The sequence below is a fragment of the Homo sapiens genome, chromosome 1 (genome assembly GCF_000001405.40).
Source record: "Homo sapiens chromosome 1, GRCh38.p14 Primary Assembly".
Taxonomy (NCBI): domain Eukaryota; kingdom Metazoa; phylum Chordata; class Mammalia; order Primates; family Hominidae; genus Homo; species Homo sapiens.
This window is the reverse complement of record NC_000001.11, coordinates 190,624,247-190,912,604: the sequence shown is the minus strand read 5'-3', so window position 1 is coordinate 190,912,604 and position 288,358 is coordinate 190,624,247. Positions and strand designations below refer to the sequence as shown.

Sequence of the window (288,358 nt, the reverse complement as noted above, 5' to 3'; positions counted from 1 at the left end):
TGCCCTGGAGATCTGTGGAACTTTGAACTTGAGAGAAATGATTTAGCGTATCTGATAAAAAAATTTCTAAGGGGAAAAGCACTCAAGATGAAGCAGGGCATAGATGTTCAGAAAATTTGCAGCCTGATGATGCAGTAGAAAAGAAAAACCCATTTTCTAGAGAGAAGTTCAAGCCAGCTACAGAAATATGCATGTATAATGAGGATGTGAATGTTAATTTCCAAAACAATGGGGTAAATGTCTCCAGAGCATGACAGAGAACTTTGTGGCTGCCCCTCCCATCACAAGCCTCGAGGCCTAGGAAGAAAAATTACTTTCCTGGGCCAGGGTCAGAGTACCTCTGCTTTGTGCAGCCTAAGAAGTTGGTGCCTTGTTTCCCAGCCATGGCTAAAAGGCACCAAGGTACTGCTCAGTCCATGGCTTCAGACAGTGCAAGCCCCAAGCCTTAGCAGCTTTCATGTGATGTTGAGCCTACAGGTACATGGCAGTCAAGAACTGAGGTTTAGGAACCACTGCCTAGATTTCAGGTGTTGTATGGAAATGTCTGGATGTCCAGGCAGGAGTTTGCTGCAGGGGCAGAGCACTCATATAGAACCTATGCTAGGGCAGTGCAGATGGGAAATGTGGGACACTGCTTAGTGGAGCTATGAGAACAGGGCCACCATCTTCCAGACCCCAGAATGATAGATCCACTGACAGCTTGCACCATGCACCTGGAAAAGTCATAGACACTGACATAGACACTGGACCTCAGCCCATGAAAGCAGCTACCATCGAGGCTATACCCTGTGAAGTCATGGAGTGGAGCTACCCAAAGCCATGGGAACCCATCTCTTGCATCAGCGTGACTAGAATGTGAGTCATGGAGCCCAAGGAAATTATTGCAGAGCTTTAGGATTTAATTACTGCCTCACTGGATTTTTGACTTGCATGGTGCCTGTAGCCCCTTTGTTTTGGCCAATTTCTCCCATTTGGAATGGGTATATCCACCCAATGCCTGTACCTCCATTGTATCTAGGAAGTAAATAACTTGCTTTTGATTTTACAGGCTTATAAGCAGACGGGACTTTCCTTGTCTCAGATAAGACTTTGGACTTGGACTTTTGGATTGATGCTGGAATGAGCTAATAATTTAGGAGACTGTTGGAAAGGCATGATTGTGTTTTGAAATGTGAGCACATGAGATCTGGGGAGAGACCAGGGGCAGAATGAGATGATTTGGCTGTGTCTCCACCCAAATCTCATCTTGAATTAGTCCCCATAATCCCCATGTTGTGGGAGGGACCTAGTAGGAGGTAATTAAATCATGGGGGGAGTTACCCCCATGCTATTCTAGTGATGGTGAATGGGTTCTCACAAGATCTATTGCTTTTATAAGGGGCTTTTTCCCCCTTTGCTCAGAACTTCTCCTTCCTGTCACCCTGTGAAGAAGGTTCCTTTCTTACCCTTTATCTTCCACCATGATTGCAAGTTTCTGGAGGCCTTCCCAGCCATGCAGAACTGTGAGTCAGTGAAACCTCTTTTCTTTATGAATTATCCAGTCTCAGGTATTTCTTCATAACAGTGTGAGAACAAACTATACACAGTTGGAAGGTTGGCTAGGGTCTGACAGATCTAAATCAACTGGGGAAACTAAACTCTTATAATGTTTTTTATATATCTGCAGGAGTCTACCACAGAGTGTTCTGATAACAAAGACAGAAGAACAAGAGAGAAAATTAAAATGTGAAAGTGCTTATAAAGCCTCTACTTGAATTATTTTACTCTTGTCCCCCATCAAATAAGTCACTTGTCCAAGCCCAGAGTTGATATGGGAAGGCATTACCAAATAGCATAAATAAAGTCATGGTAATCTAGTTAGGAAATCCACCTTTTAAATTAAAAATATAGGTCATAAAGTACCTGAAAGTAGGGTCACTACTAGGATGCTATCGTGTCAATGCAAGTTAATAAAGAGTAAATAATTCACATGAGCCACATGCTTAAAATAATTATAATATAGTGGTACTAATATTGATAGACATAAGAATCTAATTTAATTTCACATTTATTTATAAATATTTATTAAGTGATAAACATAGATGTACAAATTGACATATTTATTATAATAAGATAACATTTTTTGAAACAGAGCTAGCAAAATTTTTTTTTTCAGAAATAAAATTATGGTGCTATGATAGAGTCTTAGGATTTGGTGAGTGATGGAAAATTAATCCCAATGGGTGGTCTTAGAAAGAAAGTAGGAATTGAGAATTTCCTTGAGAAATAGTATATACTCCTTGAAAGTCATCTATTTAGTGCACATTAATGTTATATTGCTTAGAAAAAAAATCATATTTTTGTTCAGAGCAAAAACAAAAATAATAAAACAAAAAGTATTCCTGTCTGTACAGAAGGCAATGTGTGACATAGCCTTACCAAAGAGGTGGAAGTGGACCTCTACAGCTCTGGGGCTTCAAGTTAGCTATTGATTTTCAGTTCAAAAGGAACCAACAATTTCATTTACAACAGCACCAAACCCAGTTAGGATTAAATTTAACAAAAAACATGCCTAGATGAGTTCACGTAACTCCATAAATACAAAGGCTTGTTGGCCCTAACCTTTTTATTGGCTTTCAGTAAGATTACATATGCAACCATCCCTATTCCAGGGAGAATGATCTCCAGATCACCTAATATCAAAAGGAGCAGATATCAAGCACACAACAGGTGCTTTTAATGCCTGGCTCAACCATACTCCCATGGGAAAAAGCAGTGATACAAATTAAGCAATAAACTGAAGTTTGATTAAGCTATACTAAACTATCAAGGTTGGCAAATCTTCCGTCAGCCACTGTGGCCACATAATTTACCCAAACTAATAAAAACCAGAGTTAAGTGCTCTTCACTGAAAAATAGAAAAGTGTGCTAAGATAAATTGAATAATATCTAATTAAAAAGAGAGGCCTGCCAAGTCCATGTATTGGAAGAAAAAAATTAAGATATCCGTGCTCCCAACATTGACCTATAAACTCAATACCAATGTAATAAATCCCTATAATCCATTTATTTATACAGATTAATGTTTGTTATAACATGTATATGGTGCAGTAAATAACCTAGAATACCTAAATAATACTGAAAAAAGAAGAAATTCACAGTTTATAATTTTTGCAGAAAAATTTAATAAGCTAAACAGTACATTATTGGTGAAATACAGAAAAATAAATCAATGGATTATAACAGAATTTCCAGAAAATGTACACATATCCATGGTCAAATTATTTTTGGCAAATTTGCAAAGGAATGTCTTTTCAATTGAATAGCTGAAATAACTGAATACATATATAAAAATAATTAAATATATATAAAAACTGAATAAGTATGTGTGCGTATATATATATATATAAATGTACTGCCACATCTACCTTACATCAGTCCGATAAATTAATTCAAGATATATACAAATATATTGAAACTATAAGATTTCTAAAGGAAAATGTATGATAATATCTTCACAATTTGAAAAAGTCAAAAATTTTATGAAGACAAAACTATTAATATAATATATCACACATACATCTATACTATATAATTAACCTTTAGACTCTTCAGTAAAATAACATGGACAATAATATGAAGAATGGCAAAAAGACACTTCACAATGAAGATGTACAAATGGTCAATATGCACATGAAAATTTGTGCAGCCTCATTAGTCATCATAGAAATATGAATAAAAGCCACAATGGCACACTGTTACATTCACAAAAGAATGACTAAAATTACAAAAGCCAAAATAGTAAATGTTAGTGAGAATGTGGAAAACTGAAATTCATGTATTTCTGATTTGACTTAGGGAAGATTGATACTTTCATTAAAAGGACAGTAAATAGAAGGACCACAGAGTTGCCATTATGGGAAAATTTAGAGAACTATAAATTTATTTCCTAAAAGTGAGCACTTTCAAAACATAAGTTATAAAATTATCCAATAAATTTCCTAATAGTCAAAATAAAATTCTAAGTAGTAACAATGGCCCATAATGTCTTATGCATGTGAATCCCCTTTTAGTACCCTTATCTGCTATCACTCTCCTCTTCACTTGCTGTATTTGAGCCACACTGATCACTATTTTCTCACACACACTCATCTTTGTCCTGACTCAGGGCCTTTGAATGTGCTGTATTCTCTGCCTGTTTAATACTTTTTCCTCAGCTCTCCAAATGGCTCAGCCTCTGATTGGATTCATCTGTCTCTGTAATTCTCACTTTTAGAACAAGTACTTCTCTGACTTTTTTTACACTATTTTGTAGTTATTCTATATACATATGATCAGTGCTGCTATCTATTATAAAATTTGTTTTGTGTCGTCTGCTTCAACTCATTAGAATATGAGCTCTCTAAGAGATTTTGAGTCTTTGGTTCACTGTTGTATTCCTAATGACTAGAGTGATGCTTGGCACATAGTAGTCACTCAATAGGTGATTTTTGAACAAAGGGATGGGTGAAAATTTAGATGGCACATCTGAGAAAATTTGTCTTTTAAGACGTATGGTTAGGGTTCTGTAACTATAAATACCTTCTATTTTTAAAAATTATTTTACATCTTTGATTAAAAAAAGATTTGTCTTTCTATGTAATTAACAATATGGCAAAAGCAAATTATTATGAGGTGGCATATGGACCAATTGTTATATTTTAAAAATCATGAATATGCAGCTATCTTACAAGGTCCTTAGTTATTCTTAACAAGTGTTCACAAAACAGAGTTAAACTTTTCATGTCATAAATTTGGAATTTTATGGCGACCCAAACACTATTGAACATTAAGAGAATATTGAATACTCATATGAATGGCTGTAGCACTTAGAGCTATATCTACATGTATTCAGAATAGTCAAAACATCAATTACTACTGACTAAATTTAGGCTAATATTCCAGAGACAGACTACTTCTTAGAAAAAGTAGTTTACTCATAAGAAATTATGTTCTGTTTACACATGGAAATAACATTTCCACCTGTAGAACATTTTATAACATTAAGAACATAGCATTTGTAAAAATTATATACACACACACACACACAAACACGTAAATTTTTAGTTCTTAGTAGTAAAAGTTAGGTGATTTGTGCTGATAAAACAGTAAAGAACTTATTAAAAGGATACTGAGTAGCTGCAGAAATGTTGGGAGAAATGAAGCACCAGGCTCATAACTAAGCTTCAGTTACAATGTCCCAAATTCTGCTGCAGATTCAGCCTGACAAGAAACCTGGGAGGTGATGGATATGTCTATTGCCTTGATGGTGGTAGTAGTTTCGTGGATGTATACCTACTCCCAAACTCATAGAGATGTACACATTAAATATGTATAGCTCTTTACATGTCAACCATACTTCAACAAGATAGATTAAAGACAAACCACTAATGCTGCTATAGAAAAAAACCTCTCCTTCAGCCCCACTACTGGACCTCCGGGACTTCTGAAAACTTCTACCATTGCTAAAAGCTAGAGGCTTCCACTTCAACCTCTGTCAATTAAATGGCTTCTGATGGAAGCTTCCTTCTTTTTCAAGTTTACTTCAAATGCAAATCTTTGCACAGGTAAATACAAATGGTGGACTCAGGACTCCATTAGGTGACTTGCCTACCAAAAAGATTGGTGAACCATGTTTTCTAAATTTTGTTTTTGAGAGCAAAGGCGTATGGTTCTAGAAAATACTCCAAATAAAGCAAAAGTCATAGGAAGGTAGAAAACCACTATGATGGTATCCTTTTTTCTTTATTACAGCATCTGTACAAAGTCTTTAAAATATGTGTATGTTAGAATAAAGTACACATGCTATTCTGATAAAAGTTTATTAATAATAACCTCCTCAAATTTTTGGTAGTCATTATGGCATAGTCACTGTGCTGGAAACAAACTGTGAGATGGGAAATTGCATGCTCTCAGGAGATATATCCCAAGGAAATGAAGAAACCAGATCAGGCAGAAAGACACTCTAATCCATAGTGAGGTAACAGTTGAAGACTCCGATGATCTTACAGGGAACTCTGAAGATTGAGTTTGGAACCTTCAGAATGTTCCAAATTGAGCCCAGAAGACTGGGCCTTTGTATTCATTCATTATTAATAATTAGTAGCCAGCTGCTTTCTAAAAGATGACATACTTTTGTGCAAGGGAATTTCCAGCAGCAGAGAGCAGTATCCTGGAGAGACACAGCTGTGGGGCTTCAGCCAGGGGTAATCTGGACCAAGCCCCAGAATGTACTACACTCATTCTTAATAATAAATTTTCTTCATAAAAATAGATGATGCAAAAAATTTAAATCCCATATGTACAAAGGCTCAACTTATATTTAAAGAATCTCACCCCTCTACCTTTCCTTTACTGAAAAAATGTAATGGTAAGATTTTTGAGACCATGAAAATATATTTAGAATCCAAACAAATTGCCATGTTTCTATTTCTAAATTACAGTGGAGAATTAATATGCAGAAAATACATGGCTACATAGCAGAATCTCTGTGCAGCTAGTTAGGACAACACTAAAAGTGCAGCTAAGTGTCAATGAGAAGACCATCCAGTATATGTGAGCTCCAGTAGCACTTTTTCAGTAGCTCCCTGGCGCACAATAAGTATGCTTTCCAAATGAATGTTGTAGTGGATTTCCAGGTGCTGAAGCATTTTACTAACCTATCTCAAGGCAACACAGCATTCAACATGCTTGGCATTAGTGGTGCAACCAGGGATTATAGCCAGACCCTGTCCCACTATAGCTGTTCTGCAAGGAGCCCAGGAGAAAGCTGGTAATGCCTTATCTGTTGGTTGTTCTTTACTGTAGTATTGATGATGTAGTATACTTATTATAAAAATAAATCTTTGTGTTTACTAACATTTTATATCATAACCTCAGGCCATTACTTAATTTCAAATTATAAAATGCCATATGACTTTCATCTTTACTTTTAAAGACAGAAATATAGGTAATCGCCTTTTCACAGATATTTTGTATTTAATAGGTGTTGTACACAATAAATCAATTACAAGAGTAAAGAAAATCTCCTCTTAAAAACTGTGGTGATTTCATACCACACATAGATATATAATTTATTGAAAGTCTTATTTTCAATTTTTCAAATGATTATATCATTAAACTTAAGTGTTTCTAATCATTGCTTTGGAGTATTTATTTAATGTTTCCATATTGATATCTGTGAAATAATGGACAAAATGTTTAGAGAAAGACTTGCTAGGAAGAGGAGGTTGAGGCTTACCAAGATGAAACACAAATATAAAGAGTTTTCAGCCCTGCAACGTACTCTAATAAAGCACTCTGGAAGTGATTACCTATGGGAAACACACTCAGTCACCTCCTCACCTCATCTAGCTTTACCACTGTTCAAAATTTTACTGGAATAAGTATGTTTGAAGCTAGTATTTATCAGAGTGAAAGTAGATTTATTTCTAGCCATTCAGGGTCCTTTCTCAATACCTTTGAAGATAAAAATTTAGATGACAAAGGGCCTACTACGAGATGAGATATCAGAAAACATATAGGCTTCTGAAAGCAAAATGGGACAAGCCAAATATTTAAAGTAATGCTGAATGCTTTACAAGCATAAATAAGTCCATGAGGTATATACATATTTTCTTTCTGTTTAAAATCACCAGAGTGATACTGTCAGGTAAGATTGTAAAAAATAAACCTGGAACATGTAGAGTTTAGAAAAACATCTCATAAGGTTAAAAGCTTGTATTGAGATGGCAGGCATTCTATTCAATAACACTTATTACAGTTAAAGTGATTATTTTATTTTATATTTTATTTTTTACTAAAATAACCATTTTAAACCATTCAACTTTTGAAAAATAATATGATGTGATCCCTCATAATCTGTGCTTGCTTGCTCCTAACAGAATGCAACTAAAATAAAGCTATTAATCAAAGGGAAATAGTTTCAAGATTGACTTTATTTCTATTCCTGATACAACAATGCACCACTTAATGATAGGAATGCTTTGAGAAATGTGTCATTAGGCAACTTTGTCATTATGTGAATATTATGCAGTGTACTTGCACAAACCTAGGTGGATAGCCTACTACATCCCTGGGCTATGAGGTACGGTATGTTGCTCCTTATATTGTAGCCAGTGTAGGCTACAAACTTGTGCCTAATTTTACTGTACTGAACACTATAAGCAACTGTAACACAATGGTAAGTATTTATATACATAAACATTATCTAAGCATAGAAAAGGAACAGTAAGAATGTGGTATAGGTGACTTAAAAATGTTATGCCAACATAGTGCACTTATAAGGAATGGAATTTGCAGGACCGAAAGTTGCTCTGGGTGAGTCAGTGAGTGAGTGGTGAGTAAATGTGAAGGCTTAGGAGATCACTGTACACTACTGTAGACTATAAACATTGCACATTCAGGCCTTACAACATTTATTTTAAACTTTTATTTAATAATAAATTAACCTCACCTCACTGTGCTTTTCACTTAATAAACTTTTTTTTAACTTTTAGAGTCTTTTACAATACTGCTTAGCTTAAAACACAAACATTACACTGCTGTTTAAGAATATTTTATTTCATTATATTCTTATTCTATAAGATCCTTTCTATTTAATTTTTACATTTTGAAAATATTTTTGTTAAAACCAAAGACACAAACACACATAGCCCATGCCTACACACGATCAGGATCTTCACTATCACTGTCTTCCACATTGACATCTTGTTCCACTGGATGGTCTTCAGGGACAGTAAAATACATGGAGGTGTCCTCTTCTATGATGACAATGACTTCTGAAATACCTCAGGACCTAGTTGAATCTGTTTTACAATACACTTTTTTAAGTATAAGGAAAATATTGCAAAATAATAGTAAAAGGTACAGTAAATACATAAACTAATAATATAGTCATTTATCATTATCAGGTATTATGTAGTGCACACAATTCCATGATACAACTCACAGTGAGCAAGTAGGGTGGTTTACACCAGTGTCACCAGCATCAGAATAACAGTTTGGAAGCCATTTATTTATTTCTCTTGCCTAATTGCTCTAGCTAGAATTTCCAATACTATATTGAATTAAAGAGGTGAAAATGGGCAACCTTGTCTTGTTCAAGATCTTAGAGGAAAAACTTTAAACTTATCCTTGTTTGGTATGATGTTAGCTGTGGGTTTGTCATTTGGTGTTGTGTTCATTGTATTGTGTTTATACACAAATTTTTGATCATTTTAATCTTGAATTGATATTGATTTTACTGAATGCTTTTAAAGCATCTATTGAAAAATTGTATGTTTTTCCCTTGATTTTGCATTTATTGTTTTATAAATATTGAACCATTATTTCATCCCTGGAATAAATCCCACTTGATCAGGGTAAATAATATTTTAATTTGCCATTGAATTAGGTTCACTAGTATTTTGTTGAGGACTTTTGCACTTATATACGTTCATCAGGAATATTGACCTGTGGTTTTCTTTTTCTGTTGTCCCTTGTCTGGTTTTGGTATAAGAATAATTTGGCCTTCTAAATTAGAAAAGGAATATTCATTCCTTTTCAAATTTTTGGAATAGTTTGAAGAAGAATTGATATTAGTTTGTCAAATGTGTAGTCAAATTCAGCAGAGAAGCTATAAGGTCCTGGGCTTTTCTTTGATAAGAAACTTTTCAATACTACTTCAATCTCACTGCTTATTATTAGTCTGCTTAGGTTTTCTATTTTTTTATGAATCAATCTTGATAGGTTGTATGTGCCCAGAAATTTGTCTGTTTCTTCTAGCACTTTTAATTCATTCACACATAGTTATTCATAATAGTCTCTTCAGATCCTTTGTATTTTTGTGACTATCAGTTTTAATGTCTCATTTTTCCTCCCTGAGTTTATTTATTTCAGTCTTCTCTCATTTTTTCTTAGGCTAGTTATGGCTTGACAATTTTATCTTTTCACAAACCAACTCTGTTTTGCTGATCTTTTATATTGTTCAATTAGTCTACATTTTGTTTGTTTCTGCTCTGGTCTTTATTATTTCTTTCCTTCTACTGATTTTAGGCTTAGTTTGTTCTTATTTTTCTTGTTCCTTGAGGTATAATATTAGGTTGTTTATTTAAGATTTTTGTAATTTTTGCTGTAGGAATTTATGACTTTAAGCTATTGCTATATCTCACAGCTTTGGGTATGTTGTGTTTCCATTTTCATTTGTCTCAGGAAATTTTTTAATTTTCTTTTTAATTTTCCATTCACCTAAGGTTGTTTCTGACCTTGTCATTTAATTTTCAAGTTTTTGTACAGTTTCCAATGTTCCTTCTATTATTTATTTCTAGTTTTATTTCATTGTGGTGAGAAAATATAATATAACTTACATTTTTAAAAAATTGTTAAGACTTGCTTTGTGGTCTAACATGTGGTCTATCCTGGAAAATATTTCACGTGTATTCTGCTGCTGTTGGATCAAATTTTTAATAAATGTCTATTAGAGCCATTTAGTTTGGAGCACAATTTAACTCCCAAGTTTATTTATTGATTTTCAGTCTGGAAGACCTGTCTATTGTTGAAAGTGGGGTGTTGAATTCTCCTATTATTATTGTATTGCAGTTGCTCTCCTTTAAGTCTATTAATGTCTATTAATATTTTCTTTATACATTTAAGTGCTCTGTTATTGGCTGCATACATATTTATAATTGTTATATCCCCCTGCTATAGTGACCACTTTATTATTATATGATAGCTTTCTTTGTCCTTTTTAAAATCATTTTTGATTTAAAGTTTATTTTACCTGATGTTAAGAATAGCTACTCCTGCTCTTTTTTGGCTTACTTTTATGTGGAGTATTTATACTATGCTTTCACTTTTAGTGTATACATGTCTTTTTAGGTGAAGTCAGTTTCTCCTAGGCAGAATTTAATTGGAATGTGATTTTTGTATTCCATTTATCCACTCTGTCTTTTAATTGGAGAATTTAATCCATTTACATGCAAGATAATTTTTGATAGGTAAGAACTTACTAATGCCATTTTCTTATCTGTTTTGTGGTTGTTTTGTAAGTCCTTTCTTCCTGCCTTACTGTTTTTCTTTGTGGTTATGTGATTTTCTCCAGTAGTATGTTTTGATTCTTTGCTTTTTCACTTGTATGTATTATAGCTGCCTGCCACTGAAATTTTTGGGGGCGCGAGGACACTGTAGTTGTTCAATCAAGATTCAGGGTAGGACTTCGATCTGTCCCACCAGAGAAGCAAATTCTCACCTGGTGCCCGGTTAAGTCTAGAAGCTCCATCTATTGCACCAGACTGTAATCAGGGGCCACAGCATTCTGACTACCCTTGTGTTTTTCTGTGACAGGACTGTTAATGGTTTTCAAGGCAAAGTTTCATGCACACATCCCTTTTCTCCTCCCAAGCAGAGAGTGTGTCTGTGCTGATTGGGGTTCAGGGAGGTGTGGTGCAGGCAACATGAAATTTTCTGTTCTCATCAATGCATCTTTTCTTGTTATTAGGCTGTAACCAGGTACTGTGGTCACTCTCCTTGTTCCCTTAGCTCTTGTGAAGGTATTTTGTTGTGTGAATGGCTGTTCAAATTCACATTTCTTTTGGGGGATGATGACTGGATGATCCTAGTCTGCCATCTTGCTCTGCCTCCAAATGGAATCACTTCATTTTATGTTTTATACATCTGTTACAGGAGATTGCATTGTGGTAACCATGAGGCTTATGATAAAATGTCTATTCTAACAGGCTATTTTAAGCTGTTAACAACTTAACTTTTTAAGCAGTGAACAACTTAACTTTGATCACATAAAAATAACCTACACTTTTACCTTCCCTCTCATTTTTTTTCTGATTTCCATGTCAAAATTACATTTTTGCAATTTATATTCTTTAACAAATTATTGTAGCTACAGCAGTTCTAAATACTTTTGTGTTTTAGCCCTCATAGTAGAGAAAAAATTGCTTTACACACCACAATTATAGTACTAGAGTATTTTTGAAAATGACTATGTATTACGTATGTTGTTGAGCTTTACACTTTCATAGGTTTTATTTCATTAATTAGTGCCCTATTATTTGAGCTTAATGAACCCTTATAGCAATAATTGTAAGGCAGGCCTAGTGGTGATGAACTTCCTTAGCTTTTGTTTGTCCATGAAACTTCTTATTTCTCCTTCAGAAAGGAGAAATAAGCTTTTCCAAGTAAAGTATTCGATAGTTTTGTTTGTTTGTTTTTCAGCACTTTGAATATAACATCCTTCTCTCCTGGCCTGTAGGGTTTCTGCTGAGACATTTTCTGCTGGTCATTGGATTATCTTGTATATGATGTTTCTTATCTTGTGAAGCTTTCAGAATTTTTTTTGTCTTTAATTCTTGATAGGTTGATTATGATATGTCTTGAACAAACTCTTCTTTAAGTTGAATTTGATTGGAGACCCAGGATGTTGGCATCTTTCACCAGATTTGGAACATTTTCAGCCATTATTTCATTAAATATGCTAATTGCCCTTGTTCTTCTCCTTATGAAACTCCTGTTATAAGAAAGTCTGTTCTTTTAATGGTGTACCATAATTCCCACAGGCTTTCTTTTCTCTCTTTAAGTCTTTTTCATTTTTGCTCTTCTGACTGAATAATTCCAAATGTTTTGTCCTTGAGTCCACTGATGCCTTTTTCTACTTAATTGTGTCTGTTATTGAAGCCTTCTATTACATTTTCAGTTCAGTCATTGTACTTTTCATCTGTAGGATGTCATTTGGGGTTTTTTATTATTTCTATTTCTTTGTCAAAATTCTCATTTATTACTGTACTGTTTTCCAAGTTTCATTTAATATTTTATCTTTATTTTGTTGTAGCTTGCTAAACTTTAAGAAGATTGTTTTATGAATTCTTTATCAGTCCTTTCACAGATCTCTACTTCTTTGAGGTCTATCATTAAGGATTCATTGTTTTCATACAGTATTGTCATAATTTTCTGCTTCTTCATTGCTTGTGTTCTTGTGTTGGTGTCTGTGCATTTGGGGATACAACCACTGCTTCTGGACTTTACATGTGTTTTTTGGCAGGGGTAGAACTTCACTATTTAGTCTAGCCTGGCTTTCTGGTTAGGACAGCTGATACCAACCACAGGCAGGCAGTTTTCTGTCAGGTTCTTTAGTTGGGTTGGGCCACTGCCTTTGCTCTCATGTCCAGGGGAGTTGATGGCTGGGCACTGTGATCATCTCTAGTCAGACAGTGTTGCAGGCTATATCCCCTTCCTGGTAGTAAAGCTATTTTAATTCTTCAGTTAGGCTAGGCTGGGTGCTAGGCTCTGAGGTTAGGTGGAATTGCTGCTTGAGATGGGTGGGTCCAGAGGCTATATTCCATAGAAATGCATTATTGAGGATTGCCTCTCTTCTTAGGCAAAGCTTTGGGGTGGACTTTAAGGCTGGGCAGGGTGGCTTCTTTGTTAGGGATTCAAGCCAATGTAGCTTCCCACGAATTTCTGGGTGTGACCAGAGTGGCTTTGTGGATAGGCTGTGCTATTGGTGCATCTCTGATTGGACACTACTGCCACCAGGAACACTGAGCTACCACCAAGATCCATGTGCTGGTCCCTGTGAGCCCCACCCCTTTCTTTGTTTCTACCTGACTCCAGGCAGTCTAGTTTTACAGTTTCTACCAGTGTTCCCTGTGAAGTGAAGCAGTATTGGGCCTCTTAAGAAGTGCCCCAAAGTGCTGGGAAAGCTGAATGTACCATATTGGGTTCTTTTTTCTAATGATGGAAACTGTGATCTTAGGGGAATTCTCTCCGTGTGGTGCATTGTTGACGCAGAAGTGGAGCAATGAAGTGGAGCAATGGGCTCAAACTGAGATAATTTCTCTTACTCTTTTAATGCACTGTTTTGGGTTCTGTGGTCCACGTGCGTGACTCAGTTTCATTCCCAAGTTTTAGAATTTTCACAAAGGTACTTTTATCTGTTAAGAGTTACTACTTGGACTTTCTGTGGTGAACACTGCAGCCTGCGACCTCCTATTCTGCCATTTTGATGATGTCCAAAGCTGAGATCTTATTAGACTTTCTTCTAAAAATACCCTGAATTGTTCTATAATAAAAGTTATAAAATCTAAGAATAATAATTTTAAATCTTCTTGTGTGCCCTTTGATTCTCTACCCCATCCTGCTGAATACAAGATTCTGTGAAGATAGAAATGTCTATAAATTTGTCCTCTCCAATATAATAGCCACTAGCCATATTTCACTATTAAGCAATTGAAATGGAGATAGTGTGATTAAGTAACTCAAGTTTTAATTAAATTTAATGTTAATTAATTTATGTTTATATTTAATAGCCAATTGTGGCTGGTCATTACCTAAGTTGCCTGGTAAGGGCACAGTGTGAGTTACATCATCCATGTAGCCTAACCTGAGTCACTTCACATATGGAAACTAGGTATTGATTATAAAATATATTTAGAAAGAGAAAGATAGTGAATGTAACCTGTTTTACTTTGTTTTCATAATGAGTACCATAAACTGCGTAGTTTAAACAACAGAAATATATTTGCTTATAGTTCTGGAGTCTATAAGTTCAAATTAAACCATGGCAGGTTTGGTTTTATTCTGAGGTCTCTCTTATTGCCTTTCAGACGGCCCTATGTCTTCACATTGTCCTTCCTCTGTGGTAATTGTGTCCTAGTCAACTTGCCTTATAAAGACATCAGTAACCTTAGAATAGAGCCCACCCTAATGATGTCATTTTACATTAATTACCACTTTAAAGGTCCTATCTCCAAATACAGTCACATACTGAGGTACTTGTGTTAAGGCTTCAACATAAAAATAGTGAGGGGGCACAATTCAGCTCATTAAACAACCTGCATCACATAGCTATTGCCGGATAGCAAGGCACCACAAAAAAACAAGCACTTATCAGGCAAGTATCTACAGTTTGCTTTATTGAGGATGGGTTTAGCTTGACATTTCTGACTGCGAATATGTAGGCACTTCTGTGTTTGGCTGCAGAAGTTGGAATGAGTTTGGTTCCAGATTTCTGTCACCCTCGTCTTGGGGCAATGGGTCTAGAAGAAAAATACTCTTCTGGCTGTGGAATATACATGAGAAGGGTAGTGGGAAAACAGGAGGACTCCTCAAGCTTAAGATGAACTGGCACATTGTCACTTCCATCCAATTGTCATTGGCCAAAGCAAGTCACATGACATAGCCCCAAAACTAGGGGAAGTGTACTTCGTCTATGATGGAGAGACAGGTTAAAGAATTGGAAGCACTATTGCAACTTAACCAAAAGCCTTTATATTTTGTGAATCTTGTGTGGTCAAAGACAAAAAAGCTGAATTCCATCATTAAATAAAAAGACAAGATGATATGCATAAAGAAAGGCAAAATACAAAGATCACGGTGGAAATAAATATGGAGGGAAATTAAGCAGGCACTAGGACAATTGCTGTGAAGGGATTCACACAGCAGAGATGCAAGTCAGACATTTACATATTCAAGAGGGATTCGTATAATTAATGATACTGGATTTGGGGAGGATGGGAAAGCACTTGATTAGGAGCTATCTGTGGGTTCTGGTTCAGTTTTATCACTGATACAAACAAGAAATAATTCAATGCTGCTTTATTGACCGATTGTTTTAGATGATTTCATTTTAGATCATTTTACAAAATTAAAAACACAGAGGGCATTTTTACTTTACACTGGAGAAAAGTGGCCATGATTAAGATCTTTTGGAATCATGCATATCCCTAATTTTCATGAATTAGGTGGCATAGAATATTTACATAATACTATATTTATGATGCTTCTTTATGCCTGTGTTTGTTTTTCACTAATTATGTAAGATCTCCGAAAACCAGCTAAATCCCAATGTGCTGCAGGCTGCATTCCAAAATTTTATTTTTATGTGTAAGGTGCACAATGGGAAAGCCTGATCCTGAGGAAAGTATTTAATTCAGTTGTTACTGAATCAGAGAACACTATTCCTCCAAGTCTCTCTGTCTTTACTATTGCTGAAATCTCATTATCATTGTCTCAAAATCCAGTGTTATTTATACTTTATTTGTATGCAGAAATATATTAGTATTTATTAGAGCCAAAAACAACTTCGAGAACAAAGTGGACTAAGTTTTTAAGATCAATTTTTTTCTTTTCCAAGACAATTTTTTGCATGTTTTAAGAAAAGTTATGGGCAATATCTAAAGTATCCTAATTTTACTTAGATTACCAGTAATTTTAGTACTACTAATTTTACTACTAATTTTAGTAGACTACCAGTCAGTTGATAGGGACACTTTAAATTGGAAGGATGCTTTGAAATATATTGTAAAGCGGCAGTGGCAGCAAGAGCTACACATAAAAAGGCACTTATGAACAATTAAACATTATAAGCTAACAGGAGCCATGAAGCAAAAAGACTACAGAGAATGGAAGTAATAGGTGATTGCAAAAGAACAAAAAGATGAGATAGAGCTAGAGACAGAGAGAGAGAGAGAGACAGACAGAGACAGAGAGAGAGAGAGAGAGAGAGAAAGGTTGAGATAGGGAATTTAAGACATCATGATGATAGTAGATTAACAATATCTAAGATAATAACAATATCTAAGATAATAACAATAACTAAGAAGACAACAAAATAGAGACTGAAGCTAAGTTCCTATAATTTTTCCAATACTTGAACTGTTGCAGTTGTTGAAAGAGGTGACTGAATGACTATTCCAGGGTATGTGAGAAATTTAAGATACCTTTCTTTTAATAAAACTCATTGTTTTAAGTAGTCTGAGTGGATATAACTCAAAGAGTTCACAGAATCATGACAAAGGATCTGCCTTACTTAGAGGGCATAAGGTCTGTATCTCCGCTTTGGGAAGTGTCAGGAAAGCATGGAAATGAATTAAATAATTGAAATCTATAAGGGTTTAAAAAACCATTATATCAGCACCATCTGTGATATAGGGATTATTACTTGCACTTTAAAAGTGAGTTTCTCTCATATTCATTGTTATGACTAGCATAAAAAATAAATAACAAGTGTTGGTGAGGATGTGGAATAATGTGAAAGCTTGTATACAGTTAGTGGGAATGTGAAATGATAAACCCGCTATGGAAAATAGTATAGCATTTCCTGAAAAAATCAAAGTAGGATCATTATATGTCCCAACAATTTAACTTCTGGATATGTACCCAAAAGAATTAAAAGCAGGGACTTAAGGAGATATTTGAATGCCATTATATGTGATAACATTATTCACAAGAGCCAATTCACAAGCAACTCAAATGTGCACCAAGAGATGAATGCATAAACAAAACAGGCTGTACATACAAAATAGAATATCATTCAATTTTTAAAAAAATTATGACACATGTTACAAATTGGATGAACTTTAAGGACATGTCTTAAGTGAAATAAGGCAATCACAAAAGGACAAATACAGTATGATTCTATTTACATGAGATAACTGGAGTCAAAGTAATAGAGACAGAAAAGTAGAATGCTGGTTTCCAGAGGCAAGGGGAAGGAGGAAATGAAGAGCTATTGTTAATGAGTATGGAGTTTCAGTTTTTCAAGAAGTTCTGGAGATGGATGGTGATGATAGTTGCACAACTATGTAAACGAACTTAATGTCACTGAGCTGTACACTTAAAATGGTTAAGATGTATTTTATATGTATTTTACTGCAATATTTTTAAAAAGTGAGCTTCAGCCAGGCGCGGTGGTGCATGCCTGTAATCCCAGCACTTTGGGAGGCCAAGGCGGGTGAATCACCAGAAGTCAGGAGTTCGAGACCAGCCTGACCAACACAGGGAAACCCTGTCTCTACTAAAAATACAAAAATTAGCTGGGTGTGGTGGCGGGTGCCTGTAATGCCACCTACTTGGAAGGCTAAGGTGAGAGAATTGCTTGAACCCGTGAGTCAGAGGTTGCAGTGAGCCTAGATCAGGCCATTGCACTCCAACCTGGGCAACAAGAGTGAAACTCTGTCTCAAAACAAATTAAAATAAAGTGAGTTTCAGAGTGGTTAAATAAAGTTCTTGAGCTTATAGAACTTTGAAATGCTACAGTGTGGCTACACATCCACTTTCTCTACTTGTAATTACTAGGTTCTTACCAAATCTTAATAAGTATGCAGGCCCCGCAGTGAAGAATAACTGTGCTGTGAAACTGAATGATACTTTATTAGATGGAATGATACTGTATTATCCATGATTATAAGTTATTTTGAAATGATAAAATGTTAAATGGCTTTAAGAACAGTCAAAGCAAATTTAGGTACAGCAACATTTACCAACACAGAGACTCATCTCATTATCTATTTTTGGGCAATTTTCTTTTTAGTGTAAATAATGTGCAGATGTTAAGGATCATCACCTACCTATAGTCTGCAAATCCAGATGAAAGGATAGAGTTGTCACTTTGATCTTAACAGAAGGCAGAAATGTCATGCTGTTCAGTGTCCAACCCCTCACTGGTTAAAATGTCACTTTGTCTAGGGAGGCAATCTATTTACTGCCTCTCTAATCCACATATTATATGAAACCTAAAATTTTCCTTGAGCTGATATAATTAAATGCTTACTTAGAAATACATCATATACATTTATGATGCTAATAATCATTTTCTTTTTAATGTGTACCTGAAGCATTTAAAAGAACAGTCATTTCTTTAAAAATCCTACAAGCATTTTCAGGTTTTTCACTATTTTTAAAATGTTGGCATTTTCATATATATTTTTTTTTCCCCAAGAAGGAGATGAAAAAGCATATGTTTGGGTGCCTTACTTAGTAGACAGATAAATCTAATTAGCATTGAATTAGACTACAATATCAGGGTTAGCCATATGTGTGTTTCAATTTAATTGGAGAAAAATACAGAGTTCATTCATCAAATTTGCTATGCAATGTATGCAAAAGTTTGCAAATGGCAAAGCCTTGCAAATACCAATACCAGAAATCATGGGTCTACCCTCACACCCAGAAATTGCTTTTATTCAACATATTTTTCCCTAGTTCCAGTGTCCATAACTTATCGTGAATTGTATTTAGTGACACAGGGCTACTAACATTTTGAACATGATTAACTTAATAAACAAGACATTTTGAATGTAATTTTAATGTATGATTTATAGAGAAAGATACAGATACACCAGCAAATTAATCTGTATTTCTTCATTAGTTTAACAAGACTTTTACAAATGGACTTAATATGCGGTGTTGGGGTCTTAAGGAGAATAAGAAAGATGTTCTTTGTTGTTTCTATATGTTACTCCTCCTTCCCTCTCCACTACCCTCTGACTTTGCTCAGTGTATGACCCCAGGCATGAATCATGATTTTTTTAAACTAACCATGACACTCTTATCCCTTCTGTCATATTGGTAACATTCCCAACCTCTTCTGCAGCCATAGATGTCCAATTGAGCATGCTCTAACCAATGCAGTGTAAAAGCTTCAATGCTTGTGTGCCTCAGGGGATGAAAAATGCTTCCTAAAAAAAATGTGAGAGGCAATCAGAGAATGGAAAAGCTCTTACTCATGTGCCTCTTTTCCTGCTTGAGACGTTTGATTGTGAGAAGTTGAAGTTATTCTATAACTTTCATGAGACTGTATTTCCTGGACATTGGAATCCAAAGCAAGGGACTACAGAGTAATTCGACAGAGCATACTTGAGAATCAAATAAAAAACGTGGCATGGGCCGGGCGCGGTGGCTCACGCCTGTAATCCCAGCACTTTGGGAGGCCGAGGCGGGTGGATCATGAGGTCAGGAGATCGAGACCATCCTGGCTAACAAGGTGAAACCCCGTCTCTACTAAAAATACAAAAAATTAGCTGGGCACGGTGGCGGGCGCCTGTAGTCCCAGCTACTCAGGAGGCTGAGGCAGGAGAATGGCGTGAACCCAGGAAGCGGAGCTTGCAGTGAGCCAAGATTGCGCCACTGCAGTCCGCAGTCCGGCCTGGGCGACAGAGCGAGACTCCGTCTCAAAAAAAAAAAAAAACGTGGCATGTAACACCAGCCAAGATTTGAATTTGAACAGGTTATTTTACCTGATTTTGTCATCTGTAATTAAATAAACCTAAAAGAGTGAATACTTTGAGAACAAATCAAATAGATGTGCCACTATATGTTAAAAAATACAAAGATTACTAGTTAACAGTTCATCATATGGAATTTAACGCAAATATCTTGTGGCTACTTTAATTTGAAATATGTATAATTTGAACTGGATATATTTGTATGAAAAATATACAATGTACTTTCAGAAGACGCACTACACTTGTTCAAACATTATAAACACTATATGTGTGTGTGTATATATATATATTTGTTTCTAAATGTATGAGAAAGTTTAAAGAACATCGTAACAAAATAAACAAAAAAGCTTAAATGAGTCAAAATGCATTAATGACCAGAGTTACAATTTCACTGCAAACTATCTTTAGCTTTTCAGTTTATTAATGATAGAATATTAAGCATTATTTTCAGTTTAACTTTATTTAGATATGATAACCCTAAGCATGAAAAGATCTGCCTTCCTCTAACCTAAAGAAACCTCACAGTTTTTTGTTTGTTTGTTCATTTTGTAATATTATCCTGAGAAAGAAAAATAAAAACTCAGGACCCCAATTCACTACTCCAAAAAGAAAAAAAAATAGCTGAAAACTGAATCTTACAAGAAACTGCAACTTTCCTTTTGTTCCTAAGCAGATACCTACAGATAAAATGTTCCGTATCTCCACAGGTAGCTACTCTCTGTTCATCTTATCTTATGTAAAGTGCTGATTTACTGAGTGAGCATAAGCTGACTATCTCCTTACCTGCTCCTTTGATCTTGAAACTCCTGGATTACCATACCCTCACTCTTTTCCCTCCTGTCCATTTTTCCCTTTTAAATATTGAAGCCCTCAAGTTCATCTTTAGAGAAAGGCACAGACCACAGACTGTTTCTGTGATTCTTTTTTTTTTTTTTTTCCTTCTGGACATGCCCTTAACCTTGGCAAAATAAATTTCTAAATTGATTGAGACTTGTCTCAGATACTTTTTGGCTTACAATCCTAATGTAACATGTCCTGATCCATGGTTCTTTCTACAGTGTAGTCATTTGTTATTTGAACAATATGATTCTAAAGAGCAATCTATTTTTTTTCCCTAGAATCTCTTGATTATTTCCACAACAATATTTGCCTTTATTGAGTTAAGCTTGATATTTTTTGAGGGTCATGTCTCATTTAACTTTGTCCTATGTTTGTACTGTATCTTTTAATAGTATTGAAAAATTAAATTGCCTTTATATAATGGATAATTTTCTTTACTATGTGAAGTGTGTTGAATAAGATGATTCAGATTTTAAAAATAAAACAACAAGAAAACAGCTACTAAATTATTGTTCTAATAGAAAATTTGCAAAACAATAAGGGTATTCAGTTATGAAATTAATTAAATCAAAAGCAATTTGCTGAACACTTATTTTATTTTGTCCTAAGTGTATGGCCAGAATTTGAATTTATACCTATTACCCCAGATTCTTTTACTAAATCACAGAAGAAGGTAAATAAGAAGGTCATGAATGAAGAATTACTAGAATTGCTTCCAAATCCCTATCTAGACTCTTTTCCCAGCAAGTAGAGTTAGGCTGCCAAAGAGCCTAAAGGGTTTCTTTTGGTCTTTCTATCTTAGTGCCAGTTTGAAAGAATACATCTTTTCCCTGAGGAACTCTTTTCCATATACCAGGACATTTTTACCCTTTTTCCATATAACAGAGAAATGTATTGACTACATTTAATTGTTCTGCATTGTTTTACTATAAAAGCCTCACCTCCTAGTATTTGGAAAAATGATGATTCTAAGAATTCCAGTATATAATCATTCACTGTGTTATCTCCCATCCAGCAGGTAACACTGGGAATCCTGAGAACAGTGAAAGTACAGATGTGCCACGGTTTGTAAGGTGTAAGCTGGGGTATTTATCTGGGAAATTAATAAAATAAATTATTTTTTCAAGAATTAAAGATAATCTAGAAGATACTGTAGTAAAATGGTTAAAACAATTATTTTTTTAAAACTACATACAAGATTTCACAATGTAAAATAAGCAAGTGCAGATCTTATCCTACCAGTAACTTCTTATTTTCTTAGTTCTTTATTTTGAACCATTTATCTATGCTGGAATGTTGTGTGTGTGTGTGTATGTGTGTGCAATTTAGAAGAATTCAGAAGAATTAATAGATACAATATTCCAGATTCCTTATAGCTTTCATGAAATCTTCCCTTTGTCTTTCTAATCAAAGTCAATTTAGCTTCAAAGAAAATTTTAGGGTCATATTCTTTTGGCTGAAAATGTCAACTGTCCATTAAGTCTTTCACTGAAGTTTGGTGGTCAGTCTATATGCACATTTGTTTAGTGAAGAAATTGTTTTTTTCCCTCTAATTTCTATGAATTTTCTTCCTAAATGCCTGTGAAATAATTTATTTTACTTTGGCTTTGGCACTCTGATTAATACTTATTTCAAACTCTAGCCTTCACTGATGATTTTGCATCCTAGAAGACATTATGTCACTTTAATTACAGATTCAGTTTATTTTCCATGGGAGGAATCACAAATATTTATTTTTAATTTAGAGAATCTCAAAATGACAAATCATTTTCTATTAGATTTTGGATGTAATTTCTATTCAATTTTATTCTCTTCTCTAATTTTTTGATATGGCATATCCAAATGTTATAACTTATTTATTTACATATATTATTATATTGGCTATATTATAGAATTGGTTAAATCACAGATGTTTACAAGCACCTGAAACTTTTATGCCTTAAATCTTCACTGTAAGAAAACAAATTTAAGATTTATTTCAAACAATTTAAGAATATTTTAAGTATCAAATAGTTTTTAGTGTTTTGTATTAATTTTTATTCTTTTTTTCATTTATTAATTATTACCCATGACTGTCCAATGATCAATGAATTGTTAGCTCTTAGTGACCGTGGCACTTTCGTGTTATGATGTAATTTTTAAAAATAATTTCAATTATGAATTTTAATGCACTCAAGATTTTAGTCAAAGGATGGAACCAAATTCTACTTTAAATTTTACAGATGGCTTGGATAATTTACCTTTAAATAATAGATCGTGATATTTTTCCAATCCTAGAAAATTCACTTACCCCCAGTAAGAGTTATGATTTTTATTACAACTTTACTTGAAAGGTAAAATAAGAATTCCACACAAAAAAAGACAAAATAAACAGTCATATCTCGATATAAGTGCACAAAATCCAAAGCATGTAGCAGTCACAATAACTGAGACACCTTAAGCCTATGTATTGATTTTTTTTCTACAAATTCAGTGTATCCCGGCTAATGATAAAGCTCAGTTTCCGTGAAGCTATATGAAGAGATTTCTCTGATAATACTCTGCCAACTTCCTGGAGAGAAACAAGCTGGAGGTGACAAGTGCCAATACACTATGGCATAAGTAGAGCTTACCTCAGATATTGGCATTTCAGCTTTCAACAGTAAGAGAAGCAGTCAGTCATTTCAACATCAGTCAGGTGGTTATAGAGTGACTTAATGGAAAGTAACAAATTCATTAAATATCTCGATAGCTCTTCTAGAAGCTTTTTCTGAAACAAGTGCGATAAAAGGCCTTTTAACAATAAAATCACAAATAAATTGGACATGTTAAAATGAAGAAAACATGTTGGGGGCATGATTGATGAGATTGCTCAGAATATTATCCTTGGGAAACTAAGTGTAGATTGGACAAGTCACCAGAGCCTGAAGTTGCCAACTAAGGTAGCTAAATCCTCTGCCTTTAGAAAGGATTGCATATAAGACAAACTTTATAATGCTGCAAAATTCAAAGTTGATTTTGAATTTTCTTTTGCTCAATAGCAGGGATATCTATCTATCTGTCTATCTATCTATCTATCTATCTATCTATCTATCTATCTATCTATCTATCATCTATCTATCTATATCTATCTATCTATCTATCTATCTATTTATCTATCTATAATATAAAATAACAAGGCCTTAGGTACATTGCTGAGTAAAGTAACAAAATTATTCTGTATTCTATAATGTATTTGCTGCAAAGTATAACCTTCAAATGTTTTGTTTTCATTTTTCGTTAATGCTTTGCTTTATTTTGTAATTTTAAAGAATGGATAAACTATGTAATAGGTTGAAAGAGGAGAAGAATATTGAATTGTGTTATTGTTCCACAGAGTCAAATTTTTTTTTGCAAATATATTTTCCAGATTGTAGAATTGTAAAAGTTAGAATAATAGAAAGTAAAGAGATATACCATTGAATTTTTCAACTGTTTCATGATCCAAAGTATATTTGTGTGCAGGATGAAAGCAATGGAAAGATGGAACATTACATTTTGATTACATTACATTTTCATTAAATAAGATTCAGTGACTTAAATGTGTGTGAATGTGTGCATGTGGAGTATTTGACCTTCCCTCTCCTATAGGCTACTAAGACTCTTCCAGAATGATGGTGTTCCTTTGTTATAAGTGATAAATTCTACTTTTTCAACAGTGTGTTTGGGTGGTATTTCTGAATCAGCAATTAACAGAAGGCATAAAGAGTGCCATGAAAATGAAACTTTTATTTATTATGTCTTCAACAAATACTCATTAAGGGTACTTGTATTTTCAATTTTAAAAAATGGTTAATAAATTTAAACATTTATATTTAGTAGGAATCTTCAATACTGTTTCTTGGCAAATATCCACTATGAGTTGCCAAGTGGGAGCAAGAATATGAAATGATCCACCTTTTTCAAAGATCTCTAGCAAATAGTGTCTTTTATAGGAAAGATATGCCAAGGATTTTAGATTAATGAATTCTTACAATAAGTCTAAGAAGAAAGGTAGTATCACTATCCCATTATTTTGATGCAGTAATTTATTTTAGAGAGGATAACTTGTCCAAGTTCACTCATCCATTAGTAGGTAACAGATTTGGGACTTGCACCCTGGTCCTCCAACCCCACATATGATGTACATCTCATTAAACAACAATGGTATACAAACTTAGAAATTAAAGTACCTACTACATTGAGATAGCTATGAAAGTGGAGACTGACTAAATTTAGCTTGAAGTAGCTATAACTGTCATAGCCAGATTGCTATTGATTCTAAACATCTGAATGTTTATGGAAGTATTTTAGTGCTTTTAACTCTTTAAGACAAATTTACCCCTGGCCTTCAGAATTGACATGGCAAGTATACGTGTATTCAATTCAGTCGAGAGTAGGATCTTACACAACTGGCATCATACAGTCTTTAACTCATTTTTATATTGTTTTCTATTTCTTTCCACTTAATTTATGCTACATTAGTCATGTTGTTCTCTTTGGATGTATGCTGTTAACTAAAGGTTTGAATATAAATCCTCACAGTTTGGTAACCAAGAAATGAAAAGACAAAGATATTCACTTTAGCCACCCACTGCCCTCATGCATAGGGAAAGTGAAATATCAACTCAATTGTCAAAAGAGGAGGAAGGGTACATAATGCAGTCATAGATCACTTATAAAATCTGCCTGGATAGATACTATGAGGCCTACTTTTCTCAATGTTGGAATAACTTCTTTATAGGAACCTGGCTCTACTCTATGACAGGATCTCTCTTGTCCACTATTTCCACATCTAAAATAAACTATGCAGAACATTTCTTCCTTGTGGTAGAGTTTAATTGCCAATCCCCTATTGGTTTGGGTTTTTAGGCTTAGGTTTGTCTGAGGATTCAATCATCAGTCTTGGAAGCTAAGGTGTTTGGGGCAATACAATTTCATCAAAAACCCAAGAAGTTTCTGATGTATTTGCTTACATTCAGTTACATGTGAAGAAACTATGATGCAATCAAACATCTACCTAGAGTAGTTCTTCAGCCTGGATGACTCTTTTATTTACTGACATCTATACTCATTTAAGGGCAGCTTCCTCAAGGCTTTCTGAAATAATAGGCTGCCTGAACAGATAATATGCATAATCTGATCTTTGCAGCTGGGTTAGCGAGCATTTTATGTCCGAGTACATTGATATGTAGGCTCCATAATCTCATTGACGGTTGTTCAGAGAACAGAAGGAGTCGGCATTTACAACCCCGCAAGGCTCCAAGTTCGTTTATTCTAAGTAAATTTAGGTTGCAGCGTACTCTGAGAAAGCCTTTTCAGTAGAGTATTATGACTTCCATTTCTGCTCTGGCCTACTAATCTCACCTGTATTACTTTGCTAAAGCAACCAAGAGCTAAAAAGAAAAGCCAATATTTGGATTTGTATGCAGGCTTTGTAGTTATGTTATCTGCCACCCTTGTTACCTCAGTGAAAGTGATTGCCACGGCAACAAAATGTGTGCCAAAATCTTTTAGTTCACTTCAGTAACTCCATTCTGATTATTAGTTAAGGTATGGTGTTGTAACAAAGTTATTCACTGGGTTCAAACAAGATAGAGATTAATCTTTTCTGGAAAACTTTCACAATATCAATGGCTAGTTTGAGGAACGAAGACTTTTCTGTTCCATGAAGTCATCCATGGATCCTGGCATTATTTTTTACTTGTGACTCCATCATCTCATAGAGATTTTTCTTGAACATAGTTGACGGTGGATCTCCAGCATGACATCTTAATTTCAGTTCTAGGGAAAGGTAAAATAAAAACAACAACAACAACAACAACAAATACAAAGAACTTCTCTTTCAAGGAATTGACTCATAAATTGCTTGTGCTACTTCTATTCACATCCCCTTGCAAGATTCTTTGTTTTTTGTTTTTTTTTTCTTTTATTATTATACTTTAGTTTTAGGATACATGTGCACATTGTGCAGGTTAGTCACTTTGGTTTTATGACTATAAATTAATACAATAATGAATAGGGGCTCCAGATGAATAATCATGATTTTGCTAAGACTCTGACTTTGGTGATTCCATTGCAAAAAGTACAAAGGGTAGAATTGATACAGAGGTGAAGTGGGAGCACAGTTGGCAATTTCTATCATAAGCAGGTAAGAATTATGATCTGCTCATGTTTCCTCTCCTAAACAACTATCTATAAATTCTACTCTTTTTCACGACAGGTATTTATTTTTACTTAATTTGTAGAAGTTCTTTAGATAAAGATTGTTATAGATAGCTAAATAGAGAGATGAATAATAAATATAGGTATCTTAATTTCTATTTGTTATACAGCTTCAAATATTGTCCCTCCATTTCAAAGGAATGTGATAATTATATGTAGTCATTTGGAAAATAAATGTTTTTATTTTAATGTAACTGACTATTTCAAATTATCCTTACAGTTACTTTTAAAATGTTTCATTTAAGAAATCACTTATTTCTCTGAGTTATAAGATATATACAACCATTAAAGTTTCAGGATTTTGCTTTTCAAAGTTGTCTTTAATCTATCTGGGCAGTATTTTGTATTCAATTCCATTTTTAATAGTTTTATTGAGGAATAATTAATATACAAAAACATTGCACATGCTAATATGTAAAATTTGGTGAGCCTAGCCTTATTCACCCACCCACAATACCATTACCATGATCAAGGTAATAAGCCTATTCACCATGTCCAAAAGTTGTTTCCTTGTGTCTCTTTATGTGTGTGTGTGTGTATTCATCATAATAACACTTCACAAGAGATATATTCTCTTTACAAATCTTTAAATGCATGATACCATACTGTGAACTATATAGGCAAGATGTTTTTCAGTAAATCTCTTGAACTTATTCATCTTACATAACTGAAACTTTATACCCACTGAGTGACAACTATTTATTGGCCCCCTCCTCCAAACCCTGGCAACCACCTTTTTGCTTTTACGAGCTAGATTATTTTAGATATCTTACATAAGAGAGATCATGCAGTATTTGTCCTTCTGTGACTGGCTTATTTCCTTTAACATGGAGTCTTCTGGGTTCATCCATGTTGTCACAAATGGTACGAGTCCATTCTTTTTAAAGAATAAGTACTATTCCATTGCATGTATATAACATATCTGCTTTATCCATTCATCTTTTGATGAATATTTGGATTATTTCTATATGTTGGGATAGCCAAGATTTTCATATGCCAAGATAGAGAAAACATCCAAATACCCAACTGCTACAATGAACATAAGGGTGCAGATATTTCTATGAGGTATTGATTTCAATTATTTCAGATAAATAATTGCTATATCATACTTCAGATTTATTTTAATTTTTGGGGGAACTTCCCTAATATTTTCCACAGTGCCTGCACCATCTTACATTTTTATCAGTAGAGTACAAGATTTCAACTTCCTCCACATCCTAGTCAACACTTGTTATATTTTGTTAATACACGAGTATAAAAGTATATACATAAATACATATATATAGTACTAAAAGAGTTAGAAATCCTTTTTAAAGATTTTCCTATGAATACATGATTTCCCCAGCAGTATTCTTTCAACTTATGTGTCATACCCTCTTTCTAAATTAAGATTACTTCTTTAATGAGTTTCTTATAGATCTGCTTATTTATCTTACTTGTCTGTTTTAATTCTAATAGATTTATAATAATTCTTAATAACTAGTAAGCTAAATCCTACCAGTTGGCCTTCTATTTCAGCCACTGACTGTTCATGATATTTGTTTGTTCATAGATATTTTGAAATAGGCTATAAATCTTCATAAAACTTGGGGATTTTTAAGAGAATATATTAAAAGTATAAAATATTTGGAGATACATTTATATATTAATTCATAGAGGCTCCTATTTACTAGCAATGGTATATCTGCACATTTATTTTGGAATATTTTTAATATCATGCAGTAAACTTTTGTTAATTTATTTACGTTTTAAATGTATTTGTAAAATTTATTCATTTATTTATGTATTTATTTTGAGATAGAGTTTCACTCTTGTTGCCCAAGCTGGAGTGCAATGGCGTGATCTCAGCTCACTGCAACCTCCGCCTCCCAGGTTCAAGCGATTCTCGTACCTCAGCCTCCCAAGTAGATGGTATTACAGGCATGTGCCACCATGCCTGGCTAATTTTTTGTATTTTTAGTAGAAACGGGGTTTCACCATGTTAGTCAGGTTGGTCTCGCACTCCTGACCTCAGGTGATCTGCCCACCTTGGCCACCCAAAATGCTGGGATTACAGGCATGAGCCACCACGCCCGGCCATAGAATTTATTTTTATATGTATTATATACTTATTACTGTATTTTTAATTTTTACCAGACAACAATTATACATATTCAATATTTATATTAATAATAGTATGCTTTACTTTTAGAAATTACATATCTCTAGCTATTTTAGTGATATATTAATGTATTTAATTTTAAAATCAGTAAAAAATCAAATTTATGTTATTAGGAGAATCTGTCACAGTACTTGTTCTCTTATACTATGGAATGTCTTCTATATTATTGATGAGTCTCATTCTAAAGCAAAATGCACCTAGAGCCTACAATATAAATTTCCCACTAATTTGGAACAACATGTACCCACTTTTATATTCTCAATTCCTTTAGATTTCTGTTGACTCTTAAAATTGAAAGTGAATAAAATGCATACTTTTACTTTCTTTCCCTGAAACATTATGGTCATTCTAGTTTTCAAAATTCTATTTTGGATTTTCTCACTTACTTTTTTAATGTGGTGAAATAACTTGATTTGTTTTCAAATGTTGAATCAGAATTGCTTCCATATTTATTAAAAAAATAAAATTTTGGAGAGAAGAACAAATCAAACATAACTTGAACAGAATGAAATAAAAATGTTAATAATCAAAACAGAAATAAGTGAAACTAAAAAAGAAGTAGAAAGAGCAAGGAAACAAAAAGCTGGTCCCTTCAAAGTTCAATTAAATTAATAAGTCTCTAGTCAATCTAACAAAGAAAAAAAAAAGGGGACACAAATTACCTACATTAGGAATGAAAGAGGGACTTTAACTACTGATCCCAAACTATTACAAGGGTAAAAAGGGGATTCTGGCCGGGCGTGGTGGCGTCTCATGCCGGTAATCAAGGCACTTTGGGAGGCCGAGGCAGGCGGAACACAAGGTCAGGAATTTGAGACCAGCCTGACCAACATGGTGAAACCCCATCTCTACTAAAAATACAAAAATTAGCCAGGCATGATGGCGCATGCCTGTAATCCCAGCTACTTGGGAGGCTGAGGCGGGAGAATTGCTTGAACCCAGGAGGTGGAGGTTGCAGTGAGCCAAGATCGTGCCACTGCACTCTAGCCTGAGTGACAGAGCAAGACTCCATCTCAACAAAAAAAAAAGGGGGGGGGGATTCTATAAGAAATATGATTGTCATAATTTGATAGCTTAGATTAAGTAAACTAATTCCTTGGAATAAGCTACCTAACCAGTTATCTCAATAATATATAGATAACTTGACTAGTCCCTTAAAGTTGAATTTGTGGTTTAAAACTTTTTTCTTTTTTAAGAAAGGAAACACACATCTAGAAGATTCAGTTGTGTATTCTAACAAAAGTTTAAGAAAAAAATATTTTAATTCTACCCAATGTCTTCCAGAAAACAGAACGAAGAGAACACTTTCCAGCTCATTTTCTGGAGCCAGTATTACTCTAATAAAGCAAAGGCATTACAAAAATACCAAAACCTCTAGACTCGTAACTCATGATCAAAGATACAAAAATCATCCACAAAATATGACCACCTGAAACTAGTAGTATAATAATGATAATAAATCATGATAAATGGAGCTTATCCAGGAACTGTCTGGTGAGTTCAACATTCAAAACTGCACTTATTTCTCTTTTACAAATAATGATACTGATATGGTACTTAAAATACTCATGCATATTATACTTATTTATAAAATTTATCTTCCCTATAATCTGTGACATTCTCTTTAATAGAGTCAATGCTTAATAAATATTTTTGGACCAATAAGATATGTCCTTTAAAAATTATAGTATATAGTTCATTAATGTGTCTTAAATAATAGTAATATTTATGCAGTGGCCAATTTGTTGTTTTACAACAAAGTTTCATAAATTATTTCAGATACATTAAGTAAATCAGAGTCCCTAGATTTTTCTAAACCTAAAGCCTGTAACTTCTGCTGAAACCTCAATGCACTGAAATACATTAACAACAAGTAGATGCATCTAGAAATATTAGGTAGTTGTGCTCTGTATGAAAAACATATTAATGGCTATTCAACATTGTGAGATTCTTTTTTGCAGTGTGAATATCTTAGCTGCATAGAGTCAATGCTAATGATAATACTTGAAACATCGTACACATCTTACTTTTCATTGTTTAAAGCTGTCTTTCAATAATGGGTGTTTCCAGATTACTTGTTTTACATCTTAGTCTATGCCGTGACTAATTTCAGCATATTCAATCTACAGCACAGCTTTTCTCCAGCTTATACAGTTGGAGGAAATTAAAATGGAATTTTATGGGTTCATTTTGTGTTTAAAACAGATTTGAATACTCAGCAGGAAGCATATTATTTTATTTCTCATATCTCACATTCTCCAGGATTTTATATTACATCCAAATTGTGATACCACGATATAATCTAGTTGTCATTTCTTTTTTTTTTTTTTTTTGTAGGAAAGTTCATGAACTGGGTATTAGTAAAGAATTTTCTTTCTAGCACACACTCAAGAAGTCTCCAAGTGTTCAAACAGTCTGCTTGGCAATAATATTTTATTGTCATTTTTAATGCCAAGCTCATATACATTTTTTACTATGTTGCTAAATTACATATTCCAGTTCAGTCACATTTAAACATTATATATTCCAGATTGTGATCCACACTGTGTTGCAAACAGCATTATGCCTAGTGCAGTTGTCATAATGGAAGTATTATAAAGTGCTGCACAAATATAAAATGTAAACTTAAATTGCAAATTTCACAGAAATTGAAGATGAGCAGGGATAAAATTAACATCAAAAGTCTTGCTAGAAGATCGTTACAGATATGTTAGATATACTAACACATATTTATAGAAATTCTATATTCATTTATCAGCTTATTGCATGCTTCATTCGTTAATTTTTTAAATGTCAATCAGATACTTTTTAAAATGCTGAGCATGCAATAGTGAATAAAGCAGTGAAATTCCTTCCTACATGCTGCTTACATGCTAATGGAAAGAGACAAACCTTAAATAAATAAACATAAAAGTATATGATATATCAAATACTTATACATTTTAAGAAGAATAGTAAAACTGAGCATGAATGAGGAGTATTCCTGAGAGACAATGGAGGACCGTGCTTATTTTGTATATGATGGTCATGGAAGTTGTCTCTTGTGAGGAAAGTTTTTAGCAGAGACCTGAAGAATTAAGGATATTAGCTAAGCTCATATGTAGAAAGAGTGTTCCAGGTAGAAGTCACAGTGGGTACTTCTGAGATGTGAGTGGGTATAGCGGCCTCGAGGACCAGTGTGGAAGCCAGTGTGGCTGGGGCAGACTGAGAGATGGGCAGGAAGTAAAAGATGCCAGTGGAAAAGGTAGCATTGAATCTATATCAAGAGAATTTTGTCAACCATTTCAAGGACATTTTTAACAGATTTATAGTTTAGAAAAGTTTTAGATTAATAGAACAATTGAGATGATATTAGAGAGTTCCTGTATACCTAATACACAGTTTCCACTTGTATTATCTTCTTACATAGTAGAATATATTTATTACAATTATTAAACAGGTGTTTATATATTGTTCTTAATTAAAGTCCCTCATTTATTCAGATTTTCTTAGTTTTTACCTAATGTCCTTTTTCTGTTTCAGGAGTCTATTCAAAATGCCACATTACATTTGGATGCCATGTCTCCTTAGGTTCCTGTGGGCTGTGTCAATTTCTGTGACATTTTTGATGATGTTGACACTTTGGAAGACTATTGGTAAAGTACTTTGTCGTATGCACCTTTATCCTCTAATGGAATTTAAATTTATCTAATGTTTATCTCATGATTAGACTGAGGTTATCTGTTTTAGGGACACAGGTCACAGAGATGAGGTGTCATTTTTATCACATCACATAAAGGAAACACTATCAAGTGATTAATGACTGTTGATGTGGACCTCGATTCCCTGGCAGAGCGGGAGTTTGCCAGGTTTCTCCACTCTAAACTTACTCTTCTCCACTCTCTTACTATACTAGACTCTGGAAGGAAGACATTACATGTATCACACACTTAAGAAATGGGGACTAATACTCCCTCTCCTTGGTAATGGAGAATCTACAAAAATCATTTGGAAATATTCTTCATGGGAGATTTGTCTCATCTCTTCTTCTTATATATTTATTTGTTCTTATAATTATTTATTTATATCATGATGTTCTCATCAACATATATTTTGTATTTTGTATTACATTAATACAACTTTCATTTTCTTGCTCAAATTGTTTCAGGATTGGCCATTGAGAGGTCTTTCAGTTGGCTCTTGTGTTCTGTCGATATATCTCCATAGGCATTTTTTGTTTGTTTGTTTTTGCTTTTGGACACCTCCTCATTTTCCAGCATGACAAGATGAGCTGTGTTCATCTTGTGTATTTCTAGGCCCATCTCTAGAATGAGCCATTTATCCAAAGAGCTTTGGTTTCTTTTATTGGAATATATTAGAAAACAAGATCTGGATGCAAACTGTGCAAGTTCTACTGGGGTGTCATTTCTTTTAGGACCTCTTAGCACCTTTCAAATATATGTCTATATATTTGTCTTTATATATTTACATATAAATAAACATTTCCATATTTGACAATCTATATCTATATTACACTAATAGCCTGAGATCTTCACCTCTATGTTTTATTGATTGATGTGTCTTACTGATTTTTCCAAACCTCATCTATCACTATATAAATTATTCTGGCCTCTTGCCCTTACTTTTACATAAATACTCACTTCAACAAATAGAAACTTCACTCTCATGATTTACCATCTATTTACTTTATTGTTCAATTCCAGTGTACGTGTATAGAAGTATCAAGATTGTCCACCAGTATCCCAATGGGAAAAACTTCATTAGCCGGTATAGTGCTTTTGTGATGTTTCTTTCGCCTTTAGACTTACATACATCTCTCATTTCCAAAATTACTTAGTTCATCAGCTACCCACCCCCCTCGCCCACCTTCTCACTGAGGTTGTTTCATGTATTTATAAATAGCATTACATTCTATTGTCAAAGTCTGCATTGCTTCCTAGGATTCTCCAATCTCCTAAATGATATTTTTGTTTGCATACATTAAGGCTCACGCTGTGCTATAAGTTTATGGATTTAAACAACTGGATAATGTCATGTTTTCCACCATGACAGTATCATATAGAATAATTTCCCTCCCCTACATATTCCCTGTTATTCACCTGTTCATCCCTGTCCTTGTCCCCCAACATCTCAACCTACCACTGCTATTTTCACTCTCTCTAGTTCTGCCTTTTTCAAAGTATCATCTAATGGGAATGATACAGTATTTACCCTTTTCTGACTGCCATCTTTCATTCATCAATATGCATTTTAGGTTTACCCGGTTTTTGTTGCTTGATAGTACATGTTTTATTGCTAAATAATATTCTATTGTATAGATTTATCACAGGATTTAAAAATTTATTCACCTATTGAAGACTGTTTCAGTTGCGTCTAGTTTTGCAATTATGAATAAAGCTGTTAAAAACTTTTCTTGCAGGTTTTTATGAGGACATAAGTATTAAAATCAATTGCATAAATGCTTAGAAACAAGATTGTTATGGCTATATTTGGCTTTCTAACACACTAAAAAAAAGTCTTTCATTCTGGCTGTACAATTTTGCATTTTCTTTATGAGGGAATGAAAACTTCTGTTGCTTCCAACCCTCTCCAGCATTCGATTTTCCAGATTTTATGGCTTTTAGTCATTCAAATACATGTACAGTGGTAATTTCTTGTTGTTTTAATTTGAAATTATTTAATGACAAATAATGCTGAATATCTTCTTACATGCTTGTTTGTCATTTACATAAATTTGGTGTGGATTCTTTTCAGATCTTGCCCATTTTTAATTGAATCACGTTATTATTGAGATTTAAATATTTCTGTGAATTTGGATACAATCACTTATCAGATAGATGTTAAGCAAATATTTTCTTTAGTCTGTGGCTTCTCTTTTGATTCGCTTCACTATGTCTTTACAGAACCAAAGAACTTACTTTTAATACAGTTCAGTTCATCAATTTTTAATAGATTGTTCTTTTGATGTTGTATTAATATCTAAAAACACACCACAAACACAGAGTCACATAAATTTTCTTCTATGTTTTCCTCTGCTAGTTTTATAGTGCTGTTTTATATTTGGGTATATGAACTATTTTGAGTTACTTTTTGTGAAAGGTGTAAGGTTTGTGCCTACATTCATTTTTTTTAATATGAACATCCAATCTTTTTAGTACCATTTGTTGTAAAGACTATACTTTATCCTAAAGACTATACTTTATCCTAAAGACTATACTTTATCCATTGAACTGCCTTTGCTCTTTTTTCAATGATTAGTTAACTATATTTTTGTAGATCTATTTCTGGGTTCTCTATTCTTTTCCACTCATTTATATAACCTTTTGATAAATATATCAATAACATGGTGTACAGATTATAATAGCTTAATTATAACCAAACCATGCATTTGGTTATATCAGTCCTCTTACTTTTCTCTTCTTCAGTATTGTGCAGAAAATTTTAGGGTGTTCTTTTGTTTCCATATAAACCTTCCAGTTAATTTGTTGATACAAAAAAGCTTGTTGGAACTGCTGCTATGATTGTTTTGAATATATGAATCAAGTTGGAAAGAACTGACATTTTAACACTATTGAGTTCTCCAGTCTATGAACATGAAATCTCTCTCCATTAATTGAGTTTTTTTCCTGATGTCTCTCACCAGAGTTTTGTAGTTTCCCGTGTGGATTTTTTTTACTCATTTTATTATATTCATACTAAATATTTCATTTTGGTGTTATCATAAATCACATTTTGTTTTTAATATCAAACCTAAATTATTTATTGCTGGTATATAAGACAGCAACTGACTTTTGTATAGTAATCTTGTATCCTATGACCTTGCTGCTGATCAGCTCTTGGATTTTTTTTTCCCAGTTATTTGCAATTTTCTACTTAGTAAAATCATATCGTCTGCAAATAAAGGTAGTTTTACTCCTTCCTTTACAATCTCGTACTTTCTGTTTTATTTTGCCTTAAAATAACTAGGACTTTCAATCAGGGGATATTAAGAGTGATGAGAGAGGGTATCCTTACCGTTAGTCTGAGATATGGTGGATTACATTGGCCATTTTTCATATGTTGAAGCAGCATTGGATACTTGGAATAAATTCCACTTTGTCATGGTGTATCATTCATTTTCATACATTGTTAAATTTGATTTGCTAATATTTTGTTAAGGATTTTTGAATCTATGTTGTTTATGAAAGATATTGTCTGTCATTTTCTTTTTTAAAATCATGTTCCCAGCACTTTGGGAGGCCGAGGTAGGCAGATCATTTGAGATCAGGTGTTCAAGACCAGCCTGGCCAACATAGAGTAACCCTGTCCCTACTAAAAAATGCAAAAATCAGCTGGGCATGGTGGTGTGCACCTATAATACCAGCTACTTGGGAGGCTGAGGCAGGAGAATCATGGAAGTTGCAGTGAGGCGGATGTTGCAATGAGCCGAGATCTTGCCACTGCACTCCAGCCTGGGCCACAGAAAGAGACTCCGTCTCAAAAAAACAAATAAACAAAAAACCCAAAAACCCCTGTGTTTACCTGATTTTAGTATTAGAGTAGTGCTGGCCTAATAAAATAAGTTAGAAATTGTTCCTCATATATTCTGGACGATATTGTGAAGTATTGGTATAATTTCTTCCATAAATGTTTGGCATAATTTAATAGCAAAAGTATTTAGACTGAGCACTTTCTTTTTGGCAAGGTATTAATTATTGAATCTATTTAATATGTGTTGACTTAATCAGTTTATCGATTTTGCATGGTGTGAGTTTTAGTAGTTTGTGTCTTTCAAGTAATTGGTCCACTTAATCCAAGATATTAAATTTGTGGGCATAAAAGGACTGAATTATCAGCCCCCATGCCCAGCCAAATATGTGTGTTGTAGTCCTAATCCATAGTATCTAGAATGAAATGTATTTGTAGTTAAGGTCTTTAAATAGTTGATTAAGATAGTGTGAATTTTAATCTATATGACTGGTGTCCTTCTAAGAAGAATAAATGTGAACAAACGAAGAAATACCAGGAATGAGCTTGCATAGAGGAAAAACCATGTGAAGACACAGCAAAATGGGAACAATTCACAAGCCAAGGAGAAAGTTTTCAGAAGAAACCAAACCTGCCAACATCTCAGTCTTGTACTTCTAGCTTCCGAGAATGAAAAAAAATAAATTTCTATTGTTTAAGACACCGAATGGTATTTTGTTATGAAAGTTCTAGCACACTAATACAGAAAGTTTGTAATATTTACTTATTATCCTTTTACTATTCATGGGATCAGTAGCAACAACATGCTAGTCCACATTCAGTCTCCAGCAATTCATGAAACTTACTACTTAACTGTTCCTACATTTGGGACTCCAGTGGAGCTGGCCTTGAAATTTCAGAATGTTAATTTACATACACAAGTGAGATGAAGTGCCTTTATAATATTATTATCAGAAGATTGCGATGATCCAAGTTTCATTTGAAAAGAGCATAAATAAATTTAAATTTATGTTTATTTGTTTTTTATCAAATTAGTAGAGGTATAAATTTTTTACATGATAGGATGTGTTAGAGATATATATGTATAATCAATAACAGCATTATACAATTCCATAGGGCAATGACTTTTTTTCAGAATAGATTTTTCCCTGTTTGAAATCAAAAAAGCAAAATAGTCATATAGTTCATCATATGACATAAATATCACCTACATACTGGGTTTTGTCCACAAGAGAATATTTTATCAGATAAATTAATTAATATCTTCAGAAGTATCATACAGTGACCTTGCTGAAGACCTACCTTTGAAATTTTCATTGACTGTTTTTGTTCATTTCCCCATTCATTTTTAAGTGAAATTCTGGAAATCTGTTTCTCAAATGAGATAGTACAACTAATTAAAAATGCAAATAAAAACTAATTCATATTTTTATGTGCATTTTGCTGGATTAATCAGAACTGAATATGAGACTTTATTATCCTTATAATAAAATATATAATAACATGATTATAACAACAACTGGGTCATAGAGTAAAAGTATTAATGAAATAATTCATAATGAATAATTATAGTGAATAATAAATATATATTACTTCACAGGCATCAATATTAGAACATTAGAGGAATAAAAGCTTAAGTTCTGTAATATTTGAGGAATTATATTTATATATGTATTTATTCCATAAAAACACAATTAATGTGTAAACCTCAAAATTCCATGAGAAAGATCAAAAGCAAAAAATAAATGTTGCTATGAAACTGCACACATAAAAATTACAGATGGAAAATATATAATGAAAATTGAGGTAGATAGGAACACAACCATGAATATTCTACAAGTACAGAAGCATCTCTTTTCTTGCATTTCACACTTTTAGAAAAGTTTCTTTCCTCAAAATAATCTGTCTCCTAAAATGCCAAGATAGCAGGAAAATATAAATTGCAGCATATATAGATGATATATCAAGAATCAACGACCAACTAGCACTACTACTTTTGACCTTCATAAAGTGAAAAATCTCCCTGAAGTTCAGTTTGCTCATTTGTAAAACAGATTAATTTCTGCTTTCCTTCTGTTAAAACATGTTTTAGAGATCAAATAAGATCGTTGTGATAATTACTTCATAAATATTTTAAAAGCATATCATTTTTAAGGAATACTCATTTAAAATGCATTTTAAAATTAGGTTTTCTTATTGTTTGCTAACATTTAAAGCACAAGAAAAGAAGGAAAAGATACTTTACATCTCTTAATAGCACTGGCAAGATAGCTTATATTGTGTAATAAACTTTTAACTTTGAGATTTTTTTTTTTTTTTTTTTTTTGAGATAGAGTCTCACTCTGTCACTCTGTCACCTAGGACTTAGGCTGGAGTGCTGGAGTACAGTGGTGCAATCTCAGCTCCCTGTAACCTCCATTTCCCTAGTTCAAATGATTCTGCTTTCTCAGCCACCTAAGTAACTGGTATTACAGGCATACACTACCACACCCACCTAATTTTTATAATTTTAGTGGAGACAGGGTTTCACCATGTTGGCCAGGCTGGTCTCAATCTCCTGAATTCAGGTGATCCACCCAACTCTGCCTTTCAAAGTGCAGGGATTACAGGTGTGAGCCACAGCACCCAGCCTGTTTTTATTTTCAAATTTCACATATAACCCACATTTTCTACAAACAAATTTGTAATAAACATCTTTGAAAATACTAAAGAAAAACCCCGGTTTTTGTCATCTGAGTCATTGTAGTCCTAACCTCTTTCATTTTCCTGTGCGCGTACTCAGTTATCACAGCCTCAGTTCGAGAATTTTGACCAGAGTTAATCACGTATCTGTAGGCTTATTGCAATGGGACAATTCAATTCTACAAAATCAGGTATTTGTATTTTGTTATTATAATTACTTTTCATTGAAATTTAAACAGAAGCAAAGATATTTTCTCTTTGCTACTATTTTCCAGGATACACAGATCCACTCTTTAAAGGTTATCTGAAAATCACTGGGTAAGATATTTAGATCAGGCCAGAGCAGCATTATTAATAACTGCCAGAATGAACAAAACTTAAATGTTAGATGGTTGAACTTTGGGCCATATAACTTTTTTTGGTCAGCTTATCTCTAGGACAAAAGAATAAAATCTCCCTGCCAAAAGTTTATTGATAGAATAAAGGAAAAGCAACTGTCGTTGATCCTTCATTTATCTGCTCAGAGGCTCTCGCTTGAGTCCAACACATTCTCCTGAGCCACATTATTATCTTATTTTCATGCCTGAATGGCAGACTTCAGTTGAGAGCCATAGGGACAATTCATGCCTAGGCTAGTCAGAGGCATGGGCAAACACATAGGAGGATCTTATTCCTAAAGAAGCCAAGAAAAGCTATGGCCTTTCCCAAGCCAAAAGTATCGGTCTAGTGAGAAGCTCTGAGCAAGCCTCAGTAACAATCACTGAAGTGAATGGAAAAACAAAAGTGGAAAATTAAGTAAATGTAAATACACTTTATAAAATAGTCCTCATAAGAAAAGTCAGTGGCAAAATACAAAGATAACTTGAGCTCTATTTCCGAGTTCCACAAAGCTTTAATTAAAAGCAGGGTACTGAAAAGTTGGTTGGGTAATAACACCCTTCCAGCTTCCAAAAGTGATAGACCCCAGACCAACACTGGATCATTATAATATGGTTACATATAACTTACAAAGATGTTTACAGTTCTCCAGATGTCTTCTTATTTGGTTTTCTTTGTGCAAAATAATCAACATGTAGCAGCACTGGAAAATTCAACAGGTCTTAAAAACCTGGCTTCCTTGAATACAAAACAGGCTTCATTTTGACTATGAAGCATTTCAATATAAGCTTTTCCAGTGATTGAATATTCTTCTTGGCCCTCTAGAATAGACTTTTCAAACAAACCTGGGACATAGTCTAGAAGTAAGTAAAGACATATAACTTAAGTTGGTTGCCTGGGGTAACAAAAACAAATTGATGTAGATTGAGAGTCATTTTCAAAAAATTATTTTTGCAAATACGTTTTTTATGTTCTGTGGAGGAAAGCCTTTAGGAACTGAGCCCCACATGGGGGTTCCTGTTGGTACCCAGGTCTGTATCAGACTCTGCGATATGGAATTTCAAGAGCCTCCTGACTCTTTCCATAAGTTTTGGAATAGATTTCCCAATTATGGCAGGTTCAAGAGATGTCATATCTGACACTACACTTGTCCATTTCCTTAGGGACTTCAATTTAGAAGCACAAAAAAAGGAAAAGTACAGATAGAGAAATAACCATTAGTGGTAATAAGGAGTACAACTTCATATTTTGATCTTTAACTGCTGACAGCTTTTAAGCCTCACTCCTCTCTTTCTCTTCTCCCTGTGTGTGCCCATCTTAGGCACCATTGGGAGATTTAAGCCCCACAAGCCGTTACCTATCCCTCAACCCCATATCTATCCACATTAAAAAATCCAAGCCAGTCTCCTTTCTCTGATCCCTCAAGCAACTTATGGAGCAGCCTGGGAGACCTGACATTTTCTTTCTGGAAATTCTCATTAAGTAATACACCTTTGATATCACCTTGTGTGTGTCATATTCAATCTCAACATCTTAACCAAATTTTGCATGGGGGTCCATCCTGCCCTTCTGGTGTGATCACAGCAGTAGTTTTAGTAATGAAGTAGCCCTTCATCAAAGATATATCTTTTCAAATCTAATCAGGCAATAATGAATTCCTAAAGGAGGTTTCTAATTTGTGGGAAACAAAACATACTCAACATTTGGGAGCTTAATGTAAAGAAATCAGAGTTCAGATCTATTGTTTGAGAGTATCCTCAACACTGCAATCCAAGTTCTTGAGGGGACTAATCTGTTTCTGAGTGATGGCAAAGATTTTATTATTGGATCTCACTGAAACCACCAAAATTGTTGACTGCCTGTTCTCTCATATATTACCAGTGCAACCTACCAATCAACAAAAGGAAACTAATTAAATCTATTACAATATGGAAGAACACTATCTTGACCGGCATGGATATATAGATAATCTATATGTGAAGTTAAAAAATATACTGATATATAATATAGATAAAACATGACACAGATATAGATGTCAGTGTAGGTATAGACATAGATATAGATAGAAAGATATGTATAGAGATGCCAAAAACACATGTTGAAAATAAATTAACTGAAAGTTTTTGTTTTAAATTTATTTGAGTAGTAAGATCTTGTTCTATAATGCCTTCTTTATAATTGTATATTTCCTAATTAACTAGCTTTACTTTTCTTCTTTTACCTTTTTTTCTGGATATCAAGTTAGCAAAAATCAAATTAGTCATTTTCTTCAGTTCAAAGCACATTTTTGTTATTGATTTCTAAAAACCACTCTTAGTTGATGTACATGAATGATTCTAAATATCAATATCCTTAGAAATACCTAGTCAGCTTTTGAATTGTTGATAGCCCAACAAAGATAAAATAAAACCTCAGTATTTGTTTCCATTTTCTCCTGATTACTAATAATTTTGAGTATCTCATTATATAATTATTTTGAGTTTCTTCTCTAAGTTTTCTGTTCTTATTTTTTGCCCATTTCTTTTATATTCAGTATTTGATAATGGACATAGATTATTAGGTTATTAAGTTCATTATTAAATAAAACAATTAAATAAAGTGTGTTACATTAAATTGAAGAGTTTTATGATTTAATGCTATTTTCACATATTTTGGAAAGTTAAAAAATGTCTTATAAGATGGAAGTGCTTCTCTGTTTTCCTCTCAAAATAAATTCTAACCTTTAAATGGCAAAGTTTCAACTGCCAAAATATACACTGAGATGCTGGTGCCCTATAAACTTAAAATGAAATAATTGCCATTGGCTCAAGTGTAACAGCAGGAAGTGTGGGTCACCCTTCTAGCACCTTTGACTTTCTACAGTAAAGTCAGGGGCAAAAAGTCCATGTGAATCTTAAATGTGAAAATGACCATATTATTGATGTTTCACTTAAAACAAAACCAGAAAGGAACCTTAAAAGTGCATTTGTAAAACAAGTTTTTTAAAACTTTTAACAAAGTGTTCCTTAGTATTTTATCTCACAGCAAAAAATGTGTTAGCATTTTTATCACAAATTTATTTAAAATAACAAAACCATAGGCTACTACTAATAGAAATCATACACGCCACATACTAAATGAAATTAACCTTACCTTTTGTAGATCATGTACCTACATTTAAATCTGATTAAAAATGTATTAATTGTTTAATTAATATAAAGATTTTTATATTCTCTGTGACTTTATAAGCAAACAATATATCAGTAGAGGCCTGCAAATACTTTCAATCATTCATACCTTATTTATACAACAGTAGATTGTGATTTAATTGACTTGTTATCTAGAATTAACTAGGTCAGTGGTTTTAAACACAAATATTCACTCTTTTTTTACCAGTAATAATTATTTTACTACCATTAGATAGTCCAAGCTTTGGAACATAAAAATGAGTATTTATGCTTGCAATAATTCTTACAATTATAAATTATGTCTGATCTATATATGAATCTTGAATTTTAATGGTTATAAATTTAGTAATTTTTTGTTAAGTTGAAAAATTTTGGTAAATGTAAATGCACAGAGGCCTGGGGTATGTTTTTTACCTAATTATATGGTTATCTTACATTTAAATGCAAAAGATTTTTCACAAAACTATAAACTGTCAGAAGTAGCTTTTATGATTTTATATTTCTGGCACCTAGCATAAACCCTAAGAATAGTAGGTTTTAAATAAAGAGTTGCTTTAATTAAAAACAGTAAAAGCATACGGAAAATGTTCAGCTTCGTCTATAATGTAATTGCATATTAAAATAAAAACAATAATATTTGTGTTTTTTTAACCAATCAATTTTCAGTAAAGGTAAAACCAGCTCGGAATGAACGATTGCACTTCAAATTATACCACCGAGCTACAGTAACTACAATTTAACAAATTGTAGTTAAAACTATTGGTGGGGAATATAAATCAATTTAGTACCAGAGGGAATGCCAGCCACATGGGAGGATGCAATAATACTCTGGTTAAAAATTCCGTGAAGAGACCAGGTGCGGTGGTTCATGCCTCTAATCCTAGAAATTTGGGAGGCCAAGGCAGGTGGATCACCTGAAGTCAGGAGTTCAAGACCAGCCTGGGCAACATGGTGAAACCCCATCTCTACTAAAACTACAATATTATCTGGGCATGATGGCGGCTGCCTGTAATCACAGCTACTCCGGAGGCTGAGGAGGGAGAATTGTTTGAACCTGGGAGGAGGAGGTTGCAGTGAGCCGAGATCACGCCACTGCACTCCAACCTGGGCAACAGAGCGAGACTCTGTCTCAAAAAAAAAAAAAAAAATTCAGTGGAGTGAATGGATAAATAAAATATGATATGGTAAGAAAATATACCAGACTTTTTATCCCCTCATACATACCAACACTGCATACACAATGCAAAATTGAAGGAAGGAAATCCTGGAGTGTGCAAACATCGATGAACCTAGATGACATTATGCTAAGTGAAATAAGCCAGACACAGACACAAATAGTGCATGATCTAACTTATATGTGAAATCTAAACATGCAGAGAGTAGAATAGGGGTTACCACAATATAGGGGGCTGGAGGAAATGGAGAGATTTGATCAAAGGGCACAAAGTCTTAGTTATACGAGATGAATAAATTCTCGAGATCTAATGTACAGCATGGTGAGTATATTTAACAACACTGCCTGGCATACTTTCATCACACAGTAAAGTTTGTTCTCACCACACAGTAAAAAAAAAAAAAAGTAATCATGTGAGGTGATGGATATGTTAATTAGCTTGATTGTGGTACTTATAGCACAGTGTATACATATAATATATACATCAAAATATTATATTGTACAACTTAAATATATATAATTTTAACTTTTCAATTATACCTCTATAAAGCTAAGGGAAAATATTCAATAAACTGAAGTTTAGAGCAGAAATAAAAGATCATGCAGTGTGGAAAATAACTGAGGATTTTATTTTCTTTTGGTCTATTCTCATTTAAGATCAAAGTGTTAAACATGGCAGTACATAATTTTGGAAAACCCAATGAGCAAAATACATCTAGGGATGAAGTTTCTAAGAATAACGGGAGAGGAAAACAGTCTGAATTCCTGCATGTTCCTGTTTATCCTTTGTTTTAATCAAGAGAAGCTAACCTGTGTGAATCCTTTAAGTAAATTTAGAGTGTTCCCTTAAATATTCTTAAGAGACTATGGCACAATACATTCTCATGTCACAGTCTTAAGATTGCCACTTCCTGAAATCTCTGACTGGCAAAGATTTAAAGGCATGGGATGGGGTCTGATTAATTTGCATGGAAATTCAGTCTTAGCTAGAAAGAATATATAGGTACTATACAAAATCCTGTGTCCTGGGATTGAATGTTGGCTTAGAACTGGATGGTCTCCATTTAGACACAATGTTAAAGGTGGACAACAAATCTCTTAATATAAAATTACCAAACAAAGAAAGAAATGTATAAGCTTGTGATTCTAAGCTAAGGTAAGAAGTCAATGATCTGAGGAGAATCACATTTGGACACAGAAAATAACTGATACAGAAAACTTACTCCAACCTTGTCACAGGGCAGAAATCTTGTACTTAGAAGTGTAATGGTTAACATGAAAGAGTATCGAAACATGGATCATTTTGGTGTGACTTTGGTGTAGAGGACTGAAATGGTTCTTACTCAACTATAGTTCTCTGTGCAGGGGACATGCAATTGTGAGGTATTGCTATGGGATAAATTGGCAATGACTGTGGAGCTATAGATGAAAATATCATGCAGTGTTGACTAGGCAAGTCAGAAATACATTATAGAAAATTTGATATTAGTTACATTGTAAATAACAAAAACTGATTTTGCATAGCAAAATAAAAAAAATAATTTATTTGAGTAATAAAAAAATTGCAAAAAAAATGAATTACCAAGATTCTAGAATTTAAGTAGTCATGGAATTTTAAGAAGCCTCAGAAGCCATGTTACTGAAGTTTATTCTATAATGTTAGAGGATATAATTTTCTCATGTTATTATATTTTGTCTAACAGATTATAACTTAGTAATACTATAATTATGCATATCAAAATGGGATAAGGATTTATATTCATGAATTGATTTTCTGGATACATATAAATACAGATCTAATTTGGCTTTCAGATTTGAACATTTAATTTTATAAAATATTTATTGTGATATAATTAATGTATCATAAAATACACTCTTTTAGAGCATACAATTCAGTGGTTTTTAAGATAGTCACAGAGGTGTACAACTCTGGCAACTCTAAAATTTTAGAATATTTTATCTTCCAGAATAGAAATCCTGTACCCATTACAGGCAGTTTCTGTTCTCTTCAAATTTCAAACCCCTGGCAACCAGTAGTCAACTGTTGGTCTGTATGAATATGCTTATTTTAAAAATTTCATAGAAATGTGATCATACAATATGTGGTCTTGTGTCTTTTTTCAATTAGTATACTTTCAAGGTTTATCTGTGTTGTTTCTTGTATACCACTTCATTCTTTTCATTGATTAATGATAATATATAGATATATAATATTTTGTTAATTCATTAATCATTTCATGAAAGTTTTCATTGTTTCCACCTTTTGGCTATTACAAAAAATACTACTAAAATCATTAGCATACAAGCTGCACACAAGGACATTATGAGTTTCTCTTGGGTATACGCCTAAGAGTGGGATAGCTGAATCACAGAAAAGTCAATCCATTGCAGTGAGTATGTTAACCAACTCTAACTATCATGTAGTTCTGATGACCATAACATTATACATATACTTGGAAAATCATTTTGGTAGATTCTTACAAAGTTGAATATATAACCACATATGAACCAACAATTTCACTCTTAGGTATTTAAGATAAATAAAAATATATGTTCACAGATTTTTACACAAATGTTCACAGCAGCATGATTTATAATGGCCCCAAGTAGAAATGCAGTGAATTGAATATTCATGTCCCCTAAAGTTCATACATGGAAATCCTAACCCCTAAGTGGTATTGGGAGGTGGGGCCTTTGGAAAGTGATGAGATCATGAGGATGGAGCCTTTATAAAAGGTCATGAGAGTGATGCTTTTATAAAAGATCCCAGAGAGATCCCTTTCCCCTTCTGCCATGTAACATTATAACAAAAACACTGCTGTCTAGGAAATGGGTTCTCACCAGACAATAAATCTATCTTGATCTTGTACTTCCCAGCCTCCAGAACTGTGAGAAATAAATTTCTGTTGTTTATAAGCCACCCAGTTTATGATGTTTTTGTTATAGCATCTCAAACAAAGAAAGACAAGAAGCAAACTAAATGTAAATTAATAGTGAATGGAGAGGACACCCCAGAAGCTGGGAAATGACGGCTGACTAGAGACATCAGAGGTCAGTTCTTCTAAGAAAGACCCAACTTCCAAGTGAACAATCATGGTCCAAGTAGACTACTGAGGGAAGAATTCCAGAACCTATCAGAGAATCTGCGGGAAGAAGCTGGGGCACAAAATACAAGGAAGCAAGAGTTTTGCAGAGATTGAATCCCAGGGAGCTTGAAGCCTTGTGAAAGGGGGGTGGGAGTGATTTTTGCTCCCCTTGCCCCTGTGGCAGACTACCGACTGCAGAACTGTTGGAGAGGCCCTCTTCCCTTGTAAGCTAAAGCACTTTTGTGGGAGGTGATGTGGGAAATTCTGGAGGACAAAGCACCATGTGTCCAGTTTACACAGGTTCACTCACAAAATACCCAGGCCCGAGCCAAGGCCACAAGTGCCATACTGGGTGTGCAAGCATTGTGGAACTTTATCCTGCCCAGGGAGTCTCAGCCCTTGTGTCTGCATCACTAGATCCCTGCAAACATTCCCCAGAACCTGCTCAGACTGCAGCAACCACAAATCACTGGGACTCTGAGGAGCCACAGGATTCCCAGATATCTGATTCTCAGGATGGGCTCCTTTTAGGTGAAGGGAGAGTGCAGTGCACTGAAGTGTCCCATGGGACAAAGGAAAGCAGATCACATACTCTTCTCTGCCCAAGAGCTCCCTGCTAGTGAGCAGAAGTTTACTGTGCCTTTCCTCGAGAAGATGCAGGTGTGGTGCTAGGTTCTGTAGGGAAGGAATGTGGTTATGTCCCAGCAGACAGGTGGCACTGGTGCCTGGGAGCATATCTGGAGAGAGGAGTACATATCTACAACAGTGGAGGCAGCTACCCCTGTTCCTGCTGGAGCTTGGAACTGGTGTGCCTAGAGACAACCTTTCCAGGACTATTGGGAGCAGCTGCACCTCCACTGACAGTGGGCCCACTGGCCTGGGCTTGCATGAAGGGTGGGGCCAATAACTCTCCCTGCATGGAGAAGCAGCATTCCTGAGTAGAATACAGGCAAACCACAGAGCTGTCTGTTTTGAGCTGAGGAAAGGGGTCCTGCCTCAAGGCCAGTTTGGTGGTAGCCACAGGGCAGGTGTTTTCCATGGCCCTCAATGCATTGCAGCCTAAAGATAAAAGACAGTTTCTATCTAAACTGAATAAGTCATGAGGCCTGGGACAGGGGTGCGATAATAAAGCAAATAATGTTCCCGCCTGCCCAGAACATGCAGCTGGTACAGCCCCATGCACTGAGAAGGGTTATTTTTACAAGTTCATAGGCTTGTTTGGGACCTAGGCATGTCTCTTTCCAAAGAGCTGGTCCAGAAATGCTGTGACCTATCTCCCTAATTGGACCTCCTCCCAAGGGAGTCCCACGGCATGAAACACCTAGCAACAACAACAACAACAACAATAACAACAACAACAACAACAATAACAACAACAAAATTGTTGGCACAGTGCTAGTGATCACAAGTAGCTTGCCCAATGCCCGGAAATGGACTTGACGAGGAGTCTTCTGTCTCCCCCTTGCACCATGGAACACAGCTGCAAACACCAGGAGACACAAAAGAGCCAAGCAGCTAAGGGCCTAGCTATCGCCTATTGTTTTCAAATGCCATCTACTGGATCACAGTTCAAATGACAACACTCAAAAACACTTGACTAATTCCACCTTCTGCAAAACCAAGGTCAAGAATTCAACAATGAATAAAGACCCTGTACAGAGGCTTAGCTATCTGAAAACTTTCAGAAGTGAAGCCAACTGATTATATTCAATTTACACCACAGTTAAAGCAATACAAACCCTCCCAGATGGAAAAGAATAAGCACAAGAACTCTGGAAATTCAAAAAACCAAAGTGTCTCCTTACCTCCAAACAAGCCCACTAGCTCCCCAGCAATGGTTTTTAGCCAGTCTGAAATGAAGGACATAAAATTCAGATTCTGGATGGCAAGGAAGTTCTTTAAGATTCAGGAGAAAGTTGGAACTCAATTTAAGGAAGCAAGGCAATTCAGTAAAATGATTCAAGAGTTGAAACATGAATAGCCATTTTTAAAAAAGATACAAACTGAAATATCTGAGCTAAAAAATTCACTCTGGAATGTCATGATTCAATCCCAAGTATTAATAGCAGAATAGACCAAGCTGAGAAAAGAATCTTTAAGACCAGGTCTTTGAATCAACTTAGATAAAAATAAAGAAAAAAAACAACTTAAGAAAAAGGAACATAACCTCTAAGAAATATGGGATTATGTAAAGTGACCAAATCTATGACTTATTGACATTCCTGAGAGAGTAGGAGAAAGAGTAACTTTGAAAATATATTTGAGGATATAACCCATGAAATTTTCTCTAGTCTCTCTAGTGAGATTGGCATGCAAATCAAAGAAATACAGAGAACCCCAGCCAAATTATATACAGCACAACCATCCTCAAAGCACAGTCATCACATGCACCAAGATCAATGAAGAAGAAAAATTCTTAAAGGCAGCTAAATAGAAGGTACCGTATGAGGCTACCAGCAGAACTCTGAGCGGAAATTTTAAAAGTTAGAGGAGATTGGGGACATACTTTTAGCATCCTTAAAGAAAAGAAATTGCAAAAAAGCATTTCATATCCTGCCAAAATAAGCTTCATAAGTGAAGGAGAAATATTAATAAAATCTTTCTCAAACAAGCAAATGCTGAGGGTATACGTTTCCACTAGACAAGCCTCACAAAAGGACCTTAAGGGAGTGCTAAACACAGAATCAAAAGAATGACACCTTCTACTACAAAAGCACACTAAAACACATAGCCCACAGGCACTATAAAGCAACCACATGATCAATCCTACATAACATCCAGCTAACAACACGATGACAGGATCAAATTCACACATGCCAATATTAACTTTGAATGTAAATGGGCTAAACCCCTCACTTAAAAGACAGAGAGTGGCAGGATAGAAAAAAAGACCCAATCATATGTTGTGTTCAAGACACCCCTCTCACATGCAATTACACCCACAGGCTCACACGAAAATGGTGGAGTAAGATCTATTATTGCAAATAGAAAACAAAAAAGAGCGGGAGTTGCTATTCTTATAACTAATAAAGCAGACTTTAAGACAATAAAATTAAGAAGGACAATGAAGGGCACCGCATAATAATAAAGGGTATAATCCAACAAGTCTTAACTATCCTAAATATATATGCCCCTAACACTAGAGCACCCAGATTCATAAAACAAGTTTCTCTTGGCATACAGAAAGACTTAGACAACTATACAGTAACAGTGTGATACGTCAACACCCCACAGAGAGTGTTAGACAGATCATGGAGGCAGAAAACTAATAAAGAATCCCTCAACTTAAACTTGACACTTGACCAGTTGGACCTAATAGACATCTAGGGAACACTCCACCCAACAACCACAGAATATACATTCTACTTATCTACACATGAAACATATTCTAATATGTATCACATTCTCAGTGTGTTAGTCTGTTCTCACAATACTATAGAGTAAAACCTGAGACTGGGTAATTTGTAGGGCAAATAGGTTTAATTGGCTCACAGTTCTCCAGGCTATACAGGGAGAATAATGCTGGCATCTTCTCAGCTTCTGGGGATCCCTCAGAGAATTTACAATCTTGGCAGAAAGTGAAGGAGAAGCAGGAATATCACATGGCCAGAGCAGGAGCTTGAGAGTGAATGGGAGGTGCTATATACTTTTAAATGACTAGACATCATGAGAACTCACTAACTTTCTGATATGGCTTGACTGTGTCCCCACCCAAATATCATCTGGAATTCCCAGGTGTTGTGGGAGTGACCCGGTGGGAGGTAATTGAATCACGGGGGCAGGTCTTTCCCGTACTGTTCTCATGATGGTGAATAAGTCTCACGAGATCTGATGGTTTTAAAAATGGAAATCTCCCCTCTCTTCTCTTTTCTGCCACCATGTGAGGCATGTCTTTCACCTTCTGACATGACTGTGATTCTCCCCAGCCATGTGGACTGAGTGGCTTAAACCTCTTTCTTTTGTAAATTCCCCAGTCTTGGGTATGTCTTTATCAGCATGTGAAAATGGACTCACAGAGTAAATTGGTACCACAAGTGGGGTGCTCCTGAAAAGATACCTGAAAATGTGGAAGCAACTTTGGAACTGGGTAAGAGGCAGAGGTTGGAACAATTTGGGGGGCTCATAAGACAGGGAAATGTAAGAAAGTTTGGAACTCCCTAAAGACTTATTGAATGGCTTTGATCAAAATGCTGGTAATTATATAGACAATGAAATTCAGGCTGAGGTGTTCTCAGATGGAGATGAAAAACTTGTTGGAAACTGGAGCAAATGTGACTCGTTATGTTTTAGCATAGAGACTGGTGGCATTTTGCCTTTGATCTACGAATTTGTGGAAGTTTGAACTTGAGAGAGATGTTTTAGGTTATCTGGCAGATGAAATTTCCAAGAAGCAAAGCATTCAATATGTGACTTGGTGCTGTTAAAGGCATTTAGATTTAAAAAAGAAATAGAGCATAAAAGTTTGGAAAATGTGCATCTTGACAATGTGATAGAAAATAAAATCCCATTTTCTGAGGAGAAATTCAAGCTGGCTGAAGAAATTTGCATAAGTAACAAGAAGCTGAATGTTAATCATCGAGATAATGGGGAAAATGTTTCCAGGGCATGTCAGAAACCTTTGCAGCAGCCCCTCTCATCACAGGCCTGGAGGTTTAGGAGGAAAAAAATATAGTTTCCTGGGCCAGGTCCAGGGTCCTTCTGCTGTGTGCAGTCTAGGGACTTGGTGCCTTAAGTCCCAGCTGCTCCAGATGTTACTAAAAGGGGCCAAGGTCCAGCTTGGGCTGTTGCTTCAGAGGGTGGAAGCCACAAGCCTTGGCAGCTTCCCTGTGATGTTGAGCTTGTAGGTGCACAGAAGTCAAGAACTGAGGTTTTGGAACCTTGGCCTAGATTTCAGAGGATGTATGGAAATGCCTGGATTCACAGGCAGAAGTTTGCTGCAGGGGTGGGACCCTCATGGAGTACCTCTGCTAGTGCAGTGCAGAAAGAAAATGTTGGTTTGGAGCCCCAACACAAAGTCCCTACTGGGGCACCACCTACTGGAGCTGTAAGAAGAAGACCAAAGTTCCCCAGACACCAGAATGGTAGATACACTGTCCGCTTGCACTGTGAACCTGGAAAAGCTGCAGACACTCAACACCAGCCTGTGAAAGCAACTAGGAGAGGGTGCTGTACCCTGCAAAGCCACAGGGGTGGAGCTGCCCAAGGCCATGGAACCACCTCTTGCATCAGCATGACCTGGATGTGAGACATAGAGTCAAAGGAAATCATTTTGGAGCTTTAATATTTGACTGCCCTGCTGGGTTTCAGACTTGCATGGGGCCGGTAGCCCCTTTGTTTTGGCCAATATCTCCCATTTGGAATGGCTGTATTTGCCCAATGCCTTTATCCTCATTGTATCTAGGAAGTAACTAACTTGCTTTTGATTTTACAGGCTGTTAGGCAGAAGGGACTTGCCTTGTCTCAGATGACACATTGGACTGTAGATTTTGAGTTAATGTTGAAATGAGTTAAGGCTTTGGGGGACTGTTGGGAAGGTATGATTGGTTTTGAAATGTGACGACATGAGATTTGGGAGGGGCCAGAGTTAGAATGATATGGTTTGGCTGTGTCCTCACTCAAATCTCCTCTTGAATTCCCACATATTGTGGGAGGGACCCAGTGGTAGGTAATTGAATCATGGGGGCAGGTCTTTCCCATGCTGTTCTCCTAATAGTGAATAAGTCTCATGAGATCTGATGATTCTGTAAGGGGATGCTTCTCTGCACAAGCTTTCTCTTTGCCTACTGCCACCCACGTAAGATGTGACTTGCTCCTCCTTGCCTTCTACCATGATTGTGAGGCCTCCCCAGCCATGTGGAATTGTAAGACCATTAAACCTCTTTCTTTTATAAATTGCCCAGCCTTGGGTATGTCTTTATCAACAGCATGAAAATGGATTAATACACTATCATGAAGACAGTACAAGGAGGGATTGTGGTAAACCATTCATGAGAAATCTGCTTCCATGAATCAATCACCTCCCACCAGGTCCCACCTCCAACACTGGGGATTACATTTCAATATGAGATCTAGGGAGGGACACACATTCTAACTATATCATTCTGCCCCTTGACCCTCCCAAATATCATGTCCTTCCCACACTTCAAAATACAATCATGCCTTGCCAAATAATCCCCAACATCTTAATGCATTCCAGCCCTAACTGACAAGTTCAAAGTCTCATCTGAGGCAATGCAAGTCCCTTCCACCTATGAGCCTATAAAATAAAAAAGAAGTTAGTTACTTCCAAAATACCACGGGAGTTCAAGCACTGTGTAAATATTCCCCTTCCAAAAAGGAGAAGTTGGCCAAAGGAAAGGGGCTACAGGTCCCACACAAGTCCAAAACCCAGCAGGGCTGTCAATAAATCTTCTTTATAACTCTATAGTAATATCTTTTGATTCCATGTCCCAAATCCCAGGCACATTGACATGAGAGGTAGGCTCCCAGGGCCTTGGACGGCTCCACTCCTGTGGCTTTTCAGGGTTCAGCCCTAGAGGCTGCCTTCACAGATTGTGGAATGCCTGCAGCTCTTTCATGCAAAGAGTGCAAGCTGTCAGCAGATCTGCCATTCTGGGCTCTGGAGTGAGGTGGCCCTTGTCTCATAGCTCAACCAGACAATGCCCCAGTGGGAACTCAGTGCGGGTAGGGGTTCTGGCCCCACATTTTCCTTTGGATTGCCTTAGTAGAGGTTCTATATGAGGGATCTGCCCCTAGAGCACACTTCTTCCTAGACATACAAGCTTTTACATACATCTTCTGTAATCTAGGCAGCGATTCCCAAGCCTAATTCGCTCTTGCACTCTGTGTACCCAGAGGCTTAACACCATGTGGAAGCTTCTAAGGATTATGGTTTGCACCCTTTGGAGCTGTGGCCCCAGCTGTACTTGGGTCCTTTTGATCTATGGCTGGAGGTGGAGTGGCCAGGATACAGAAAGCCATGTACAAGGCCGTGGAGGGGTGAGGGGTCCTGGGACTGGCCATGAAACCATTCTATCCTCCTATGCCTCAGGGTCTGTGATGAGAAAGGATGCACCTTAGATCTCTGAAATGCCTTTGAGGCCTTTTCCCTGTTGTCTTGACTATTAGCACTTTGCTCCTTTTTCTTATGCAAATTTTCACAGCCTGCTTGAATCCCTCCCCTGAAAATGTGCTTTTCTTTTCTACTACATGACCAGGCTGCAAATTTTCCAAACTTTTATTCCTTGCGTCTCTTTTAAATGTAAATTCCACACTGCTCAGAGAAATAAGCAATGACACAAACAAATGGAAAAATATTCCACACTCATATATAGGGAGAATCAATGTTATTAAAATGGCCACACTGCCCAAAGCAATTCATAGATTCGATGATATTGCTATCAAACTACCAATGGTATTCTTTACAGAATTGCAGAAAACTATTTTAAAATTTATATAAAAACAAAAAGAGCCTTAATGATCAAAGCAATACTAAGCAAAAATAACAAAGCTAGAGGCATCACACTACCCAACTTCAAATTATACTACAGGGCTACAGTAACCAACACAGCATGGTAATCGTACAAAAACAGATACATAGACCAATGGGACAGAAGAGAGAGCCCAGAAATCAGGTCACACATCTGCAAGTATCTGATCTTTGACAAAGCTGAAAAAAAAAAAAGCAATCAGAAAAGATTTCCCTGTTCAGTAAATGCTGCTGGGATAACTGACTAGCCATACACAGAAGATTGAAACTGGACTCCTTGCTTACACCATATACAAAAATCAAATCAAAATGGATTAAAAACTTAAATGTAAAACCCAAAACTATAAGAATCCTGGAAGACAACCTAGACAATGTCATTCAGTACATAGTAATGAGCAAAGATTTCATTATAAAGACATAAAAAGGAATAGCAACAAAAGTAAAAATGGACAAATGGGATCAAATTAAGCTAAAGAGCTTCTGTACAGCAAAAGAAACTATCCACAGAATAAATAGACATCCTACAGTATGGGAGAAAATATTTGCCAACCATGGATCTGACAAAGGTCTAATATCCAGCATCTGTAAGGAAATTAAACAAATTTCCAAAAACAAAAAATTAAAAAGTGGGCAAAGGACATGACATGAACAGACACTTCTCAAAAGAAGATATACATGTGGCAAAGAAATGTATAAAAAACTCTCAATATCACTGATCAATAGAAAAATACAAATCAAAATGACAATGTACAATCTCATACCAGTCAGAATGACTATTATTAAAAAGTTAAAAAATAACAGGTGCTGGCAAGTTTGTAGAAAAAAAGGAATGTTTATACACTATTAGTGGGAGTGTAAATTAGTTCAACCATTGTGGAAAACTGTGGTGATTCCTCAAAGACCTATAAATAGAACTACCATTTGACCCAGCAATCCCATTACTTGGTATATACCCAGAGGAATATAAATAATTATATCATAAAGACACATGCACACATATGTTCATTGCGGCACTATTCACAATAGCAAAGATATGAAATCAACCTAAATGCCCATTAATGGTAGACTGGATAAAGAAAATGTGGTACTTATACACCATGGAATACCACATTGCTATGAAAAATAAGATCATGGCCTCTGCAGGAACATGTATGGAGCTGGAAGCCATTATTCTTTGCAAACTAACAGAGAAACATAAAACAAAATATTGCATGTTCTTACTTATAAGTGGGAGCTAAAAGATGAGAACACATGAACACATAGAAGGGAACAACAGACACTGGGGCCTACCAAAGGGCAGAGGTTTGTGGGAGGGAGAGGATCGGGGAAAATAACAAATGAGTATTAGGCTTAATACTGAATGATGAAATAATCTGTACAACAAAACCCCCATGACATGAGTTTACTCATATAGTAAATGTGCACATGTACTCCTGAACTTAAAATAGAAGTTAAAATAACCAACTAACTAATCAACTAAATAAATAAATATGAGTACCAGCTTTAAGTCATTTCTTTGACGCTGCTTTGAGCATAGGTTGTCAGAAGCATCCAGGCCACATTTTGAATGTCTTGCTGCTTAGAAATTTATTCTTCCAGATACCTAAATCATCACTGAAAGTTCAAAGTTCCACATATTCCTAGGACAGGTGCACAATGCAGTAAAATTCCTTGCTAAGATGTAACAAAAATTACCTTTGCTCCAGTTTCCAATAAGTTCTTTATTTATATCTGAGACCTCATCATCCTGGCCCTCACTGTCCATATCACTATCAACATTTTGGTCACAACCATTTAATCAGTCTCTAGGAAGTTCTAAACTTTCCCTTATTTTCCTGTCTTTTTCTGAGCCTTTCAACGACTTCCAACTTCTGCCTGTTACCTAGTTCCAAAGCTGCTTCCACGTTTTCAGGTATCTTTATAGAAATTTCCCACTCCTTAATTCAAATTTTCTATGTTAGTGCATTCTCATATTTCTATGAAGACATAGCTGATATTAGGTAATTTATAAAAACAAAGAGGTTTAATTGGCTCGCAGTTCTGCAGGCTGTACAGGAAGAATAAAGCTGGTGTCCACTCAGCTTTGAGGAGCCCTCAGGAAACTTACAATCATGGCAGAAGGTGACGGGTGGGCAGGAACATCACATGGCTAGAACATGAGCAAAAGAGTGAGGTGCTACACACTTTTAAATGACCAGACCTTAGGAGAATTCATTCACTATCATGGGGACTGTGTAAAAAGGGATTGTAGTAAACTATTCATGAGAAATCTGCTCCTGCCCCCCATGATTCAGTCACCTTCTACAATGCCCCACTTCCAGTTTGGGAATTACATTTTAATATGAGATTTGGGCAGGGACACACATCCAAGATATATCACTTGGTCATAAAGCAAGTCTCAATAAATTCCAAAAAAATAAAATCATAGCAAGCACACTCTCAGACCACAGTAAAAGAAAAATAGAAATCAATATCAAGAAGAAGATCTCTCAAAACTACACAAACACATGAAAATTAAACAACGTGGCCTGAAAAACTCCTGGATGAACATAAAAATTAAGGCAGAAAGTTAAAAAAAATTAAATTAGTAAATATAAGGAACAAACTTGCCAAAATCTCTGGAATGCAGCCAAAGCAGTATTAAGAGAAAAGACGATAGCCCTAAAATGCCTTCATCAAGAAGTTAGAAAGATCACAAGTTAGTAATCTAACTGCATCTAAAGGAACTAGAAAAAAATAACAAACCAATTCCAATGCTAGCAGAAGAAAACAAATAACTAAAATTAGATAAGAACCTAATAAAATTGAGATGCAAAAACCTATACAAAAGACCAATGAAACTAAGAGTTGATTCTTTGGTATAATAAATAAGACTAATAGACCCCTAGCTCGATGAACAAAAATAAAGAAAGAGAGGATCCAAATAAGCACAGTCAGAAAGAACAAAGGCAATATTTCAACTGATCCCATAGAAATACAGAAGATCCCTAGAGACTACTACTGTGAACAACTCTATGCATATAAATTAGAATACCTAGAGGAAATGCCTAAATTCCCTAGAAGCACACAATCTCCCAAGATTCCAAAGATTAAATCAGGAAGAGGTGGAAACCATGAATAGACCAATATCAACGTGTGACATTGAATTAATAGCAAAGAACCTAGCAACTAATAAAAAAGCCCTGGACCAGATGTATTCAGAGCCAAATTTTACAAGATATACAGAGAAGAACGGATACCAATCCTTTGAAACTCTTTTAGAAAATAAAGGAAGAGGGGCTCCTCTCTAAGTCATTCTATGAAGCTGGCATCAGTCTGATACCAAAATCAGACTGATTTTGTGTTTATTGGCAGAAACACAATAAAAACTGTGAATCTAAGACCAATAACATTAATAAATATAGATGCAAAAATCCTCATCAAGACATTACCAAACCAAATTCAGCAACACATCAAAATTTAATTTACCACAATGGAGTAGGCTTTCTTTCTTTGATATAAGGTTGGTTGAACATATGCAAATGAATAAATGTGATTCACCACATAAACAGAATTAAATCAAAACCATATGATCATCTCAATATATGCAGAAAAAGCTTTCAATAAAATTCAATATTCTTTCATTGTTAAAACATACTTCAAAGTAAGCACCATCAATGACAAGCCCACAGTCAACAGCATACTAAATGAGCAAAAGCTCAAACCATTCCCACTGAGAGCTGGAACAAGACAAGGATGCCCACTCTTACCACTCTTATTCAACATAGTACTTGAAGTCCTAGCAGAAGCAACCAGGCTATAGAAAGAAATAAAAGACATCTAAATAGGAAAAGAAAAAGTCACACTATCTCTGTTTGCTGATGATATGATTCTCCATATGGAAAATCCTAAACATGCTCCCAAAAGACTTCTATAACTTGTAAATGACTTTGGTAGAATTTCAGTATACAAAATCAATGCACAAAAATCAGTAGCATTTCTATACACCAACAATATCTAGGCTGAAAGTGAAATCAAGAACACAGTTACCCATAGAATAGCCATACAGAAAATGAAACACCTAGGAATAAAGCTAAACAAAGAGATAAAAGATCTCTGCAAGGAGGATTATATAGCACTGCTGAAAGAAATCAGAGAAAATACAAATAAATGAAAAAATATTCCATGCTCAAGGATTTTAAGAATCAATATTGTGAAAATGACCATACTACCCAAAACAATTTACAGATTCAATGCTATCCCTATCAAACTACCAATGACATTCTTCACAGAATTGGGATAAACTATTCTAAAACTCATGTAGAGCCCAAAATAAGCCTACATAGCTTAAGCAATCCTAAGCAAAAAGAAGAAAGCCAGAGGCATCACATTACCTGACTTCAAACTATACTACAAGACCACAGTAACTAAAACAGTTGGTATGCGTGTAAGACAGAAACAAAGACCAAGAGAACAGAAGAATATCCAGAATAAAGCCATGCACCTACAACCATCTGATCTTCGACAAGTCCAACAAAAACAAGCAATGGGAAAAGGACCCCCTATTGAATAAATGGTGCTGTGGAAACTGGCTAGCCATATGCAAAAGATTGAAGCTGGACCCCTACCTCTCCTCCTCCACAAATTAACTCAGAGTGGATCAGAATTTAAATGTAGTACCTTATACCATAAAAATCCTGGAAGACAATCCAGGAAATACTTTTCTCAACATTGGCTTTAGCAAAAAGAATTTTATTAAGTCCCCAAAGGCAATTACAACAAAAATAAAAATTGACAAGTGGGAACTAATTCAACAAACGAGCTTCTGAACAGCATAAGAAACTATCAACAGAGTAGATAGACAACCTAAAGAATGGGAGAAGATATTTGCAAATAATACATCAAACAAAGCCCTAATTTCTAGAATCTGTAGGTAAGTTAAACAAATCAACAAGCAAAAAAAGAAATAACCCCCCCAAAAGAAAATGCGCAAAGAACATGAAAAGACACTTCTCAAAAGAAATCATACAAGTGACCAACACGCACATTGAAAAAAATGTTCAGCATCACTAATCATCAGAGAAATGAAAATCAAAACCACAATGAGATGCCATTTCACACTAGTCAGAATAGCAATTATTAAAAAGTTAAAAAATAACAGATGCTGAGAAAAGGAAAAGGAAAAGGTAAAGAAAACACTGATACCCTGTTAGGGGGAATGCAGATTAGTTCAGCCACTTTGGAAAGCAGTCTGGAGATTTCTCAAGAAACTTAAAACAGCACTACAATTTGACCCAGCAATATTATTACTGGGTATACACTCAAAGGGAAATAAATCATTCTCATTTGTGCATTACTGCACCATTCCCAGTAGCATACATGGAATCAACCCAGGTGCCCATGAATAGCAGATTGGATAAAGGAAATGTGGTACATATACACCACGAAATACTATGCTGCCATAAAAAGAGTGAAATCATGTTCTTTGCAGCAATATGGATGGAGCTGAAGAACATAATCTTAAGAAGATTAATACAGAAACAGAAAAGCAAATACTACGTATTCTCACTTATATGTGACAGCTAAACATTAAGCACACATGGACATACATATAGAAACAATAGACATTGTATACTACTAGAATAAGGAGAGGAGGTAGTAGGTTAAAAAACCACCTACCAGGTACTATTCTCACTTCTTGTGTGATTCATACACCAAACCTCAGAATCACACAATAGTCTTGTGCGAGGAAACCTGTGCATGCACCCCTGTATCTAAAATAAAAGTTAATTAAAAAAAGAAAAAAAATGTGGCATATATATCCCATGGAATAATAGTCATTAAAATACCATGAAAGCCTGTCTTTTGTAGCAACATTGATTGAACTGAAGGTCGTTATCTTAACTGAAATAGCTCAGAAACAGAAAGTCAAATACGGCATGTTTTCACTTAAAGATGTGAGCTAAACCGTGGGCACAAATGAATATAAGGTGGGGAATAATAGACACCGGAGACTCCAAAAGGTGGTAGGGTGGGAGAATAATAAGCAATAAAAAATTACCTATTAGGTACAATGTACACCATTCACATGAAGGATTTATTAATAGCCCAGACTTCACCACTACACAATATATCCATGTAATAAAACTGCACTTGTACCCCCTAAATATATAAAAAAAAAATTGAAAGCATGCATCAATTCCATCCAAAAAATATATGGTGAATGGATAAGCAAATTGTGGTATATGCATAAATTAGAATATTACTAATAAAAATGTCCAAAAAAGAATAAATGTAAAAACACAGATGAATCTCAAAAGTAGTATGCTGAATCAAAGAAAGTAGAAACAAAGAATCCACACATTCTGATTCCATGTATATTTGAAATTCTACATAATGCATAATAATCTAAGGTCACAAAAAATTAATGAATCAATATTGTATGAGGTTGGGGTGCGGGAAAATTTGCAACTAAACAATCATCTATCATCATTTTGGGAAGGTAGAAACATTCTAAATTTGATTGTCTTTGTGGTTAGAAGGGAGTATATATTGGCAAAATTATTTAAAACACCCATTATACATGTGTGCAGAATATTTTATTAAATTGTACTTCAACAAAGTTGATTAAAATCAGCCAACTAATATCAAAATAACATAAAAAAAACTAATAGTTTGAATACATACAGGGAAGGCATTTGTAAAATTTAAGATAATTTTAACAAATTAGTGGATAGTGTTTGTTGATAAAAACTAGAAGAAACATATTATTTGGTAATATTTAATATAATTTTAACGTAAAAACTACCAGTGAACTATAAATATAAAGACATATCATAAATAAATGACAATTATGCAGAAAAAAGACAAAATACTACACTTATTAAATATTGAAAATATTTTTCCTGAGATTAAATAAAACAGGCAAGAAGGTTTTACTTTGATTGCAATACCTCTACTTCTATTCAAGGCCAAAATAGTTTATGTAAGTAAAAAGATGGAGCATGAAGAAGGTATAAAGTGTCCTTCTCAGTGATAGAATTATGTTTGTAAGAAATGTCAATGAAATCTATGAAAACTCCATGAGAATTAATAAATAAATTAAGCAAGGTATATGAATGTAAGATCAATACACAATAATTAGTGTGCTTCTATATACCAGCAATGAACGATTACAAAATCTACTGTGAAAGTCCCATAGTTATAAAAATTATAATTTTCAAAATTTAGGAATAAATATAAATATATGCAAGTTCACTAGATAGGGTCACAAGATATCATTAAAAGAAAATTTTTAAAGGCAAATGAAAAGAGCTATAACATGTTTGAAGTTTAGGGCGACTGATCATTTTTATATTAGGAAATATCCTTAAATTGATATATTAGATGCAATGCAATTTTAATCATCATCCAAGTAGGGTTTCATTTATGGTGTGTGTGTGTGTGTGTGTATTGCAAACTGACAAAGAAAATTAAAAATAAAGTTGAAGATGAGAACAAGGTTAGAGGACTTATATTTGCCAATCTCTAAAACTTATAATATTGCTACAGTAATTAAAATTATATAGTATTGGTAGAAATATATCTAAATGGACCCATGGAAAAGAATGTTGTACAGGAATATATATATATATTTACCTGATTTGTGCCAAAAAGAGCCATTGGAATCCAGAAAAAAAGGAATCATATTTTCAATAAAAGCAGTTTGACAATTTGACTATCTGTATGCAAAGAAGGAAAAATTAATCTCATTTCCTAGGATCTTATGCTGTATATGAAAATCAATTCCAGATGAATTGTAGACTTCATGTGAGACATAAAATAACAAGTTTTCTAGAAGACAGTATAGAAAAATATGATCGTGAACTTTACATAGGCAAACTTTTCTTAAACAGGAGGAAGCAAACGTTAACGCTGAACTAAACATTGATGAATTTTACTTCATTAAAATTAATGACCTCTGCTCCTCAGAAAGCATTATTAAAAGAAAGAAAATGAAAGCCAGAAAATGGTAGATGATCGTCTCATTGCATAAGGCAAAAAAGACTAGTATCCAGAATATACAATGAAGAGTAAAAACCTGTCTAGAACTAAAGGAGTGAAAATCAACTTGAACTGAAAACAGAAAAAGCAACTTTACCATTAATCACAACAGAAGGGCAGACCCAGATAAAGCCAGCACAAAATTAACTGCAAGTGCTGTTTGTCCCAAAGTCCTGCAGCAGCTGTGAAATACTGCAATAATCCTTTCTTTAATGCCTAATGCTTTTTTTTTTTTCTCAATGACATCCTAGAGCCACTTTGCCAGTCCCGTCTAATACTGGTAATACCTAATCACTAAGCTGTCCTTGCCTCATGACAGTACCCAATCCGTAGTTAATCTCTGCTTCTAAACCCACCTCAGGTACAGAGACGAATCAGAATTGACTCTTACTTTCCTTAGATCCTCCTAAGAATTATTTGGTGAGAAGCCAAACCTTACAAAAGAGGTTTCCCTAATCCCTCTTATGGAGTGGGATTTTGTAGTTCCTCTGGAATTCCTGTCTTGCTTTATCGGATCAGTAAATCTAACTTTGTCAGACTGTGTTCTTTTCTCTGGTGGACTTTGATTTATTAGGCTTTTGCAAATAATAATCACAGAAAAAAATCAATGATAAAAAGTGCAGACAACAAGAGATATATTCATTACTCATTAGGAAAGGGGAAATAAAATCCACAATAAGATACAGCTATGTACTCCCTAGGATAGCTAACGTTTAAAAGCTGAAAATACCAAAAGTTGGAGGGCGTGTGGAATAACTGTATCTTTCACACTGTTTTGTGGAGTGTGAATTGTTGCAACCTCTTTGGAATGTTGATTATTATTATCTTCCCAGGTTGAATATAGGTATGCCCTATGATCAAGTGATTCCAGTCCCAGCTATACCTCTAATAAAATTCTCTCTCTCTATATATATATATATATGCAAAAACTACATTCATGTAAAACAATACTTATGACAGCAATAGTTATAATAGCCTCACACCAGAACAACCAAAATGTCCATCAACAGTAAAATGCATAACTACATTATAGGATATACATAAAACTGGACAATAAAGATCAATGAACTTCTGTTACTTGCAGCAACATTAATGGATATCTCACATATTTTAATGAGTAAAAGAAGACCAAAGTAAAGGTCTACTTTATTCCTAACAACACAGGAATAAATGTTTTAATTCCAGAACAGGATACCATGGAGAATGTATAGTTCCATTTATATGAAAGTTGATAGCATATAAATCATATTTATGTTGATATATGTTTGGTTCAATAGTGATTATGAAGACAAGCATGACTTGTGAGGTGCTGATTATCTATAACAATCTAGGAAGTTGTAATAATGATGTCTGTACTTAGTGACAATTCTCTGAATTTGACATTAATAATTTGACAATTATCTGAAGTTTGAGCATGTAAAAATACTTGTGTTACATATTAAATAATAAAATGAGAAAGATTTAAAAATTGTTAGATGGTAGCTACATGATGAATAAATAATACAATGTTTTGGAGTTTCATAAATGATGGCAACTTTATTGTTTTCTTTTTATTCAAATGACTCATCTATTCAATATATTATAGCAGGTATTTAACTTTAATAAGTATAATGCATTAAGAAATAAAACTCAGCATGAAGTTTTCATAACTTTCATCCATGAGGCAAATTGAAGTTATTTTTTAAAGGCTCTTACAATAAATTATATAATAGTGTTAAAGGAAAGCATACACTTAGCGAAATTTGTTATAATTCACTGCATCAGGAAATTACAAGGCAGAATTTTAAAACATGTCACTCTACTCTTTATCATTATAGCCATTAAATATTTGTGAATCTGAAATTCAACTTTATTTATTTATTTTCTTTCCAACTTTTATTTTAGATTCAGGAGGTACAAGTGCAGGTTTGTTACATAGGTAAATTGTGTGTCAGGGGCTTTTGATGTACAAATAATTTTATCCCGCGGGTAATCAGTGTAATACCCAAGGGGTAGTTTTCCAATCCTACCTCTCTTTGCACCCTCCACCTTCAAATAGGCCCCAGTGTCTATTGTTGGGTTCTTGGCATCCATATGTACTCAGCGTTTAGCTCCCACTTTAAGTGAGAACATGTGGTATTTGGTTTTCTGTTCCTCAAAGGCCATCATCTATTTTTTTCTAATACTTGTGTAGTATTCTGTGGTGTATATGTACATTTTCTTTATCGAGGCCACCACTGATGAACATCTAGGTTGATTCCATGTAAAATGCTGAATAGTGCTGTGATGAACACACACGTGCATGTGTCTTTATGGTAGAACGATGTATATTCCTTTGGTTATATACCCAGTATTGGGATTGCTAAATGAAATGGTATTTCTTTTGTAAGTTCTTTGAGAAATCTCCAGACTGCTTTCAACAGTGGCTAAATGAATTAACATTCCCTCCAACAGTGTATGTTTCCCTTTTGTCCACAAGCTGTCCAGCATCTCTTATTTTTTTACTTTTTAGTAATAGCCATTCTGACCGGTGTGAGACGGTGTCTCATTGTGGTTTTGACTTGCATTTTCCTACTGACTAGTGATACTGAGCATTTTTTAGTATGCTGTTGGCCACGCTGTGTTTTCTTTTGAGAAGTGTCTGTTAATTTCATTTCCCCTTTTTCTTTTCCTTCCTTCCTTCCCTCCTTCCTTCCTTTTTCTTTTTCTTTTTTTTTTTTTTTTTGACGGGGTTTCACTCTTGTTGCCCAAGCTGGAGTGCAATGACGTGATCTCGGCTCACTGCAACCTCTGCCTCCTTGGTTCAAGCGATTCTCCTGCCTCAGCCTCCCGAGTAGCTGGGATTATAGGTGTGTGCCACCATGCCTGGCTAACTTTTTGTATTTTTAGTAGAAATGGAGTTTCACCATGTTAGCCAGGCTGGTCTCAAACTCCTGACCTCAGGTAATCTGCCTGCCTCGACCTCCCAAAGTGCTGGGATTACAGGCGTGAGCCACCATGCTCAGCCCATTTGCCCATTTGCCCATTTTCTAATGGTGTTGTTTGTTTTTGCTTTTTAATTTGTTTTGAGTTCCTAATAGATTCTTAATATTCAACCTTTTTTGAATACATAGTTTGCAAGTATCTTCTCCCATTCTGTAGGTTGTCTGTTTACTCTGTTGATAGTCTTTTGTTGTTGTTGTTGTTGTTTGTTTTCGCTGTGCAGAAGCTCTTTAGTTTAATTAGTTCCCACTACTCAATTTTTGTTTCTGTTGCAATTGCTTTGTAGTCTTCCTCATGAAGTCTTTGCCTGGGCTGATATCCAGAATGGTATTTCCTAGGTTATCATCCAGAGTTTTTATAGTTTTAGGCTTTACATTTAAGTGTTTAATCCATCTTGAGTTGATTTTTGTAAATGGTGAAAGGTAGGGGTCCAGCTTCAATCTTCTGCATATGCCTAGTCAGTTATTCCAGCAGCATTTACTCAACAGGGAATCATTTCCCAAATTCCTTGGCTTTGTTAGCTTTGTTGAAGATCAGATGTTTGTAGGTGTGAGGCTTTATTTCTGCATTCTCTAACCTGTTCCATTGGTCTATGAGTCTGTTTTTGTACCAGTACCACGTTGTTTTAGTTACTGTGGTCCTGTAGTATAGTTTTAAGCCGGGTAATGTGATGCCTCTAGCTTTGCTCTTTTTGCTCAGGATTACTTTGGCTATTTGTGTTCTTTTTAAATTCCAAATGAATTTTAAAATGTTTTTTCTGATTATGTTAAAAATATTATTGGTAGTTTGATAGGAATAGCATTGAATCTCTAACTACCTTTGGGCAGTAGGGCCATTTTATTAATATAAAGTTCAACTTTAAAACAATAAAATTTTTGTATATATTTAGTTTTATCTAAGTGAGAGTAACAAAACTTAGAGAGAGAATATATATAATAAGTCAAAATAATGCAATATTTTACTAAACTTCTTGGGGTAATAGGAAAAGGAATTTATTGTCATATTCTACAATTTATATTAAAAGATAATCTCAATGTTATTTTTTCAAAAAAGCTTTTACAATGCTGGCTGACATTTTTTGGGGAAACACATTCTATATTATTCTTATTTAAAAAAAAAACTTTCATTTGCTTTATTCAAGTAAACCATGAATACTACAATATATATTCTTATTTTGCCATTTTAACAGATGAGAGACATTAGGTATGTAAGATAACATGAAAAGCATTTTACCAGATTCTACTTAGAAATTATGGAGCCTGAATTTTTACCTGAGGAGCACAACTTCAAAACCTGTGCTTTTAGTTGCTCTCCTATTCTGTTTTTTTCTGAAATTTTTAATTTTTCAAATGTTCTATAATTTTATCATATAAAAATAACTTATTTTTGGCCGGGCGCGGTGGCTCACGCCTGTAATCCCAGCACTTTGGGAGGCTGAGGTGGGCGGATCACGAGGTCAGGAGATCGAGACCATCCTGGCTAACACGTTGAAACTCCGTCTCTACAAAAAATACAAAAAATTAGCCGGGCGTGGTGGCGGGCGCCTATAGTCCCAGCTACTCTGGAGGCTGAGGCACGAGAATGGCGTGAACCCAGGAGGCGGAGCTTGCAGTGAGCCGAGATCGCACCACTGCACTCTCCGTCTCGAAAAATAAAAAAAAATAACTTATTTTTAAAAATTAGCTATGTAAGAGATGTCATCTACTACCATATCCTTTCTTAAATAATATACAGAAGACTAAAGCTCCTATGCCATTTAACTTATGTGATAAAATTGAACAATAATAAGCATTATTTTAGAAAGGTAATGTTCTTTTTTTTCTGTTTATAATAGCATTAAAAAACATATTTTCAGCACCATTGTTTAATATATAGTAGATATTTCTTGAACTAGTATTTTCTAAAGTTTAGAATTTTCTGTTACATTTAAATGTTTAAAAATAACTTTATATTTAAAAATTTTGAATAATTTAAAAAATCAAATTACATTTTAATTATATTTAGTGTTCTGATTTTGATACTTTTTATATTTTATATATTTTTAAAAATAGTATGAAAACACATTTTATGAAGGAGAAATTTAATAGTTATCAATTAAGTAAAAATTCTTTTTCTATTATATTAAAATTTGTCACTCTTGACATATATATATATAGCCCCAAATATATTTTGCGTGTAGATTTTTAAAAAGGTAGATTTTAGAAAATTAGATATTTATACTTACGTTATCATTTACTTTTGTATGTTCTTGGGCAGTTCACTTATGTTTTTTGAGCCTCCATTTCTTTATTGTCTAATGAAGATAATCTCTGTGTGTGTATGTGTATACACATATATATACAAAACATACTGCATATATTTTTACAATTACAATAATATAAATATATATGCTAATAATTAAAATACTTAAGGTGTATCATTTAAGCTTATTGTGTGTATAACTTTATTTAATCATTGCAAGCAGCTAAAGTAATCAATCTACCCAAATCATAAGTGACCTGCCTAATGAAAAGTAAATGTTAACATGCTTAAAGCCATCATCTTAGAAAAGAAATTGTCATTCTACATATTCAATGGAAGTTGAATTAAGGTCCATTCTTAAAATACCTATTTCTAGACAACTACAAGAATGGGAAAACTGCAAGTGTTGTACTCTCACTTCTCTAATATTTGCTTGTACTAAGGGGATGAGCTGGTGCATCTGGGAATTCCAAAGTAGCCAGTCCTGCCACTAGTCATACCATAAAGGTAACACTGCAATTATAAGGCTTGTGTCCAACAACTATATTTGGAGTGGGCCAGTTTAATCAGCAACCAGTAAGATAAGCTGGTACCCAGGGGTAAGAGCTGGTATTTCCCTAATCATGCAGTTTATATTCCTAACAATTCAAAAGTCAATATTCTAATTCCAGAATAGGATGCCATGAAGAATAAGATTCCTTGGTTTTTATTCTCAGTTTTAGAAAGCTTGGTCAAGAGTAACCAAGGGGTACGACTCTTCTGAGGGGAGATATTAATCTACTTCCTGATCAAATTTTTATGCCCAAGGAACAGAAACATAGGGTACCCTCTCTTCTCCCAACTGAAAAATCTGCCCTATCTTACTGATATCTTAAATAAAAATAGAAAATAATACAGGAGGGCACAAATCAACCAGAAGAGAAAAATTTAAAGAACTTCAAAATTTTATTCCTCATCTTATGTGTTCAGTGTAATGGAAGTGTCATTGGTATAGGTGGTCTGTAGGAGTTTGCTCATTAAAAACTCCTTGAAATGACAGAGTCATCTGGTGACTCAGATAGGATATTTATAATTTATGCAGTCTCATATTGGAACACTCTTAACAGCTCACTAATCAACATACGGCTATCCTACACAAGACGTAATGATAATCCAGTGTCCTATGTCAGCAATTCTGCTGTGTTTCTATGATAATGACAGTAAACAGCCTTACAATCCCTATGGGTTGAAAAGGTACAGTTTACTGAAGGTGTACTGTATGTTGCTGTATTAGTCCATTGTCATAGTGCTATAAAGAGCTGCCCAAAGCTGGGTAATTTATAAAGGAATTAGGTTTAATTGACTCACAATTCAGGATGGCTAAGGAGGTCTCAGGAAACTTACAATCATGGTGGAAAGTGAAGGGGAAGCAAGGCACCTTCTTCACATGGCAGCAGGAAGAAACAGTGCTGAGTGAAAGGAGAAGAGCCCCTTATAAAACCATAAAATCTCATGAGAACTCACTCACTATCATGAGAATAGCATGGGGTAAACCACCCCCATGATTCAATTACCTCTACCTTGTCTCTTTCTTGACAAGCGGGGATTACAATTCAAGACGAGATTTGGATAGGGACACAAAACCTAATCATAACAGATGTTTATTAGTTACACTTGGGAATGAGGTGTGTGAACTGAGAAGTGTCAATTTGTCTAAAACTGATTCCTTGCAATGTAATCTTCCAGAAAAGTCCCTGGACTTCTGTAATGTTCAAAGGAAAATTTCTATGGCCCAGTACTGAAGAGAATAAATTTTGATTTTGATCATCTTTAGGATCTCTATCACAAATCCTCTAAAGTGCAGGAGAATGGCTTGTGCTTCTCCCACCAAAACACTATTTTGGGGAATGTTCCCACTAGCTTGTTATGTGATATGTGCAAGACATAGCCACCAGCTCGCTAATCGTGGCAGGGGACGGTCTAGGAAAAACCCAAACAATAAATATTGAGAAGACAGGATAATTCAAGAGTAATGATTTTGCTTATATCATATTTGTATCTTAACCACAGAATCCTTAATCATTCAGCTTAAGATCTCTGTATTGGATATCAGGCCCTGCTATATGCCTTTGGGCTTCCTTAGAGTGAATGAGTAGTTACAGTCTCAAATGCCTGTGGCTGGTTTTGTCAACATAAGTTATCTGGACAAAACAGCAGGCTTGATGTGAGTATTACATAATCAATTTCTGCTTGTTTTAATTATTCAAAGTTACTTGGAGGGTGATTGTGGCAGAGACTGTGAGTAGCAAGTAGCCTGCAAAATCCACATTTTTCTTTTTTCCTTATTAATAAAGTTCTTATTTTTGGGGGGGGTAGCAACTCATCCCACAGGTAGAGATGGCCAAGTGACATAGGTTTGGCCAGTGAGATATAAAAAGAGAATCACTGGGTAAGATTTTGGGAAGGCAGACTCAGATGGCAACCCATTTTGCCCTTTGCTCTTCTCCTTTCTGGCTGCCTGGAGATGCTCAAAGGAGCTCTGGCAGGCATCTGAGAGCAAAAGATGAGGTCATACTCTAATGTGGAGTGAAAATCTAGGACACTGGGTACATGATGAGAACATATCACCTTATACTTTTGATTTTTTAAATATGAATAGAAAAAAATTTTTGATTCATGATGTTCTTGACTTTCTGGCATAATCAACTGAATTTGATTCTAATATATAGCATAATGAAGGCAAGATTTCAATCTAGGTAATGTGGCTTCTTCATCTATATTCTTAAAGAAGTTATACATCTACAGAGGTTACCCTAACATTAAAATAAATGCATACATATTGAAATTGATAAATACATACATATTGAAATTTATAAATAAATACATGATGAAATTTAAAAATGTTATGTAAATGTGCATTCTTGTTTTTCACATACAAGCTATAAAAATAGAAAATAATACACTAATAGCCACAACTGTAACATTTCCATTTTACCTTTAAATTACACTGTATATTATACTCTTGTATATTATACAAGAGTAATGTACATTATATTAAAATGTTAACAAAGTTCCCTGAAAAATAAATCAGAGCCTTAGTTTTAACAATCTTGCAGATAGATTGGTAGATTTCCTCATGACTTTGTTTCATTTAGTCACTGTACATTTTACCTGTCATGATAGGTAAAGTGATGAAATTTAAAAAAAAACTTTAATAAATATAACATTAGATGCTGTGGTTATATATTTTCATAATATTCTGATTTTATTTTCTCCTTACATATTACAAATATTTATTGACTAAAAAAGCATATTTAATAGATATTAATGGCATAGTTCATATTCTCAAGTATACATTGTGGTAGAGTGCTTAACATTTGAAAAACTTTTGGTAAGTGAATTCTGACAGTCTTTACTATAATAAATATGGTACTATTGGATAAATATATATGAGAATAAATGAATAAAAGTATGAATAGCTTAAGTGATTCATATTTCAACTAAAAATAACACTGAATTAAATGAAGACATTTGAGGTTTCTGACTCCTTCACGATGTTTTAACATAAAAAATTTCTTCTAAAAAACTTCAGTGGCTCACGCCTGTAATCCCAGCACTTTGGGAGGCCGAGGCGGGCGGATCACGAGGTCAGGAGATCGAGACCATCCCGGCTAAAACGGTGAAACCCCGTCTCTACTAAAAATACAAAAAATTAGCCGGGCGTAGTGGCAGGCGCCTGTAGTCCCAGCTACTTGGGAGGCTGAGGCAGGAGAATGGCGTGAACCCGGGAGGCGGAGCTTGCAGTGAGCCGAGATCCCGCCACTGCACTCCAGCCTGGGCGACAGAGCGAGACTCCGTCTCAAAAAAAAAAAAAAAAAACTTCAATATGATGTTTCAGTTGATGTATTACAAAGACATTGTAACACCTAATATCAAATCTAATTTCATATATGAGTTTAAAGTACAATTTATACATTAGAATACCTTATGTAATTGAATTTGAGCAATATCTCAACTCATTTTACTCACACTACACGAGTGATTTAAAAGAAACATTCCTAACATAGGTATTTGGTTTGGAATTAACAATAATTATTACCATCACCACCTACCCCAATTTCCCAGAGCATGTTTTTTGCATCAGATAACTTTACACTTTCTCATTAATAAGCAGATTAGGCACTTGTTATTTCAGACATGAATCCTCAATGTCATGAAACATATTATTTATCATTGTGTTATAATATTTTTGCATTTAATAAACCATTGGTAAGGAGTTGACACCTCATTTGGTTAGAATTTTATAGTGAACACCAATAACTTACTTGATGCCATGTTTTTCTGTGCCTTTATTTCCAAGACAGTGTAAAGAACAGTAAGAAATGCTAACATTGTTATTGATGAAAAAAATAGTGATAAAAACATTAAAATCACATCAATTTTTACTTTTCTCAATAATACCTAATGGGATAGGTTGCTTAATACATGGTTAGGATTGTGTCATTTTTAAAAATTATGTAACACACAATAGTTTATTATCTATATTATCAATAGATTTTTTTAAAAAATAATTAGCCTGAGATTAAATCTGGTCTTCTAATATATATGTATCTGTACTTGGTGGTTAAAAGCACATACTTTATTCAAATCCTTTACTACATACCTTAAGGAAGACCTTAAGGAAGACATCATTTAAGGGGAATAAAATTCCCCTTTACCATTTTTAAATTAACAATAAAATTATATTTTTTTGAGACAGGATCTTGCTCTGTTGCCCAGGCTGCAGTGCACCATGATGGAATCATGGAGGTGCACTGCAGCCTTCATCTCCCAGGTTCCAGTTATCCTCCCTTCTCAGCCTCCTAAGTAGCTGGGACCACAGGTGCACACCGCCATGCTTGGCTACCTTTTTGTACTTTTTTGTATTTTTTTGTTGAGATAGGGTTTTGCCATGTTGCCCAGGCTAGTCTGGAACTCTTGAGCTCAAGCTATCCTTCTGCCTCAACCTCCCAAAGTGCTGGGATTACAAGACTGAGCCACGCATCCAGCCAGAATTGCTTTTTTAAATTAAACTCTTTTTACTGTGTAATATTCTGGATGCACTTACAGTTTTAAGAAGCAATGCAGAGAGAACCCATATACCCTTTAATATTTGGCCTAATTATAGTACAATACCACAATGAGAATATCGACATCGAAAATATAGGACATTTCCATCATCACAAGTATTCCTGTCATTACTCTTTTATAGCCACACTTACTTTCCTCCTACCTCACTCCCTTATTATCCTCTGGCAACCACGAACCTGTTCTCTAGTTCTATAATTTTGTAATTTCAAGAAGGTTATATAAATGGAATTGTCTGATATGTAACCTTTTGGGGTTGACCTTTTTCACTCAGTGTAATTCTCTGGAGATTCATCCAGATTGCTGCAGGAAATAGTTCCTTTATACTGCTGAGTAGTATACTATGGCAAGGATGCATCAGCACAGTCTGCTTAATCATTCACTCATGAAGGAACAACTCAGTGTTTCCAATGTGGGGCTATTACAAATAAAATTACCTTCTTGTGTAGATTTTTGTTTGAACTTAATTCTTCATTACTCTTAAATAAATATCCGGGAGTGTAATGGCTAATTTTGTAAAGCAAAAAGCAATTTTTTAAATGCAACTAGATAGTATTTTACATTATTTTTCTCTGAGAAAAAATAAGTTAATTTTTCTTTTTCGGTGACTGGCATTGTCCTTACTTTTCCCCATATTGAATATGCTGCAAGGGCTTTTCACTTATCTTCTAACAGTTACATAAAGCATGTGTTTGTTTATGCCAGAAATATCATTTATTGTTAGGTCTGAATTTAAGTGAATTATTTTTCCATTTGATTAAATAACACTGTATTTGACACCAAAAACTTGGTTCAGTGCCAGATCATTTCTCAATATACCTATCAGCTAATAGATTTTGACTCTATCCAAAAACTGTCAGTTAAGTGTCATTTTAGGCATAATTTTAAGATTTTATTTTATAATCTACTTGTATCTCAGACAAAAATGTATACCTAATATGTATTTGTAAGTTGAATTTTTGCCATTATCTTTTCTTCAAAGGATCAAACAATTATAGATGGTCTTCTTGTTCTCATACACACAATTTAGTTGAACGTATAGGTGCATCTATCAAAATAAATAAACTTTCTTCAGGTGCAATATTATGAACTGAGAAAGACCTAGAGAGGTTATTAACATCTTGTGTTAAAATGAAGAGAGGAAGATGAAGAGGTAAAACAGGAATAAGAGAAAAAGCTTCTTTTAAATTAAATATGAAATTATGACATCTTACTTTGCTACAGTCTCTTTTGTATACATACCACACTGGTATTCCCTAGTGAGGTCACAGTGTTAGTTTGGTGCAAAAGTAATTGCAGTTTTTGCCATTACTTTTAATGGAAAAAATCGCAGTTACTTTTTCACTAACTAATATAATATGGACTAGGCAATGCAACAAATTTCAAGCATGTAGGTGTTTTGTATAAAAAGGAAGCATGTCCAATGCACTATGACAATGTGGAAAAGGCACTTATTACAGGCTGGACTGTGTAAGAACGGGGGTGTTGCCAAAGGAGACTTCTTAGAACTGGAAGCAGTTGAACTGAGTGTTGAAGGATAAGAATGAGACAGCACAGAAGAGACTAAAAGCTCTCCAGAAAGAGAAAGCAACAGGTACAAACAAACAGGCAAGGAAAAAAACGTGTGTGTTTAAAACTTTAGTAGTTTGGTAACATCAGAGTAAAAATGTGTGTGAGATATGTGAGAAAAATGATGGAGTGATAGAACAGGGCTTTTCATATCATGCTGACAGGCTTGTGCCATGTCTTCCAGGGATTTTTAAAAGAATGATAAGTGTAGATTTATTTTATACATAAATCACTTAGGTCAGAAAAATGGAGGATAAATAGGAGGTAAGCAAAAATAAAGATCAAGAGTTCCATGATGTGTTGATTGTAACAATCAAATTAGAAACTTATGTAAATAATATAAGCCAAAGATCTGAACTAAAACAGACTGAAATTGGTATTAAGTGAAAAACGACGGTTTAGAGACATATTTAAAAGGTGGATTCAGCCAGAGTGATGCTGAGGGAAAGGAAGACATTCTAGATTGCTTATGACTTGAGTTTATGATCTGATTGAATGGATAGATCGTGATGAAGTTTTAAATTTAGGAGAACGAGCCGGTCGCGGTGGCTCACGCCTGTAATCACAGCACTTTGGGTGTCCGAGGGGGGCGGATCACCTGAGGTCAGGAGATCGAGACCAGCCTGGCTAACATGGTGAAACCACGTCTGTACTAAAAATACAAAAAAATTAGCCAGGCGCGGTGGCGGGCGCCTGTAGTCCCAGCTACTCTGGTGGCTAAGGCAGGAGAATCGCTTGAACCCGGGAGGCGGAGCTTGCAGGGAGCCTAGAAAGCGCCACTGCACTCCAGCCTGGACGACAGAGCGAGACTCCGTCTCAAAAAAAAAAAAAAAAAAAAGTAAAAAATAATAACTAAATAAATAATAAAAATTTAGGAGAACAGCAGGACTGAATTAAAAGAAAATGTAGACCCTGTCACTCAAGGTTGGAGTTGTTTTCCTGGTGTTTCTGAACCCCCAGCAAAATAATGCCGTAGAGGACGTTACTGTTGTAGAACTGTTCAGAAGTTGCTTGCATTGTCATGGTGTCGCTGCTTTCAGGAGGCCGTTTCTAACTAAATATTTGCAATAAAGAACCTAGGAGCTCACTACATCAAGAATTTCTGTATATATGAATAACTATGCCAGACCCGCATATATTTTAAATTATGCCTTCAATTTTTCCTAAAAATATTTTTAGAGTATACCTGTTACATCTGCATAGCTATTGACTACCTGGACTCTCTTAAATACGGTCACTAATACAGGTAGTACTTATGTCACAGACGTGTAGTCTGATAACATCTCTTAATTATTGGTGTTAATAAACCACAGATAGAGATTAATGCTTTATTGTGATAAACATGTCTGTTTGAAACTAGGTGAAGTGCCCATTAAAGTAAAGCATAATTCTATTATCACTAGAAACAAGAAAAGTAAAAAGAACCAGTTAAAATATTAAAGTTTATTCAATATATAATATCTGAAAAGATAACCTATGAAAATCTCTGGATGAATAGGTGTAGCACATTCATAATTAGGAAGCAAATACTATAAAAATGTCTATCCTTACAGAAGTAATTTTATTCCTCAAAAAATCACCAAGTAAATTTCCAAACATAAAAAATGAATCTAAATTTTATTTAAAAAATATTATTGTAAGACTGCAGTAATTCTGTGTAAAATATGCAGGTTTTAGAACATTCAAGTAGTTTTGTCTTTTCAGATATTACTGCAAGGCATCATTTGTATGAACGTTTCTTCATATGTGAGATTGTGTCATTAAGTCACACAATATGCGACAAAGATTGTCAGATAAATCAGATAAGAATTTTATGTAGTTATATATACATATATATTAACATGTATCTATATGTTTATATGTGTGTGTGTATACACACACACACATATAAACATATAGAATATTACACAGGCACTTCTGCATGAAATATTTCTTCCCAGTGTTGAATCTGGGCGGACTCTGCTATCTGCTTTAACCAATGAAGTGCGGCAAAAAGTGATGCTGTGCCAGTTTAGGGCAGAAAATTTAAGATTATCTGACAATTTATTAGGAAGTTAGTAGCCATGTTAAGTCAACAACTCTGAGACTACTATACTTAGACAGATAAAGGAAGTCTTAGGTAGCTGAGACAGCCACACGTAGAAACCGCAGGGAGGAGAACTGAAGATCTCTTCTGGACCAGAGAGAACTCTTGCCCCAGCTGAGAGTGCTGTGAGAGCTCCCAATCGATACCCAGCACCAGATTACCAGCACTGTGATTGTGTCATCTTGGAAATGGATCCTGACTAGCTGCAGACATTCAAACCACTCACTCTAATTGATGCACCAAATGTGTGGGAATAATCTTGAACTTTCATGATGTGATGTGGAAAGTATTTATGTTTACAATGCCCTATCCAAATCCCTAACCAAAGAATAATGAGCAAATATGACAGTTGTTTGAGTTCACTATACTGTGAATATTTTCTTAAGCAGATATATTAATTTTCTGGGGCTGACATAAACAAACAAACAAACAAACAAAAATAATCATTTTGAGGCCTTAAACACAGAAGTTTATTTTCTTGAAGTTACAGATGCTGGAAGTTCCAGATCAAGGTGTGGGCATATTTGGTTTCCCCTGAGGCCTTTTTATTGGACTTGCAGACATCTGCCTTCTCACTGCATTCTTGCATTGCTAGTTGCTCTTCCTCTTCTTATAAGGGCTTCAGCCATATTGGATTAGGACCCCACCCTTTTGACATTATTTAATCTTAATTATCTCTCTAAAGGTTCTATATCCCCAGTGCAGCGACATTGGGAGTGAGCATTTCAACATGCAAATTTGGAGATGGGGGAACATAGTTCAGTCTATAACAACAGATACAGATAATTAAAAAAATTAATACCTAGAGGCTGGGCATTTTGGGTCAAACCTGTAATCTCAGAGCTTTGGATAGCTAAGGCAGGAGACTGATTGAGGTCAGTAGTTAGAGACCAGCATGAGCAGTCTCTAAAATGAATAATAATTTAAAAAATGGCCAGGTGTGATGGCACACACCTGTGGTCCTAGCTAGAGGATTGCTTAAGCCAAATGTTTGAGGTTACAGTAAGCTATGAATGTCCCACTGCACTCCAGCCTGGGCAAACAAAGACCCTTTCTCTCAAAAAAAAAAAAAAAAAAAAAAAAAAAAAAAAAAGGTAGGGAGGAAATTGCTATTGAGGCAGAAGAAAATGTTTTCACTGGTGAGACTATCACTTGTAGTAGTATGGAAGATAAAATATACATTTAACAAACTTGTGAACTTATAGAGTTGGCTAAAATAATTTCAATGTAGACATTAAAAGTGCCAATTAGTTTTTTAGTTTTATTCATGTGTTTCTCAGTACATTTTGTTGTAACAGAATATCACAGAGTGGGCCAGGCACGGTGGCTCACGCCTGTAATCCCAGCACTTTGGGAGGCCAAGGTGGGTGGATCACGAGGTCAAGAGTTTGAGACCAGCCTAGCCAACATGGTGAAACCCCATCTCTACTAAAAATACAAAAATTAGCCAGGAGTGGTGGTGTGCACCTATAATCCCAGCTACTCAGAAGGCTGAGGCAGGAGAGTTGCTTGAACCCAGGAGGTGTAGTGAGCCGAGATTGCGCCACTATACTCCAGCCTGGGTGACAGAGCAAGACCCTGTCAAAAAAAAAAAAAAAAAAAAAAAAAAGAATATCACAGTATCACACATGGGTAATTTGTAAACAATAGAAGTTTATTTGGCTCACAGTTCTGGAAGCTGGAAAGTTCAAAATCGACGGGCCTAGCCCAGTGAGGTTCTTCTTGCTGTGTCATTCCATGGTAGAGGGTGGAAGGGCACATGAGCATAAGCATGCAAGAAAGACAGGAAGAGGGTAACCCCTCCTTGTGATAAGGAAACCATTCCCACCATAATAGCATTAATCCATTCAGGAGGCTAGATCCTTCATGACATAATCACCTTTTAAAGGTCTTACCTCTCAACACTGTTGTGTTAGGGATTAGGTTTGCAACACATGAACTTTGGAGGACACATTGAAACCATAGCAGTGTGTATTTTTTTTAAATTACCTAAATGGGATAAGGTATATATTAAAGTGAATGAATTAATGAAAGAACTGATCACTTTCAAGCAGAATTTAAATAAAATATTTTCAAACCACTTTTTATTATTGGAAAATAAAACTGTTTCTCAGTTCTAATTTATTGAGCCAGCTTGAGGTTCTCAAAATGAGAAATGTCTTAGCACAAAGTAAAATCAGGGAACTGCCAGTAAAAGTCATCTTCACAATGAGATTCCTATGTAACCTTTAATCAAAACCTTAGAAAGATCTAAGGAGGGGCATCAGCATCAAGACCCTCTAAACTGTATAATAAAACCTTTCAAAATCTTAAGCCGCCTGACTTTGAGCCTAAAGTAGAGGAGAATCTATCTCAGGGAGGTGTGAGTGTGTGTGCATGCGCGTGTGCGTATTTTGTCTACTGGAGAAGATTATAACTTAGTACGTAGGAAACACACATATTGGTAAAGAAAAACACATTTGCTTGGACAAAAAGGGTTTGAGAAATTTCCAAATGAAAAGAGGTTTTAGGCCTGCAACTCTATCTGAACAGAAAGCAGTTTGAGAAAACTACTCAGCTGCAAGCCTAGGGCAAATTTTTTAAGGGAGGGTCAGGTGGAAAATATGATTCAGAAGGAAGAGTCAATAACCATAGAATCATACAGAATCCAAGTATATCCAAATATATCCAGTGATCATATAGAACTATTCATAGGAATAAAATAGGGCCCTATTAATAACTGTGTTCAGCCCTAATAATTGGGCCCTAATAGTACATGTTGGTTCAGCTGGATTTAAGAATTATTACGGACTAACAGCTGCTATGTGCCTTTCATCAACCAACCTTCATCATGAATAAAAATGTTAAAGTTATGTAGTTCTTATCTCAAATATGTTGGATATGTGGAAAGAAAGTAACTTGTCTGCTAAATTTATAGATTATCACTTTAAAAATTACCATACTTGAGTGGTCTTACCCAAACCTGGACCTGACTTACAAGATGAGATCTGGGACTTCAAACCTGAGCTTCATGCTGTAATAACATGAGATTTTGAATTCCTTTGGTGGGTAGTTGAATGTGTTTTGCATAGGTTAAGTCAAACATTAGTGGGGGGCCAAAGATCAACCTATTGTAAATGTTTATATTGGTGGTCCCAGTGAATAATGCTTCCTGGTATTTACATTAGTGTAGAACTTCCACTGCCCCCCCTCCTGTCCAAGTTGAGCTGGTGATCTGCTTTAATTAAATTATGTGTCATTTCTGGACCTAAACCAGAAGAAACTTTGGCAGCTTCTGCTTTTTGCACTTTTAGAAGCAAGCAACCACATAAGAAGTACAAATATCCTGAACCCATCATGCTGTGAAAAAAACTAATATCACCATGCACCAGAGAACTGAGAAGCCCAGTTGACAATAAGCATACTTTTTTCAGTTGTAAGTCTCTGTTGAGCTTCCAGCAAACAGCCAGAACCATCTTGATAGTCATGTGCATGAGACATCTTGGAACCGAATCATCCTATCCCAGCTGATACATTCTAACTATTCCTCAAACACAGAAGCAATCTTAGCTGAGTACATATGTCAAACAAGAAGTAATCTTGAGCATTTCATCCCCATCAGGCATCAACTGGAGCAAAGATAAACTGCACCTGCAATGTCCTATTGATGTTCCTAATCCATTGAATAGGAAACAAATGAAACGGTTATGCTAACCCACTGTGTTTTGGGATACTGTGCTGTACAGGAATAGGTAATCAAAATATTCTGATGAAGTGCTGATAACAGTAACTCATACAATTCTTATGATTATAAAGGTCAAACTAAGTAAGAGAACTGATGAATAAAATTTCTCATGTCAAGAAATTTGTAAGGCTGCTGTAATAAAGAGGGACCTCTTTTTCAATTTTTTTTTGTAATTCTTCAGTTATAGTTCCATCTGAAATGATTTGGCATGTAGCCATATAGTATTTTCTACTTTTAAAAGATAAGCCTCTATTTAAATAAAAAAGTATAAACCCACTGGTTTTTACTTCAGTCTTTCTAAGATGTACACTATTGGCCTTCTGAATAAACTAAGCTGGGTTACTCTTTTAGGCCTAGCCTTAGAAATAACTTTTCTTCTGTAGATTCTTTATCACTTTATGAATAATTCTGTTGAGAACAACCTACTGCTGTTTGCAGCTCTTAATATTTTTTCTTTGTCTTTCTCGTTTGCGTAAGCTTGGATTAATAATTCAGATTGTCTTTTGGTTATATATGTCCTATGCTAAGGAACTTAACTATTCATTTTTCTACATTTTGATAATATAATTCCCTGGCCTCTGAAATCAACTTCTGAAAAATATTAACAACTAATACAAACATATCTCAGAATCTACCAGATTGAAGACTGGAAATTTACATTTATAAAGCGCTGTGGTAGATTCCAGTATACACCTAGGATAGAGAGCTACTGTCCTAGATATCATAAAGTTTATCCTCATGTCAAGCCATACTTAAGACATATGTATATTTATATTAATAGTAATTCATAATGGTCCTTCACAATGCTAGTTGATTAATACTAATAAGCATCAGTACATAACTAATAATACTAGCCTTTATAATGATATCCAATATTGATAAAAATGTGACACATAAGAGTAATTTTGGAGAAATAATTAGATATTGTCTTGCATTTAAGATTTCATTCTAGTGGGAGGTAGAGAGAAGATACATTTTCTGAAATATAACAATAGAAGACAGTTTAATTCATATGGACAATAAAAAGGATATAACAAATTTTCTAGGGTTTTCAACAAGATAAAAAATTAGGTGAGAATGAGACAAGAGATGTCTGATGTTTAATGGTGCATAGAAAATAGAAAAGAGAAGTCCAATAAGCTATTAAATTTGAATTGAAAAGATAAAATATTGTTACAAATATTTTATACTGTGTGACATATGACATTTTTATTGTCATAGAATCAAAGCACAGGTCAACTTTTAAAAATTTTTTGATATAAGCAAAGAAACACCTGCTTTTGCCATTTTGTTATTTGGACTTGAAATCAAATTAAAGTGTATCCATATAAATATGCAGACATTGATACAGACAGAAATGCACATAGGAAATAGATATTGTAAGAGATTCATTGCATGAATAGTCTATTTTTCATTCCACCTCGTATCTATACCCCTTGACACTATCTACCCACACTCATTCTGGGCTTCATTATTGAATTATTTTGGCCAGTCGGAAGCTTGAGAAAGCACTTTTGCTTTTACATTTTTTTTCTTTTTGGGTTCCTCACAACACTATGAGTACCTACTGAGAGCAGACTAATGGAGCAATGTGAGCAACAAGTGGAGTCATCCCAGCTAGGTCATCCTAGAGCAACCAGCCTACACCAAAGAGTCAACTTCTGCAAATAACTGAATGAGTCTAGCAAAGATTAGCTGAGTCCAACCCATGCCACTGTACCCTCAGAGTCCACCAGGGCTCATGTGTAAAAATAACTTTTGTTGTTGTAAAGCACTAGGTTTTAGGTGGTTTGTACTATGACATTATTGTGAAAATTGATAAAGTACTCCAGAAGTGAGAGCAAAAGTTCAGCAAAAAATGAGCTGGCAGAAGAGTGTGCTAAGGAAAAGAAATAATGTTTTGTAAAGACTCATGTGGAGGAAAGTTTAGTTTGCTGGAGAAAACCAGCCCAAGGTATGTGGACCGTGTTATATGATTTGAGATTGGGAGAGATTCATTACTTTCCTGCATAGGTACCATTAATTTACAGATTTAGAAGCCATTTTTGATTCCTGGAATATCATAACCTGTTAATTGTTTGAACCCCAAGTTGTTAGTAGTCACATGATTTAAATTTTCTACCGAAATTTCAAATGTGTTAGGAATCTCCCCAAAACGTTATATTACTGCCTCAGAAAACTATTCTCTGTAATTGGGTTGCCAAATGTAGGAAGAATAATTATTTATAAAGTCTCTTGGAAGCAACAACACTCCTAAATGAATATTTGAAATTCTCATTTGACTTTGCAAACTTCATACAGTCACAATAAGCTCAGGAGTCCTCATAAGATATTGAATAAAACAAAATGTCCAACAAGATTTGAAACTATATATTCTTTAAGATGAATACACTGAAGTTTCAAAAATAAACACAAATTTATTCGTTCACTAACATAACTTTTAAAAAAATAATATTTTTTATGCCTTTGTTAAATTATTATTCATTCATTCTTACATGCTTAGGTATTATGGTAGGCACTGGAAATATGGTGATGAACATAATAAAACACTGACAAGAATTTACCATGAACAGCATAATTACATGCATATTGTCTCATTAGTCATGACAAGCAAAATGTATCTGTAAGTGGTTGTAAAGTCCTTAAAAATGCAAATGTAAAACTTAGATTTTTAGGAAAAAAGACAATGTAACTATTACCAGATTAAAATATGCATTATCTACTATTACTGTACCCTGGCCACAATAATTATGGAATTGTTGAACTTAAAAAATTATTTTTAAGCAACACATTTAGTATTTAAATTGATAGTGTAGAAATGTAATTGTAATTTCCATTAATATGTTAGAATATAAGACTTTATGTCTGTGCATTCTTTCAACATCAATGCAAATAAAACACACATACCCACAAATGTCAGGACCTCAGCTAAACATCCACTCAGAAAAGAATATATCTACTTTTATTTACATAGAGAATAATCTGTATTGTTATAGGCATAAGTTTTATCCTGTCAAGCATGATTTTGAATGGTGTTCTTCATTGTGAAAAATGACAGGAAACACAAAGTTCAATACGTGTGTCTTATGTGAGAAAAAAGCAGAGAAAGAATTAGAGAAAAAATTTTGCACTACAGCCAAAAACATACTAATAACCCCAAATCAGTGAAAAATTCTGGCAACAATGCTAACAGTATTAATCAATATTATGTGCAAAATATATTAATTCACCTAATGCTATGTGTTGGTGTTTTATCTCATTGTATATTTGAATAAGCATTAATTTTTTAAAAAGTGTGCAAAATTGTATTATAATAAGGTTCAAATAAGATTTTTTTTATGCTGCTCTAGTCTATTTGGAACAATACAGTGTAGAAGAGGCCAGAATAAGGATTTATTACTTATTATCCATTGCTACGTTTTTAAGTTAGCCATTAGTATTTGTTCTTCTCAATATTTTTACAAAAACTAAATGAAATGATAATGAGAAGAAATGTTTTTGTTTTGATGCAATACTACTTACAACTGTAAGATTCAGGATATGTTTTTAGTATTTTTTCATTTCTTTCCTGAGGATAGCTGTTTATAAAAATAGGCATTAAAAATTTAGAACAATTTTATTTACAGATTCAATGCAATCCCTATGAAATTACTAATACTATTCTTCACAGAAATAGAAAAAAGAAAGAGTTCTAAAATTGCATGGAACACAAAAGACTCTTAAATGCCAAAGCAATTCTGGGCAAAATGAATAAAACTGGAATCATCACACTATATGACTCCAAAATATACTACAAAGCTATAGTAACCAAATTGGCATGGCACTGGCATAAAAATAGACATATGTGCTCAACATCACTCCTTGTCAAGGAAATCCAAATCTAAATCCCAAGACAGCATCTTACCCCATTTGAATGTCAATAATCAAAAAGACAAAAAAAGTGATAAGAATGAGAAAAAGAGAAAAAGGAACTTTTATATACTGTGCTTGAAATGTAAACTAATACAGTCATTATAGAACACAGTATGAAGTTTCCTTCAAAATTTTAAAGTAGAACTACCATATTATCCAACAATCCCATTACCCAGTACTGGGTACATATTCAAAAGGAATTAAATTATTATGTCGAAGAAATATCTGCACCCCCATGTTTATTGCAGCAGTATGCATGATAGGCAAGATATGGACTCAATCTATATATCTATCAAGAGATGAATAAAGGAAATGTAATATATATGCACAATGGAATATTACTCAGCCACAAAAAGAACGAAATTCTGTCATTTGAGGCAATGTCAATGAACCTGGAGGACACTATGTTAGGAAAAATAAGTCAGCCATGGAAAAATAGATACCAAATTTTCTCATTCATGTGGAAGTTTAAAAAGTTAATCTCATAGAAGCGGCTACTAGAGGCTGGGAAGAGTAGTAGGAGGAGGAGGGATAGGAACAGATTGGTTAACATACACGAACTACAGCTAGATAAGAGGAATAAGTTCTAGTGTTTTATAGCACTGTAGGATGAGTATACTTAACAATAATTCATTATGCATTTTCAAGTAGCTAGAAGAGAGGATTTTGAATGTTCCCAATACAAAGAAATGATAAATGCTTTAGGTGATATGCTAATTCCCTGACATGATCATTTCACACTGAATATATTAATATGTACCAAAATATCACACTGAATACACAGTTATCATACACACTGCATCCAGTCTCTGCAATATTATCTTACATTACATCTTACTTTAGTATGGTTGATTTGAAACAATTAGTGAAACATCAATGAATTTTTCTCAGCTAAAATTCATACATTATTCAGATTTTTTCAGTTTTATTCCATAGTTTAAAGCTGATGTTCATTTCCTGTTTCAGGGTCCTATCCTAGATACCACATTAAATTTAGTCATCATAACTCCTCAGGCTCTGTTTGGCTGTGACAGGTTCTCCAGGTTTTCTTTCACTTTGATAGCTTTGACAATTTTGAGTACAAGACCGGTATTTTGTAGACATATCAGTGACTTTTCACTGTTGGTATTTTGATTGCCTTGTGGAGGCTGGGTTTGTCAGGTTTCTCCACTGTAGAGTTATTCTTTCTGTTCACATTTACAAATTGTACTTTCTGGAAGAAAGACACTGATTGCAGCCCACACGAAGGAGCATGCAATTATGCACCAGCTCCTTAAGGGTGAAATTTCCTCTTGTTTGGAATTCCTCTACACAGAAGACTTGTGTCTTCCGCATTTATATATTTACTCAATCATTTATTTATATAAGTATGAATTCATGATTATTTATTTTACTCTTTGGGATACAAATCTAATACTATTTTAAAATTATATCTTAATTTGTATAATTTTAGGGGCACAAGTGCAATTTTGTTACATATGTAGTTTGAATAGTGGTGAAGCCAGGGTTTTTAGGCTATCCATTGCCCAAATAATGTACTTCTTACCCATTAGTAATTTCTCTTCATCCACACCACTCTCACTCCCTCACCCTTCTGAATCTCCATAGTCTATTGTTCCACACTCTATATCCAAGCGTACACATTATTTAGCTTTCTCTTATAAGTGAGAACATGCAGTATTAATCTTTCTGACTTTTGTCACATAAGATAACCTCCAGTTCTATCCATGTTGCTGCAAAACACATGATTTCATCCTTTTTTATGGCCAAATACTATTCCCTTGTGCATATGTATCACGTTTCTTCAGCCAACCGTTTGTTGATGGCAATTTAGGGTGATTTTATATCTCCACTATTGTGAATAGTGCTGTGATAAACATATGCGTGCAAATACCGTTTTTATATAGCAGTTTCTTTTCCTTTGAGTAGATACCCAGTAGTGTGATGGCTAGATCAAATGCTAATTCTATTTTTAGTCCTTTGAGAAATCTTCATGCTGTTTACCGTAAAGATTATACTAATTTACATTCTCACCAACAGTGTATGAGAGTTCTCTTTTCTCCACAATTTTAATTTGTTGTTGTCATTGCTCAGATTGTTCTATTGTTAACCATTGGGTGAGTTTTCAATTGGTTCCTGTGTCTTTGTGACATAACCTTATTAATATGGGTATTTTATTTATCATTTTCTTACATTCTGGTACTACAAGGTGCTCTAGTTTCATCTTATATATTTCCAGTGCTGTCTTATAATCAGCCATTTCTCTAAGGAGCCCTATTTCCTTTTATTAGAAAATGGTATTAGAAACCAAGAACTGGGTGCTATTGTGTTCATTGTTTTTGGAGTATTCTTATATCTTCTCAGTCGAAAGAAAAAGGAACTGTTTGTGGGTATATGAACTCGTGCATATGCATATATCAACAAATAGTTTTATATGTAAGCATCTCTATTCATATTAAGCTAAACATAAGTTTATTCTGTGGTCTCCAAGTAATCCATTACTATGTGAATTATTTTAGCTGTTTCACTTGACATTCATTTACTTCATTGTTCCATTCCAGTATGCAGTTTTGGCAGCCTCAGAATTGTTAGGCTGAAATCTCCTGGGAAGCAACTTGATTACCTAGAGTATCATACTTCTGTTCAGGTTTCCTTTTATCCTAAAGTTTTACAGACTCCACTTATTTCCAGTTACTTAGAGATCAGTAGTTTCATAAATTTGTAATACACATATATTTTCTTGTCACAGTCTACATTCCTTTCTGGGATATTCAACTTCCTGACTTTAAAATTTGCATAATTAAAGCTCAATCTTTAACCTGTAATGTACTATGGGTTTTAACAAACGCATAATATATTGTATCCACCATTATAGTACCATAAAGAATAGTTTTGCTTTCTTAAAAGTTTCCCTGTGCTTCTCAACCTTCTCTTTTCTGCTTCATTCCTGGTTACCACTGATATTTTTACCATTGCCACAGCCTGCCTATTCTAGAATGTTACATCATTGGAATGGTACAATTAACATCCCTTTTAAACTGGAGTCTTTCATTTAGCAATGTGCATTTAAGGTTCATCCATGTCTTTTTGTGGCTTGAGACTCATTATTTTTTTTTACTGCAGAATAACATTTTATTTTATGGCTGTGCCACAGTTTGTTTGTCCATTAACATATTGAAGGCTATCTTTGTTACTTCCAGTTTTTGGATACCATTAATAAAGCATCTATACACATTTGCATGCAGGTTTTACATAGACATAAATTTTTAAAAATCAGTTGGATACATACCTAGGAACATGAATATTGAATTGTGTGGTAAGAACATGTTTTGCTTTAGAAGACAGTGCTAAACTGTTGTCCAAGGTTATGGTACCATTTTGCATCTCCACCAGCAATGAATGAGAATCCCTGTAGTTCTACATTCTTGCCAAAGATTGGTATTGTCAGTGTGTTATTTTATTATTTAAACCATTCTAACAGGCATATACTGAACTTTCACTAGAGTTTTAACGTGCAATTCCCTAATGACAAGTGACATTGAGTATGACTTTGTATGTTTATTTTCTATTTGTTTATGTAAGCTGAAGTGTCTATTTAGATCTTTTGCCCATTTTTAAATTGGGTTGCTTGTTTTCTAATTGTTGAGTTTTACAATATTTTTTGTATATTTTTTATTCAAGTCCTTTATGGGATATTCGTTTTGAAAAAAGCTTATGAGTCTGTACTTTAAATTTTTTAAACAGTATCCTTTGCTACTAAGATGCTGTTATGAGCAGTAGTTTTTAACTTAGTAATATCTAGTTTATCACTTTGTTTTTTCTGCCATGGGTTATTCATCTAGAAATATACTTAAAAGCTCATACAAATCTAAGATCACCAACATTTTCTTCTACAATTTTTTTTTAAATTTTATGTTTTACATTTAATCTGACAATCTATTATGAGTTAATTTTAGTGAAAAGTATAAGGTCTTTTTCTAGTTTTTTGCTTCTCTGTTTTGTTTTGCATAAGGACACCCAATTATTCCAATGCCATTTGGTGAAATGATCAGTCTTCTTTTATTGAAATGCCTTTCCTTTTTGTCAGGTGACTGTATTTCTGTGGGGCTGTATCTCAACATTTTTTCCTGTCTTAATGCTTTAGGTATCTATCTTTTCACGAGAACCATGCTGTCTTGTTTGCCTTAGCTTTGTGGTATGCCTTGAGATTGGGTAGAGTGTGTCTTCTAACTTTGTTCTTCTTAAGCGAAGTAGTATTGATTATTCTAGGTTTTTTGACTTGTCTTATAACCTTTAGAATCAGTATGTCTACACCAAGAAAAGTACAATTTGATGGGATTTAGAGAGAGATTTTGTTGAACATATGTATAATTGGTAAGAGTTGATATCTTAACAACATTGGGTATTCTGATCCATAAATAAATTATTATCTCTCTGTTTATTTAGATTTTTGTGTATTGCTTTTATTAGAGCTTTATAGTTTTCTACATGTATATGCTGTACATATTTTGAAAGACTTATACCCATTTCCTTTTTTGCGTGTGCTATTGTATTTTTAAATATCAAATTATAATTATTCATTACTGGCATATACAAAAGCAATTGACTTTTATATTTAAATCCTGTACCCTGTGATCTTGCTATACTCAGTTAATCATTCCAGAATTTCTTATTGTCATTTCTTTGGGGCTTTCCTCATTGACGTTCATGTTGTCCGCAAACAATGCAAGTAATTTTTTCTTGCTTTCTAATATGTAACCTTTATTTTTTTCTTATATTGTACTATGTAGGACTTCCAGAATATTATTGAGCTTCCTTCCTTCCTTCCTTCCTTCCTTCCTTCCTTCCTTCCTTCCTTCCTTCTCTCTTTCTTTTCTTTCTTTTTCTTCAGAGTCTCACACTGTTGTCTAGGCTAAAGTGGTGTGATCTCGGCTCACTGCCACCTCCACCTCCCAGGTTCAAATTATTGTTGTGCCTCAGCATCCTGAGTAGCTGGGATTACAGGTGTGTGCCACCACACCCAGCTAATTTTTGTATTTTTAGCAGCCACGGGATTTCACCATGTTGGCCAGGCTGGTCTCAAACTCCTGACCTCAGGTGATCCACCCACCTTGTCCTCCCAATCCCATGCTGGGGTTAGAGGCATGAGTCACCATGTCTGGGCTCATGATCTTTATGAAGCTGAGAAATCTTCTCTCTACTCAGTTTACTGAGAGTTTTGTTTCTTTGCTTGTTTGTTTTGCGTGATTGGGTGTTGGATTTGACATTTTTTTCCTCTGTCAATTGGTATTGTCATATGATTATTCTTCTTTGTTATGTTCATCAGTGGTGGATTACACTGATTTTTAAATATGGAACTAATACTACATATCAGAAAGAAATCACACTCAGTTTTTTTTGTATAACTCTTTTTATATACTGTTGAATTCAACTTGCTAATACATTATTAAGCATCCTTGCATCAGTATTAATGAGAAATACAGGCCAATTGTTTCTTTTAATAATATCTTTACCTGATTTGGATATTATAATAATATTGACTTTAAGAATCAGTTAGTAAGCATTTCCTCTATTTTCTTTTTCTGGAAGAGATTGTGAAGAATTGTTATCACTTCTTCATTTAGTGTAGGTAAAATTCAACAGTCAAATAATCTGAATCAGGTGCTTCCTTTCTTAAAATGTTTTTAATTATGGAATAATTTTCTATAATATTAATAAATCAATTCAGATTACCTATTTTTTCTTGTGTGAATTTTTGTGATTTTTTTCTTCCAAGAAAGGTGTACCTTTTATTAAAATAATCAGATTTGAGTGGACTAAGTTGTGTGTGGTAATTCTCTTAATATGACGATTCCTTTAATACATCAATAGTGATAACCTACCTTTCATTTATGAAATTGATGTGTGTTTTCTGTTTTATTTTTGTTTTTAATTTGGTTACTTTTGCTAGCAGTTGCTTTTCTTAATCTTAATAAACATATAATAGCTTCAAAAATTTATTTGTTATATTTCTGTTTTGTTATTTAATAAAAAATTAAATACAATTTTTGTTTACCTCTAATATTATTTATATTTATTTTCTGCTGCTTAATTGAAGGTTACTTTTCTCCATTTTCTCTAAATTCCTAAAGCAAAGTTTGTATTATTGATTGGAGATATTTTTTCTTTTCTAATGGAGTTTATGCATTCGACGCTATAAATTTCTAACTAAGTGCTTTTGTTGCAACTCTCAAATTTAGGTAAGTTAAATTTTTATTTTTTGGTAAATTCAAACTGTTTGAAAATATTTTTTGTGACTTACCTTTTGACTCATTTGCTATTCAGAACTTTGTTTTTTAATTTCAAAATATGTGTAACTATGCATTTCAGTAATATTTCTTTTTTGCATTTTTAAAATTAATTTTTATTTTTAATGTATATGGGTACATGGTAGGTATATATATTTATGAGATACATAAGATATTTTATACAGAAATGCAATGCACACTAATCACATCAGGGTAAATGGGGTATCTATCAACAAAGCCTTTATTCTTTCTAGGTCCTAAAAACAATCAAATAATACTCTTTTAGGTTATTTTAAAATATACGATAAATTATTATTGGCTGTAGTCACCCTCTTGTGCTATCAAATACTAGATATTATTTGTTCTATCTAACTAGATTTTTGTACCAATTAACCATCCTTATATCCCCTTCCACCCTCCAGCTAACCTTCCCAGCCTCTGGAAAGTATCATTCTACTCTATATCCATAAGTTCAATTGTTTCACTTTTCTTTTTTTAGGTTCCACAAATAAGTGAGGACACGTGAGGTTTGTCTTTCTGTGCCTGGCTTATTGTACTTAACATAACGTCCTCCAGTTCCATCCATGTTCCAAATGACAGGATCTCATTCATTTTTAGAGCTGAATAGTATCTGCTGTGTATACGTACCATATTTTCTTTATCCATTTCTCTGCTGATGGACACTTAGCTTGCTTCCAAATATTGGATATTGTGAATAGTGCTACAATAAACATGGGAATGTAGATCTATTTTTGATATACTTATTTTCTTTATTTTGGGTACATACCCAGAAGTGGAATTGCTGGATCATATGATGGTTCTATTTTCATTTTTTGAGGAAACTTCAAACTGTTCTCCACAGTGGTTGTACATTGTTTTTACATTGTACATTACATTACATTTACATGATTGCACATGTAATTTACATTCTCACCAACAGTGTATGAGAGTTCCCTTTCTCAAAAACCTCACCAGTATTCATTATTGCCTGTCCTTTGGAAAAAAAAAATGTCATTTTAACTCGGGTAAGATGATTGTAGTTTTGATTCTCATTTCTGTGATGAACAATGATATCAAGCATTTTTTCATATACCTGTTGCCATTCATATGTCTTCTTTTGAGAAATGTCTATTCAGATATTTTGCCAATTTTTAAATAAGATTATTAGATTTTTTCCTATAGAATTGTTTGAGAACATTATATATCCTGGTTATTAATCTCTTGTCAAATGAATAGATTGAAAATATTTTTTTCCTATTCTGTGGGTTTTTGATTGTTTTCCTCACCCTGCAGAAGATTTTTAACTTCATGTGATCCTATTTGCCCATTTTTGTTGTGGTTGCCTGTGCTTAGACCAATGTCCTGGAGAGTTTCTCCAATGTTTTCTTTTAGAAGTTCTATAGTTTGAGGTCTTCGATTTAAATCTTCAATCTATTTTGGTTTGACAGTTGTATATAATGAGGGGTGTAGTTTTATTCTTCTGCATATAGATATCCAGTTTCGTAGCACAATTTATTAAAGAAACTATCATTTCCCCAATATATGTTCTTGGCATCCTTGTGAAAAAATGAGTTCACTGTAGATGTGTGAATTTATTTCCGTGTCCTCTTTTCTGTTCCATTGCTCTGTGTGTCTGTTTTTATGCCAGTATCATGCTGGTTACTACAGCTCTGTAGTATAATTTGAAATTAGAAAATGTGAATCCTCCAGTTTTGTTCTTTTTGCTCAGGATGGCTTTGGATATTCTCGGTCTTTTGTGGTTCCATACACATTTTAAGATTGCTTTTTCTATTTCTGTGAAGACTGTCATTGGAATTTTGATAGGAATTGCATTTAATCTATACATTGTTTTAGGTAGTATGAATATTGTAACAATATTAATTATTCCAATGCATGAACATGGAATAAGTTGCAATTTTCTGTGTTTGTTCTTAAATTATTTGCATCAATGTTTTATAGTTTTCACTGTAGAGATATTTCACTTCCTTGATTAAGTTTATTTTCAGATATTTTATTTTGTTTATAACTATTGTAAATGTGATGACTTTCTTGATTTCTTTTTCAGAATTTTGCTGTTGGCATATTGAAATACTACTGATTTTTGTATAGTGATATTATATCTTGCAACTTTACTTAATTTGTTTATCAGTTCTAATAGTCTTTTGGTGGAGTTTTTAGATTTTTCCAAATACAAAATTATACCATTTGCAAAAAAGATAATTTGACTTCTTCCATTCCAATTTGGATGATCTTTATATCTTTCTCTTGTCTCATGGCTCTTGCTAGGACTTCCAGTACTATGATGAATAGCAATAGTGAAAGTGGGCATTCTTGTCATGTTCCATGTCTAAGAGGAAAGGTTGTGAGATTTTAGCCATTTAGCATGATACTAGCTGTGGGTCTATCATATATACCTTTTATTATGTTTAAGTATGTTCATTTTATATGTACTTTTTTGAGAGTTTTTATCATGAAGGGATATTGCACTTTATCAAATGCTTTCAGCATCAGTTGAAATGATTACATGGCTTTTATCTTTCATTCTGTTGACATGATGTATCACATTAATTGACTTGTATATGTTGAATCATATTTGCATCTCAGGGATAAATCCCACTTGGTCATGATGAATATATTTTTAATGTGTTATTGAAGCTAGTATTTTGTTAAGGATTGTTGCATCAATGCTCATTAGGATTATTGGCCTACAGTTTTCTCTCCTTTTTTTTTTTTCTGTATCTTTGGTTTTGGTATCAGAATAATACTGTCCTGGAGAATGAGGTTGGAAGTACTACTTCTTCTTCTATTTTCCAGCATTGTTTGAGTAGGACTGGCATTAGTTCGTCTTTAAATGTTTAGTAAAACTCAGTAGTGAAGCCATTGGATCCCAGGCTTTTCTTTGATGGAAGAATTTTTTATTATGGTTTCAATCTCATTACTTGTTATTGGTCTGTTCAGGTTTTGGATTTCTTTATGGTTCAATCTTTGTAGGTTGTACATGTTTAAAAATTTATCTATGTCTTCTAGGTTTTCAAATTTATTGGCATATAGTTGCTCATAGTAACCACTAATGATCCTTTAAATTTCTGCAGTATTGGTTGTAATATCTCCTTTTTCATCTCTGATTTTATTTATTTTGGTCTTCGCTCTTTCTTAGTGTGGCTAAAGATTTGTCAGTTGTGTTTCGTTTCAAAAAGCCAACTTTTTATTTCATTCATATTTTGTATTGTTTTCTTTGTTCAGTTTCATTTACATTTGCTCTGATCTTTGTTATTTCTTTTCTTCTGCTAAATTAAGGTATGGTTTTCTCTTGCTTTTCTAGTTCTTAAGATGTATTATTAGGTGGTTTATTTGAAGTTTTTCTTCTTTTTGATATACATGCTTATAGCTATAAACTTTCCTCTTAGTACTACTTCTGGTGTATTCCATAGATTTTGCTATGTTCTGTTTCCATTATCATCTGTTTGAAAAATGTTAAGTTTTCTTCTTAATTTTTACATTCACTCACTAGTCATTCAGGAGTATGTGTTTGTATAGTTTCCCAAAATTTATCTTGTTATTGATTTTTAGTTTTATTCCATTATAGTAAGAGTAGATGCTTGATATTTCAATTTTTTGAATGTTTTAGACTTGTCACCCGTGATTTCGGAAATCACAATTTCTAACCACATTGGTAGAGATGTATTGTATCAAGAATAATTTCATCAGCATGTAATAACAAAAATGAATAATATTTCTTCAACTGTGACTTATCTATTGCTTATATACAAAGAGGTCATCAATTAGGCTGTCCCAGTTTGACTAGGAGGTTCAACTGGGTTTTTAACAGCCCAGAGTTTTTCAAACTTCTCTTTTACAATTTTTATTGATTTTACACCATTTCCCATTAAAACTAAAAAAGAAAACCAATGCATATAAGTAGAGTTAAAATATTTAGAGCTATAAATGTATTTAGCAGAAGAAACAGTTAATATAATGGAATTTGTTTAACATTAGCTAATGGAAATTATGGGTAGGGAGACCAGATTGAGTGAAATATTTTCTTAAATGTAAACACTTTCAAACAATTTTGCTTTCATTTGTGCACATTATATAATTGTAATACAATAATTACTAAGATTAAATAAAAGATATATAGCTTCAGTGAGAGAAGCAGGACCTTGGATCTCATTTTGCTTGTCTAAATAAAGACCCAGATGTGACAAGCCCTGTCTATTCCTAGCTCGAAGTACATCCAAGCTCATTGTCTAGAGTACTGAAATTCTTTGATCTTTTTAAATTATTATTTTAAAAGTAAATACTTTTAAAAAGAAAAGAAATATGGTGTGGGTATTTAAGTCATCCATAATTTAGCTATCTAGCAGGAACAACAACACATATATTACTGTATTTCATTACACTCTCTCTAACTAGTAAATACCTATATACTATGTAGGTAGGTAGACAGAATATTCTAAATAAACTTTTATTTATAATATTTAAATACTTTAAGGTTTATCACATATAATTAAATATTTTAAATAATAGAGCATGCAGCCAAAAAATAGATCCACATAAATATAGTCAATTGATTTTTGACAAAGGGATAAAGGCAATACAATGAAAAATAGATGGTCTTTTCAACAAATGGTGCTGTTAACAACTAACCATCCATTTCTGTGCCTAGATTCATTTGTTGCAAAACACAGGAATCTAGGCACAGACCTTATGCCCTTCATAAAAAACTAACTCAAAATGGATCACAGGCCTAATGTAAAATGTAAAACTGTAAAATACCTAAAAGTTAATTCAATATTTATTATTTAAGGATAATTTTAGGATTACTAAATATTTGTAAAATATTATCCCAAAAGTTTTATAGTGTATTAAAAAGACAATGTTTACTGTTTTTAAATACTCCCACTTCAAACTTGTGTTTTATTTTACAGCTTCACAATTATTAGAAAATCTGGAATTAATACATTTGTATAAAAGTGTTGAGATTTTTTTTCTCCTTAGGATAGATTTTTAGAAATATTATTAGTTATTTGAAGGATAGTAACACCAACCTCCAGTATATTTTATGGTCTTGTTTTGCCACATGGATACTGATGTACCTACAGCTGGATATATTAGAGACCTCAAAAGATAAGTAATTTGCATTGATAATTGGATGTCATCAAATAGTTTGTACATCAGAATGATGAGATATGAATGATTCTTACATTTTTAGCCTAAATTGTGACCGATGTTTGGTTGTTTAAATTGGCTAAGGGAAGTCAGCACAGGCCTGAATGAGCAGCTGGGAAGGCTTAATTGGAGCTAATTGCTGATTGGAGACTGGCAATTACTAACTACCCTCACCTGTATAAATTGGCCTATTAAAAAAATTAGAAAAGTTAAGTAGAAGAATCCAATGTAATAGCCTCTTACAGCGAATCTTTGAGCAGACAAAGCAAGTGATTTGAACCTAAGGGAAGAAAGAATAGAAAAGACAATAGTAAACTTGAACATCTTCACTTGATAGTATATTAGCTGAGTCTATGGTTATTGTTGCCTGTAGTGTAGGCTTTTGTTATAGCGCACGAACAAGTTCCAGTTGTGTGCTTACTAAAAAAAAAAATTCCTCTAAGAAAGAACATTTCAGAAAAGATGAAAGCTTTTAAGATGTTTTTAATAAAATAAAATTATAAAAGAAAAATTAACACAAGCCTGATCTGAGATAGACATATTTTGGTAATGTCACTTAAAACTTAGTTTTGGAGAGAAATTGATTCCTACTGTTTTTTTTTTTTTTTTTTTTTTTTTACTTTTATTTTAAGTTTGGGGTACATGTGCTTGTTTGTTATATAGGTAAATTTGTGTCATGGGAGTTTGGTGAACAGATTTTTTGTCACCCTCATATTAAGCCTATTATCCATTATTTTTTTCCTGATCCTTTCCCTCCTCCCACCCTCCACACTCTGATGGACAGCAGTGTCTATTGTTCCTCTCTATGTGGCCATGTGTTCTCACAGTTTAGCTCCTACTTTTAAAGAAGAATATGTGGTATCTTGTTTTCTGTTCCTCTGTTAGTTTGCTAAGAATGATGGCCCCCAGTTCCATCCATATTCCTGCAAAGGACATAATCTCATTCTTTTTTATGGCTGCATAGTATTCCATGATATATATGTACCACATTTTCTTTATCCAGTCTACCATTGATGGGCATTTAGGTTGATCCAATGTATTTGCTATTGTGAATAGTGCTGCAATAAACATACACAATTTTTATTTCTTTGGATATATACCCAGTAATGGTATTGCTGAGTCAAATGGTAGTTGTATTTTCAGGTTTTTGAAGAATTGCCACACTGTTTTTCAGAATAGTTGAATTAAACTCCCACCAACAGTGTATAAGTGTTCCATTTTCTTTGCAACTTTGCCAGCACCTGTTAGTTTTTGGCTTTTTAATAATAGCTATTCTGCCTGGTGTAAAGGGTATCTCACGTGGATTTGTTTTGCATTTCTCTAATGATCAATGATATTGAACTTTTTTCATACGCTTGTTGGCTGCATGTATGTCTTCTTTTTAAAAGTGTCTGTTCACGTCCTTTGCCCACTTTTTAACAGGGTTGTTTGTTTTTTCTTGTAAATGTGTTTAAGTTTCTTATAGATTCTGGATATTAGACCTTTGTCAGATGAACAGTTGCAAAAATTTCCTCCCATTCTGTGTGCTGTCAGTTTACACTATTGATAGTTTCTTCTGCTGTGCAAAAGCTCTTTAGTTTAAACAGATCCCATTTGCCAATTTTCTTTTTGTTGAACTTGCTTTTGGCATCTTCATCATGAAAGCTTTGCCTATTCATACATCCAGAATGGTATTGCTTAGGTTGTCCTCCAGGTTTTTAAGCTGTAGGTTTTACATTAAAGTCTTTAATTCATATTGAGTTGATTTTTGTATATGTTACACAGAAGTGGGACAGTTTCAGTCTTCTGCATATGCTAGCCAGTTATTCCAGCAGCATTTATTGAATAAGGAGTCTTTCCCCATTGTTTGCTTTTGTCAGCTTTGTCAAAGATCAGATGGTTATAAGTGTGCAGCCTTATTTCTAGCCATTCTATTCTGTTACATTGGTCTATGTGTTTGTTTTTGTACCAATACCATGCTGTTTTGGTTACTCTGGCCATGTAGTATAGTTTGAAGTTGGGTAGCATGATGCTTTCAGCATTTTTTTTCTTAGTATTGCTTTGATTATTCAGACTCTTTTATTTTCCATATGAGTTTTTTTTAAATTTTTTAATTTTTTATTTTTATTATACTTTAAGTTTTAGGGTACATGTGCACAACGTGCAAGGTAGTTACATATGTATAGATGTGCCATGCTGGTGCGCTGCACCCACTAACTCGTCATTTACCATTAGGTATATCTCCCAGTGCTATCCCTCCCACCCACAACAGTCCCCAGAGGGGGATGTTCCCCTTCCTGTGTCCATGTGTTCTCATTGTTCAATTCCCACCTATGAGTGAGAATATGCGGTGTTTGGTTTTTTGTTCTTGCAATAGTTTACTGAAAATGATGATTTCCAATTTCATCCATGTCCCTACAAAGGACATGAACTCATCATTTTTTATGGCTGCATAGTATGCCATGGTGTATATGTGCCACATTTTCTTAATCCAGTCTATCATTGTTGGACATTTGGGTTGGTTCCAAGTCTTTGCTATTGTGAATAATGCCGCAGTAAACATACGTGTGCATGTGTCTCTATAGCAGCATGATTTATAGTCCTTTGGGTATATACCCAGTAATGGGATGGCTGGGTCAAATGGTATTTCTAGTTCTAGATCCCTGAGGAATCGCCACACTGACTTCCACAATGGTTGAACTAGTTTACAGTCCCACCAACAGTGTAAAAGTGTTCCTATTTCTCCACATCCTCTTCAGCCCCTGTTGTTTCCTGACTTTTCATTAAAAAGTCATTAAAAAGTCATATGAGTTTTAAAATAGTTTTTCCTTTTTAGTTCTGTGAAAAATGTCCTTTGTAGTTCGATAGGAATAGAATTGAATCTATAAATTGTTTTGGTCAGTATGGCAATTTTAACAATATTGAATCTTTCTATTCACGAGCATGGAATGTCTTTCTATTCAGGAGCATGGAATGTTTTTCCATTTGTTTGTATCATCCCTGAGCGGTGTTTTGTAGTTCTCGCTTTAGAGATCTTTCACCTCCATGGTTAGCTGTATTCCTAGGTGTTTTATTCTTATTGTGGCCATTGTGAATGGGATTTTGCTCCTGATTTGGCTCTTGGCTTGACTGCTGTTGTTGTACAGGAATGTTAGTGATTTTCGTACATAAATTTTGTGTCTGGAGATTTTGCTAAAGTTGCTTATCAGTTGAAGGAGTTTTTGGGCTGAGACTATGGGGTTTTCTAGATATAGGATTATGTTGTCTGCAAACAGTGATAGTTTGGCTTTCTCTTCCTATTTGAATGCCTTTTATATCTTTCTCTTGCCTGATTGCACTGGTTAGGGCTTCCAGTACTAGGAAGTGGAGAGAGGCATCTTTGTGCCAGTTTTCAAAGGGAACACTTCCAGCTTTTTCCCATTTATTATGATGTTGGTTGTGGGTTTGTCATAGATAGCTCTTACTATTTTGAGGTATGTTCCTTCAATAACTAATTTATTGAGAGTTTCTAATATGAAGAGGTGTTGACTTTTATTGAAAGGATTTTCTGCATCTATTGAGAAGATGATGTGGTTTTTGTTTTTAGTTCTACTTATGCGTTGGATCATGTTTATTCATTTGCATATGTTGAAACAACTTGGCATCCCAGGGATAAAGCCTACTTGATTATGATGAATAGTGTGTTTGATGTGTTGTTAGATTCAGTTCACTAGTATTTTGTTGAGGATTTTTGCATCAACGTTCATCAAGGATATTAGCTTCAAGTTGTTTTTTGTTGTTGTTTTATTGTGTCTCTCTGCCAGATTTTGATTTCAGAATGATGCTGGCTCATGGAATGAGATAGAAAGGAGTTCCTCCTCTTCAATTTTCTGGAATAGTTTCAGTAGGAAAAATAATAGCTCTTTCTTGTACATGTGGTAGAATTCAGCTGTAAATTCATCTGGTTGTAAGCATTTCTGATTGGTAGGCTATTTACTACTGATTGAATTTTAGAGTTCATTATTGGTCTGTTCAGGGATTCAATTATTTTCTGGCTCAGTCTTGGGAGGACGTATTTGTCCAGGAATTTATCGATTTCTTCTAGATTTTCTAGCTTGTGTGCATAGAGGTGTTCATAATATTTTCTGATACTTATTTTTATGTTTCTGGGTTCAGTGCTAATATCTTTTTGGTTGTTTGTAATTGTGTTCATATGGATTTTCTCTATAGACCTAGAGGTCTATCTATTATATTATTTTTTTAAATAAATCAGCTCCTGTAATTGTTAATTTTTTGAATGGTTTCTTGTGTCTCTATCTCCTTCAGTTCAGCTCTTATTTGGCTATTTCTCATCATCTGCTAGCTTTGGGATTGGTTTCCTCTTGGTTCCCTAGTTCTTTTAGTTGTGATGCCTTGTTGCCAAATTGGGATCTTTCTAACTTTTTGATGTGGATATTTAGTACCATTAATTTTCCTTTTAACACTGCCTTAGCTGTGTTCCAGAGATTCTGGTATGTTGTATCTTTTTTCTCATTTGTTTCAAAGAATTTCTTGATTTCTGCCTTCATTTTATTATTTACCCAAAAGTTATTCAGGAGCTGGTTATTTACTTTCCATGTAATTATATAATTTTGAATAAACTATTTAGTTTTAATTTCTAATTTTACTGCTGTGGTTTGAGAGAGTGGTTCTTAAGATTTCAGTTCTTTTGCATTTGCTAAAGAGTGTTTTGCATCTAATTATGTGGTCAATTTTAGAATATGTGCCACGTAGTGATGAGAAGAATGTTTGTTGTTTTTGTTTAGAAAGTTCTATAGATGTCTGTTAGGTCCATTTGATCCAGTGCTGAGTAAAGGTGCTGAATATCTTTGTTATTTTTCTGCCTCAATGATCTGTCTCATATTGTCACTGGGGCGTTGAAATCTCTCACTATTATTGTGTGAGAGTGTAAGTCTCTTTAAAAGTCTCTAAGACCTTTATTAATTTGGGTGCTACTGTGTTGGGTGCATGTATATCTTGGATAATTCAGTCTTCTCAATGAATTGAACTGTTTGTCATTACGTAATGCCCTTCTTTGTCTTTTTTGATCTTTGTTGGTTTAAAGTCTATTTCATCTGAAATTTAGAATTGCAGCCCTTTTTTTTTTTCTGTTTTCCATTTGCTTAACAGATTTTTTTCCATGTCTTTATTTTGAGCCTATTGTTGTCACTGCATGTTTGATGGGTCTCTTGAAGACAGTATACCAATGGGTCTTATTTCTGTATCCATCTTGCCACTTTGTGACTTTTAGCTGGGGCATTTAGCCTATTTACATTCATGGTTAGTTTGACATGTGTAGATTTGATCCTGACATCATGATGTTAGCTGGTTATTATGCAGCCTTGTTTGTGTAGTTCCTTTATAGTGTCTGTGTATTTCAGTGTTTTTTTTAGTGGCTGGTAACAGTCTTTTCTTTTCATACTTAGAGCTTCTTTTAGAAGCTCTTGTATTCCCTTAGCATTTGCTTGTCTGAAAAGGAACGCATTCTCTTTTACTTATGAAACTTAGTTTAGCCAGAAATGAGTTCTTGGTTGGAATTGGTTTTCTTTTAGAATGTTGAATATTGACCCCAAATCTCTTCTGGCTTGTAAGGTTTCTGCTGAGAGGTCTGCTATTGGTCTAATGGGCTTCCCTGTGAAGGTGGCCTGACCCTTCTCTCTAGCTGCCTTTAACTTTTTTTTTTTTTTTGTTTCAACCTTGGAGAATCTGATGATTATGTGTCTTAGGGTGATCTGCTTGTGAATCATCTTACTGGGGTTCTCTGCATTTCCTGAATTTGAATGTTGGCCCCTGTAGCTAGGTTGGAGTTCTCATGGATAATATCCTGAAATATGTTCTCCAAGTTGCTAAAACTCTCCCAATCTCTTTCAGGGACACCAGAGGGCCATAAATTTGGTCTCTTTACATAATCACATATTTCTTGGAGGTTTTGTTTGTTCCTTTTTATTCTTTTTTCTCCATTCTCATCTGTCTTATTTGAGAAAGCCAGTCTTCAAGCTTCGAAATTCTTTCCTCTGGTTGCTCTGTTCTGCTTTTAATACTTGTGATTGTATTATGAAATTCTTGTAGTGTATTGTCATGTATTTTTCAGCTCTATCAGGTTGGCTACATGCTTTTCTATACGGTCTATTTTGTCTGTCAGCTCCTGTGTCATTTTATTTTTCAATGCACTCCTGCATCTCAATGATCTTCAGCCTGTCTATATTGTGAATTATATTTCTTTCATTTCTGCCATCTCAGCCAAGTTCAGAACCATTTCTGGAGAGGTAGCACAGGCATTTGGAGGAAAGAAGGCACACTGGCTTTTTGAATTGTCAGTTGTTGTGTGGGTTCTTTTTCATCTTGGTGAGCTGATGTTTCTTCATTATTTGAAGTTGCTAACCTTTGGATTTTTATTTTATCCTATTTCATGACCTTGACTGTTTGATTGTGGTAAAAGGTAGGTTGACCTGAAGAGCTTTGTATCTTGAAGATTTTACGGGGCCAATGCTCAGCCCCCAACTCCTGGACTCCATTCTCTAACTCTGAGAAACTTGTATCAGGCCACGACTTTTTCCTCTGACTCCTCTAAGTTAAAAATCCAAGGCACTTGGGTGCAGAGGAGTTTTGGGACCAGTAGTAACTACACTCTGAAGGTTGCTGTCAGCCCATCAGAGTAATGCATTTCATAGTGCGATGGCAGGAGGATCCACCCTCTTTTGCACATGCCTGATGCAGTGGCAGTGGCAGTGGCAACACAATAGGGTGTACATGTTGGCTGCAGCAGGGTGCTAGTAGGTGTCAGCATGCCTGCCTCTGTGCTGGTTTTCACCACAGTGGTGGAGGTAGCACAGGTTGGGGGATAAGGAGAAGAGGGCCTGCATGGTTGCACTAGTGATGGTGATATTAGGACAGAGGTGGGGTGCTGATGGGTTCAAGACTCTGTACACTCTCAGTGTGCCATAGGCAGGCTAGGTGGGTCATGATGAGGAAGGGTCCGCTGTTCTCTATGCCTAGTTTCATTCCCTGTATTTTTGGCACAAAGACTGGGTGCTGGCAGAAGTGGGGCTTGCTGGCTCTGTATCTGTCAAGACTTTGATTGCAATGGTGGTCTGGCAGCGGGAAGAGGAGCGGAGTGCATTCCCACCACAGCAGTGGCAGGGCAGGTTGCTAGCACACATGTGCACTGATGGGGCAAGAAAGGCAAAACCTGCCATACACACATGTACTGGAAAAGTGATGTTGGGGGTGGCTGTGGGACTGGAGGAAGCTGCAGTGTTATCAAGGAGCCAGTGGTCTAGTGGATGGTCGGAGCAACCCCGCTGGAGCTCTCTGCTGGTCAGGCATGGTCCTCCAGAGCAGTAGCTATGATGCAGGCCCCCAGGGTAACCAAGGCTGTCCTGCAAGTAGGTGGGGCCAGGAGACATCAGCAGCCCACGGGGTTCTCAGGTCAGACCAGCCAGTCTGATGGGCAAGACCACTTTGCAGAGTTCAGGTCCACCAGTTCCCCTAGGGCTAAAATATCCTTCAGGAGCAAATTGAGCCCAGGGGTATGAGTATCCCTGCCCATGCTCCACTATAGAAGCTCTCTCACCAAATCATGTAGGCTCATCATCAGCTAGTGTACTGCCCATACCACTTTAAGCAGCTCTCCCTGTCAACTTCAGTGTCTGTGGTGGTCAAGGGGTTTCCTCCTTCTGCGATTCTAGAAGCCCATGATGAGAGCAGGTTGCTCTTGCCAGTTCAACTCACCTATTCCCCCGTAGTCAGGAGTAAGGAATGAGTTCTGGTGCCAGGCAGCCCCATGAAGGGTTCCCAGCTTCCTCCTCCTTCAGCCCAGGTTCTATGTCTTCCCCTCAGTACCATCCTTCTGAAGTTGTGTTACGAGTGCCCTAGTCATCTCAGTCCCTTACCAGCAAGTGAGATTTGGGCACAACTGGGGCCTGGATTGCCGATTCCTACTAAAATTTTTAAGCAAATTTTCTTGTTTTCTAAGAAACCTAGTTATATGCCACCAAGCTGTCAGGAATCTTATGATCTTTAACCATATATATTTTGTCTTATAGCTAATGTAATAAAGATATTTAAATACTTTCTCTGTCCATATAATGACCTCAGAATATTGGGTTTTTTGAACTAGCTTATTCAGAAGGTTCTTCTCTTGTACTAGTGTGCAATAGGACTTTGGCTTATGTTTATCATTTAATTTTCTTAAAAAAATGTAATACTCAAGGAAACGAAAGTGTAAGGCATCTAATTCTATACAGAAGGGCACATTGGTGATTTAAAAAGTAGTGAGTAAAATAATACCCAAGAGGAAAGAAAGTGTTAAAAAATTAACTGATTATTGAAAATGTAAATACCTTCTTGAAAAGAGACACATTTCCATGCTCTAGAAATAAAGAAAAGAAAAAACTAATCAGTAGCACATTTGGGGAAACATTATAGATACCCTGAAGAAAAATAAGGGTGGTTGGACAAATTAAATTTGTTGTGGAGAACGTGATTTTGGAAAATATTACAATAACGTTTTGTCTAAGAAGAAGTCGATTTTAATTTGATTGATTGAAATGTCTCTAGTTGCAGATGTGTGTGTATCCAATAAAAAAATATTCAATTTTGTGTGGAGGGTAAGAGAGGATGATGCAATAATACTGTCAACTGCTTATTATGAAAGATAAAATTTTACAGAAAAACAAACTTATCATGATATATATTTGGCACAATACAGGAGAAAAAAATTTGAAAGAAAAAAAAGCAATTAGTATTTCCTCACCCATGCTATACTGTTAAGTCATTGGTCATAATGTCATCTTTAAAAATCAAAACAGATAGTTAAATATTTCTCCCAAATGGCTAGATTTCTAGTGAAATTACTGCTTTATGATTAAGAGAACCTTGAGTTCTATTTGAAACAGAAGAATGCTCTATGTATTCAAAGATTAACAGAATTGTGTGAGCATGTGAATGAGCATTTAGATAAGAGTAGATGTTTAAACACAAAAACTAAAATATTTGTAAGTACATATTTAAGGTCATTTGGAAAAAATGCCAGAAATGGGTACTGTATTTTTTACAACGATCTCAATTGACCACAGAAGAAAACATATGGTAATGATGGAGGTTGTTAGTTATTAATGCTAAATATAACCCATCATTTACCATGTATTTAATAGTCCCATAAAATTGGCTCAAAACTTCATCCTGAGCATGTGAGGAAATCCAGTGCCTCTCTCTTTATCATTCAATTTCTTGGCAAGTGGGAAACATTACTTGGCTATTTCTCACTTCATTTTCTTGGTTTCTCTAAATCCAATCCAGTTATACCATGATAACTGAAACTTTACTCTTAATCACAGTATTCTGATACAAATGTTCAATAGAATGTATGATCTCAATTTTTCTTAAAAAGAACTCAAAAGAGTTACAACTCAACAAAGCAGAGGAACAGAACCCCTGACCGTACCTGTAGGAGTTTTACTGATACTCATTTTTATCACTTGGCTGTGCCCTTCCAACCTTTTGCTCTTCCCTTTTCTTTAAATTGGAATTAACTTTTGATCTGTATTTTCTTAGCATTCACTGAAATTCTTTAAGATGACCATTATGGATCCTTTGTCAGTAATCTTATAGATCTCCATTTCATCTAGGTACTTTGTTGGAGCTTCATTAGTTTATTTTGTTGTTGTCATATTACCCTAATTTTGAAAAATAATCCTTGTTTATTTATGTTGAGGAGGTAGCCACTTCTTCCATTTTTTGCAAGTGTCTTTTGGAGGCGATAAACCTTTACTATTTAGTCTAGCCTGGGATCATGGATGGGCTGGCTGGTAGCAAGTCCGGACAGAAGACCCTACTACTGAGTCCTCTAGTTAGACTGGGTTGCTTGTGCGCTCTGAGGTCAAATGGTGCTATTGACTGTGCTTCACACTCTAGTGAGACCAGTAGCTGGACTCTGCCATCATGTGGTGCTGCTGGCTAGGCTCTGTAATTGTCTTTAATTCAGCAGAGCTGTAAGTTATTTCCTCTAGCTAGATAATATTTTTATTTAAAATCTGTATTTGAGCAGAGCTATGTGCTGGGCATCAGGGTGGGTGAAGTCTCTGGGGTTGCTTCTCAGCCACACGGGGGTGAGTAAAAATCAATGGCTATGCTCCTTGCTATGCATGGTGTTGGGCTTGCTTCCTAGCCTGAGGTAGACCTAAGCAGAGCAGCAAAGTTTGTCAGAGTCACCACTCAGCAGCTAGGGTTGGGTGGGACAAAATTCTCCCTCCACGGGTAATTGTTGACCTGCAGTTGCCAGCCAGTCTGGGGAAGATTTAAAGGGAGACTTAGTTGGTTTACTTATTTTTGTCTGGGTTTGGGCAGGGTAAATGCTCACTCTGCAGGTAATCACTGACCTGCAGTTGCTGCTCAACCTGGGGAATAGCTGGAAGATGGTTACAGATTGATGCCTGAAAAACCTGTGGACTATGCTTCCTGTAGTATGATGTTGGCTAGTTTCTCTGGTGTGGAACCTCTGGTGGTTCAAGTGCAGAGAAATTGCCATGATCTGCACACTGGTCACTGTGAACTGCACCTTCATTTTTGGTTCTAACCGATCCACAGTTAATCTAACCCTGTCAGTATCCCAATGTTTCCTGTGGGATGAGACAGGAGTGAAGTGTTCTGTGAAGGGTCCCAGAATGGTGGGGAAGCTGATGTCCATTTCCAACATACTTTTCCCACTGTACAAACCATGGATCCAGGCTAATTTTCTGTGTGTGGTTCAATGCCAATTTGTGAGAGGGGCTGTGCAATCAAAGAAATCCATTTCTCTTGCCATTGGATCTAAGAGGGAGTGAAGCCTGGGGACTCCTATCCTGCCCTCTTGCTTATGTCATGCCCCATTTCTTTTAACTTTAAATGAATGGCAAATTATTTATTTAAAAAATGTTTGACATCACTGAATTAAGATAATACAGTATGTGGAGCATTCTCTTTGTCTTTCTTTCTGAAGCCAACCCAAATAACAAGGTGATTGACAAAATATTTTATATGTAATTAAGGAACATCTATACTCTTTGAATACAACATGTAAAGCTTGGCTTATAGTTTGGGTAAAATCGGATTGGGATAAGGTATATACTTACAAGTTCATTAGGCTTTGGAAAGAGCCAAAAGCATTCAGACTTTGGAAAGAGAAAGGGCAAAAGTTATCAAAGCAGATGGTTAACTCTTAGGTGTAAAACCAATAAGCCCTTATTTTGGAAGAAGATCAATATTTGACACATTAGTGGGAGAGAGAATGTGCTTGAATCTTGATTATGTAGTGACAAAACCATCTTTGAAAATAAAAAAAAGATAAATATACAGTGCCAGGCAAAATATGTCACAAAAACTCAATAATTGTTTTCTGCCAGAAAACAGAAAAAGGAAAGACTAAATTAAGAACACAAATTTTATACGATATGGAGTTTACTGAGCCTAAAAAATACCTTGCAAGATTGCCTGTGAGTTATATCTGCAGATATGGCATTTGATGAGAAAGTATCCTATGGATTACAGCTCAACCCTAATGCATGCCCAATATAAACAGATAATGAATTCACAATATTTCACAAATAACTTGCACATAAATAACTTATAATGTGGTTAAGAATCACAACAGACACTGGGCAAATCCAAAAATGCATGAAGAATAAAAATAAAGGGAAAATAATTAGACTAAGAAAAGGCAAAAGAAGAACATAAAAATAATGAATACATCACAGTGCAATACAGCGTTTTCCATAAAATTTAAAAAATACTCAAATGAAATCTGGCTTTTCTGATATACTGCTAATGTCAAAAGATCAAAGGACTCAGAAACAAAATGCTGTCAGGAACAGATAAACAGCAAACTGGCAAGGATTGGTGGGAAAATAGAAACACAAAAAGAAAATGAGGTTTGCATCATAAGTAGTAAAAAAAAACATAGGCTGCTCAAAATGTGGCAGGGTCATTGAGGACAGTCTCATAAAAATTGATCACAGTTACATTAAAGATAAAAAATAAAGAACGATTTTACTTTTTATGAACTACTCAAAAGAGAGATCCAACCTATTTAGTGTTGCTCTTAGAAATGAAAATGGCCTCACACCTGTAATCTCAGCACTTTGAGAGGCCGAATAAACATCTAAACATGCACGTGATGAATTTACCTGAGCCTAGCAGTTCCCTAAGTTGTCCGTATAAAATGTACAGATATATAGTTATAGTAAAGGCTATATCTATTTATAGTAATTTTAAGAGGAATAATATGTATACGTTTTCTAAATTGGTTGGCATGTGTAATTTTTGAATGAGCTATTGCAGCTAGAAAGAGAAAATCTATAATGGAGTCATTTGAGTGTATGATAGCCACCTTCCTATATTAAAACTTCAAAATAATGAGTGATTTATGAAGATTCTAGAGGAACACCATCTGTAGATTTGAGATGTCACTTATGCTTTTTTGTCCATTAGATTTGTTGCCCTCTTTTGCACCTAAATACATCATTTTCCTTCTTTATCTCAACCTTCCATAAAAAATCATGATTTTTATCACCATTTGAAGCATTACACTATGGGAAATATCCTACAAAAGTTATTTTAAGAAAACTACCACATTTTCTTAATCCAGTCTATCATTGTTGGACATTTGGGTTGGTTCCAAGTCTTTGCTATTGTGAATAATGCAGCAATAAACATACGTGTGCATGTGTCTTTATAGCAGCATGATTTATAGTCCTTTGGGTATATACCCAGTAATGGGATGGCTGGGTCAAATGGTATTTCTAGTTCTAGATCCCTGAGGAATCTCCACACTGACTTCCACAAAGGTTAAGAAAATGTGGCACATTTACACCATGGAATACTATGCAGCCATAAAAAATGATGAGTTCATGTCCTTTGTAGGGACATGGATGAAATTGGAAATCATCATTCTCAGTAAACTATGGCAAGAACAAAAAACCAAACACCGCATATTCTCACTCATAGGTGGGAATTGAACAATGAGATCACATGGACACAGGAAGGGGAATATCACACTCTGGGGACTGTGGTGGGGTGGGGGGAGGGGGGAGGGATAGCATTGGGAGATATACCTAATGCTAGATGACGAGTTGGTGGGTGCAGCGCACCAGCATGGCACATGTATACATATGTAACTAACCTGCACAATGTGCACATGTACCCTAAAACTTAAAGTATAATAAATAAATAAATAAATTAATTAATTAAAAAAAAGAAAACTACCAAATTTACTTAAAATTTTTATTGGAAAAAATAATGTTGCAATAGATATAAATGAAGTTTTGCTCAGCATAGAAAGGCTTAAGTAGAAATATTGTTTGATCAATTGAAGTTCACATGTATTTACACAAATTATAGCTAGGAAATTATTTTTCTCTTTTATTACTTTAAAACTTGCTTTATCCATATGAAAGCAATTAGTTTGATCAAGATATATAAGTAAAATCTGGCTCTGTTCATATTTTGTTTTTCTAAGGTAGCATATTTTTAAAATGCAAAATGTGTTGCTCATGGGCTAGACATACATAACTTTATCCTATCACGGATATTACTGTATTTGTTATCTTTTTTTGGTTTTGGTTTTATTTAATTATCCTTAGTAAGTGAATTCTGTAATTTCTATCATTATCTTAAATTAATTTTTGAAATTGTAAATATATGTGTGTAGGGGTATAATGCATGCGTTTTTACTTTCCCAATAAAGAGAAAAATAATAACAACTGAATTTGCTTTTCATTGTAATATTAGCTTCCACCATCATTTGTAATATACCTCTGCAGGATTTGGAGAGAGCACTTTAAAATTTTATAAACTGAAGGTTTCTATTTAGTCTATTTAGTAGGTTCTCTGGAAGTAAAAATAAAAAAAAAATTCTTACATTTGAGCTTGTGAGATTCCCAGCAAAATTTCATTAGCTGTTTGTAATTCTGGAATAAGAGACATGTAATTATTAATAACTTTCATGCAGACTTGTAACATTTGTGAATACAGTCAGAAATGAATAAAAATTATTTAGTTAAATAACCTGAAATACTTTTTAATAAAAACAACTCTTCACAAAAATTATAACTCAAAGTCAATATGTTATCTTGTCCCTATTTTCTTAAAAAAGTTATTCTTGAAAATTCTACTATTTTATATTTTATTTATTTTTATTGATATCTAATATTTGCACATATTTATGGGATACATGTGATATTTTGTTACATGCGTAGACTGTGTAATGATCAAGTCAAGACATTTAGAGTATCCTTTCTCTAATGATTTAGACTATCTAAGAAATGATTTAGAGTATCATTTCTATACGGTGGGAACATTGCAAGTCCTCTTTTCTGGGTATTTTGAAAGATTTAGTACATTACTGTTAACTGTAGTCGTCCTACTCTGCTGGTAAGCCTTAGCACTTACTCCTTCTATTTAACTGTATGTGTTACCTATTAACCAATCTGAAAGGCATCTCCTATTATTTGGCTACTCCTATTATTTGGGGAATAGGCTTCATCCAGAGCAGATGCAGCAGAATGCCTAGGAGTAGAATACACGGTCAGTATGTGGAGAGCTGGATGCTTTCCTCCTTTTTGTGAAGAGCCACTTTGCCTTTACATCATTCATTACCAGTGGAGTTTGAATCATTTGGTTAAGTTTCCCAAAGTTAACATGTGTTTATGCTTGACTGCTTGAGATTTAGAAGTAACAACCCCTAACTGAAATTGCAAACATCTATCCTTAGCCTTGTCACTAAGGTTAATGATGACATGAGAATATGAAGTATCCAGTTTTAAGAAGATGGAAATTCAGGATATGTTTATTTTGTACTGACTTGTTCAGAAGTATATTTTACAGAAGGCTTTGTCTCACTTTTTATTGTTTTAGGGAAAAACTATATGAATTGCTTTAGTTTGAACACACAATAATGTTTATCTATTAGGGTTTATTTTGAAAAGTTGAGTCAGGTTAAATAACAGCCAATAACTTTTAGAATGAGATAATAGAGATAGTTGTTTCTGATCAGAGAAAATTTCTTCATTATTCACATTTTAAGATTCTTTATTAATAACTGTCTTTGACTTAAATTTAACTAGAAATGTGATGTAATCTGCCAAAACTATATTAGCATCAACAGCATGAATTTTCATAAGCCAAATAGGAGGCTAGGGGACAGTGAATCAAGCTTCTTATAGAAAGCAATTTTGAATCTTTAATTAATATGTATAGTAAGCAATTATACACATTATACAAACATATGTGAGAGCATCATAGTAACAGTTTTGCATGTGCAAGAATTCCAAAGGTTTTGTTTTCATATACTTTAGCCAAACAAGTTAATTGAAGGTGAATTATAACAAATAAGGAAGAAAATTGCAAACAAAAAATATAGAAGAGAAACTCTAATCCATGAGTTCAAGGAAAATAAGTAACAGGAAAAGATATGCATTGCAGCAGGCATATAGAAAACATTCATTCTGAAATGAATAAAAAGCAACAATTAGAGTGCTTTGACAAACAGGGAGGTTCTATGCACTAGATGATAAGCATATGGTAAAAGTGGATTAACCTTAGGTCGAGGAGAAAACTATTAGAACTCATGAAGGGAAAAATAATAAACTATGAAATAAAATATACCCCAAATATAAAGCAAAATATAATGTGGCATTAGATTGACCAATTTTTTTTTTGAGACAGGTTATCACTCTGTTGTTCAAGGTGAAGTACAGTAGAGCAATCATGACTCATTATAGCTTCAACTTCCTGGGCTCAGTTGATTTTTCCACCTCAATCTCCTGAGTAGCTGGAACTACAAGCATGCACCACCATGCCGAGCTAGGCTAATTTTTGTAATTTTTGTAGAAACGGGGTTTAGTCATGTTGCCCAGACTGGTCTTGAATTCCTGGGCTCAAGTAATCTACCTGCCTCAGCCTCCCAAAGTGCTGGGATTACAGGTGTGAGCCACCAGGCCCAGGTAGATTGGACAATTAATTATATACCAGTCAAGTTATTTCTGCCAGTATTGATATTAACATCACTGTCTTTTAAGATACATGGAGGTTTTACATGGTATACATAGAGAAGGAATTATAATATAAACACACAATCTGGATATTTGTGAAGTCAGAATACTGTTGTCTGTTGCTTATAATATTTTTAGTTACACTGTTGTTGGAAAATACTGATGGTTGATTTTTAATTCTACAACTGGGCTTTAGAATTTTCTTTGGTATGGCTTCCATATTTCTTGAAAATTTCACTGCCTGCCATAATTATATTAGCTCATTCTTCTAAAGAAATATTAGCTTTCTTTCTAGCCACTTTTGTTACTATCTTAGAGCTTTTGTGCCAGCTACTTGTTTAGTGTTTAATATTTTTCCTAGATTTGGCATGGCTTTCTTCTTCCTTCCAATCAAGCTTTAAGTTAAAGCATTCTTATACAGACTTTCTCTAACAACTAGATCTAAAGCAGAGATCCTTTTTTTCCATTATGGGGAGTGTAAGTTTTGTGCGGATATAAGCTTTGTATGGATATTTTTCATATCTGCTGGGTAAATATCTGGGAGTTGAATCACTGACTGTTTATAAGTGTATCTTTAACTTAATAGGAAACTGCTGAACTATTTATTTCCCAGTTGATTGTAGCATTTTATATTCCCACCAACAATGAATGAGAGGTCCAGTTGATCCACACTTTTAACAACCCTGGGTATTAGCAAACTTTGTAATTTTAGCCATCTTAACAACTATGTGATGGTGTATTCTTATGGTTTAGTTTGTATTTCTCAAATGATTAACAATGTTGGGTATATTTCCACATGCTTATGCATCACACACACATACACACACACACACACACACACACACACACCATATTTGGTGAAATGCTGCTCACATTTTTGCACATTTCTTTTTAATCAGGTTGATTATCTTACAAATGAGTTCAAAAATTAGTTATATATATAGGATACACAACCTTTTCCTGACACATGTTTTGCAAATATTTTCTTCCAGTCTGTTTCTGGTCTTTCCGTGTTTGTATAATTGACCTAAAAAAGAAATTTGTTCATTTTAGCATTTGTAGATGTCAAGTATCAATATTACTCTTTCATTGTTTCTACTTTTGTGTCGTATCTGAAGCATTTGCAAATATTTTCTCATATTTTCTTCATGAAGTTTTAGAGTTTTAGTTTTTTATTTAGATCTTTGATCCATTTTTAGTTATTTTTTGTGAATGTTAAGAGGAAAAAAATTATGGTTTACTTTTTTTCCTACTGTTTTTCTACTACCATTTATGCATATTAGGCGGTCTTTTTGCAAAAATAAAGCAACTTCCTTTTCTGTTTAAACTAGTTTGAATGGATTCTGCTGCCTTCAACTAGGAAGTCAGCCTAATAGATATGTTTTATTGTAAAGTGTAAAGAGATGAAGCAGAGGAGGAAGACAAAGCATCCAAGTCAGAAGCCTTTAATAAGATGGTTTAACTTCATCCTGAAGAAAGGGAGCCAATGAAGAATTTTAGGACAAGAAGATACATGGTTATATTTATACTTTAATATGTACTCTAACTTCAGTGAGCAGGAACAATACATATGGCTTGCCGCTATCTCATTTATAGTACTAACCATTTATTTGTCACATAAACACAACAAAGAAATACAAAAGCATTCAAAGAGCAGTTGAAGAACTGATGGTTATAAATGTATCCTCTTATTCTGAGCATTAATCATTGTCTTGTTACTATGCTAAATACTCAGTAACTTAGTTCATGTGCTCAAGTCCTATGTCTTCTAGGTGGTAGAGCTGAAGAGGATAAATGAAGATTGCTTTACTAGAGAAAGTAACAGTTAACCACTTATGTGTTCATTATTGGTAAAATTTTACTTTAATAAAGGATAAACTGCTAAATATAGGCCTTATACTATATATGCATGTGAGTAAGTAAACACTCACAGCAAACGTTTGGTATTTGTATAAGCATACTATTTGGAATCAGAGCCAGAGAGTAAACAATAATATTGTTAAATGCAGACAACATCATTCCAAATTTCCATAGTGGATAATTACAAACCTATCTCTGATGTTAGTCAATGTTTTGACAAAAATAATAAGAGTAACAGAGAGGGAAAGAAAGAGAGAAATAACGAAAGAACAAAAATAAACAGTAGGAGGATGAAGAGTTTTCCTTAACTCTAATTGGAAAACCAAGTTAAAAAAAATGTAACTTAAGACATATTCCCAATTTACTTTCTGAGAATCATTGGCATACTTGCAAAAGAGGACTAATTATTTAATTTTAGGCAGATAGATAAGTAGATGGAATATGGTACTGTTCAAATATAAAATCACTAATTGTTGTAGAACATTCTGAAGATGTTTTACACAGTATAAGTTGATTATCATGAATTAGGATGTGTGCTCATCAAGCAAGGATAAGAGCTAAAATATTATTTGATCTATCAAAAGTTTTAGGGAAAGCTTTGAAGACTTATTACATTAATTATCATTTTATCATATGCTAATCACACTAAGTTTGATTCTATATTTTCTTTTACAATGTATGTTTTTTAATTATATCAAGTGAATTCAACAGATTTAACAGAAAGGTCAACTCGGTAGATTTTGAGTTTTCAATAGCTCACTGTTATTTAAAAAAGAAAGAATATAGTTTTAAAAATTCATACTTGTAAGGGTTTGAAATGGCATATTAATTAAAGAATATATCTGAAGAGAAAATAAGTGTAAATTATACCAAATTAATTTTTTTTGTTATTTTGTTCAGAATGATATGTAACCCTAAAACATCACTTTATTACTTGATTATCTTACTTCTTGTTCATTTTCTTTTTTTTCATTACTTTTCCTCAGAATAGTTTTTATAGGGGTTTCATTTTTACTCCTTGGTTGATTTCACATATTTCTTATATATATCTTCATTCATTAATCCATCTAGTTTTTAACGGTTACTGAGTGTCACCTTGATCAGCCAACTCTATTCATAACAAGATTTGTTGACAAGTGCTGGATTTTCTGCAAGAGCTTCTTTAATTTTGGTTGCTTCTCCTGATAGAAGAGAACAAAGTTCAGTAGCAGCTTTCACCCTTTCCAATGTCCAAAATCCATTTTATTTGTTTAATTTTGTCTCAATTTCAGGCAGACTGTAATAAACATCTCCCAAATTTTCCTGTGCAAACCTTCCAACTGTTCCAATACCATTTTCAGTTGTTACCTATTCACATTGGTCTGCAAATTTATATACTGAGAGCTGAGCCAGGCCATGTACATAGTCCAGAAATCACTTACCTCAGCCTCCAGGGCCACAGTGGGCAGGACAGGGCCAAAGTGGGCAGGACAGTCCCACAGGGTTCCAGCTACTACCAGTGTCTGGTTCTCCTGGGTGCCAAGGGTAGTTGTTCAGCGCCTGGGCAGCCCCAGGTCAGGAGGGCCCCAGGCTGGAGTGAACCAGATCATGGTTCTTGTCCATTTTCTAATTAAAATATGATCTGTCAGTTTTGAGCAGGAATGGAATTTAATGGGACTTTGAGATTTAGAAAAATATTAGAAGAACTGAGAAATCAAAGTTCAGAAAGTTCACCATTACTATCTCAACCAAGAGTTTAGAAGCATGTTGTTACCAACAATGCCGTGAGAAACTGCTACATTTCTTCATTAAAAAACAAAACAAAACAAAACAAAAAAAACAACTTTTATTTTACGTTCAGGGGTAAATGTGTAGGTTTGTCATATAAATAAATTGTGTGTCACAGGGGTTTGGTGTACAGATAGTTTTGTCACCCAAGTAATAAACATAGTACTCGATAGGTAGTATTTTGATTCTCCCCCTCCTCCCAACCCCGACCTTCAAGTAGGCCTTGGTGTCTGTTTTTCCCTTCATTGTGTCCATATGCATTCAAAGTTTAGCTGCCATTTACAAATAAAAACATTTGGTATTTGATTTTCTGATCCTGTTTTAGTTTGCTTAGAATAATGGCCTCCAGCTTCATCCATGTTGCTGCAAAAGATAAGATCTCATTATTTTTTATGGCTGCATAGTCTTCTATGATATATATGTACCACATTTTCTTTATTCAGTCTATCGTTGACAGCCATTTAGGCTGTTTCCATATCTTTGCTATTGTGAACAGTGTTGCAATGAACATACATATCCATGTATCTTTATGGTATACTGATTTATATTTCTTTGGGTTTATACCCAATAATCAGATTGCTGGGTTGAGTATTTCTGCATTTGGGTTCTTTGAGAAATCACTAAACTGCTTTCCACAAAGGCTGAACTAATTTACATTTCCACCAGCTGTGTAGAAGCGGTCTCTTTTCTCCACAACCTTGCCAGCATTTATTTTTTGACCTTTTAATAATAGCCATTCTGACTGGTGTAAGATGGTATCTCATTGTGGTTTTGCTTTGCATGTCTCTAATTATCAGTGATGTTGAGCATTTTTTTTTGTTTACTTGTTAGGCGTGTCTATGTCTTCTTTTGAAAAATCTCTGTCCATGTCCTTTGCCCACTTTTTAATGGGGTTGTTTGTTTTTTGCTTGTTAAGTTCCTTATAGAGTCTAGATATTACAACTTTGTCATCTGCATAGCTTGCAAATGTTCTTTCCCATTCCGTAGGTTCTATGAAGAAGCTTTCTAAATGTTCAGGGAGAAATTAGGCAATGACAACATGGGTGTATCTCCACAGCTCGCCAGGAAGCTTGTGTCTGATCACAACTACCTCTGAAAAATAATGGCTTATCCATTTTTTTCTACCTTCCGAATCCTGCATTAGTGCCTTTCACTGGCAAACTCTGACCTGAACCATGTTGGGAAGGATATGGATATGTAGTTCATGCCCTCGTCTTGCTGATGAAGAAGAGATCTTAAAAAGGTGTGGGTAAAAGAATGTGGTATTGGTTGAAAATGGAAGATTTAAATATTAACTTTTATTTCTGCTTCTAATTAATGGATAATTGAACTAAGTTAACCTGCCTAGAAAAATAATTAAGTAATACTATAAGTAAATATTAAAAACATTATTAACAGAATATTTCAATGGTTAATAATGGTAGTAAAATAGATTATTAAACTATTTTAAACATTTTAATACACAAATGAAATTATCTTAAATTAAAATTTGTCATCTGATAATATTCAAATTATACTAAAAAGCCATTTGTCCTACTTTCTTACACTTATCTCCATTTATATCCTAAACTTAAGTGCTGCCAGTACCAGAATTGCCCTGTTCATATGTTTGCTCATGTTAGTCCTCTGTGTAGATTAGCCTTACAGCTTAATCTCCGAATTTCAAAGTTCTACATTTTATTGTTCTTGACTGCCCTGAGGATGGTGAGAATCTTGTTCACTTGCTGATTCTGTGACACTTGAGAGGCCTTCTGGGAATTTCGAAGAGCAAATTCAAATTGTAGACTTTTCAATTGAGTCTATATAAATAAGTCTTTATCCTTGGTGCACAACCCCCAGTTAGTATTTATTGAATATTTATTACATCTTAGCCATTCTTAGTTGAACTAATAATTCTTGCCACCTGAATATATCAGCTTGAAGACAACAAGTCAGGGGTTAAATCTAAAATGGTTTTGGTGCATGGCCCTAGACTAGAAGACTACATGATTGCAATAAGGAATGGAGATCTGTTCACTGTTTTATAATTTTCCATTTCATAGACTTGAAGTCCCATTTGCTCATAGGTAGATTTTATTTATTGGTTTCTTCTGAATTGGATGTGGTGGGAAATATTTTTCCCAGGGAATTTCCGCTTGGCAGTCCAAAAGATCTTAAGATCTTGAAAGGGAGTGAGGTGAGTTGGTAGAAAAATGCAGCAGGCCCATTTTTATTCCATCCTCTAATTTAGCCTTGTCAAGAAAACAAGAAAAAGAAACAACTGATATTTTATTTTCTAACTGACTCCAGCGTGAATTTCTCAGTTGGTTAAATACTTGGAGTTGAAAATAATGCTATTAATTAGCACTCACAAACCTAGCATAACATTCTGTCTTCAGTTACATTTATAATTATGGGAATTATATGTTTTTTCCTATAGTTACAATGCTTTATGCTGTCTTATTTGCATTTATCTCCAATAACAACTAACATACTGTCCTGTAATTTGTGCATGTAGTATATACAATAAAATATATAATACTATACATACACATCATATATAGTATAATAATGTGTTATATATGTTACATATATAATGCATTACTATATAGTATATGTAATATACTATATGATATGTAATAAATTATATATGTAACATATAATATTATAATACATTACATATGTAACATATATAATAATGTATTATATGTTTCATGTTAAACATAAAAAACATATTTACATATTTATATTCTATATTCTTTCAGCATATGAGAATGTCCTTAATACATTATATATATGAGTATACATATATTAGCATATATATGAGAATATTCTTTCAGCAGGTATGTATGAGAATTTTCTAACTACAGCTTACATAATTGGACAGAAAACCACATTGTGTTTTGCTTATGCAAAGACTAAAATCTTCCAAGAGACCTATGTATTTGGTTGAAAAATTTGATAACTCACTTGAGAAGCATTGTTACTTATCAGTAAGCATGGTTGCTGAGCTGCTTTTAAAGGATTTTAAGTTCAACTAACAGAATTTCAGTTTTGCTGAATAGAATATGCATGGTATATTTGCTTAGGACAATACAGAAAGGTGAAGAAATTTGTCTTAAAAGGGAAGGGGAAAAGAGAGGTGACATGACTATAAGCCAGTGATGAAATAATTTTATTTTATTTTCCTGAATGTTATAGGACATAAAGCTCCAAGATGTATAATGTAAATCTTATGAATTATTAATTAAGCTTGAAATTATTTTTTGTTTCTTTAGTGATAATTGGGGCAAGTGCTAAGGGTAGTCTCAAGGTGGCTGAACTTAGGCTGAACAGGATGCCCACTTAGATCCATTTACTCTCGGTCAAGTCTGTGTGACAGGTTTATTGAGCACTCAGAACTTGTTGGGGTGCCTATGTGAATGACATTTATTTTTCTTCAATAGCTTCCAACAAATATCTGCTTAATTTCTTTTTAAACCCATTAATACTATTTGAAGTTTATCTCATTAAAACAGACAATTTGCAATGAAAATTGACATAAGGGTCTAAAATATAGAGTATGCAATTTCTAGATCAATCATCCTAATTTAAAACCTCCATTACCTATGCAATCAAACCTTACCTCTCTCTCTGCTCCCAGTACCTGGAGGCTTAGAGGCTTCCATGCCTATTTTCACTCCTCCTCTTCCTTCACTCTTCTTCCTGTATCTACTCTAGAGTTAAGAGTGGGGAATGAAAAAATTGGAGAATGTATTAATTTCCTAAAGTTGCTTTAACAAAGCAACTTGGTTAAGCAGTGTACCACAAGCAGTGTAGCTTAAAACAACTGAAATTTGATACGGGAGCATGGCAGGGAAGTGCTGGGTAGAGAAGAGCGGGGTACCTGGCGGGAGCTCCACCCTCGGGCTTGTGCCCAAGAAACTAAGTGAGGAGAAGCACTCCTCTTTTCATGCCCAAATGTTGCACTTTCAAAGATCACTCTGGCCCACCACGCCCCCCATCCTGTGCCCATAAAAACTCTGAAACCCTAGTGGGCAGACACAAACAACTGGACGTCGAGAGGAGCAGAAGAGCAAAAGAGCTCACTGATAGACACCAGCAGACGCTGGCAGGCCATCAGATGGCGGGACGACATGGAATTCTGTTGCGGGCAGTCAGGGGAGAGCTGGCCACTGGGAGGCCCGACTCCAGGGGAAGACCATCTTTCCACTCCATTCCCATGCTGGCCTCCTCATCCGTCTCACTGAGAGCTACTTCCATCACTCAATAAAACCTTGTACCCATCCTCCAAGCTCACATATGATCTGTTTTTTTCCGGCACACTAGGGCAAGAACCCAAGATACAGAAAGGCCTTTGTCCTTGCAGTAAGGCAGAGGGTATAATTGAGCTGATTAACACAAGCTGCCTGCAGATGGCAAAACTGAGAGCGCACACTGTAACACAGGCCTACTGGGGCTTCAGGAGCTGTAAACAGTCAACCCCAAACACTACCATGGGGCCTGAGACCCAAAACACTCCCTAGAACTGCCAGTCTGCATGCTCCCCCCAGGGGTTTGAGCAGTGGGCCACCTAAGAGGGGAGCCACACCTCTGTCACATGCCCTGCAAGGGGGTGAGGGAACTCCTCCCGTCTCAAATTCACTCTTGCAAACTGTTGTGGAAGTTTGATGTCTGAGGCAAAGGTGTTGGTGGAATTGGTTCCTTCTGAGGGCTGTGAAAGAGGATCTGTTCCTTGCCTCGCTTCTAGTTTTGGGTGACAACCAGCATTCATTGTTATTTTCTTAACTTTTAGAGGCACCAATTCACTCTCTGGTTACACCATCATGTGGTATTCTCCCGGGGGTCTCAGTGTCTCCTTATAAGTACATTAGTTATGTTGGATTAAAGACTCATCCTCCTCCCGTATGGTCTCACCTTAACTAATTACACCTACAGTGACCTCATTTACAAATAAAGTCACACACATCCAGAAGTACCGGGTGTTAGAACTGCAACATATATTTTCCTGAATACACAATTTAACCCATACCAAAGAAATATACAAACAATGATTTTCTCAATTGATGATGCTTTAGTGCTCTCTTGGCTTTCTGGTAAAAAATATATATGATTCTGTGGGGCAGAATACAGTCTCCCTTCTGTGGCCTGATTCTTCGACACGAAAAATTCAGGAACTGACCAATTTCCTACTCAGCACCTGTCTCTGTGGTCTATGCAAGCCTTTTCCTGTTGGAGTTTCCCATTGAGAGACTGACCTCTCAAATTCTGGTAGGGAACCATAAAGTTAATTATATTTAGCTAATTTTCCACTTAAACTATAGGAAACACACCTATCGCCTGACCAAAGCAGGAAACTATCAGCTGATTTGTTGTTTTGTCTTCTTTCTGCCTTGTCATATTTTTTAGAATTTTTTTTCCACTTGCTCAAATTCCTAGAGAAGACTGATCAGCAAATCCATTGAATAATAATAATACATTGAAAGTGAATGGCCTGGCTTTCCATCAGTCACATTATCTTCAAAAATATTTGTTTTGGAGCCCACCTCTTTGACTGGGCAGTGAGGAATGCTTTATAATATTTTAAGAGTCTTTTGATGGCATATTACAAACATCAACACTCAATAGATGAAAGACAGGATTTTTATTGTTACTTACAGCTCTGAATGAGAGAAGGCTTCCAGGCAGGGCCACACAAGGATTGCAACCTAGGGACAGAGTAACAACAAGTTGGAGCTGTTGGGGACGCTCATGCATGGACATCACGTTAGGGTTAGCTAGGTTTTCTGGGCTCCCTATGAACTGGCTAATTTGATAATTTAATAATTTAAGTTGCCTGGAACCTGGCCTTGGAGCAAATAGGGCAAGGGCATAGTAGCCTGGAGTTGAGAGCCCAGTAAGGGGAGAGGCTGTTGTAGAATGGGAACAAACTGGCCTCAATACTGGGTCAAAACAGCACAATTAAAAAACAAAAACAAAACCTTATATTACAGGGAAAAACCCCACTGTTAACCAGTAAGGAACGATAAAGGCATAATCTCTTACTAAGGTCACTGTACCACTATTTATTCTATGTCTTCTGTAATTCCTAAGTCTTCTGCTTGTCTGGGATATTTGAGCATATCATATCCCCTCTGAGGTGTATATCTGGTGGCTCTTGGCTGTCTCCAGCAGTATTTTGGTGATACTCCACTCCCATTTTATTCAGCTTTGGTGCTTTAGGAAAGAGCTTTCCATCTTTTTGTGACAATAATTAAAATGTTCCATTTGATTTTTTTTGTAATGACATTTAGTATGCTCTATTTCTTCAGTAAAATAAAGTTATATCAATTAAACCAATATTCTCTGTCAGAACAGGAAATACATACTAATGTCCTGCACACAAAGATACATTTACTTCTCTTTAATTTATCTCCTTCAACCACAAGTATTCAAACTCTATTACTCTTCCAGTAGATTGAAAAGCATTTCTGGCACACCCATTACTAAATAAATGGTATGTTTCATTATCTTTTCATGATCACAATTTAAAGCTCCTCTCAGGAGATTTTTTAAATGATTCTATAATTAGAGGAGGGGTATCTCTAAGAATCGGTGAGCATTCTCCAGGAGAAAAAATAAAATACTTAGAAAGGGGTTCCTATTCAATCCTTTGCTCTTATTATTTACCACTACTAGTTATCTTAAGAGTTTATTTTGCTTGAGAATACACAGGAAATGAATAAACGGTAATTTTTCTTCCTTAACATTAGGACAACAGAGAATAAAAACTAGTATATTCCTTAAATACTAGTTATTTGATTACTCAAAAAATAAATAAATAAAAAGGTATAAGAGAAAGAAAACAGAAATCCCTAGACAGGCAAATTTGTGAAACTCAACAAAATTAATTCCTCTCTTGCAGCTTCGCAATGTGAATTAACGTATCAAAGGATATGAGGAATTTTGCAGCAAATTAGCTAGACAATATTGATTAATTCACATTTCATTTAAAAAAATTGATCCCGGAGGAAGTTGTTTTCAGCATATAACACTTCAGTGATCCTAGGATATAGTTTTTTAATGTTTAATATCTTTAGAATTGGGAAGCATAGAAATTTGTTAAAATCTTGTTCTCATCTTTGTTCAGGTTGCAATGCAGATATTTTCATCATTGCTTCTATATGTTTAAATTTTTTCATGGCTTTTCATGTTGCTGTCACTTCAGTTTGGTTGTGAATTATTGTCACCATATTTGTTAACTTTAATTGCCACTTAAAATGTTTCAGTTGCTTTCTAAATATCCATGGAAACCATCTAGTTAGATCAAGAGGTCCCTCGTAAGGACCTGTGGAATAACTATCATTAGCTTGAAAGAAGATTTGGAAAACAATAACACAATACTATTTTAAGAAATGTTCAATCACTGGAATTAAACCTATATAAAATTTAAGAAGTTTTAATATATGGCTACGGTTGTTATTAAAATTGAATTCTCTCTCTCTTTCCTTAAACACAGGTGGAATCAACACAGAAATGTTACAGTAAATTGATATGTGTGAAATATAAAAACTTCTTAGATTAAATATAATTAATGCAGAGGTCACTTTTATAGTCCATAAAATATCTAAGCTAGTTTTGATTAAACTCATATAGTTAAGCAAGAAAAATAGACACAACTTTATTTTCCACATTGCAAATTACATAACAAAATTTGTTACCACTTTTTCCTCCAAACAACTTTTGATCATGCCTGTCACTTATGCTCAAGGTCCAAGGCAGTGAGTTAGAATTAGAAAGATGGAAGAAGAGTGGAAATCATTCAATTGGATGGTCAGAGGGGACCATTGAAAAGTGGGAATTTGAGCAAGCTTCAAGGAAATTAAAGGAGTTAGCCACTGAAAATAGCATTGAATGCAACAGAAGAGCTAGCACAAAGTTCTTAAGGTGTAAAACTATTTGACATATTTGAGAGAATGCAAAGAGTTCATCGTTGCTGGGGTACAGCATGTGAAATAGAGATTAGTGGGAAATGATATCAGAGAGGTCATAGGAAACAGATCCTCTAGTGTGAACAACTGTGACAATTTGCCTGCTACTGCACTTGTTTAAGCAATGAAATCCCTTTCTCTCAGGAAACCCCTCAATCTCAGGAAAACTAAGATATCTGGTCACCCTGTAAGAATTTGTGTAAGCCAACTAACAATTTAATAAGAGAAGTCAATAATATCTTCTGCTTGTTTGGCCTGAGGACTTGCAAGATGGAGTTAATATTACCTAAAATGGACCATGAATGAGATGGGTTTGTAGGAAAAAAATTATATTTGGAACATGTTAAAACTGAGATATCTGTAAGCAGTTGGATATGAGTTTAAAATTCCTAGGAATAAAGTTGTCAGTCTTTAGATCAAATGATATCAAAATTATAAAATTAGATATGATAACTAGTGTAGATGTAAAAGAGGGACAAATATTGAGTCCTAGAAGACAGGCTGGAGATAATTGGTGAACTTAAAAGAGTGGTTCTAATAGAGTTGGAGATGAAGATTGATTATATTGAATTTAAGAAAGAATGGGAATGGGGAGAACAACTGGAAACAATCAAAATAAACTATTTCAAGGGTCTTTGCTACAAATGAAAGAGAGATATGGGGACATAGCATGAATAAGAAATGAAATAATATATTTTTTAAAAAAGAAGAAAGATAACAAAAAGGAAAAGAATTATTTATACACTGAGGGAGGAAAAATTAATGATGCAGATTAGAAGAAGAAGAAACTATTGTATTTGTATCCTTAATTTGGAAAGCAGGAATGTGCAGAAATACATTTTATGTAAAAGGATGTTAGTTGATCCTTTGTAAGGTGACTGGAAAAAGTAAGTAAAAAAAGATACAAGTGTAGATTTTAGAAGTTGTGGGTAAATGTGGTGATGAAAATCTATAGAAATTTTTATTATGATCACTTCAAGGCTTTTAGTAAGCAAGGTCATCATCTGAGAATAAGGTTGGGAAAGAAAGTATGGAAGGTTTAAAAGAGATAAAGAAAAAGATGAGTTGGTTTTCTAAGAGAAAGAAATATGCTTGAGAGAAACAAATTATTGCCCTTAGGCAGTGCTACAGGTCTATTGAGGTTATATTCATCATTTGAAGTGAGACGAGTCATTATGATTTGGAGTTTTTGTCCAGTTACTTTCACCTACATTAGTGCAAGAAAAGAGTAAATAAATGCTTAGTTTGGTCAGTGTTATGATTTGGGCAAGAAAGCAGAGCTACGTGAAAAAATGCAAGAATGTTTGATGGTATATGAGTGTGGTTAAAATGAATGACCGTGAAATTGAAAATGCATAAGCAAGAAAGAGAAAGCATAGAAGTTAGTGAAAACATTGATGAATACACATATTATGGGTCCTGATAGTTTTGAAGGATTCTGTAATGCCAAAAGAAGTCACCTGGAAAGAAGTTGGAAGTAATTAGAAAAATGAGTGCAAAAAATGAGGATATTATAATACACATATAGAGGGTATAACCCTGAGAATAGATGAATCGTTGAGACAGAGGAGATAACAAGATCACGGGTGGAGATAAATTCATGAAAATTAGAGTTTGTGGTGTGTGAGGATTTCTATAGTTCTATAGAAATTGTCAATAATTAAGACTAAATAAGAATAATAAGAGTAATATGAAGACAGAAGCAAAAATAAAGGCCCCTTGCTGTTAGTACATGATACAGAAACAATGAGGTGTAAAGTGTGATACAACATGATGACAGACTTCAACACGGGAAGTTTGAAAGGAAAGTAAAAAAAAATATGAAGTTGCAATGAGGTACTAAGAAGTCACCCACCCTCTTACAGCCACCCTGACCTGGAGGCTGTAGGAAAGAGAAAAATAACTCTTCTTAAGAAGGGGCAGGATTATCAGTATCCTATGACAAAAGCCAAGAGATAATGTGAAGAAGGCTTTTAGAGCCAAAGTTGAGGATACGAAGTGTTTCCATATTGGTGGAATGTTGAAGGCCTTCCAGATTCATGGAAAGGCAAGAGAAGGGATGGAAAGGAGATGAACTATATGGGGTGTAGAGGATGGAGAAGATGATGGATAACCAAGACGACTATAGCTTCTTATGACAACAATAATAAACAGAGCAAAGGGCATAATCAAATTGACTCTGGTGAACCCAAAGACATTGATTGGTATTAGCAGGCTGGGTCTATTTTCAGGGTAAGGAAATGTAGGGCAGCTTTATCTCAGAGATGTATCCACATCTTTCTTTTCTTCTGCAAATTAAAGACGTGTGCAATTGCATAATAGTTCATTATTAATTTAATAAACATGTTTTAAGGTAAACTGCTATTATCTAAGTCTGAAAATGGCTCTACAATGATCACTTAGCCTTCTTTGTTACTTTTCCTTTTCCACTGTTTTTTCTTGCTTGCTTTTTGTGTTTTTAAAAATATTTCAAATTTTACTGTAGATTTGAAGAGTACATTGCAGATTTCTAACATCGGTATTTTGCATGATGACGCAGTTTGGAGTATGCATGATCCCATCACTCAGGTAGTGAGAACAGCACCCAATAGGTAGCTTTTCAGCCCTTGCTCTCCTCCCTCTCTACCCACTCCAATAGTCCCTGGTGTCTATTGTTCCCATCTGTATGTTCATATGTAGCCAGTGTTTAGCTTCTACTTACAAGTGACAATATGCAGTATTTGGTTTTCTGACCCTGCATTAATTTGCTTAGAATAATGGCCTCCAGTTGCGTCCATGTTGCTGCAAAAACATGATTTCATTCTTTGTTGTGGCTGCATAGTATTCCATGATGTATATATACCACATTTTTTTAAATCCAATCCACCCTTGATGACACCAAAGTTCATCCTATGTCTTTGCTATTGTGAATAGTTCCGTGATGAATATATGAGCACATGTGTCTTTTTATTAGAACAATTTACTTTCTTTTGGGTTTAAACCCAGTAATAAGATCACTGGGTTTACATCCAATTGGTCAAATGGTAGCTCTGTTTTAAACTCTTGAGGAAATCCACAAACTTCTGAGAAAAGTGGCTGAACAAATTTATAATCACACCAAAAGTGTGTAAGTGTTTCCTTTTATTAGCAGCCTTATCAGCATCTGTTGTTTCTTGACTTTTTTCTAAGAACCAGTCTGACTGGTGTGAGGTGGTATCTCACTGTAGTTTTGATTTGCATTGCATTTCTCTGACAATTAGTGATGTGGAGCAATTTTTTTTCATATGTTAGTTGTTGACTTATATGTATTTTGATGAGCAGTGTCTGTTCACTTCTCATTTGTCCACTTCTTAATGGGGTTATTTGGCTTTTGTTTGTTGAATTGTTTAAGTTCCTTATAGATTCTGAATATAGACCTTTGTCAGATACATACTTTGTGGATATTTTCTCCCATTCTATAGGTTGTCTGTTTACTCTGTTGATAGTATCTTTTGCTGTGCAGAAGCTCTTTAGCTTAATTAGGTCCCATTTTTCAATGTTTGCTTTTGTTGCAATTGCTTTTGAGGACTTAGTAAAAAATTTTTTGTAAAAGCTGATGTCTAGAATGATATTTCCCAGGATTTTTTCTAGGATTATTATAGTTTAAGGTCTTACATTTAAGTCTTTAATCCATCTTGAGTTAATTTTTGTATGTGGTGAAATGTAAGAGTCCAGATTCATTCTTCTTCATATGGTTAGCCAGCTATTCCAGCAGCATTTATTAACAGGGAATTCTTTCCCCGTTGCTTATTTTTTGTTGACTTTGTCAAAGATCAGGTGGCTATAGGTATGCAACCTTATTTTGGGGTTCTCTATTCTGTTTCATTGGTCTATATGTCTATATGTGTACTAGTACCAAGCAGTTTTAATTACTGTAGCTTCATAGTATAGTTTGAAGTTGGGCCATGGGATTCCTCCAGCTTTGTTCTTTTTGCTTATGGCTGCATTGTCTACTTAGGCTAATTTTTGGTTCCATATAAATTTTATAATAGCTTTTTTTTAATTCTGTAAAAATGACATGGGTAGTTTGATAGAAACAGCATTGAATCTGTACATTACTTTGGGCATTATGGTCATTTTAATGATATTGATTCTTCCACTCCATGATGATGGAATATTTTTCCATTTGTCTGTGTTGTCTATGATTTCTTTCAGCAGTGTTTTGTAGTTCTCAATAAATTGTTTTTCTAAGTATTATGTTAGATCAGTATTTTGACATCCTTCTAGCATTTCAATGTAGGCATTTAGCACTATAAACATTACTGTCAGCACCACTTTCCTGGCATACAATAGATTTTGGTATGTTGTGTCTCTGTTTTCATTTATATCAAATATTTTTTTTGATTTCTGCCTTAATATCATTATGTACCTATCACTTGGCAGCAAATTGTTTTATTTCCATGTAATTGTGGACTTTTAAGAAATCTTCTTTGTTTTAATTTTTTTCCACTGTGGTCTGAAAGTATGATTGGTATTGTTTCAATTTTTTGAATTTATTGAGACCTGCTTTATGGACAAGCACGTAGTCAATCTTAGAGTATATTTTCTTTGAGATGAGAAGAGCGTATATTCTATGGTTGATGGGTAGAGCATTCTGTAGATGTCTATTAGGTTCAATTAGTCAAATGCTGAATTTAAAGTCCAGAATATCTTTGCAGTTTTCTGCCTCAATGTTTCATCTAACACTGTTAATGCAGTGTTGAGGACCCCCCTCTATTATTGTGTCACTAAGTATTTTCTTAGGTCTACAAGTACTTGTTTTATGAATCTGTGTGCTTTACTGTTGGGTAAATATATATTTCAGATAGTAAAGTCTTCTTGTTGAATTGAACCTTTTATCATTATGTAATGCTCTTTGTTGTACTTTTTTACTGTTGTTTGTTTAAAGTCTGGTTTATCTGATAAAAGAATAGCAACTCCTGCTAATTTTTGTTTTCCATTTGAATGATAGATCTTTCTCTATCTTTTACTTTTAGCCTATGAGTGTTGCGTAGCCATGAGATGTGTCTCTGGAAGAAAGCAGGTTGATGAGGTATTTTTTTAACCCCACTTGCCACTCTGTGTCTTTTAAGTGGGGGCGTTTATACTATGTACATTGAAAGTTAATATTGATATGTGAGGTTTTGATGCTATTGTGAAGTTGTTGGCTGGTTGCTTTGCAGTTTCTATTATGTGGTTGCTTTACAGGGTCTGTGGGCTATGTAATAAAGTGTGTTTTTGTGGTAGCAAGGATCATTCTTTCATTTCCATATGTAGAACTCCCTTAAAGTTTTCTTGTAAGGTTGATCTAGTGGTAAGAAATTCCCTAGCTCTTAGTTGCCTAGAAAATATTTGATTTTTCCTTCTCTTATGCAACTTAGTTTCCTGGGATAAACTTAGTTTGGTGGGACAATTGATTTTTTTTCTCTTTAAGAATGCCAAAAATAGGCCTCCAATCTCTCCTTGCTAGTAAGGTTTCTACTGAAATGTCCGCTGTTAGTATGATTGGGTTCCCTTTGTACATAATCTGCCCATTTTCTCTGAGTCTTTAAGATTTTTTTTTCTTTAGTGCTGACTTTGGAGAGTCTGGTGACTATATTCCCTGGTGAGATATGTTTTGTATAGTATCTTGCATGTGTTCTCTGAATTTTTTGTATCAATATGTCTACCTCCACCAAGATTAGAAGATTAGAAGAGTTTTCTTGAATCATTCCCTCAAATATGTTTTCCAGGTTATTTGCTTTTTCTCCTTCTCTCTCAGTAATGCCAGTAATTTGTAGATTTGGTCACTTTACATCATCTCATATTTCTCAACGACTGTTCATATTCTTAAATTCCTTTTTGCTATTTTTGTGTGAGTGGGTTAGTTTGAAAGACTGGCTTTTAAGTTGGGAAATTACTTCTTTTTCTTGGTCTGGTCTATTGATATAGATTTCAATTGTATTTTGAACTTCCTTAAGTGAGGTTTTCAATTTCAGAAGCTCTGATTAATTTATTTTTAAGATGTTTATCTCTTCCTTCATTTCCTTGGGTGATTTGGAAGTTTTCTTTGTGTGGTTTTTCAGCATTGTCATGGATCTTGTAGAGCTTCTTTGAAATCCCTGCTTTGAATTCTTTCTCTGTCACTTCTGACTTTCCAGTTTGGTAGGAACTGTTGGTGGAGAGAGTTAGTGTGATCCTTTGGTGATGTCACTACATTCATATTTTTCACAGTGCTAGAAGTCTTGCATTGGCTCCTCATCTGAAGACACTGGCACTTCCAATTTTTGCAATTATTTTCATGTGGATAGCAAATTGTGTCCTTGCCTTTTTCTCTATGATATTACTGTATTTCATTTCAGTTCCTCCCCTTCCTTCAGGGAGTGACTGTAGAGAATGCTGAGTAGGGTCTTTTGGCTTTGCTTCTATGGCCCTATGCACTTCTGTCACCAGTTTTTTACTGGGTTGCGTAGTTTGACTTACAAGCCAGTAGATTGTGCTTATAAGTAAGAGCCAACTATGGATAATGGGGCTGGGTATATACCTGATCCTTGTTTACCAGGAGAAGCTCTCTGTTGCCTCAGACAATGGGTTAAGCCATGAAGTGCAAAGTGACCTGAGCTGTGTGCTCAGACACTGAGTGGGGAGAAGATGGATGAGGAAGGACCATGCAAGCCCACCTACAGGTCCTACAATGGCAGGCACAAACACCAGTACTGAGGGAGAATCCAGCGAGTGGCCACCAAGCACCCAGAGGTGTGACTAAGTGTGGAGCTGAGAATCCTCCTCAGCCTCAAGTTCTCTGCATAGGGAGGAGGGGCAGCCTAAACTTTTATTCCAGGATAATGGGTGTTCAAGATACCTGGAGATATGGCAAGGAGTCAGGTGTTGATAGCCCTGCTGCACCACAATCTCTGCACATGAAGGGTGTGGAGGCTTAGCCTGTTGATCCAGGGGAATGGGTATTCCAACTTCCTGGGGATGTGCCTGAGTGTGGAATGGTGAGGGCCCTGCTGCATCACAGTCTTTGCACAGGAAGGGCGGAGTTGTTCAGACTGCTGATTCAGGCTAGCAGCTGCTTGGAATGCATGTAGATCTGCAGGGGCATGAAGCAGAGGGGGCCCTACTGCACCATGATCTCTGCACAGGAGAAAGCAGGTGCTCTGAATGCCTGGAGATCTGCCTGGGCATGGAGTGGGAAAGGCCCCGCTTCACCATAGTCTCTGCATGTCAATGGTGGGGTGGCTCAGGCTGCTAATCCAGGCAAGCAGACATTTTCCTACTGTTTTGAATGAAGAATCTCATTCAAATTCTTGGGCAATGGAGCACAACTCTCCCCTCCCACACACCTCTATGCATACGGCAACATATCTGGGATTGGCAGCACAAAATGAACTATCCCAGGTCACATAAGAAACCTGGATGTCATTATAGCACTTGTCGTTTTTCACTATTTGTCTAAAACGTGCTGTTATACCATTCACCTCATGTGTGAGGCTGAGGTGTCTGAGCTGTCCCTACAGCCACAGAATTATTTGTTGAGAAGCCCCAAGACACCTCCAAATCCTGAGGCTTCTTAGAAAAGAATATTTTAATCTCTTAGCACATTTTTTAACATTTCTTTGTTTAAAAAATGATATACTAAGTAATTCAACATTACAGAAGATATATATTCAGCAGAAGAACCAATCTCAAGTTTTGATGGTGTATGAGTGATAAAATATATACCAAAATAAAATTGAATTTCAAATTGTTTTTTTCATATAGTCTTTTCATCCTTGTCACATTACACAAATATCCTGATACTTGAAGTAGTTATTAAAATTTCTGGTTATCAAATACACTAAAATGTCCACTGTGTTTTTTTTATATTATATATTCTTATTAAAGGTGCCAAGCCCTCTTTACTATAAGAGTATCATAAAAATAAAATAAGATAAAAGATTTTTGAACGTTAAGCACAGTGATTTTTTCTCAATATTTTTTACTATCTGGAACATTTCTTTCATAGGAAAGAAACCCCCCCAAACAGTTCTTGCTTTGAAATGCGTGTTTAGATATTACAACTTACAGAATTAATGCAATATAATTTACTCATTCTAAAATACCTTAGTTACATACATACCTAAACTCATACAAGTTGTTTCATATACAATTCAATAAAAAGGAGCAGTTTAGGAATTTGGTCTTTGATGGACAGAATGAATAAGATAAGATTTATCTTAAATATATGAAAATAGAAAACCAGTGTTACTGATATAATAAAAGAAAAATACAGGAAAAAAATTATTAGTGAGCAAAGCAGTACTCAGGAGAAAGTGAGAAGAATTGTACCACCATAAAGCATGTTCTTTTGCTTTAGTAGGCACACTAAACATAATATATGGCAGGTCTAATTAAACACTGGAAGGCATGATTATCAATAATTAATCTACTAAAAATTAGAAATCTTTTAATTCCAAAGCAAAACCAAAATACCTACTATTATAATTTTAGATTGAGATGGAATATATTAGAAAACAATAACTGCTATGGAAATAAATTAAGCAAGGAAAGAAGATTGACAAGGGTGTTACAGAGAAGAAAAAGAAAGCCTTCACTGAGAAGGTCCTATTTGGTGAAGACTGAAATATAGTGCTTCAGATGGAGGGGAAAAAAGAACATGGGTAAAGAACTGAGGGGTATGTTAGGAAAATTGAAAAAAAGCAACAGAACCAAGAAGCTTAGAGCAGGAAAAATTAGTCAAAGATGATGCCAGAGAGGTAAAGGAAGGCCAGATAAAATAGGTTCTGTTGGAAGGGCTTTATTTGGCTGTCATTATGGGGAAACCAGTTGTCATTGGAACACTTTGAAAGGAGGAAGAACAAGATGTATCTTTCACATAAATAAGTGACAGTAACCTGTTAGAGGCATAGCACAGGTGAAAAATGGGGTAAGACTTAAGGTTTCCATCAGAGTTCCTGGCATGGGTCAGGGTTAGGAGGGGTCAGATTCAAGGAATTTTGAAGAAACAGCTAACAGAGTTTGCTGATGATTTCATGTGGGGTAAAATAATAAGAGAAGTACAAAATGTCAAAGTTTCTGGCATGAACCACTGGTAGAATACTATTTTTTATTAACTAAGAAAGAAACAATTGTAGAAGAAACAGGTTTGGTGAAGCAGGAAAAAAGTGAATCCCAGAATTGTGATTTTTTAATATATTATATTTTATGAATAATATTTAAGTGATCTTAATAATAATGAATACAATTAAGTCCCAAGTTATTTCTAAACAGCTAAATGTTTTCAGAAATTTAATTTTAGGGCTGTCTTAAATTATTTAATTTAGCTTATATCAAAGGTTATAGTTTTCTAATATATAGATTTTTTCTTTCACCTAATTATATAGATATAATTTGCTGAATATTTAGAAAGTGAAATACCCAAATTATTTTAATTTACTATTACTGCATACCAACTTACCATAATCATGGAGGCTTAAAACAATACCCATTAATAATCTAACAATTTTCATGGGTCAAGATTTTAGGTATGTGTTAACTGCTCAGCATCTCACAAGACTGTAATGAAGTCTTGACCATACTGTGGTGTTAGACATGCTGTGGTTCTAAGAGGCTCGACTTGGGAAAGATCCACTTCCAACCTCATTCAAATTATTAACAAAATTCATTTCCTTGTGATAGTATGTCTGAAATGACTGAAGTCCCTGTGTTTTGTCTAGCAGTCAGCTGGAAACCACTTTCACTTCCCAGAGGCTGCTCACATTTTCACGCCATGTCTAATCACTCCTCCCATAGGAAATTTCTAAAATCAATGTTGCTCTCTTTAGGCTACAATGCATATAACTGATGCTTCATCTTTTAAAGCTGTCTTTGATTAAGCCAGATCCAAGCCAACCTTCATTTTTCATTAACTCAAAGTCAACTAGTTAGTTACCTAATCACAAAAATAATATCTCATATATTCACAGGTTTTTTCCCCACTCCAGGGGAGGTGAGCACTCAGGACATTTACATGGGACCTGTAACCTTGGGGACCATCTAAAAGTCTTGCTTACCACATCTACCCACAAATGTATCATCTTACTCATGAGAATTTAGAATAATGCTACTTAGAACAACAATATAACACACAAGTATATAGGTCATGGTATATTTATTTATTTGATTCAATCTTTCTGTAATATTTCCAGTGGTATTAACCAATACTCCATAAATACATTTAGTTGTGAAATTGAGTAAAATAGGTACTTCTTAGAAATCAGAGAAAAAGTTGACCTTTGTATAATTTCCACTGACAAAAAAACGTAAGCAACATTTAGGATATAATGTAACATTGGTTCCTTCTTTTGTCTGAAAGAATCTAAGAAGGGGATAAAATGCCTTTATTGAAATGCAATATGAACTTATATTTTTCCTGTAACCTAAGATTAATGAGCATATGATATTTTGATAAATGTGCCATTAAAATAGAAAAGGTACACAGAAAGAGTGAAAGATAAACATTAATATGAAGGAGCAGATTTTTTTTCATATCATAATTCAGGCTTTCATCAGAGACTCCTAATTACAGTCTGTAGACTGGTATTCTTGCAGTTCAAACCATTAACCTTCATCTGAAGCACTGGTTTCTGCATAAGGTACATTGTCTTTGCAATGCTGTTTCTCTGTGAAAGTCTGTGCTTGCTTGCAGAAGGAAAAGACTACTGAATGGATTTAGGGCTTATTTTCTGTTCCAAAGCAAAAACTGAAAAGACTAAAAAAAAAAAAGAAAAACACTCCCAGAAAACCTCCATTCCCACTCCCCAACAGTTCAGAATGAGGCTAAGCTATTTAGCCATTTTCAAGGAAAAACAAAAATATCTTAATTACAGAATCAGTAATAATGTATTGCTAAAAAATAGTATGCATAAAAGTGAAGAGAAATACAAAGAGAATTAGAGGAATAGTTTAAACAGTTCCTAAAAGAATGATGTAAAATTATACAATTAAATTCAAGGCTATTTTTTCCCGAAAGAAAAGAGAAAATGGCATGCCTAAATAAGAGATGCTTTGTTTAAAATGTAGTTTTGGTTTTCTTAATTACTACTTAAGATTCGGATTTTCCTTTTAGTGTTACAAGGGCAAATAATCACTAGGTTCTCTCATTTCTATAACACAAGCTTAATGAGATGGTAGAATATTGCATGTCTTAGTTTATGTGTCCCAGACGAGTCTAAATAAAAGCGTTAACAGAAAAATTATTTTATTCATGTAGTCTCTCAATTAACCCTTTAAATACTGTAAGAGAGCTATGATAGTAATGAAACCAAAACATATTTATATTATTTTCTTGCTAATATAAAGATGTATATATCTTTTCATTAAACAAATGCATACAATAAAATAATTTTAATAATGCTAATTAAGGTCATAATTTAAATGGAAGTATGATTCTAGATGATTTCTGAGGTTTCTCCTACCTCCAAAATTCTATTTAACTATTGGTAGTTTCCAAAGTATGTATTATCTAAAGGCTTGGTAAATAATGTTTTGTATAAATATTAAAATAATTTTAGTATGTTTAAATGACAAAATATCTTCTACATAATAGTTATGATAGAATCTTTTAGTATATTTTTTCCCAAAATGAAGGAGTTTCATTTTAATTGGTTCTTTTTTATCATATTCTAAGTGAAATGCTTTCAGACACCTTTATCCCAAATATTATTTATTACATTATTAAACATTATTTAGTAAACAGTCCTCAGATAATAACAAGTCATCAGATAATAAAGTACATTTGGAAACTACAAATTAGAATTTTAAAGCTAAAAGGAACATCAGAAATCATTTGGAATCATACTTTCATTTAAATTATGAGGTGAACTTACATCTAAATCAACAAAGTGATTTGTTATAGAAATTAGCAAATCAATAAAATAATCTAATTTAAAACCCCTACTTTGCTAGGGAACAAGTAGAGACTTCGAAAAAACACAGATTCCTGGAAATGAAGTGCAACACTTTTTTATGGCAAATAGTTAAATTTCATGAAGCACTGGCTCTATGATTACTTTCCATAAAGGTTGACAAGCATTATTTTTAAAATACATTTTTAATCTAAACATGTCAGTGGTGGGTTTCTTTTTTTGGTCAAAAATTTAAACTTTGTAGGTTATTTCCTAGTGAGATTTAGAAAGGCAGGCCCTAATTTCAAAGGAGACACAACTGTTATCTCACATTGAAATAAATAATCATAACACCTTTGCTATAAAATTGTTTATATGTTACCTATAATTCTCCCCTCCCTATCCCAAACCCTGAGGTCAAATTTTATGAGATTACATTAAAAACAGATTTTAATATCTGCCATTTACTTAGAGTAATGCATACTTTCAAATAAACTTGGAGAATTAGCAATATTTGGTTTCAACTTTTAGCAGAGCAAATCATCATTATTATTTTTGACACTATATCATTTAATATTTTGCCCTAAACTTCAAGTTGTAAACTATTTCTTTAAATATTTGACAAGTTTATTTAAATCTCATTTCTAAGCTTAAAATTTGTACCTGGTATCTAATAATTGGTGACCATTTGCTGGTTTTTAGCACAACATGAGGCAAAGGTAGATTACAGAACAGGATCTCAATTTTAAACTGCTTTACATTGTGGCCAGGATATATGCAGAAAAAATAATTATATACAATAAAGAAATGGAATTTTATATTTTTAAATTTAGTCAACAGTAGAGTCTACCTCAAAGTTTGCTGTGAGTACTTAGATAACTAATACACAAAAGCAATTTAGCTCAATGCCATGCATATAGCAAACAATTATGTAATCTAGTATAATTATTAAGTCTGATAATGTGGAATGTGATAATGAATAGAATGTTTAGTTTTCCAAGTCCTTTACTATGTGAATGCATTTATTAGTCCTCCAGACTTGAAAAATAACAGATTATATGTTAAAAGCCAAATGTATTTATCAACCTGTTTAACTAAATTTAGTTTAGCTTTTTTAAAGTAAACAACTAAAAGTGTCAATAAATTCTGTCACCTTTAAAACAATATGTCAATAAAAACAGAATGGCATTGCTTTAAGATAATTGCAGCAGACATTTAATTTCTTCAAAGTGCTGAAATTTTCTCACTTTAATGAATCGTGGACATTTCACAGACATCATATTTACTATATTAGGCGACCTTTGCATCAACAAGCAAGAGAAGATTCCTCTAACACAATTCACTTCAGCGTATGTAGTAGCAAAGCTATTAACACTAGTGCCTATATTTAATTATCCAATAAATGTGTGGAAATAAGTGAGGATTGAGTGTAAATGTGAAAATAAAAATAAAGCAATGCTTATTGCAACACAATGAAAAATGATGGAATGAATGAAAATAATAAAGTGTTTTAAGATAATACAACAAAATGGTAATTTTCATAAGCTGGGGAAAAAATAAGTTTTTAAGACACAGTGAACGAACTTTCTAGAACATGGTAGTACTGTGCCATAACATAATTCTATATCATCCTTCCCTGAAACCTAGAACAAGTGTAAACACTTAGATAGGTGTTGTTCTAAGTGCTTTTCATGTATCTACTTGGTTCATGCTATAACCACCTATGAGGTAGGCACAGTTAATAGAGCCCATATTTTAAACATGAGGAGTTAAATAACTTACTTAAGGCCACAGAACTTAGAGTTACCAAAATCTATATTAAAACTTGAGCAGTCTGCCCCAAAATTTGAGCTCATAATCACTGTACTCTAATTCCTCTCTAGTATCTTTGTTTTCTATCTGAATCCTAATATTTTTGCAAGACCTAACACATTAAGTCTTCTCAACTACAGCCTGTGAATGCAAGACTCAAATCAATACTAAGATACATGATTTTGTCTTTTTGGTTATATTCATTCTTTAATGTTCCCGCACACACTCATCTATCATTGTCTATTTTCCTCCTCTTCCTCTACCTCTTCCTCTTCATCATCACCATTGTCATATATCTATAGTTATTTCTTCAAGTGGTCTGGGAGACAAGTGAGGGCAAATAGACTGTCTAAAACTTTATGCTGTATCTTTGTTACCTAATATTTATTTTTGTCATATAATATGCTATATATTTTAGATGAATTATTTATTAGCAGCCATTTTAAATAGACTACTATTCAGTCAAGTTGACACCTAAAATTAAGTTTACAATTTCACCCCTTGTCAAATTTGCAACCATACACATTTCCTTAAATCATACTTAATTGCAAAATGAAGAAAAAAACAAGGTAATAGTTCTGCCTGACATGATGCAACTATCCTGCATACACCTGAAAATGCACTAATCTCTGCCAGAATTCAACTATTAAGATTCCAACTCTCAGGATTCTATCTTTCAGAATTGGGATTTTCAAGATTTTAGGCATTAGTGATGTGGAATTTAGACTGTAGGATTTAGACTGAAGAGATTTTGGTATTTTATGATTTTGATATTTGGGATTATGGCATTCAGAATTGTATTTTCAGAATTATGATTGGCACTGGAATATAGCATGCAATTGAGCTATCTCTGAAAACTCGATATAAACATTTCCATGGTGTGATTTCTGTTGGTCTATGCAAAATTTTTAAGTAAGATAATTGGAATTATTATGTTCCACTAAAATGGTGACTGAATTAATACCTAGAAACCTGGTAAAGCATTATTTTGCTTGTGTCTGTGAGGGTGCTGATTGCAGCATGGACCCAGAGAGAACAAATACACAAGGCAAATTGGTCTTTCTGAGAGCTGGGGCAGATTTTTCTTCTGCTGCCTTGGACATCTTAAATTTGAGTTCACCAAGTGCATTATCACAATGTTGACCCTGAATGTAAGCATTGTGAGTATAACTAAAAATTTTGAAATCTCCTCAGTAAATGAAAAGATATCATTTTTTGGACAACTGCATATACGATGGTGACCTATCGCAGTTTTTCATTGATTTTGTCAAATACTTATGTTGTCCATAGCAGTATTTCAGGTGACCACAGTTATAAAGCTGAGTGCACTCAAATACCAACCATTGTGATATGTGTTTATACATTTAAATTTTTGACTTGTGTTTTTATAAATACAGTTCATCTGCTTATAACTGATATAGCAGTATTATTGTAATTAATAAGCCCAATTATTCTTGTAAAATATGGATGCTATTATTGCCTATTTTATTGTGTAAATTGGACTATAATGTGTTCTGACATGTTTTTCATTTCTGAAATTAATCCTTTTTAAATAAATGGATAAGTATCCTTAATTTTCTTTTATTTTTTTCCAGAATTATACTTTTGAGATTTTGATATTTTGCGATTGTGATTTTTGAGGATTTTAGACAACAAATTTTGATCTTTCAGGATTTCAACTTTAGGGATTATAACATTTGGAATTGTGTCTTTTCAGATTATGGCCCAAACCCACTGTACTCATTCAGTAAGTGATATTATGTAAGTCAAAATAAATTTGATTTTGCTCCATGTAGCTGTCAGCTTTCAATTAGGAATAATTCGACAGAAACATTAATTATAAAATTTAGGTATAAAATGCTGCAAATAAGTTTATCTAATATCAGAGTCAGGTTAATATTCACCAATGACCTTTTGTGGAAGCTTCTTATACCGCAATAATGAAGAATTAGTAATGAATAGAAAGTGATGCAACTGAATCTACTGTGAAAGTTTATTTTCAATATGTATCAAGAGTACTTTTACAAAAGTGAATAACTATTATTATATTTTGTTTAATCCATTCATTGTACTTTTTAATGTTATTTCGCTCTTAAGTACAATCTTTTAAATTTCTTTTTGTGTATATTCTACATGATTAACAACCATAAAATGTGATAGTAAAATTTATCTCTATTTAATTTCTAAGAAAATAAGTGTTAAATTAAATTGTTGTTGGAATGTTTATTTTATTCCTGAATTATAAAAAATACATTTAAAAATGTTTTTATCTCTTACCACTTGCATATTCAAAAAACAAAATAATATATGTAAAGAAATTACACATACCTCAAGAGAATACAGTTATTCCTATTTCTATCTATTTTATAAATTTACCATTAGGGTGGATGCTGACCAAATGGTGGACTCTTTCCAGTTACATGTATGTCCTCCACATTTTACAAAATTTCTTGTTAGTGCTCCATTCTGCCATTCCAGAAGCAAGAGCTGACTTCCCTTTTGGTTAGAAATTTAGCTCATCATTTGCATTTAATCGTCTATTAATTCCCTTAAAATGCTAGATGAAATTTACTTTGAGTTTATTGCCTTCTATTAATATTTTCAATTTAATAGTTTTCCAGAAGCCTAAGTGAAATAGACGCATAAGAAGGAAATTTTACTCTCAAGTCTTTAAAACTTCCACTATGCAGATGCGAAAGACAGATTCCTGCTGCCTCAGAGTCATAAGTGATGATCAGCCCTGTCTATGAATAATATTGAAATTGTAAACAAAATTAAAACACCACTAACAACAAGACTCACTTAAAATAACCAGGTTTAAAATAATCAACTTGAATTGACAGGAATCTGTAACAAAGCTTACAGTTCACTGGATTAATGGGAATCCAAGTGATTGATAAGAAAAATACTATGACTAAGAGGAGTTTATTCTGATGGTTTTACTTTCTGTTGTGATTTGAATAACGTTTTATTTTTCAAATTGTAGTTTTCTCTTTCTTCCATGTGTCTTTGTTTCAAAAAGGCATAGAAAAAAATAAAAACAAAACAATATAGAAATACTCCTGGAACAATATATTTTAAGTGTTCGATATGCCTTCATAAAGGAATAATAAAGAATAAATTCTTTTTCCCAGGTGAAGCTTTTGCCTGGGGTTTCTTCTCCAAGAGCCAAACGTTATTTTTAAAATTTCAACTGCTTTAGGTAGGGAAGTGAATCACTACAGGAGTGCTTGGGTTAGAGCTGATAAGCAGAATGTTACCAGTTATATGCTTGACTTTAAGTCTTAGCCTCCATAAGCATTAGAAGAGAGAATATAGAGACAGAGGTCATTTGAGAACTCAAGTTTCAAAAGAACAAAAGATACAGCTATTCTCAACAACAAATGGTTCCCTTTCTTAATCCACACTTGGAAATGCAATTATTATTATTATTTTTTTTTGAGACGGAGTCTCACTCTGTTGCCCAGGCTAGAGTGCAGTGGCACTATCTCAGCTCACTGCAAACTCCGCCTCCTGGGTTCACACCATTCTCCTGCCTCAGCCTCCCGAGTAGCTGGGACTACAGGCGCCTGCCACCACACCTGGCTAATTTTTTTTTTGTATTTTTGGTAGAGACGAGGTCTCACAGTGTTAGCCAGGATGGTCTTGATCTCCTGGCCTCGTGATCCGCCGGCTTCGGCCTCCCAAAGTGCTGGGATTACAGGTGTGAGGCACCGCGCCCGGCTTCGGAAATGCAATTTTTAGGATTCTATATTATGAACAATATAAACAAAACTTAGGAAAGACAAAAGAGTTATTGCAGTTAATTCCTAAAATCTTCAATCCACTTTTTAAAAGCAAAAGATTAAAGTAATTTTTGCAGGGGATAAATGGTGAAAATATGCAAACTACCAGGCATGGATACTTAACTCTTTAAGGAGGTTTACATAAAAAACCTTCATATTTTAATATGCTGTTTATAAACATTGAACCCTTGCCTTTGTGTATGTGTCTTACAACACACAGATCATGAAAAAAATGTTGTTTTGGTTTACTTCTGAGAAAAAGAAAGGCTTAACTGGAAAAAAAAATAATGAGTACAATTTACAAACAAGAAATTTAATGTCTTAGATATTTTTAAAATTCTGATGTCACTTAGCACAATTTCTGTTTATATAACACAATTTACAAGGATAGACATTATATTTTAATTGGTAGCATTTTTGTGTGTAGTATAGAGTTGCATCCAAAAGATTTTTTTCTCAAATTAAATTTAATTTACAAAATAAATCAAAATATGTCACATTTCTCTTCAAATTCTGCAAGAAACTTACCTTATAGTAATATTAGGTATATCTGTGAATGTTATCTAATTTTGTTTAAATAAGTATATTAAAAAATTAGACAACACTGTTTTTAAAACAAATTTATGTTCCACCAATAAATATTTAAATGTGTCTTTTACTACCAATAGGCAAGAAATGCAAATTTTCATCCTAAAAAATTATGAAAACTTAGAAACCAAATACAACACTGCATACACTTGAGAAATTAAAAACAAAACAAAGAAAACCTGTGTTTATGTTTGTGACAGAAATTATACTTCCAAAAAAAAAAAAAACTAACAAAAAATTGTTAACAAACCACCACAACATAACAAACCACCATATTGATCTTTTTTTTTTTTTTTTTTTTTTTTTTTTTTGAGACGGAGTCTCCCTGTGTCACCCAGGCTGGAGTGCAGTGGTGCGATCTCTGCTCACTGCAAGCTCTGCCTCCCGGGTTCACGCCATTCTCCTGCCTCAGCCTCCGTAGTAGCTAGGACGACAGGCACCCGCCAGCACGCCCGGCTAATTTTATATATATATATATATATATATATATATATATATATATATATATATTTTTTTTTTTTTTTTTAGTAGAGACGGGGTTTCACCGTGTTAGCCAGGATGGTCTCGATTTCCTGACCTCATGATCCTCCTGCCTTGGCCTCCCAAAGTGCGGGGCATATTGTTCTTTTTAAGAATACCTTTCATTGAGTGTATATTCCTATCTAGCTACTGCTTTTTTACTTTACACCACTGGCAAAGCTTCTTGAAAATAATTTTACTATCTCTAAGTGCTCTCAAAATATTCTCCTTTGTTATCTTTTGAACTTATTCTCTTGATTTCCCAAACTCCAGTGAAATCAGTCTCATCAAAGTCATTAATGAAATCTATATTGCTAAATCCGACGGCCAACTCTTAGCCCTTATCTTACTAACCTCTTAGTGGCATCAAGTACAGTGTATCTTTCTGGATGTGCTCTTTATTTAGAAATGGCAGACCCTAATAGAAGCCACATTAGCTTTTCTAGACACTTGTAACATTCTGACTACAGCTTTCTTTCCATATTGAAGAAGTGTTATTAAATTTTTTTTTGGTAGTTTCTTCTATTATTCCTTATCAGTGGCCGCTGACAGTTTAATATTCCTTTCCCTTCTCTTTATATTCTCATTCTCTGGATAATCTCATAGAGACCAATGGCTTACAGTGTGTTCTATATGTTGTATTTTCCATATATATGTCATATGCCCTGATATTTTCTCTGAAATCAAAACCAATTTATCTGTCTTCCTACTCTACCTCTCCAATTAAATGTATTTATAATATATGTATACATTATACATATATATCATATATAAATCTAGTTCTAAAGATCCATCCGAAAGAAAAAAAGGAATATAAAACAGTTGGTTTTCTTTCATTAGAAGACAAAAGTGCCCACAAATTCTAAGACAGCTAGTGAAATTCCATTAGTTCTCAATGGAGAAAAACAACTAGAACTGAAGAGAAGAAAAAAGAACAGATTAGGACAATTAAAAAATGAATACAGGTCAACTTTTAGAATACATGGTAAATGACTTAATATCCTATTAATTTTTATAATTATTTATCTTTTTCTTAAAGTTGATTAACAAAACACAATTTCAAGCAGGTAATTTTTAGTGCCTTGACATTAAAAATATTTTTCCAAATTATTCAAATTAATATCTATTGATATTACTCTTCACATTTACATTTCATTCATGTACTTATCATGGAATTGTGTTAAAATAAAACTGGCATAGAGATACAGGGAATTAATTATGTCTCAAACTTATAAATGTACATCTCAAATTGTAAAAATAGGACTATACAGGATTTCTAAAATGAAGACTACTAGACACAGGCATTTATTTTGCTGTAGTTGTTCATCAGTATACTTTACATAGGGACTAAATTCTTGCCTAACAAGACATTGAAGTAAGGAATGGCTAAGTATCTTCTGCAATACTGCAGTTCCCCATATTGGGACAGTTGTCAAATTCTACATATGTGTTATTTCTTATCTTTAAGTTATTGTAGAAAACAACACGCAAAAAAAAAGAAAGAGAAAAGATGGCAAAACACAAATATGTAACCTGTCCTTTTTAGCATCATGCAAATGAAAATGATCATATATATGATAGCTTAAATATCCAATTATAATATTGCTTCATTCTTCTGAAATAAAAGCTAGGACATAAAAGTTGTTCCTAAAATAATTAAAATATGTATCTCATATCTTATTAGAAAATCTAATTAAGGTTAATCAAATATACTTGTAAGGGACTTAAATAGTTTGTGTATAACTCATGTCTTTTGCAGACTTTTTGTTTATTCGAACAGAAGAAAAGTGATTGTGTAGAATCTTTCCTAATTTAAGCCATAAAAATCTCTCCCAGATCAAGATTAAATTGTTCAAGTACAGTGAGATTCATCTATAGGCAATGCCAATAGTGTAATGTCACAAAAGTCCCAATTCTTCTACCTGTATAGTGCACTTGGGAATCCTGTGAATATTAGAACATCTTGATTTCTTCCATCAAAATTTTTCATTCTTACCCTTCTTGAATTTCAACCCCACTAAAATCAGTCTTGCTATGTCTTTCTTCCAAATATTAGTAGACAAATTTTGAAAACACTATCTTTGTTTTTCTTTGAAATCAAATAGATCCCATGCTTTTTCTTAATATTTCTGATATATAGTGTGTGTGCATTAGTACTGGCAGAAATCAGTGCACAGTGTTTCACATTTTATATAAACATGAGTCAGAGTTGCTAAGACTAAATCTAATTCTCTGCACATACTTTCAAAATAAAAATATATGCCTCACAACATTGGTGGAATTTGTTGAGGTTAATAAATAAGAATACATTATAAGTTATTCTAATCTACCTTGTCATTCTTAGCTTTTTCTAAAACTCCAAAACAACAAAATCAAAAATGATAAACACTTAGCCGGGCGCAGTGGCTCAAGCACTTTGGGAGGCTGAGGCAGGTGGCTCACTTGAGACCGGGAGTTCAGGATCAGCCTGGCCAACATAGCAAAACCCTCTCTCTACTAAACCACAAAAATTAGCCAAGTGGGTGGTGCATGCCTGTAATCCCAGCTACTGGATTGCTGAGGCATGAGAATGGCTCAAACCTGAGAGGTGGAGGTTGCATTAAGCCGGGACCGCACAGCTGCACTCTAGCCTGGGTGACAAAGTGTGACTGTTAAAAAATAAAAATAAAAAATAAAAAATAAAGATTAAAACACAACGGAGTCTCTTTGTAGAAAACAGTTGGTGGGAAGTTTTTAAGTTAACTTGTAATCATTTTGTTTTCTGAACTTCACTGTGTAATCTAACAAGAGCTTTCTTATACTAGTCTGGTTTATCTTGCAAAAACAGCATGTTGTTCTCTTAAGGCACTAAAATGTGGTATATAATGATGTATTAGTCAGTAACCCCAGAAGCGTAAACTGAGCTGAAGTGCATTTTAGAGCCTCAGAACTTCCTCCAGGCAGAGTAAGGTGAACTTCTTTGTGTGAGTTCAATTTATTCTGCACTACGAAGTTGGGCTTCATTTTAGAGTATAAATGTGAAATCATCACAAAACAACAATGGGTAAAAGGCCATTTTTCTGTACATAATTATTATAAATTAAAAATGACATAAAATATAAATAACAATGTATTTAAATGAGTAAAAATAATTCTGATTTTTTCTTAAATATACATGAAATAATGACTAAAATTTCCCACCCCAAATTAAATGAATAGGAACAAAAACTTTAGGGATTTGATGAAAAATCACTAATATTTCACCCAGAAGAGATATATAAGGGACTAATTTCTTCAGTAGCAAAGTACTTACAAATAAGAGTTTCTATAAAGCTCAAGGGTGCAATAATGCACTACAATATTAAAATTAATTATTTCATTCAAGAAATTCAAGCAAAGCTCTATTAAATTTAATTATGTAAAGTATTACTCTGTGTTGTCTCCACTTTCTCTTCCTAAATACAAATCTCTGCTTTTTTTTCCTCTACTGCACATATTCAGTTCTCTATTCATCATTCTTACTTAATGTGTTGTAAGTAAACTCATTATTGAGCCTTATGAAGCACATCTAGGCTCAATAGAAAGACATTTTAAAAACTCTGGGATCCAGGATTTGGATCTGGACTTAATAGGTGGATGAGATCTTTTGTTGCATGTTTTGGTGAAAAAGGCAAGTAAGTTTAGACATGTATATGGTACCATTGAATTATAAAAATGGACATATTTTCAACATGTTTACATAAGAAGAAAATATGTTTGAACTTGGGGATCTACTGCCACTCATCTAAAAATAGCAGTCCGGGGCAACTCACTTTCTTATTCTTATTCCAGTGGCCTGTGCAAGGAACTACTCAGTGATTCCAGGTATTAGAGGTGACAAAAACCAAAGCCAGGCAGTGCATCACATTTTCCTAAGCCAAGTGGATTTCTTTAGGGACAGACACATAGCCCAAGCAGAGGAAAATAATTCCTGGGACTTTACTTGGGAATACTACTTCAGAGAGTCATCGATCTCCCCACTGAACTTGATGCTGACCACATGAAAAATCTGGGTCTGCTACCACCCCTTTAAATACAACATGAGGCCTTAAAATTAAACAAACTTGAAGGGAGATATACTGATGAAGACAGATAAGGTGAGGGTGACATCATTTTAAACCCTGAATTAAGTGATGCTGAAGCCTGCACTATATACTCATGAACTTTGAAGTTTTATTGTCAATATCTGTTTTCCTCCCGTGTACACTTCCTGCCATCTTTTAAGCAAGTTTTTGTTGATCTTTTTGTCCTTTGGAGCTTTAAAAAGTCTTAATTGATTTAAAAAAAAAGTTAAATCACCTGTCCAGCCATTCTTTCAATCTTTAAGAGACTGCACTTCTTCTTTATATACATTGCTAGTTGAGTTAGAGATAGTGATTTTCTGATGCAATTGAGTTCAGTAACAGTCTTTCTCTAGGACCTTTTAAATTATAGCTGAGGAAGTCAAGTCTCATTGGTAAGGAGAGTCATCAATTTAAAATTATGATAGCAAGAAACAGCTGTTTCCCAATTTGCTTTAAAAGCATGTTTCCAGTAAGATTAGGATTCTTGTTTTAGAAAATGGAATCATGAATGCTAAATAGCAGGATAGTGACTGATAGGGTTTGGATATTTGTTTCCTCCAAATCTCTTGTTGAAACGTGATCTTCAGTGTTGAGATCAGGCCTACTGGGAGGTGTTTGGCTGAAGTGGGTGGATCCCTCATGAATGGCTTGATGCCTACGCCATGGGAATGAGTGAATTCTAACTTTATTAGTTTATGTGAGAGATAATAGGTTAAAAACAGCATGGCATCTCTCTTGCTCCCTCTCTCACCATGTGATGTGCCCACTCCCCCTTCACCTCTTGCCATGAAAGTGTAGATCAAGGCCCTCACTGGAAGCAACACAAGCTTCTTGTACAGCTTGCAAAACCGTAAGCCAAATAAACTGATTTATTTATAAGTTACACAGCCTCAGGTATTCCTTTATAGCCACACAAAATGTACTAAAACAGTGGCACATGGAAATAATTGTATGATATTTGAAAATGGAAAAAAATAAGATTATATTTAAGTGTTCAAAGAGCAGGTAAGTGAAAAGGGCCTCAAAACCTAGGGAGATGCCAGAAAATAAAAAGGTGAAACTCTCAAAATTAATTAGATTTTGGAATGAGTCAATTCACATCAGTACTTGAAATGCAATTTTAGATACTGGGCACTGAAGTATTTAGTGATGAGCAAAGTAAATGTGTAATTTCATATGAGATGTGGATATAATTTTGTTATGTTGAGGCATAGACACACACTTGATGATACCTTGAGATGAAAACAATGAGAGACATAACAATGACTAAAGATGTCTCATTGATTTCTCTAAGTATCTTGTTCATCCAAACACAGGCAATGAAAATAAATTGGTGATTTTAGTAAAAGAAGTTAAACTTCACTTTTCAGTTCCAGTTTGCTGTCTCTTTTCAGTAGCAAAATAGGAATAGAATTACCTGTTGACTGTCTTGTCTGAAAGAAGTTATGGCAAGATAAAAGAAGACATCACATTTGCAGGAAGAAAATGTAATGCATCTTGTATTGCATTATGATGTTTACTCAGGCATTTACCTCACATTTCAAAGCTGTAAGACATAATAGGCATTGCTGTCAGTCATTCAAAAAATTGAGAAGGTCCTTTTAGTGTAATGATTGCACAAGAAAGAGTACTCGCTAGATGTTTATGGGAAACCTATAAGGTTACCTTTGAAATATTCTGGACTCTTTACTTAGATGTTCTTCTTCATGTACCATTTTCCAAAAGGGTAAAGATGCTATTAGATGATTTTGTATTCAGAAATATGTGATTGAGGTATTTGTAATCATTAATAAAAGTTCCATGATATGTGGTTAATTCTGTAGTAATGATCTACAGGAAATAACATCAATTACCTTGCTGAACTGCCCTCATTATTACAGGATATAATGAACTGAAAAACTACATTAGTGTTGCTGTGTTTCTCTGCAATTAAAAAATTCTGCATTGAAAAATTTATTTTATAAAGGAAAAATATCCTTTTATCTCATAATGTATCTGCTAGAAGCTCAGAGCAGAATTTGGGAGGGAAACTGTTTTTGTCGCTTTTTAAGTGACTGAACTTGGGCAATTTATTTAACCTCTCTAAGCCTTATTTTCTCTATTTATAAATATTCCTAATAAAATCCATTTAATAAGCTCATTGAGAAGATTAAAGAAATGACAAAACAATGCTCTTGTTCTGATACCTAACACAGTAATTGCTCAATCTCTTGTGTACAGAATGAAAGTCAATACTTCATAGAACCTGCATGTAAAGAGATGTTTGGTTAATATTTCTAAATAGAAGCCTACATTTATTTGAAGCTATCGCTTCTCATTATCAATAGGGCGTGGCCTTATCTTGCGTTCATCTTGACTTTTAAAATTTAATTAAAATTATATATTGTTTTAATATAGTTTTAAATCATTAAAAATACAAAGTTTAAAAATTTTAAGTCATACAAAGTTTGGCCGGGCGCGGTGGCTCATGCCTGTAATCCCAGCACTATGGGAGGCTGAGACGGGCGGATCACGAGGTCAGGAGATTGAGACCATCCTGGCTAACACGGTGAAACTCTGTCTCTACTAAAAATACAAAAAAAATTAGCCGGGCGTGGTGGCGGGCGCATGTAGTCCCAGCTACTCGGGAGGCTGAGGCAGAAGAATGGCGTGAAACCGGGAGGTGGAGCTCGCAGTGAGCCGAGATCACACCACTGCACTCCAGCCTGGACGACTGAGCGAGACTCCATCTCAAAAAGTAATAATAATAATACAAAGGATTGTTTTTTTTTTTCTTTCAATGTAGTCAATATATGCATTGGTAGTTCAAGAAAATGCAGACAATAATTTCTTCAATATCAATCAAAAGTACTCTCATTAAAAAATATATTTTTGGCTGGGTGCGGTGGCTCACGCCTCTAATCCCAGAACTTTGGGAGGCCGAGGCAGGTGGATCACTTGAGGTCAGGAGTTCGAGACCAGCCTGGCACACATGGTAAAACCCCGTCTCTACTAAAAATACAAAATTAGCTGGGCATGGTGGTAATTCCAGTTACACGGGAGGCTGAGGCAGGAGAATCACTGGAACCTGGGAGGTAGAGGATGCAGTGAGCCAGGACCGTGCCATTGCACTTTAGCAACAAGAGCAAAACTCCATCTCAAGAAAAAAAAAGAAAAAAATATATATATACACACATATATATTTTAATATTACTTCAAGTTCATTCTCTTTTTTGGTATCAATAGTCTAATGTTTTTTTCTTTTGTTTCTATCCCAAGGCTGACATTGTTGAGGTAAAGGGAATGTCAGTGCATAAAACATAAATTTAATAGCAGCTTTATTCTAGAGATGCTGTTGACAGAATTTAAGAGTTACACTAGTTTAAGAGATATGCCTTCTATGAAATTGCTTTAGGTTTTAGACTGACTTCCCCTGTAATAGAGTAAAAGATTCATATCGAGTTCTTTTTGAAGATACTTTAGATTAAACATTATTTTTTCTCTCTTTTTTCTTTTTTCTTCTTCCTTTCCTCTCTTTTCATGTGTATTTTGGCATAGAATTAACATATTGTTTGTATAACCAACAAGTTTAAGTATATGCTATTTTGTTTATACATTTTAGTTATATTTCTCCTAATTTTGGATTTATTTAACAGAAGTATCTAATTGTCCCATCTTTCCTTGCTTATAATATTTTCACATTTAATATCATCTTAACTTCTCTGCCTTGGCTTTTTTTTTGCTGAAAATATGGAGAATTTTGATAATATAATTGTAATTGACCTGTGATGTGTTTACACATATAAAACAGCATTACCTGAATTATACTGTTATCATGCTTAAAAAGGTCTTTGAAAAGATTTAACTGAAATAGACTGTTAAAAAGAACTAACTCTTAATATTTGCTGGAAGAACGGTGAGACTCTGCCAAACTTCTGTGAAGTCAAATTTATCACTCACAAAAGGTAAATTTATAGCACTTAAAGTCGGTAAGGCATTTTTAAACTTAAATACATCACTATAGTACCTCGACATTGAATATCATAGTTGACTACTTAAAAATACCCTGCACAATATAAAGCAGGATGTGTCACCTCAGCACTTTGTATTGATTGAACAAAATTTCACTAACTGGAAGTTGAAACATTTCATCAGGCACATACTGTCCCTACCATGCAAGTTCAATAGACTCACCTGGTCCTATAATGATAATAGAGTGGCATTTCACCACCTCCATTGTGATGAGAATAATAAAAAGAGTGTGCTACTCAGCTTTTAAAACCTCTTTCTTAGAATCAGATGAATTTTATTAAGGAGGAAAATTGATCATGAACAAACATAACCTTTAAGGTAAATAAGAATCATAGATATAGTTGAGCAAAACATATTAAAGGTAATATTTTCAAAATGAGGAAAGAGTAATACTCCATAGTTTTAGAATTTTAAGCAAGTATCAAATGCTACAATCACATAGAATGATTTAACCCCCAGATGAGGTCATTACGTAGCTTGTAAAACAAGCTAAGCAAATTTTTTTAAAAAAACTAAAACTTTGTATTTTAAACTTTCTTTTTTTTCCTAGTGACACAGTCTCATTCTGCTGTCTAAGCTGGAGTGCAGTGATGTGATCACAGCTCACTGCAACCTCAAATTCCTGAACTGAAATGATCCTCCTGCCTCAGCCTCCTGATTAGCTGTGATTACAGGCATGCTCCACCATGCTCAGCTTAAATTGTAACTTTTAATGAGCATTAGTTTCATATTTCTAATGTGATGACTCTGTTATTATGTATAACACTGACTCATGGTAAAGACTGTGAAAATAAATAAAACATAATAAATAATATTGTTCTTCATTTAATTTCCTGTGTACTAGCATGAAAGAAGAGAAAAACTATCCCACAAATATCTATGAATTTATTTTTAAATTTGAATGACCTCAGGCCTTCTAATTGGAATAATTCTTGAGCTGCTTAGTTTATTTTATTCTGTGAATATTTGGATGACTTGATTAAATATAATACTATATTTTATTTGGACCTTATTTAGGCAATGCTTGTGCCTCCTTTTTTCTATCAGTTGCTACTGTTCTAATAAAGTCTCCATCCTCCCTCACCTTCACTACCATTATATCCTTTTAACTAAACTCCCTTTCTAATCTTTCCACCTCAGTCCACTCTCTGATGAGTAGCTTGAGTATTGTTTTAAATTATTTTATGTGAATTGGATCACTCCTTCCTTAAAACCTTTTAAAAACTTCCATTATGCTTACAAAGTTGGGGTTTCTACTTTTAACATAAATAATCCTTAACATTTCCGTAACCTCACTGAAGCTTTTCTTGCTGTGTTTTACATTTGCTGCACTTGCTCTGTTCTTTTGAGGTTCTCAAACACACCACGTTCTTGTCTGCCTCAGAAGCTTTAATACATGCACTTTCTTGAAGCCTGGTATAGGTAGCTTCTCAGCCTTCTGCTTCCAGATGTTAGATTAATCATCTACCAAGGGATGCCTTCTGAAGATGTTAAATTTAAAGTGTTTTTTTTGTACTATTCTTCATATTATTCATGATTTTTCCTTCAATTTATACAACTAGCAATTAATTTTAATTTTTAGTACATTTATAATTTTTACTTCTGTTCCCCTTCTAACCATAAACTCACTGATGACAAGAAGCATTACTATTCTACCTACCTTTTTTCCCCAATCAGCTAGCATCATGGATTATGTGTAGTAAATGCTCAACAATTACTTATTGAATCAATAAATGGTTACTAAATAAATACAATGACATAAGACTACAAGTAAGACAAAGGTAATAAATTTTCACACACAAGCACACACTCTCTAACTCTGCTGGTGTTATATAATTTTAATTGTTCCTATTCAAAGATGATACATTTTATAATCGCTGCAATTTTTATTGAAAGCCTTCTTCCTTGTTGATAGGCCTTTCCATATTATTGAAATAAGAAGTTCTTTTTAACTCTTTTTCTTTGTATATTTCTGTTATCTATCCTTTAAGTTACTAGCCGAACCCCAACTCTCACACCTCTTTCTAACTTATTTGAATTAATGTTATTTTCACATTTCCTCATGTGTAATGAAGTCCTCCTGTTAGTTTTCCTAACTTTGAATTTTATAGTTTGCCACATACAAAAATTATCATTCCTGACTTTTGATGTAACACTGTCTTAGGTCTATATTAATACCCAAGTTCAAATCCATGTCCTGCCACTTACTCACTAAAAGAACTTAGGCAAGTCTCCTGTCTTTCCAGAGTCCTCATGTAAAAGCAAGATATTCTATAGTACTGGAGTAAAGAATAAAATGAGATATCTTACTAAACTACTTTTTAAAGTGTCTGAGAAATAGCACCTTCCCAATAAGTTGATCAGCTGGGTCTTTCTCTCTCTGTCTACTCTCTGGCCTTCTCCTTCCCCATGTGGCCTGTCTAGATTGTCTTTCCACATGATCCCTCCTGAAAGATAGCTAGACCTATATGGCATCTCAGACTCACTAAAGCACAAAAGTGGAAACTGCCAGACTTATCTTAAGACTCAGGCTCAGATCTTGATCTTGTATGGTATCACTTCCACCACATTCTACTGGTTAAAGTGACTAATAGGGCAAGACCAGATTCAAAATAGGAACAGAGCCTTACAAAACATGAACTGAAAGTCATGGACCATTTTACACTAGCTATTACAAGTCATAATGTTCAACTCAAAGCATAGGCTTTGATCTTGCTAACTTTGTAGTAACCCTAGCTTTGCTGTGTGTCCTGCAGCAAGTTACTCTACCCTCTTTGCCTCTTGATTTCTTTATTTTTAAAGAGGTAATGATAACAGAATACAATTGTAAAGTTTGTTATGAGAATCACAGTTGTAAACCACTTAGGTGTTTGTCTGGCACATAATTCAATACTCAGTAAGTGTTAGTTACGCAAATTGCTGTTGTTACTTGCCAGTGAGAGGTTTATATCTGGCTAAGTTACTTAGCCCCTCTTAGCATCAGTTTTCTTTATATATATTTTAATGATGGTTATAATTTCCACCTAATAGTGTTGTTGTGAAACTTCAGTGAGATGTTTTCTGGTTGCCTGGCATGGAATATTTAGATAGTCAATGAATCTTATACTTCCCTCCCCAGGACTATAAGTCCTGATAAGTTTGCAAAACATAAAATAATAATAATAATAATAATAGTATTAATAATTTCAAAGTGGAACAAGCACTATATTCTCAATAAATATCACTTAACATTAACAAGTTAAAATATTTTTGAAATGAAATAAATGTTTAATTGGTATAAAAGGTAATAGAATACTTAAATTATTATTTATCAATCAATCAATTTTCCATTTTAAAAATTCAAAAATGTCTCATGAAAATTATGACTATTGGTATAAATTGCCCATAAATTATTGGGAAATTATGAATTTACACTGTTAATAATTGTGCCTTAAATACTGTCACTAAAACTATAATATAAAATATAATTTTTTTGTACTGGTCCTAAATTCATAGCTTTTACATTTGGATTAAAAACAATAAAAGTATGCATAAGCCTACACTAAGTAAATTCTTAAGTGAACACTACATAAATTCTTAATGGAACTTAAAATATTCATTCAGTATATACTAAATATTCAGTATAGAACCAAGGAAAGTAAACAAAGTTACGTTGAATACTTCTGCCTTAAAAGTTGTCATTAAAAAATGATTAGATAGATCAGTAGGGGGACTAGAGTTAACATTAATCTATTGTACATTTCAAAATAGTTAGAAGAGAATTTAAGTTTTCCTAGCTTTAAGAAAAGGTAAATATTGAAGTTGATGGATATCCCAATAACTCTGATTCCATCTTTACATATTATAAGAATGTGTCACCTAATCACATGTACCCCCAAAATATGTACATTTATTATCAATACAAACTTATAAAAATGAATAAATAAAAACAACTTTAAAATAAGCAATTGATAGACTTTTCAAAGGAATTTTTTCAAGATGAGGTATTCAATAAACATCACGTGTTCCTTAAATCTATAAGGTACAGATTGACAGAGGTTTTTGTATCTCAGAAAAAGACATACACAAATTATAGTCTGACACTACATTGAAAATAATATTGGCTGTGAAATCTGATGTATATTTGCAATGGAAATAACATTTTGATATTGGCAATGTTGTGAAACAAAAACATATCATATCTGTTCTCTAGCAAAGCCTCTCTACTCATCGAGAACAGGTATTGTATGTTCTCTCAATATTTTTGTCAATTTGTCCTAAATCCTAATCTAGATTACAGAGAGACTTTGTGGCACAGAAATTAAATCTGGCAATGTCTGAGTATAATTTTAAAAAAATCTCATACATAAATGAGGCAAAGACTTTCCTAGTGTATTTTTTTCTTTGATATTTCCCCCAGTTTGCTTAAACTGGCTCCTTATAGATATATTCCATGCAATGAGCACTTTATTTCTCTACAATGAGCATTTATCTTATGTCTTTATTCTTTCCCAGAGCTGAAATTAGTAGTGTGTACCATTCTCTAGTGTCGAAATTTCACTTCACATAAAACAGTTAAAAGTAGACATCCTAAAATGGAGAAGTAACACAGCAAAGAGTTATGAACATGGAAAAGAGTATTTCCTAATAACATTTGGTAAGTTTTTTCCCAATTGAAAACAACCAAAGCCTTTTTTTCTTCACAATTTGCTTGGAAAATATAGCTTGTTAATTAATTTGGCAATTACTTTTCAATCCTCTACTATAACACTCTAGAAGAGACACATAATATAAGCCACATATATGAATCACATATGTAATTGTATATGTTTTAGTAGCCACTTTAAAGATACATGTTTTAAAACAGGTAAAATTAATCTGAATTATATATTTTTGTTTAACATGAAATATTACCATTTTAACATGCACTCAATACAAAAATTATTACTGCGCTATTTTACTTTTTTTTGTATAAAGGCTTTGAAATTGTGCATTTACACTTCCATCTTAATCTTGATTAGGCATATTTCACTTCAAGTGGTCAATATGCTTTCTTGGACAAAAGTAGCCATGGTTGGACCAGAGTTAACAAGAAAGAAATTGGCAGAGAAAGAAATGAACATGACAGGCAGAGGCTAGATCGTGCAGAGTTCCATGGATCACATAAGGTGTTTGGATTTTATTCTGAGCATGACAAGAAAAAGTTAGCAGGTAAAGAAGAGAAGACTGATATGATGACTTGATTAGTCTGACTGCCATGTGCCTGTTTGACTGGAGTAGAAGATTGTAAATGTGATGGCAAAGAAATCAGTGAATTAATGCTATCTATAACACAAAGAGTCATCACTGTGGCTTCAAAATGATATGGCATCTCAAGAATCAAGCTACAGTTTGTAAATTAGGATTCCTAGCTTGGTTGTTCACAAATAAAAACATAGTTTCATGTATCATTACAAGTGTTACTGTATTAGTTAGGGTTCTCTAAAGGGACAGAACTAATAGGATATATGTGTAATATGAAAGAGAGTTTATTAAGGAGAATTGACTCAAACGATCACAAGGTAAAGTCCCTCCATAGGCCATCTGCAAGTTGAGGAGCAAGGAAGCCAGTGGTGATTCAAACCTCAAAAGTAGAGAAGCCTACAGTGCAGCCTTCTGTCTGTGGCCAAGGCCCAAGAGATCCTGGTAAACCACTGGCGTAAATTTCAAAAATCCAAAAACTGAAGAACTAGGAGTCTGATGTTTGAGGGCAGGAAGCATCCAGCATCGGGGAAAGATGAAGGCTGGAAGACCCAGCAAGTCTTCTCTTCCATCTTCTCCTGTCTGCTTTATTCTAGCCACCCTGGCAGCTGATTAGATGGTGCCCACCCTGACTGAGAATGGGTCTGTCTCTCCCAGTCCACTGACTCAAATGTTAATCTCCTTAACAACACCCTTACAAACATGCCCAGGAACAATACTTTCCATTCTTTGATCCAATCAAGTTGACATTCAATATTAACCATCAATATTACATATTCTTCTATTTCAAAAACTTAATAACACTTCTTATAAAAATTAAATTTTCTTTCAATCTCATTGTATAGTAGCTTTGGAAAATCCATATACAAGGCCAAATTATAACATTTTATAGACAACTTCTATGAAATATATAGATAGATGTTACTAAAATAAAATTGTAGCCATATTTATCTTATGAAAAGCACTTATTAAAATTTTTAATATTTTTCCAAACCTGTATACATGGTGTACAAGTGGTGTTAAATTATATTAATGCAATTTATAACATCAACATGTATGTTCAATTTGTTTCTGATTCTCTATTAACCCTGTAAACTGGGCAAAAATCTAAATCATTTTTCTTATTTTCCTGCACAAACATTATTCAAATGCTTGCTTCTTTCTGTAAATAATTTTAAATAAATTGGCCCACAAAACAAGAATTTGAATCCTAGTTTTAACACATAGTACTTATCCCTGTTATAATAAACATCTAACGTAATCATGGAGTATATGAGATAAAGAATTTTTTTTAGAAAAGGCTTGGAACATACTGTTTTAATGATAATTATATAACCATCAAGTTAATAATGCATAACTGACTAGCAAGTGATATGGATAATTTTAAAAAATAATATACTAGTGAATATAATGTAAAATAAAAAATGATTGTTGAGTGATATGGAGAGAAACATCTTAGAGTCAACAATTTACCTTAAAAATTCTGGTATATAAAAACTGAAAATGAACTTCTGTGATGATTAAATTTTGTGTCATCCAGATTGGTTTAAGAACAGGATGTTTACATATTTGATCAAACATGATTTCTGGGTGTGTCTGTGAGGGTGTTTCTGATAAGATTAGCATTTGAATCAGTGGACCGAGTATAGGAGTATAGTAGATTGTCGTTCTCAATGTGGGTGGAAATCATCTAATCTGAATAGATCAAAAAGGCAAAAGAGGTATAATGTGTTGTCTCTGCCTGTTTGAGCTTAGTCATTGGTCTTCTTCCACCCTTGGATTGGGACTTACACCACCATCAGCACTCATAGTAATTAGGACTTTATACTCAGACTGGAACTGCACCATCAGCTTTCCTGAGTCTTCAGCCCACAGACAACAGATTATTGTACTTCTCAGTCTCTATAAATGCATTAGCAAATTCATTATAATGAATCTTTGTAGATAAATAGACATACATACACATATGTGCTTGTGTATCTATACACATATATACACATATATGTACATAAACAAATACATACACACAGAGGGAGGGAATGAAATTTATAAGATATATAGATCCTGTTGGCTTTGTTTCTCTTGAGAACCCTAACTAGTACAGTTGTCTAAAAATTTTCTTCAGAAAAAGAATCTCTTGTAGAATAATAGGATTATAAAATTATAATCATATATGTGTCAATAATTCAAACATATGTATGTAAATAATATTTGAACATGTAGGCCTATATTTTCCCCAAATATACACATATACACAAATCTATGTTTCCACAAATTCTTCTCCAGAAGAGTTATCAAATATTCCAGTAGAAACTCTTCTTGATTCAATAAACTAACAAGCAATAGACTTTTCTGGGCATAGTTCCAAGTAAGTATGATAATGCTGATTTGAAAGATGAAGCCCTCTTGTGGAAAGACAGCTATATACTCATATATTTCCCAATGCCTCATGGAAAGGAAAAAATATCCTAAACATATCTCTTACTGTACTCATTAAATAGTGTGAAACGATTAGGGTAAATCATCATTCACACTGCACCTCACTTTGTTTGGCTTTGTTTATAGAATCTATTTAGAAGCTCTTGGAGAAAACATTTGCCAAATTTTTAATCACTTATCAAATTCCTAGCAAGTAGAGTGCTTTCAAATGCTAACAATCTATAAACATAGTTATAAAAAACAAACAAAATGATATAGAATCAAACTGACAACTGGATAAGCACTTCAGCTGCATTTGTTGGAATTATTCCCACTCTCAAATGCTTTCAACTTGAAAAAAAAAAAAAGCACTCTTCCCTTTTATTTGAGCTACTGAGCTAGAAAGGCCAGTCGTCTTAATATCTTACAATATCTTAAAGACTGAAGAATAATAACTGATAGAATTTGGCAGAAAATAATGCTTCTAATTTAACATATTTAGGAACCAATTGCCAGAGTAACAATTTAGAATGAGCATATAAAAATCGGAATTGCGACAACTGTAATTGGAAAAATTGTGTGTGCAAAAACTCACTAAAAAGTGATTACTTATATTAATCTACATTTACAGATCTATTTCTATAATTTTAATTATATGAGTATCATATAAGTGCACTGAAATAAAAACAAAACAAGCAAAGAACAATCATTTACACTTATGCATGAGCTTAAAAATAACAAGGAAATTGTGTATCATGAGATTATATATTATTTTCTATTTTGATTTTTGATAATATATTTTGATCCATTTTTGATGATTATGTGGTTATCACATGTTTTGCTCATTTCCTGATGATTATGAAGAATTTCACCCTATTGATTTTCACTATATTCTACTATATTCAGGATCATTTAATCATCATAATTTTGAATAAACATAGAAATGAAAATGTTGTCATGGTGTTTTGTAGAGAAGAAATAAACAATCATTAAAGGAGAATTTCATGGCAATTCTCTTTGGAAAATGAGAGAGTTCTAGATATGAATGATGTCCCTAAAAATGTATAGTCTCTTATGAAAATGGAAACATGTTTCAGAGAGCAATTATACCAATTTTGATCTATATTGTTTATTAATTATGTAATAAAGACTAAACATACAATCAAATACAGTAAAAGTACATATAAAAATAAACATTTAAATTATATTTCATGTAGTTTCATAAATCTCCCAGAACATAAGGAACACTGTAGATATCTTTACATACATTTAATGCAATTCCCAGAAACTATGATATATTTATATATGTGAAAGAGCAAATATGAAATGCACCATATATATTTTGATGGAACGTCAACTATGATCAACCTAGCTACAGTCTAGGGAGGCATTAGTAAATTTAGAATTCAGAACACCAAAATCGGATGGTATTTTTAACTTTGTGTTTTAACCCCTGTTCCAGTTGTGCCCTCAAACAGCTGAAAAATATTACAGGTTTAGGCTAGAATCCAAAGGAGCAAATTCTTAATCATAGATTTGGTGCTCAAAAGAAGCAGAAAAATTTTTCTTTTTCATTGAGATCACATTTAGAACAAGCCTGAGACCCCTTTGAATAAGTATCCAAACATGCCTGTCTCTTTTGTCTCTAACACCTATATTTCCCTTCTCCCTATTTTAGATTCCTGCATTCCCCCTGTTCCACACTTTTTGGTGTTTACATTGGTAGAGCTCAGTTTCAGTCCCTGAGTAAGTCTGAATAAAGTTAACAATTAAAAAAATAAATGTTTAACTACTATAACCATTATTTCTAAGATAATTACACATATTTTCTGATAAAAATCTACAATCATATGTAGCATGCCATCTAATGATGGATATTTCTAAAGATAAATGCAATAGTCATACTATCTGCAACAAATAAGAGTGGCTAAATATGTAGAGGAAGAAACTGATATATTCCTAGAGGCCTAGGAAATAGTCCTTAAAATAACTTTTCTGATGAACATTCAATCTATATATTCTGTTTGCATATATAATTACAAAATTTTCAAGATAAAGCTTTTATTTTTATATATTTTTAAACTCATCAAATATTTTATAGATAGCTATTACGATTTAGAATGAAGTGCTAGAAAAAATATTGACACAACATGGCACAGTATTTCTTGATACTGTCCAAATATAGACATACATTTCCACTGGTCTTAAATTTCCTACCAGTTGGTTCCACCTTAGGAATTTCAAACTGATTAAAGGGAGGAGCACAGTATTTCTTGAAATGTGGTGAGAATAAGAATTGGCACTGGGCAGGAGAAAAGTGTTGATATCACCATAGGAAGTATTTCACCTGCAATCACGAAATGTGAGCCTGTGGTATGTTAGGTATGGCTGAGATATTTGAGTTTTCGAGGATGAACAGATGGGAAATTTTTTTTTAAAAAATGTGGCAGAAGGGTACTGCACACATTCCTAATTTGGGGAAAATACTAAGATTATGGTTGTAAAAAGATGTATATATGTTTTTCTTTATATGAATCTATATATGAATCTCGATTCAGATTTTAAAATAAAACACTTCAATTTTTCCAAAGAATCTGCTGACTATATAAAATGTTGTCTCAGATCTAGACATTACTATTCACAGAGAATGATCCTCCTTACTAAATCCACAGATTGCTCTTCTGTCTAGTGAATATTCACCCTGCTAGCATGCAATATGAACCTTTCTAACTTTGCTTGACTATTGCTCCGCTGAACTACCAAGTCTTAGAATGTCAGTAAAGAGGAGCAATTTGTCCATATCTAGATCACTGAAGACATACTCAAAGGAAAACCAGGTATCGATATGGCAATTTTTTCTTACATTTGCTTCTAAACTCCATGACAGATAAAACTGATTTATCTGTCATGGAGTTTAGAAGCAAATGTAAGAAAAAATTGCCATATTGAAAACCTAGCCAGAATTGTTAGGTGACATTAGAAATTAGATTGAACTGCTGTAAAAACAAGGATTATTAGTCTCTATAGGCTCTGGGGATTCTCAGTGTTCTTATTTTCCAACTGGATGGCACAATTAGCTTCTGGATGAATAATACATAATTATATGTTGCAACCAACCCTGACACTTACTGTCCTATCCCTAGAATTGACACACCATTAGTAACTTTGGGAATTACTAGAAAACAACTTATCTATGGATTTATGTAAGCAGTTTGGCAGCAGCCTTGCATGACAATCCAGCGAAAATAAAATGGGTATATCAAATGTAATGCCCATGCCAAATAGAATGTCCTTTAACTAATGACATTCATAATTTTTTCCAAAGGTGAGTTAATAATTTAGAAGGGCTTAGAGAACTTCCTTTAAATTTTACTAGTGAGGGTTATGTTCAGCTAATTTTATATAAACATGAACTACTGTTTACGTTAGTGGTGGCAAAATTTACAAAGTTAACCTATATTGAATGAATATTAATGAACCCTAAATCAAGGTTTTAGAATGATAAGATCTAGAATACTAGATGGGAATTTTCTTATGAAAGAAATCACTTATTAGGAATAAGAAATGTGTACAACTGACCCGGAGCGGTGGCTCATGCCTGTAATCTCAGCACTTTGGGAGGCCAAGGTGTGCGGATCATGAGGTCAAGAGTTTGAGACCATCCTGGCCAACATGGTGAAACCCCGTCTTTACTAAAAATACAAAAATTAGCTGGGTGCGGTGGTGCGCGCCTGTAGTCCCAGCTACTCGGGAGGCTGAGGCAGGAGAATCGCTTGAACCCAGAAGGAGGAGGTTGCAGTGAGCCGAGATTTCACCACTGCGCTCCAGCCTGGAGACAGAGAGAGACTCCGTCTCAAAAAAAAAAAAAAGAAATGTGTACAACTAAGTTATATCAAATTATCCTATAAACTCATAGAATAAGGCAGTTGCATGTTATTGTTTTGTCAGTTTTTCTAAAACTAATAAAACAAATATCTCAAATTTTCTTATTAATATGAATTATGAGTTTCACTTTTGGAACTCCTTTCCTTCTCCAGTTTTTTCACTAGGCTATCCAATGCACTTGCTATTATATTTATTATATGGCTTAAATTTTTTAAAAATTTGGATATTTGTATTAATTTGTATATAACATCAGTACACTGGGCATATTTTTGGTAGAGAAATAAGTATTGTAGAATGTTACAAACTGTTTACACATTGTACAGTAAATTATTTCTTGAAAAGATCATCAAGATCTAATTTTAATAAATAAGGTGTAGACACTTAGACGATATCAGAATGATTAATGATGGAACATAATCTTTGTATTTTTACTAAAATAAAATGTTAAGCATTAATGGAAAATTTTAAAAAAGAATATAGGGTAAGCAAATGTTAACAACAAAAATTATTAAACATAATATAAATAGATATATGTTATACATGTATGCCACATAAGCTTGTATAATTCAGCTCAGGCTGCCATAGCAAAATAGCCATTGTCATGGTGGCGTAAACAACAGGAATTTATTTCTCACAATTATGATACTGGAAATTCTATACTCAAGATCAGCCAAGGGTTGTCTTCCTGGCTTACAGATGGCTGCTTTTCTGTGTGTTTGCTTCGATAGCAGAGAAAGAGAGAGAGAGAGAGAGAGAGCAACTCCCTAGCGTCTCTTCTTATAAAGGCATTAATCCCGTCATGCAGGCAGAATAACCTCATCTAAATCTAATTACCTTCCCAGGGCTAAATACCATTGTATTGGGGTTGGGACTTCAACATATGAATTTTGGGGAAACACAATTCAGTCCATAGCAATACTAAAATACATTCCAGGATGTTATTTGAAATATAGTATAAGCCTAAATTATTATAATTATTTTCTGGATGAGTTTTTTTAAAACAATTTCTAAAGTTCTCTTTTTAAATAACCTTTACTAAATTTAGAGCTGAGTTTCAGTTATTGTTAGAAAAACTTGACAGTCCTTTATAATTACATAGTTAATAGGATAATCAATGGTGTCATCTTTTATACGTATTTGCGTATTTGCCTTGTTTATAATTGAATTATAATATTACTCACATTTATTTTTTAGAAACCATAACAAAGGTTTTTAATTCTTCTCAATTTTTATTCCTTTTATCATGTATGAAAGAGGATGCAGAATTCTTAGGGCCATAAGATACATTTCTTCGGCTGATGTGGATTTCAACTGAAGGCATTCTATAATCAGCTGTAATGGTCTAAGCAGAACAAATGGAATTTCTGTTGCTGTGGCATACTGAAGTTACCAACAATTAAGAAAAATAACCAAAATACAATTTAACAATCAGCAGCTGAATGGTTGAGGAAAAAAAAAAATAAAAAGAAGAAGAAAAGGTGAAAAGCACTTCTAATAGCACATTGATAGAACTATTTGAGCCATACACAAATCCCAGGAATCACCTGAAGTTGTAATAACTCTCAAAATTGTAGGTTTTAAAACCATGGGTTAGAAACTACAGAATAAAATGGAGCTCAGATAAAATACTGACACGCAGCCTTTGAAGATAACTTCACAATAATCTAATTTTATTTAGTATATAGTTTTACCTTGCTGTATTAGGGAACAGGGAATAAGAGACAGGTTCTCAAATTTTATTAGAGAAAAATTAATAGGTACTCAAATTTATAAATCAAGAAATGTGTACTTATGAATATGAAGATAAACATAAAAATAAGTACCTAAGATGTTAATAGTAGTTATTTCTGTGTTTGCCAATGTAGGATGGGAACTGGGAGACCCAGAAAGGCTTTTAAAAATATAACAGTGAGTTACTAATTTATACTTCAATGTCAAGAGTGAATTACATTAACAATATTAATAATTTTAATATAGGAATTATTTTATGTAGCATTCCTTCCCACAAAATGGCAATACCTGTTAAGTTAAAGTATTTCAAATTGTGCCTTAAAATAGTATTTCAAGCTTCTGCCATTTTGAAGACATCTACACTGTTTGAAATGTTGAATTATTTGATTTTTAAAAACTTTAAAAATTGAATCTGTATATATACATGTAAAATATTTCACAAATAATCTGGGTGGGTTCTTATAATATAAATAACATTAAAATTAAGATTTTTAAGTTATTTTAATATGTTTATATATTTCTTCTAATTATCTTTGTTAAATATAATTATTATAAATGGGTGTACAGGAGCAGTCATAAATAGAAAGGAATTTTTTCACAATTCAACCATGCATGTATTAATCAATTGATTTGTAATTTTGGCTACAGTAGCTAGATATTTTAAAACAAAAACAAACCTTTTGTGTTCCCTGCTCCTAAGAAGTGTGTCATCTTGATCAGAAGACAGAGAAATAAACCAAAAATTACAGTGTAGTGTAAGAAATACTAAGATTGTATAATATATTGGGATCTCAGAGAGGACTGAAGAGGGACATCTAAATCAGTCATGACAGCTTCTGTGTGACAAACTAAATAGTATTACTATGCATATGTTAAATAATTATATCTTCTAATTGCATTTTTTTACAATCTCAATTTTTTTTGCTTTATACACAAGCAATACACTTTCAATAATATTTTGACCTTCAATAATTAAAACTATACATCTAATAAATAATAAAAAATGTTTCAAAAAGTGATTTCAATGATATTTTCAAAAGAGACCATTACTGACATTATGCTCTTAATATTTTTAAAAATATAGTTACTGTTAGCAACTCAAATGTTTGGACTGCAAGGAAACCTATGACTGAAGAATGCTATTAATTAAATTCAGTAACTCAAACCATGTCTTCACAAAGTACTGGCAGGGTCTTCATAAAGAAATAGTTACATTCCTCATAAAACAGAGTTAAGATACTTATAAAGGAAGAGCTGAAGAAAGGATGGTGAAGCATAGAATATAATAGTCCACATTCCAAGTTATGGAGGCTTACACACATCATTCAGAATGCTGTTTAAATCAAATGTAAGTGCTTTAGTAGGGTAGCATTAGAATCTGAACTATGCTCAGATATTCTGTTAAGATATTATAACAGTATTCCAAGCAGAGATTTCAAAATCAGCAAGATTTGGCTCACAAATATGTTTTCTTTGGCCAGCACACTGTTTGAATGTGATTTGTTGTTACTGCAATCCCATGCTACAGTTAGTAATTCTTTGTATTAAACTTCCCCTGTTCAAATTACTGTGTGGTCTCTCTCTAGTGACTAGACTTAGATACATTTTCCATTTATCATGGGACTTGCTCTTGTTTACTTTATATCAGACAAATATTTTCCTACAGTATATTATATCTTTTTTAAAAATGGAAATGCAAAATTTAGATAGACTTGATTTTTTCACTAAAAGTGAGAGGACATCTTTTCCTGTAGACATACAGTTATTCCCATGTGTTTAATGAAAGAAAAAAGTAACTATGAGGGAAAAATGTATCTGCCTGAGACCCCAATATAACCCACACCTGTAGAGAAATATGCTTTTGGCAACACTGGACTGCTGGAGGCAGGGCACTGCTCAGGAATGCTTGCACTCTGATTCTGCTCCCACCTGCCTCAATGCTGATATTATGGTCTTACTGTCACTGATTTAAGGTCAATATGTACAGGATTCATATTTCTGTAAGCACTGTTTTAATGAAAAAAATGAAAACAAATTGTTGGTTTAACTTTCTCCTTAATATGTGTGTAAGCCTCAGGGATTTTTCTCGGTATAAAATGAAGTTTCTTGTATCTGACAAGACCCATGTTCATAATTTATCCCTGAAAGTATTCCCACTGGGTGGCTTGTGGGGCTCAGGAAGTCTCAGGTGAGCAGCACAGTATTCCTTCTTTGCTTGCATTTCTTACCGGATATTATTTTTTGTATTTTTATTAAATAGGAAACTTGATCCAGCAATGTGCACATACATTTTTGCATGTGAGTTTCTTGCCATCACTAGTTAGTTAATATGCAATGCTGCAGTACCATAATAGGGACCACAACAAATTTATGGAAACAAGGAATGGTGGAAAGCATAATAAACTGAAAAAAGGGATACCTTTTAGTGTTTTCTAAAATGTGAATTAATGGACTCATAGCATTGTGAAATACAGGGATATATAAGGTATAAAAATTGTTTAGAGCCAAATTATTTTACTGGTGGTATATTTAAAATATAAATCTATTGAATAAAATATAAATTAAATGTTCTGAGCCAAAGCAAACATTTTCAAAAGTAATCTAGCTGGAAATAATTGGGGTTAGTTGGGTGAAGATACAGCTGAGAACTTAAAGGATGGATGATAATTCTAAAAACCCTAAAACATATGGGTCATCTTCTACTGTAAATGACAAAACAACAAATATGCATAAACATTACCCAATTATCTATAGGCTCAATGAAAATACTCATTAGACAGAAGACATTTCAACAGTGTCCATAAGAAGTGTGTGTGTGTGTATGTGTATGTGTGCATACACACAGGGAAGAGTTTGAGAAGTTTATAACAGTTTAATTAAAATTAGAAAGGATTGCTATAAAATAAGGCTATCATTGCGCTGTTTTATATTAATTTTCTGCCTGTGAACATTTTTTGATAATACAGTGTGGCAACATTTTTCCAAAGATATGGAAATAAAGTCTGTTTATTTTAAATTAAAGCTTTTAAAATAAAAGATGTCTCAGTTGTCAATAATATATACACCTGTTATTGTCAAAAACAGAATTGTATACTTCCCAGTACAGTCAAGACAGGTTTTTTTAAAATTCATTTTTAAGTTCAGAGGTACATGTGCAGGTTTGTTACATAGGTAAACTTGTGTCATGGGGGTTCGTCATACAGATTATTTCATCACCCACGTATCCAGCCTAGTACCTATTATTTTTCCTGATCCTCTCCCTCCTCCCACCCTCCAAACTTCAATAAGCACTAGTGTGCGTTGTTCCTCTTTGTATGTCCATGTGCTTTCATTATTTAACTCCCACTTATAAGCGAGAATATGTGGTATTTGGTTTTCTTTTGTCAAGACAGTTTTAAAACTATTTTTTCCAATAACAAGCATACTATGTAATCAAGGGTGTGATTGTGCCTACTTAATTATTTAAGCACTTTCATATTTTTACACATTCTTTATACTTAACACTTTTTTATCTGGATAATATTCACTGGTTTGTGTTGTAAAAAATTATTTAAACTTAACTCTGTTTAAGATACAAAAGTTATCATCAAGCATTCATTTTTAAACATAAAACAAGAATTAGCATTAATTTATAGATGGTTATGTGTACAACTAAATTTCTAGCAGACTTTTACTTCTAGCCAAGGGTATGAAGTAATAGTTTTTATCACATCCCTGAGAACAACTAAAAAATATGAGAAAATATAAAAATCTATTTGAAGGTCTGTTAGCAACAAAGATATCAGAAAGTCAGGAATTCCTAAGAGGAAAGCCTGGTCATTCCGCTGATAACATTAAATACCTAATTCTATGATGAAGGAAAATGATCAAAAAACAAGCCCTTAGGGAGATTAAAACTGAGTCTTAATATAACTCAAGTGATGATTCAATTGAAGAAGTTTGCCTCTCTTACTGAGACCAGAAGCTGAAAATCCAGAACCTTGAATTAACTCTGTAATTTTCCATATAGAGCATTCAGACTTAATTTAAACCTTGCACATCAGGAGATAAAACCAAACACCAATGAATGAGTAGAAATAACCCCAAATAACACACAGTAGACATAACCCCAAAACAATTCATATATGATTAACATGATGAAGAAAATGGAGAACAAAAAGAGAAAATTGCAGCAAAAACTGGATTCCATAAAAGAGAACTGGGTTTTTGATTCTCACTTCCACTTCCAGTTAAGGGGATACAAAAGTTCTTTGTTCTCACAGTAATAACAACAATAAACAAACAACACACACAAAAAAACACCCATGGAAAATAAAAATACTTTAAAAATATATAACGGTTATGGGCTGAATTGAGTATCCCCGAAATTCATATGCTGAAGTCCTAACCCCCACTACCTCAAAGTGTGTGTCTATGTGGAGACAGGGTCTTTAAAGAAGTAATTAAGTTGAAATGAGGTCACTGGGTTGGTCCTAATTCAATACTGCTGGTGTGCTTAAAGGAAGAGGCGATTAGGGCACAGATACAAACAGAGAAAGACCATGTGAAGACACAGGGAGAAGATGGCCATCTACAAGCCAGAGAGAGAGACTTAAAAGAAAAAAAAAATACATCTCCACCAACACCTTTATCGTGGACATCCAGTCTCCAGAATGGTGAAAAAATAAATTTTTATTGATCAAGCCAGACAGTCTGTGGTACTGTGTTATTGCAGCCCTAGCAAAGTAATACAATAACCTAGGGCATCATACAAAAAAAAGATTTAAAAGAACTGAATTCCACAGAGAACTGAGTCGTTCATAGATGAGTAGGTGTGGCGGGAGTTGTTGCACCTTCCAAAGCTGAGGGCAGATGCCCGATCTGTGTATAAGTAAGTCTGACATAGACAAAGAGACTCTGAAATTGAAAAGAAATCAGTCAGGTCTTGAAAACACGGTGAGTTGTCTAGGCATATTCTAATCTTGAAGAACCAGAAACAAAAGAAAAGATCACTAGATCAAGCAATTGTCTTCCGACATCCCCAATATTGTCAAGAAAGTAGCAGTGGAGGAGGGAGATGGTGGGCAGAGGAGTTACAGTCTTGCTCATGTTCAGGTGATTATGTTCAGTGGGATTGCAGGAGGAAATGAATATAAATGAGTTGGAAGGGGGTTTCTAGAGTAGCGGTGGTATCTCATAAGTTTTATCTGTGATAGATATTTGGGTGTGTATTTCCTTGGGACATTCATTAATCTACATACTAATAATCTGTGCACTTTCCTGTAGGTAGGCCACACATCTAACAAAATACTACTTTTAGCAACTAATATATTACTCTTTCAAAAGAGGTTTACAAAAATATAAATGTGTGTTTGTGTGTATATATATGTTCTTAATTTTGAAAGTGTATTTCTAAATGTGTCCATTTATTCATCTTATCTATTTATTATATCAATCTATCTTGAAAAACACTGATTATTAACACTCTAAAATATTAAAATGTTCTTTCCATATTGTGGAATTATACAATAACCCTCCTTAATACATTTTTAGTAATTTCAGTTGCTTACCTATATTTATTTGAGAATATAACAATTAAAAAATACTTTTCATGATTTTCTATACCTACAAAGTCAGAAGTCTTTAATATGGTCCTCACTTATGGGATATTTTATTCTTTTTATTGACCTCTTTGCATCACTTACCTTTAATTGCTTGGTAACTTCTCTGCTCGGTTTCACAATTACAAAGTTATGTGTGTATTACTCCTCACCTCCTATTCATAGATACTCCTTCACCTATGCTTTTCACTTGCCTAATTATTTTCAACTCATAATGTGTACCTCCTTTCCACTTTTCCCTAATTTTCTACCCCTTCCATATCCCGGAATATGTTAATTATTATATTATCTATACCATAACATCATTTACAAGTATCTTTTTCACTATGAATCTTTTTAGGCAGAAATAATCTCTCTCTCTATATATATATGAAATGTTCATGTGTATGAATATATCCTCTCTATATGCTTAATATAAAGAAAAATACCTTGCAGTATCAGCAAATTCTTAAATTCTTTCGGGAAGAAAGAATATGTTTGAGGGAGGGAAGGAAAGAAGGAAGGAAGGATGGAATGGAGGAAGGGAGGAAGGGAGGAAGGGAGAAAGGGAGGAAGGAAGAAAGATAGGAATGAAAAAAAGAATAAGGCACATATAAGACCTTTACTTTTTAGATGAGTATGTCAATTCCTTTCTTTGATTTCCCTTTAACAAATTATGAGGTATAAAAAGAAACCATTCTAATTATTTATAAAGTGATTTCAACTTAGTCCACAAGAGTATTGCTTGATAAGTTTTGTGTCTAGTTGAGTGTATATAGTTATAAGAATATGTCAGATCTTTTTGCATTTTGAGTCAAAAACCACAAAGAAAGTTTGAAAGCTACTGCTCTAGATAACTCCTTTAAAGGATCAAACAACAAACCAACATTTTGGGAATGTAAGTTACAATCATGTTTAATACTTTCAGTCATGTCTATTATATCTGCATTTACTAATCTTTGCTCATTTTGATTGCTGTTGAATTAGGTCAACACATAAAAATAGATTCATTGTTCATTGTTAAACAATATTATTTCACATATTTATTAAACAGGCTAATAACAAAAATAATCAAACATATATGTATAATAGCTCATGTATAAAAAATAAAGAAAAATAAAAACTTATATTTACACTCTAAAATATATAACTTTTAATAGACCTATAAGTCATATATACATTCAAACATGGTGACTCGTTTGGTCATATTACAAATTGTATTGTTATATTTTCTTTTTCTTTTTTTGTTATATTTTGTTTTTACATTTTTATTCCCTTGAAATTTTAATGAAAATGGATTTATCATGAAGTAAAGTCAGGTTTAGAACAGAAAATACATTGAATCTGTTTGATTATTTAATATAATTTACAGTATCATACCCTTAACACAATATTCTAAACCTTTCTTATGAAGCCCAGGAGTGAGAATATCTTTTATAGATTTATTTACAAAAATAAACTGAGTGGAAAAAAATCATAAAAAGTTTGAATTGTGGAATATTTAGAGCAAAACACTGAATATTATTACAAAACCAATGCATTAATTTAAAGTAAACCAATTAAATTTTTATTTAGTTGGGAACTTTAGAGGATATTTCCAAATTAGTAAGTACAGTTCATAGTTGAATTCTTAATTTGTGCACCTTTTATGAGTTCATCTGAAGATATCAAAAATATTTTTTATTTTTTCATGGAGAATATTAATATTTTCTTAGAGAAACTAGGTTTAAAAAAATGGTGAGTGAACAACAAAAGCTATAAAGAAAATTGTCACCTAGAACCCTTACTCATTTCTAGCAGGATCAAAAGTTGCTAGGAGCCAAGTGAAAGATAAATATTAACTAGGGTTATCAATACGTATGAAGGAACAACAATTAAGACTATAAAGTAACCAAGCAGGCCTGAAACTTTTTGACAACTATATCATAATTATTTCTTCATTAGCAGTGCAATCAGTTCTTCCATGGTAGTTAACAAACAAATATTTCTGGTAAAAAAAATATATCTTTTTTATATATATTATTTGCAAACTAAGTTATCCTTTCCACTGTCATACAAAGGGATTCTGAATTAAGAAGAAAGGCCTTAATGGCAAGATATCTTACTGATAGAAGATATTGATACAAATTTATATTTACATACCTGTATGATAAGTGATGTTTATGTAGGTGCATAGATGAACAATATAAAATAAATACGTATATATAATTTAAATAATCTACAATAAATATGATAGATTAATAATAAAAATATCAAGCCAGGAACGGTGGCTCATGCCTGTAATCCCAGCACTTTGGGAGGCCAAGGTGGATGGATCACCTGAGGTCAGGAGCTCAAGACCAGCCTGGCCAACATGATGAAACCCTGTCTCTACTAAAAATACAAAAATTAGCCAGGTGTGGTGGAGAATGCCTGTAGTCCCAGCTACTTGGGAGGCTGAAGCAGGAGAATCACTTGAACCTGGGAGGCAGATGTTGCAGTGAGCTGAGATTGCGCCACTGTACTGCAGCCTGGGCAACAAGAGCGAAACTTCATCTCTAACAATCATAATAATAAAAATAGTAATAAAATTTTCTAGGACTCTTAGCTAAGTCTTACCAGGAAGCATGCTATTGCTTTATACTATTTAATTCTGTCCTCATCACAACTCTCTGAGACTGGTACTAGTATGTCTATCTTACACGTGAGACAAGGATGTATAGAGAGCATAATTATGTTTTTTAAGATTATGTAGCCGGTGAGATGCACAGATGGGATTATAAACCTGTTGATCCATATCTTATCTGTGGCATATAAATTTACATTAGTATTTCAGTATGGCAGAGGACATTTGGGATATTAACCATAAAGCAAGCATTAATTACATACCTGTGTGCCTAATAGTAACAGTAGTTCCTAATATTTATTTATTTTAAATAATCTGAATTGAACAATGAAAGGAAATAAACACAGTTTACTATGTATATAGTTGCTCTAACCAAGTACAAGCATGAGACTATGCATTTCTATAGAAAAGATTTCAGTAAACATCTTCAAAATTCATGCAATCATGTTCCATATCAAATAGAGAAAATTAATCTATTTGAAAATGGTTAGAGATAGCAAGAACAATAATGCTGTGGTTATTTTGCTCTTATCTATCTCAAGAAAACTATAGCCTTCAAAGAAGAATGCATTAAATCTTTCTTATATTGACCTAATAAAACATCTCTCTAAAACATTATTTGTTTCATTTTTTAAATTTCCATTGTAAACTAATCTTTGCTTTTAAAAACTGTATGCCACGAAAATTAAGCATTTTTTTATTTTTGTGATCCATGTGTTTTAGATCATGCTGTATAAAATAATGCATGCAATAAAATCATTACTTTTGTTTCTAATCTCGCTACAGATTAAGAAAACAAGAATATCTATTTTAAATGGAAAATTCTGTTTTTAAACAAAATTTATAGCCTTCATTTTTTTCCCACTTCAATCTAAACTCTACTTTCCATGTCCAATACTTTTTCAAAAATCAACACAAATGAGGTGACTGTGAACATTTGTTTAAAAAAGACCTCTGTAGCAGCCAAGATATCTCATACACTTAGGTCATTACGTTTAAAAACTGCCTCTTAACTAATCACATTTAAGATGTCACAGAAATATCAGCAAACACTCTTGAAACATTCCCTTAATTGTTTTCTTGCAGTGGTGTGCAAAATGCTGGAAATAATTGAAAAGAAATTGTATCTGTCTGAGCAAAAGAAACAATCTGCATGCACTTTACAGCAATTGAAGGACTATTTATTTCCATCAGAAACAAATAAACGTCTGTGAATATCTTAGATAAAGAATTTAGTCAGTTCATATGGAATAAATGATATTTCATTGCCACCAAAAAAGGGAAGAATTTATGTATAAAACTTCCACTTACATTTTTATCAAAGTATACTAGGTTGCATTTAAGCAACATATATAATCATTTTTTATTTCTTTAATAATCATAAATGCAATCTAACATGTTACTTTTTAATTTTTTAATTGGTAACTTTTAAAAATGTTAAAACTTGTGCTAATATATGCAGTGACATAATATAATTATATATTGCTATTAGAACTAGTATGTCTTTATTCCTTTTTATAAAGCAGTTTGACAATATGGATAAGGAGCATTTTTTCAAAATTGTACCTGCCATATTTTTTTTTTTTTACTAAAGTAGAATGTACAACAAACTACACAAACTATGACTATCCAGCTAGATGAACATTCATAAACAAAAGATACCTATATAACCATCACTGAATGGTAAAAAATAAATAAATGAATAAAACTGTCCAGTTGCTATTTCACCCTTAGAAACCCCTACCCTTACTACTTTTAGCAGCATGAACACCACCAGATTATTTTACAAAGGTGATGAAATATTTATATTCCTACCAATAATGTATAAGTCCCACCCTCCATATTCTTACCAACACATATAATCAGATTTTCTTATTTGAAAATTTGGCCATCCCATTAGTTGTAGGTAATTGAAATTTTAATTTGCATTATTTAATTGAGAACTAATAATGCTGAACATCCATTGATATGTTTTTGAACTATTATGAGTTCTTTATAAAGTCTAGAGAGATAAATCATATATAACCAAATTTATAAATTCATTCAATAAATTTTTCATCTAAAATTATATAAAATATTAAAATTATATTATTCATGTGTTTGTAATTATATAAAATCAATAACTATATTATATATTTTTTAAATTTCTTTGCTGCTTTGCATGGTATGTTTTTTATAATCAGTTAAACTATACAAATGTAGATCTCTTTCTGTGGCTTATTATGGTTCTTTAGTATTTTTTAGTGATTTACTTTATGAAGGGGATATTTTAATGCAGTAAAATACTCCCACTTCATGTAGTTTTTTTGATTACTTTTTGCAAATACATGACATGTTACCACAACCACAACCAAAATACAAAATTTTTCCATCATCCCTAGAAGGTTCTTTTCTACTTTTCCATTGGAAAGCTTCTTGAAAGCTTCAAGAACTTGAAATGTTCTTTTCAACCCATCTATTTCCCTGAACCCGCTAATCTGCTTTCCATCAAGATTCCATTTTAAAGCAATACCACTGCAAATGTACTGTGAAGGAGAGAGACCAGTAACATAAGAAGAAAGCCAGCCAAATGAGGCAAGAGATTCAAGAAGGAAGAGGGCTGATAATTTACCTAAGATGAGAACTGAGTCAGAACTGACCTTTGGCTATATCTATGTGGAATTCATTGCTTAATTTGATGAGTAGTTTCTGCGGCATTGTCGAGGAGAAGGCCTGAAAGAAATAATTTTAAGTGAAAATGAGAGGAAGAAGAATGAGGCATAGTGAGTATAATGATGTAACTTTTTGTAGGATATTTTGACTAAGGGAAGCAAAAAAGTTAAAAAAAAATAAATAAAAAGGAGGCAACAACTTATTCCAGAATTCATGTCCTACTCCTCTTCTCACTTTTCACCCATCACACTGGTCTTCTGCTGTTTCTGTCATGCCAATCATTCTCTCCAATATTGGTTTTTGCCTGTGTCTTCTCTGTGCTTGGAGTGTTTTCTTCTATATATCCTTTTTCTTAACTTTCTTCAACTTTGCTTATATATCACCATCTCACTTTGGCTTTCTGTGTCCATTGTTTTAAAAATTCATCTATTTCTCTCCCCCAGCCCTAATTCTTCTAATCCCACTCAATTTGCTTCATTTTTTTTATTTTCTGAGCATTTACTCTCTTCTAATATACTACAAAATTAATTCATGTATGATGTTTATTCTTTATTGTCTGTCTTCTCCACTAGAAGGTCGCAGGAATCTTGGTTTTGTTCACTGATGTATTACAAGCAACTAGAAGAGCGTCTGATACAGGAGGTACTCAAAATACATTTGCAGATTGAATAAAAGGAATCAAGGTGAAAAATAATGGTTTTGAAGAGACAAAGAAAATATAGTATTTAATTACAGAATGATAAAAATGTCATTTGTTTGGGGATTCATAGAAGAGTGGATAGGTAAATCTGTGGGGAAGCTATATTATAATTTCTCTTCTTGAAGACTTGCAGAATGAAGGGTATCGCAAAAGAGTAATGCAGAGGTGAGAGGTTCAATTCATGAAGTAATGTTTTTCTATTTGGAATATATTTTTTCAGTCGATAAGCAAATTTTAATTTGAGGAAAAATGAAGAAAGAAAAACAAAACAATGAATTTTAAGAGGAAGACGAGGTAAAGATTAACAAGATTTGGGCAGTGATTCACGTAGAGGCATTTATTCTGCAATAGCACAAAATACATTCATGGGATTAAAAAGTATGGTTCAGATAATAGAAAAATAATAAGTGTCAGCAAAAATGCTAGAGCAGAATACTATATTCCAAAAATAAAAACTTCTGTTAGAACAAAGAACAAAGGAAGATTCAGAGTGAAGAGCAACACATCAACAAAGGAACAGATAACTGCACATTAACATCATGTTCAGAAACAGACATTTAAGCTGCATATGCAAATGGCATATTTTCACATGCCAGTGGATATTTAGATTTGCAATTATCCGTTTTCATGTATAAGTATCTCTTTGAGTATGCAAATAAGTGATTTGAATGCATAATGTGGGCACTCATTGTGAATATTGGACCCGTTAGAAGATTGCTAGTGGTAGCAGAAGCATCTTATTTTCCGAGAACTGCAAACATCAAAAATTCAGTTTCGTTTTCATGAGAGAAAATGTTCATAAGAGAAAAAAAATCTGAAAATTTTTAAAGTCAAGGATATTTCCTCTTGTGGTAAAATTTATTTTGAGGGGAAAAAATGATCTGTTTTGGATAGACCATCATAAATTGTGACAATTATAAACTAAAATGGGTCAAATAAGTCAAAGAAAAATATGAAATTGGTAGAAAGCAAGTGATAGTTTTCACAAATTTGTAAAAAATTATGTATATTATTTCTGCTCCATCTGATGTTTGACATTTTTTGCTTAGTTTTATTACCTGGGAAATTAACAATAAAATATTTAAAAGGAGGTCAATATTTATCTGTAAAAATTATGTTTAGGTTATTTTTAAGCATTGTTATCTAATAAATACTTGTAATACCTAATATGTACAAAAAGTTTTGATACACAGTGAGTTTAAAACTAAGCTGTTTCTGCCACCAAATTGTTTCCCATCTGAATTATGTTGTATAACATTATGTAACTGACGACCACTAAAATGGAAGCATAATGAGGTTGTTCAAATAAGGAAGACGTTTCATGTTATTAAGGAGATTAGTAAGAATTACTATTTAAAATGAATCTCAGAGATGCAGGTGTTCTTTAGATAATATTTCTTTTAATAGGTTTTAAAATAAATTTCATAAGTAGATGTTTGCACACCATGAAAGGAAACATTTTATGAGAAAATCTATAGGTGATTAACAAGGTGGTATCAAGCCAATAGAAATCAAATATGTAAGAAAATTAGCATATCATTAAATAAGTATACAAAATGCCCAAATTGAAAATGCAAAGGGGCAAATTAACTAATTTTATCATCATGCTTTAAATTTTCGGCCTGCAGCACTTTTCCAATGATGTAAAATTATCAGAAGTATGTCCAAATCTACTTAGAGATAAAGTCCATTTTTAAACTCTCATGATTATAGTTTCTTTGCTTTATATGATTTTTAAGCTATAAAATTCCCAAATAAATATTTTGCTCAATTTCATTACAGCAAAGATCATTAATTCATATGGAGTAAATTACCAAATATTCATTTTTAGCTTATTTATTTCCCTTTAGAAATTTTTATAATAATATAGAATACATTTTATGGAATATTCTTTAAACTTAAAATACATTTTGAATATTTTGAAATAGATATTGTATAAATTAATTTAATTTAATTCAACTAACATTAAAAGGCACCTGTTTGCTTAGTTCTGAGCCAAACAACTTAGGAAAAAAAATGTAAGATTAAGTCATGAAATCTTGACCCTTAAAATATAATATTAAAGAAGTATATTTATTTTGGATAAAAATATGAGGTTAAGATAAATAGAGTTTAAAAAATTTCTGTAGAGGTACTGATTATTTATTTGTTTTACTTTTATAAAAATAATCTGTCTATTTACATTTAAAACAAATATATTTGTGCTAGTTTAATAGTGTTTATCTCAAAGAAAAAAATAGTTTATGTATTTGAGATCAATTTATGTCATATTATGAATGATTCACTAATCATTGAAAATGAGACAGAAAACAAATCCATTAACAAAAAAGTGATATTAATAGACTGCATCTTAAAGTTTACCTAGGATTTTCAAAAATTAATTATTCAAATAATTACAGAGACATATTTATTATATAATAATTATATACCCAAACTAAATTCTTGTAAATAAATAATCATATGAAGCAGCTGAATTATAAAATGATTAGGGAGAAAATATGATATAAAGAAATTCTTTCTGGCTACTGACCTATAAAGCACTGTCATGATAATACAAAATTTCAAATAGAATTTTTCTATATCTTAAATACTTAAAAATGAATATATTATGAAAAAAGATCAGTATCACTAATCATCAGGGAAATGCAAATCAAAACCTCACTGAGATATAATCTCATCATAGATAGAATGGCTGTTATCTAAAAGACAATAAATAAATGCTGCTAAGAATGAAGAGGAAGAGGAACTTATGTACTGTTGGTGTGTAAATAAGTACTGCTATTATGGAAAACAGTGTGGAGATTAGTAAAAAAATTAAATTAGTTTCTTCCTAGTCTCGGTGGTCTCTACATTTTGGCATGATTTTGCAGCGGCTGGTACCAGTTGTTCCTTTCCATGTTTAGCACTTCCTTCAGGAGCTCTTTTAGGGCAGGCCTGGTGGTGACAAAATCTCTCAGCATTTGCTTGTCTGTAAAGTATTTTATTTCTCCTTCACTTATGAAGCTTAGTTTGGCTGGATATGAAATTCTGGGTTGAAAATTCTTTTCTTTAAGAATGTTGAATATTGGCCCCCACTCTCTTCTGGCTTGTAGGGTTTCTGCTGAGAGATCCGCTGTTAGTCTGATGGGCTTCCCTTTGAGGGTGACCCGACCTTTCTCTCTGGCTGCCCTTAACATTTTTTCCTTCATTTCAACTTTGGTGAATCTGACAATTATGTGTCTTGGAGTTGCTCTTCTCGAGGAGTATCTCTGTGGCGTTCTCTGTATTTCCTGAATCTGAACGTTGGCCTGCCTTGCTAGATTGGGGAAGTTCTCCTGGATAATATCCTGCAGAGTGTTTTCCAACTTGGTTCCATTCTCCGCATCACTTTCAGGTACACCAATCAGACGTAGATTTGGTCTTTTCACAGAAACTGCCACAACTAATGAGCAAAATCACCAGCTAACATCATAATGACAGGATCAAATTCACACATAACAATATTAACTTTAAATGTAAATGGACTAAATTCTCCAATTAAAAGACACAGACTGGCAAGTTGGATAAAGAGTCAAGACCCATCAGTGTGCTGTATTCAGGAAACCCATCTCACGTGCAGAGACACACATAGGCTCAAAATAAAAGGATGGAGGAAGATCTACCAAGCAAATGGAAAACAAAAAAAGGCAGGGGTTGAAATCCTAGTCTCTGATAAAACAGACTTTAAACCAACAAAGATCAAAAGAGACAAAGAAGGCCATTACATAATGGTAAAGGGATCAATTCAACCAGAGGAGCTAACTATCCTAAATATATATGCACCCAATACAGGAGCACCCAGATTCATAAAGCAAGTCCTGAGTGACCTACAAAGAGACTTAGACTCCCACACATTAATAATGGGAGAATTTAACACCCCACTGTCAACATTAGACAGATCAACGAGACAGAAAGTCAACAAGGATACCCAGGAATTGAACTCAGCTCTGCACCAAGCGGACCTAATAGACATCTACAGAACTCTCCACCCCAAATCAACAGAATATACATTTTTTTCAGCACCACACCACACCTATTCCAAAATTGACCACATAGTTGGAAGTAAAGCTCTCCTCAGCAAAAGTAAAAGAACAGAAATTATAACAAACTATCTCTCAGACCACAGTGCAATCAAACTAGAACTCAGGATTAAGAATCTCACTCAAAGCCGCTCAACTACATGGAAACTGAACAACCTGCTCCTGAATGACTACTGGGTACATAACGAAATGAAGGCAGAAATAAAGATGTTCTTTGAAACCAACGAGAACAAAGACACAACATACCAGAATCTCTGGGACGCATTCAAAGCAGTGTGTAGACGGAAATTTATAGCACTAAATGCCCACAAGAGAAAGCAGGAAAGATCCAAAATTGACACCCTAGAACTAGAAAAGCCAGAGCAAACACATTCAAAAGCTAGCAGAAGGCAAGAAATAACTAAAATCAGAGCAGAACTGAAGGAAATAGAGACACAAAAAACCCTTCAAAAAATCAATGAATCCAGGAGCTGGTTTTTTGAAAGGATCAACAAAATTGATAGACCACTAGCAAGACTAATAAAGAAAAAAAGAGAGAAGAATCAAATAGACACAATAAAAAATGATAAAGGGGATATCACCACTGATCCCACAGACATACAAACTACCATCAGAGAATACTACAAACACCTCTACGCAAATAAACTAGAAAATCTAGAAGAAATGGATAAATTCCTCGACACATACACTCTCCCAAGACTAAACCAGGAATCTGAGTTTAGTTGAATCTCTGAATAGACCAATAACAGGAGCTGAAATTGTGGCAATAATCAATAGTTTACCAACCAAAAAGAGTCCAGGACCAGATGGATTCACAGCCGAATTCTACCAGAGGTACAAGGAGGAACTGGTACCATTCCTTCTGAAACTATTCCAATCAATAGAAAAAGAGGGAATCCTCCCTAACTCATTTTATGAGGCCAGCATCATTCTGATACCAAAGCTGGGCAGAGACACAACCAAAAAAGAGAATTTTAGACGAATATCCTTGATGAACATTGATGCAAAAATCCTCAATAAAATACTGGCAAACCGAATCCAGCAGCACATCAAAAAGCTTATCCACCATGATCAAGTGGGCTTCATCCCTGGGATGCAAGGCTGGTTCAATATACGCAAATCAATAAATGTAATCCAGCATATAAACAGAGCCAAAGACAAAAACCACATGATTATCTCAATAGATGCAGAAAAAGCCTTTGACAAAATTCAACAACCTTCATGCTAAAAACTCTCAATAAATTAGGTATTGATGGGACGTATTTCAAAATAATAAGAGCTATCTATGACAAACCCACAGCCAATATCATACTGAATGGGCAAAAACTGGAAGCATTCCCTTTGAAAACTGGCACAAGACAGGGATGCCCTCTCTCACCGCTCCTATTCAACATAGTGTTGGAAGTTCTGGCCAGGGCAATCAGGCAGGAGAAGGAAAGAAATGGTATTCAATTAGGAAAAGAGGAAGTCAAATTGTCCCTGTTTGCAGACGACATGATTGTTTATCTAGAAAACCCCATCGTCTCAGCCCAAAATCTCCTTAAGCTGATAAGCAATTTCAGCAAAGTCTCAGGATACAAAATCAATGTACGAAAATCACAAGCATTCTTATACACCAACAACAGACAAACAGAGAGCCAAATCATGAGTGAACTCCCATTCACAATTGCTTCAAAGAGAATAAAATACCTAGGAATCCAACTTACAAGGGATGTGAAGGACCTCTTCAAGGAGAACTACAAACCACTGCTCAAGGAAATTAAAGAAGATACAAACAAATGGAAGAACATTCCATGCTCATGGGTAGGAAGAATCAATATCGTGAAAATGGCCATACTGCCCAAGGTAATTTACAGATTCAATGCCATCCCCATCAAGCTACCAATGACTTTCTTCACAGAATTGGAAAAAACTACTTTAAAGTTCATATGGAACCAAAAAAGAGCCCGCATCGCCAAGTCAATCCTAAGCCAAAAGAACAAAGCTGGAGGCATCACACTACCTGACTTCAAACTATACTACAAGGCTACAGTAACCAAAACAGCATGGTACTGGTACCAAAACAGAGATATAGATCAATGGAACAGAACAGAGCCCTCAGAAATAACGCTGCATACCTACAACTATCTGATCCTTGACAAACCTGAGGAAAACAAGCAATGGGGAAAGGATTCCCTATTTAATAAATGGTGCTGGGAAAACTGCCTAGCCATATGTAGAAAGCTGAAACTGGATCCCTTCCTTACACCTTATACAAAAATCAATTCAAGATGGATTAAAGATTTAAACGTTAGACCTAAAACCATAAAAACCCTAGAAGAAAACCTAGGCATTACCATTCAGGACATAGGCGTGGGCAAGGACTTCATGTCCAAAACACCAAAAGCAATGGCAACAAAAGCCAAAATTGACAAATGGGATCTAATTAAACTAAAGAGCTTCTGCACAGCAAAAGAAACTACCATCAGAGTGAACACGCAGCCTACAACATGGGAGAAAATTTTCGCAACCTACTCATCTGACAAAGGGCTAATATCCAGAATCTACAATGAACTCAAACAAATTTACAAGAAAAAAACAAACAACCCCATCAAAAAGTGGGCGAAGGACGTGAACAGACACTTCTCAAAAGAAGACATTTATGCAGCCAAAAAATACATGAAAAAATGCTCATCATCACTGGCCATCAGAGAAATGCAAATCAAAACCACTATGAGATATCATCTCACACCAGTTAGAATGGCAATCATTAAAAAGTCAGGAAACAACAGGGGCTGGAGAGGATGTGGAGAAATAGGAACACTTTTACACTGTTGGTGGGACTGTAAACTAGTTCAACCATTGTGGAAGTCAGTGTGGCGATTCCTCAGGGATCTAGAACTAGAAATACCATTTGACCCAGCCATCCCATTACTGGGTATATACCCAAAGGACTATAAATCATGCTGCTATAAAGACACATGCACACGTATGTTTATTGCAGCATTATTCACAATAGCAAAGACTTGGAACCAACCCAAATGTCCAACAATGATAGACTGGATTAAGAAAATGTGGCACATATACACCATGGCATACTATGCAGCCATAAAAAATGATGAGTTCATGTCCTTTGTAGGGACATGGATGAAATTGGAAACCATCATTCTCAGTAAACTATCGCAAGAACAAAAAACCAAACACCGCATATTCTCACTCATAGGTGGGAATTGAACAATGAGATCACATGGACACAGGAAGGGGAATATCACACTCTGGGGACTGTGGTGGGGTGGGGGGAGGGGGGAGGGATAGCATTGGGAGATATACCTAATGCTAGATGACGAGTTAGTGGGTGCAGCACACCAGCATGGCACATGTATACATATGTAACTAACCTGCACAATGTGCACATGTACCCTAAAACTTAAAGTATAATAAAAAACAAACAAACAAACAAAAAAATTAAATTAGAACTACCATATGATCCCACAATTCTACTATTGGGTATTTATCCAAAGGAAAGAAAATAAGTATATCAAAGAGATAGCCGCACCCTCCTGTTTATTGCAGCACCATTCAGTATAGTGAATATATGGGATCAACCTAAATGTCCATCAACAGATTAATGAATAAAGAAATGTATACAATAGAGTTCTATTCTGCCATGAAAAAGTATAAAATCATGCCATTCACAGTGACAGGTATAAAACTGGAGAACATCATGTTAAGTCAAATAAGGCAGCCACTTAAAGACAAATATTGCATGTTCTTACTAATATGTAGGAGCTAAAAATTAAGGTCAAAGAATTATACAGAAGAATTATGGTTATTAGAGCCTGAGAAGGGTAAATGGGAGAGGAAGAAAGGAAGTGATTTGTTACCAGATAATAAATTATATTTTATTTAATATAATTTTTATATTAAAATGTAGAAATACCATCTTTATATATAGTATTCTATATTTTTATAGTATATAGTAGTCTATATTCTATATAGTATCTTTTTTTATATGTAGTATTTATTTTTATAGGAATACTATATAGAATATAGAATACTATATGTAGAAAAAATAAAGAATAGTACATATATAGTATTTCTATATTTATAAATATAATACATAAATTTAAATATTATATTTAACATTTTATAAATATAATATTTACAACATTTATATTTATATAAATATTTACAATATTTATATTTATAATATAAATACAATATTTAATTTTATAAATATTATTTATCTATAGATTTCCATATTTTATATATCATATTTCTATATGTATAGAAATTTATATATAAATTTCTACAATATATATAGAAATACTATATATAAAGTATAGGAATACTATAGGTAAATATTTAAATAGATATATTTTATATTAATATTTAAATATGTAGATGTAAATATGATTTATAGATATAAATAATATATCTATATATTTATATACAGAGACAAAATACAGATTTATATAGTTATGTAAATATATTATTTCTATAATTTAATATAGAAATAATATTTATTCACCTATAAAATATATACATACTATACATGCCAAAAAAATTTGTGTAAAGTTTGAGCCTGAACATATTATGAATGAGTTAGAGGAAAAAACTACATAATATTAAAAGGATATTTCCCAGAATATACAGCCAAATTGACAAACATTCTGAAGAGCTGCTTTGGGTAAAATTGGAAGGATGGCAAATCTTGTAAATGAAAGTGAGTTATCTTAAGAGTAGAAGCAAAAGTTTCACATCTGGAAAAGCTTTCAATGTATTTAGTTTATTCTTTCAAACATTCTGCCTTTAACATGAAAACAAATATGTACAGGTGATTAGAATTTAAACATTTGTTTTACTCCTCTGATGGATAGCTTTTCAAATGTTATTTATAACATGATTTGTCTCTTCTTTTTCTCATAAAAGCTCATACAACAAAATAAGTTTTAATAATGTCATTGATCATATTTTAACTTTTACCATTACAAACTGAGAATACTTGTGTAAATAAAGTAATATTTTCATGTTGGCTTGATACCATTAAGTTAAAGCTGTTAGTTTCATTTTTATTAAATCACAATATTTTGTAAAAAGAGTCATATTCCAGCAAATGTGGAATTTACATTCTGTCTTAGAATTTCAATATTTTTTAAAATTAAAATTCATTTGTAATAAATGATTGGAAAACAACTTAGCAAAGTAGTGGGTTCTTGTACATAACAACATCGTTGCTAGTCTAATCTTAAGCAATAAGTGACATATATAATGCTAGCAAGCATAAAATGACATATTAAGGTCATAGAAGTCTAGTCCTTGTATAAGGTTTAAATGTTACATTTGGTAAAAATCTTGCTAATATATTAACATACCTGTAGTTTGTGGAAAGAATACATCATCAATTCACAATAAAAACTAAATTTATCTGAAAACTCACAGTATTAGGAATCAAACTTTATATTTTATATTATCTTATTCTGTGGTAAGGCAATAACAAGGATATGGACTGAAATCAAAATCAAATAATAATGTATGGTTAAATTATTTTCACCTGCATGAAATGTTGAGATGAGGTGTTTATCTGATTGAAATTGATGAGAATTGTTTATAAAATAAATCTGAATAATATTTTAATATTAAAATAGTTGACAAATAGCTAAATTGATAATATTTGTGTTGAAGCTTGTTTAAATTTCAATTAAATTTAAAACAACAAGATACCACTATTCACATATTAGATTGGCCAAAATCAAGAACACTGATAAAGTAGCCTCTTTGGAAACAGGGTGGCAGTTTCACACTAAACTAAATATACTCTTACCATACAATCTATGGCCATATTTGTCAGTATCACCCATATAAGTTAAAAACTTAAGCCCACACAAATACCTGCCCATGGATGTTTACAGAAGCTGTATTTATAATTGCCAAAACTTGGAAGCAAATAAGATGTCCTTAAGTAGGTGAATGGTTGAATGAAATGTGATGCATCCAAACACTGGTATAGTCAGTGTTAAAAAGACATGAACAACTTCCAATTCCCAGTTCCAAATGTAAGGAGCTTGGCAGTTGCCTTTCTGTACTACCAATGAGATAAAAGCTGAAAAATCCACAACTTTTCTTAAATTCATAAGAGAAATAAGTTCACGGGGCAAACTGCTATTCCCAAAACTGAAGAGACAGGCGAATATAGAGAAGCACATGTGGGAGCAGAAACCTCTGTGGGAACCAGTGGTGGCATAGAAAAACCTGAACTATAATTTATGAACTTCTAGAGGCTCAGAGTAAACAAGTCTGAGAATTAAAAACTCCAGGAGGACCTCATCACTGGTTGACTATCACTCTTTTCTGAGTTTTACCTCCCAGAAATTAACTAGGTTCTCAAAGTAAATTTTGGAGAAAAATGTTCTTGCGCTTCCAACACAGACAGGGGAAAAAGAGCTTATTTTGAAATATGCCAAAGCACTCTGTTCTTATCAAGGTCTGTCTAGGAGAAAGTAGTTTACCAAAGCCTAACCTGCTGGAGTCTTATTAAAGCCTACCAGGCCTGGAGGAAGTGAAATACCAAATTATAGACAGATTTAGCCACTCTGTACCAACTGAGGGGGAAGAAAAACATTAGAAACATATAACGATCACAATCCAGAGGCAAAGTCTTACTAAAAGCCTGAGACTTAATCATAGGATGCCTCTTCTCACCCCACACCTTACCACCACATTACTAAAGACCAATGTACAATAGCTCAGTACCCAGTATATCATGTTTGGCCATCAAGAAAAAAATTATGAGGTATATTGAAAGGCAAAAAATAAATAAATAAAAATAAATACCATTTGCAGAGACAGAGAAACCATCAGAAGAAGACAAGCAAGGTTGTTTGAATTACCACGCCTAGAATTTAGAATAACTACTATGATTAAAACGAAAAAGGCTTTAATAGATAAAATAGATAGCTCCTAATAACAGATAGTAATAACATATGGGTAATGTGAGCAGAGAGATGGAAATCTTAGAACAACAACAGCAACAACGACAAAGCGTTAGGGATCAAAAACACTGTAACAAAAATTAAGAATCCCTTTTATGGGCTTATTAATAGACTGGATACAGGTAAGTAAAGAATCCCTGTGCTTAAGAGCCATCAATAGAAACCTCCCAAGCTGTAAAAGAAAGAAAACAAAGAATAAAAAACATAAACTAGAATATCCGAAAACTATAGGACAACTTCAAATATGTATGATGCATCTAATGGAAATACCAGAAACAAAATTAAAAAGAAGTTCCTCAAATTAATATCAGACACAAAACCACAGCTTTAGGAGGCCCACAGAACTCCAAACAGGATATATGCCCCCAAAACTACATCTAGGCATATTATTTTTGAACTATAGAAAGTCAAAGATGTAGAAAAACATCCTGAAAGAAGCCAGGGAGGATGGAGGGAAATGCCTTACTTAATGGAGGAGCAAAGGTAATAATTACACCTGATTTCTCAGAAACATGCAAGAAGAGAGTAAATTGAAATATTTAAAGTCTTGAGAAAATAAAAACCCTGTAATTCTGTGCATTGTGAAATTATCCTTCAGAGTAAAGACATATTTTCTCAAACAAGTAAAAAATGAGGGGATTTGTTGCCAGTAGACCTGCCTTGCAAGAAATGTTAAAATAAGTTATTTAAAAAGAAGGAAAATAACTTAGGCCAGAAATTCATGTCTATATGAACAGAGAAAGTGTTAAAGAAGAAATAAGTAACAATAAAATAGAAACTTTTATTCTTATAGCCAACAGATCTAACATATAATAGTTTATTCAAAATAATAGCAGCAATGTATTTAACTACATATGTACATATAATACATATGTTTATATGTGTTTATATATATTTGTAAAATGAATGGTAGCAATTATGCAAGAGGCAAGAAAGAGAAGTTAGGATTATTTTGTTGTTTTAAGGTACTCATACTACCCTTGAAGCAGTAAATGGTATAGTGTTATTTGGAAGTGAGTTTGAATGATTTATAAATGTATATTGTAAACTCTAGGGCAATCACTAATCAACTAAAGAAAAAAGCATAAAGTCTAATTGATATACTAAGAAAAAAAGGAGAGCAAATAATATCATATAATATGCTCCATTAAAAGCACCAAAGGCAGAAAAAGTGAAAAATAAAAATTTAAATGAAAACAAGGACAACAAATAAAAAATAGGAACAACTATGTAAGATATGCATTCAGCTATATCAGTAATCATTTTGAATATCAGTAGTTTCAGTGCACCAAAGACAGAGGCTGTCAACTGAAACAACAATGGAAAAGACCCAACTATATGTCATTTATAAGAAACCCACTTTAAATAATAAGGATACATATAGATTCAAGGTAAATGTATGGAGACAGATAAATCATACTAACACTAATTTTTTAAGTAAGAATAGCTATATTAATTGGAGAAGATTTCAAAACTCAATTACCAATGTAATTGTATTGGGAAGTGGAGCTTTTGGGAGATGATTACATCATGTGGTCACAGCCCTTAAAAATGGGGTTAGTGCCTTACAAATGTGGTCCCAAAAAACTGACTTGCAACCTTCCACCTTCTGAGGACACAGTGAGAAGGCATTGTCTATAAACCAAAATTGTGCCCTCATTAGATACTGAATCTTCTGGTACTTTGATTTAAGACTTCTAAGCCTCCAGTATTTTAATAAATAAAGTCCTAATTAATAGAAACTATTCAATTTATGATACTTTGGACTAAAGCAGGTCAGTTCTCTAACAAGACGTAGAACTTCTTATCATGTATGCACCTAATACTATAAGATTGCATAAAAATATGTTGAGCAAAAACTGAAAGAACTGCAAGGACAAATAGAAGAATCTATTGTAATAATTGGATACTTCATCACCCCTTTACCAAAAACGGACAAAGTGAGCAGGGAGAAAATTTGTGAGGACATAGCTGAACTCAATAGCACCATCCCACCATTGGCATCTACAGGCTACTTCATCCAACAGCAGAGTACGCATTGTTTTCAAGCTCACATAAAACATTCACCAAGATAGACTACATTTTGGGCCCTAAAACACATCTTAAAACATTTTAAAAAGAATAGAAACCATATAATGTCTGTTCTCAGACCATGAGAGAATTAGGCTAGAAATTAATAACCTAAAGATAACTAGACAATCCCAAAATATGTGGACACTAAACACATGTTTAAGCAACACATAAGTCAAAGATGAACTCTCAAGAGAAATTTAAAATATTTTGAACTAAATAAAAATGAAAACATGTTTTCCCCAAACTTTTGGAATGCAGCCAAATATATGCTTAGAGGGAAATTTGCAGCATCAAATGTATATATTAGACAGGAAAAAAATGTAAAAATCAATAATCAAATTCTTCACCTTAGGAAACTAAAACTAACACCATCACAACAAAAAATCAATCCAGGCTGGGCTCGGTGGCTCACACTTGTGGTCCCAGCACTTTGGGAGGGTGAGGCGGGTGGATCTCGAGGTCAGGAGTTCACGACCAGCCTGGCCAAGATGGTGAAATCCCGTCTCTACTATAAAAAATTAGCCGGGCTTGGTGGCAGACACCTGTAATCCCAGCTACTTGGTAGTCTGAGGCAGAGAATTGCTTGAACCTGGGCAACAGAGGGTGCAGTGAGCCAAAATCGCACCACTGCACTCCAGCTTGGGCCAGAGTGAGACTTTGTCTCAAAAAAAAAAAAAAAAAAAAAAAAAAAAAGAAATTCAAAGTTAGCAGAAGAAATTTAAAACTATTAAGAGGAAATCAATAAAATTGAAAACAGAAAATTAATAACATTAATGAAAACAAACTCTGGTTCTTGGAAAAGATTGATAAAATTAAAAAACCTCCAGCCTGGCTAAGAAAAAAAGAGATAACACAAACTGATAATATCAGAAATGAAAGAAGGGATATCACTACAGATACCATAAAAATTTTAAAAACAATTAAAAATACTGTGAACAGTTCTATGCCAACAAATGTGATAATCTAGATGAAATGAACCAGTTTCATCTGGTTTGATACGATCTGCTAGAATTCACACAAGAAGAAATCAACAAATCTAAATAGGCCTATATTTATGAAAGAAATCGAGTTGGTAATTGATAACCTTCCAAAATAGAAAGTAACTGGCTTCACTGGCTTATACTACCAAACTTTTAAGGAAAAAATTCTGTTCATACAATTGCTTTCAGAAAATAAAAGCAGAGAAAATACTTCCTAATTTATTCTGTGTACTACCATTAGACAGATACCAGAAAAGCTAAGATATTACGCAAAAAGAAAACAAGACACCAAGATCTGTCATGAACATAGATGCAAAAATCCTCAGTGAAATATTAGCAAATTAAATCCAACAATATATTTTTAAAAATCATATACCAATACCAGATCTGATTTATTCCAAATACACATGGCTGTTTCAACATTTAAAAATAATCAATGTAATCCATCACATCAACAGGCCAAAGAAGAAAAATCACAAAATCATATCAATAGATACAGAAAATGCTTTTGACAAAATCCAACATCCATTAATGATAAAAAAAATCAGTACAGTAGGGATATATGAGAACTTTCTCAACTTAATAAAAAAAATTAAAAAAAAAACCTTCAGTTGCGATCATACTTAGCTATAAGAAATTAGAACTTGTCTTATTAGTTGTCTCACTTGATAGTGAGACTAGACAAGGCAAGATGTCCCCTCTCCCCATTCCTAATCAACATTGTCCTGGAAGCCCTTGCTAGTGCAGTAGAGAAGAAAAAGAAAATAAAAGGCATACTGATTGGGAAGGAAGAAATAAAACTGTCTTGGTTCACAGATGATATGATTGTCTTTGTAGAAAATCTGAATGAATCAACCAAAAGGCTCCTGGAATTAATATACCATTTATAGCCAGGTTGAAGGATATGAGGTTAGTATAAAAAGTCAGTTGTTTTCTTATATACCAGCAATGAGCAAGTAGAATTTGAAATTAAAAGCATAGTTATTATACCATAATATTTAGATACAAATCTAACGTAATACATGCAAGATTTATAGAAGGAACACAACACATCTCTGATGAAAGAAATCCAGAAAGAATTAAGTGGAGAGATATTCCAATTTAATTAATATGAAGACCCAATATGGCCAAGATGTCAGTTCTTCCCAATATTATCTTTAGGCTCAATGCAATCCCAATGAAAATCCATGACAATTATTTTGTGCATATCAACAAACTGATTCTTAATTTTATAGGAAGAGACAAAAGACCTTGAATAGCCAACACTCTATTGTTGAAGAACAAAGTTGAAGGATGAACACTACCTAACTTTAAGACTTACTATAAAGCTACAATAATTAAGACAGTGTGGTATTGGTAAAAGAGGAAACTAATAAATCAGTGTACTAGAATAAACATCCCAGGAATACATGCATACACATAGGGTCAATCGATCTTTGAGAAAGCAACAAAGGAAATACAATGGAGAAAAGACAGTATATTCAACAAATAGTGCTAGAACAACTGGAGATCCATATCTAAAATAAGCAATAAATCTAGATTCTATTCTTAAATCCTTCAAGAAAATCAGTCATAACGGATCACAAACCAAAATGTAAAATGCAAAGCTATAAAGCTCCTAAAAATAACAGAAGAAAATCAAGTTGACCCAGGTTTAGTGATATCTTTTTAGATATGACAGCAAAGAACAACCTATGAAAGAAACAATTGATAAGCTGGACTTCAGTAACACTAGAAGTCTTTATTTTGTGAAAGATAATGGTAACAGAATGAAAAGATAAGCCACACACTGGAAGAATATATTCACTAAGGGCATAGCTGAGAAAGGACTGTTATCCAAAATATACCAAAAATACTCAAAACAATAAGAAATCAAATAAGCCAATTAAAAATGGGCCAAAGACCTTAACAAACACCTCATCAAAGAAGATATACAGAAGGCACGTAATCATATAAAAAGATGCTCCACATTATATATAATCAGAGAAATGCCTATTTGAATGGCCACAATCCAGAGCGCTAAGACCTAATACTAGTGAGGAAGTGGAGCAACAGGAACTCTCATTCATTGCTATTGGGAATGTAGAATAGTAGAATCAGTTTGGAAGACAACTTGGAAGTGATTTATAAAACTAAACATACTCTTTACATTATGATCCAGCCATCATATTCCTTGGCATTTACCAAAGAAGTTGAAAATTTATGTCGACACAAAATTCTGCATTTGGATGTTTATAGATTTATTTATAGTTTCCAAAACTTGGAAGCAATTAAGATGCTCTCCAGTGGGCAAATAAACTGTAGTATAACCAAAAAATAAAATATTATTCAGCACCAAAGGAAGCACTCTATTAAACCATGAAAAGGCATGGAGGAAATGAAAATATGTATTATAAAGTGAAAGAAGCAAGCCTGAAAAGTTTGCGTACTCTATAATTTCAACTATGTAACCTTCTGGAAAAGGCAAAACGATACAGTAAAGAGATTAGTGGTTGCTAGGAGTTAAGGGGAAGGGAGAGAGAAGTAGGCAGATTTCAGGAGATGTTTAGGGCAGTGTAACTATTCTATGTGATACTATATCTATGTGGATTCATGTCATAATACATCTGTCAAAAGCCTTAGAAAGTACAATACTCTGAGTGAACTTTAATGTAAACTATGAAATTTGAGTGACAATGTGTTATTGTAAGTGCACAGATTGTAACAAATGTGCCACTCTGGTGTAGGGTGTAGACAGTATGGAAGGTTGGTGAAGGGGTAGAGAGTATATGGAAACTCTGTACTTTTCATCCAGTTTTGCTGTGAAACTAAAAGGACTCTAAAAAATAAATTCTTGCTAAACGAATTAACACAGTAATGGAAAACGAAATAGTGCATATTCTCACTTATAAGTGGGGGCTAAAAACTGGGCACACATGGACCTGACATGGAAACAATAGAAACTGCAGACTACTAGAGGGGGTAAGGAGGGAGCAGGACATGGGTTGGAAAACTACGTATTGGATACTGTGCTTACCCCCTGTGTGCAATATACCCATGTAACAAACCTACACATGTACTCCCCTGTATCTAAAATAAAAGTTGAAATTTAAAAGAAAAAAAAGTGCTCCAGTTTTTCTAATGGAAACAAAAAAAAAAATGAAAGGATAGGTAGTAAGATAGATAAACAGGAGCTAAGGAAGCAGAGATGGGCTAGTTTATAACTTTGAGGAGCCTGGTTTAGCAGAAATGGAGATGAAGATAAGGTATTATTTAAACGTTTTCAAAGAGGTGATATATATATACACACGTATACACACACACATATATGTTTTAAACACACACACATATATGTTTTAAATAAAAATAACATATACACGTGATAAGAAAAATACTGAAGAACTCATAAAGCATGGCCACAGCCTCCTGCACTCCTTCGCATCCCTACTAGGACTCAGGCACTTCTGTTTCCTGAACACTGCTCTTACCATGTTCACCAAGAACCCTTCCTCCCACTAGACATTTTCCTCCATGATATTTGGTTTTGTTGGTCACCTTTTTTTTCTTGAAACTCAAGCTAACTTGGATCCCATGTAACCATTTCCCCTAGAGTAGCTCTTATGCCTCTGACTCCTCTATTCTCCAATTGCTCTCAGGCTCCTTTGCTCCCCAACATTAAAAATATTGCAGCTCCCCAGGCTTTGTCCTCACCTTCTTCCCACTCAATCTGATTTTCCTGTGTGGTCTTATTTGTTCCCTTGGCTGTAAGTAGCACCTAGATGCCAACAACTTCAAAACGTACAGCTCTAGTGCAAATCACTCTCCTGAGCTCTAGAACCATCTATTTCTATCTGTTCACTAGACACAAGGAAACCCCACAGGAGCTCCAAATTCAACAGACCCAAAACTAAATTCACAAACCTGACTCCTTAATGACAAAAGCAGACCATGTCATTGCAGAACATTTTATCATAGAATAATTTCTCTCTCGTAATTGATGAAAAAATAAAATTAAACAAAATATTACCAGCTATATTCAATGAAAAGTAAAAGGAATATAATATGAATAAATTGTGTTTATTTTAGAAAAGTGATATTGGTATAACTTTTACAAATCAATTTACCTATGTATCACATTAATTCATAATAGAAAATAATATTTGATTATCCCAATAGAGGCAAAATGATGGATAAAATTGGACAGCTATTCATCAAAATATATTCTAGTTTGCTAGGAATGAAATGGAATTATTCTTAATCTAGTAAAACATATATATTAAAATACTTACATGCCTAATAATAAAGTCATATAAGTCTTCCTCCTGAAATGAAGACATATGAGAAAACTGATTATTCTCACTGTTATTCAATGTTTTACTGGAGGTCATAGCAAAATCAGCCAAGAATAGTTAGAAAAGCTAAAAATCTGATAAGCCGTTTAAATTGGTAAAGAAATATGGCAATCTCACTGGATAAAAATTTTATATACAAAAATTAATTATTCATCAATGTACACATAAAAACCATTTTAAAAATGAATATTCAGAAACACCAAATATGCAAGAATAAATCCAATGAAATATGTGACTGGCCTGTACTCTGAAAGTAAAATAAATATCAAAAGAAATTACAGAAGACCAAAACAATGAAGTAGAATGTCACCTTAATGTATTGGAAAACTCAATATTATAAAAATGTTACTTATGCGATATTACTTACTTATATTTAATATTTATATTATGTGTAATGCAATTCAGAATTTTAGCACTTTTTTGGTGGGAGCTATACAAATTGATTCAAGAATTTGCTAAAATTGAAAAATACCAAGAATAGCCAAAAGCTTTGAAGAAAAACAATTATGGAAGATTGTACCTCTGTGTAATCCGCACTCATTATACAGGTATAGAAAGAGATAATTCAATGTAACATAGAAGCAAAAGAGAAATAGATTCGCAGTAGAACAGAATATAGACAGCAGAGAAAGATCCATGCTTGTGTGGACAACTCATTTATAAGAAAGCTTATTTCTTACTTACATCTACATGAAAAACCCCTCTTTATCTCTTATAATATTTCTTGTCTTAAAATAAATTTTGTCTGATATTAACAAAACCACAACAGCTCTCATCCTTAATATTACTACGCTTGACCTTTCCCCATCTTTTTGTTTTAAAACTGTGCCTTTACATTAGCAGTGTCTCTTCAATGTATTTTAAAATATCTTTTATATTTTTCCTCATTTACTTTTATTTCCAGACTTCCTTTGGTTTAACTGGTATTTTGTTTAATATCTATTTCATTTCCTCTTTTGGCTTTTTGCTACATCTATTTGTATTACTGAAATATAGTTCCTGAAGTTATCACAATCTATTTGGAAATAATTAGTATGTTGCAATGTAAAATATGGCGTTAAATTAGGATAACTTTATTCTCCTTCCCTTTGTGCTATTGTTTTGTATTTAATTCTATGTGTATTATAAAACACAAAATGTAATAAAGAGCAGAACATTATCACTCAGAGGAAGACGCTTCACAGTATTTATCTTTGGAAATCCTAGTCATCATGAAGGAATAGACATCAAAATTAAGGTTTCATCAAAGCATTGCATTGTTTTTTGTTGTTTTGTTGTTGTTTTTATACTACTTGCTATGCTTATAGCTGGAAATTATACTAAAGGAGCAACATCTAAAATGCAGGTTGTTTTGGTATACCTAATGGATAGATTTAGGAGTTTTATGTTAAGTTGGAAAACCTTTATGATTTATCTATACTGGCAGACTAGTTAGTTTGGACAAATCCTTCCACGGAAAATATCTATTAAAACTGGGCAAAGAGTTCAAACACATCTGCTTGTCAGCATTATGGAGTTAAAAAGGAACAAAGCACTTTTGGGTCAAGATATAGAAAACTGAGGAAACCAAAGGACTGAAAAAAATAATTAAATAAAAAATAAAAACTGGGGTCTGCTAAAACCTAGGTTTTGGACTGGGACCTAAGGGGCTCCACCCAAATATCCGTATAAATCTGATATGTCAGACCACACAGGAACTGAAGACTAGCAGCAAGTCTCAATTTGTGCTTGGATTAACATGATTTGGGATTGTCATTGCCACTAGTCAACTCTTGAAGGGAAAGGTATAGACAGAATACATATATTTTTTAGAAAAAAACAGAAACTGAGAGCATCTATCACCAACAGTCATACTCCGAATGAAACACTAAAGCTGTTTATTTAGAAGGAAAATGAGTTAACTTGTCCTGACTATGTAACCTTAAGGATGCTATATTCAAATAAGCTTAAGACATATTTATGATTGGTTGTTTAAAGTTTGTCTTCCTCAATATAGTGTAAACACTATAAAAAAGATAGTTTGCTATTTGATTATCATAATATACTCAAATGTGGCCTCATGCTTGACATAATAAATTTCTCAATGATTTTCTCCAGGATAGCTGAATATTAATTAATTTTTTGCTGTGTAAGCATTTATGATTCAAATATTTCATGGCAATTTAACCCTATAAAAGTGAGTTCACCGATTTCTCATTTGATATTTAATTTTTTTACATACAAAATCTGTACATAATTAATACATATAACTTAGTGATTTTGGTGATAAATATGCAATTAAGCAACCATCACTACAATCTTTGCCATAAACCTATCCATCATCTCTTAAAGTTTCCTTTACCCTGTTAGTTATTATTATTTTGCAATAACACTTAACAAAATCTACCCTTTTAGTAAATTTTTAAGTATACAATGCAGTATTTTTATTATACACTAGTTCTCTAAGACTTATTCATCCCACTTTGTTTTACAACCTCATGCCTATTTCAATGCCTAGTTCAACATATTTTAGAATTATTTGCACTGTCACACTGTATATTTATTTATTTGTTTATTTAGAGACAGGGTCTCTCTCTGTCACCCAGGCTGGAGTACAGTGGCACTATCTTTGCTCACTGTAGCCTTGAACTCCCTGGGCTCAAGCGATCCTCCCACCTCAGCCTCCTGAGTACCTGAGTACTGGGGACTACAGGTACATGCCACCATGCCTGGCTAATTTTTTGTAGAGACGAGTTTTCCCCATGTTGCCCACTGTCTTGAACTCCTGAGCTCACACATTCCACCTGCCTTGGCCCCCCAAAGGGCTGGGATTATGGGCTTGAGCCACCGCGCCAAACCACACTGGTCTTAGGCTCACTTCTGCTCTTTTCTCTTTCTCCTTTAGCTAAATAGAAAGAATAAAAAAATAGCAAGACCACGTAAAGCTAAAACACGTAAGCATTCTTAGGAAGTGGGAGAAGCAGACGAAGAGGGGATTTAATGTTTTAATTTTCATATCATCCATTATATTGTATATATGAGTAATTTATTTTGTATTTTCTGTAATTAAGGTCAGTCTTTAAAAGACTGAAGTAAAGAGCAGTTTTTGTGATGTAATTTGATTGCATGACCAAATGACAGTAAAAATATCCCTTCAACTGTAGTTCATGTGCCTGAAACTCTCTTTTTAGAGAGGCTTGTATATTTCTTGTATATTATACATTTTTTGAACAAAAATTTTCAATAAAATATCTAATCTGTTAAATACCTTATTTCTTATCATGCCACTAACAAAGTTTAGAGAAAATACGAACCACCAAGATCTAAAGAATTCTACCAAGTGACTATAGTTTGTTCTTGATGATTGTATTAGTCCATTTTTATGCTGCTGATAAAGACAAACCCAAGATCAGGCAATTTACAAAAGAAATAGGTTTAATGGACATACAATTCCACATGGCTGGGGAGGCTTCACAATCATGGTAGAAGGCAAGGAGGACCAAGTCACATCTTACATGGATGGCAGCAGGCAAAAAGAGAGTTGATGCAGGGAAACTCCTTCTTATACAACCATCAGATCTCCTGAGACTTATTCACTGTCACAAGAACAGCTCGGGAAAGACCTGTCCCCATGATTCGATTACCCTCCACCAGGTCCTTTCCACAAATGTAGGAATTCTAGATGATATTTGGGTGGGGACACAGCCAAACTACGTCAATGACTAAGGCAGTATCACACAAATAGTATAATTTCGTAACCTTAAATAACAAAATGATCCTTTCCATTTATTTTTTAAGAATATTTTTGTTAGGATTGGGAAAGTACATTTCTATATTGTTTGCTTTATTGATTTGCCATGCTATATAAAATTCTGCATAAGTGCAATGTTAATGATTGTATAATATAGCAGGATATAAAACTATCATACATATTTAAGTATCTGCTTCTCTGCATTTTGGCTATTTTCATTTTTATTCAAATTACTATGCTATGATAAACATTTATGCATATAAATCTGTGTATGAAATCTGTTTCTGTTTTTAAGAAAAATTCTTTTAAGTGGAATAATTTAGTACAAGGGTATAACTATTCTAAATAGCTCTCCAGAATAGCCAAGTTTTTATAATCTTTAGCACTCTAGATTATTGAATATCTCATGTTTTATTTGGTTAGTTTTGTGATTGGGAAAGTTGCATGCTTGTAAACAGACATAGAGTGTATATGAGTACTTACTATATGTCAGGTAATATATTAGGTATTTTACACTTTTCATCTTATTTAATCTTTAATAACACTCATAAATTCAAATATAAATGTATCTGACTGTAAATCTGTGCTCCTTCCACAAGATTACACTTCCTCAATATCTGTATACACACAAATACTGCTGTTTTAGCATTAATGTTATAAATGTTGGCATCATAAATATGCATATGCAATTGCATTTGTAAGTACACCAAAATGGAAAAACATGTATGTGTATATATGTATATGTGTATACATGAAATTTTATGCTTAAATTTATTTTTCTTATTGTTTTATGTTTACCTGTATTAGTTTTTATGTGAACTTAGGCAGTCATATTATGCTTTTAAGTATTCAATATAATGTAAACACATCAATATTTTAGTAACTATTTAATGAGCATTCACTGACAGCCTTTGTAGTTTCAATCTAATTTGAAAATATAGCAAATGTAGTCATGTTTCCTCAGAGGTTTTGCAGTAGAAATAATATTTTACTAAACTTTTGATCATTCTGAGACTAATCATATACTGTGGTGAAACCATATGGCTTAGTGAAGACCCTCAGGTATTTTCAAACAGACAATTCTAGTCCAATGTTTAACTTGACAAACAAGCAACCTATACGTAAATAATCTGAATAAAAGAACATCTCAAAATGCAAAATTTTTGCACACATTTAGACATAAAATGTAGCATTAAACTTTGCTGAATTTTTAAATTTCATATGCACTAAAACTGAATTATTTAAAAAGTCTGCAAAGAACCTGAAACATGATTTCTGAATTTATTCTTAAAGAAATGAAAAATGTATGTTTATTCCATGTAATTACAGACTTTGATTTATGTCTCATAGTTCAAAGCATATTTATGACAGCTATATCTACCTCATTTGCTGTGCCATGTATAACATGAAGCATTTCATCAGTTGATGCTTTGCCAAAAACTATTCTAAAAGTTTATGAGTTTTTCTTCCACTTTCCAGTTCCACCAAGACTGTATTCTGTTAAGATTTTTCTTAGTTCTTGTAGCAGTCATTTCATATTGCCAATTCTTGCTTCATATCACCTTCTTCAGGCAAGGCTTTTAATTTTAAAATTAGCAATTCATCTCTTACAGTCATTTTCATGGTTCATACTGTTCACAACACCCAAAGGCCTGCTTACTATTTCAAATCACAATTTCAAGAATAAGGATAATTAATAACACTTAAATTCTGAACAGAACCCTAACAAAATGATTTCTTATGTAGAAAAAAGGTAATATGCAGGACATCAAAAATATGCATATGCAATTGTATTTGTAAGTATACAAAAATGGACCCCTTGGTCCACGGCACTTTGGACTCTATCCAGAAAGCATTAACTATAGAAGCAGTGAAAATATCTCATTGCAAGATAATTTTACTGTTAATATGGTTTGCTTTCATGGAATTGAGAATATTATATTTCTGGAGTTAGATGTATTTTTTAAATCAAACTATTCCAGATTACAATGCCAATAAATAAATCTAAGGAGGCAAACTTAAAAACTAGCACATCAACAACAACAACAAAAAAGAAACCAGATATTGCACTTATGGTCCAGGTAAAATGATATAGAATCATTGCTTTCTGCCCTACCTCATTAATTAAAACTATAAACCCAAGAAATAATGCAACCAGAGGAGAATTCTGAAAGGTGGAAGTAGGAAAACCAATTGGTTTCGTTTTCTCCAGAACTGGACGAATAGCAAAGTATCAGAGGCCTTTCATTTCCCACTCAACAGAAGATGATCCAGGCCTGATGTTTCCTGAACCCTAACCCAGCAACAGATGGTGATTGAGTTAAACACAACCCTTGCTAAATGAAATGGGTATTCCACTGACAATGCAAGGCAAAGAGAATTGATCAGGAATCATAGACAATCAGATGATAGGAGAAACCCATTTCTTACCTGGGGGCCTAAGGCACTACATCTCTACCAAGAGGCAGCGTGAAACTAGTGGTACTGGACAGGGAGATTCTGCCACAAGAGGCAGAAAATATATTTATCCCCAGGAGCCCAAGACTCCCCTCCTTCACCTAGTGTCACCAAATAGCCAGGTAGCACTTTCAAGAGGGACACTCCCAGGAGTTCTAAACGACTGAGAACCTCTTCGCTCATTTTGTACCACCAGGTTGCTTCTCCTGGAGAAAATCCTTGTGACCTCTCAGGAATCAGGATCAACGAGCATTGGTCATTCCAGCTGCACCAATAAACCTAGCAGATAAAACTAACAATGCAAAGCTGCAGAGAACTAAATTTTATTTGAAGTCACAGCCCAAAAAGTAGAACAGGAACCTGTAAGCTAAACCAAACAGGGCGACTGCCAGCAAAACAAAAGATGCAAAGTCTCCTACTTTAATAGAGAAGAGCTAAACAACACAATCGAATAAGATACAATCAATGTATATAAACCACCTCACTAAACAATAGCAAACACCCTTTTTCTTTTCAAGCATGTCTGGCATTCACCAAGATGGATTATCCTAGACTATAAAACCAGTGAACAAATTGAAAATAATTGAAATTATACAGAATTTATTATGTGAACACAATGGAATCAAACTAGAAACCAATAACAGAAAGATTCTAAAAAATCATAAATGTTTGAAAATTAAACAACACATTTTTAAATAATCTAGCTGCCAAAGAGAAAGTCTCAAAGGAAATATAAAATAACACAGAGAACTGAATTAAAATGAAAATACCAATCTATCCATCTGACAAAGGTATAAATCCAGAATCTACCAGGAACTCAAACAAATTTACAAGAAAAAAACAAACAACCCCATCAAAAAGTAGGCAAAGGATATGAGCAGACACTTCTCAAAAGAAGACATTTATACAGCCAACAAACATATGAATAAAAAAGCTCATCATCACTGGTCATTAGACAAATGCAAATCAAAACCACAATGAGATACAATCTCATGCCAGTTAGAACGGTGATCATTAAAAAGTCTGGAAACAACAGATGCTGGTGAGGATGTGGAGAAATAGGAACACTTCTACACTGTTGGTGGGAGTGTAAATTAGTTCAACCATTGTGGAAGAAATTGTGGCGATTCCTCAAGGATCTAGAACCAGAAATACTATTTGACCCAGAAATCCCATTAATGGGTATATACACAAAGATTATAAATCATTCTACTATAAAGACACATGCTCATGTATGTTTATTGCAGCTCTATTTATAATAGCAAAGACTTGGAACCAACCCAAATGCCCATCAATGATAGAGTGGATAAAGAAAATGTGGTACATATACTATGCAGCCATAAAAAAGAATGAGTTTATGTCCTTTGCAGGGACAGGGATGGAGCTGGAAACCATCATCTTCACAAACTAACACAGGAACACAAAACCAAACACCACACATTCTCAAGCATATGTGGAAGTTGAACAATGAGAACACATAGACACAAGGAGGGGAACATTACACATTGGGGTCTGTCAGGGGGGTGGGGGGAAAAGGGAGGGAGAGTATTAGAACAAATACCTAATGCATACGGGGCTTAAAACCTATATGATGGATCGATAGGTGTAGCAAACCACCATGGCACAGGTATACCTGTGTAACAAACCTGCATGTCCAGCACATGTATCCCAGAACTTAAAGTAAAATTTTAAAAAAAGAAGAAAATACATAATATCATAATTGGTGGCACACAGCTAAATCAGTACTAAGAATGATATTACAGTGCTAAATGTACATGTAACAAAAGAAAAAAAAACTCAATAATCTAAGTTTCTAACTCAAGAAACAGGAAGTGTATAATAATCTCAAAGAAGGCAGATAAAAATAAAACCAATGAGCAAATAATCCATAAATTGAAAATATGAAAAAAATCAAGGAAAGAAAAGGCTGACTCTTCAATAAAATAAAATATAATTGACAAACATAACAATACTGATAAGAATGATTTAAAAACAAAAATCTTTAGGGCAAAACATAAAAAGAAAGAAGACACAAATCATCAAAATTTTAAATGAAAGAGGTTATTTTATTACAAATCCTACAGTTATAAAATGGAAGATCAATTCCTTAAAATCTATAAGCAACCAAAACACAACCAAAATAAAACAATGCGAGTAGTCCTGTAACTTTTAAAGAAATCAAATTCAAAATCCAAATACTCCTGAAAAATAAATATTGAGGTCCAGATTGTTTCAGTGGATAATTCTACCAAACATTTGAAGAACTTAGATGAATTTTGTACAGTCTCCTCAAGAAAATAGAATAGAAAGAAACTCCTCTCAACTAATTTTATACAACCAAAAACAATGTCAGTACCAAAATCAAACAGCAGTAATAGCTACAAGTCAATATATTTTATTAATCTAGATATAAAACATTCTCAACAAAATATTAGCAAATTAAATACATCAAGATATAAAATGACTATACATCAATATATAAATGACTTAAGTAAGATTTATTGCAGATTTGCAAAACTGACTCAACATTTGAAAAATACTCAAAAAAGTCTAAAGAAGAAAAATTACAAGATTATATTGATTGAGGCAGAAAAGACGTTTGACAAAATCCAACACACATTGTGGTAAAAACTCTCAATAAATTAGAAATAGAGGGGAAGTATCTCCCCTTGGTAAAGAGTATCTACAAAAAAAAAATAAGTAAATAAAACAAAACTATAGCTAACATCATAACATCGTACTAAATAGTAAGAGACTAAGTGCTTTCCCCATAAGTTTGGAAACAAGGCAGAGATGTCCTGTCCCATCAATCTCATTCAATATATATTGAAATTTCTGGGTACTGCAATCAGAGAAGAAAAAATGCATAACTCAAAATTGATTATGAACCTAATTTAAAACGTTAAGCTCTAAAACTCTCAGAGAAAAAAAAATCATAGGAGAACACCTTTGGGATCTATAGCTAAGCAAAAAGTCTTTAGACTTGACACCAAAACACAATCCATACAAGAAAAAATTGAACTTCATCAAAATTAAAAACTTTTGCTTTGTAAAAGATCCCAGTAAGAAGATAAAAAGAAAAACTATATGCAGGGATAAAATATTTGCAAACACTATATCTAATAATGTACGAATTCCTAGAAAATATAAAGAATTGTGAAAACTCCATATTATAAAACAAATCAAGTAGAATCTGGGAAAAATTTATAAAGAGACATTACACCAAACAGAATATACAGATGGTAAATGAGCAGCTGGAAAACCCATTCAATGTTATTAGCCATTAATGAAATGCACTTTAGACCCACGATGTGATGTAATTCCCCAAACTTACCTGAATTGCTAAAATAAAATTGGTAACAACACTAAATGAAGCAAGGATGTGAAGACGCTTGATTACTCATACATTTCTGATGGGTATGTAAAAAGGGCATAAGCATTCTGTAAAATATTGTAGTCATGTCTTATAAAACTAAACATCCAACTTCCATAAGGCTTACCTATTGAACTCTTGGGCATTTATCCGAGAGAAAGGAAACCTTCTATTCATTCACACAAAAGCCTGCATACCAATGTTCTTAATAGCTTTCTTCATAGCGGCATTTAAAGTAAACTACCCAGATGTCTTTCAACAGGTAAATCAATAAACTGTGGTACATCCATACCACGGAATACTACCCAGCAATAAAATGAATGAATTAGTGATCTGCACAACAATTTTAATTAATCTCAAGAAAATTATGCTGAATTTTTAAAGCCAATTCCTAAAAGTTACATACTATTACATACTGTATGATTTCATTTAGATAACATTTAGAAAAGATTAGTGTTTGAGTAGGTATACAGAAAGGAGGCAGATGTTATAAAAAATGAATAAGAGGAATTTTTATGGGGATTGCCACGGTCTGAGAGTTTAGGTCCCCACAAATTCATATGTTAGTCCTGATCACCAAGGTGACAGTATTAGAAAGTGGGGACTTTGAGAGTTGATTAGTTAGGCTATGAAGGCTCTGCACTCATGAATGAGATTGTTCCCCTTATAAAAGAGGCCCAAGAGAGCTGTGAGGGCAGAGAAAACAATCAGCAGTCTGCAACCCAGCAGAGGGCCCTCACCAGAACTCAACCATGCAGACACCCTGATCTTGGACTGCTCAGCCTCCAGAACTGTAAGTAATAAGCTTACGCTGTGTATAAGCTACTCAGTTATGGTATTTTGTTATAGGATGCCAAACAAACTCAAATAGTGAGGGTGATTTTCTATATCTTAAGTGTGGTGATGAATATATGAACACATGTAATAAAATTGCATAAAATATACACACACCCAGCACAAGTAAAACAGAAGTATGAGAAGGATTGGTGGATGTAGAGAGAAAGAGAAAGACAGTTAAAGAAAGAAAGGAAGGCAGAGAAGGAGGGAGGGAGGGAAAAAGGGAGGAAGTAAATGTGAAAGAAAGAGGGAGGAGGGGAGGTAGGGAAGAAGGGAGGGGGGAAGGAAGGAAGGAAGGAAAGAAGGAAGGGAGGGAGGGATGGAATAAAGAGAAAGAAAAATAAAGAAGGAAAGAAATCCATTAAAATCATATATTATTTCAACAGAACAACGGCGTTTCTTGACATTAAATGATAAAATGATCTATGTATTATTTTCTACAAAAGTTTTTGTAAACTATTCTCTATAGAGAAAACAGCTCATATCTATTTAATCAAATATATATTGAGTATCTGCGTTGCTTGGTAGTTTATTCCAGAAGTAGTTAGGAACACTTAAAATGGTTTCAGTTGCTATTTATTAGCAATGATTAATTCCAATCAATCTACTTCTATCCCCAAAGCTACAAAGCAATATTTGTACTTAAAATCCATTATGAATTTCAGTGACAGAGCAGAATAGTAAACAATAGGGTTATACCAACAGAAGGAGGAGTAGGCTGCTCTCAAAGGCAAGTATCAACCTTAATGCCTGTCCTAAAAAGTCCTACAGAGGAAATAACAGGGACATCTTGAAAGACACAAACACATATGCACAGATATATCTGTACCCACTCAAGCGCTAAGAAAAGAAAATGAATGGAAAAGAAAAGAAGAAGAAAAAGGCAAATCAGGACAAGGCAATGCAAGCAAAGGTGATGAAAACAAATCAAAAGAGCTGAAAGCATTGCTCCTTACTTTATTAGCTTGATAGACACCTTAAAAACCAGCACATTGATTTTTAGAATGCTGTTAAATGAGACCAATCATCATCACACTGCTTCTGATTGATAGGTGGAGTAATGTGCTGCTGGAGTGTTGAGAACAGTCTTGAGTTTCTCCTCAGGGTCTAACTCCATTCTTAAACAGTTTGCTTTCTGCGACCAATACAATGTCACCCATCTTCCCCAATTCTCTTGACATTTCTACAAATTTCTGCCTATAAATGGCTTCTACTCTCCAAGTCCATCTATTACCTTTGAACTTTCTGACCTCTGAATCACCCTGGCCCCAATAGTGTTATAACAACATCATCTAATGAACAATAATTTAGTCCTGCATTCCTCTGGTTGAGTTTTGAAAGGAAACTGGGAGATAAGATACTTGGATATGTCAATCACAGATGAGGGAGAGCAGGAAAGACTTCATGCCATTAGGGTATAGAGTGGGAATCACCACAGGAGAGATAATCCTGGCAAGGGAGTAGAATTTCTACGTTGCACATCTTGTCTTTCTAGGAAATGACTTTCTCCAATAAACAATTTAGAATACGATTATGTGGCAGGTATAGTAAGATCCATGACCTCGAATAGTATCTGTCACCAATAGATTTCTCTTATGAAAAATTTTAGTTTAGACCACTAATAATATCTTAACTGGTTTCCAAGGCTAGAATAATACCTAGATATATTTTAGCTGATACCACTACTTAATTTTTGGGAAACACAAACATTTAGCCCATAGCAGTGAGCCAGGGAAAAATTTGGATAAATGAGGAATTAATTTCCCAAGGTTAAGCTAAGGCTGAATTGGAGAGAGAAAGAAGAGAGAGAGAGAGAGAATGGGTTTTATGAGAAAAACAATTGTAGGAATTCCCTGCCAGCATTTCCCACCAACCTTAATACACAAAATACTCTTAAAATCATTTTGTTTTCTCTAATTTCAGAGGTCTAAATGGACACTACATGAAATTCCTTTTTTAGGCTGGGCGCAGTGGCTCATGCCTGTAATCCCAGCACTTTGGGAGGCCGAGGCTGGCGGATCATGAGGTCAAGAGATCGAGACAATCCTGGCCAGCATGGTGAAACCCCCTCTCTACTAAAAGTACAAAAATTAGTTGGGTGTGGTGGAGCATGCCTGTAGTCCCAGATACTCAGGAAGCTGAGGCAGGAGAATCGCTTGAACCCGGGAGGCGGAGGTTGCAGTGAGCCGAGATCATGCCACTGAACTCCAGCCTGGTGACAGAGTGAGACTCCGTCTCAAAGAAAAGAAAGAAACAGAGAGAGAGAGAGAGAGAGAGAGAGAGAGAGAGAGAGAGAGAGAGAGAGAGAGAAGAAAGAAAGAAAGAAAGAAAGAAAGAAAGAAAGAAAGAAAGAAAGAAAGAAAAGAAATTCCTTTTTAAAAATGATTCTTTGTAGGAAGATGAATAAATAATAAATTTCAGTTTAGTACCTAATTTTAACCCCTCCATACTAAGCCTACATATTCTTAACCTCCCTCCCGGCTCCTTGATCAGACCATTACTTATAAAAAGTTTTACTTAATTATTTTGTTTCCCCATTCCACTGCAAGTCTAAAATCAAACCCATTATTTGTCCTTAATACCAACGCTCCTTGAGTATTCCTTGCCATAGATAGTGGCTTTTTTTTTTTTTTTTTGCCACAAAAGATTGAAAAATGATTGGAATTTTTGTTAACATCTACTCTCCCTTTCCCCCTGATTCTAGTCAATTAGAAAAGGTTTTACTCATAAGTTTATTTATTCATATATAAAATTTCACTGTATTTTTACAGGCATATATTAACTCTAACTTAAACTATGGCAACCTTCTCATTTGTAATCTATTTCTAGTCTCTTTCCCATGAGATTCATCAGACATACTGATGTTGCATTAGGCTTACTATAGTAAAATCTACATGCTCTAGACTGACTTTACAAGGCACTCTGTAATCTGCTCCAGAATTCATATTTTCTGTCTTCTTTTTACCATAGCCGAATTATATCTTTACTCTCCTGTCTTATAACCTTTGCTAGTGCTATTTATTCCTCTTGGTATATCTTGGTTACTCCTCTACAGCTACAAACCCATGTTTTATTCCAGGTTCAGTTTCATCTAACTCTAGTGAAAGTTTCCTTGACATTGGCCTATAAATCTTTCATGCTTGTGAAATTCTTAATAGAAATGTAGCAAAATGTCCCTCCACATTTGATAACTTTAGAGTACTATATTTTTTATAGTTGAGGACCAGCATTTCCCATTCAACTTTCTGAAATAATTTTAATAGTTACATGCTTGCATATTCATCTCAGCTAGATTTTGACAGAAATTAATTACTGCACCTAATGTAGCGAGCATTTTGAACAGTAGATTTTCCTAGGTAATTAAGTCAGGATATTTTATATGCTTAGAAATACTGATTTAATTATAATTATTTTGATTATAATTATAAAGTTTTATTAGCATCTCTGTTAGTCACTTCTAACAGTTCTTTGTGAGGAGTCTAGTAATAATCACTTATTTATTTTGGTTTTAGAATTATCCGTGATTTGCCACCTTTGTTTTTATGGAAATCACTTGAAATATATAGACCTTTTCTTTTTTGGAGTTGCAAAAATAGTTTGCTTATTTACTTACATTTTGACATTAAAAATGTTTAATATTTGGGGACATAGGTACATATTTGCCTAGTATGTGCATCTATTTCTTCTGATGTTATAAATTCTACCCACATTCTAGGTTTGATAACTATCTGTTTTTTAAACTTTCATAGGGTTTTTAAATTTGTTTTTTACTCTTTACTCCATCTGGAATTTATTTTTATAGGTGATGTAAGAATATAAATTGACACTTTGTTTTTAGAATAGCTTTTTCAAGCATACCAACACCCTTTGTTGAAAAATAAACATTTTTCTTTTGATTTGAGTTGCCACTTGTAACATACATCAAATTGTTTATTATAATTGTGTCTGTAATAAGCAATCAGTTTTCCATGGCAATCTATTTATATTTGAATAAATATTTGAATATTTAGCCTAGGGTAATTGTAAATGTTAATGATTGCTAAGTCTAATACCTTATTTTTCTTTTTTATCTTATTTTTCCACTGCTTAGACTTTGCAGAATATGTTTTTCAAATGCTTTCATTTGATAGCAGGGTCCTTCAAACTAAGCCTTTGCAGCACTCAAAAGTATAGAGCAGATGAAAGCGGAGCTGCTCTGGTTGAAGAAGCCTGGAGCCCTGATTACCAGGATTGCACCGCATCCCGTTTGCAGAGTTTTGGGGCTCCTTGAACTCTTATTTAAACCTGTCATTTCAGATTTACAAGAATATATTTTTGACAAATTCTCTCAAAATCAAATTTGGATTTAGTTGCAATTGCTTTAAATCTGCAAATCAATTTGAACATAATTGACATTCAAAATTGTGCCTATTAATTAACTTATTGCCTCCCAGCTCCAAGCTGACCTTTCCTTCTCCTGCTTGTGATACTACAGCGTTTCTCCTTTGTCAATCATCACAATGTTAAGCTTTGTCAGTAAAGACTGATAGAAGGACCCTGGAAAAGATAAGAAGAGAAGTTTTCTTTCCCTTTTGTGTATGCTTTGTTGGCTTGTTCCTGTGTTGTAAAGCACCCACCAATTAACAGAGACTCCAGCAGTGCTCAGCTTGTAGCTTGCCACTTACCCTCTGGGTTCTCTGCCTCATCAGCCTTTGCCACCCAGCTTCCCAGATGGGGTTTCCTGGCTTGCAGATCTCCTTTTGCCTGTTTTGATCAAGTGACACCCAACAGACGGTTACCTCCTTGCCAGTCCTGGTCTACAGTTCCCCGTTGACCAAACTCAACTATTTACAATGAGCTGATTGAGGATTTCTGACTGCCAGCTTTGACCTGCCAGCATCCTCATAAGGGCTTTATGTTTGCTGGCCAGTCTCCAGCTCCTTGTCCATTACCTTTAGTCAGATAGCATTCCAGTGGGTGATGTTTTGATTGGCAGACCCAACCACAGTTACCCATGCTCCAGCCTCAGTCGGGTGTCACACTAATGAGGAGCTTCTAAATTCAGTCCCTGTCCACAGCTCCCTGCTCACCGGGCTCAGTCCAACACTGTGTATACATTCAGACCACCAAGGCAATCCTGCAACTTCTCTGCCATTTAGTAGGCTGCAGTAACACACCCTCCGATGATGGCTGAATTACAGTTTTGAGGAAGAGAGCTTCCTTCCAACTGTTTTCCTTTCTTAAGCCTTGGAGAAATTTTTAGAATCCTTTTTTTTCTTTTATTCAGTCTTAATAACCAATCTCAGGAATATGGTTAATATTTCTTTATATAAAACTTCCTGTTTTCAAATTACTGTGTACTTTTTGTCTCCTAACTAAATACTGATTTATACAAAAAGATATTTTCTCCTTCTCGCCTTCTTCTTCTCTTCCTCCACTTCCTCCTTTTCCTTTCCCTCCCTCTTTTTCCTTTCCTAGAGGATACATCTTTCCAGTTATTCAAACCCTTATTCAAAGTATTTTTTGCTTTGAAAAATTTTTTGTTTATTTTTCTTTAGTTAAGTAGCATCCTTTTGTTTTAGAAATACAATGCTATATTTTAGTCCTATGGTAGATGAGGTAATTTCCATTATATTATTCCTTGGAATTTAGTGATGCATATGAAGCTAATGCTTTGCTTTTTAATATGTTTAACTTACATCTTGACATATAACTAAACTGTTTTATAATCAAATGGTTTCATTTTTGAGGTATTCTAGTTTAACAATTGTATTATCTGTAAATAATGATTGTTTTGCCTCTTTTTTTTTCACCATCCCTGTATCTGAGAAATAGTCCCTGTCTTTATGAGATAAATCTTTTTAATCTATATAAATGAGTAAATAGTAGAGGGAGGGAAACTTCTTTTAATGAAAATGGGAGACATCATTTCCCCCCAAAACACTCCTACCACCCTGCCTCTCAAAGAGAACGATGCTATTATAAGATCTTGATTAAACTACCGTGCTTAAAATCAAAATTTATTTATCCATAGGTATGTTTGTGCAGCCTGCTGAAGGAAGCCATAAGGAATCCCTACTTCCATTTTTAATTAAGGTACTCACCAGAAATTTACTACCTATCAAGTTTTTCCTAGCTATTTTCCCAGTTGAGCTCACCAGTGTTAACCACGATAGCAATAGTTCACATTTACAGAGTGCTTATGTGGGACTCTAAGCTTAATTCCATTCTACGTGGTATTTTATATATGTGTATTCATTGAGTTCCCACAACATCCTTTTTAAATCATACTATCATCTTCTCATTTTATAGATGAAGAAACAGAGAACCAAGAATATAATTTTCCAAAGTGACACAGTGACAAATCTAAGATTTGAAGTCTGGTGGTTTCTAAAATCTATATTTAATGCTGCTACACATGGCAGCAGAGATCACATTAAACAATGTTAAGCATATAAATATTCCACAAATTAAGAAACTTTGTTCCATTATTGAGTTTGTGAAAAATTGAAATAGCCAAATTTTGAGGGGAAAAAAAGGGAGAGACCCAAGGAAAATAAATGCAACTTATCTTCCTCCTCCTAAAACTGCCCGTCTCTCATATTTTTATTCTGTTCAATATCAGCAAGAGAGGATCTCACTCAAGTGTATAGTGGGGATGGTAACACCACAAACAGATGAAACTTGACCTTTCAAAACTGTTCCAAAGTCTATAACACATATTTTATATATTTATAACAACAAAATTTAGCACAAAGTACAATATTTTGAGTGGCAGTAGAAAACCAATTGTCTCTGAAGTTGGTTGGAGGTTGGTGATACAAAAAATGGTATACATGTTTAAAAAAGAAAAGAGAAAAGAAAAATCTTGGTTTAAGTTTCCTTAGTGTCCTAGTGAACCTGATTCTCTGAAAAAAGTGAAAAACATCTTCCATAAGAAAAATAATGTGATATTGTATTTTCTACATGTATTGGGAAGATCCAGTTGTATATACTGTCTCATATTTTGGAGTAATATTTAAGTATATGTCATAATTTGTAACGTAGAAATTTGCAACATACATAGTAAGCCACAGTCATACTTCTCTGACTTACTTCTTTCCCTTCGTATCTATCACATTTCCCATTTAAGAAATATGTTCTAAACAATATTAATGTTGAATTGACAATGGATTATTTCCAGAGAGGCTTAGGAATGAAATTTATGCATTATTATGATTTTTAATATATCTCATTCATAGAATAAATATGGAAGATGTAGTAATCAAAAACCTTATTAATCAGTTTACTCTTATTTCTTTGGGGAAAACAAGAAGGAAGAAAAGATAAGAAAGCTTTCCTAGCTTGCAACACAGGCTAAGAATTCCCTCCACTTATCACTAGGCAATGTCTTCTTTTATCATTGGAAGTTTTCTTTATATAGACTTTAGTCTATATTGTGTAATTAACCTAGGCAGTACAGCTCTCTTTTGATTACTATTGATAAGATACACCTTCTGTTTTCAACCTTTTACTGGTAACAATCTGTCTTTATATCTAAAGTAAAGTTCCTGTAGACATTTTATAGTAGGATTCTGCTATTGTTAAATCAAATCTAAAGATCCCTGATTTTTTACTGTGGTCTTGAGACTCTTTACATTTAATGTAATTGTAATGTAGTTGGAATGAAATCTACCATTCTGAAAATTATTTTCTATTAGATGTATGTTTTCTTTATTATTTTGTGTTGCTCTTTTCCTGGCATTAAAATTAAGTGAGTATCCTTAATTATACTATTTTATTTTAAATATTGGTATACAGTAGTAGCTAATCTTTATTTTTCTAAGTTGTTACTTTAGATTTGTAATGTACATCTTTAATAATACCAGTCTACTTTCCATGTCTGGTGTAAGAATCTCATGAAAATATACTTCATATTTTCCACTGTTTTTTATATTGTGACCTACATTTTGTTTCTTCATGCATTATTTAAAACCCAGAATACATTATTATGATGGGTGTGCTTCTAAGTAAATTAAAAATAAGAAAAAAGTTCTTACTTTTATTCTCAATTATTTTTAAATTTCTAATGCTTTTTCATTTTTGGATAAATACAAATGACGATCAGATACATGTTTCTTTTGTTTTAGGAACTCCTTCAACATGGCTTACAGTGCACATCTGCTCACAATAAATGTATTCTTTCACAAAAAGACAAATGCTGTGTGTTATCACTCATATGTGAAAGCTAAAAATGAACTTATATGTATATATAAGTTTAACTTATACTGCACTTACACCACAAATCTATACCACAGCTCATAAACATGTGAGTATACGTATGTGTGTGTATATATATTCACGTTTTATGTTCTTTTCTTTTCAAATGTCTAGTAAACCAACTCATTATTTTAAACCTATAAAATTGAGTTAAGGAATCAAGCATTTATCTTTGCTTTCGACATAAACTATCAGTGTAATTAAAAATTTGATGAGGCATAATTGCTCTATTGAAGAATTCCATCTATTAAATTGAAAATGAATAAGGGAATTAAAATATTATGACTTTATTTGGAAGTTTTCAATGAATCAATACATCCAAGCATTGAATATCAATGGCCACTCACATCAGAAAAGAGAGGTATGTACATGTTACATGTCGCCGATGAAAGAACATAACACCAACCTCTGAAATTGAATTTGATCAATCCTTTAACTACAATTAAACATTTTCAGAAACAAAACCAATACTGCACAGCATAGATGGGAATCACAAAATTCAGATTGTGGGAAATTCCATAGTAAAAATAACGCAATTTCTTCCAAAATAAATTACTAAAAGCAAAACAAAACAATGACATGGAAAGAGAACCTATAGATCAAAAGAGCCACAAGAAATGTCAGCCAATCACAACATGTGAATATTTTTAAAAATTGCAATCAAAATGAAAACTGTGTTAAGATTTATATACATACATACATATGTATATATGATTTATTTAATTAGAATGTTCAAAATTATATATTTGAAGTTTTTAACAAATAAATGCTTTTTTGTGTGATGGTGGTATTGTGGTAATATTACAAATAAGAGATAAATTGATGGATGATACATAAATATAATAGAATATATATGGATAAAATAACATATCTGAAATTAGCTGTAAAATGATATGAGGGTGGAGAGAAATATAAATGAATTAGTTTATCATGACATAATTATTGTTGAATCTATGTGATACCACATGAGTATTACATTACTTTGTCTATTTCCTGTATATCCAAAGGTATCTAATAAAGTGTCAAATGGAAATAATAAGGATATTTTAAAATAAGTGACCCAGCAAAAATATCATAAAGGATATTTCAAAGAATTTAGCACAGAATTCTCTCCAAGAAATAAAGATAATATGAAACAACAGCAAGTTTGGTATTATAAAATATTAAATAAAAAAGAATCATATTTCCCAATTTTTAAAGAGATTGTGTGATGATGTGTTTAAAAGGTTGTGCTAGAGACAATGGCCTGCATGGAAAAGTTTCTGTTTCAGTTCGTTCTCACACTGCTATGAAGAAATCCCCCAAACTGGGTAAATTTATAAAGGAAAGAGGTTTAATTGACTCAGAGTTCTGCATGGCTGGGGAGGCCCGAGGAAACTTACAATCATGGCGGAAAGCACCACTTCACAAAGTGGCAGGAGAGAGAATGAGTGCTGAGTGAAGGGGGAAGCCCCATATAAAACCAATAAACTTATCAGATCTCATGGGAACTCCCTCACTATCATGAGAACAGCATGGGAGAAACTGACTCATGATTCCATTATCTCTATCTTGTCCCACCCTTGACATGTGGAGATTATTACAATTCAAGGTGAAATTTGGGTAGAGACACAGAGCCAAACCATATCATTCTGCCCCTGCCCCTCCAAAATCTCACGTCCTCACATTTCAAAACACAATCATTCCTTTCCACCAGTCCCTCAAATCCTTAATTCATTCCAGCATTAACCCAAAAGTCCAAGTACAACGTCTCATCTGAGACAATTCAAGTCTCTTCTGCCTCTGAGCCTGTAAAATCAAAAGCAAGTTACTTACTTCTTAGATACAATGAGGGTACAGGCATTGGGTAAATATATCTGTTCCAAATGTGAGAAATTGCACAATACAAAGGGGCTACAGGCTCCATGCAAGTCCAAAATCCAATAGGAAAGTCATTAAACCCTAAAAGTTCCAAAACAATCCCCTTTGACACCATGTCTCACATCGAGGTCATGCTGTTGCAAGAGGTGGATTCCCATGGCCTTGGACAGCTCCGTCCTTGTGGCTTTGCAGGGCACAGCACCCCTCCCAGCTGTACTCACAGGCTGGCATTGAGTGTCTGCAGCTTTTCCAGGCTCACGGTGCAAGCTGTCAGTGGATCTACCATTCTGGGGTCTGGAGGACGGTGGCCCTCTTCTCACAGATTTACTAGGCTGTGCCCCAGTGGGGACCCTGTGTGGGGGCTCCAACACCACATTTCCCTTCTGCACTGCCCTAGCAGAGATTCTCCATGAGGGCTCTGTCCCTGCAGCAAATTTCTGCCTGGACATCCAGGCATTTCCATACATCCTCTGAATTCTAGATGGAGGTTCCCAAACCTCAATTCTTGTCTTCTGTGCACCTGCAGGACCAACAACACATGGAAGCTACAAAGACTTGGGGCTTGCACCCTCTGAAGCCACAGACCAAGCTGTACCTTGATCGCTTTTAGCCATGGCTGGAGCAGCTGGGATGCAGGGCACCAAGTCCCTAGGCTGCACATAGCAGGGAGGACCTAGATTTGGTTCACAAAACCCTATTTTCTCCCAAGCCCACCAGGCCTGTGATGGGAGGGGCTGCCACAAAAGCCTCTGACATGCCCTGGAGACACTTATTTCATTGTCTTGGTGATTAACATTTGGCTCCTTGTTACTTATGCAGATTTCTGCGGCTGGCTTGAATTTCTCCTCAGAAAATGGGTGTTCTGCAAATTTTCTGAACTTTTATGATCTGCTTCCTCTTGAATGCTTTGCCACTTAGAAATTTCTTCTGCCAAATACCCTAAATCATCTCTCTGAAGTTAAAAGTTCCACAGATCTCAAGGGTAGGGGTAAAATGCCACCAGTCTCTTTGCTAAAACATAGCAAGAGTGACCTTTACTCCAGTTCCCAACAAGTTTCTTATCTTCATCTAGGACCATCTCAGCCTGGACTTCATTGTCCATATCACTATCAGCATTTTGGTCAAAGCCATTCAATAAGGCACTAGGAAGTTCCGAACTTTCCCACATCTTCCCTTCTTCTAAGCCCTCCAATTCTCTAGGAAGTTCCAAACTTCCACACATTTCCCTGTCTTCTTCTGAGCCTTCTAAACTGTTGGAACCTCTGCCTGTTACCCAGTTCCAAAGTTGTTTTCACATTTTGGGGTATCTTTATAGCAGCACCCACTCTCTACAGTATGAGTTTACTGTAGTAGTCTGTTCTCAGAGTGCTATGAAGAACTGCCCAAGACTCAGTCATTTATAAAGAAAAGAGATGTAATTGTCTCACAGTTCCTCGTGGCTGAGGAGGCCTCAGGAAACTTACAATCATGGTGGAAGGCACGTTTTCTCAGGGCAGCAGGAGAGAGAATTATTACTGAGTGAAGGGGGAAGCCTTATATAAAAAACCATCAGATACTGTGAGAACTCAACTATCATGAGAACAGCATGAGGGAAACTGCCCCCATGATCCAAATATCTCCACTTGGTCCCACCTTTGACACATGGAGATTATTAACCCATGAGATGTGGGTGGGGACACAAAGCCAAATCATATTAGTTACTTAATATCCATAAGCTATAGTTTTCTCACTTATAAAATATGAACAATAATAGTACCTATATGAGAGAACATATAGTAACCACTGAGAAAAATGTTCAATAATTCAAGTAATGTTTAAATAACTATCACTGGTATTGATATCATCTCACCTCCAATATCAATATCATTATTAACAATATGTGCACAAATGGTACTATTATAATAGTAATGCTGTGTTGCAGTTGTATTTAACTCTTAAAAATAATTGTTTTGTTTTATATGACAATATCAACAAACTTCAATGTTAACAAGGGCCATAAAAATAATATTTTTATAAGACTTTAACTTAAATAACATCAGTGTAAAACAATTTGGCCTATGTAATCAAAAGCTACTGATCAATAAACCATTCATCAATTAGGATGCAGATAAATAAAACATGTAGATTAATAGCAAAAGTGTTACTTCTATAATGAATTAGTTATATAAATTAGTAAGAAAAGATGTAGTTATTTCATATAAAATTTTAGATTTATGTATTTTAAAACATTAGATTAAAAGAGTTACCTGTTACAGAAATGTTTATTATACAATTAACTACCATTAGATTTTATAAAATAATTAAAAACCAAAAGAATAAAGCTGAAAATGTTAGTGTACAGGTGCTTCTAAATGATAGTACAAAGATATCAGTGAACTATGCTTTTTTTAATCTGTAAGTCAGATACTGAAATGTAGTCTGCAAAATTTTTTTTTGGATGTTAGTATCCATCATAGTTTGTACTGCACTTTTAGTTTATAAAGTTAGTATATACCACAGACGGATTTGTAACCTTGTTTACTCCGGCAGTACTAAATATCCTACATATGAATAGATGAACATACAGACATACCTTACATAGTTTTTAAGCTTGTTCATGTGGGAGTGGATGTAAATTTATGGAGAAAACCCAAAATTACAAAAATTAAAATATTTCATTTGAAAACATTGTAGTAAGACTTTAACATTCAATGTAGTTTGAATCATGAACACTAAAATATTATTACGGCCTGTTCACTTTTGAAAAGCACTTAGGGTGAAGCAATCTTCATTCAATTAGGTCTTATTCAGCTTTCAAGCCATTATGACAAACGACAACTTGTAACTAGGCATAGAAAATAAAATTTGCAATCTATCAAAGGGTGATTAAATTTTATATCAGACCAGCTTCACTTATCCCTATTCTTCAAATATCACCATTTTCTTAAATGTAGACAATTGAAAGTAATTTTTTAAATTAGTCAGCTTGGATGAGATTGCTCTAATTTTGACCTTTATTACCTTAAAGAATGAACTATAATGGATGAATTCCATTAAACTACATTTTTTTCCCAATTTTACTTAGTTAAATAGGCCATAAGAAAAAATTATTTAGTCACTTTGCGAAAAACTTTTTACCTTTAGGATTCTAGTTTAATCATATATATGTATATATATAATCATCTATGTCTTTATTCAAAATATGTTAATACTATTGTCCTCTCTGTCTCAAATAACACATTTTAGGAAGCTGTATTGCTATTGTTTCTAAAGCTTAAGATAAATAAGTAAAAATTGAGTTATCTGAAACATTTCACTCTCAATCATATAAACTGAAGAAAATGTGATAAAAAGTGCTTGTACTTATGCTGATGAATTATACAATTTTTCATAAGTTCCAGAAAACCTCATATTTGATTATATATGTTTTTTAAATATGAAATTTGGATATATATTTGCAAGAACTCACATTCAAAAGATAGCATTTTATAAAAAATCTAAACATTATAAAATTCAATATTAACTATTGAAGCTTAAATTAAATTATGAATATGCTTTAGTTTTTATTTTATAGTTTCAATATTTAAAACTATGTCTTTTAAAATAAATTTATATAAATGAATAATTATTTTTTCAAAATACTATTTATATTTATAAGTTTATTTTTCCCTGTGTCTTAAGACAGAGATTTTATTTTGGTAAAGAGACAAAGCAAACAGTTTTACTTAAATTTATCAAATGCTGAAAAAACGTATCTATCACTTGTAATCTCACCAGGTTGTGATTGACTCGTACCTAGAAAATGATTTCATATACAGATAGCTAGATTTTCTTCAATGATTTTCAGCTTCAGAATTACAACTGTTAAATTCTAAATATGAAGATAATAAGATGGAAACCAATAGAAATATTGGAAAGAAAGTGTGATCATCGTGATTCATATATATATATATATATATATACGTATATATATATATATATACGTATATATATATATATATATATGAACCTGATTCATCAACTCAGATATTTATATATAAATATATCTAGTCTTCTTCCCCTTTTCTTAACATATAGCTCTGAGAATACGTGTAATCTTCAGAGTGATAAGAGTGTCTTTTGTATGCTAATAAGATAAATGGTCACTGACAGCCCTTTGATAGCTTCAGGATGAGGGCTGGTCACATGAAATGCTATGGTATGATTAGAATGTTGGGTCAGCCATACCTTCTAACCTTCAAGTAAGAGAGAGGAGCTGAAGTTAAAGTTGACCATTCCATTCATAGCCAATAACTTAACCAATCATGCTTATTTAATTAAGCTTTCATAAAAACCCAAAAGGACAGTATTTCAAGGCTTCTAAACAGCTGAACATGTGGAGGTTCCTAAAGGATGGTGCTCCAGGGAGGGCATGGAAGCCCCCTCCCTGCCCCTTCTCCCACACCTCACCCTATTCATGTATTCATCTGTTGTTTATTGGTATCCTATGTAATATCCTTTATGATAAACCAGTCAATGTAAGTGTTTCACTGAGTCTTGTGAACTGCTCTAGCAAGTTTATCAAACCTGAGGAGATAATTGTGGGAACCCCGATTTATAGTCAGTCAGCCAAATGCACAGGTTATAATCTGTGCTTGCCACTGGCATCTGAAGTGACAGAGTTATAATTGAATAGTATAAGAGAATACCTAGATGGTGTCCCCTGCAGAACTGATTGATTGCTGATGGAGAAAAATCCGCACAGATATTTTGGTGATCAGAGTAACAGTGTTGATTGTTGAGTGTGAAAGTAGAAAAAACTTTTGGATTTTCAATATCCTTAAAGTAAGGTACAAGTATTTTGCCTTCTATTAAATTGTAGTTAATCACCTGTAGACCACAAGTGATTAATGAAGAACTTCTAAAGTAAAATTTTTGTCACATTTAAAAAAAATAACTGGTAGATTTTGAGGGGAAGTTTCAGGGTTATAGAAAAAGTGAGCAAAAAGTACAGAGTTCCCTTATACTACCCTCCAGTTTCTCCTTTATTAATATTTTGCATTTGTATGGTACATTTCTTATAATTAATGATCCAATATTGCTACATTATTATTAACTAAAGTCCAAAGTTGACATTAGTATTTATTTTTGTGTTGTACACTCTATGGGGTTTGACAAATGTATAATGACACCTAGCAGCCATGACAGTGTCATTGTGCGAAATTGTCCTAAACCTACACATTCTGAGCCAAATTTAAAAATTTGGAGCCAAGGGGAAAAAAAAATAAAGCTACATTGTCTCAGCATGAAAGTTCCAATCAGGTATCTTCTATTTGCAAACATTTTGATTCCATAACAGCAAAGAAGTTAGCAATGTATTTAATTCTTTTTTTTAATTATACTTTAAGTTCTGGGATCCATGTGCAGAATGTGCAGGTTTGTTACATAGGTATACACATGCCATGCTGGTATGCTGCACCCATCAACCCGTTATCTACATTAGGTATTTCTCCTAATGCTATCCCTCCCCTAGCCTCCCATCCCCTGACAGGCCCTGGTGTGTGATGTTCCCCTCCCTGTGTCCATGTGTTCTCATTGTTCAACTCCCATTTATGAGTGAGAACATGTGGTATTTGCTTTTCTGTTCTTGTGTTAGTTTGTTGAGAATGATGATTTCCAGCTTCATACATGTCCTTGCAAAGGACAGGAACACATCATTTTTTATGGCTGCATAGTATTCCATGGTATATATGTGCCACATTTTCTTTATCCAGTCTATCATTGATGGACATTTGAGTTGGTTCCAACTCTTTGCTATTGTGAATAGTGCTGCAATAAACATTAATGTGTATGTGTCTTTATAGTACAATGATTTATAATCTTTTCAGTATATACCCACTAATGGGATTGCTGGGTCAAATGGTATTTCTGGTTCTAGATCCTTGAGGAATCGCCACACTGTCTCCCACAATGGTTGAACTAATTTACCCTCCCACCAACAGTGTAAAAACATTCCTATTTCTCCACATCCTCTCCAGCAAATGTTGTTTTCTGACTTTTTTGTGATCATCATTCTAACTGGCATGAGTTGGTATCTCATGGTGGTTTTGATTTGCATTTCTCTAATGACCAGTGATGATGAGCTTGTTTTGATGTGTTTGTTGGCTGTATAAGTGTCTTCTTTTGAGAAGTGTTTGTTCATATCCTTAGCCCAATTTTTGATGGGTTTTTTTTTTTCCTTGTAAATTTGTTTAAGTTCTTTGTAGGTTCTGGATATTAGCCCTTTTTTGGATAGATAGATTGCAAACATTTTCTCCCATTCTGTAGGTTGTCTGTTCACTCAGATGATAGTTTCTTTTACTGTGCAGAAGCTCTTCAGTTTAGTTAGATCCCATTTGTCAATTTTGGCTTTTGTTGCCATTTCTTTTGGTGTTTTAGACATGAAGTCTTTGCCTATTCCTATGTCCTGAATTGTATTGCCTAGGTTTTCTTCTAGGATTTTTATGGTTTTAGGTCTTACATTGAACTGTTTCATCCATCTTGAGTTAATTTTTGTAAAAAGTGTAAAGAAGGGATCCAATTCCTGTTTTCTGCATATGGCTAGCCAGTTTTCCAAACACCATTTATTAAATAGGGAGTTATTTCCCCATTGCTTGTTTCTGTTAGGTTTGTCAAAGATCAAATGGTTGTAGTTGTGTGGCACTATTTCTGAGGCCTCTGTTCTGTTCCATTGGTCTATATCTCTGTTTTGGTACCAGTACCATGGTTATTCTTATAGTTTCTTATGGCATACATAATTGATTTTACAAGATTTAAAACTACAGGTTTAAAAGTTTTTTCCAATTCTGTGAAGAAAGTCAATGGTAGCTTGATGGGAATAGTATTGAATCCATAAATTACTTTGGGTAGTATGGCCATTTTCACAATGTTGATTCTTCGTACCCATGAGCATGGAATGTTTTTCCATTTGTTTGCTTCCTCTCTTATTTACTTGAGCGGTGGTTTGTAGTTCTCCTTGAAGAGGTCCTTCATATCCCTTGTAAGTTGTATTCCTAGGTATTTTATTCTCTTAGTAGCAATTGTGAATGGGAGTTCACTCATGATTTTGCTCTCTGTTTGTCTATTATTGGTGTATAGGAATGCTTGTGATTTTTGCACATTGATTTTGTATCCTGAGACTTTGCTGAACTTGCTTATAAGATTAAGGAGATGTGGGGCTAAGAAGATGGTGTTTTCTAAATATACAATCATGTCATCTGCAAACAGAGACAATTTGACTTCCACTCTTCTTATTTGAATACGGTTTATTTCTTTCTCTTGCCTGATTGCCCTGGCCAGAACTTCCAATACTATGTTGAACAGGAGTGGCGAGAGAGGGCATCCTTGTCTTATACCGGTTTTCAAAGGGAATGCTTCCAATGTTTGCCCATTCAGTATGATATTGGCTGTAGGTTTGTCATAAAAAGCTCTTATTATTTTGAGATACATTCCATTGATACCTAGTTTATTGAGAGTTTTTAGCATGAAGGGGTGTTGAATTTTGTCGAAGGCTTTTTCTGCATCTATTTAGATAATCACGTAGTTTTTGTCATTGGTTCTATTTATGTGATGGATTACGTTTATTGATTTGCATATGTTGAAATATCCTTGCTTCCCAGGAATGAAGCCAACTTGATCATGGTGGATAAGCTTTTTGATGTGTTGCTGGATTTGGTTTGGCAGAATTTTATTGAGGATTTTCTTATCAATGTTCATCAGGGATATTGACCTGAAATTTTCTTTTTTTGCTATGTCTCTGCCAGGTTTTGGTATTAGGAAGATGCTGGCCTCATAAAATGAGTTAGACATGATTCCCTCTTTTTCTATTGATTGGAATAGTTTCAGAAGGAATGGTACCAGCTCCTCTTTGAATCTCTGGTAGAATTCGGCTGTGAATCTCTCTGGTCCTGGACATTTTTTGGTTGGTAGGCTATTAATTACTGCCTCAATTTCATGACTTGTTGTTGGTCTATTCAGGAATTTGACTTCTTCCTGGTTTAGACTTGGGAGGGTGTTATGTGTCCAGGAATTTATACCTTTCTTCTAGATTTTCTAGTTTGTTTGTGTAGAGTTGTTTATAGTATTCTCTGATGGTAGTTTGTATTTCTGTGGGATCAGTGGTGATATCCCCTATATCATTTTTTATTGTGTCTATTTGATTCTTCTCTCTTTTCTTCTTTATTAGTTGGGCTAGTGGTCTGTTTTGTTGATCTGATCTTTTCAAAAAACCAGCTCTGAATGGTGATCATTAAAAAGTCAGGAAACAGCAGATGCTGGAAAGGATGTGGAGAAATAGGAACGCTTTTACACTGCTGCTAGGAGTGTAAATTAGTTCAACCATTGTGCAGGACAGTGTGGTAATTCCTCAAGGAACTAGAACTAGAAATACCATTTGACTCAGTAATCCTATTAGTGGGTATATACTGAAAAGATTATAAATCATTGTACTATAAAGACACATACACATTAATGTTTATTGCAGCACTATTCACAATAGCAAAGAGTTGGAACCAACTCAAATGTCCATCAATGATAGACTGGATAAAGAAAATGTGGCACATATATACCATGGAATACTATGCAGCCATAAAAATGATGTGTTCCTGTCCTTTGCAAGGACATGTATGAAGCTGGAAATCATCATTCTCAACAAACTAACACAAGAACAGAAAACCAAATACCACATGTTCTCACTCATAAATGGGAGTTGAACAATGAGAACAATGGACACAGGGAGGGGAACATCACACACCAGGGCCTGTCAGAGGGTGAGGGACTAGGGGAGGGATAGCATTAGGAGAAATACCTAATGTACATGACAGGTTGATGGGTGCAGCAAACCACCATGGCATGTGTATACCTATGTAAAAAGCTGCACTTTTTGCACATGTACCCCAGAACTTAAAATATATAAAAAAAGAAACATAAAACAAAGTTTTAAAAATATTGTGATTTAAGCACATTATTTTTTATGTATCAGTATATCCAGTTATATTTTTGGTAATTAGGTGGGCATGAAGGAGATGTGAGATCTGATTGTTTAACAAAGGAAAACAAAAGATGGTAATAAGTTTATTTCTGGGCATAGTAAAGTTATATTTAAGAGCTCTTCCAGCATAGAGGTTCTTAATTAAACATCAATAAATGTGCTCCCCTATAACCATGAGTTATATACAATGTTACATCCTGTTATATATCAAGTAGATTTATCCACTTGTGCTTATTAGACTTATAGGTTACCATGTTAGCTTTGTTAGAATTCAGAGTTTTCAGTTAGGTTAGCTGCTTTATAATGGATTATAAATTAAATAATTTCTAAAATCTAATGTGGGAGAAAACCAAGAAAATATTAATGTATCTTATTATTTCATCATTCTAGCTCTGTTCATTACAGTGGCTTGGAAACATTTCCACAAGTTATAAAGATATTTATCTCTAAAACTTAACTTTTTATTGCTAATGTTTTCTTCTAAAATGAACCTGAGCTTATCCGAATACCTTATTGCAATAAAGCAAGATTATGTAAATTTTATGAAAGCTTTTGTTATTTAAAGAACACAGCTACTTCATCTTCCATTGGTGGGTTTCTGATAAATTTCACTTTAAGAATATCACATATATTCAATTGAAAATCAGTTACACTGGCCACAAACCAATCAAAATAAAAGCTATGTGGCCATGCTAACCCTCAAAAAAAAAAAAAAATTACTCTACTTTCATAGTACTATACTCAGATTGATTTTATGAGGAATATAAAATTTGTTAATGTTTATTAGTATTTATCTTTACCAGCTTATAAAAATAATCACACATGTTTACCCTCAGAAACAAACTTAGTAGTGTTTCAGACTCCAAATGGTTTTGTCCACCAATTACAACAAAGGCTTATGCTATCCACTCCAACTTGTACAAATGATAAGCGTAGGAAGGATTCTCAAGCATCTCTTTACAAATGAAAAAATAAAGAAGAATGCATTAATGAGGTATGTTAAGACATTTCATTCAATGCTGCAGTGATTAGGGTAGTTCATAGTTATTCCATTTATTTTCCTCTGGGCTTGTGGTGGATATCCTTTTCCACTTCCTTCCACATAAATTTCCATAGCCAATGATGTGTGTCACTTCTGGAAGAAGGCTTTAAGATCTAGTATGCAATTTGGTGCCTTTGCTTTTATTATTGAGTCAATAATTCTCAGAATATGGGAACAGGACCTCCCTAATTGGAACAGCATGGGACAGATCCCTCTAGGGATGACAGATATGTGTACATTGTGAGTTAAATAAAACAAAGATAATTATATTTGTTGCTATAATATAATTTACCCATACTCTCTATACAGTCACATAAGCTAGAGTTTCTACTGTTTAAGTTATGGAGTAAACTGACAATAATTGGGCTACAAATAAAATCAAGCTAAGTAAAAGAACAAGCCAGGCTTTATCCATAACAACTACAAAAAAAGTTATGAAGACCTCCACTCCCAGGTAAATTCTTCACAAAGTAAGAAAATGTCTACTTTAGACAGTGTCAGGTCTTCAAGGCAACTTTGTGGGTGTTCTTTGCATTGGGGTACATCATGCTTCTTTTTTCTTGACAATTAGCCAGACTCATCTTATGAGTAATGTTAAAAACTGTGAAAGATAGAGCAAGGGAGACATAAAGCTCTAGTCCTCAGACAAAACAACAAAAAAATTACTTAAATGACAACCACTCAAGTAATCCATGTATGGTGGTTACTTTGAAGACTATTTATTGCTGGCACGAGTATTATAAACTAGTGAAAATATGTGTTTAAAGAACAAAAGTTTGCCAAAACAGAGAAAACTGCTAAATTTGAATGCATTAGCTATGATAAATGCTCTGTCTTTTATCTGACATTTATTATCAACACAGAGACCTTAGTATAAATACGTTAATAATTGAAACATAGTTAAATAAAGGCGACTTCAAGTGAAAAACTACTTTAGTTATGCTAAATATGGAATACATAAATCTTTTTCTATGTAAGTGCTCATACCCACAACAGAGATAACAAAGCCTGCTGTTTTGACCAAATGATAGAAGAAATAATGCAAGACAGTAATGCTCTTTATATAATTTCATCCAGCAAAACAGTCAAACCAGTAAAAATAAGCAAGAAATTTAGCTAAAGGATATAATGTACAAAATATTCTTTTGATTAATCCTCCACATTTTTTATAAAACACAACTATTTAAAGGCAGTGTAAAGTAACCCAGAAAAGAAAGAAATTGCCTCAAAAGAAGGTAATCCCACTACATTTATGTTTTTTTCCTCTAAGGAAATTCCCCAGTCAGGTAATGCAAAGCAGCCAGATTGATGCTACACCAGAAAATAATTACATAATTCCTAGCAACCAAAAAAACAGGAACCTTAGAGTAATGTGATATGTTGTCAATAAGACATAATTGCCCTTGAAATATTGTTCATACTTTTTTATCTATATATGCATGTTTTACAGCCAAATTTCTTTCCCTACCTAAGTAATTTAAATATTTAAGTTAAAGGGGCATTTAAGAGAGGATCAAAATATCATCATTAGTGTAATAAAGATCAAATTGAAACAAGTGGTTTATGTGTAGATCAATAATGGACAAAGTAGGAAGACTTACTCAAGCATTCATTGCAACTCTCTAATACTGAGCTATTCCATGGCTGTAACTAGACCAGTGAATATGTTGTGAACTGACAAAAATCTCCATCCTCCCCTCTCCCGCAAAAAAAAAAGGGTTAAAAAGTGACTGAGAGGGTGAAATGAGACTCCCCATAATTGGTACAAACATTTTTGCTGAGACACTTTCTAATTATTAATTAAGCAAGTGATATGAAAAACAAATCAGTAATACAAAACAGAGAAAACTTTGCATATATGTACCAAAAATTGTGAAAGAATATTTAGAGCAGCATTGTCTTTAATATAAAATATATATATTAACTTGAGAATAGATAAATATACTTAGCATATCTACACAAAGGAATACTATCCACCTTTGGATATATGTGAATAAATAAGTTGTATGTAAATTGAATGTATCTCATAAATGTTATAGAGTGATATAAATAAGTTGCAGAATATAATTGCCATTATTTAATTTACATAATATATAAAGGAGAGAAATAAAAGTATAGATGGTTTAAGAATACGTATATACAATATGAGAAATGCATTAGAGTAATCTAAACCAAATTCAGAATAGTGGTTGCTTATGATGCAAATGAAGGAATGAAATCAAGGAAATTTATACAGAAGGCTGTAATGATATTGGAAAGAGAGTACTTCTCTGCTTAATGTTTGTCAGATACATTTTAAATACTCTTTAAAAAAATACAAATAAATAATTTAACCAACTGTAAAGGAGAAAGTTAGAGACTATCTGTTATCATAAAATATAAGTTAAAAGCTGTATTTATTTTCCATTTGATAGTGGTTTATTTATCATTTTATGGCAGAATATTTCTTTGGGATAACTATTACATAGGTCATATTTTGGAAAACTCTAAGTAAGTAACTTATTCCAGTAAAGTCTTATGAAGTTCTAAAAATATAGGCCAAGATTAGTAGCATATTCTACAGAGAATAGAAGCCATTTAATATAGGAAGAAATGGTCCTAGAAGACATAATAGCTCCTGAGGGTGTCACTGTACTAAAACATGGCACAAAACTTGCCATAAAACTGACCAGCAAAATATCATGCTGTAAGTTACCTTCTTATATGTTTCCGAGGGGACATTATGAAAAAGGTATTGGGAGACAGTAGAAAGTGATGGTTAAAATGAGGGTTTTCGAATCACAGTGCGTGATTGTGAATCATGGTTCAAACACTTGTTTGTTTTCTGATTTGGGGAAAGTTAATTATATCATCGAGCCTTAAATTCCTGAGCAATAAAATGAAGTTAGTATAGTCTCTAAGTCGTAGAATTATTAAAGGGTTTCCATGAGATAAGACAGAAAATTCTCAGTGCTTCTGAAGGCACTTTAATGAATTGCTCAATACATGTTTATTTTTATTATCAAGCTTCTGTAGAGTTGATCTTTAACATAATTATCTAGAGGTGTTTCACATTTTTTTATTTTAAAATAAACATACATTGTAATTTAATTAAATACATGTTTTACTAAAAATGTAGTAATTGTCAGTCTTGGGATTGCTCAAAATGAATCACTTCCTCTAAACGTGCCAACCAATAACCTGCACAAATGCGATCACATTCTGTAAAATGGTAGTATTATTCCGCTTTTTAAAAGTCAAACTTCTGGTCTCCTGACTAGACCAAAAAGGAATCAAGAGCAAACGACTAAGAAAAACTGCATTTGGATAAATAAAATAGAGAATAGTTAACCAAGAACAATTACCCTTATAGTTACACTCTAAAGCGCCACAGAATTTAATCGAGAAAGAAGAGCTCAGGCCCATACTTTTAGACTACTTATTACATTAAATACTAGCAGGCTTGTTTTTTCTTATTTTACAGTCCTTATATTATTAATAACTGTTAATTATAAGATCACAACCATGGGATATATTTATGGTAGTAAGAAGCTTGATAGATCATATAACAAGATGGATACATACAAAGATAAAAGTTGAGGCCACATTTAATTTGTCTTTCTAGTACCCAGTATTAATTACCTGAAATACATTAAGTATAAGCAAGTATTTTATAAACACTTCTTGGTAAATAATTGTGATGTAAATTTTAAAATTAAAGCAGAGAAAGCCACAAGAAATGATCTGAAAGTAATAAATGTCCAGAAAATAGCAATATATGCTTTTATACCTTGAATTCATCAAAATATTATATGCAAATAAATATTTAAAATGCTGACATGTTTCAAGAAGTGGTGAAATGGAAGTCAGTGAACTCTGTATTAGGAAGCAATAGTAGTTGTTAAAGGAAGTTCACTTAAGTAATTTATAAAATCTGAAATAAAGTTATCTGAAGATTCTAGACAGCAGAACTTTGATACCTAATTATTTGATTTATAAAAATAATAAAAAATATTTAATATTATGGTATTAAAGTGGCATGACAGCTAGCATGGGGAATAGATTGCTATCCTTTCTGCAGTCTTTCAACAGATAACAGTTGTCTTACAGGTAGCTAATTCATTTCTTTCATGTTAGAAGCCTTTGGTTATGAACAGATAATAAATGAATGCCTTTGACATGAACATTAAGAATAGGCTTCATACTCAAATATCCTTCATTCTTTTACTCCAGTATTTACCATCCAGTAATATAGATGTCCCTTTCTAATTTTCTGAAGACATTACGTTTTTACTTCAAAATATTGAATATAATTTGCCTTCAGTATCAGCTTCCCATATGCTCTCTACTACTGTACTTGGTTAGACATTTTGAAGGTGCTATTATCAGTTTGGACATAAGTTTGACTTCATTTTTTTTAAAAGAAGAGACCTCTGCTTTCACCTGTGATATACACAGAACTTGAATATCCTCACATAACTTGAATATCATTGGAAATTAATGAGTTTTCCTGAATCCATTACAGAACTGATGTTGCAGTGCAAACCTCACTACAAACTCTGGAGAGACAAGTGAATCCTGAAATTCACAGTCAAAATCTGTAGAAAAAGAAAGACCTAAAATCAACTACCTAAGCCTCCACCTGAGAAAACTACAGAAAGAGTAGCAAATATATCCCAAACCATGTAGAAGAAAGAACATGTTTTTAAAAAGGAGGAAGTGATGATATTGTAACAGCAAAACAATAGAGAAAATCAACAAAACAAAAGCTAATACTTTGATAAGTTAAATTAAATTGATAAACTAAAATAATAATAAGAACGAATACACACACACACACACACACACACACACACACACACACACACACACACAATTACCCATATCAGAAAAAGAGGCGGGGACTTCTGATCCATAGAAATTACAAGGGTTGTATGGTAATACTATAAATAATTCTATGCCTGAACGTTTGATAACATAGATAAAAATCACTGGTTCAATGATAAAAAGTACCAAACCTTACTCAAGAAAAAAAGAGATAATCTGAATAGCTTTATATATATTAAAGAAATTAAGAACAAACAATCTTCCCCCCAAAAAACATAATGCTTAAATATTGGTGAATTTTCTAAAACATTGAAGAAAAACTAATAGCAATTTTTATAATATCTTTCAGAAAATACAGAGGGAACAATTCCTAAACCTTTTTATAAGCTGACATTACCCAAATACCAAAACCAGATAAGTACATTACAAGAAAAGAAACTAAAAATCAATATTTCTCATGAATATAAAGTTCCTTAATCCAGTATTAATAAACAGAATCTTGCAGTACATCAAAAGGATTAAATAGTATGCCAAGTGGAGTCATTTCAGAAATGCAATACTACATATTCAAAAATTGATAAATATAAGATTAATCACATTAAACTAAAATAAATGATATGCCATATCAATAGATGGAGAAAAAGTACTGGGCAAAATTTAAGATGCATTAATGATAAAAACTCCCAATAAACTAGGAATATATTGGGAACTCCTTTAACCCAATAAAGGAAAATATAAAATGCTACAGTTAATATCATACCTAATGATGAGTTAAATACTTTCACTCTAAGTTTGCAAAAAAGGCAAGGATGTTCTTTCTGACACTCCTCCTTATTTAAAATTGCAATAAATGTTTTAGCTAGTGAAATAGAAAAGCTAAAAGAAGTGAAAAATATACAGGCTGACAAGGAAGAAATACAACAGTCTTCATGTGTATGTAACATGATTGTCAAAATGAATGAGACTTAAGTGTAAAATGAAAAACTATAAAACTCCTAGAAGAAAATATAGGGGAAACTCCATGTAACCTTGTGTTTGGTTATCTTTATTTTTAATCTAAATCAAACACATAAGCTATGAAAGAAAATACTTTTGAGATGGGCGCTATTAAAAAAGTCACTGCAGTCTTATTGCAGAAACATAATAAAGAAAAACTAAGAAAACAAACCACTTTTTGTAGCAAAATTTTCCAAAATAATGTCAACATTTATTTCATATATCTTATTTTAATATATTCATAATTAATCTGCTTACTTATGTATATGTTTGTATTTACTCATTTATGTTTGTTTTTCTTCTAATTTCCTCATGTAACTCAGGTAACTCATGTACATATTGACTGACTTCTGATATTAAAATGTATAGACCAGTCATATTAAATTTATTGCTTGGTAATTGTGGTAATAATGAATGCTATTCTTTAACAATTTTCATTCTCCTATCTGTAAATGATAAAAATGAACTCTATACTTGGAATTAATTTTTGGATATATGTCTTGATTTGAACAATGAAATGTAAAAAAAAACTATAACTTCTCAGTGAAAACTTCAAACACATTGCACAATTAAGTTCTTTCTCTATTGATAACCCAATGTCCTTATAATGTGTACTGAAATCTACATAATCTTGGCCTTCTTATCTCTCTAGTAATGTCTGCCAACTGTTCTCCCCCTTGGTCTCTCTGCTCAGCCATATGATTATCTCACTCTGTGTGTATTTGATGTTCTGTTGTATCAAGGTATCTGTGATTGTTGTCTTCGCCTCTATTGCTTCTTTCAGGTTTCTTCTTAAGTATCACATTATCAGCTTTATTTTCAGTACCATTCTATGTGTATTAATTAGTGATGATTTTCATATATTTTATTTATTTTTCTCTCTGTGTTATATTCTGGGAGAATTTATCAGTATTGCCTTCCTAGTCAATACTCCTTTCTTTAACAACGTCTAGACTTTAAAATTATTTGGTCTCTTGAGTGCTTTTATTTTTTCTTTTTAAATGTCAATTTCTGCCATTTTTATTTTCAAAATTTCTTAGATTATTTTTGTACTGACTTATTCTTCTTACAGCTCTGCCTGTTGCAATTTTTTGTTAATATAATGTCTATTTTAGTGAATATTTATTATATCCCATGCCCCTATCTGAACATCCTAAATATACTTTATTTTAAATCTTTATCTGAGTGCTATTTAAAATTAATATGATTTAATGTACTAATAATTAATTTTGTCGATTGTCTTAGAAATAAATTTGTTTTGGAGTTTAGATATATTTGCTTGGTTATAATTTCATTTTAAATTATGCATTGTTTATTATGTGTAACTATGTAATTTTCTGCCTCGTAGTACCTGGATCTAAGTCGAAGTTCACAAGGAATTTTAGAGCTCCTTCTCAGCTTGTTCCCAAGGACATTACAGAGTCAATCACTGACTCCACAAGTGGTGTGGTAGGCAGAATAATGGCTCCCAAATGATACCCACATCCTAATCTCTGCAACCTCTCATTTTACATGACAAATGATGATTTTGCCGATGAAATTAACATTGGTAGTAAATTGACCTAAGCAGAAGGAGATCATCCTGGGTTATCTGATGAGCTTAATATCACAAGGCTATTATGAGTAGAAGAGAGTGGCAGAAGAGAGAACCAGAGAGATGACAGTGTGAGGACTCAGCCAATTTTGCTGGCTTTGAAAATGAAGAAATGGTGGCATGAACAACAGAATTTGGCATCTTTGAAAGCCAAAAAGGGGGGGAAAAATAAGTTCCTTTCCTAGAACTTCCAGAAAGGAATACATCTTTGTTTTAGGTCAATGAGACCCATTTTCAGATTTATGATCTCCAGAAATATAAGATAATAGGCTTGTATTGTTTTAACCATGAAGTTTACGTTAATTTGTTACAATAGCAAGATAAAACTATTATATTAGATGTAGCATGGTTTAGATTCTGTCTGAAACGCTGTTCCCTTCTCAGTACCTGTCCTATCTCCCTAGGTGCAGCGCTTCCATTTTCAATTGTAGGCATCGGCCGATTGCAATTTCCTAGCACCCATTATTTCTCTAAATTCATATAACACTTTCAATTAGTTATGTATCATTTTTCATATATTATGAATGAAGACACTAAAGCTCAAAATTTCTTGCCAAAATTTCAACATTCAGCAAAGCCTAGATGCAGAATTTTAACTCAGGTCTTCTAATTCCAAGTCCAAGTACCTATTGCATCCATTTCCCTACTTTGCAAAATAAAGTTTCACCTTGTGCAAAACAGTTAAAAAAGAAAGAAATTAAAAAGCTGACATTTTTACTCTCTTGTACTTTCTTCATGTTTGTTATCAAATAGCCATACACTTGTGTGTAGCACTAATGTGAAAAACTATAATGTTGTTATTGTGTGATGATATGAATTTGATTAAAATTATTATACATTTATTTTCTTTTTCATTTTTTACAGATACTCAAATATCATCTTGTAGAACTACAACTGTATTCAAGAGGTACCTTCAACATCTCTGTTCCTATTTCAGTGAGCCTCAGGATTCACTATGGACTTCTCACCTCCTCCATTTCAATGAATTTCTGTGATTCGTAGGATGCCCACAGCAACAGATAAGAAAGCAGATGCAGAAACCAAAATACTTTTGCTCTGGGATAAGAAGTCACAATTATTTCTCATCAGTGCTGCTTCACTAGCTCCGATTTTTTCCAGAGCTCTGGAGCCTGCTTGTTTACCTGGACTTAGAGGAGTTAAAAGTACTCGATAAATTATAAATGCCTGCAGGGAAAGACAAGATGTTAATCAATTTGTATTCTCTGAATCTAGCTCAGTGCTTGAATAAGGTGTCCAGTAAAAGCTGTAAAAAGAATGCATGTTGAAATCTTGCTCCTGCGTGCCTTCGATGAACTATCTTGTGAACTTCCTGACTAAAGAGCAATATTATGTATAAGTACCTGGTTACTTAGCAGGACACTGATTACTAACACTGTGTTTCTGACTATGGCAATATGACCTGAATTTAACTTGTATAATTGAAAATTAATAGCATGGCTTGAAACAATGCTTAAGCATAAACACAAAATTAACATTTGTCAAACTAAACGGGAAAAGAAAAAAAATATATTTTTTTAATTTGTTCTGGTGAACAGAATTCCTAACTTTTCTTTTTCTGCTTTTTCAATATTGCAAGTGAACAGAGATTTCCTAGAGAGCAGTGGGAAATATATAAAATTATAAAGTTTCATGCTGAATTTAAATTTTGACCAGCTCCTATAATATTTATTATTGTTGTGTGAATTGCCTTGTAGCTATGAAAACTGGTTTCTCATTTGAAGGCAGCTCGTAGTCAGGAACTGATTTTATAATTGAAGGCATTAGGAAATTCAACGTCATTAGTGTAATTATGGAAAGGTGATTCATAGCTTTGGGATATTTTTCTTTGTTCAAAGAAGACAGTGTCTCTAGGAGACAAACAAAGTAGATAGCTCAGTTTAATGAATAAATATTTGTGAAATACTGAAAACTGAAAACTTTTGGTTATAAGTGTAAGAATTGTTCATTGTGTAAAAAGATGTACTTTTACATATAATTATTGATATTTTTCTCTAAAACGTAAAATGTGAAATGTGATACAAATAATTTTTTGAAACAATCAATAGTAAGGAAAATACAATGCTTAAAACAGGCAGAGAAACCAAACAGTTACCTAATAAATTCTCACATAATATCATTTTTAATATTTGTTTTCCTCTTGAAGAATAAGTATCATTTATTAAGTATCATAAAATAAAACATTACTCACTGGCCTGGCCCGGTGACTCATGCCTGAAATTCCAGCACTTTGGGAGGCTGAGGAGGGCGGATTGCTTGAGCCTGGATTCGAAACCAGCCTGAGAAAGGTGGTGAGACCTCGTCTTTATTATTGTTTTTGTTTTTGTTTTAAATTACTTGGAGCTTCTTTCTAATGGCTTCCTTACTTTTAAAAAAGCCAAACATTCCTTCATTTATACAATGTGGTTCTAAATTCCTTCTGCAATTTATTTTTATTCCCTAAAAACATGTAGATAATAGCTATTAATAATAAGAAATCTGATTTTTCTTCTATTTTGTATCAGTCAAAAATATTATTTTAAGAACATAATGAAAAGTATTCAATATATGGTTATCAGAATTTTTTACACAATTTTAAAATGAAGAAATACCATTCGTCTAAACTAGTAGAGGGAGAACAGTACTAGGGGATTAAATTAACGTCTTACTTTTCATTATTAGACACACTTACATGAGAAAAGGCAAATAAAGCAAAACATAAGCAAAGAGACTCTTGCAAAAGTCAATGTCTATGACTTAATTAGGATAAGGCAAGTGAAGAGAAACAAATGAATATAAATAGCAGTTGTGTGCTTCCATATAAAATATATGGAAACAAATGACTACTGGTACTTTGCTCTCCATTAGGATAACATGTAAAGACGCAATCACCTTCAACACTCAAATAATAAAACCCATATTTTATCCACACTCAGCTTCTATCAATCCCACTTCATAAATGCATTTCAAACTCTTTCCACCCTCTGTATCTTCACCACCACCACATTCTTAGCTACCATAATTTCTAATCTTGAGTAGTAATGCAGTGCCCTGATAAGAAGCATTTTATAGAGAAAATGGAAAGAAGTTTGAATAACTACTTAATTATCTTGACACATACATAAATAAATAAATCTTAGACAAGGATGAATATAAAAAATAATGTATAAATGTGTCTTATAAGGCATTTAGATACAAAACCTAAAGGTCTTTTTACTTAAACCAGTCAAAATGAATATAGATAATACTGCATTTAGTCAACTATAAATGTACATTTTTCTGCATTTTTAACACCTCTGAAATTGAGATGTGTCATAATTAATGCTATTATAATTTGTAAAGTACGCTAACTCAAGTAGTTGCATATCAACTTGCGTTACCTGTTCTACCTGCTAACATTTCCACCCAGAAGAAATATTTTATTATCAAATGGCAGAAACAATTTTCACAGTAGCCACATAAATAGGCTTTGGATCACAAAAATCATAAATTACTCCCGTGTTGACCTTCCACTATCAAAAAAGTTTTAAACCCTCCCAGAAAGTTTAGTAGAAAGAGAAAGAGTCAACGGTACGGTGGTAAGAGCATGCACTCTAAATCATGTTGCTTAGAATATATACTAGATGTGTCAAGTGGCAAGACACTTAACCCTCTGTGCCAACAAACTGCAGATAACAATAATTATTTCAATGTATTTTTGAAGATTAACAGATATTACATATCACAATGCTTAATGAATAATATGTACTCCAATAATTATATTATATTTTGATGCTGATTACTCATGTTCAAATGAGGATTTAAGGCCTCATTAGAAATTTAGGCAATTGGTTAATCTACTTCTCTATTCAATCAACATATAGTCAGTGCTATATGTGCTGAAGGCACAGTATTTTCCCTGCTTTAGAGTAGCAATGTAATGAGGGAACCAAAGTTAAAAAGCAAAAAGAAGTGAATTTTAATGTTGATAAAATCATGCCATACTAAGAAATGTGCCTATATTAAGGTAAAGTAATAAACTATAAAGTTGTTTAACAACATTTTTATTCCACTTTTTTTCTTTCCAGTTCCTTATTGAGTTAAAACTTGTAAAAACTGACAGGTTTGGGTGGCTCATGCCTGTAATTCCAGCATTTTGTGAGGCCAAGGTGGGCAGATCACCTGAGGTCAGGAGTCTGAAACCAGCCTGCCCAATATGGTAAAACCCTGTCTCTACTAAAAATACAAAAATTAGCTGGGCATGGTAGCATGCGCCTGTAGTCCCAGCTACTAAGGAAGCTGAAGAAGGAGAATCACTTGAACCAGGGAGGAGGTGGTTGCAGTGAGCCGAGATTGTGCCACTGCACTCCAGCCTGGGTGACACAGCAAGACTCCGTCGTTAAAAAAAAAAAAAAGCTATTAACATAAACTTCATAGTGTTTTTTAAAGAAGCTACACATACAAGTTCTTAGTTGCTTCCAAGTTTTTAAGTTTTCATTTTTAATTTCTGTATTAAAATGCTTTTACCCTGCTATAAACAATACCTGAGACTGGATAATTTATAATGGAAGCAGGTTTATTTGACTCACGGTTCTGCATAACTGAGGAGGCCTCAGAAGACTTACAATCATGGCAGAAGGTGAAGGGGAAGCAAGACAAGAAAGGCTCTCTCATTTTTAAACCATCAGATTTCGTGAGAACTCATTATCATTAGAACAGCATGGAAGAAACTGCCACCTTAAACCAATTGCCTCCCACCAGGCCTCTCCCTCCACATGTGGGGATTACAATTAGAGATGAGATTTGGGTGGAGACACAGAGCCAAACCATATCAATTTCCAAGACCTTATCTTCTCTGTATTTTGTGTAACATATAAGGTGCCCCAATGTTACTTTTAGTTAATGTTTACATCACATAAAAAGTTACTAGTCTTCTCTGAACATGAACTTTATAAGCATAACATTTTTATCAACTTTGAATGCACATTTTAATTTTACTAAGAGTTCCATATACCTTCAGTGTTTCTTCTAGAAATAAGCCTAAACATTTCCACATGCTCACATTTGTATTAAGGAATGAGGCTAAATTAATTGTGTTTATATACTCAAAACTCTGTAAAAATAAGCATCTTATTAGAAATTAGGGTAAAAGAAAACAAGATACAAACAAAAAGCACCTTTGTCATGTCTAAGAAAACCAAATTTTCTATGCTGAGAGCCCAGTGATTTTGCTGAGCAAATTTAGGTTTTTGTTGTAATTAGTTTCTATTTTTATTTATTTTGATATTTAGAGTTCTTTTTATCTACATTAAGAAGAACTCATTGAAATCAAATTGTTAATCATAATGTTAAAAAATATGTGAAAAACAATTTTGTATTCAAATATGGTTCTGCACCAAACTCATGAGGCAACTAGCTTCTAAGAAGCAGGGTTTATGCCAGGCTATTGCTTTAGAGACCATGAATTCAATTGTGAAAGTATCATTCAAATTTAAGTATTTAATATTCTTAGTAATCTTCATTTAGTTCAGTATTAATTCTATTGAGGAAAAGTCCAAAAATGTATTTTTATTGTCAAATTAACAGAGCTAAATTGACATATCTAAATAATAATCTCTTAATAAAGCCTGAGGTAATACCTATTATGCCTCAAAGGAAAGCAATCAAATTGAAAAAGGCAATATCCTCAATATCCTCCTGGGAACAACTTTTCTTTTCTTTTTAACCCTATTCCCCAGAGTCTCATTCTTCTTATTATAATGCAAACATAAATTGCATAAACAATAAAGGAATGCATGCTTCCAGAAAAAAGCATGAGAATAAAAGAAAATCACATGGTGATATAAAATATATAAAAACAATACTCATCCTGACAGACTGTTAGCAGAATGGGAGTCCTCCTATTCGCCTTTGGAACTTAGTATTTGACCATTTTGTTAGTAACTTTTTCACAAGGGTGATGCTTAATACTGAGTGTCAACTTGATTGGATTGAAGGATGCAAAGTATTGATCCTGGGTGTGTCTGTGAGGGTGTTGCCAAAGAGGTTAACATTTGAGTCAGAGGGCTGGTAAAAGCAGACCCACCATTAATCTGGGAGGGCACAATCTAATTAGCTGCCACTGCCACCAGAATAAAACTCAGGGAAAAGAATGTGAAAAGACTAAACTGGCTTAGCCTCCCAGCCTACATCTTTCTCCTGTGCTGAATGATTCTTACCTTCAAACATTGGATTTCAAGTTCTTTAGCTTTGGGACTGGGACTGGCTTCCTTGCTCCACAACTTGCAGATGGCCTATTGTGGAACCTTGTGATCATATGAGTTAATACTCCTTAATAAACTCTGCTTTATATATCTATCCTACTAGTTCTGTATTTGTAGAGAACCCTAATACATATTTTGGTACCAAGAGTGGTTCTAGAGGAACAGAATATTAAGGATGGAGTTCTTCATTGATTTGGGAATTTCTGGAGTAGGCTGCTTATTATGATTAGACCTCAAATGCTAAGGACTCTACTTCTAATAGAATGGAGAACACTGATAGTCCTTGGCATAACCTGTTTAGAGAGTTATGCAAAATAAGTGCATGTGACACTTCTTATTCACTATTCCTGAGAGGTAAGGAGTTTAGTGACACTATACATAATGCCTTTGACTATATGTGGAGAACAAAGGAAAATAATGAAGTTGGTTTGTTCCTTCTAAGTTCTCTGGACAAAGTAATGAAAGAAAATTATGAACTCAGGGGTTCCAACTCCCAGCCTTGGAAGCAGATACTAAGCATCAAATCTGCTAAGATTGCCCTGAGTGAGAGTCTTATTGCCTGTAGAGAAAGAGCTGAAAATGTGGACAATGAGACACAAGCTCTTATCATTCAAGCGGCTGACCTGAAATGAAAGGTGCATGCACAGCCTCACCAGGTGTCTACTGTTAAAGTGAGGGCACTGATTGGAAAAGGATGGAACCCCGAAACTTAGAATGGGGACATTTGGGAGGAACCTGATGAAGCTGGACTTGTAAACTCTGATGAACATTTTGCCAGAAAAAATAGCTTTCCCATCTCCAATAGTGGCAACATTCCCTCCTTGACCCATGCTGCTGTCCCCCTTTCCACATTTGTCTGAGAAGATAAACCCTACGCTGCCTGAGGCAACAGTGATGGCCTCCCCTGAGGCAATTGCCAGGCAAGATAATGTTGATGCTCCTCAGAAGCCATCCCCAACATCCCTGTTCACGTCTAGAGCTATAACTAAAGTCCCAGTGGGCCCATAGAGATGAGGTTGAGAGTGTGACCCATGATGAGGTGTGCTACACTTGAAAAGAACTGCTTGAATTTTCTAATTTATATAAGCAGAAATCTAGAGAACAAGCCTGGGAATGGATATTAATGGTGTGGGAAGATGGTGGAAGAAACATAGAGTCAGATCAGGCTGAATTAATTGATTTGGACCCACTAAGTAGGGATTCTGCATTTAATGTTGCAGCTCAGGGAGTTAAAAAAGGTGCTAATTGTTTATTTGCTTGGTTAGCTGAAATATTAGTTAAAAGATGGCCCACTGTGAGTGAGCTGGAAATGCCTGATCTCTCTTGGTTTAATGTAGAGGAAGGGATCTAAACGCTTAGGGAGATTGGGATAGTGGAGTGGATTAATCACTTTAGACCTGCTCATACAAGCTGGGAGGGTCCAGAAGATATACCCTTGACCAATGCGTTATGAAATAGATTTCTGAGGGCAGCAACTGCATCTTTGAAGAGCCCTGTAATTGCTCTTCTCTGTATGTCAGATTTAATAGTGGGAGCTGCAGTCACTCAACTACAGAATTTAAATGCCATGGGAATAATTGTATCCCAATGTGGCAGAGTCCAAGTGGCAGCACTCAACCATCAAAGGCAAGGTGGGTGTAGCTACTGTAATGGACAGCAATGGCAAAGTAGCAATCAGAATAATCAGACTCATGCAGAGCTCTTGCACTGGCTAATTAATCACAGTGTTCCTAGAAGTGAAATCAAGAGGAAGCCTACTGCATTCCTACTTAGTCTATATAAGCAGAAACCTGCCAGGTCAAGTGGAAAAGAGACTAATCTGAATTCTAAAAACAGAGAATTACAGCCCTTCAATCAATTTCCAGACTTGAGCCAGTTTACAGACACACAACTCCTTGAATAAAGGGGAGGCTGGATTCCCTTGAGAATGGACCCCACTACACTATAGACACTTTATGCTGTTACTGTTTTTCCCATTCTTCCTCAAGGAGACCTCCAGCCTTTTACCAGGGTAATGGTATATTGGGACAAGGGAAATGATCAGATATTTTGGGGACTACTGGACATTGGCTCTGAGCTGACATTGATTCAAGGGGATCTAAAACATCATTGTGGTTCTCCAGTTACAGTAGGGGCTTATGGAGGTCAGGTAATTTATGGAGTTTCAGCTCAGGTCTGACTTACAGTGGGTCCAATAGGTCCCCGGACTCATCCTGTGGTTATTCCCCCAGTGCCAGAATACATGATTGGCATAGGCATATTTAGCAGCTGGCAGAACCCCCACATTGGCTCCCTGATTGGTAGGGTGAGGGCTATTATGGTGGGAAAGAACAAATGGAAACCATTAGAGCTGCCTCTACCTAGAAAAATAGTAAATGAAAAACAATATCGCATCGCTGGAGGGATTGTGGAGATTAGTGCCACCATAAAGACTTGAAAGATGCAGGGGTGGTGACTGCCACCACATACCCATTAAACTTTCCTATTTGACCTGTGCAGAAGACAGATGGATCTTGAAGAATGACAGATCTGTACCAGATCTGGTTTCATTGCTTGAGAAAATTAACACATCACCTGGTACCTGGTATGCAGCCATTGATTTGGCAAATTCCTTTTTCTTCATTTCTGTTCATAAGGCCCACCAGAAGCAATTTGCCTTCAGCTGGCAAGGCCAGCAATATACCTTTACTGTCCTACCTCAGGGGTATATTAACTTATGATTTGTGCCATAATCTTGTTCCAAGAGGCCTTGATCCCTTTTTGCTTCAACAAGGTATCACACTGGTCCATTACATTGATCACATTATGCTGATTGGATCCAGTGAGGAAGAAGTAACAAACACACCGGACTTATTGGTGAGACATTTGCATGTCAGAGAATGGGAAATAAATTCAAATAAAATTCAGGGACATTTTACCACAGTAGAATTTTTAGGGGTCCAGTGGTGTGAGGCCTGTCGAGCATTTCTTCCAAGGTGAAGGATAAGTTGCTGTGTGTGGCCCCTCCTACAACCAAGAAAGAAACACAGAGCCTAGTGGGACTATTTAGATTTTGAAGGCAACACATTCCTTATTTGGGTCTGTTACTATGGCCCATTTATTGAGTGACCCAAAAGGCTTTCAGTTTTGACTGGGTTCCAGACAGCAGAAGGCTCCACAACAGGTCCAGGTTGCTGTGCAAAGTGCTCTGCCACTTGGGCCATATGATCCAGCAGATCTAATGGTGCTTGATGTGTCAGTGGCAGATAAGGTGTTGTTTGGAGCCTCTAGCAGGACCTCATAGGTGAATCACAGTGGAGGCCTCTAGGATTTTGGAGCAAGGCCCTGCCATCTTCTGCAGATAACTATTCTCCTTCTGAGAGACAGCTCTTGGCCTGTTAATGGGGTTTGGTGGAAAATGAACGTTTGACTATGGGTCATCAAATCACCATGTGACCTGAACTGCTTATCATGAACTGGGCACTTTCTAACCCATCTAGCCATACAGTGTGTCATGCACAGCAGCATTCCATCATCAAATGGAAGTGGCATATACGTGATCAGGCTTGAGCAGATCCTGAAGGCACAAGTGAGTTACATGAGGAAGTGGCTCAAATGCCCATGGTCTCCACTCCTGCCACCCTGCCTCCTCTTTCCCAGCCTGTATCTATGGGCTCATGGGGAGATCCCTATGATTAGTTGACAGAGGAAGAGAAGACTAGGTCCTGGTTCACAGATGGTTCTGGACGATATGCCAGCACCACCCAAAAGTGGACAGCTGCAGCACTATAGCCCCTTTCTAGGACACCCCTGAGTGACAACAGTGAAGGGTAATCTTCCCAGTGAGCAGAACCTTGAGGAGTGCACTGGTTGTGCATTTTGCACGGAAGGAGAAATGACCAGATATGTGATTATATACTGATTTATGGGCTGTAGCCAGTGGTTTGGCTGGATGGTCAGGGACTTGGAAGAGGCATGATCAGAAAATTGGTGACAAAGAAGTTTGGGGAAGAGGTGTGTGGATGGACTTCTCTAAGTGGTCAAAACTGAAGATATTTGTATCCCATGTGAGTGCTCACCAAAGGGTGACCTCAGCAGAGGATAATTATAATAATCAATGGATAGGATGACTTGTTTTGTGGACACCACTTAGGCTCTTTCCCCAACCTCTGTCATCATCCAATGGGCCCATGAACAAAGCAGACATGATGTCAGGGATGGAGGTTACGCATAGGCTCAATGAAATGGACTTCCACTCACCAAGGCTAACCTGGCTACAGCCACTGCTGAGTGCCCAATTGGCCAGCAGCAGCTACCAACACTGAGCCCTCGATATGGCACCATTCCTCGGGATGATCAGCTAGCTAGTTGGTGGCAGGTTGATTATATTGGATTTCTTCCATCATGGAAAGGGCAGAGGTTTGTTCTCACTGGAATATATCCTTACTCTGGATATGGGTTTGCCTATCCTGCATGCAATGCTTCTGCCAAGACTGCCATCCATGGGCCCACGCAATGCCTTATCTACCGTCACAGTATTCCACAAAGCATTGCCTCTGATCAAGGCACTCACTTTATGGCTAAAGAACTGAAGCAGTGGGCTCATGCTCATGGAATTCACTGGTCTTAGCATGTTCTTCATCATCCTGAAGCAGCTGGATATATTGAATGGTGGAATGGCCTTTTGAAGTCACAATTACAATGCCAGCTAGGTGACAATACTTTGCATGACTAGGGCAAAGTTCTCCAGAAGGCTGTGTATGCACTGAATCAGCATCCAATATATGGTACAGTTTCTCCCATAGCCAGGATTCACAGGTCCAGGAATCAAGGGGTGGAAATATAAATGGCACCATTTACCATCACCAGTAATGACCCACTAGCAAAATTGTTGCTTCCTATCCCACGACATCATGTTCTGCTAGCCTAGAGGTCTTAGTCTTAGAGGGAGAAACGCTGCCCCCAGGAGACGCAACAACGATTCCTTTTAACTGGAAGTTAAGATTGCCACCTGGACACTTTGGGCTCCTCCTACCTTTAGGCCAATGGGCTATGAAGGGAATTACAGTGTTGGCTGAGGTGACTGACCTGGACTATCAAGATGAAATCACCCTACTACTCCACAACAGAGGTAAGGAAGATTATGCATGGAATACAGGAGATCCCTTGGCACATCTCTTAGTATAACCATGCCCTGTGATTAAGGTCAGTGGGAAACTCAACAACAGCTCTATCCAGGCAAGACAACAAAGGTCCTAGACCCTTCGTGAAGGAAGGTTTGTGTCACTCCACCAGGAAGAAAACCACAACCTGCTGAGGTGCTTGAAGGCAAAGGGAATACAGAATGGGTAGTAGAAAAAGGTAGTTTTCTTTTGTTAAAAACATGTTTGTGCATGTATACACTTGTACTAAGACAATACCCTCATTTTATTTCCTTTTTCCTTCACTATGTGACATAAGATTTGTTGACTTCATCTCAGCATTTAAGTGCTGTTAACTTTATGTAATAGCATTTGGATGGGGGATTGGTGCATTTCCGGTTGTATGAAGAATTGTTGTATTGTGTCAGGCATAATGATCACCTTATTATTGTCTTTATTTGAAGATTATGTATGATCTCAGGAGATGTGTATGGGTCAAGGTGACATGGGGTGGACTCGTGATGGTTAATACCGAGTGTCAACTTGATTAGATTGAAGGGTGCAAAGTATTGATCCTGGGTGTGTCTGTGAAGGTGTTACCAAAGGAGATTAACATTTGAGTCAATGGGCTGAGAAAGGCAGACCCACCTTTAATCTGAATGGGCATAATCTAATCAGCTGCCAGTGTGGCCAGAATAAAAAGCAGGCGGAAGAACGTTAAAAGAATAGACTGGCCTAGCCTCCCAGCCTACATCTTTCTCCAATACTGGATGCTTCCTGCCCTCGAACATCGGACTTTAAGTTCTTCAGCTTTGGGATTCAGACTGGCTCCCTTGCTCCATAGCTTGTAGATGGCCTATTATGGGACTTTGTGATCATGTGGATTAATACTCTTTAATAGACTCTGATATATATATTTTATTAGTTCTGTATCTCTAGAGAACCCTGACAAATATAACACATATTTGAAAATAATTAAACTTGATTTTAACCAATATTATATCTATTTCTAGTATACTAAGTATTGATTATGTTATCCTAATTATCTGTATTCTTGCTTATATCTTAATTATTTTCTGTTGATTTATGAAAGTTTTATGAAGTAAATTCATTTTTAATATATTTCTGTAAGTTCTGACTTAAATATTTAAGTGAAAGTTTTTAATGCCTCAGTATGCTCAACTGTTGTGTTCATGGTGGACTTCACTTTTGTAAATATAAAAGGTATGTGTTGCACTCACTTAATAGATTCATCTTCAGTGTTTATTATAAGTATTATAATTATGACCCCCCTTCTTTTTGCTACCAATTTCATGTTATACATGTTTATTTTTCTATCTTGTTACTTGTTCTATTTAGATATGACACTTCATTCCTTAAAAGTTTTAGTTTTGAGTTTGAAAGTTTTTGATTATAGACATCAGAAATTTTTATTATTTTCTTTTAGCAAAATTATTATTTTATAAACTGTTTTTTTTTTTTTAAATAGTGTTCTGATTCTGCATTGTTTCTTTAGTGGTAATTGTTCTTTTTTAAAATTTATGGGTTTTTTTTTCAATTTATGGTTACTGATTTTCCTTAAATATTTAAATGTTGGTGAATATTTTGGGATCTCTCTCATGAGTCAGAATTTGTGTAAATCCCTGAGAGTAAAACGTGCAACTCAAGTGATAATTTCCAAAGGAGGAAATTTCCGAATACAGTAGTCCACTCTTAAGATTGCAGGTAATGTTCTAGAAGTGAAGCCAGGTTAGTTGTTCCATTGAGGGAAGCTGCCAGCTCTTTCCAGCAACCATTAGTTACCAGGAGCTCTCTCCTCCTTCCCAGCCCTCAGAGAAATGTCTTAAAGCACATTTATTCTCACTATGAAAATACTGAAGTTTTTTCTTTTGTGTGTTTATTTGTTTTTCTTGGTGTCCTTGAGGTCCAGTATTGCATCAGGCTCTGCTCTGTCTCTCTCTAGGGCTGTCATTCAAATTTCCTGAGAAATCTTCCAGTTTTATTTGCAAAGCAAATATGAAGAGTTAGCCTGTGGATTGGAAATGGGAGGGGATTGGGAAGAGGAATCTGCTGCTAAGTCTTAGTATGTGTGAGATGGCCTACCAAAAGGGGTTGCACTTCCACAGTATTCTTTGTATTAGTTGATGTTACACATATATCATGTGAGTTTGGAAGCTTCTTTGGAAACACAATTTCCTCACTGCATGTCAGGAAGATAATTTTAATGAAGGTAATATACTTTCCACTTGTGTCCAGCACTATAGTTTTGTTTGTTCTGGTTTCTCTGTTAATTTAAATCAATTTGTTTTATTATCTTCAGGGAATTTCTTTATTAGCCAGTATCATCATAAGTTTTTTTCTGCAAATTTTTACTTCCATTTCAAGTGATTTCATATGGGAAAGGAAGTAGATCCATGTACAGTGTTTTGCTTTGGTTACCAAATTACATAAAATTCCTGTTTATTTTATTTTACTTTAAGTTCTGGGATACATGTGCTGAACATGCAGGTTTGTTACATAGGTAGACACGTGCCATGGTGGTTAGCTGCACAAAAATTCGTTTTTAATATTAAAAATATAATATGCTGCATTCTTATAAGTAGAATGTAGATATATATTTTTAAATGAACTAATACAAAATTAAAGTTTTAAAAATATATCTAAGAGTAACATTGAACACACCTCAGCACAGAAATCACAAGTTAATTGCTTTAGGAATTAAATATTTAAAGAAATATAAATTACAAATGCAGATTCTGTTGTTTCAATCCGGTCTTCTGAGAGTGATTGAAATCCAGTATAATTTTTGATTCTTAAAATAGCATATATGGTGTGACAGACACACAGCAAAGTGACCTGAGTCAAGGGCAGGCAGTAAGCCATGCCCTTGGCTGTCAATGGAACCAGCAACTCGCTTCTGGCCAATAAAATGAAGACGGTGGAATGTCATTCCCTTGATTAGGCTATGTTATATATAACCTAATATATAACTACTTTACTGTATGTTATACAGGAGAGTTTATTTAACTCTTGTCACTCCCGTGATTATACTACCTCACTTAAAACTTCATCTTAGGCCAGGCATGGTGGCTCACGCCTGTAATCCCAGCGCTTTGGGAGGCCGAGGCGGGTGGATCACGAGGTCAGGAGATCGAGAACATCCTGGCTAACACGGTGAAACCAATCTCTACTAAAAATACAAAACAATTAGCCGGGCATGGTGGCAGGCCCCTGTAGTCCCAGCTACTCTGGAGGCTGAGGCAGGAGAATGGCATGAACCCGGGAGGCCGAGCTTCAGTGAGCCGAGATCGCAGCATTGCACTCCAGCCTGGGCGACAGAGCGAGACTCCGTTTCAAAAAAGAAAAAAAAAAAAAAGAAAAAAAAACTTCATTTTGGTAGACCAGAGCAACAGGTTATCCTGTTAGCCTTAAAGAAGCAAACTTACTTTATGAACTGCCTTGAATGATTTCCTCATGTAATTCCTATTATTATTTGCTGTGAATGAGTAGGTAAAATCAGATTTATTTTGCTTTAATCTGTACCAAGACTTCTTGATACATAAGAAAAACTAATCTACTTATTTAAGTAACTCTAGTGATTTTGTAAGAGGCAGCTTATTTTATTCCTGTTAATGAATTCAGAGCCTGTTAGTAGTGTGCTGCATGTAGTTAACAACTTAAAATTTAAAATGATCTATGTAGAGAAAGAAAATTTAGGCAGGAAAGACCTACTTACTATAAGTCAAAAAGGTAGAATCTCATTTTACGCTACGGCACAAGATTTGGTTACGCTACTGCTTGCTGTTTTGTGACTCAGAGCAAATGGGAGAAAACATTTAACATTTAGAAAGTTGTAAGCTGTTTCTTTTTTGTGTGAGCTTTAAAAAAAAAAAAAAAACTCCCATAGAAGATAAATTAACTGACAGTAGAGCTGACTAATTCATAACCAAAAGATAGAAAAGAACACAACTATACTAAGAGAATAATTTAACCTTTGTGGGGAGAATGTATATTTCCTCTCCCTTGCTAACCACCTCACAGGTTATACTTTCCATATATAATAAGAAATCTAGAGGAAGAGTTGGTGCACATATTCTTTAAAACCCATCAGGAATTCAGATGCCTTCCATCTTTATGCTCTGATCTCCTTAGTATATGGATTTAATCCTATTAGTTAAAAAATTAAATATTTTATTCTGAATTCTAGGCAGAGAAAAGAAATAAATGAAAAAAGCCAAAGGATACATGCCTGCTGGGTCTATGCTTTTTAACAGATTTCTCATTCTGCTATTTCTACTTGTATATTACAGGCTAGAAATGCCTCACATTGCTACCCTACTTAGTAGGGCAGCTGGAAACCTGAGCGCTTCAGCCCACAGATATTGTTACTAAAGACTACTGTACGGTTCTGTTAAGGGAAAATGTGGAGAACAATAATTGGGCACCACTCTACCCACAACTTCTAAATTTCAGATTTTTTGTGTGTATAGTAAAGGATTGAACTAGAAAACATCTAAAATTTCACTCATCTCTAAAAGTGCATCTTCTAAACTTGTGTCTTTAGTATAACATTTATCTTTGAGATAATAGTGAAGAAGAGAAGTGAGGAGATGTAATTTTAAATGACTGCAATTGAAGCCATTTGCTTTAGTACTGCTTTCTGCACTTCTGTGGATAACACTCCTCCATGGATTTCCATTAACTTTTTCATTTCCTAAGTTTTGTTATTTCTAATAATTGTGTCACATTTTTTTTAAAATCCCAGTTTCAGCATCTCATTTGTTGACCACCACCTCCAAACTTTTCAGCAGACATAATCTAATAATGTTTCTCCAATAATTATTTTACTTCAATCAGCACTTTTAAATCCACTGACCTCATCAAATTATTGTTGCTTCTTTCTCATGAGGCCTCTTTTCTCATTACCAAAGCCCAACATTATTATAATTTGATTGCATTCACCCTTAAGTTAATTTACCTTACCTCTCTCACTTATAAACACCTGGAAAAAAACCTTACTCTTTACTTCCTCTGAGTCTACATTGTTCTGAAACCCATGGTGTAGGTAAGCATGGCTGGAGAAAACTTCATAACCATTCTGACCAGGCCCTTAAAGATATACAGAATACTTAACATGTATCTCCAGTGAGTTGTATTTAAGATAATTATTTCAACATTTTTATTCTGTACTTAAATATTCAACTAATTCTTCTCACTTTCAATGGATTACCTACCATCTTATTTCCCCGAGAAACTAGAATTAACCCAATTCACAAACCTACTTCTATACCACAATACCCCAAAGTAAATTTATTCTGTTCATAACTGCCAGAGATATTCTGAAAATCTGAGTTCAATAACTCCATATTAAAAACCCTCCAGTCATTCCATGACATTGAAAAAAATGAATATTTATCACTACCACTTTTGATAGCTGCTCTATGACCTCATCTCTGATCATCCATTGCTTATTCTGCTCTAGGCACGTGAACCTTTTTTGTTGTTCCTGAGACAAGCCAAGTTTGTTCAAGCTTCAGAATGTTCATCCCTACAGTCCCTTATGCCTGAAACACTTTTCACATCGAACTTTACACTGGAACTACTTTGCCTCATCATTCAGATCTCTACCCAAGTGACATCTTCTTCAATGGGTTCTCCCTGACTATCATAATGACTCTGCTGTTTGGCATATTTTAGCCCTGCATCTGCCTTCATATCCTTTCAAAGTAATACTACTACCTGATATTATTTTATTTTTATTTCTGTCCCACCAGGCTTTAGACTCCTGTGGGTCAGGGCCTCAATCTTTTTCCTCTTATTCTCCAGTTTTCTTAGGAGCACCTGACACAGAGCTGGCACTCAATATATATTTGTCAAATGAATGAATGACAGAGTGAACACCAGTAACAACAGTGACTAAGATAAACAGCTTACTATACAGTGTGGACTATTCTAAGACCTTACACGCATCAGTTCACTCAATTTTCAACACCACTTTTGAGATGAGTAATTATTCCTATTTTGTATCTGAGAAATTGAAGCTTAGAGAATTTAAATAACTTGTCCTTTATGACATATAATATGAATTTGATCATCTGTTACTTAGGAAAACATCTTTATAAGCTTCTTATGATGAAAACTCAATCTCTCTAAACTGGTTCAGTGAGGCAAAGAAGTGAAACAAGGTTTCTGGTCTCTCCAGCATAAGACACAATGAGAACATTTCCTACCAGAAATCTAAGGAGAGATTATCTTGAAATTTGGAGAAGGGCCTGGACAAAGAAAACTGACTCCAGAAACATAATGAGAATGTATATCTGAGCATGGAATGCCAAGAAAAATATCTGTAAAATACTCAAATTTATTTTTTCTCATAATATAATATATAATAACCTTCTATTTCTTTCAAAATTTTAGACAACTTTACACATAATATATTTACATTAGTGGTAATTTGAAGGAAATAAGAAGTAGACACTGATAAGTTTAGAATTGAACATTTAAGAGAGAAATCTTTATTTCTCACCCCCTGTCCACTTTGAAGCCAGAGGCCAGTGAGACAATCTTTGCAATTTATCCTAGGAGGACAGATTTCTTGGATTTTCAAGAGAGTACAGAGATGCCTGAGGTGGGCCTATGAGTAATGCTTTGAAGCCAGGGGGTTGACAGCAGGGGAATTGACTTTGGAGCAGATACAGAAATTCTTGTATCCCAAATGATTATAGATGAAGGTCTTCCTTGAAGGGGGAATGATAGCTAAGTCTCCATACATAATGAAAAGCCCAAACAAAGCCAGACAGCCTACAGTTCGGTTAATTCTATTTAATTAAGGTTGGGGGACTGATTATCTTTACAGTTTTAAAACTTCTTATGAAATGTGCCATTCTACCTTATGGTTTTTCTGGTGTTTATCTGAGGGAAAGACAAGTTTAATTATTAAAATGTTGGCAATGCAATCTCACATATAAGAGATAGCAATTTGTGCTAAGATTAACAGATGTGGGGTGACGGCTACTCAAATGGATGTAGCTTCTTGGAAGAAAAGCAAACAAAAATAGAAATGTGAACATGTGCATTTTAGATATAAACTTAGTAACATTTCTCTTTTAAATGCTCCATTAAAATTATAGTGTATAGCATAATTCTTTTTGTCAAAATATAAAAATAATATGTTTAAGTAAGTTGTGAGCATATTTTTATCATTTTCCAGAGTCCAAAGCAATATTTTTTAACATACAGACCAACTGCCCCCATTTGATATTATTTTGCTCTTCAATTCCCTTTTTTTTTTTTTTTTGTTCTACGTGACAAAGAGACAAAATAAAAGAAGCTTTGTTACATAAAAGAAAAAAATGGTGACTGGAACTAACTTTTACTAAGTACCTTTTGGGTTCTGTATGCTATAAAGTATTATTTAACTCTTTAGATAGTTGCATTATATTCATTTTTAGATAACAAAACAAATCAGACTTTACAATGATCAGTGATTTGTAAAATGTCACTGAGCTGAAATTACCAGCCTAATTTTGCACAAGATTGGCTTCCTATCCATTCCTGCACACCAGAATTTCTCAAAATTATATAGACACTGTTCTGGTTGACATTAATATAAGTGTCTCATAATAAAAGTTGGTGAAAAAAAACTGTACATACTTTCTCTTTTAAAAATTAAACACAAATAATATATAAAAGAGAATTTGTTTTAAATTATGAATAGCAGTTTAAAATTATTTAAGCCCAGTATTTTCTTGTTTATATATTCTGTGAAACTTATATCAAAAGGCTTTGTAACTGCATGTAGGGAAATACACCTCTGTACCATACTATTCATCAGCCTTAAATCCATTTAGTGATTTCAAAAGCATATCTACCATTTAGTATTGCCTTATGTGATAGACGCTGTTCATTGCGCTTTACAAGAATTATACTACCATCACAATACAGATATCACTAACCCCATTTAACAGAGGAAAACTGTGACCTAAAGACTTTCAGTAACTTATTGAGGCTACACAGATCATGACTGATGCCTTGAGCCTAAGTCTTTTTTATTCTAAGGAAGACTCTCAGGATTCCGTGCATCTATACTACTTCTTAAGTGTTACCCTTTTGTTACAGGTCATAAGTATATTCAGCTTCTTTTATTTTCAGATTTATTGCTTCATGAATAATAAGTCTGATCATTCTAATAATGAGTTATTTTTAGGAAAAAATCAATCATAACATTTATACAGAAATGGCACTATAAAAGGCAATTTAATAAGTTCACTTTTAATTTTTTAAAAATATTTATGGTGACAAATTATAGTTGTTTATATTTATGGAGTAAAACTGATGTTAGTACAAAGCCTCAATTAGATAGAAGTCAATTTTGACATTGCCAAATGCTAAAATTTAAAGTTTTTTTGTTTTATTATTTTTTTCTTTTTTTTTCTAGTCAACGCATGCATTAAATGTTCTAGACTCTCCATTTCTGATGGTCAGCTAAATTTATAAAACTTCTTACAATACTTCTAATTCTTATTTCATTAATTTCTATCCTATATTATTTTTTCTAGGTACATGGAACTTTTATAATTAATGAAACACTAAGCCATTCAAGAACTGATAGTCTTGAAAATGAATTTTATTAAATAACAAACTATATGCATATTTCTAAATATTGAGAGAAAAATTAAGAATTTAAGGAAAATGTATTTTACAGTATGAAACAACATAAAGGAGTTATGCTGTGAGCTATGGAGTAAATCATTCTTACTTGCCTAATGATGTCTAAAATAAATTCAATCCAGTAAGTATAATTACTTTAAATGAAAATGTAAATTGTGGTCAGAAAAATTTGTCTTACGTTTTACTAGTAACCTTCTAAATTTAAATTCCTACTTGATATCTTTTAAACGATATACCTAAAAGATAAAAACTTACATCAGTTGAAAAATAATTTTAAAAAATCAAACCTAATTGCCAAAATCTGATGTTTACACATAGTTAAGAAAAGAAAGAGCTAAATTGATTTTAAACGAGAAAATAATGCTTTGATTTATGAAAACAGCAGTATTCCTGCTGATCAGTAAGAAGTTTGGAAACAATCACTCTGCCACTATTTGCCTAATGCTAGAGACCAAGTTTTGTATTACTCACCATATTTCCATGTTCAGAGAAAAGTCTCACATGTTAGAAGCAGAAAGTTAGGCTTGACTGGCGAGACTATATTACATTAGCTCCTGGTAGGTTTAGGTCCTTTAAAGTAGGTGATGTAGTTGTGGAGAGAGATTTAAAAATAATCCTAGTGATAATACAGGCTAGGAATTTAAGATTTTAAATAAAAATTTTTCAACTTGACAGAAAAATTTAAAATGACATAGGAAAAATGTCACATGAAAAAGACAGCCCATGAAAAAGAGAAATCTACATGAGATTGAAGGATTCAAATCACAGCAAAGACGTAAAAGTAAAATAAAATGGGAGGCAGTAAAGAGTACCAGGAGCCTGTGGGAATTTTAATGCTGATGTTAAGAGCACACCTGAGAGAGTATGAGCGTACTGAAAAAGCTGAAGAGCTGAAAACCAGGAGAGAAGAGCTGAAGAAACAAAGATCCATCTGCAAATTACAGGTGTTTCAAAGGAGTGATTGCTATAAAAACTAAAATCAAACTCAAAATTGAGGGAAATTTTACCGAGCTGAAAATAGCACAAAATGTGTACTTTTAAGTGAAATTTGGAAAAAATAAAAAAATAAAAACAAAGAAAACAGAACCAGACACATTCTGGGCACTTCTGTTACTTGAAACATAGCCAGCTGAATAACCTAAGGACCCAGATGCAACAAAAGACCAGAAATGCTTATTAAAACCTTTTAGACACATGGTTGAATGTGATAGATTGTGATATAAATTCTGGGCAATAAACCATCATCAAGACAAAAAGTGGAAAGCAGGGTCTTGTGTTTCAGTTGCACAGAAGGTTCTGTTTTGGGCTCAGGATGATTGTCCACCAAATAATCAAATGGAAATTCAAAAGTAAACATTTTATTTAATGTAACATTGATAAAGATGCACAAATCGATGAATTTCTTAAGATGAAGTAACCTCAAATAACTAATAGCCTGATTAAGAAATAGAATGTTAAAACCACAACAGTAACTCCTTATATCAACAATCCAGTCCTTAAAAATCACAGAGGAAAACTAAATTGAATTATCACTGATTATTATTATTATTATTTTTGAGACAGAGTCTCGCTATGTTGCCCATGCTGGAGTGTAGTGGCGCGATCTTGGCTCACTGCAACCTCCGCCTCCCAGGTTCAAGCGATTCTTCTGCTGCCTCCGGAATACCTGGGACTACAGGCGTAAGCCACCACGCCCGGCTAATTTTTGTTTTTAGTAGCGACGGTGTTTGACCATATTGGCCAGGCTGGTCTTCAACTCCTGACCTCATGGTCCGCCCTCCTCGGCCTCCCAAAGTGCTGAGATTACAGTTGTGAGCCACCGCCCCCGGTCCTATTATTTCTATTTTACAATGTTAATAAATTGAATTAAAAAACTATATGTTTTCTTTTGTTTGGAGTGTTCGCTCACTCTTGTATTTGGAGAATCTACCCATGTTATTGTATGCATTTTTACTGAATAAGTATATCATAACTTAATTATCTTTTGAATACTAATGATATTTCGCTTGGTTTAGTTTTGTTATATTAAATAAAATGCTGTTATAATCATTTTGTGTACATCTGTTTTTAAATATATATATATGTATATGTATTTCTGTTGAGTATATCTGTAGAAGTAAAATGTTGAATAATGGAGGTTAGATACAGAAGACCCCCTTATTTATGATTTTTTGCCTTCCATGGTTTCAATTATCAGTGATCAACCACAATCTGGAAAAATTAAATGGAAAATTCCAGAAATAAACAATTTATCAATTGTAAGTTGCATGTATTCCAAGTAACATGATTAAATCTCATACCGTCTTTATCCGTCCCTCTCAGGATGTGAGTCATCCCTTTGTAAAGCATATCCACACTGTATGTGCTAGGACTTTTTGGTCACTTAATTGCCATTAGGCTTATAAGATGGAAAAAAAAAAGGAATATATAGGACTTGGTACTATCCATGGTTTCAGGCACCCACTGAGGGTCTTGGAATGTATCCCCTGCAAATAAGGAAGAAAAACTGTATTTTTAAATTTTGTGATAACTGACAAAGAGTTTGCCAAAGAGGTTGTGTGCATTCATATTATCCTTAGCTTTACATAAGAGTTTCTATTGCTCCATATTCCCAACCAATACTTTTTATTGTCATTTTCTCCCACCGTGGTTATTCAAGGCATCTCTTTCTAGTTTTAATTTGCATTCACTAATTAGACAATAAATTAGATAATTAGTAATTGAGATTAAACATATTTCTATGATTTATAGGCCACCTGGGTATTCAAAAGGGAAAATAGTGTATATACATATATGTATTTTTGCATATATATATATGTGTGTGTATAGTCTTTCAAAACTTGCTCACTTTTTATTAAAATAAAGAGTCCAAGAGACTTACTCATGCATGGCCACTTGTTTTATGACCAAGTTGACAATAAAATGTGTTGAGAAAAGAATTATATTTTCAAAAAATATAGTACTAGATGAGTTGACCATTGATATGAAACGTAAAAAGAATCCTGACTCCTATCGTGTCATATACACAAAACAATTCTAGATGGATGATACACTATACCATAACAATTCTAGATGGATAATAAACTATACCATAACAATTCTAGATGGATAATAAACTATACCATAATTAATGCTCTAGAAGAATAACACAGGGCTATGTCATTATGAACATATGTTAAGCAAAGACTTTGTATCCAGGACAAAATAAATATAACCTATAAAGGAATATTTTCATTTTAAAGAGTATTTTTAAACTTAAATAAATTTAAGAGGTTGAAAAAGCTGCTACTATATATAGATACAATTATTACTTATATTAATCTCATATAATCAGAAACTTAGCTGTTTATTAATTCTAAAAGCTGAAGTCATTTATATTATAATGTAAACAACCATATTGTGATTTAATTCTCATTATCAATCTTTTTCTACAAAATAATCTAGAGTTTAAGGAACGTTATATATATAAAGTTCCTTTAATTTATATAAAAATATAGTTATAGAGAGGTAGCATATAGTTATAGTGAGGTACAAATATTATTTGTAATGACTTTTTTGTCTCTGATTATATTTATTTTACTCTACTCTTGTTTTAGCCTACGAAAGTTTTGTAAAGTTTATCTTTTTAAAAACCTACTCTTTTTTGTTGATTTTTGTACTGTTTTTCAAACCTTTATTTTATTTCTTTCTGCTATAATCCTCATTATTTCTTTTCTTCTTGAGTTTGGTTTATCTTGTTCCTCTAAATTCTTGCATTGCAAGTTGTTTGTTGAAATATTTATACTTTTATGTAGATGTTAATTTCTATAAACGTTCCTCTTAACACTGATTTTGCTGGTTACTGTAAGTTTTTGTATGTTTTTACTATTACTTATTGCAAGAAATGTTTAAATTTCCTTCTTAATTTATTTCTTGATCCATTGATTATTCAGGAGCATGTTGTTTATTTCTGTGTGTTTGTAGAGTTTTCTAAATTTTTCTTGTTATTGATTCCTAGTTTTCTTACACTGTGATTAGAATGGATACCTGATACGATTTAAATTTTTAAAAATTTGTTAACACTTTTTTGTGGCCTGCCATTATTATCTATCCTGGAAATATTCCTTGTACTGTTGAAAAGAATGCGTATTCTCTAGCTGTTGGGCGAAATGTTCTGTAGATATCTGTTAGGTGCATTTGGTCTAGGGTGTATTTTATCTTCACTGTTTCTTTGTTGAAATTTTGTCTCAATGATCTAACCATTGCTGAAAATGGGATGTGAAAGTCCCCTACTATTACTGTTTTGGAGTCTATCTCTCCCTTAAGTCTATTAATATTGAAGGGGGGAGAATCCTCCCTAACTTATTCTATGAGGCCACTATTACCCTGATACTAAAACTAGACGAGAACACAACAAAAAACACAGATTACAAGCCAGTATTCCTGATAAACATAAATTCAAAAATTCTCAACAAATACTTGCAAACTGAATTCAACAGCACACCAAAAAGACTATTCAGCACTTTGGCAGGTAGATCACTTGAGCCCATAAGTTCAAGACCAGCCTGGGCAACACGGCAAAACAATTAGCCAGGTGTGGTGACACAAGCTACTTGGGAGGCTGAGGTGGGAGTTTCCCTTAAGCCGGGGAGGTGCACTCCAGCCTGGAAGACAGAGTAAGACTGTCTCAAAAACAAAAAAAAAAAAAAAAAAAAGTACTATTCAGCCTTTAAAAAAAAGGAAATCAAGTCATTTGCAACAACATGGATGAACATAGAGGACATTATGATAAGTGACATAAGCCAGTCACACAGTCACAGGAAGACAAATACTTCATGATCTCACCTATATACAGAATTGGAAACAGTTGAACTTGTAGAAGTAAGAGTACGGAATAGTAGTTAACAGTGGCTGGGGAAAGGGGTGGATGACAGAAGTAGAGATTTGAGTCAAAAGGTACAAAGTCTCAGTTAGAACAGATAAATAAATGCTATTAATTTATTGCATGGCATAGTGACTATAGTTAATAGTAATGTATTGCATATTTCAAAATTGCTAAAACAGTGGATTTTAAATGTTCTCATCACAAAGAAATTATAAGTATGGGAGGTGACATATATGTTAATTAGTCTGAATTAATCATTTTGCATGTGTACATGTATCATAAAATTTTACCCTATTTATATATGCTATTAATCATTTAAAATACATTTTTTAAAAGTAATAAATACAGTTAATATTTTTGATGACATTTAATTCAGATCATATATGGGATAGTGCATAATCCCTTGTTTATGGGAATACATTTGTTTTTAGAGTGACCTTGTTTTAGTGAGTGACTTCTCAGTTAATATTTGACCATTATAGCAAACAGTATATGAAGAGTTAAATTTAATTAATATTTTCATTAATCCTAAAATATTTGAAGGGTAATTTCATATTATTTTAGACTTCCATAGTATGCCAGTATAATTTGGAAATGAGTGTGGTAACAGTATTTTGAAAAGTGATAGGTGTACTTTTACCCTTTCAGAAAGAGAAACAATAGATATTTTATACTTTTATATCATTAAAATAATGTTTTAATTATTTTAACAATATTAATAGAAATTAAAGCTAGTTTCTGCCAGATTTTCTGTAAAATATGGAATATATGAATAAGATACACATAAAGAACAAAACACACAAGAAAGTAATGTGAAGCCAATCATATAAGTTATGGCTGTAATTTTTCCTGAGGCCCCATAAAATATTTTATGATTCAGGAAAAGCAAGTTCTTAAAATAAAATTCATTAATTATTCAACAACCTGTCTATACACAAGGCCAGACTTGTCAAATCCCAAGATCAGGCATTCTTGAGGATTCAGGATATCGCTTTTTGTTTTGTGTTTATACTGGATATGGGTAGTGGATATTTAACTAATGGAGTCCAGATTGCTTGTTAGGAATAAACTGATCTTGGTTTGACTTGCACTTACCATAAACACTTTTAGTTTATTAAATAATAAATCTTGTATTTAATGTTTCATATAAAGTACATTTCTATTTATTCTATTTTTAAATAATTATATTTCCCTGTCTTCTTCTAATATTTTAGAGAAAAAGTTTGCCAATAGCATCACAAAAATGGTGATCAAACATGCCAAATATTCCATAATGGAGTACTTTATTTTCCTCTGTCATTCTTAGTATTCTTAATATTTAAGTATATAAAACTTGCAGTATACTTATTTATGCAAAATCACATTTAATTCTATTTAAACAATCAGCTATCTTACTGTAACTCTTTCTCACAGCCGTATACGGTCATCAACATTTCAGTTAAGTCACAGTTTGGTTACGCAGAAGGTATATGAGACTCTTACCACTTAGATTCTCTCCAATGTCCCAGTGAAGTTATTAATTTATTGGCTACTATATGAAATTTTGAGTGTATTAAAATGCTACATGGCACTTTCGTATTTAGTGTATGTCTTTTTAATAGATTTCTCTTTTGGATTTCAGAAAGATTTGCATTAAATCCACTCAGATCCCAGGTGTTCATCAGTGATGTATGTCTCAGAGGGGAAAATACGTAAGATTATTTTAATCTTCATGAGCAATCATTGAATAATTTGTGATATGCTCACAGAATGTAATAATGGCACATTTGCAAAATCATGCCTCCTCACCTGAGTCTTTTTCTCTCTGCTTTGCCAAGTTTATTTTTTCCTCTTAGGTTTTTTTCTTCATTAAACTTTCTTATAACTTAATGGAGGAATAATGATATCTACTTAAGATATGTTCAAAATAATGACTTCAATTACCCTACTCTTCGCTTTTCACCAGTTTATTATTTTTGACTCACTGTGGAGTAATGCAGAGGAGTTTAAGATAGATCCTGAAATAATATCTCTATTCACTTCAAGTTTTCCAGCTGTAACAGTGGAGATATTTTTCACCCAAGCGAACCCTTTTTTCTATCTTGTTGTTGAAGCCTTGTGGGTCTTTCTATTTAGACTATTGCAATCTTAGTTTGTTCTGGATGCCCAACACATATGAATACCGTGCCACCTGCTGTAAAATTACTTAACTAGAAATGCTGCTGCAAACCAGCGGACCTCACAACTATGGAGTTAAATTGTATCATTGTCCATACTGGAACTTTATAATTGAAGATGCTTATCTTGACCAACAATATTCTTCAAAATCCTGTTGTGACCCATTACCTATTTCTGTGTTTAATCTTTCAACATTAACTTTTTAAAATTCAGATTATCTTTGTGTTTTGTTAATGTAAAAAGAAAACTGTAAAATTTAGTAGACGAATTAAAAATGATATGAGGACTCAGAAATGCTATCAATGAGTCTTGAGTCTTCCTCTAACTAATATCATGAGGAGAGAAGTTAGTCATGGAAAACTTTTTTAATACAAAGAAATATATTTATTTTTCCTTACTTGATATGGTGTACAATGTCCATTCTCACTTATAATTTCAGTGTTTGTCTTTATAGAAGCAATGTTACCAACATTTTAATAGATATGAAAATACATTGATAATACTTAACATTTGTGTAGCAATTAATATTTTTAAAACCATATAATGTTTAACCCATTTGTTTTCCAGAAACAATTTTAGGAAATACTGTTGTCACTATGTTGGAGGAATACTGACAAGTTTGTATTACTGCAGGACAGTAAATATTAATGACCCAATGTTGGGTGAAAAAAATGTGAAGTTTTAGGATTTTTTTATTATAATTAATTATATTTAGTATACCTTTCTGGCTTTATTAAGGTATAATTGACAAAAATCATATGTATTTATGGTATACAATGTGATATTTTGATAGAGGTATAAATTGTGAAATGATTAACTCAAACGAATTAATAAATCCACTAACTCACATACCATTTTTTGTAGTGAGAGTATTTAAGGTATACCCTCAGAGATTTTCAAGTATACACTACATTGGTCGTTGCATTATTATTAGCTACAGTCACATAATATGCAATACATCCTGACACTACTCATCTTGTAAAAACTTTTACCCTTTGACCAACGTTTTCCTATCACCCCCTACCTCCACCAGCCTCTAACAATCAGTGTTCTATACTCTGATTCTGTGAGTTCAACTTTTTTAGATTCCACATACAAGTGGGATCACGCAGTATTTGTTGTTCTGTGCCTGGTTTATTTTACTTACTTTAATACCTTCTAGGTTCACTGATCACTGATGTTACAACTGACAGGATTTCTTTCTTTCATAAGGCTGAATAGTATTCCACTGTGATGTATATATATTTTTTTCTTTATTCATTCACCAGTCAATATACACTTAGGTTGATTCCACATCTAGGCAAATATGAATAATGTAGCAATGAATATGGGAGTGCAGATATTTCTTCAGCATACTGATGTTGATTCCTTTGTATATTTACCCAGAAGTGAAATTGCTAATTAGGTAGTTCTATTTTTAGTTTTTTGACAAACTTTCACACTGTTTTTCATAAATGCTGTACAAAACTACATTCCCCCCAACCATATAAAAAGGTTCCCTTTCTCTACATTCTCTTTAATACTGGTTGTCTTTTGTCTTTTTGATAACAAACATTTGAGATAATGTCTCATTGTGATTTTGATTTGCATTTCTCTAAGGATTAGTAGTGTTGAGCAATTTTTCATATACTGGTTGGACATTTGTATATCTTCTTTTGAGAAATATCTATTGAAGTCCTTTACCCATTGTTTTAATTGGGTTATTTGTTTTCTCCCTTTGAGTTTTTGGAGTTTCTTTTGTATTTTGAATAGTAATCCCTTATCAGACATATGGTTTGCAAATATTTCCTCTCAATCTGTGTCTTCCTTCTTCAGTCTGTTGATTGTTTCCTCTGCTGTGTAAAATCTTTTTAGTCGGATGTAATCCTGTTTATTTTTATTTTTTTTTTGCCTCTGCTTTTTTTGTCATATCCAAAAAGTCATTGTCCAGACCAATGTCAAAAAGCTTTTTGAAAATATTTTCTTCTAGAATTTTTGAAGTTTTGGGCCTTATATTTAAGTCTTTAATCCATGTTGAGTTGATTTTTGCATATTGTAAGAGATGTGTCCAATTTTGTTCTTCTCCATGTGGATATCAGCTTTTCAGCACTATTTATTGAAGAGACTGTCCTTTCTCTATTGTGTGTTTTTGGCCCCACTGTAGAAGATTAATTGACCATAAATGTGCAGATTTATTTCTGAGCTCTCCATTCTGTTCCATTAGTCCATATGTCTGTTTTTATGCCAGTACAAAGAGGTTTTAGATAATCTGAAAATATTTTCCAAATGTTCAACCAAAGATATGGGTTGTCTTTTCACTTTCTTGACAACATCCTTTGAAACACAAAAGTTAATTTTGATGAGGTCCAATTTTCCAATTTATGTTTTCTTCGACTTCTTATGCTTTAAGTGCCATAGGAAATAAACCACTGTCTAATTTAATGTAACAAGGATATATACATAAGTTATATTTTAAAAGTTTTATAGCTTTAGCTTTTTGCTTATGACATTTATTTTGTGTTAACTTTTGTATGTGATATCAGGTAGAGGTCCAATTTGTTTGCACGTTGATATACATTTGACCTGGCACCATTTGTTGAACAGACAATTCTGTCCTCATTGAATGGTCATGGCACCCCTGTTGAAAATAAATTGACCATTGATGTATGGGTTTATTTCTGGAATCAGAAACTTACTCTGTTGATCTATATGCCTATCATTTTGCCAATATCACACTGCGTGGACACTGTAGCTCTGAAGTAATATTATATGGCAGGAAGTATAAATATGCTTTGTTTCTTTTATTCTATATATTTTTTTCTGGATCTTTTGATATCCACATGAATTTTAGAATCAACTTGTCAATATGAGCAGAGAAGCTATCACCAATTTTGACAGAGATTGTGTTAAATGTGTAGTTAAATTTGGAGAAATCACCATCTTAACAACATTAAGTCTTGCAATTCATAAGCATTACTTGTCTATTTATTTAAGTATTTCATTTATTTCAAAAATATTTTGTATTTTACAGGTTATAGTTTGTGAAATTTATTTAACTTTACTCCTATGTATTTAATTTTTTATACTATTGTGAGTGGAATTGTTTTCTTAAATTCTTTATTAAACTTTTTATTGTTCATGTATAATATAGTTGATTTTTGTATATCTATCTTGTATCCTGTAACCTCTCTAAACTTATTTATTAGCTCTCATAGTTCTGTAGCTTCTTTTTCTTTTCCTTTTTGTTTTTTTTTTTTTTTGGCGGACACCAGTATTTTCTCTATATAAGTTTATGTCATTCATAAAAAGTGATAGTTTACTTCATCTGTTCCAATACAGGTGCATTTTAATTTTGTTTATTTTTATTTCCAAATTACCCTGGCTAGAACCTCCAGTACAATGTTAAACAGGAGTGGCAAGAATATTCATCATGTTTGCTTTCTGATCTTAGAGGGAAAGCTTTCAGTATTTTGCCATTATGTATGATCTTAGCTGAGGGGTATTTGTTGATGGTCTCTACCAAGTTGAAGAAGCTACCTTCTATTTCCACAGCGTTAGAAGTTATTTTGCATTTGAGAAGTTGTTCTATAGCTCTGTTTTTCCAAAGATTGTTTGCATCAAGTAGTATTCTTGTTTCTTAGGAATTTTAGGAGGAAGAGAGAGGAAATTAAGATTTAGTTTGCGGTGGCTCACGCCTGTAATCCCAGCACTTTGGGAAGCCGAGGTGGGCGGATCACGAGATCAGGAGATTGAGACCATCCTGGCTAACACGGTGAAACCCTGTTTCTACTAAAAATACAAACATTAGCCAGGCATGGTGGTGGGCGCCTGTAGTCCCAGCTATTCGGGAGGCTGAGGCAGGAGAATGGTGTGAACCCAAGAGGCAGAGCTTGCAGTGAGCTGAAATCGTGCCACTGCACTCCAGCCTGGGTGACAGAGTGAGACTCCGTCTCAAAAAAAAAAGATATAGTTTGCAACTATTTTTCTTAGCAGCGCCACACTGTCTTGAAACTATAGTTTTGAAGTAAATCTTGAAATCAGGAAGTGTGAGTACTCCAGCTTTGTTCTTTTTAGAAATGTTTTAAAAATTGGATTTTAAAGACTGTTTTTAAAGATCGTATAACCAGAATTATTATATTTAGAAATGTTACTAAAGCTGTTAATCTGTATAGCCTAAGTAAAAGTAATTTTTAAAGCAGCCTTGATAATAGATAATTCTTTGAATGGAGAAAATTTTAATATTTTGGTAAGAGGGTTAAGCAGTATGCTAAATGATTATCCAATTTTTTTTTGTCTTTTCTAAACTACTGAATTTAAATAGCATTTAAACTTCTGCTTCTATCTCATTTTCCAATGTATAACAATTTATCAGATATCAGAAATGATGTCAATTTAGTAGTTTATTAGTTTCCCAATGGCTGTGTGTTAACACTGTTTTAGAATTGTGTGTACATCATTGATTTAAAAAACAGAAAGAAAGGAAACAAGAAAATAAAAAGAAGGGAGGAAAGAAGTAAGGAAGGAAAAAATGAAGGAAAGAAGAAAGGAGAAAGGAAGGAAGAAAAAAGGAAGGGAGAGAGAAGAGACAAAGAGGATGAGACAGAGGAAAGAAGGAAAGGATGAAATAAGAAAGAGAGAGAGAAAGAAAGAAAAAAGAGAAAAGAAAGGCAAGAGGAAAAGGGGAAGGAAGTAAAGAAAGAAGGGAGGAGGGAAGGAAGGAAGGAGGGAAGGAAGGAAAGAAGGAAGGAAAGAAGGAAGGAATGAAGAAAGGAAGGAAGGAAGGAGGAAAGGAAGGAAGGAAGGAGGGAAGGAAGGAAAGAAGGAAGGAAAGAAAGAAGGAAGGAATGAAGAAAGGAAGGAAGGAAGGGAGGGAGGGGAATTTTGAGGAAACCTATCCAAATTTATTACACTTTACAATTTTTTTTTATGAACACACATTTTCTGTTTTCATACTGAGTTATTTAAATTAATTGACAGTTGTGTTGTAATTCTTAATATAGAATGGTAGTTTAAAAACATATTTGAGAAAATCCTTATGTTTTCTTTAGAATTATAAATTTCTGTTCCATTTTATTTTCATTTTGATATTTTACACTATTGGTATATTTTGAAAGCTATACTTTTTTCACTTTGGAGAACTTATGCAAAGATTTTAAACGTATACAGTAGATGGGCAACATTAATAGAACACTAAATGAAATATTTTAAATTGGGAATGTTAGCAAATAATAAATTCTAATAATTGAGAACTCTAAAATTTAGTGCATTTTGTATTCTTTATGACACCAGTAATAATCTTTTTTAATAAATTATTTTTTAAATTTCTGTAAATAGGGTAAAACTACTTACTTCCATGATAGTTTTTCAATATAATATCAAATTTATATTGACTATGTAAGCATTCAAAACTGAATGTTTTGAAATATGATTTGTCTGATTTTAAAATACAATCTCAACATTTTATTGACTATGCAAGTATTTTTTAACTTTAATATTTTGAAATATGACTTGTCTGGATGCTGCTTTTGCACCATAATTTTTTTTAAAAAATCATATTATTACACAAATTTGGAATAAATAGATTAAATAAAGTTAAACATTTTTTGTTTCATGATTTCTGTGCTAATTTATATATTTATAAGAAAGGTGAATTGCCAAGAAAATATATATGGTTCTTTTAGATGTCTTTGATCACAGAAATTTTTTCCTCACCTTTCAAAAAAGTCATATGAAATATACAATTTGGAAAAAAGTTTATGTCAGGCTATATAGCACTTAACCATATAGAAAATACTTGTTTTGAGAAAGAACGTTTTACTAGTTTGGGAAAAAAATTGATTAAAATAGACATTAAAAGAGGGTTTGTTCACCATGTGGCCAACTGCGAACATATTTAAATTGACTTCTGAGACCTCTTGCTTCATAAGGTAACTGGCAATGTAATGCATTACAGTAACTTGTTTTAAAACTATTTTAAAACATTTCACTAGAAACTGTAAAAAATGGAGGCAAACATTGATTTGTGACATTTGATTACTCTTAGTTACCAATACCTTTTTTTAATTAAAAATGCTGATGAATTTAATAAGAACATAGCTTTCTGTTAATGATATAATTAGTTCCCAGATTCTTGTCATTCAGGGAAAGCAGTAGGGACCACTAGTAAGAACAAATTTTATGACCTTGAACAGAAAGAATTTCAGTAATGTACAAAATAACTGGGTTTATTAGTCTGTTTTCGTGTTGCTGTTAAAGACATACTCAAGACTGGGAAATTTACAAAAGAAAGAGATTTAATGGACTCACAGTTCCACGTGGTTGGGTAGCCCTTACAATCATGGTGGAAGGTGAAAGGCACGTATCCTGTGGTGGCAGACAAGAGAAGAGACCTTGTGCAGGGAAACTCCCTTTTATAAAACTATCAGATACCATGAGACTTATTCACTATCAGAATATCAAGGGAAAGATCTGCCCCCAAGATGCAATTACGTCCCATTAGTTTCCCTCCCATGACACATGGGAATTATGGGAGCTACCATTCAAGATGAGATTTGGGTGAGGACACAGCCAAACCATATCACTGGGCTAATACATTTCCTGTCTGATTGACTTTAGGTACATTATACTAAATAATATGATCCTAAATTGCAGATTCTAGATTTCTATCAGTTGCTTTTTGAAGCAATAATATTGACTTTTGGACAAAATAACTTGTTTTTCTGATTGAACAGATCAGGTTGAAGATTGTCTGAGAATAATGGAATCCTAAATAATTTTAAGTCTTGTTAAAGGAAATATTATTCTGGTGTTGTGACATATGATAACAGATTTATCAGGCTTTTTAAGAGTTTGTCTTTCACAGATGCTAAGTTATAGAATACCTTTCGCTGATACTATTGTTTATATTTTAGGTTTGACACACACAAATGCACATGTATAGATCCATCCACACACATATGCACAATGTAAAATGTACACACGTTTCAAATATATACATCATTAAAAATGTATTTTGTGTTTCAACTTATTTTTTACTTTATGAAGTTAAATGGAGATTTTATTCTTCCTGACATGCAGTCTCTTGAAATTTATCTCTCAGACTTTCTCTGAACTCCTTAAGACATGATATCAAGAAAAGTACATAATACGTTGAGTTTATTGTGAAATGTATAAAACGAGGAGATGGAATCACCCTTGTCATTCAGAAGACACACCTTTTTATGCAGCCAAATGACACATTAATTTTTCTGACAGTCTCTAATAACATGAATAAATTATATATTGATATTTTAATCAACCTAAATCTTAATGTAGTTAGTTTATTCATGTGTTAGTTGTTTAGTTTTCTAAGTTTTAAAGCATATTTCCCAGTTTCCAAAAATAAAGTTGTGAAGGAATTCTTAAAAATTTTGATACTACCAATATAAGCACAAATTTTCTTGATGTTATATTTAAGGGGGACTTGGTTAAAAATTCTAAAATGTTTTTCCCGTTGAGATTGGATACGAAAAAAAAAAAGACCTAGAATATGAAATGAACCAGAATTTCTGTTGACATTTTGTAAGTGCATAAAAAATAATAGTTGGGGCCGGGCGCGGTGGCTCACGCCTGTAATCCCAGCACTTTGGGAGGCCGAGGCGGGCGGATCACGAGGTCAGGAGATCGAGACCATCCTGGCTAACACGGTGAAACCCCGTCTCTACTAAAAATACAAAAAATTAGCCGGGCGTGGTGGTGGGCGCCTGTAATCCCAGCTACTCGGGAGGCTGAGGCAGGAGAATGGCATGAACCCAAGAGGCGGAGCTTGCAGTGAGCCGGGATAGCGCCACTGCAGTCCAGCTTGGGCGAAAGAGTGAGACTCCGTCTCAAAAAAAAAAAAAAAAAAAACAATAAAAAATAATAGTTGGATCTTGCATGACATTAAATAGCTTATCAACCTATCAAAAGAAAGTAACTGATGGGTGAGAATAGACTGTGTTATACGAAAAAAGGAGTGGAACCTTAGGCATTGGTCTGTAAATACGAGAAATTATAGAGACATGATAAAACCTTTCAGATACATTAAATTAAATCATATAAAGGGAAGACTAGACTTCAAAGACACAGGGGTCAAAATGAAGAACAATACACAAAAACTACATGATTATTTCAAAGTACTACACACAAAAATTTGGCTACAAAGATTTTCAAAAGGAGAAGAATATTTTATTTTATTTTATTTTAGAGTTGAAGTTCTGCTCTGTTGCCTGGGCTGGAGTTCAGTGGTACAATCATAGCTCACAGCAGTCTCGGAATCCTGGGCTCAAGAAATCCTCATGCTTCAGCCTCCCTGAGTTGCTGAAATTACAAGCTTGAGACATTGCACACGACTTATGAGAAAAATCCTTTTAAAAAAACTATGAAGTTGTTTATGCAGTAAAAATATGGAATGTTGCAGAAGGATTCAAGTGCTGGTTTGTAGAGTAGATTTTACAGCATCAGAGCTCACGAAATCTCGGCAAACTTTTGATTCAACAAGACAGCACCACAGACATGAGAGATATTTCAGTAGAAACCAGATATTTGCATTTAATTTTTTTCCAATTCCATAAACTTGGGAGATTCAACAGATGGAATCCTAACAATTATATTTCTATATTAAAAATAAACTAAACATAAAATCTACTACTGAAAAACTCCTGCTTCTTACAATAAAACGATATACAATCATCCAACCCATAATAACATTTCAGTCAAGGATATACTGAATATAAGATTACAATGAAGCTAAATATATTCCATCACCTAGTGTCATTGTAGCTGTCATAATGTCCTAGTGCAATGCATTACTCACACATTTGTAGTGATACTCGTGTAAACAAACCCACTCACTGTTAGTTGTATAGAAGTGTAGTACATACAATATATACACTACATAGTACTGATAATAATAACAAATGGCTATGGTACAGGTTTATGTACATATTGAACTACACTTTTTGTCATTATCTTAGAGTGTACTCCTTCTACTTACAAAAAAAAAAATACAACTGTAAAACAGACTCAGGTAGGTTCTTCAGGAGGTATTCTCAAAGGAGTCATTATTATCACGGGACATGACAGCTCTATGTGTCTTATTGCCCCTGAATACCTTCCAGTGGGACAAGATACCTTCCAGTGGTAATACTGATTATCTTGACCCTCTGTAAGCCTAGCCTAATGTGAGTGTTTGTGTCTTCACTTTTAACAAAAAGTTTAAAAAATAAAAAAATTAAAATTAATAGTAGAAAAAAGCTTATAGAATAAAGGTATAAAGAAAGAAAACATTTTTGTACAGCTATAAAATGTGTTTGTGTTTTAAGCCAAAAGTTATTACAAGAGCCCAACAATTTTTAAAAATTAAAGAGCGTATAAAGTAAAAATCTTGCAGTAAACTAAGGTTAATTTACTGTTGAAGAAAGAACATTTTTATATAAATGTAGTGTAGCCTAAGTGTACAGTGTTTATGAAGCCTAATGTCCTAGGCCTTCATATTCACTCACCACTTACTTACTCACTGACTCACCCAGAGCAAGTTCTAGTTCCACAAGCTCTATTAATTGGTAAGTGTCTTATGTATGTGTACTATTTTTTATCTTTTATTCTATGTTTCTACTATACCTTTTCTATAGTAAAAATATAGAAGATACACAAATACTTACCATTGTGTTCTATTTGGCCACAGCATCAGTACAGTAACATTCTGTGTAGGTATGTAGCCTAAGAGCCATAGGCTAGACCGTATAGCATACGTGTGTAGCAGGCTATAGCATCTAGGATTCTGTAAGTGCCCTCTCCGATGTTCACATAACAACAAAATTACCTAACAACACATTTCTCAGAGGCTATCTTCATTGTTAGGTAATGTATGACTATACTGTTTCCCAATTTGTTTTTTACTATTTTAGTTATTAACATTTCAACAAAACTACAACCTCAACTACATTAATTTATTTTACTTAAATTGCCTTTTATAATCATGTTAATAGTCTCCATAATAAAATAAAATAAAATGTATTCATTTTCTTTTCTTACATTATCTGAAATTACATTAAAATAAAATTTTAAGCACCTCCCATATACTCCAATATTGATCTATGATATGGTCCCTAGGGTCAGATAGATCGAATTTGAATTAATTTTACTATTTACTAGTCTTGGGTTCACAGAGAAAATGTTATTCTATCAAAATCTTCAGTCTTTTCAACCTTAAAACAGATATATTAATAACTACATCAGAATGGTGTCGCATGGATTAAATGAGACTATGCATGAATGATGAATATTATAGAGTAAGAACCTTTGTGCACAATTAGGTGGTAAAGTTGACCATGCAGTCAGACTTATAGCTGAGAGAGTGAAGTAAACACTGAGAAGACTCATAATTAAATTCAATCAAAATGTTAATTCATAGTGTGGTTTTTTTTTTTTGCTATTGTTCCACTATTTGACTCATACTAATAATTGATAATCAACACATACTTTTATTCTTAGTTATTTTTAATTGGGTTTAGTGGTGTGTTATCAAGTACATACATTTCTTTATAGTAAAAAGAATAACAGATCAAATTTTAATCAGGTATTTCTGAAATAATGAATACCATTTTATTGCATAGTGCTTTAATTTAGTGAATGCCTTGCTAAAAAGATTCCCAGCGAGTATCTTGCCCCATTTTTGAAGGAAAATATCACAATGTATTCCTTTTATTTAATTACACATTGTCAAACTATGTGATCTCAGGATAGGTATTATATAATATGACGAAGTGTTTCAAAGTAGATTTCATTGATACTGTAAGAAAAAATAAGAAATTTTCTTTTGGAGAATGAAACTTTTTCCTAGAAATCATTGGTGGCATGTGTGACTTTAATGTATTATTATAACAGTATTTTGTGTACGTTGATTGACTCTAAAATTATTCATTCATTCATCTGCAAGAATATAGTTTAATCAAAACAATTGCTAATTCCTCAGACATTTCTAGGCTTTATATTAATAAGTGAGTCTTCAGTTACAGCTTCTAATTCAAATTAAAAACTCTTGCCTCGGGTTTAGAAGAAAAACTATATGGAATAGCAAAATAAAGGTAGTTGAATTACTTCTAAATATTTATTTTATGTGGCAGGAATTTTTTTATAATAACTAGCATTAAGAATACTGAGGTGCCTCGTTAGCGCAGTAGGTAGCGCGTCAGTGTCATAATCTGAAGAATACTAATGAGGAAAACAAACCAAAGACAGAGAACATATTTAGTCAGAAACGAAGGCATATAATTTTTAGATTCTGGAAGGAAATCAATAATACACATCAAATGAAAAATATCTAGTGGAATACAAATGTCTTGCCATTTACAAATTTTCCCATATTGTCTTTTATACAAAGCAGAAGTAAATATTGTAAACATATCAGAATTACAGTTTAGTTCATCATGTGCATAGTTTAGAAGGTTTAAACACTGACTTATAAAACAGTTGCCCACCATTTCACTTCTCTGCTTACTCAATCCGGGATGCCCCTTTCCTTTCATAATTTTCATTTACATACAAAGCTAGTATCTGCCACTAGGTTGAAAATAGCTACAGAACAGTGTTTAGTGTTTAGATATTTAAGTACTTTTAATTCTGTTCGCAAAGTTTACTAATGATTGCAAAAATCTAAAATTAAGTTGATAATACAAAGACATTAGTTCAAGTTGTGGAAGGTTAAGGTAACTTTTGTTAATGGCTACCTAATATACTATGAGTTAGATTTGGTTGATAATAGAAATAATAATGAATAAAATTCTCAGGAGATTTTAAGGGTTAGAAAATATTTTAATGTACTCAATTTTATTTCATCAAATTGAAAGACAGAATGAAAGATAGAATTCATTAACATTAAAACGAATAAATGATATACATGAAATTATCTATTTATTAAGTCTACATGTCACCTAATAGTTTGCTGCTGTTGTTGTTTTTTAAAAAATAGGTGATGGTGATGAGAGCAGCTGTTGGTAGACCTTAGAGATCAATGAGTAAACCAATGTCATATCAGGGCAGTGGTGGGCTATATTGTAGCTTTTGCCCACTGTTCTTGAGTGTCCCAGTCGTGGCCAGGAGGTTGTGGAGAGCAGGTAGCTGGGCAGGCAACTAGGTGCCATTATTGATGGTAATTGTCATGTCCCAGGGCATATGGGAAGTACAGGCATCCAGGCGTGTACCTGGCTATGAAGTGTAAACACTTGGTCTAGTTGTCCCTTAATTGCAAAAAAAATGCAGAGATTGAATAGTTGTCACAATAAGTGGGTGTCTTTCTCTGTGGAGTCATAGTTAATCATCTAATGAGAGCAGCATTAAAGAGTTATCACATGAATATTTTCTAAAACTCAGCTAATTATTTAAGAATGCTTACACTGATATAATAAAAGGCTTATACTTCATAAGACTTTATATATTTGACTATATCTGGTTATTTTGTGATAAAATTTATTTTAGTTAAATAATGAAAGTAGATGTCTGAATTTTGATGTTTATATTATTTTATTTTGTTTGACAAGTTTTCTTGTATACACACAAATTTAGCCACGTATAGGCTCCTGATTCATTTTTCTATTACTTGTTTAAAGGGGAGCTACTCTCAGAGTATAGCAAGCTATGTGTGTGTGTGTGTGTGTATATGTGTGTGTGTATGTGTGTGTGTATATATACACACACAATTACATGAATAAGAAGATGTATATGTATATGTGTGTGTATATATATACACACACACAATTACATGAATAGGAATATGGAAATAGTGGAAGAAAAAAATTTGTGATTTTTCTGTTATTCTTACTGTATACCAGCCATGAGGTAAAGTGTAGATTCATTTACACATCATGTCAAGTACAAACAAGTTTCAATATTCTCCCTTTTAATATAAATTTTTTAAACAGTAAAACAAGCAATTACAAGTAGGAATGAAAGAACAGCAATCCCTTAATGTTAGTTGCCAAAAAGAACGAAAAATTAGGTGAAGGAGAGTAGATAAATTGCACTTCTCCAGATAAACAAAGTTTGCAAAGATCCATCTAAGAAGAAATACAGTGCTTCCCTGATTGGTTACATTTGCTCCTAAGATCTCGCTTAGTTTTTCTATTTATCAAAGAAAGCTGAAAGGAATGTCAGTAAAATTTACCTTTTAGTGACAATTGGAAAATGGTGGCTGATTTTTTTGTCAATTAAATATTTTGTCGACTTTGATCTACTTTCTGTTACTATACAGATAAGTACTTTCACTATTTTGTATACATAGTGCTGCCAGGCAGATTCTAGTGACAATATTATTATTTATTCAGTGAAAAAAAAGTGAGCTACAATGAGAAAAATAAAGTCCAGGGAAAAAACAATATTGGCCTAAATAGGAAAAGTCAATTATGAATCTACCTTTGAGATTGCAAGTTCCCATTTCTATTATCATGAGATAACATACTAAAATTTTAAATAGGGTAAATGAAGTATATTTTCCTTTGGTATAACCGTGTAAAATTTTTAAAAAGCAATAAAAATTTTAAGAAATACTAAATGAATATAAAACTAAATGAAATTTAGCCCTTGTACCCTTTTTTTTTCTGTCTCTGTATTATAATGCTATTTCCAAAGAAGGTCTATGTGACAAGGTTCCCCTTCATTACATGGATGGAACTTCCATATATGAGCTTTATCAGAAAGAGAACAGTAGTTTGGCATTGAGTACTACCTGCATTGCAGTCACATGCAACTCAGAGATGTTAAAATTGTCCCTGTTTTGCTGATACAAGTGAGATATGACTGATTAAAATTTTTAATTTTAATGTTTAGTTTTACTTTTAAAAATTCCTATGGGTACATAGTAGGTGTATATATTGATGGGATACATGAGATGTTTTGATACAGGCATGCAATATGAAATAAGTACATCATGGAGAATGGGGTATTCATTTCCTCAAGCATTTATTCTTTGAGTCACAAACAATCCAATTACACTTTTAAAGTTATTTTTAAATGTACAATTACTATTGACTATAGTTATTCTATTATGCTATAGAATAGTAGGCATTATTCATTCTTTCTAACTAAGTACAGGAGTTAACACAGCTAGGACCACATAGACTTTAAAACCAGATCTATTTTAAAGTAGAATTTTAAGCAGTGTATCACAGGAATGCTCTATTGGGTGTCAGAGAGGAAATGTGTAATTCATGGAAGTTTAATTTCCAACACAGTATTTGTTTGCTTCCAGTAACACTTTTACTGTATTTTCATAGCTTGATATCTTTTCTTTCCTACCCCCTATATGAGCTGCTGTAGAAATAATGTAAACACAATTTAGCATTGATCATTTCCTGACTTAAACTAAATTATTTAGATTTTTTCTTTATTGATTTCCAACATCTCAAAGTCAACTGGCATTTAATTCATATACATCTGACACCTACCTTTATCAAATGTTAGCCAATAGGTTCTCCTAGCTCAGCAGACCTTTAATTCCAGTTATATTAATCTACTTATTTGTCCTCAACCTCTTCTTTACTCTTCATATATCCCTTTATTCATTCCACCTTTCCTTTACCCTGTAGCACATTTACTTAGCCATATATATTTATTAAAATTCTTCTAAAACTCAAAGGCAAATTGAATCCCACAGCCTCAAAGAAAACCTTCTAGATTCTCATAAGAAATGGTTTTTACCACTGAATCATTCTGAAGAGTAAGAATAAACTCTCATTTATCTGTGTCCATTTATTTATTCCCTACACCTCCTCGCCCCAAAAGGAAGAGTGGCAAACAAACTTTACAGTTTTCTTTTCTTTTTTTAACTTTTACTTTAGGTTCAGTGGTACATGTGCAGGTTTTTTAGATGGGTAGATTGTGTGTCACAGGTGTTCAGTGTACAGGTTATTTATTTTCCCAGGTAATAAGCATAGTACCTGATAGGTATTTTTTTGATCCTCTCCCTCCTCTCACCCTCCACCCTCCAAGTGCACATGTGTCAACGTGTACTCAATATTTAACTCCCAATTATAAGTGAGAACATGTAGTATTTGGTTTTCTGTTTCTGCACTATTTTGCTTGGGATAATGGCCTTCAAGTCTACCCATGTGGCTGCAAAGAACAAGATCTTGTTCTTTTTTGTGGCTACATAATATTCCATGGTGTATATATACTACTTTTTTTTTTTTAATCCAGCCTACCATTGATGGGTATTTAGGTTGACTCCATGTCTTTACTATTGTGGATAGTGCTGTGATGAACATATGCATGCAAGTGTCTTTATGGTAGAATGATTTATATTCCTTTGGATATATAGCCAAAAAATGGGATTAATATGTGGAATAGCAAATCTGTTTTAAGTTTTTTGAGGAATCACCACACTGCGTTGCACAAAGACTGGACTATGACAGTTATTACTCAACTATTTGACATGTTGAATCTGGTAAATATATCATGGTTTTGAAGCTCAATTTAAAGTTCTTATTCATATATTAATATAAAGTTCTTATTAAAAGACATCTAGTGCATTGCTATATGGAAAATATGCAATATGATATATGTGGTAAATATGCTATATTTATTCTATTTCCATAAATACTTTATTTCAAAATGAAAAACTTCATTTCAATAATGAAAACGACAATTTAAACTGTTTCCTAGCTATGCAAAAAGTTGGCACAACCAATTAGTTTAACAAAAGCATAACTTTGAAACTATTTTATCCAAAGTAATAATTGCCTTCAGTGCTGGTTTCCAAGCTGTGCTCCTGGTAGTCCTTGGAATTCTGTGAAGCTCTTTTAAAGGCCACCATAGCCCTATTCTCTTTCTACTTGGTCAAACTACTCTTATCTGAATTTTTAAAATAATGTGTCATAGTAAGATTGTCATTTGAAATTATGATTTTTTTTTGTAAAACCTAAATCAAATATCTTATTTGAAATGTATTGGTTAAAGTCAACCATGAGAGTATTAATAGTCCATTACTTCATATCTTTGCCTCTCTTTACACCAATATATTAAGTTTTATAAAGCTGACTAAAATTGTTTCTAGAAATCATCTTTGGATAAATATAAATAATGCAAGAGACCAGAGGTTTATATCAAAACTTTTAAAATGTTTTTTGTTGTTGTTACATATGTAATTCACAATAGGATAGTTTTAGGGCAGTAAGTATTTCTATGCTATAACTCTTTGTTTAGGACCCTTAGAAAATATGAACATTTGTTTCTTATGAAAAAAAAGATGAGCATAATATCTTAAATTCCTGTATTCATAAAATAGCTCTTTTTAAAAATAACATTTATAAAATCTATGCTGTTAATATGACTAGAATATATAATGGGATTATTTTATCATGGAGTTATAAATATTAACAAACATGATATACGATTAAACATGGTTGTTAAAGTTTTTTGTTTACTTTTATTCATTAAGTTTAATCAATAATAATAGTTTATATTAACCTGATTTTTCAAATGAAAACGCTAACTTCTAACATATTTTGCTATCGACTAACAAATACGAATGATGATTAAAGTCCACTGATTCAGAAGTGAACTATAGTTTACACTTTAGTCATATGAATTGATATGTTACATGAAACTGTTTTCTAGTAAATCTATTTTCAAGCAGGTTGCTAGTTAAATTTTTAAGAGAGGTTTGATATAAAAGGGTAAGAAAGAAACAACTGACTGGCTTAGTAGATATCAACATGAAAAAATACTGCTAGATAAAAACATATTTAGCAAAGATTTGAAAAATGTATGAGGTAGAAGTTGATATTCAGACCAGACTGAATTTTAGTAAAACAATTATTTGTTTTGAAAAAAAACACAGATCAGAAATCTGGATTTCATAATGTACTGGCACTTAGACCAGAATTTTATTAACACTACAAAACAAGTTTATCTTCAGGAAGATTTCACGCTTTCTTCTTGAAAAGAGAACTACACATCCACAGAAAGGAGAACTAATGATTTGGAGAGAAATAAGGTATTTAGTGGAGAATATTTAAGTTATTAAGCTTGTAAGACTTTCACTATGCCTGTAGATGACAGGACAAGAAAGAAACCCAAAATGGAATCAGATTTCTTCCTTTATAATCACTTAACATATAATTTAGATTAAGTCATTTTAAGTAAAGAACAAATACTATTCTGAAATAAACAAAGAAGCAAGGTCAAATTTGATCATATGAATTGATAAGACAATGGATGAAGTTTTGCCATTAAGAATCCTGGTAAGACCTTTTTATGTATAGAAATGCCACAGGTAAACTAAAGGTTTGAATACAGGAAAGTGTTATACTGGTCAATTGACTCAAATCTGTGTTAAAAATTATTAAGAAGCCTATCCGTGCTTCCAACTCATATTGACAAGCCTTACTCTTGATGTAAAGAAAATTAATTCTTATATACCCGAGTAGTTATACTAGTAATTTTTAAGCAAAATTATTTGACTGAATGATAATTGGCTACAAATAAAAAGACATAGTTCAATTAAATCAATTTTGACTTAATAAAAATAAGGTACACTATATACTTGACATATGGAGTTTGTGATAAATTATGGGTCAAGACATTAATTTAATATGTTCTATTCTTTACCTCTGAGGCAAATATCACATATAGTAGCATTTAAAAAAAATGGACATACTGCATAATATATTAATATTAGATGTATTTTAAATATCAAATTAATACTTTAATATGTATAATCAAAATAGTTTGTTTAATTATTTTCATGAGTAAGGCAAAGGTAAACCATTAGATTTTATTTTAAATATCAAATTAATACTTTCATATGTATAATAAAAATAGTTTGTTTCATTATTTTCATGAGTAAGGCAAAGGTAAACCATTAGATCTTTGTATCATAAGATTATAACTTGTAATAAAATAATTAAGGTCATTGAAGATGTTTTAGAATTTCATAGTTATTTACTTTCAAATAATTATTATGTGAGTAGGTTGTGCAAATGATAATACAGTTCTAGTAGAATATTAAAATGACTATTGTCTATGGTAATTATTATGGAGTGTGATTAAGTTGAGTTTGAAGTGGTATTGTTTGCAAATATATGGTTTATGATATAACCAATAGAAAGATACATTAATTAGAATTACTAAGAGCAGTTTCATATTTATTATAAATTTCAAATAAAATATTGAGAAAAAAGTTTACTTTTCTGTTCTGATTATTTTATAGTTAGTAAAAGGGATCTGCAAAACTAGTGGATTTCTTTCAAACATGAAATGTCTAACAAAGACATTTTAAAATATTTGTATTAAACCATAAAAATAAAATACTTTTAGATCTTCTGACATATGCCTTGCCATGCATCTGTGTATAAGAACATTTTCTCCTCTTGTTAAACACATGTAAAACAAATATTTAAAAGTAAAATAAATGAAAATCATTTGTATAATTTCTAATTTATGACTGTGTATGCAAAGGAAATTATTCTAATTCCTGTCTCAGAAAATTACAAATGATGGACTAGAAAATAAAGCAGACCATTTACACTGGCAGAGAAACAGAATGTGTCTTCTAACTATATATCAGCAAGTATTTTTATTTCAGATACTGAAAGAATATGATAGAGACGGAGGGGAGGGAGAAAGGTGGCCAAATAGAGGCATCCACCAATTGTCTTCCCCATAGGAACATCAAATTTGACAGCTATCTACACAAAATAGCACCTTCATAAGAACCAAAAATCAGGTGAGCAATCAGAATACCTGGTTTTAACTTCACACTGCTGGACATGGCACTGAAGAGGGTAGGAAAAACAGTCTTGAAGCACTTACATCACAACTTCCTCATCCTCTAGCAGTGGCCCAGTAGCATGCAGACAGAATCTGTGCACTTAGGCGACAAAGAGTTCAGCAATTGCGGGAACTCAGTGCTATTATCATGGGGCAAAATTTGGAGGGAGCCCACAGAGGGAGCATTTATGCCAGCTCTAACCAGAGAGGATCAACCTATCCAAGAAACTGGAACGTAAGTTTTGGCAAACCTCGTTGCCATGAGCTACAGTGCTCTGGGATTCTAAATAAGCTTGAAAGGCTGTCTAGGCCACAAGGACTGCAATTCCTAGACAAGTCATAGTGTCATACTGGGCGTGGAGCCGGTGAACTTGTGGGGCATGTGACCCAGTGAGATGTGAGCAGTGACAGTTTAAAAAGGGCTTGCACCACTACTCCCCCAACCCTGGCAAATCAGAACACAGCTCTGAAATACAGCCCTTCCTTCTGCTTGAGGAGAGGAGAAGGTAGAGTAAAGAGGACTTTGTTTTGCAACTTGGATATTACTTCAGCCACAGTAGTATAGGGCACTGGGAAGAGTTGTTAGGACCCCATTTCATGTTCTAGCTCCCAAATGATGTTTCTAGATACATTCTGAGCCAGAAGGGACATAACTGCCTTGAAAGGAAGGACTCAGTCTTGGTGGGATTTATCACCTGACTGAAGAGTTCTTGGGTCTTGAATAATCAGCAGTTGTAATTAGTTAGTACAAACCATGGGTCTTGGGTGAGACTCGGAGGTGTGTAGGCTTCAAGTGTGACCCAGCATATTCACAGCTGTGGTGGCTGTTAGGAAAGACCCCTCCTTCTTGAGAAAATAAGAGGGAAGAATAAAGGGAACTTTGTCTTACAGTTTAGGTGCCAGCTTGGCCACAGTGAGAAATAATACTAAGTGGGCTCTTGGGGCCTCCAATTCCAGGCCTTGGCTCTTGGACAGCATTTCTGAACCTACTCTGGGCCAGAGACTAGCCTACTGCCCCAAAGAGTGAATGTGTCACTGGGTCACATGCCCCACAAGTTTACTGGCTCCAAGCCCAATACGGCACTAGAACTTGCCTAGGAGTTGCAGTCCTTGTGGCCTAGAGAGCCTTTCAAGTTTATTTAGAACCCCAGAGCACTGTAGCTCATGGAAATGAGGTTTGCTAAAACTTAAGTTCCAACCACTGGGATAGGTGAGTCCTCGCTGGTTAGGGCTGGCATAAATGCTTCCTCTGTGAACACAGGTTGAGTTCTGCCCAGTGATAGCAGGCCTAGCAACATTCACCACAACCTGACTGAAGAGACCTTGGGCCCTAAGCAAACATCAGCAGTACCTTGGCAGTAGTCCACATGGGCCTGAAGTGGTGATAGACACAAGCGGAGACTTCACTGCCTGAGGAAATGGGAGAGAAGAGTTGGAAGAACTTTGTCTTGTGATTTTGATGTCAGCTTAGCTGCAGTGAAATAACACATCATGTGTTTTTTTTGGGTATCTGACTTCAGGTACTGGCTCTCAGAGAGCATCTCTGGATTTGCCCAGGACCCCAAGTCCATGGCACTTTCTGCCATGAGGGAAGGACATAAAGACTTCTGAATAGCTTTTGCTACCAGCTGATCATACAGCCCTAGGGTCTTCAGCAAACACAGCTAGTAGCCAAACGGTGGTTACAACGGGCTTTGGGCGAGACTCAGTGCTTTACTGACCTCAGGTCTGACCCAGCACAGTCCTAGTGGTGGTGGTCACAGGGGTAATTTTGTCACCCCACACCCAGCTCCAGGCAGGTTGGCACACACAGAGAGAGTTTCCATTTAGGGGGAGAAAGTAAGGAAATAGAACAAGAGCCTCTGCCTGGTTATCCAGAGAATTCTGCCAGATTGTATCCAAGACCACCAAGGTAGTACCTCTACAAGTCTGCAAGAACTACATTAATGGGCTTGAGGTGCCCTCTACTGTAGATACAGCTGCAGTGACCAAAAACTTAGATCACAACACCCAAGTCCCTTCAAATACCTGCAAAGCCTTCCTAAGAAGGAAGGGTACAAACAAGCCAAGACTGTGAAGACTACAGTAAATGCCTAACTCTTCAATACCCAGCCACCAGCAAAAATCCACAACCATGAACACCATCCAGAAAAAGATAATCTTACCAAATGAATTAAATAAGGCACAACGGACCAATCCCGGAAAGCAGAGATATGTTACCTTTCAGATAGATAATTCAAATAGCTGTTTTGAGGAAATGCAAAGAAATTCAAGAAAACACAGAGGAGGAATTGAGAATTTTATCTGATAAATTTAACAAAGGGATTTAAATAATTAGAAAGAGTCAAGTGGAAATTCTGGAGTCGAGAAATGTGATGAACATACAGGGTCTCTTAATAGGAGAATTGATCAAGCAGGAGGAAGAATTAGTCAATTTAAAGACAATCTCTATGAACATACACAATCAAAGGAGACAAAAAAAAAAAAAAAAGAACAAGAAACAATGAAGTACACCTACAGGATTTAAAAACGTAGCCTTAAAAGGGCAAATGTAGTAGTTATTGACCTTAAAGTGGAGGTAGAGAAAGAAACGGTGGTAGAAAGATTAGTCAAAGGAATAATAACATAAAACTTCCCAAAACTAGAGAAAAATATCAATATTGAAGTAAGAGAAGATTATAGAACACCAAGCAGATTTAACCCAAAGAAGACTATGTCAAGGCATTTAATAATCAAACTCCCAAAAATCAAAGATAAAGAAAGGATCCTAAAAGCAACAAAAGGAAACAAAACAAAACAAAACAAATAATATAGAATGGAGCTCCAGTACTTCTGGCAGGAAACTTTTCAGTGGAAACTTTACAGACCAGAAGAGAGTGACATGACACATTTAAAGTGCTGAAGGAAAAAATAATCCATTTACCTTACAATAGAATATCTGGCAAAAAAAATTCTTCAAACATGAAGGAGAAATGAAGACTTTCACAGACAAACAAAAGCTGAGGGATTTCATAAACACCAGGCCTGTCCTACAAAACAATGCTAAAGGGAGTTCTTCAGTCTGAAAGACAAGATGGAGCAATAAGAAATTATTTAAAGGTATAAAAGTCATGGGTAATAGTAAGTGCAGATAAAAATACAGAAAATTATAATACAGTAATTGTGGTGTTTAAATCACTCATATCTTGAGTAGGAAGATGAAAGATAAACCAATCAAAAACATTAACTATTAATACAACAACTTTTTAAGACAGCACAGTAAGACATAAAAAGAAACAACAAAATGCTAAAATGCGGGGAGATGAGTTTAAAATATGGAGTTTTTATTTGCTTTCATTTTGCTTGTTTGTTTATTTATGCAATCAGTGTTGACTTGTCATCAGTTTGAATAATGGGTTATAAAATAGTATTTGCAAGCCTCATGGTGACCTCAAATAAAGAAAAAAACATACAACGGATACAAAAAATAATATAAATAAATTAAAACATAACACCTGAAAAAAAATTACCTTTACTAAAAGAAAGACAGGAAGGAAGAAAATAAGGGAGAGAAAGAAGACCAGAAAACAACCAGAAAGCAAAGAAGAAAATAAAAGGAGTAAGTCCTTACTTATCCAAAGTAACATTGAATTTAAATGGATTGAATCCTCCAATCAAAAGACATAGAGTGGGTGGCAAAATGAACCACAACAACGAAAAAAGAACCATTTATCTGTTGCCTCAAGAAACACACTTCACCTGTAAGGACACACAGACTGAAAATAATGGGATGGAAAAAAAGATATTCTATGCAATTAGAAACCAAAAAGGAGCAGGAATAGCTATGCTTATAATGAACAATATAGATTTCAAGATAAAAACTATCAAGGCTATTATATAATGATAAAGGGATCAATACAACAAGATGATATAACAATTGTAAATGTATGTGCAACCAACACTTGGAACACCTAGGCATACAAAGCAAATATCATTAGAGCTAAAGAGAGAGAAAGACCCAAATACAATAATATCTGGAGACTTCAACATCCCGCTTTCAGTATCGGACAGATCATCTGGACAGAAAATCATCAGACTTAACGTGCACTGTAGGCCAAATGGACTTAGTAGATATTTACAGAATATTTCATCAAATGGCTACAGAATAAACATTCTTCTCCTCATCACATGGCTAATTTTCAATGATAGGTGATATGTTCAACCATAAAGCAAGTCTTAAAATATTCAAAAATATTGAAATAACATCAAGTATTTTCTTTGACCACAATGGAATAAAACTAGAAATTAACAACAAGAAAAATTTTGGAAACTATAAAACACAAGAAAATTAAATGATATAAACCTAAATGACCAGTGGGTCAATGAACAGATTAAGAATAACATTTTTTTAAATGTTGAAAAAATATTATAATGAAAACACCATGTACCAAAATACATGGGATACCACAAAAGCAGTAGAAAGAGGGAAGTTTATAAGTGCCCACATCAAAAAAAAAAAAAAAAAAAGAAAAAAGAAAAAACCTAATAGCCAACCTAACGTTCATCTGAAAGAACCAGAAAAGCAAGAGCAAACGAAATGCCAAGCTAGTTGAAGAAAAGAAATAATAAAGAACAAAGTGGACATAAATAACATTGAAACAAAGAAAAATACAAAAGGTCGACTAATTGAAAACTCTTTTTTTAAGAAGAAAATAAATGAGAGAGAGAGAGAGAGAGAAGACCCAAATAAATAACATAAGAGATGAAAACAGAGACATTAGTGCTGTTAGTGCAAAATTTCAAGTGATCATTAGAGGCTACACTATATGCCAATAAATTGGCATACCGTTGCTCATATTAGTCTCTAAAGAGGAAATGGATAAATTCCTCGACACATACAAGTGAACTGTGAAGAAATTCAAACCTGAACAAACCAATGACAAGTAATGAGATCAAATCCATAATAAAATGACTCTAGCAAATAAAAGTCAAGGACCCAGTGGTTTCACTGCTGAATTTTATCAAATATTTAAATAACATATGCCAATCCTACACAAACTATTCCAAAAAACAGAGGCAGAAGGAATACTTTCAAACCCATTCTATGAGGCCAGTATTACCCTGATATCAAAACTAGACAAAGACACATAAAACAAAAAACTACAGGCCAATATCTCTGTTGAACATTTATGCAAAAATCCTTAACAAAATACTAGCAAAGAAAATTCAAAAATATATTAAAAGATTCTTCATCATGACCAAGTTGGAATTATCCCAAGGATGCAAGGATGGTTCAACATAGGCGTATCAATCAGTGTGATATACTATATCAACAGAATAAAGGACAGAAAACAATATGATCATTTTAATTGATGTTGAAAAATTATTTGATAAAATTCAACACCCTGTCATGATAAAAACTCTAGAACTTAAAGTATAATAAGAATATATATTTAAAAAAACTGTAAAAAAACCTGGGTAAAGAATGAACATACATCAGCATAATAAAAGCCATACCTGACAGACCCAAAGCTAGTATCATACTGAATGAGGAAAAACTGAAAGGCTTTCTTCTAAGATTTGAAACATGACAACGATGTCCACTTTTATCACTGTTATTCAACATAGCATTGAAAGTTCTAGACAGAGCAATCACATAAAAGAAAGAGATAAAGGGCATCCCAATTGAAAAGGAAAAATCAAAGTATCCTTGTTTTCAGATTACATGATTTTATACTTGGAAAAACCTAAATAATCCACGAAAAAACTATTAGAACTGATAAGCAAATTCAGTAAGGTTGAAGGATACAAAATTAACATATAAAGTCAGTAGCATTTCTACATGCCAACAGAAAATAATCTGAGAAGGAAATCAAGAAAGTAATAGCATTTATAATATCTGAAAATACAATTAAATACCTAGAGATTAACTTAATCAAACAACTTAAAGATTCCTACAGTGAAAACTGAAACATTGGTGAGAGAAGTTAAAGTGAACACACACACAAAAAAATGGAGAGGTATTCTATGTTCATGGATTGAAAGAATCAATATTGTTAAAAATGTCCATACCACCCAAGCAATCTACAGATTCACTTTAATCCCTATCAGAATACCAATGACATTCTTCAATAAAGTAGAAATAACATTGTAAAATTTATGTGGAAGCATAAAAGACCCAGAATAACCAAAGTTATACTGGGCAAAAGCAACAGAACTGGAGAAATCACATTATCTTACTTCAAATTACACTACGGAGCTATAGTAACCAATACAGCATGGTACTGGCATAAAAACAGACACATAGAGCAATGCAACAGGAAACAATACCCAGAAACAAATCCATACATCTACAGTGAACTCATTTTAGACAATGGTGTCAGGAATATACAATGGGAAAACGACGATGTCTTCAATAAATGCCCCTGGAAAAAAATTGATATATATATGCAGAAGAATGAAACTAAATTCCTGTTTCTCACCATATCCAAAAGTCTAATTAAAATAGTTTAAAGACTTAATCTAAGATCTCAAACTATGAATGTGAAATAAAACATTGAGTAAATTCTTCATTACATTGGAGTGGGCAAGGACTTCTTGAGTAATATCCCACATGCGCAGGCAGCCAAAGCAAAAATGGACAAATTGAATCACATCAAGTTAAAAAAGCTTCTACACAGCAAAGGATACAGTCAACGAAGTGAAGAGACAACCCACAGAATGGGAGTATTTCCAAACTACCCATATGACAAGAGATTAATAACCAGAAGAGACAACCCACAGAATGGGAGTATTTCCAAACTACCCATATGACAAGAGATTAATAACCAGAATATATGAAGAACTCAAACAACTCTATTAGAAAAAAATCTAATAATCTGATTTTTAAACTGGGCAAAATATCTGAATAGACACTTCTCAAATGACATACAAATGACAAACAGGTATATGAAAAGGTGCTTATCATCGTTTATCATCAGAGAAACGCCAATCAAAACTACCATGAGATAGCATCTCACTCCAGTTAAAATGGCTTTTATCCAAGAAAACAGACAGTAACAAATGCTGGTAACACTCTTCACAATAGCTAAAATTTAGAAGTGACCTAAGTTTCCATCAACAGATGAATGGATAAAGAAAATGTGATAAATATACGAAATGGAGTACTACTCACCATAAAAAAGAATGAAATCCTGTCATTTGCAACAACATGGATGGAATGGAAGTCATTATGTTAGGTAAAATAAAGCAGACACAGAAACACAAACTATGCATGTTCTCATTTATTTGAGGGACCTAAAAAGAAAACAATTGAACTCAGACAACGAGAGGAATATGGTGGTTTACAATGGCTGGGAAGTGTAGTATGGGGTCAGGGGATGTGGACATGGGTAAGGGGTACTAAAAAAAACGAAAGAATGAATAAGATCTACTATTTGATAGCACAATAAAGTGAACATAGTCAATAATACTATCATATACTTTTAAGTAACTAAGAGTACAATAAGATTGTTAGTAATATAAAGAATAATTGCTTGAGGTATTGGGTACCCTGTTTACCCTAATATGATTATTACACATTGTATGCCTGTATCAAAATATCCCATGTACCCTATAAAAATATATACCTACTATGTACCAACAAAAATTAAAAGTAAAATTAAAAATATATATAATAGAAATTCTAGAACAACATATAAAAATCTATGTGCATTATAAAGCTGATATATCAAATTACTAAAGTAGAGATAGTCTTCTTAATAAATGATATTGGGATAAGTGCATAAATGTCTGGAAAAAGATGCAATATGATTCATCCCACATGTCACAAAAAAATGAAGGAGTAAACTCCAAATGTGTTTATCAGAGATCTTAAAAGAAAAATAAGTTTATAGAAATACTAAAAATAATTATTGGCTAATTCTTCTACAATCTGGGAAAAGACCTTCTAACTATGATGGTAAATTCAGATGTAATAAAATAAACTATTGATATATTTGATTATATAAATATAAAAGAAAACTTTTGCAAAACAAAAACAGCACAAGTGATTTCAAAGCAAATGACAAACTACGAGAAAATATTTGTGACTTTTTGCACAGGTAAGGGCTAATATCCATAATATTAAAAGAATTTTTAAACATCAAAGGGTAAAAAGAATAAATATGTGGCAATATCAACAAAAGTTACAAACAATTCTAACAAATAATATAAGACTGACTCAAACATATAAAAAGACTTTCAACTTTATTAATAAGATAAATGCAAATTAACACTGCCTAGAGTACTATTTCCTACTCATTAGATTGGCAAAAGTGAAAATCTCGACAATCCACTGTTTAGTGAAGTCGAAGGAAAAGAAATAATCTCATTTAAAGTTTGTGGAAATGCAAAATAGTATAACTCCTGTGGAAGGCAATTTAATATTACTTAACATATCTGCATAGGTAATGTATTAGTCTGCTGGGACACCATAACAAAATATCGCAGAGTGGATAGCTTAATCAACAAAAAATTCTTCTATTACTGTTCTGTACAAGTCCAAGATGCAGGTGTCAGCGATTTAGTTTTTCTGAGTCCTCTCTTTTTTGGCTAGAAGGTGGGCATCTTCTCACTGTGTCCCAAGTGGTCATTTCTCTCTGTGTGTATACTTTTTGTGTCACTCTGTGCTCTACTCTAAGGGCCCCATGTTAACTTTATCACCTCTTCAAAAGCCCTAATATAGTCATATTCTGAGGTACTTGGGGTTGTGCTCCAGCATATAAACTTTGGGGAGTCACAATTTAGCCCATAAGAGGTAGACAGCTACTTTTCATCCCAACTATGCCACTTCCAATAATTTACCCTGAAAAACATCTTTAATAATGAAAATTAGATATGGACAAGATAGTCACTGAAGCATCATTTACAAGTAATCACAAAATATGTGAAACTATCTAAATGTCCAGGTATAGAAGATCACTAGAATCTATTGTAGTGTATTAAGTGTGGAGTTCAGCCTGGCTATGAAAAAGAAGAAAGAAGATCTCCGTGAATGATTTGGAGTGAGTTTTAGGAGATATTGTTAAGTCCAAAACGCAAAGGACATGCACAGTGTACTAAATATTATGTCAGAAAATGGGGGAAATATACAGTTATGTATGAAGATAAACATCCACACATATACACACACACTTACATAAATATACACACACGTGCATACACCCATCCATACATACCTTTATGACCATTACAAAAGGAAACAGAGGAAGGAAAAACCAGAAAACAATGAAGTCGAATACCTACAAAGGTTGAAAATAAGGGTGAACGATATATGAGAAAGAGTAACAATTTTTTGGGGTTAAACTTTTCCAGTGTTTTGACTTTTAAATTATGTCATATGTATTTTTAAAGGAAAATTAAATCAACTAGAATGAGAAGGGAAAAAATAAGCTGGAACAAAGCACTGTAATTATATTTCAAAAAAATAGCTACATTGAAAAAAGTAAGAGACAGAACGAAAAAAAAGAAAAAGGAAAGAAGAAAAAGTACTTTATGAATAAAATATTTAACTATATGCCTTCAGTCTTAGGTAATCAGGAGATGACAAATCTCTAATTTGTGTGTGTGTGTGTGTGTGTGTGTGTGTGTGTGTGTGTGTGTGTGTATATATTTGTATTCATATGAATGAAACAGCTCTGAAAACATTTCAGATGTCTTATCAAATTGATCTAACAAGTAAATGTGTTGATTTTGTCTAAAGTTGGGTTTTCACTGAGAAAGAAGAGATATATACACATGAAATAGAGAAAGGCAACAAGAACTCCATGGGGATAGACTGAAATTGGTGGGATAGGCGTGAACTCATGATTCTAAAATATTCATATATATGTGTACATGCATTTATAGTTATTTATGAGTCTCTATGCACATATGTATGTATGTTTATGTACATATATATAAAAGTATATGCACACATTTTCTTCCACTATCTGGTAAAAAGCCTAGATGCTAAGACACTCCAGTAACAATGGGAACATATGCTCAGGTCTTATTTTCTAATCTCTTTTTATTTTTTCTTTTTTTGAGAGGAAGTCTTACTCTTGTTACCCAGACTAGTGTGCAATGGTGCAATCTCGGCTCACTGAAACCTCTGCTCCCGTGTTCAAGCAATTCTCCTGCTTAAGCGTCTTGAGTGGCTGGGACTACAGGCATGTGGCACCACACCAGCCTAATTTCTATATTTTTAGTAGCGACGGGGTTTCACCATGTTGGCCAGGATGGCCTTGAAGTCCTGACCTCAGGCGATCGCCCGCCTCGGCCTCCCAAAGTGCTGGGATTACAGGTATGAGCCACTGTGCCCAGCCTTAGTATCATTTTTTAAAAAGAAACCAGGGCTCCACAAAGAATGGTAGATTCCAGTCAGAGTAGAGTAGAGACAAAATAAACTTGAAATATGTCCAAAAGTAAGAAAATACTAAAAGAAATGATATTACCTGTCATAAGGATAATAGCTAGTCCTAAAGTACAGATATGGGACAATTTGAGCATGAAAATAAAGACAGCAATCAATTGTAAACATTTGAGTAAAAAAGAATTCTTAAATCTTCAGCAATCCTAAATACATACATGCATAAATGAGACAGGAATACTATTTCTTACCTTGAAATGCTGAGTACTTCTTGATAAATGCAGATTAAGTGATGTCGTTTAAATATTAGGTTGGTACAAACGTAATTGCAGGTTTTGATATTAATAATCCTTTTTGCAAATTAAAGACTGGTGAAAGAGAGAAGTATAGTCACCAACGGTTGAAAACTTGAGGAGGGAAGTTCTGAGCAAAAAAAAAAAGAGAGAGAGGGAGATATTTGCATGAACTTAAAGTGTGTTTCCACAGACTACAAGGAAAAGAACAGTAACTACAAAAGAAAAACAAGCAACTGAAATTAATATCACTGATGAGCAACAGACAGACATCACATGCCTCATGAAGTGATGTTCTGAAAATCACACAACATATCTTTTATAGTATTCTGGCTGAAAATATATAAACTTGTTTAAATCATGAGATTGTATCAAACAAAATCAAATTGAAGATTTGTTTTTATTATTAAATAAGGGGGGGGTGGATTGGGAGAACTATAATTGAAAATGTCATTGTCGATAAAATGGCCTTGGAAATACTTCAGGTTAAAATACACTAGAGATACATGACAACTTAATGTCATATGTAATCTAGACTGGACATTGCACTGGAGGAGAGAAAAAGCTATTAATGGACAAGCTAACAAAATTAGAATGTAATGGCAGATTACAGTACTATACTGAGAGTAAACATACTGAAGTTGATAACTATTCTGTAATTATGCAGCTGAATGTGTTTATTCTTAGGAAATACATATGAAAATATTTAGAGAAACATGTTACCTGTGACTCATTCTCAAAGGTT

The 288,358-nt window shown here is 33.8% G+C and overlaps 1 long non-coding RNA gene across 1 annotated transcript, besides 4 other annotated features; it reads right to left on the bottom strand.

Annotated features, from left to right (window-relative positions):
* Positions 54,050–54,595: an enhancer, noted in NCBI's record as "NANOG hESC enhancer chr1:190827140-190827685 (GRCh37/hg19 assembly coordinates)". NCBI's record gives its function as "activates a minimal SCP1, AML or CMV promoter by ChIP-STARR-seq in naive H9 embryonic stem cells {active_cell/tissue: H9 hESC(naive)}" and the evidence as "EXISTENCE:reporter gene assay evidence [ECO:0000049][PMID:30033119]".
* Positions 88,359–88,559: a silencer, noted in NCBI's record as "peak582 fragment used in MPRA reporter construct". NCBI's record gives its function as "represses an SCP1 promoter by STARR-seq MPRAs in K562 erythroleukemia cells {active_cell/tissue: K562}" and the evidence as "EXISTENCE:reporter gene assay evidence [ECO:0000049][PMID:32103011]".
* Positions 110,947–287,715, bottom strand: LINC01720 (long intergenic non-protein coding RNA 1720). The gene is made up of 5 exons (NR_033922.2): positions 287,572–287,715; positions 174,095–174,167; positions 121,042–121,091; positions 119,009–119,099; positions 110,947–112,804 (listed from the first exon to the last, which is right to left on the bottom strand). It is a non-coding gene; the product is annotated as a long intergenic non-protein coding RNA 1720 (long non-coding RNA).
* Positions 145,489–145,689: a silencer, noted in NCBI's record as "peak580 fragment used in MPRA reporter construct". NCBI's record gives its function as "represses an SCP1 promoter by STARR-seq MPRAs in K562 erythroleukemia cells {active_cell/tissue: K562}" and the evidence as "EXISTENCE:reporter gene assay evidence [ECO:0000049][PMID:32103011]".
* Positions 232,642–233,841: an enhancer, noted in NCBI's record as "CDK7 strongly-dependent group 2 enhancer chr1:190647894-190649093 (GRCh37/hg19 assembly coordinates)". NCBI's record gives its function as "activates an origin of replication core promoter dependent on BRD2, BRD4, P300/CBP, MED14 and CDK7 cofactors, with strong dependence on CDK7, by STARR-seq in HCT116 cells {active_cell/tissue: HCT116}" and the evidence as "EXISTENCE:reporter gene assay evidence [ECO:0000049][PMID:35650434]".
* Positions 287,716–288,358: the final 643 nt, after the last annotated feature.